This window comes from Aquila chrysaetos, chromosome 13 (genome assembly GCF_900496995.4).
Source record: "Aquila chrysaetos chrysaetos chromosome 13, bAquChr1.4, whole genome shotgun sequence".
Taxonomy (NCBI): domain Eukaryota; kingdom Metazoa; phylum Chordata; class Aves; order Accipitriformes; family Accipitridae; genus Aquila; species Aquila chrysaetos.
The window spans coordinates 20,965,215-21,249,421 of record NC_044016.1 but is presented as its reverse complement, the minus strand read 5'-3'; the positions used below and the strand labels follow the sequence as shown (position 1 = coordinate 21,249,421).

Sequence of the window (284,207 nt, the reverse complement as noted above, 5' to 3'; positions counted from 1 at the left end):
AGACATAAGTGTGAATTTGAACTACTCCATATCAAGTGGCTGCTGACTGGCCATGAGCACATTTAAGCTGGAAACCAGAATTTTCTAGCTGTGAGAACAATCAGATTATGAACACACCTCCTGCCAGAGGGGTGAGAGGAAAAGAATGAAGTAGTTTTTAGTAAGCTCTTGAATGGGATGATCTAACACAAAGCCTATAAGAGGAAGGTGCAGGATGTGATGATGTATGGGTGAACACCAAATACCATATCCAGTAATAAGAGTGGATAAGGCCCTGGTGAGACCCTGCTCAGGGTCTCTGATTAGGCTGTCCCTACTGTGTTGGGGGTCACACCCCTGCAGCCAAAATGAGTGATGAAGTGACGTTAGAAACTAAAAATTACACAAGTGTCAGTCTGAAAGGAACATTCAGAAGTCATGCCATCTACGTGCCCAGAGGCAGGGTCAGATACACTGATGACACCCAAGCAAGTGTTTGCCTTACCTGCCCTTAACACACACCAGGGGTTCTACCTCCTCCAGAGTACCTGTTACACTGCTCATTGACTGATAGCTGGGAAGGTTTCCTCCTTTTTATGACCTAACTGAGCTTGTTGCATCTTGATCTATTCTCAGGACACATGGGGAACAATTGATCAGCATCTTATAACAACCTTATATATTTGAGGTACATTATCATATTCCCTCTTCTGTTTTCTCACTGCTGGACTCAATCCTCTCCTTTCAACCCTATGCATTTTGCACCTCTTATACTGTTTGTTACCTTCCTCCAGTCCAAACCTAGGCTGAGCGTCTCTTACTGAGCCTCTCTAACTTGGGAGCATTGAGAAAGCAAAAAATTACCTCCGTCTTAGAGGCACTATGTCCTAGTAATACAGCCAAGAATGAAGTTTGCCTTTTCATGCAATACCTTCACAATGCTGATTCATATTCAGTTCATGGTCCTGTAACTCCTCAGTCTGTTTCTTCAGTGCTGTGGTCTATCCAGCTGTTCACATTTCTTTACTCATGCATTTAATTTTTTCCCCTTCCCAGTGCAGTATTGTGTACCAGTTTTACAGAATTTTAGCTGGCTGATTTCGACCTGTTTCTCCAATTTGTCAAGATAAATTTTTTTTCCTATCCTGTCTTCAGTCTTGCAAGGTCTTCCAGACTTGGGGCCAGCTATGTATTTTATAAACATACTTTATTTCATCATCTAAGTCATTGAGGAAACTAGTTGATAGATCTGGTCAGGCACCCCTGGGACTGATCTCAGTAAGTCCTCCTGGTCTGATGGCAAACTACTAATAACTAGCTTCAGAGGACATACCTGTGACAAATATCATACAGGATTGTTTCAAAAAGCTTTACTACACATCAGGATAGTCTGCATTGCTGGACCTGCTCTCTCCACTATTCTAGTTACTGTGGCAAGGAAACTTAACTGGTTTGAACTGATTTGTTCTTGGTTTTCTCTCTGCTGGCTTTCTCTTATCACCTGTTTATCTTTAAGGTATCACAAATTGATTATTAAATAATTTGTTCCACATTCATTGAGGAAGTGGAAAGGTAATGACTGAGGGCTGAGGAATCAACATTTTCAAGAAGGTTTGGGGACACTTGCTGATTTTTATCAGGGCTGTGCTGACTTCGAGGGTAATTTAATAGAACAGACATTAAGTCTTCACTAGTAATTAAGTCTTTACTAGTAAATTAAACAACGTCAGGGAACGTTCCCAGAATACAAATGCAATCATCAGAATTAAGTGTCAGCATACCCCTGGCATGGTTTGGCTTGGTCCCACTAGGACTGTCCCAGACAATTTCCAGGCATGATTTGGGAGTTATCATAGGCAGAGGACCATTCCCCATAGGCTTTTGCATGAGGTCACTCTGTTTCAAAGGTGAAGAGAGTTTAATAATATGGATGTGAGCCATACAGTGCTAGTTTGCAGGATGTGTGTAGAAGATTGTTCCTGGGCACTCCTGATTTACTACTTTCCTACCTCTTTTTGCCTTCTCCATCTGCAAGATTCACTGTGCTTTCTAAGCACAAATGAATCAGTCCTCTGACAAGTCTGAGAGGAAGCTGAGGCCAGACATTTCACTTTATAGATGTGAAGAGTGAGACAGTATCTGACCCAATCTCTGCAGCAAGTAGCTGGGCTAGCACTGAATCCAGGGGCCTGACCTTTTATCCTTGGCTATACCATGGGGAACAGTCCTTCATCCCACAAGCATGTCCTTCCCCAGCTGTCAGGCAATGCCTTATGAATCATGAGACAGGAGGGCACTTTCCAGGGACCTTCTGAGAACAGTTTTCCCCAGTGTAGCAGGTGTCCAGCTCTAGCCCAGTGCCAAGTCTCCTCTCCACTCCCAGCCCTGCTGTACCAAATTCAGCTGGTCACTGGGATCACAGAAGGAAGGAAGTCACTGCCCTGTGTTAAGGGAGAAGCCTGTCTGCAGGGGAAAGCCGAGGTGAGAGAGGGCAGGCAAGGCGAGTCTTCCTTTCTCTGTACACTTGCACCTGTGAAGAGATGGAGGGAAGCATCTTGCTGCTGAGGGCAGCCAAGGATGGGCGACCCCTGGGACAGGATGACTCCCAGCACAAAGAAATAAGTAGGAAATGTCACCATGGGCAGAGGTTGTGTGTTGACCTCCTGGGGGAAGAAAAAACTGAGTGCAGGGGAGGCAGACAACAAGCTGAGAGGTGCTGTGAGCTAGAACTGAGCTGTGGATCTTTGTTTTTCCTCCACTTCCCTCCTGTAGGACCAATACATAAATTTCCTCCTTTCTCCCCAAGCCCTATAAGCAGGGATGAAATTGCATCTTTGTGATGATGACCAGGGGACACAAATTCCAGTGCAGATATGTCTGCCCCCAGCGGGGACAACTGCAGAATTAAATGCCACCAGGGAACAGAAGAGCGACAGAAAACACTGTCAGATTTCTGTAGGCTGAAAGATGCTCCTGTAGGGTGGGGTGTTTTTTTCCTCTGGGAAGAAAAATGTAGAGAAACCAATGGACTGCATCTTCAGTTTGTGTGCATCATGTTCTCTGCTCCCACCCTGACAGGCTCCACACAGATTCTGGGAACAGCTTGAGATGGTAGAATTAATCAAATGAAATTAATCAAAACAACCTACCTGGAGACAAAACTGGCATCAGTGAAATGCAGAGTTGGGCCAAGAAGGGATTCTGTAGCCAGGGCTAATGCCTACCCTCATCAATAGATTCTGTTTGGATGAAATTCTGTCCCCTACATGCCTCGGTCAAACATGAGGTGCTCTGAGGAGTTGTGTGCCTCATGGAAGATCATGACTGTCCATGCAGTGCAGTAATTGCAGCGGGAACAGATGGAGTCCTGCTTTTCACAGAGCCAAGCACAGCATGTAATCATAGATCTTGCTTTGATGCTGAATGAAGCTGAACTCAAAATCGTGCTGTGTTAGTGTGGAGGACGCAGGAGAACTGGAGCAATGGCTTTTAGAGATGTGATCTAAGAAGGATCTATGGGTCCAGTGGGTGTGTCGCACTCTGCAAACCTGGGAACAGGGGTACAGATTTGTCCAAATGAATTACTGAAAATTGGAGATTCCCCTCTGCTTTAGTCCCTGCCTGTCCCCCCAGGACATGTCAGCCCAAGTTTTCTTATGCAAGGTGCCAGTTTGGAGGCATTTTTTGGGGCCTGTCCCAGCCATTTATGTTCGTTGTTTTATGAAAGCATTGCTGTCCTCCCATAAACACACTGCATCACCTCAAGGGCCTAAGAAGCTGTGTGGGCATAGCTCCTATCTATTGAGCAAGGATAAGAGCAGTTACAAGAATAAATATCTGATTGAGTGTGAAGTACTCAGATATATTGTGGGGATGGGTCCCTTATAAATATCTGAGAACACAGAGAAAGACCCAGGCAGCTTTATGAAGTGCTGTGTTATTGGGGCCATAACCCTGTGGCCGAGTTTATTCTGCAGCCAGCAGAGGCGCATCCATCACAGAGACGGGCACAGTGGTGCAGAGTCAGTACAGGGTCCCGCTCATTGCCAGGGAAGTCACAGGGAGCTGTCTATTTCTGAATCAGGGCATAGCTGAGTGGAACAGCATGCCCTGCTTTTAACATTTGGCAAGCATCAGGGAAGGAAAACATGGCTGTTGCAGTTGCCCAGGAGAAGTTTTCTTCTGACCTGCATGTGGGGTCTTGGAGAGTCTTTTGAGGAGACCTCACTGGGCTTCCATGCCACTTCAAAATTGGGTGACTGGCTTTATAGCCATGTTTTTAACTTGTGGTCCCTCAGCTACATTCAGAAGAGCCTAAGCCCTTTCTTGGAGACTTATCCCCTTGAACAGGCTCCAGGGGGCCAGAAAGTACTTATTTGGCAAATGGGCTGCAGAGATTTAGGGTGGTGAGGTTGGCCTGATGAGACAGAGCTCACAGATGCATCTGTGCTGGCATCAGAGGCAGCAGCTGCGTTTCTGGTCCCATGCTGGGCAGCTGGTTTCTAGCTCAGTCATCTGATGACCACAGTCTCTGCTCCTGCCCCAGTCACCCTGTTTTCACCTGCTCTACCTCCTTTGCTTGGCACCTGTTAGGAGTTAATGGGCCAGTGCCTGATTCTCTTCTGTTTCCATCTTGACTTTCCTACTCAATTTATATGTCACGTTTCCCCATCTCCTTGTCCTAGGGGCATTAAGATCTCTAGTTGCAGATGATGGTGCTGTGAAAGGCATGAGGAAGCTGAACCATATCTGCTGTTTGTCAAAAGCACCATGTTCTCTATTGAGATCCAAAGGGCGACTTGTCCTACAAGGTTCCAGGTGTTGTTAGAGTAGTGAAGTGCTCAAGGATTTCATAGCCTTGCTGACAGAGGTGGGAGAAGCCAAATCTGTGTCTCTTCCTACACTGTCTCTTCTGCAGGCCTGTCATGTGGCAGACAGGTTGCTGAGTGCTGCGGCCAACCCAAACAGAGCTATCACTTGTTATAAGAGAGGACAGCCATGTAAATGTATTCCCTGGCTCAGACACCTCGCTGCGAAGTCAGGCTGAGTCTGTCCCCATCTGCAGGGACAGTGAAGGATTTGCCCTCTAATGTGTCCTGTGGTTTTCTGGATGGTGGGCTGCTCTTTGAAAAGAGGGTGCCTAGTATTTATGCTAAGCACTGTCCTTCCCAGTCGCCCTTCTGCTTCAAAGCCCCACTTGCTTAGCTTGGTGCTTGCTACTCATGGGCAGGCCGCCATGCTCCTAGGAGGATGTGGCCGACCCTTTGTTTTTCATTTCCCTTGGGCAATGGGAGAGAGGTTTTTGAGGACAGGGGGTGCTCAGGGCTCCCTGAGCAGGGAAAAGAAAGCAGTTTGCTCCTACACCGAGATGTCTGCAAATGGGAGGTGACAGCCCTCTGCATCCCTGCATACTCTTGTGTTGTTTAGGTAGAAAGAGAGTGATTATATCCTTCCAGGTCTCTGCTGAGCTCCAAGGGAACATGCGTCTTGCTGCCTCTGATCAAGGAGCTACTAGGGAGTCTGAAAATAGCATTATTTCTCCTGCTATCATTTCTGCTTCCTCAAATTACTTCCTGGGTGACTGGTGGAGACAAATGCTCCAGAAATGGGAACCTGCAAGGAATCTGAATGCCCCTGAGTCTGAGATGGCCAAAGACCTGAAATCAGACAGACAGACAGACAGACACACACATCATTAGCTGCTAGCCTGCATGTGAAATGAATTGAGATATCCTGAGCTGGGATCCAGCTGGCGCCCTAATGAAGACTCCCCTTCATTCTTGCAAGCAGACAATAAAAAACAACCCAGATACACCCCCAGCTTCCCCAGGCATTTCTGTTATATAAGTAGTCCGGGTCTTGATCAGTGTTTCTTTGATTATCTCTGTGCGCCCACATAAATATACCGTGTGTGCGTACACACAAAATCCATCTATTTATCCACCCCACAAACCATTTTGCTGGGAGACAGCATGGTCTCCTGAATTTTTTATGGCTCCACTTAGGTTGGAAACAATCCAAGGGTCAAACACTGTGCTGTATCTCCAGTCACCTTGCCAGTCAGCACAGAGCATGGGTCTCTGATACTTTCGGAATCTCTGATCACCCACAGGGCACTAAATTACAGCTATTACACTGCAATTCACTGTACAATTTTATTCTTTGATACACTACCTGTCTTTGTCTGTCTGCATAGCAGCAAAAGTGGTATGCATTATTTACCAGGCTAAGTATACTGCTGCTGCTAGTGTTGGGGTGGAAAAAAAAAAAAAAAGATAAGAGAACTGGAACAGGCTTGAAATGTAAAAAGATGGCACAAATACAGCTTCCTCGGAAATGGCTTTGCAGTCAGATAAAACTTTCTGAGATTTTGCAGTCCCTTTTGCCTCCCTGCACAGGGGTGTGTCCATGGCCTCCCAAAACTCTTCAGTAAGAACAGAGGTACTGGGGCAGATTGGGAGTCCAGTCTGGCCAGTGCCCTGGCTTCAGGAGGACCCCATGGCAAGCACTGTGCCTGATGCGGAAGGAGAATGAAAGGCACATGGTGAGGAGAGCAGGATGCCACTCTTCTCCTCATGGGATACTCCAGGGCCTTAAATTGGTCTGTGTTCGTTCTGTTTCGGCCAGAAATCCTTCTGGGCACCAAGAAGTCATTCCTGTGTTACTTCGGTTGATATATTCCAGCCTTTCTCCAACATAACCATGGTTTGTGTTCCCTCCAGGTTGTCCCTTGAACCTACTGGGGCAGGGATTTGGGGAATAAAATCAGTTCCAGAAGATTTCCATTTAGTGCTGAGATGATCCAAACAGATCACAGTCCTCTACTTTGGCAACCTGAGAAAGGCAGGTGATAGCTGGGCTTTGCTGCCCTGTGTTGACTGCTGTGTCCTTTCGTCTTCCTTCCAGGGCAAGGGTCTGTCTGCGTGGAAGCTTTTGGAGTGTGCCTTGGCAGAGCTGGCCAGGTGATGCTGTCCCTGGCTGACCTGCTGAGAGGCAGGTCCAGGCTTCTCTGCAGTGTAGACAGCTGGTGGAGGTGCCAAGGCAGAGCTGGCTGAATCCTGGCAGGAGGGCAGGAGTGAGTGGCAGCACCAAGGCCAGCCCAGAGAGGGAGAGCCTGGGAGAAGCAGGCTTGCTGTTTCTGTCTGGTGAGAGGAGGTGGGATGTACAGTGACTGAGATGTTGCTTTCCTTCCCAAATGACCTGCAGATGTTCCCTTCACTTCCCCCTCAGTGGCAGCACCAGCCAGACCAGCTTGCTGTGCCTCTGGTTTAGGCACTACACAGAGCAACGGTCAGACAGCACCTTATCCATTAGGTTGTGAGTACTGTTAGCTGGGTGCTAATCCTGCAGGGAGAGTGAAAGCACCCGTGCCCAAGCTGCCTGTAGGCAGAGCTGAGCAGAGTCACGCACTCAGACCAGCTCCTGGTCTATTATTTGTTGAGATAAGCTGCAGCCAAAGTGGTTTTAAATCTAGTCTGTGGTCAGGAAGATGTTTGCTCACTGGCTGAATGTCATGAGGCAAATGTAGAGGGGAGAGAGAGCTGGGGCTGTGATTATTGCAGAGCTGGTTGAAGTGGCGTTGGCCTGTATTGTGACAGTCGGTGCTCTGATTGTTTCCACTCTCCCCAGTGTTTGGGGGCTTTATTCACTTTCTCTCCATCTGCTTTCCATCTGAGCTGGCCCCATTATTGCTCAGCAATACAAAGTAGATTGCAGGTTGCTTTCTTGGTTCAGCCCCCAGAGCAGTCCTTACAGGAGATGGATTTCTGATTGAAATCCTCCCAGTCGATTGCTGCTGGGATTCTTCCGAGACAGCATGAAGATGCTTCTTGTGAAATTGCTAGCAAGAGAGGGCTGTATTTCCACAAGGCTCAGGCTCCCACTTTCTTCCTTTTCCTGGCAAAGTGACACTGTCCCCATTTCAGAGGTGCTTTGCACCCCATTCAGCTTTTGCAGGCCCATGAAGCAGGAGTGTCAGAGCAGCCCATGGAGGAGTGCCCCCAATCCTCTCCCCTCAACAAGCAAGACTGCGGGCTGTGCCTCCCTAGACAGGCATCTTCCTGAAATCAGTGCTGAGAACTGAGTATTTTCCCTTTCCTGCTGAGGTGAAACAGCTCTGGGTGAACCCCAACGACTGTGTTTCTGACAGACAAAGCATCAACTGTCTTCCCGTCCCTTGTGGGGAGCTGGGCTCAGGCCACCGGCTGTGGGCTGCACTGGACAATGTTGCCTGCCCTTCCTTGGGCCTGAGGAGTCCTGACTCTGGGAGCAGGAATTGAACCCCAACTTGGATGAGATGCTTACACGGTCTCTGCCCTTGTTGAGAGCCCATTCCAGCTCTCCCCTTAGACCCAGCCTCTCAGCATTGCTTCAAGGTTGACAGTGTATTTTTTTTTAGCCCTGTCAAACTGTGTTTAAATATGGGTTCCCCTAGGAGGTCGGGTGAACCTGTGCATACAGGTTAAACACAGTCTAAAGATTGGATGGGGTCCTGTGTCCAAGCTGTGCTGTGGGGATGCAGGAGCATCCTTTTTGTTGCTGGTTCTGGAGGCTGCTCTGACAGAGCAATGTGGATACAGTCCGAGAGACTTTTTAGTTTAGCTGGGAGGCAGTCCAGGCACAGTTTGATGTGCTTCTGCCTTGTTTCAAGGGTGGCACCTCAACCATCAGGATGCTGATGTGAAAGGGAAGTTCCCTTTGCTGCAAGGTTTTCCTTCTGTAGACAGCAGAGGCTGTGGCTGTGTGAAGCAGGCTAATAGCCTTATTACTTTTTCCTCTCAGATTGTCTGGCTGATTAATGTAAAGAAGTTAAGCATCAGCACCATTTTCTCCATTCCGTCCTTCACCTGACATTCTCTACTTGTGTCTCAGACCTGAGAAAAGGTTTAAATGTCCAAAAGCTCACCTGTCCTTTCCAGCTAGAGCAGCTGGAAAAATGATTCTCCTGCCTCACGTATTGGGGATAAAACAGCTGCCCTAGTTGGGCTCATTCCTCTCCCAGGAGGAATATGACCGCTCCATGCTCCCCTGATGGCTCTGAACCTGGGGCAGCTTGCACATTACAAGATGAGGCCAGATACAGCTAACTGTGCTGCTCCAGGCTGTGTCTCACAGCCATTGCCTTGGCTGTGAGCGTGGCATTGATAGGCAGTAGGGAGCCCAGGGCATGGAAGGAAGCAGTAGGGGAAAGAGGCTACAGCACAAGGCATGCATTTTCTTTTTCAATTTGGGATTTGAACTGTGTGTGGCACATGCAGGTGGGATTTGAATGCTTTTTGATGACTTTACAAAAGGACTCCACTGTTCCCAGATTTCACAACCTGGAGAGAGAAGGAAAGTAGCCAAACTACTTAGCTCCAACCTCCAATGGCCAGTTCTTGAAATGACATCAAGCGTATTGCTTTAGAGATGCTGTCAGTGTTTGGAAGAGGCTGGAGAAGTGCCATGAAACAGGGGAAGACATCTATAGGGGAAACAAATAGTCAGACAGAGCCATTTTGTGTACCAGCTGCTGCTAAGACTGACAAACATGGCTTAGCCATATTTTGCTCTCAGGTGGAGAGCACTCGGTTGTTTTCCACACATGTGCATCTCTGCAGTTTATCTCGGAGGGGGGTGCTTTCTCTTGGCTGACATGCAACCCAGCGAACACCATGCCTTACTGACCTCACTCGCACTGGCAGATGCTCTTTTGAGGGCTTTAGGATAAACTGACCTGTATCTTACTGGAACATGTTGAGACCTTGGCCTGGAGCACCAGTCTCTGATGTATTAAGGTTGCTGTAAATTCCTTTAAAGAAGGAGGACCCAGGCTGGGACTTGGAGATGTTGAGATACCATGAAGGTGTTAGGTCCTACAGCACTCCTGCCACTCTGCTCTGTGAGGTGGGTTGCTTCCCATGTGAGGAAGTTTGCAGATGGAGGTCATTTGGTTCCTTCCCTGAAAAAACATGCTGTTCCCCTGCTTCACTCTTTGGACTCTGGAGGTCTCTGTCAGCAGCAGAGCTTGCAGTGGATTAGAGACAAAGAGCCAAGGAAGGGATCCCTGTTCTCCCAGGATTTCCCACATGCAGATCCATGGGAGTGCACTGAAGGCAGCACTTCCCTGTGCAGGCTGTCCTGACTTTGGGCAGCCCTGGCAGCTGACAGCTTTGTCCAAGTGCCCTGTGTCCAGTGGTGCCCAGCGTGTGAGCAAGAAAGAGATGGTGTGATGGAGAACCCAGCTTGTGGCAGCCCTAACTCTGTGTTGAGCCTGACTGCTTTTCCCTGGCAGCCCTGAGGGACTGTGGGGACTACTGGAACATGAGGGTGAACTGATGTCAGGGTGAAATATGGGGGCAGGTGAAGCAGTGGCTGCGAACCCCTTGGCTCTGTGCTTCCTCGCCATGGGGACAGAGGGGCCTTCGGGAGCAGAGGGTGCTGCAGAGCCTAACTGCAGGAGGAATCCCCAACAGCCAGCACCAGGTGCACTGCCCTGGAGGAGCCTGGGGCACAGCTGGGACCTTCTGTGTCCTTGTCTCTGCTAAGGGAAATGCTTTTTCCCCAGCAGGCATATGTTTGGCATATGAAGGCAGCAGGTACACCAGCTGAGGTAAGACCCACTCCATGAACTGTCTGCATTGAGGCAACACTCCTTCCAACTCCAAATGTGCTCACTGGGAGACCTGACTTTTAAATTAGCAAGAACAATTTTTTTATGACTTCTCTTGCAGTCCCTGAGTGGCTGCCAGCCCTGCAAGCAGCAGGGACCCAAAGCTACCATTTGAAAGCCCCAAAAATGGGGGACTGGCAATGGAAACACTCTGGATAAGCTGCTTGGAGAAGCTCTTGGAGCCATTCAATTTGGAGACTGATATTAGCTAATTTCTGCCTCCCCTTGCCGTTTATTGTTAGGAACCTGGAAACAGACACCTTACCCTTTTCAACCGTCTCCTGGCTCTCCCCCTCCAGTCTCCATCTCCTGTCACCAGCATCTCAGGCACCTCCAGGGAAATGAACAGAAAATGTGTGTATGGCAGATCCACAGGCCTTGGCAAGCAAGCAGATACCAGGAGCTGGTAGTGGTTTGGTTCAGAGGATAACATCCCAAATGGTAGCGCTGCAGGAACACAGATGTGGGCAATACTTGCTATGAAAGCAAAATTTACTCAGCAGGATGGTAGTTGCAGTTCACGGGGAGCCAACACCTCATTAATTTTCTGCTGTGTGTAAAATAAGGCTGTTAATGATATTTAGTCCTTCTTTTGCACCTTCCCTTTGAGGAGCTTGAAAGCATTTTCCAGACACTAATTAGTAATGGGTTGCAGCTCCTTGGGAAACACAGCAAAAAAATAATCAGTCTTTTATACCTGGGGAAACTGAGGCACAAGGACAATGCATTTCCTGCACGATACCAGGAGAGCATAAAGAAGCAACTGAATAGGTTGGAGGCATGAGGGGGAAACAACCAGCCCTGTTTGCTTCGGGCAGGGCAATGTGGGAATGCAGGCAGCATGGGGCATCTGCAGCCACCTCCAGAGACAACTGTCCCAGAGTTTGTAGGAGCAGCTTGCGGGACTGTAGGAAATCCTGACCCTTGCCATCTGCCTCTCTCAGCTTGAACTGCGGTAGCTCTGGCTGCCCTTCCTTGGCAGAAAGCTGGAAGCAGAGATGAGTAAAACTGTTTTGTCTGTTGAAAGACAGGCTGAACTGAGTATCTGCCAGAATGCTTTGAAAACTCCTCTGCTAAGTGTCAAAGTAGGAAGGAGGACTGAGGAAGAGAAGAAAACCCCCTGTCACTGGGTGGCTGGTGCCTCTCTAGAATTACTTTGTACAAGCTTTTCTCTTCTCACCACAAGCTGGGGACTTACCAACATGCTTCTATTTGGTAGGCTGCAAACCCAGCACATTCAACAGCAGACAAGCAACAGACAAATCCCCCCTCTCCTACCCAGCAAAGACACCAAATGGAGTACTTTTGATTGGCAGAGTGGTGGGAGTGGGGATATGCTCTACAGGTGACCAGGCACTGGTCTTTAGGTGAGGCTGGGTGTGTCTGATGTGGGTTTGATTCCTTGCCTGTGCTTTAGCCTGGCTGTGAGAGGGATGTGTGGATGGGAGGCAGGCAACGACTCTTTTGTGGCTACTCCGGAGGTTCCTCTTTCAGAGCTTTACAGGCACAGTGGGTGATTTGTAGGCCAGACAAACCAGTAGCTCATGCCATCTGCATAAAACTGGCTATAGGACTTCACGCTAGTCCCCGAGCTCTGTTCCTCGCTGCCAGCTGGGAGGATTTGTCTCTCCTGCAGAAATGTTCCTGGCATTTGATTCTTGGCTTTCTCACCTCCGGAGTGACAGACTCAGTGTTTCCCACCCGTCCTTTCACTGAGCACCGCTTCCACAGGACCTGTTGTCCAGGGGCTCCGCTCGGGTAGTCACCCTGAGACCTAGCATAAACCCTGCTGTGAAGGAAAGTGGGATTTTAGTCACAGGAGGGAGATGGGAAGTTATTTACCTTTTTCCAGTCTTATCTAAGTTCAGTAAGGGAGGCCTTTCATGCAAGGAAAAGGCCAATTGTCCTCTGCTTTATTTGGATGAGAAGAGATTCTCTTGGAAGAGTCTATTTTCTATTTAGAAAAAATCTTTGTCAGCTAATGTTATTAAGGCCTGGTGAATGCATGGCAGCTTCTGTGTGAAATGAGTTTGGCAAGCTCATTTCACATCCTAGGCTGTAGGTATAGGTGTCAGAAACCAGGAGCTTGTCTCTTGCTTGGCTGTGGTCAGTGAAGAATCCAGCAGCCTTTGGGATCTGGGGCCTTAAGAACTGGGGCCCAGATCCAGTGCAAGGCAAGGCAGAGGGAGGGAAGCAGGCAATGTTCTTCCTCAGCTTCTCTGGAGACAAATCACAGGCTTTCTGGAGGTTTCAGCTGGCTGCCTTTGGGGCTACACAAGAAAGCCCAAGAAGAGGCATTTCAAGGTCTGACAGGCTCAATCTGTAGGTAATGCAACGGCACCATGTCTTTGCTACCCATTTTAGAAAGATTGACTGACTAAGGGTTAATTGCTGCTGAAAAGCCTCCCCCAGGTAGCTCTTACCCTACTATAGCAACAGCATGGTTGCAGTATCCTCTGATCCATTAGAACCTTGTCTGGAGTTCTTTATTCATCTTCTAAAATCCCTTTAATTCTTGTCTTCCCAGAAGGCGATCAACCCTCTTCTGACTTCATCCTACTTAGCCGTGTATATAATTGCCTATAGTAATCCACAAAAATAGTCCTGATACCTTGCTGCTTGGGTTATAAAAAATCCACTTTATCCTCTGTAGGAAGAATATTTTTCTCTCTTTCTTCCTTTTTCTTTAGACAGGTTAATAATTTCCTGGGTTTATCACAACGCCCATAGGTGCTGGACTATTCCCCATGCCTGGTATATACTGTACTGTTCTTTGATGCTAAGTTCAGCATCTCTTCCAATATTTTAATAGCACTCCATCACAAACAGTTCTTATTTGCTTTGCATTCTGCTCTTAGTTCCTTCCTATGGTTTTTTCCCCCTCTAATATCAAATAGGTTTGATTTGTTCCCTGTGGGTGACCCTGTGATGTGACTTGGTGTATCCCTCAACAATACCTGGGAGCAAGGACTACTGGGTTCAGTTGTGCTTGGTGCATGAGAACAAGCAAGTATCTGCCACTCGCCTGGACCTGCAAAGACGAGTTGATTGGTACCTCACCTAGAAGCACCCGGCCCCATAGAGCCCTGGATTAGGCACTTTGGCTTTCTGACAGGGAGAGAGAAGGTCACAGCTAACCCAGCCTTCCTCTGGGACTCATACATCCACTTCAGCCTCTGCAATCCTCCCCTGAGAGCAGGAAGCAATGCTTGAAACACAGCCTCTCCTCACACTGGCTTTCCACTTCTCACCTGTCCAATGCAAGAACCAGGAGCTCATCAAGCCGTACTGACAGCTAGAAGGTTCAAAAGAGGAAACATCTGTTCTTCACATGTCATGTAGCTAAGCAGTAGAAGTCCATGCCACAGGGTGTTGTGTGTGCTTAAACTTTACTTATGTTCAAGGGCAGGTTGGATAGGTTTGTGGAGAAGGAATCCAAATTAGTTTACTAAATATACAGAAACCAAGGTAACTGGTTAGATGGGCTTTGGTGTGACCGAGCCAGCCTCAGGGTGTTTCTTACACTCCTCACCCCATGGGGGAAACAGGTTGAGCTCCCAGTGGTGTGCTGGGGAAGGTCAAGCCCAAACTTCACAGGAGCCACCAAGCTGAACACCAGAGCTGGTGGCAATAGGACATTCCCCAGTCCTTCTCTGGGGGCAGAGGTACAAGGCACACTTGGGCTTGCCACGCCTTGGCTGTGCCTCTTACCTGCTGTGCTGAACTATGGTGTTGCAGTTAAGGCAGCAGCGCTGTTTCCCCTAGCTGTGCTTTTCATGGTGACTGGCTCTGGCGGCATGCTCTGAAAAGTCCTAGCAGGGGGAAGGAGGCAGGTGGAGGGTTGCCTGGTTGATGCATTGCAATGCTCTTAGCTGCTCATGGAGCAATAATGGTAGCTTATAGGCTCTGCAGGGATGTTTTAAGGATCTGCATTGTGCTCACACAAGCTGCTTAATTCACATGTTAATTTTTCAGTTCCAAATGGAGATGGTATTCACCCACCTGCTTCCTTGGCATGTTGGGCTGCCTAGGTAATCTTAATGAAAAGTTTTGCATTCCTGGGATTAGAGATGGTCCAGAGGCAAGAGCTGACGTGATCAGCTCTAGGCAGGGAAAGGTGGCCTTAGCGTGAAGGCCTAGGAGATCTGTTACAACTCTTCTCTTTGGGATAGATGGTGAACTACATCCCTCTGCCACACTCTCTCCTTCTGGAAAGAAGGGATAATGCAACATTCTCACAGGGAACCATCAATGCTGATCTCAGTAAGCAGTGGTAAATGAGCCTGAGCTCTTCTGAGAGAAAGTAAATACTGAATGCAAAATGGCACAGAAACAAGAGCCCAGTGTCCTCTGTAAATTGATTAAAGAGTCGTTAGCACCTAAGTATTTATCCTTCAGCTTCAGATAATGGAAGTTATTTTATAACTTTAGCTTTCCTGTGAAAATGCTAAAGGTATGGGTGACGCCAAGATGACTAGGTGAAAACTGGCCAACTCTTCTGTCAAGGAGGGATACTTTGGTCAGATTTGCAAGAGAAAGCAACAGCCTCATCTGGCAGAAAGCAGGCTGAATTCTCCTTTCCTCCAGAGACATCAAGCTTCTTAGGCCTTGGGAACTGGCAGATGGCTGAACAATGCAGAGATGGAAAGGAAAAGCAATTAAAATCTTTTCTACCAGAACACTGGAACTATCATATGAGAACGGCTCTGCCGTCCCTCAGCCTGGTATCTGTCCTCTTTTTCTTCTCAGCAATGAGAGTTGCAGAGAAGCCACCTAGGTATCCGTAGGCTAGAAGAGAGCATGTGCCCAGGAGACATCTCCTCTCTCCCCTTCTAGTCAAGCAACAGAGGTCCCAGAGAGATTTTATTCTGTCAAGTGTAACGGTGGATATTTTCATTATTCATATGAGTGTTGCTAAGCCTCTGTCCTCAGTAAAATCCCGTGGCAGTGAACTTCACAGGTTAATTATTCATTGTGTAAAAATAGTCTCTCCTTTTATCAGTTCAAAATGCATTGCCTTTCATTCTAATTGTATGCCCTCTGTTCTAGTGTTATTGGGCAGTCTATATGAGGGAATGATTTACTTCTACCCATCCAGACGTTATTTTGTACCTATTTTTTCCATCCCTTGTATTCATCTTCTTTCTATATTACCCTGTCTCAATCTCCCTATTTCTCCCCATTCAGAAGGCTCTACTGACTTCTAATTGTTTTTGCTATGCTCTCTGTTCCTATGTGTCATTTTGGAGGCAGAGCTGCCATAGTCAAACCCAGAAAATGGGACTCACCCCTGTGTGTCCCAGGTTTCAATCCCACAGAATCAAATAGGGCTGCACTTGGGTGACACACTGACAGAGCAGGGACAGGCCATTATCAGGCTTTTGTTCTTTGTATCTCATCCTTTATGCACCCAGATGCTGTGTTGACCTTAGTGACACATAGCCCAGATGGCATTGGCCTTATGGACACCCTTTGGGGTGTCACATCTGGCAAGGAAATGTATGCTTCCTATCAGCATTGCTTGCTATGCTCCACTCGCGTCTGTCATTAGAGTCCTGGATCATCACGGCTGTGGTCCCCCAACACATCACAAGGCAGGAGGCAGCTCCAAAATGAAGTTGGCTTCAAAGTCATGTTGCTGCAAAACCTTTTGGGTTTTTTTTGGTTGAGTTTCTTTTTATCTGGGTTTTTAAAATGTTTAGCAAATGCAGCTTCCAGCTTTCTTTTCTGTAATCATGTGGTTTGAAAACCTATAGGGAAAAGGCAAGCTGAGATGCTCAGGAAATAGCATGCCTCCAGGAATTGAGAATCTGAGACTCCCCCTTTTCCTATCCATTAAATAGTATAAGATGTACAGAAGAAAGGTGAAGACTGGTAACACAGACTCAACTGGCTTTCCACAGTTTCCTCCAGGACTGATGAACACAGACACTCTTGTGTGATCTGAAGAGGTGGCAGAGGTACTCTTGTAATAGAGCTACATAAAGAGAGGAGGAGATTGCTAAGGTCTTCTTGCTGCTGTGATCACTTGTTAATTCTATTACCCATATAGGTGCTGCTGCATTTGAAATCCCTTGCCAGATTGACCACACAGATTGTGTTTTGGCAGTTCTTTGAACCTGTTTTTGATCTTAATAGCTGCTTACATCTTACTTTTGACTGCTTTGCTTTCAAATGGTGCCAGTCAGTGTGAGGAGTGTGGATGGAGGCTTTTTGAAAGTCCAAATAAACCACCTCACTCTTCCTTTATCTGCTGTTCTGCTGACATGCACAAAGCATCCTAGTAGATGTGTGAGGCATGAATACTTTTGCTGAAGCAGTGTTGGTTTGTTCCTGTTATATCACCACTGTCATCTAGATGTTTTATTCTTTGCACTTTAATTATCTTTTCAGCTAATTTGCCTAGTTCAGAGTAAGGCTCATTGGTCTGTAATTCCCAGGATCACCACTAATGCCAATTTTAAAGATAGATAAGCTTTTACTGCCCTCTAATCCTCCTTCAATACAGTAGCTTATTTTAATGAAATATCATAAGCATTAGAAGACCTGGATAAGCCATTGAGGCTCTGTGCCTTCCTGATCTGTGGATGCATTAGGTTGTTCCTGCATCTACTCTCTCAGCCTCTCAGTCCTTTGCAATCCCTTTTCCATTTTGCTTGAAAACAGTGACCCTGGACTAGCCTTACCCTCTTATTCCCCTGTCCCCCAAACGCGTGCTGAGAGGCGTGCTGAGGAGAGATCACCTTCTTTCCCTGCAGTGTCTTTCCTCGCTCTAGCAGTCCCTTTCAGTCCCTTGCAGTTGACTCTTGGCAATGCTTCCTGCTCCTGGCAATGCCTTGAACAGAGATTTCCCAGCCATTTCGATATATGGACCGACAGTTGTAGTCCCCCAATGGTGGTACAGACCAGTACCCACCAGAGGTAAGGCCTCAGGTGGCTAGTGTGCACTCCTTACTCCTCTTTACATCCCCAAGGAGGGCATGAAGGCTGCAGAGGGAAACTGCCTTGTTGCAAAGCTCATTTCTTCAAGGCTGAGTCTCTGCTATTGCTTTTGTGGTGCTCTGTGAGGCTTTTGGGGCCAGCATTTCCCCAGGTCAGCTCCACCAGGGCTGCAGAACTGCTGCAGGCTGGTGCCGAGGTAGGACCTGCATTTCAGACAGTGGGAGCAAAGGAAGGATAAACTGTGTGAAATTACTTCCTGGGTCTGCAGACTGCTGTTGTCTTGTTTCTTGCTTCCTTCAGTAGTGCTGAGCTCTCACAAGGTGAGGGGAAGAGCCCCAGAGAAGAAAAGTTCTTCAGGGTTTGAAGACTGCGGGGTTTGGTGGCTGACTCGGGTAGAGGGCTCAAGGGCTTGCTGGGGGTCTAAGCCAGGGGAAAGGCTGTGCTGTGAATGCTGGGGAGATAAGACAGAAGTCTTTCCTGTTGGAGGCTCAAGGTGATCCATGGTACCTCCAAGCCCAGGTGCAGGATGCTGAAGAAGGTTTGCGTGGGCTATGTCAGGGGCTAGCACAAGAATCTGTTGCTGTTCAGCTTCCCTCAGCACCACAAAGAGGGTGATACACATGCTGAGGGCCTTACAAATGACCTTATGGGTGAATAAAGGCTGGGGCAGATCTCTTAGGAAAACTGGATCCTGTATGAGGCATAAGAGGAGGCAGGTACACTGCTTTTTCCTTCACCTCCTGCCATGCTGAACTGCTCTTTTCAACTAGGATTGATTTATCTACATAAGAATGACATTTAAGGGCAATCTGTTCACATTTGGTACATAGCAATTTATAATCCATATCTGCACCTTGTTTAATCCTGCTGCTCTAAAGCAAGTCTCTTTATCATCAGCTAGAAGGCTCGGTAAGTGAAATGATACATCTTTGCTCATTAAAAACACAACTCCCCTTCTCTGTGATGAGTATGTAGCGTAAAACATTTTAGCATCCCATTTGCTTTTCATTTTCTCATGCTCGCTATCTGTCAAATGAGTCTTTTGCCTCTTAATATACTGATTTTGTATGTGTATGCAGCTGCCTTTCAACAGCCTTCTCCATTTCTGTAGGCTGCTATATCAGAAATCCAATGGTGGTTTCTAAACAGGGACTCAGATGACCCCCAGCTGAATTTTCTCCTACCTTTTCCTGGTAATGTCACACCTAGGGACTTTAATATATGTGTCTGAGACCTCTTAGTATCACATTTAAACATATACTCTGTCTTGCTGGCACAAGATAAGCTGTGGTGGCTAATAACACATCTAAATCACACCATAATCATCAGCAGTGTCATATCTACATACCTCTGTTTCCAAACCTATCTGGAGATTGGGCAAACATGGTTTAATACTGTCATCTGCTGTGATCTACAAGAGGCAACCAGCTCATCCAGCTTGGATTGTCTAATGGTTAGGGGTGGGATGGAGAAGGCACTGAACGTTCAGTGCTGAGCAGAGCCTCAGCACTCGCACTTCAGCCAGCACAGACGGAGTCAAGGCAACCAGCGCAGTCTGGAGGGCAACGCAGCTCCCCAGAGGGAAATGCCACACAGTGAGCCTTGCATCTCTGCAGGCTGCGTTAGCAAAGGTGGGATTTAGTTGCCAAAATACAGGTGCCTTGAGCTGTTTGAGACACCTTGGGGCATGCAGGGTGTTCTCACTGGACCCACAGCCCTCTGAGGAGCAGCCCAGGGAGGCTGGGAGTACACAGAGCTGTCATACTAGAGTGGTGAATGGCTTAACTATGTGGGAAACATGTTACCTTGAACTCTTATGCTGGGTTCAGCCTGATTTTGAGGTGGGAAAATGATTATTAAGATCAAGTATTAAGTGGTCATAGTCATTGATATAATCTCAGGGTATGAACTCAGACAATGGTATCTGAACATCTTCACCCTGCTGCATGATGTCAAATTGGTTTGGATGTAGAGAGGAAAAGATTGAAAAAAATTGTAGAGAGCTGTCAAACTTAAAAATCAGAGTCCCTATGAATGCTATTAGAAATGCCCATTTTTGTAAGCACTGAACAAGCATCAGATCTGCTGCTTTGCTCAACAGGACTTCTAGTGCAGAGGGGGGAAAAAAAGCCACAAAATAAAGGCATGTTCTGATATCCCCTGCAGAATGCCGGATACATCTTTTATATCCATCCGCCTAAAGCCTGCACACAGTCAGTGTTCTGAGGACATATGCTGATGACAAAACTTCCGGAGAGCTGGATTATCACACAGATACTTTGTGGACTTTGTTTCTGTGTGTGCATAGAAAATAATCTGGCAGCAACATGTAAGAAACTTGCCTGGGTAGCCAAGGGACAAATGAGGACAGTGTGTTTAATTTTAACTGTCGATGCTACATGCTGTCCTCATTTGTTCCTCAGCCAAGCTACTAGCATGTTTTTCTCTTAATTTGATCTGCTACTCCTAACCTACTTTATTTCTAGCACAACTTTTCACCACAACAGTTACCCATCTGCCAGCTGAACAACCTTTCTTAAAGCAGGGAATAAAATAAAACATCTCATTCTGTGCTGGAGTTCCCCAAAGCCCTAGACCAAACCTGTGGGTGGTGCCTGTAGGAAAAGCAGTTCTAGTGCCACCTAGGAGAGTCTCTGAGCATCCTGCATCCGCTGAGCACGAGCCACCGAGGGCTGCTGCCTTCTCATTCCTATCCTGGCCCTTCTCAATTTGCTTTTCAGCTAGAGACAGCTGTATTACACTATCAGCACGTTCTCCCTCTTTAGATGGCCAGCTGAGAGCAACAGGTACCAGACAGCCGAGCGATCACATCAGGGTGGAAGCTGACTTCAAATGCTGGATGTGGTCAGTTTGGGAAGCATGGATAATTTGCATTTCCAAACTCTGAAAGACTTGCATGCAAATGACAAGCAGCTGGCATGGAGCTTTGATACATCCTTCAAACTGTGAGTAACACCTGATCAGAGATTAGCAGAGGTAGTATCTCTAGTTAATAAGGGCAATAAATGTGCTCCAGGCATGTACATGGCCATGTCTGACCTCAGCAATATTTAAAGCTTTTGAGCAACTTGTGAAGGATGGAAAAATTAGCAGAGGTAAATGGAAAAGGTCATACAATGAAACATGAGTTTTGCCATGGGCAGATCATGGCAGAGCAATCTGATATCATTCTTTGAGAAGGCAGCTGATTTTCTAGACAAAAGAGATGTGGGAGATCTATTTATGCTTCAAATACATTTTTGATAGGATGCCACTGAGAAACCAGTGGAACTGAAGTATTTGGGGATCAGTAGAGCTGACAATTAGGCTAAAAACCTGGCTCAAGAGGAGCTGACAGCAGAGCATGTTTCACAAGACCAGGCTTAAGGGTCTAGCGGTGTTTCTTAGGGATGAATCCTAGGACTGATCTAATGTTTTCATTAATGGAAGCATAGGTGTCCTCTGGTAGAATTTGATATTCACACAAAGATGGGAGACATCAGCAGGACAGAAGAGGAACAGAATATCATGCAGCAGTAATTGGGTCACTTTGAAGACTGGAATAATAGAGAGGTAATAAGGTCTGATACTGCAAAATGCAGTGTCAAAGTCTGAGAAACTGCTTATGAAAAGCTCAGCTATAAACTCGGGGTCCATGTCTTTGAAACAGGAAGATAGAGATCCTGGGGGTGCTACTGCATCATATTGGCTAGCAAAAATGATGATTGGTTTCTCATCAGTGTGTACAAATACCTGAAGGGAGGGTGCAAAGAAGGCAGAGCCAGGCTCTTGTCAGTGGTGCTCAGTGGCAGAACAAGAGGCAATGGGCAAAAACTGAAACACAGGAGGTTCTTGAACATCAGGAAACACTTTTTCACTGTGAGGATGACCAAGCAGTGGCACAGGTTGCCCAGAGAGGTGGTGGAGTTTCTGTCTTTGGAGATATTCAGAAGCCATCTGGACACAATCCAGGGCCACCAGCTCTGGGTGGTCCTGTTTGAGCAAGGGGTTGGACAAGATGACCTCCAGAGGTCCCTTCCAACCTCAACCTTTCTGTGATTCTGTGTGAAAATGATACAGCCAGGAGAAAGGCAAATGCCAGTCCTCTCAAATAATGTATTTCCTGCAAAGAGTGGGAATTACTACTGCCATCAGAAGGGCTGCTTACAAACAGAAGTAGGCTGGAAAAAGGCTTTGTAAGCGTGAGAAAGCAGTGAGGTTCTGCAATAGTTTCTCAGCAGGTGTAATGGGGAGAAAAAGCTCCAGTGGGATTTAAGAAGGAACTTGTCAACATGTAAGAGAAATATGGTCATTTGCTTGCCAGAGGGAGCAGGGGATTGGGCTCAGGTATTTCAATTGCAAGCCTGTATTTTTAAACTGCCAAGAAGGACAAATCCACCTTTTAGGGTATTTCTCCAAACCTGAAGCTTCAGAGAGAGTCCCTTGGCATCAGCAGGCCAGTGTTACGTTCTATATTCTTTCATTTTCTAGGTCATCATTTTTAAGCCCTTGCTGAAAGTTCACCTCTTCCTGTTGGCTTCCTAAATTCGGAAAAAGTACAAACATAGCAGACTTACAATACAATCTTCCGTGCTTATCTAGGTTGCTGTAAGTCTAGGTTTTGGAAAATCAAATGTGTCACTATAATTGGCCTGGGCTGCCTCCCTGATGCTCCCTGCTCTCTGCCACAGATTTGTGTAGTATTTCCTGTTATCAGAGGGTTATCTTTTCCCATAATGTACCAAATGTCTTTAACGGTGCTCTCTGGGAAAATATCTCCATTCAGCAGTTTCACACCTCTGGGCAACCTGCTAAGAAATGTAGCGCTCTGACAGCATGAGCAGTGAGCTAAAGCCCCCAGTTCTGCACATTGCACCAGGAAATAATTGTATTCCCACTTTGAATTTTCCTGCTCAGGCATGGTGGCTCACACCCTTCACGGGTCGCTCTGCTTCCACATTTGCTCTCCTGGAGTTGTCACTAGCCTGCCTGGGGGGAAGGCTGGCAGGGACATGTCTGTGAGCTGACTCCCAGGTGTGAGCTCCATTGTCCCTCCTTCTGCTTGCCGTGCCTCTGTATACAGCTGGCATGGACCTTGGCATGTGCTTTGCAGTGCAGAGCCTCCTGAGCACCAGCCACCTTGCTGCAGGACTCGGAGTATTACGGAGCTGAGGTTTCCAAGAGAAGCTGATTCCAGGCAGGTCTGGACATACCCACCCCAGCCTCTACAGCCAAACTTATTGCTAGAAGTTTATAAACACAGGAGGGAGAGAGAGGAAATTCAGGTACCTTCATCCAGGCAAGGAAGTGATCAGTGCATCCTAGTGCCCAGCCCCACAGTCAGGTACTAGTCAGTGTTACATCTTCTTTTGGGCTAATGGAGGAGCTGTGGCATAGAGTTAACCACAAGCCAAATGGAACAACAAGACACTGATTATCTGTCAGCTGAGGAGGATAATTTCTTTTTTTTTCCTTTGGTATGGAGGTATGTATTTTATTGACAGCTTCAGCTGTAAAAGAACAACAGAAATATGTTTGTGCTAGGAGACAATAATCCGTGACATGCTGGAGATCTGTGCTACTCTGCTCTCTGCATCATAGATAACAGCAATGTCACAGTGCATCTCCCAAGCCGAACAAAAACACCACCACAGCAGCAGCCCAGATGCTGCAGCTCAGATTAACAATGCCATTGCAATCATGACTATTACTCAGAGATATTCTCCTTTCTGTGAATATGCTGCATGCGTTCAGCTTTCCCAGCTGTGGTATGTGGTCTGTTCAGCTGGCAATGCAGGCTTAGAGAGGCTGAGATGTCAGCTTTCGGTTCAGCTTTCTAGTGCTTCTGGGAACACACAGAATCTGAAAAATGAGAAAGGATCCTGTTTGCATCACTCCTGACACTAATGGCATCTTGTGGCTATGGCGAGTCCCACCTGGCCAGGTAATGGGCTGTTATATGCTGGATAAATTCAGCCCAGACTGAATCAAGCCTGGGTACAAGTGATGTCCCAAGGTTGGTACCTCCCACAGACGTTGCAGGTGTTTTAAGCCTGAACTACCAACAGCACCATGGACAAAACCATGTGGATCACATAGCCCTAAGGGCTCATGACCCTCACAAACCTCTTCTTGCTTTTCCCACAGCATGTAATACAGGCTGACTGTATTACAGGATAAACTTCCCCAGGGATAGGTTATACCTTCAGGTTTCTTTCTGTCTTCCTTGGAATAATCCAGCACCGGCCAGTGCCAAGGACTTGTCACACTCAGCCCCTCAGTTCCTCTTTTCTCATGGAAGCAGGCTGAGCTGCTGCTTCTTAAGACTCAGGACATTGTAGAGAATATTTCAAGACTCATTGCACCAAAGCCTCCATCGCTTCAGAGCTTTCATACGGAAAATATGGAAACAAACCTGAGTTTTGCCTTTTCTAATTACTGCTTTGGGCTTGAGATGTGTCTCTCACATTTCTGGCTGCCATGGGAAGGTGGTGATGTGGAAAGCTGATGTGTATTAAAAGAGCTCAGATTTGGCTCCCTGTTGCTGCTGGCTCCACTTCTCTCCATAGAGCCTGTAGTACACCCTGAATTTCTGTAGATGTTGCTGCATGCCTGCAGTCTCCCAGCAAGGCTTTTCACAGAGGGAAGCCCACAAATCCAGAGTATCTGGAGGAAGCTGCACTTTCAGAGGGGCTTCTCTTTCTTCCCTGGGCTCCAGAAAGCAAAGATGTAGGCATGGAGGCTGATCTCTGCTGTCTGACAGTGAGTCTTGAGGAACCAGCTAGCTAGGATGTATTGGGATGGGTGCTGAAAGGTCACTATGGCTAAAGCTGGTGGAGTCAAGAGTTTGTTGAAAATCATTGCTGACCTCACGTGCTGGCAGCATGTCTGTGTTGCACTGCCTGTGCCACTGGGTTCCTCAGCACTGGCATCACAGTGGTGGGTGGTGCCTGGTCTGGAAACATGGCTGTTCCTAATGTCATCCTTCCATCTTGGGGAATCAAGTGCAGGTATTGCACTCCCCAGAGCATCTCACAAGTCTGAGCCTGGCCTTCCTCAGCATTGCGTGTACCCACCCTCTTGGGTTACAGGAACCCACTAGCTCTGAAGCATGAGGTCTGGGGCAGAGGAGATGCCTTTTATAACCTTAGACAGCCGTGGCCTCTGCAAAGTAATCTGGAGAGTTACCAGCTGAAACTCATGGTGTGCAAGCCCACGCAATCCCTGCAACAGGTCCTGCCCTGGGGATATTAGTTAAAGCCAGGCTGGAGATTGATGTGACTGCTCTTGATTGAGGGCAGGTAGGCAGGAATCAGCTGGGTCCTGGGAACCCAGACTAAATCCCAGCAGATGGGAAATACTCCTTTGTGACAGATGCAAGACCTTAGAAACAAGGAACCTTCAAAGACAATTACTCTGAGATGTGATCTGTGCCAGGCACACACAGAGCGACTGGAGAGAGTCTTGCATCAGTGCTCTCAGTGCCACGTATCATCGGGCTCCTCAGCCCCATGGGATGGACAGAGTAGGGGGTGGGGGGGGAGACAGGGAAGGGACTGGGGCAGCAGACTGCAGCCGGGGAGGGAGTTAGGCTGCTGCACAGCTGTTCTCCCCTCCTACCACCTGCAGCAAGTAATGCATGGGGTAATGGAGATGGTGGGGCTCTGCCTCCTTCTTTCTCTGTGCCCCTCCCAAATAAGTCCAGCTTGTTTAATTAATACAAGTCTCTAATCTGCAAACACAGGAGAAATTTCTCATGGGAGAAATTACTTACTCTGGTTTAAGAAACAAGACAAAGAAAGATGGTGATGGGTTTAAAGAAACAGCCATGACTGAAAAACACACAGCCAGAGCTGGAACAGAGGACTGACATATTCATGTCAGACCTGACCAGGATCTGCTGAGGCTGATCTACACTACATGATAGGCTTGGCATGAGTGCTTGGATTGTTTGTAGGTATTGTTTCTTTTCAATGCTTATGTCCTAAAATGAAGGGTATGGTGTTTTGGGGAAGCTGGCACGTCACTGATTGTCACTGTCCTGGAGCAGGGACAGAGCTGTGAACCCTGAACTGAGGCTGATGGTGCTCAGAATAATCAGAGGCAAGTGCAATTGGGATGCTGTTATAAAACTATGGCACTGTCCTAAAATGATGGTAGCCGAAGGTCTTAGCACTACGTGAAGTATCTGGCAAAGGTTGGGATGGAGGGGTTAGCCCTCCTCACCCTTACCTCTACGTGTCCAAGCAGCCAAGCCTGACTGCTGCAGGGGGAGTATCAATATGTTGAAGGGAGTGCAAATAGTTACAAGGCCCGAGGAGTTGGTGGTGCCACCCTCAGCAAGCAGGGCACAGAAGAAATGCACCCTTCTGGCCTCCTCCATATAGTTGTCTCAGTTCTCTGCTCCCTGCCAGTGGTGTAAGTCATGGATGTCCTGAAGAGGCTGTCAGACTGGGCTGCCCAAGAGGAGAACCTGGCTGGTTTGATAAACTTGTAACTTCTGCCTCAACTCAGATCCTGGAGCTAAGGGATTTTTGTTCATCCTGCCTGCCTCAGGCTTGCAAGGATGTGTGGCTCTTGTGGAGACTGAAGTGCAGGAGCAACCAGCAGAGCAGAGCTGATGGCATGCACTCGAACGGCAGCTGCTGTGGAGGAGGCACAACAAGATGTTCATGCCCTGCAGGTGTACACGTTCACATCCCATGCAGGTGTACGGGATCCAGCTAAATGCCCATCAAGCTCAGCATCTCAGCAGCTGGTTGTGTATTCTTGGGAAAAGTGTGAGGACAAGTGTGCAGTGCAGGTTCTCCAAAATACTCTCCCAGCTCCCAGCAACCTGAAGCTCAGAGACTCTCTGACCAGAGCTGCTTGGTTAAGCCATCAGTAGGTTTGTCTTCCTTGACTTTGGTTTGCTGCCTTTTGAATCCATGTTGATCTTGAGCATCCCCAACACCCTGTGGCAAGGAGTCCCACAGCTTAACAAAGCACTGCATGAAGAACCACCATTTCTTGTTTGCTTTGGACCAGCCACTTCCTACATTCATTGGATGCTCCCCAACCTAATTCTGGTATCAGAAGAGACAGCAAATATCTCTGGCTTTGGCAAATGCACTGAAATCTGCCCAGTCCAACCTAGACGCTGGTAAGTTTAAGGGGAGGCTTAGGCTACATTCAGCTTGCAGGCTGTGAATTGCCCATCACTTTTAGGATTTGCTAGTTATCTGGACTTAGATGTCACCCTACAGCTTCATCTTTAGCAAAGAGAGAGAGACCTCACCAGATACATCTGCTGTCATGAAATCCCAGGCCAGAGTCAAGGCACAAGCTGCTCAGGAGGTCCTTGCTCTGCAGGCAGAGCTTGAAGCAGGACTGGGTGAAACCCCAGCTGCGCTATGCTCCTGGTATCACAGCCCCCCATGCCCCTGTGGGCTCCCTGCCCGGCTGGCACATGGCAAGCAGATAGGATCCCTGTCTGGCTGTGCCACTCGTGGGGCTTGAATACCTTGCCCCAGACTGGGGATGAGGCAGAGGTAAGCCCATTCTTCCGTGCATGTGCATCAGGGGAGAGATAAGGCGGTTGGCCGATGGGACTGAGCCGCTTTCTGAAGGGCTGCTGGTGGGTGGAAAGCACTCATGCCCTGTTCACTGAGTGGCAGCAGCAGCAGCTCATCTCGCCCCTGGGTCTTGTGTCCTTTCAGCATTAGCCCTGCACGCAAAGGGAGGCTGCATTGCACACCAGCAGGAACTAGCCTGGCCTTTGAGCAGCACAATCACCCCTTTCACTACTTTCAGCTGGCTTGCTCCCCTTTGCACCCCCACAAGGGACTGGGAGCAGAGCCTGGGGTGCCAGGAGCCTGGGGGTGGGCAGCCCTTGTCCAGGAGATCTGCCACCCTGGTTATCTGAAGCGGCTGCTTGGGTCCTTTCAGATCAGCAGTTCTCCTTCCTACCAAGACCTGCAGCACTGAAATGGTGATCCAGCTACTGCAGCAGCTGGGGGAGAAATCTTGGGCCCATGCAAGGGCATGGTTTTCAGGTGGGTCATTGCCCGTCCTCACTAGTACCTCCCTGTGCTGGTACCCAGAGGGGCAGCCGGTGCTCAGCAGCCCTGCCAAGCCAGATGCTTTGACCTGACTACTCCCCTGTTGGTTTGGGTGCCAAGATCTGGCACCCCTCTTTGGGAACAGTGCTCTGGTGTGCCTGTTCACTCCTCAGGGCCAGGGAATAGTGACCTGGCCCCTCTCCCTGGCCGGTCTGTGAGGTGACAGCTCAGCTCGGGAAGCACTGATGCTCGGGACAACGGGTCGTTCACTGCCTTCTTTCCTCTTCCCTGTCATGTATTTCAGGGCCTCTATTCACTCTCACCAGTCATTCATCCCCCTGCCCCGACATGTTGTTTTAGAAGTTGGCCCTCACTTTGGATAGCCCCCCAGATCACCCTTGTTTCAGAGGTGTGCACTGGGGAGTGAAGGAGGCAGGGAAGCAGCCCTGGCAGGCACGGATACAAGCATCAGTCAGGCTGCAGGATAGGCAGGTCTTGGGGGGAAAAGTGGTAGAATTTGGTTTTGGTTTTCTTTTTTAAAGAATACCTTAGGACCTCTAAATCCTGCTTGGAAAGCTGCTTTGTCAAAGGCCAGCCCTGCCTCCCAGAGTCTGCTCCCTTCAGTTTCTTTGTGCTTCTGAGCAATCTGCTCCTACAAACGTTAAGAAGCACTTAGCAAGTGACTAAAACAAAGCCTCAGAAAAGGAATAACCTAAGGATTTAATAAACTGCAAACGAAATTATATAAAAAAATTTCCCAGGCAGTTGAGTTTTCAGTGATTAAGAAAATACAATTTCCTGTAATTAAATCTTAACAAGAAATGTTATTAAAAACACTCTGTCCCAGCTTTTGTAATAATTGCCCATTCCCCCAGAACAGTAAACAGAATTAGAGTCTGCAACACACACTGTAATCCATGTGTCATTTTGATCAAATTTGCCTTAATAACTTTATCTGGAGAGAAAAGTTGAATCACAGTGTCTGAAATGGAAACCCCTGCACGGCAAATGTGACATGTGGCTGCTGCTGGGGCTGGGGCAGGGGACAGTCAGGGTGGAGGGGGTGCTGGCACCTGCCAGAGGTGGCTGATGCTGGCAGGGCTGCCCTGTACTTGCAAGGGCTCCCTCCACAGCTGCTGCTGCACCCTAAGCCCCAGGGTGCTCCTCTCTTTGTCGTAGGGCATGTACCCTGCTTGTGGCTCTACCCCTCAACATCTCCATCCCAAACTTCTTTGGTGCCCTGGCTCGCCCCATGGTGCCCCAAACCTCCCTCCTGGGAAGCCCTACTCCGCAAGGGTCATTTGCCCACATCCATGGTTTCAGCCCCTTCCCACATTGTCTCTCATGCCCAGTGAAGCACTCCTGGTGCTCCCTTTCACGCAGTGTGTGATCGCACCGCTGCCACCTGCGTTTTAGGGCTGGTGCTGGGCTTTGTGCCAACACATTCCTGTCCCCACTCCTTGGGTCTGGCTACCGGGGAGCTCCGGCTGTGCAGCTTCCGCACCTTTGCCCATGCTGCTCGACCCCCCTTCCCTCTGCTTGCCCATGGCTACAGCCCACTGTGCCATTTCTGCCCATGCCCCCTTCCAGCAGCAGCCCCATCCTGCTGGCCCTCGGTTCTTCTCATGCTTTCAGGCTCCCCAGCACTGGCTGTCCCTGGCTGCAGGCAGAAGGGAGGTTTTTCTCCCTGCCCGGTTGCTCTCCCCAGTGTGGCTGGCAAGGCGTTGTGCATTTCTTCTCCAATCCCTTCCAAAACCTCCTCCTGAACACCGGGGCTGGGAATAAAGTCGAGCAGACCGTGGCACGGGGAGCGCTGGCACATCCTTCTTGGGTGGCAGAGACTAACCAGGGGCTCTGTCAGCTGGCTGACAATTTCCAGCCTAACCTGAAATCAGTCTGACAGCAGCTGGGCAGCCCACTCACCTGGGGGGTAATTTTTAAAGCTGGTAATTGGCTGTCATTGCTGTTGTGTCAGGCTATGCCACTCACCCTCCGGCAAAGCCTGGGAAATGAGTGGGGAACCTGCTTGCACAGAGGATGAAGGTTTCTCATGTGTGCCAGGGTGGCCACAGGTAGAGATGGGGCAGTGGCTGCACACACTGGGCAGGGCTGTCCTGGATGCTCCTGCTCTGCATCTTGCAGTGCTGGGGAAAAATAAAGTCCCTGCTATGAACAGGAGCTGTTAGCAGCCAATGTGAAAGGGGAAGGGATCTTGTGAGCAGCTTTGCTGCAGAGAGGTGCTGGCAGATTTTTCTAGGAAGGGCAGAGAGACTTGGAAAGTGATGGTCTGGTACCAAAGGGAGGGGTGCGGGCTTGAGTTCGGAGTGGTCTTGCTTCAGATGCTGTACCCAGCCACAGGAAGAGGCTGTTTTATCTTGGAAATGTTGTCCAGATGGCTGCAGAGCCTCTGCCAGCAGTGGCAGAGCATGGCACTGAGCAAAACCTGGATCTACTATCTGCAGGAACTTCTGACATTTCAGCAGTTGTGATGAAATGTAGAAACTGGGAAGATCTGAGGGGAGCAGAGAAGCTTTTGAACTACTATGCCATTTTTGTCAAAGGGCAAACATCTGGACATGCTGTACAATTCTGTTCAGTAGGACCTTGCATTTTCCCACCCAGCTTCATTGCCCTTTAGAGCCGTAGTTTAAGAACCTGCTGTCCTTGTCCTCCTCTAGTGATCCAGCTTCCCATCTAGCTGTACCCCAACCCTTGTGCCTCATATGACACCCTGTAACTCATGGAGGCTCTCCTCGTTGTGCTGCAGGAGATACAGGCCAAGCCAAGCAGAGAGGACTCAGCTTCTCAAGGAGAATCTGAAGCCTGAAGTATGAACCCCGCAAGGCTCTGTACTTACAAGGAAGCATGGGTTCAAGCCAGAAAGACCTCATGAACCAGTTGCGCTCCATCCCCTGGCCCTGTCAGTAGGTGCCTGGCTGTGAGAAGAGGACAGATCCTGCAAAGGTGATGCTGCTTAGCCAGCATGGCAAATAGGGGGAGGACAGATGGTGGAATGCTTCCATCTATCTATCTACCTACCTACCTACTTACCTATTTTTCACTCCAACCTCCCTTTTTCTACAGTTACACCAATCCATCTATCTCTTTCTAGCAGAGAAATGCCCCATTACACTGTTTGATGGTAGCATCTCCCTCTCCAAGTAGTGTTCTATAGGGGCAATCATCACAGTATCAAGGCATCACCTGCCTACACAAGAAAAGTCTCAGAAAGTGCTCTGCACCTGTGAAATATGGTAATGAACCATTTTCTAGCTCTGAAAACCACCAAACAAACATACAGCAGGTGCCCTCTCTAAACAATGGCTTCTTGCAGAAACTAAGTTATTGGCTGTACAGGATCCAGTGGTCCCGCTACCCTGCAAAAGCTGTGCACTCCCTCTGGACTCAATCCTGCATTATTTCAGGGAGGTGGCAGGGCAGACTCTGCAGCCCACATACTCCATGAATGTATTTTGCTGGCCAATTTCTTATCTGTCAGACTCTAAAATGCCTGCTGTTGTCAGAGTGTTTGAACAAACTGCCAAATCCTCGCTCCGTGTCACGCTGCTGGCATCTGTTGCTTGTTCTGGCAATAAACCAGTTTATACTGTCACGATCCAACCCAACAGTTCTCCTGAGTCTGTGCGGGATGGCTCAGGAAGGCAGTTTCCTTTTCGTAAGGTTTTTATTAAAAACAACATTGGAGAGAGGAGTTTCTGTGCTGAGATGGTCAAAGCAGTCAGGGGATTGTTTTTTTATAGCACATCATACAGCCAGTATTTTATGTGTGTTCTTCCTGCAGGGAATGGCCTTGATTCTTCTCCTCCTTCTGCAGGTGTAAATGAGGAGTCTTTTTAGTGGAGTTACCCTGCTGTGAAGCAGGTGTAAGCGAGAGGAAAATCAAGCCCCATCTAAAAAGAATTGGCAAAGATAAGGTCTTGGGAGCATGTTGGAGATTGCTGCTTCAGTATGTACTTGAGGAATATTCTCTGTCAACCCAGACAGTGGGGCCGTCAGCAATAGAAACCAGGTTTAAATAAAAACTTCCTCAGCTATTCAGTGGAAAGCAAGGCTACAGCAGGGCTAGGCTTCAGATACCAGGGCAGCCTCTGTGGGAATCCGCTTGCCTCTCAGGGGAGGGCTTGGTGTGACCAAGCAGCTCTGATGAGAATCTGGGGGATCCTGAAGCTGGTTAGAGTACAAAATGTCTTTTGAAAACAGGCAGCTCTGAAACTTCCAGCAAAGGAGAAATTATTTCAAAAAAACCAGTGTCACAAGTGAATTGGACACGCTGCTTTGAAACTGAACTTCTCATTCAGTTCTCAACCTGAAATCTGCTGGGGGTTGAGTTGTTTCACGCTTGATGTGTCCACAGCAGCGTTTTTAGCTGTGAGCCCTCAGGCGTACAGAGGAATGTTGCAGACCCTTGTCTGGAAGTTGGGGTCCAAGGGTCTGGGAAAAGTTTGTTCGGATCAAAGTCAGTATGGGGTCCTCTCAGCTGTTACCTGCTAGTAGTCCAGCCCAGGGCGATGAGATACTCCTGGTATTTCACCTTGTGCCTCTGTCTTTTGGAAGTCTGGCCTTATTGCCCACTGGGAAGAGAACTGGTTGGAAGCCCATCTAGCTCCAGCTGCTGGAGTAGGAGAGTTTATCTGAGCTAAGGAGAAGACGTACAGCTGGGCCACAGGCAGTGCTCCAGGAAAGCCCTGATTGGATTATGAAAGCTGGAAGATTAACACTGAGACCTCAGGTAGCACTTGTAAGGAAGGCAGCTACGATACCTTCTGCACACTGTGCCTTTGCTGGAGAAGCCTAATGCTAACCTGCTGCCCTGGGCTACCACCTGCCATTATTAAATAGGACAGTGACCTTTTAGAAACTGATCGTAAAATCTTGCCCATCTAGTGAACCCACTCTTGGAGACCCACCTCTAGGAGATGTAGGTCAGACCAGAGCTGTGCTGATACAAAGCTGTAGCATCAGAGGTGCTTATCCATCAGGAGACTGTCACACTGATTTCTGTGCTGAGGGCGTTTAACACCACTGCTGTGGTCCTGCCCAGCAGTGTACAGGCTTCCCACCTCACCTTTTTCCCCTGGCCCCACAAACAGCCAGTGCCTGAGCTCACTTGGCTTGTACCTTACCTCCGAACTTCAGCATCCATTGCTCCTCCTTCTTCTAGGCAACACAGTCCCCTCTCTCCTCCACATCCTCTAGGGAGGGAGCAGCATGATGTGATTAAAAGTAGAAAGCTGGAAGGAAAGATGGCTTTTCTGTAGTAGCAGATACAAACAAGAAGACCTACAGAGATTGTGTGCCTGGCTCAGTTTCATTAAGGTTTTTAGCTTTCGGCTCATGACAGGTGTTTAGTTAAATCACTCAGGTCATGTTTTATAGTAATTAAAAAAACCCAAAAAACTGATAGTAAGCCATTTTCAGGAATTCCCCTCCCTTTGTGTTACTGCAAAATTTTAATTATCTTGCTCTGCACTTTGCACTGATCTTTGGACATTAAAACTGAGACCTTAAGCTAAGGATCATGCTCTAATTTGGCATCGCTGTTGCATAGCAATACAGCTTCCTTGGCACTTTTTTGCAAACCTTGAATTCTCCTTCTAATCCTGCACTGGCTGTAGGGGCAGCAGAGCTCTCTGCTTTGGCCATGGCTCTTTTGAACACCATCCACTGGCTCCCTCCCTGTCCTAGGAGGCTGTGCAATCAAAGTGACATTCTTCAAAGTCACCATACCCTGCATGCATGCAATTAGTAACCTTCCTACCCACCTGAACTTTTGGTATCAATCCTTCCTTCCCTTTGAAAACATCTCAAGAACAATCCCCCTGTGGCCTTTATCATTCATCAGAGGCCCAGAGATCCTATAGAGTCAGAAGGAATGTGAAAATACCTGTTTTTCTCTAAGTGGACCCAATGCAGTGAAGATCTGTGGGACTTTGAAGCTGAGGAACTCCTCACCAGAGGATGTTAAGCTGCCAAAGTTTATATGGGTCCAAAAGGAGACTGGACCCAGAGGCAGCTCCCAAGGACTACCTGTGCTTGTCCTCCACCCTGACACCCCTTCTTTCTGGCCAATGGGTGGGTTGGGCTGATGCACACTTGCAGACACACAAAACTGATGTGTGCACCTGTGTTCTGCTTCTCCACTGGGGAGCAAGTCTGCTCCGTCTGGGGGGCAAGTACGTTCCTGCAGAGGGGTGGGGAGAGCAGGCAGGTGCATGAATATATAAAGTTGCTGCAGGTCAATGTTACAGTGCTTGTTTTCTTGAATCCACAGCCAGCCTTTAAAGCACAAATGTGCCTGTCTGCTTCCGTTCATTTGAATTTTGCCTGGCTGTTTTTTGAAAGGTTTGAAAGGGCTCTAAGTTTGTACTGTGTTATGCATGTTCAATAATGCATTTCCTGCTCACAATGTTTAAATTGTTATCTTCATTGTTATTTATTAAAACATCTCCAAGAATGTCTGGACATTCATGGCTCTGTATCTCAAGTGATTCATTAAAACACCCACTTTCCCTGTCAGAAACTGCACTCTTGCATTATATTCTGATCTCCACCACTGAGTGGGTGAGAGACCCCATGTAAGGCGGGATAAAATCTTTATCCCACTGCACATCTACAGGACAGGGGTGTCTGCACAGTCTCCTGTGGATGGATGTCAGCTGAGACTTTCAGTTCTCCCCTCTTGGTTACATGTGAGCGAGCTCTCCCCTAGTGTTAATGCCTGCTAGCAGGGTGCTGATTTGCAGCTGTCCTACCCCTGTCTCCGCAGGATGATTTAGGAATGTAAGTGTCACACCTTGATAACCCGGCTACATGGCTTCTGGATTAGAGCTGGCTGGTGCTGAGCTCAGAAGATAGGCAAGCAGAGCTGGCAGGCAGAGTCTGCACTGATACCTGCAATAATCACGATGGAAACCTCATGTAAGAGCAAAGATAGTATTTGCAAACCCAGGGAAAGCGCGCTGTCTTCACTCAGCAGTCCCCTCTGTTTGGCACTTGTGAGATCGCATCTGGAGTACTGGATCTAGTTTGGGGCTCCCTGGGAAGAGGTACCAACAAACTGGAATGAGCCAAGAGGAGGGACACTGAGATGGTTGGGAGCTGGAGCTCCCAGCATGTGAGAAGAGTCTGGAGAAGCGGGGACCTGTTTGCCGTCTTCAGCTATCAAAAGAGCCATTGTAAATAGGATGGAGCCAAGTTGTTCTCAGGGATGCACAGCAAAGGACGAGGGACTCAAATTGCTCCAAGGGAAATTCTGATCGGGCATAAAGGGAAAAAAATCATCCCCATGAAAGTGGTCAAGCGCTGGAACAGGTGCCTGGAGAGTCTGTGGGGTCTCCATCCTGGAGATATTCACAGGAGGCTGGACTAGGTGACTTCCACCCTGAATTCTTACCTGGTTGTAGCTGTCTTGACTGCTGCTTATTGGAGGCAACATTTCATAACCAGCCCTTCTCATAACAGTCCCTCACTTGATCTCCAGACAGAGCTGGCTCCTTGAGCTATACCTTTTGCCTCCTGCCACCCTTACACAAAACACAAATAGTCAAGGAAGACACTTCTTCCTTCCCAGTGCCCAGACTTGCTGGCAGGCTTCACTGCCTAAATTTTGGTTTCCCAAATGCAGACTCCACCTTGCTCTGTTGCAGGTGAGACCTCCCTCACCCCAGCCAGGTGTCCCAGAAGAAGCTTTGCAGGTCTGGGAATCAGGTTGCAGAGTTCCCCCAAATCTCTGGAGGAATGACAGTGCCACCAGATTTTGGCTTGTTCCCTCTATACTCCAAAAGCGAGCAACATGAAATAAAGCTATCGGGAGCTGGGCTTGAAAGAAGCAAAAAGAGGCATCTCTCCCAAAAGAGGTAATTACTCTGCCTCACTCTTTGCTGAAGGCTGTTACACTAAAGTTTCCATTAAGTCCAAAAGAGGAAAACCCACGGATTGTTACTAAGCACAAAGAAACTGCCTCTGTTTCAGGAAGTCTCTGTGTTGAAAATGAGTGGAGAGGAAAGGGATTAAGACCAAGTTTTGTATATGCCTGCCCTCTGCCATGGCCACTGTCAGGGACAGGACCCTGGGAGCCTGTGGGATCCTGTATAGATGTTCTTATGGAGGGCATGGCATCTTCCTCACCACAAAACTCACCCCATTGCAAAACGGCTAACAAAAGACCTACTAACCATTTTTTGTCAGGCCATTAGCTAAGACAACGAGCAGCCTGGGTTTCTGTGTTTCTCAGGAGAGTGTGCCACTTGGATTCCCAGGCAGGTGTGCAGTCTCTTGCTCTTACCTGGTCAGTAGAGATTTTTGACGAAAGTGACATTTGACTAAAGCTGTGCAAATAAGCACTGCTTTGGTTTGCTACAGGAACAGCAGCATTAAGAAAAACCAAACCCACAACTGGGGTCCATTGCGAAATGCATTGTTTTTCAGTTTCCTGCTGAAATGAAAAGCAGAAAAATCATCTTGTGTTGAGTAAATGACTCAGGTTGAAAGCAAATGTTCTGCTTAGGTATCTAAAAAGAAAAAAGGTCTAGTGGGCTATTAGAAATCTGTAAAAATAAATGGTTATTTCAACAAGAAAACCTGAAACAGCTAATTCAGAAAATATTGAAATGGAGCCTTTGAACTTCTCAGTTTTCTTCCTCTCAGTTGAAATAATTCGCTGATTTTTGCAGTGATGCATGACTTGGCTTGGTCAACCCAGAAATGTATCTTTCAGTGAGAAACAGTGACCCTGAAAATTGGCTCCTTCTTCTGCTCAGGACCACCCCTAAAATGTACTCCTGCTCCAGCCACGCCAATTTTCAATTGCTGCAGCTGCACTGCTGTCCTTGCCACTAATTGGCTCTCCAGCACATCCGCGAGACACTGCTTCCCTGGTGAAGGTCTTCTAAAAACAAAGCTGTTGCAGGGTTGTCTCCCTCATTTCAGCCTTCTCCTCCTCAAGGGTCTTTCTCACTTTGTTTCTGTAGTGGCTGGGTGGCTTTAGGTACTGTCCTAGTTTCAGCTGTGATAGAGTTAACTGTCTTCCTAGTAGCTGGTAGGGTGCTATGTTTTGAGTTCAGTATGTGAAGAATGTTGATAACACTGATGTTTTCAGTTGCTGCTAGTAGTGTTTAGACTAATGTCAAGGATTTTTCAGCTTCTCATGCCCAGCCAGTGAGAAAGCTGGAGGGGCACAAGAAGTTGGCACAGGACACAGCCAGGGCAGCTGACCCAAACTGGCCAACAGGGTATTCCATACCATGGGACGTCCCATCTAGTATAGGAACTGGGGAGTGGGGGCGGGGAATCGCCGCTCGGGGACTAGCTGGGTGCCAGTCGGCGCGTGGTGAGCAATTACACTGTGCATCATTTGTACATTCCAATCCTTTCATTATTGCTGTTGTCATTTTATTAGTGTTATCATTATCATTATTCGTTTCTTCTTTTCTGTTCTATTAAACTGTTCTTATCTCAACCCGTGGGTTTTGCTTCTTTTTCCCGATTTTCTCCCCCATCCCACTGGGTGGGGGGGAGTGAGTGAGCGGCTGTGTGGTGCTTAGTTGCTGGCTGGGGTTAAACCACGACAGGTACGCTTTCAGCTGTCCGGCACGCAGTGCTTGCCACGGTCTCTGCCTTGCTGCCTGGCGTGGACAGTGGCACTGCAAAAAATCAAGAGCAGCAAGGGTTGCAAAAGCCTTGTGGAGGCCCGTGTTGTTTAGGAGGGGTTATGGAGTATGCCTCGTCTGGTTGGAGGTCCTGGGATCCCCTGGTGCTCATGCAGACCCCCAGGATATCTCCACATAGCTGGTGTCAGCTGCTTTAAGAGAGGACAGCATGGATGCTGAGCATTTGTTTTTAATCTTGCAGTGCTAGGTGGCTACAACTATATGGAGCAGTGGCGTACTGTGGATTTGGAGGTTCACTCAGCAGCGGCACATTTCAAGCACAGGCAAGAGCACTGGATATGTCCGTGCCATCATGGTAGCTCAGGGCTCTGCACACCTACTCAAACTCCCTGGTTGCCCGCACTGTGAGTCCTGTAACTTAAACTTGAAGCCTGCACTTGGATGGCATGGAAACAGCCAGCTCGAGCCTGTGACAGGGTCCCCACTTGGCAGGCATGGGGAGATGAGCCAGGGCAGAGTGAGATTTTGCATGCTCTGCTGCAGATGGATCACATGTCCTTGGGAAAGTAATTTCCTCCATCTGTGTCTCAGCTCCATCTCCTGCAAGTGGAGCGCGGCGAGGGTAACCCGTTTCCCTCGGGGCTGTGAGGCTGAATTCGTTAGTGTCCGTGAGAAGTGCAGCGGTGTCTGCAGGAGAGGCTCTGGGGAGGGCAGGGTAGTGATTAGTCACTTTTAAACACCCCTCTATGCTCGCAGGGATCCGGGCACTCACTAAACCAGGTTCCAGGCAAGCAGAAAGAGTCACTTCTCTCAGCTGCTCTTCCTCTCAGCCCCCTCTCGCCTCCCAGAGCTGAATGCAAAATTAACACATTTATCACATGCCATCTGAAAAAAGAGAGAGCTCAATTTAGAACAGGCTGTATTTGCAAACATCTGAGCCCAAAATAATGCAAACAAACAGTTGCATGACTACTCCACTGTTGCTTTTCATCTGAAGCCCTTTGCTAGGGTGGAGCATGCTGCCCCCTTGCCTTGCTTTTCACTGTCCACACTCAAGTGTCCAGTTACTCCGGCAAAAGCTTTTTAAGGGGCACCGAATAGGATCTCAGCCAATGACCCATGAACATCACTGGCTGCCCCAGCACCCTTGCCTGCTGCATGGTGCTTCCCATGGTGGTCTTCTCTACGTGCTGTGGCTGGGGTGCCCTTGGTGCTCCGATCCTCAGGAGAAGACAATTTCTTCCACAGCAGACTCCCACCTCCAGACAGCTGGAAGAAGATGAGAGTGGCTGCATTGCCAGGCTGGGAGAGACACTTTTTCTCCTGTAGGAAAAAGCAGAACCTGATTTTACCCACATTTCCTAATAAGAATCAGGAAAAAGTGGTGGCCCTGGAGGCGAACGCCCTGCCTCTGTGAAGCACGTACAGTGCGACAGGAACAAGCTCCTCTTCCAAAATGGCACTGCCAGTGCATCTAGCTATACCCTTCCAAGGTCCTGGTGGGGATGAGGAGCAACCTGAGCTGCCATGGCCCTCAGAACTCCCAGCTGACACCGTCAAGAGGCTCAGCTTCCCAGTGTATGTTGTGGCAGGGTTTGTTTTGCTGTGGTGTGGGTCTGCCCCGTGGGGTTGAGGCCCAGTGAGGTGTCTGCAGTGGAAGAGACTTCCTGTATGGAGATCTCAGGGGATCTGAGCCTGTGCGAGGGAAGGCAATGCCTTAGGAGATGTGTGAGGTGACTTGGTGGACAGTCTGTTAGACCCCATTCCCTGCTGTAACTGACCCGTGCAGAGACCTGGCACTGGAGTGGTCACTTTCAGGTGGGTTATTTGTACAGGCAGGAATGGATGTTAAGGTGCAGAGGCAAGCAGGGAGAGCTGTTTATTTTTAGTCTATGCCAAGCCTTCAGAGCCAACTCCCTTTGCCATGCTTCTTTCTCAGTTCTCCCTCTGTCCTACCCTCCCTCTTGTTGTCACTGTCACAGGTTCACAAGGATGATAGATGAAAGGCCTTAAAAGCAGCTGGTTTCACATTTCATCATTGTCACATAACTCGCTTTCCTCTTTGCCTGAAACCGCTCCTGCTGCCAGAAATGCCCTTGGCATCCCAAGGTGTGCTCTTCCCTCGCCGGTGCCCAGCCAGGGATGACCCATTGGAGTCAGGTGCCTCTGTAGTTTTGCAGACCCCCGGATGCCTTGAGAGGATTCATCACAGCCCTCTGCTTCCGATAGCTGGAGATGACAGCATTGACTTTCATTGTGGGATGAAGGGCTGATGTGAGCGTGGCAGGGATGTCCATGCAGAGGAGACCGAATGGCTCTGATGAGGGAGGGAAGGGAGCTGGACTGGGAGACCCTGGTGGCCCAGGGACATGTGGGAGTGCCTTTGGGACCTGTGTGCTTGTGCAGCTCAGCCTCCTGCTAGCTGCATGCTGGGTAGCTCTGCTCTGCTCACAGGGAGGGGTGGCAGCTGTGCTTCTGGTGCAGCGGGCAGGAAGGTGACTCCTTTGGGGGGTTGGCACTGGGTGTCTGGGGTCCCCTGTGGCACCAGAGAGGGTTGCTATCATGGGCAGCAGCACCCGTGATGTGGGGAGCAGAGGAAAGCAAGTCCCACAGGGACCACAGCGCTGGTACCCCTAATGCCCATGGATAACCACACTGTGTCTCCCTGTCACCTCTGTGTGCCCAGGCACAGCCAAATCTCGCCCCGCATCCCCCTGTGCTGGCAGGCTCAGGTCCAAACCATGCCTCCCAGACAAGCCCTGATCCTCAGGAGGGATCTGGGCAGGGGCTAGTTAGAAAATATTTCCACTGTTGCTTCTCAAGTTTCCCCTGCTTGCAGTGCAAGCAGGTGAAAAGCTGGGTTGCAACCCCCCTCGCAGATGGCTATGATTGAATGCCTAAGGAGGGGAGGGGAGGGAAAGGAGGAGAAGAAAAGAAATGATTGAATAAAAAAACCCCTAAAGTAAAATAAGAATCAGTGTGAAGCAAGAGAAGACGTAAATTAAAACCTGCAAAAGGAGGCAGAGAGCAAACACTTCAGCCAGGTCTGAGCCACCACCAGTTATTTATTCAGATAACATATTATTAGTGAGGAGAGACACTCACATCTGATATGTATCTCCCAGTCCCAGAGAAATATGAAAAGGCAGCTGGCTCTGCTCCTATCAGAATCTTTCCAGATGTTTTCAGCTGGTGTCAGACGTGCTGCTTGGCTTGACAAAGCAAAGGAAAAAAAAAAGATAGAGAAAGATGGGAGAAGAAATGTCATAATCTTATTTTTAAAACACAAAAGGAAAAAAAAAAATCATGGCTTCCCATATTAAATATTTCCCCTGGCAGCCTGTGGTGTAGTTGTCATTAATAGCTGAAACAGCAAGAGAGATACCAGAACACAGGGCTCCTATTTACCATTGTTAATCAAGCACTAATTGGTAGTTTAGACATTCTTAAAGTATTGTGGGGAACATTTCAAAAGTGTCAAGAGCCCAAGATCCATTCTCAGAAGTGCCTCCCAAATCCGATTTCAACATATGAGTCATTTAGATGCTTTTGAAAATTTTTACCTGAACGGTCACAGCTGAGACTGGAGCACAGATTTTGGTGCCAGGCGCTGCAGCACAGAGCAGCGGACGTGCCCTGAAGGTTTTGATGAATGTGACAGAAGGTGCAGGAGGAAGCACAGTCACCCTGTTCTACAGCTGGGGGATGAAATTATGTGGGGATTAAGGGTGGTGCCTCTATTGCTTTATTAGATAATTCTGGAAACAACCCAGGCTGGTGTGTGTCCACACACTAGCTGTGAGCGTGCCACCCCACCAGCCCTTGCAGCGTGTCTCTCGGGTGGTGCTTGCTGATGCCTGCTGGCACCTCCAGGCTCCTGCCAGGCCTCAGCTGCTCATTTTGTGCTTTGGTGATTAACCAGCCCTACTGTGAACCCATAGGGGCTCTCAGGTGATGAGCCCGGAAGGTGTTGAGCGAGGTAATGCCTTACCTGTGGAGATCAGCTAGTCTGTGGTTAATACTGTCTGTGGGGAGGGGGGCTGGAAGATGTTGCAAGACCATGTGTTCTGCCTTTTGTCAGGAGAAAGAAGGAGTAAGCTGCGAAAGGAGCATCGAAGATAAACACAAGCAGTATTAAGGAGAGGCAAACATGGAGCTGAGATGCAGCCGGAGACAGTTACCATAGTTACTCCCCATGCCTGCAAGGAGGGAGGCTCAGGCAGCTGCCCACTGCTTTGGCACAAAGAGCAGAGGTATCTCCCAGAGCCCTGGGGTGCTGCTGGCAGTGGGGGGCACCTCAGGACAGACATCAGTCTGCCTGCCCTGGGCTTAACCCCTTAGCTGTGCTGACCTGGGCAAGGAAAATGTCCCTGCTACCCTAAAGCTACCAGCCTTGAGGGTGATGGGGTGCAGTTGGGCATGCAGGACCAAGAGGTTTTGCTAAGGGATGGGCAAAGCTGCAAGAGTGCAAAGAGCATCCAGAGGTTGGTTGCAAACTTAACTGGGTAGCTTGTGGTATAGATGTGGGCCTGAGAAGCCTAGGGGAAAAGAGAGCTTCCCTTGTGATTCCTGGTTTGGGATCAGGTCAAGATTCCCAGGATAATTGGCATCTCCTAATCCAGTTGGGGAATTGAGCTTAGATCTCTTTAGGGCCACTGGAAGAGATACATGGACGATCCCATAAACTGTTCACTCATCTTGATTATGCAGATTATTTCTCTGCTTTTGGGGTTCCTGGTGCCAAAGAAAATGGCCAAACTTGGGCTATGCTTTGGGCCATCAATGGAATGACACAGAGCACACTTTACCTGCACTCAGTATGAGCCTGAGCCCCAGAAAAGGCAGCTGGAAACTTGAGCCGTGCTACTGGATGACTATGGAGAAAGGGCAGTAACTTTTCTCTGGCAAGAAAAGGCCTTCGGGTCACATCAGCTGACGTGCAGTGACACCTCCTTGGCCACTGACTGGCTTTTCATCTCAGAGTAAGAAGGAGAGAGACATTTACTTGCAAGCAGGAGATAAGCAGCCTACAAAATGAATCACAAGGCCCTGGAAGTTGCCTGTTCATCTCCCTCCCACTGACGGCCCCCTGTAGCATTCCAGCTTGGGGCTTGTCTACTGATGGGCAGCCCCAGCATCAGCCAGACCCGTTCGCGCCAGCTACCAGCAGTACCACTGCTGCTTCCCTTGGGTGCAGGGCTCGCCTCAGACTATGATGTGCTGCGTGCCTTGGTGCAATAGGGCTGTCTTGAGCTCGAAGCTAGAAAGTCTGCAGATACAGAGATCTGATGCAGAGCTGGCCAGAGAAGCTGTCAGCTGGGGAGGGTGCCAGGCAGCCCTATCCCCCGGGAAGGGGGTCAGCACGGCACACAGGCTCCCAGGGCTCAGCACCCTCAGGAGGCTGTAGCTGACAACCAGGTATTGGCTGGCTGGGACCGTAACCATGGCAGCAGCAGCTTCTGCATTGTAACATGGCTTGGGGACACTAAAAAAAACCAAAGGTACCAAAAAGAAAAAAAAAATTAGAAAGTAATAATTATGTAAACTTGCTGGCAGATCAGGTTTGCTGAATGCCTTCCACCTAGGCAGGGCCCACCCCTGGGCACCAGCTGAAGATGTGATTTCTAGAGGAAACCAAGCATGTTCTCTGGGAAATCAGGTTGTGAGCATTCAGCTGGAGCTGGGGAAGGGGCTCTGCTGGCTCCTGTGCTCCTGCAAGCTCTCATTACACTAATAGGGAGCATGGGGCAGAGACATGGGTGCCGGCACCCTTGCTGCACACTTAATAAAGTGCCTGAAGCTCCTCTATGTATTTTTATTAAAAAAGTGTCAGTGCCTCAGCAAAAGGCGGGGGGGACGACTAAATTGCTGTTAAGGGACGTGTTGAGACATGAAATCAAGCAGAGCACTACATTTTTAAATTAGTTTTTGACAGTCCTTTCCCCAGCATCTCACCAGGCTGCTGCGTCCCCTCCTTCCCCATCCCCACTGCAGCCCCCTCGGTTGGGATCTGCAGTGCCAGTTTCTCCTGTTGTGGAGGTGGGACAGCCACGCTGCCTGATGGACCCTGTGGTCCTGGAGGCTTAGGTACCTGGTGAGAGCTGGGGAAAGCACCATGGTGGGTACATCAACATGTGTGGAGGCTCCTCTGGGTTTCGCCTGCTCATGTGGGTGCAGAAGCTGCTGTGTGAGTAGCCCGTGCCTGCTTCACCCCAACATGTGGCTTATGCCGGGGTGATGGGCTCTCACTGGGACTGTCTCTCCCAGGGGCTGGATATGATGACTATGCCAAACTCCTGCTTGACCTAAGTGGCTCGATGATGATCCCAAGTTTCATGGCTCTCCAGGATGTGGCTGTCCCATTGCCAAAATCAACTGTCAGTCCATACTTACAGACCAGACCCATGCCCAGCTGCGCGCCCCTTGCGCCATCCACATTTTGCCATGCCCCTGCTCTCCTGCACTGCAGCAGAGGCTGGGGCAATGGATGGGGTGTTCCTTGGAGGGGATATAGATGTGTGGGACTCTTTCAGCGGTGCTGTAAGCAGAGTGAACTCTATGTCTGGAGAGGCAGACTTGTTCATGTTGCTCAGAACTTGCTGGAGGACACCCCCCCTACCACCACCCCCCCAGGAGAGATGAAACAAGGGGTGAGGGATTCAGCCCAAAATCCCAGGACTTGCTTTGCTTCAGCTTGTCTGGGATTTTCAGGTACGGGGTTTAGTGCAGAAAAAATGGCTTCACAAGTTAAGAGTCGGGGTTAGGAGCCTCATTAGCTGTCATGGGGAAGACAGCAGCACTGGAGCAAGGAAGGGTGGGGAATGAAGGGAATTTCAGAGAGAAGCTGGGGTTCTGTGCAAAGCACTGGATGTCTTCAGGGTCACTCTCTCCATCCTTCCCCAGCCTGCCATGCTGCAGGGGCTCTGGCGATGTCTGTCCAGGGCTTGCATGTGAGGGCTAGGGGTTGTGAGCAGAGGGCTGTGCCACTCTAATGCTATAAATGCATGCGAGGTGATGTGCTGGTACCCAGGGTGCAGGAGGGTTTCCGCTGCCAGAGCTGCTAGCTCATGGAGGGGCAGAGAAGGGCAAGGCCAGCAAAAGAAGGGAGACGCTTGCAGCAGGGAGCAGCGAGTCAGCAAGGGAGGTCTCAGGAGTGAGTAAAGGCACTGAGGAAGAGCAGGAAGCCTGCACGGCTGTCCCTCACTGCGATACAACACATTGAGCGCCCTGATGGCAGTGAGCTGTGTGTGCATGGGTGGGTGTGGGGGATGAGGCGGGGAGCGGTTCCCCGAGGGGCAGGTCTGCAGCAAACCTGGCGGCCACTGCAGCAGCACCCTAGGCTCTTGCTAATCTGTCCATGTCATGTCAAAGTGGTGTTAATGTGTCCTGCCCTGCTTGCACTGTCAGGGCTGATCTCAGCTGGTGTTTCTACTAGCTGCAGAGGCAAGAGCGTTTCCGTTACAGAGTGACAGCATGTCCCTTTCCCCATCCCTTTGACCTTGATGTCCTCCTGTTTGCCCTCTGTCATCCCGCGTTTCTGTGTTAGGCAAGACAGTATTTTTGATCTTCACATGATCACAGAGGGCAGGAGGAGGAAAGTCTGGGGGATACATAGAAATAGCTGACGCAAACTCAGGGATATGCTTGTACATGCCCAGCTAGGAGCCAGCATGCACATCCCTGGCTCTGGTATCTCAGCATATGCATGGCTATGGTACCTCTACTGCAGTGAGACAGGGGGGCAAGGGGCCCAAGCAAGCTCCATAGCACACACACCTTCATCCCTGGCCAAGCAGCAATGTCTTTGAGCTTAAACTTCCCAAAAGCATCATGAGCTGAGATCCTCCTGCTCCTTGCCAGACCCTCAGGGCTCTTGGGCTGCATTTCTGGGTGCAGGGAGCCCATATGTAAAACTGAAAACCCCATCTGCATTGCATCCCTTAAAACTTCTTGGGTCAGAGACATGAAGACAGTCCCCGATGGGAAGGGAGGGGGCAGGCTGTCATCTCCGATGAGGAGGGTGCCACGAAGAAAGGAAGAGTTTCCTGCCTGACACCGTCTTGCTTCTCCCATCCATCACTTCTGTTATGGACTATTAAAAATTAACCGAATCATGTTCAGCATTAACACATGTTGCCTTTGTTCTCCAGGCTCCCAGTACCCATTTGCAGGGCTTTTGTTATGTATTTTTCAGCACTTTGTCTCTTTAATTGCTCACTTCTCTCTGATGTGCTGGGCTGTGGTTTGCAAGTCAGCTGCAGGGAACAGAGGGGCATTTTTTATTGCTCCAGACTGGGAGACTGTGAAAGAAAAGGCTCCACAAGTCCCAGCTATTGCAGCCAAAGCAGGGCCTGCAGTCTCTGGTGCCTGTGATAGATGCTCTTTGCCTACTGGTGGGCAGACAGCTCTGGAGTCTTTAATCCATTGTGGGGGAGAGGCTGAAACTCTGAAACTTAGGCTGCCTTTGCTCCTTTTCACCCCTTTCCTCCCACACACAGTCCTGCCGCTTTTCTTGCTCTCTGCTCTTGAGCGATGTAGCTGGTTTTAGCATTCAAATGTGCAGTGTGGGGCCAGGCTGCGGGTGCTGCTATGCTGGAGGCCCTGGGCTCAGCTGCTGGCTTCACTGCAGGTGCTTGCATGGGAAAAAGCAGCAGGGCCACGCTGGAGGTATCCCCACAGCCCTTTCCTGATATTGGTCCCTTCCTTGGAACCTAAGTGCTGCCTCTGCTGGAGTTTAGCTGGGCCAGGCAGGCCTCCTAGCAGCTTGTAAGGTCTGGTTCCCCATAAAGAATGGATGCAACATGGTAGTCCCAGCAGCTGGGCTGGGACCGAGCAAAAGCCAGCAGGAGGTGTGAGCAGCTGCCCCACGTTTGAGGTTGTGGTGTAGGCATCGCTGTTGCTAAAGGGAGATGGTCTCAGGCCCTGAGATGCTTCCTCCTGCTGAATGTTCCAGGGGGATGGGATGAAACCAGAGGGTGGGCTCAGTAGGAGGCACACAGGCTGCTCCTGTCACTAGGAGATCTTTCTCTCTTACTGACCCTGGAGGAAGCCAGGAAAAGAGGTCATAGGATAGGATACCATCACTGAGTCTCCTGGCGCAGCCCATCACTTGAAGCTACCAGTCACTCTGGCAGTCAGCTGGAGAGCATGCAGAGACGGGTCAGCTGTTTCCGTGCTGATGCAGAGTGACTCAGGCCTCTGCCCACAGCTCCCCAGTGGGATGCTGAGCAGAGCTGACAGGCAAAAGCAAAACGTCTGCTTCAAACCCTCGTTCTTTGCAAGCTCAGCAAGTCACCAGCCAAGAGCTCACCTCTTGGAAGAGAGGTACCTGACGGAGAGGTACCAGGAGCTGGGGTGTCTGGTTTGGGAGCAGGGGAGCAGGAGGCTGTTTGGGACTGAATCCTGCCCTTTGGCAGCTTAGGCAGAGAAGAAAGAATTAGTTTCCCTTGGGGTATGGGCAATTAGTAGCACTAAGGTTGGGACTCAGCTCTTTGATCAACAAAAAAAGCCTAGACATTGTGTTTCTGGGCTTAATTCAAGGGTTGCTGACTGCAGTTCAACAAGCCATGCTATTATGAAGGGCAAAGATAATCGACTGTTTCTTCTGCCCTGAACCTCTGTGAATCACCTTGGTGGAAGATGATCTTTGGTCTCAACTACCCTAGTTAGTCTCCTAATGTTTCTTATCAGAAAGGTAGTAGATCCCCAAAGCGCCCATGTCGTAAGAGAACATCAGTCTTTTGGAAGGACTCAAGCCCCTCTGAAGATGATGTAAATCTTTCCTTGACTTCATCAGGCTTTGGATCAGGACTGGACTCATTGCGGTCTCTGCATGGCAAGGTGAAGTGCCACCGTGATTAAAAGAGCCAGGCAGGGACCCAGCCGCAGTGGTGATGGCACCATCACCACCATTAGGAGGGGAAAGGCTGGTGTCAGCATTCCCTCTAAGAGCTTTAATGTCCAACATGTTGAAATTTAATAATTAAGGAGGTGCTTTCGCTTTTTTTTTTTTAATAGTCTAACAGCACGAAAGAAGCCATTCAGTAATTAATTGACAAAGTTGAACTGCACACGCCAGCACCCGAGCTGAGAGTGTGGGCTCAGCCTTTGCAGACACACGAAGTGAGAAGTAATTGCTTGATAAAGAAAAGGAAGATATTAACATAAGATTTGTCAGGTCCTTCGTAGGAATTCATCATAGTGAGTCTGGGGCTTGAATGGGATTTGTGCTGCTAATTCATCACTAATTAACACTCTAAATTGGCCCAGACATGAGGGGAGGGAGGGACCTGAGATGATTCTAGATGTCAATGAGAGCAAGAGGAGGGAGAGAGAAAAAAATCTTTATTTGTAGGGGACGATTCAGAGGGAATAAGGAAGAGATAAAAATGAACTGCTCATGCTGGACAACACCTGCACACGCATGTTTGTCATTGGGAAATGTCTAGCAACGTTGACATCCACATGGATGATCCCAATATGTCTGAATGGGGACTGAGTTCCAGTGAAAGGAGTCCCAGCTGTGCTCCTGGCTGACTCCAGTCCCCTTCCTTCTCATCATTCTCAGGATGTCTCTGCTGTTGCAGATGTTACAACTGCTCTGGCTGGGTGAGATTAGCAATTCAGCCCAACTCTGGTCCTCTGCTGCCCAAGCCTCGCTCCATGTACAGTCCGTAGAAAGAACTAGATGCCACAGTGAGAGTAGGCATCTCTCGTATGCAGGCTGAATGTGGCTCTGAAGTGCTGCTGTAATACGTTAAATAACAAATCCTCGGAGCTGCCACATAGAAATGGCAGCTCTGCGTACAATAAGAGGTGGCACCCTGAAGTTGCCCCCAAAATTTAAGCCTGTCTCACCACGTTATTTATCTCTCTGTCTCTGTATGTGTGTTACGTGATTTGGGTCTCTCCTAATTATTTGTTACCACGTGGGACAGCTCCACTGGGAGAGACAGCAAGAGCTCAGTCAGCGTGCCCTAAAGTGGCAATTAGGGTACTAACTAAACTTGGGGGTGTGCTGTTCCCCTCCATATACTCTGATTCGCTGGCTATTACAGGAGTATCACCTTTCCAGTGATTTTTTTTCTTGGCTTTTTTTTTCTTTATGAGAAAGCTCAAAAGCCTATTTCAGCATGATAAAAACACTAAAACCTTGAAAAATGTTCCTGAGAGGGCAACTTATTCCTTCCCAGCTCCGAGTTTATTCCCAGGGCAACAGATTAGTAATGTTTAAGGCTGGAAAGGATCACTAGTTTAATCAATAGATTAAAAAAGATCACAGCCGTTAGTGCCAGACTTTGATTTTTACACTGGCACTACATTTTATGTGGCCGCCTCCCCATCTGTGGCATTTTATAGCACTCAGGATACCTCTGTGTTACCCTAATCTAATTTATGCTCTAATCTTATGCTATTCACCTACCCCTTTGCTATCTCTTATCTCCTCAGATGTTCCTGGATCTGTGTCCTGCCATGTTTCCATCACTCTCAGGATGTACCAGGTGTAAGCAGTCCCATGAGAGGCTGGCAGTATTTGTGTGACATCTCCCAAGGCAATGCAAGGGCAGTCTCTGTGCTATGTGCTCTTTACTTCAGGACAAGCAACTCCTAATTTTGGCTTGAGGCTGACCAGGGAGGGCTGATTTGTTTCCCTGGACACTACAGCAGAATTCAACTTGGAGTTCTGAGCTAAGCCTCTCCACCTTGAAGGTGATGGTGTGGACAGAATGCAGCCAGGCTCTGAGCACCTGAGCTGGCTGCCAGAGTCTTCCTAGACGGAACTGCTGGGAACGGGGTAATTTCTGGTTAGGAAAAGGTATTTCTCTGCTCTGTCCCTTTCCCTGTGTCGTGGTTTAGCCCATCAAGCAGCTAAACACCACACAGCTGCTCACTCACTCCCCATCCCACTGGGGGTGGGGGAGAGAATTGGGAAAAAAAGGTAAAATTCGTGGGTTGAGATAAAGACAGTTTAATCGGACAGAAAAGGAAGGGGAAAATACTACTGCTACTACTACTACTACTACTACTACTAGAATTAAAATATACAAAACAAGTGGTGCACAATACAATTGCTCACATCCACCGACCGATGCCCAGCCAGTTCCTGAGCAGCAGCCCCCAGCCAGCTTCCCCTGCAGTTTATATACTGAGCATGATATCACATGGTATGGAATACCCCTTTGGCCAGTTGGGTTCAGCTGTCCTGGCTGTGTCCCCTCCCAGCTTCTTGTGCTCCTCCAGCCTACGTGCTGGTGGGGTGGTGTGAGAAGATGAAAAGTCCTTGACTTAGTGTAAACACTGCTTAGCAACAACTAAAACATCAGTGTGTTATCAACGTTACTCTCATCCTCAATCCAAAACACAGCACTGTACCAGCTACTAGTAGAAGAATTAACTTTATCCCAGCTGAAACCAGGACACCCTGTCTTACAGTAGCTGAGCTACTTCTCTCTCCCCACCCAGCCTATTTTTGATCTCTGGCTCTCCTGATGGTGATAACTCTGAAGCACTCAGGAAGGACAAAGTTGCAGACTTCAGATGAAACACACTGCTGACAGCTGCTGCTCAGAGGCAGGGAGTGCTGCAGAAAGGGTGGTGGCAAGAAGTATTTCTCTGTCTCTTGTTTGCAAAGAAAAAGACATGGATATAAAGAACAAACTTGCTTTCTCAGAAAGTCAGCTCCAAAGGTCCCTAAACTTGTGTAATCTTTTTGCTGCCTCAATGTGACTAGATATGTGGGTAGATGGATTGGGATGCTGTAGCAGGACAGGCTACAGACAGAAATGAAGGCACTGACAAATTACAGTGTTTCTTTGGTGGAGTTTATTCCAGAGACCTTGCTGCAGCTTCTAGGAAAGGAGTTACCCTTAAGGGAATGCAGCAAGTTTTTGAAGTCTTGGGAGGTAAAACCTTTCATAAAAACGCAATTGGCTTCCTTAGCCAGGACCCCTCTAAAGAGCATCTCGGTACACTTTGGGCTTTGGGTTATCTGTGGATTGTATGCACAAACATAGCCCCTTCCTCAGGTCTTATACACTGAAAAGGAAAATTTAGGTGGCAGCTGTTTTTATGACTTCTGGATTTTTTGAGAGAGAAAAAAACACAGGCAAACCTCATTGGAGAGAGCCACAAGTCCATTCTCTGGCTTCCTGGCACAAGTCTCTGGATGAGTTTTCTCTAGTTCTGCTATAGATGGCTGGCAATTTCTATCCCAGCCTTAAATTAATTGGCATTGAGGATCACTGCTTTGTGATGTTACCAGATGGGAAAATGAAAAATCCCCAAATGAGGTCTCCAGTTCCATATTTCTGTCTCTGGAGAATCAGTCTTCATGAGGTCCCCTTGGGCATTGCTGATCTAGCAGAAAGCATCCACAAGTCTTTGTTTTCTGCTGATCAACAAAGTTTCTTCCAGTCAGACTTCCTCTTTGGGTTTCAGGGTAAGTTGGGAATCGTAACAGGGTTTGGGCATCATCTGTAAGCCCAGAGCACTTATGTCATCTGATAAGTAACTTATTGTATATCTTCTGCCTTAGCTACAGCATGATTTCTGTGTTGGCTTTGTGTTTGCTCTTGTAGTGATGTAAGTGATTCCCCATTTCCCATGAATTCCAGCCCTGGAGAAAAAGAAAAAAAAGCATCTACTTCTGCAGTGGGATTTTTAAGGCAGAACAGCCAGAGAATGGGCTCTGCTCTGTGAAACTCCTTGGGAGCTGTGACTTGCCACAGTAATGAAGGTGGTTGCAATCTAGGAAGAAATACTTGAATAAAATGGTTCTGCTTTTGGTGTGTACTGGGTACATGGCAACTGGTGGGGAAGAGAGTCATGATTGTGGATATTCCTGTCCCTCTGGGTGGGATTTCTGCTGTTTGCCACGTGCTGTGTCCTGCAGCATTTGAGCAGGATGTATGAGGATGAAGGTCTCTGGTGCCTGGAAGGCAGAAGGTCTCCAATGAATACTTGGATCAAACAGGACTCAGCCAAACTGGGACCCATTGCACTAGAAGAGACTCCAGATGAGGAGGTGGGACTTCACTGGCTGACAGGGATGTTGTTCCCATGCCTGTCACGTCCCAGAAATACTTCCCTGGTCTCACAGACAAGAGCCCCAAGACATATCTCAAAGTGCTAAAAGTCCTGAACCTTGCCCATTTTAAATGATATAAATCAGATTCCCACTTTCCTAGCAACATGGAGGCTGGAGAGTCCTAGTTTTATTATTGCTTTACTGTGCCAACAACTCTGCATCAAGCCTATTACATTTACATTCCTGCTTTCTGAATAAGGGAAGCAGGTAACAGTACAGTGTGCCTGGAAAACACATCTGCAATATTAGTTTAGGCTTGTGGCTCCCTGGAAAGACCCAGTGAACTGCAAGCAAAAGCAATACATTGGAGTCTTGCAAGAAAAAGCAATACATTAGCTTAGTACCAGCGATAATGTTTCCCTGCAATAGCCAGCTCAGGCGGCTCTAATAGCTTTCTGCTGAAAGAATGACTCTTAGGTCGAACAACAGAGATGTATCTTTGGGTAGGGGAGGTTCCCTCCTACCAGAGGCTGCTGTGCGCTCTGTCAGGGACACTCCAACACTTCCAAACCGGAGAATCTGCAATAAAAATGACCCTGAAATATCCACTTCGGTGACATTGAGAAGAAACTTTACAGCTTCATAAATCAAACTGCAGTGAGGAAAGGAAATAGAGGTTGCGATGCCTGAAACTGGAGGGTTTAACCAATGGAAGGAGCACCTTGGGCCATAATGCTTGGAGTCAGCTTTATCAAAGTTTTAGGAGTAAGTGATGGCATCCTGGCTGTGTCTGATAGTAAGAGGATGGATAACCTGGTAAGGTCCGGGACAGGCAGATCTACAGCTGAACAAATAGGACTGAACGTGCAATATATATCAGGCAACTCAGCCTCTTTTCCTCCCGTGGGGAATGCCAGCCATCTGCCATTTCACTGAATCCAGTTAGAATTCAAAATAATGGGAGTGACTTGTAGAGTGGGGAGATAAATGTTTTTTTTATAAGTAACAGCGGAAGGATCAACTGCAAGGGTCTGATCTGCCATGGCTTGTGGCAAGACTCTGGCATTACCCCCAAAACTTCTCCTGCCATGCCCAGGGGAGCATGATGTGTGGCACTGGAAGGAGCCCTCCCTTAGCCACATTTAGTATCTGCTTTGCTTCTTTCAGCTGCTTAGAAAATTTCCTGCCAGGTCCTGAATAACCTGTCCAGGAGCGCTCCCCATCTATCTCCCTGGGGGCTGGTGCCTTCTCCTTCCTCCTAGTGATGGGGATCGGGCAGGGGGCGGGGATGCTGCCAGTACCTTGCAGAGCCATGGTGAGAGGTGGAGGAATTTCCCACGGGTGGCACCACAGAGCTGACACCGATAGGCAGAGTCAACAGAGCAAGACCATTCTGGGAGAAGCAGAAAAGTGTCACATGTGCCTGGGGAGAAAGCTATGGTGTGCCATGGCTCCTTCCACAGCCCTGGCTGGGGCGCACCCTGGGAGGGACCATAGTGTGGGGTAAGGCACAAAGGGCAGGAGCCACCCGAACCTTCTTGGTCCTGTCCCCTCACCTCCGTCAGCAAAGCGTGCCCTGGCCAAGAGGAGCCAAGGTGGAGTGGGATGGGGATGTGATGCAGAGAAGGGGTGACCCCGCTCTCAGCCGTCAGTCAAGTTTGCTGGCAGTGGTGGCAGGGCTGTAACTCTCTCCCTTGTAAACAGCAGTTCCTTCTTTCAGGCAGATTTAAAAGGAAATCCAAAGCGCATTTACAAGCTCCCAGCCCATTAACGAACAGGTTCATAAAGCAGCGAACAAAGGGTAATCAATATGCTGAGTGCAGGGGAGAGGGAGCCTGAAAGCATTTGCTAATCAGGGGGATGCTGCCAGCCTTATAAATAAGAAGGGTGTCTCTCTGATAGGGAGTGAACCCAGGGACCAATTCGGCACCTTTCATCTCCAGTCGCCCCTAAATGCCTCTTCAGTAATGAGCCCGCCGCTCCCCTTCCTCCCCAGCGCAGAGCAGAGCGAGGAGGAGGAGGCAGGCGGAGCTGCCGTTAATGGTGACTTGCCACAGGGATCAATAGATGGGAAGCAAATTAAGTGGGCTCCCGTGGGAAGGGATTTGTCGATATGCCGGGTGGTGGGGAGTGACACTGGATCGGATGACTGTACCGCTTCACAAATACCAGCCTGTAATGAACCCCTGAGGGAGCGGGAGGAAGGGGACCTTCCTGCCTGTCTGGGATGCTGCCTTCCCTCACCTTATGCTCCCATTAGCATACACACAGCTTTGATTTTTCCCCCTAATGAGTTCTCTCGCTACCTCTCTCCCTCTGTGAGGTGCTGCTCCCTCCAACAAAACTTCTCCTGTAGATGCCCCTGGGAAGAGGGAAGGGTCCATGGAGCCCAAACACCCCACGCTCAGGGCCCCTCACAGACGGTGGCCTGGGGGCGCTTTGCCTTAGGACATCTCTGAACCCCTTCCTAAGAGGCCTGCAGCCTTCCTGCCCTGGAAATGTGACATGTGCTTGGAAAAAAATCCCTGACCTCTTTTTTTAGCCTCATGGCCATCATGGCACTGTGCTGTGAGGTGGGGAGGTGGGCAAGGGAGGGCTTGGGCAGGCATTCCTCCACCAACCCCTTCCTTCTCCCGAGGTCTGGGGGAGGAGGGACTGCTTCTCTGGGTGATGAAGCTGGCAAAGCACGCTCCTTTCCCTGCCAAGCCTGACGACTTGGTCAATCTTTGGTTTTTTTGTCAGCACTCCCAGAGATTGAGGTGTCCTCAGGCCCCTCTGCCAGCAGCCAGCACAGGAGGCTGGAGGAGGAGATTGCTCCCAGCCAACTGCTCCGCAGAGCAACCTCACGGACGTGGGGCTGCCACGAGTCTGAGGTTGTGGAGCAAGCGTCTGCAGCAGAAACCGATGGAGCCTGTGTGGACTGTTGCTTGGCCCTGAGCTTCTCCAGCTACAAAATCAGGGGAACAACCCTAACTGTGGGGAGGGTCTCCTGCCTTCACTCCTCACCTGCACATGGGGAGCCTGGCACTGCGGGCATTAGTCCTGGGGTTCTGCATCTTAGCTGGAGCCAGCAGAGCAAGGCAGGAGGAGGGGTAAGGAGCAATCGCCTGCTGGACCAAGCCTGGCTTGAAAGGCCAGGAGCTGCAAGTTGTGGCACCTGCTGGAGGTGTTTCGAACAGGAAATTTGTGCACAAGTAGTACTTTTAACAACTGGAACAGATTTAATTATCTTCATGGTCATGTTAGGCAGCCCTGGCAAGATGGTGGGTGGGTAGGAAGGACAGCAGCAGGGAAAACAGTGGGCTAAGAAAAGCAAGTCCTGAGCACATACAGACAGCAGGATGACCCTGCTGGAGTGTGAGTCATGTCTGCAGAGCAGATCCATATTTAGTACCTTTCCTTCACTGCAGACTTCAGGGTGCAGCATAGCAAGGCATCAGTCAGCTGCTGAGACAGCCAGGGACTGGATTCCCAGGGCAGCTGGCCAAGTGGAGGGAACCTTGGACTCCTGGAAGCCACCTCCGGCCTCTTTGCAAGGCAAACCTTGCATTTGGACAATGCCAAGCATTCCTCCTAGAGCTGACCAAGGAGACCCTTGTGGTCCTGGTGCTGGCCCAAAGCAGAAGTCATGAGAGTGGCCTGAGCCCAGTGAGTTTTGTGGGGAACACCCAAGTTCCCTTGGGAGGCTGGGGAGTGGGTGGATGTGCATGTGCTGGAGTTACATACCTGAGCACGCAGAGGTGGGCATCCCATGCCTCTCGCTCTCACCACAGGTGGAGGAGGAAGCAGGACAGAGGCCACCAGCCTCTTCTGTGGCAGGCAGCCCAGGCAGCCTTCTGGCAGCAAGTGATCTGAAGAAGCAGGGTTGATCTCCCAGTGCACTGCCTGTGCTGCTCTGGTGGGGAAAGTTCTCCCTGTGCTGGGGAGGGCAGCCCCTCCTCGACTGCCTGACAGCTCATGCCCTGGGGGGCTCATGTGGTGCAGATCCAGCAGTGAGTTCAAATCACATTTAATTTTGCCCACATGCACAAAAGAGAGAATCCCGTTGTTTCTGCTACTAGCTGCTTGACTGGCTGCCCAAACAAACAGGCAAGATAAAGTGACCCTGGGCATCTCTGCTGAGCTGTGGCCAAGGCTTGATTGAGCAAATGAACCTGCAGACAGAGAACAGAAAAGGCCAGGGATTTGCTCTGCCTTGGCCATCCTCCCTCCAAACACTGCTGGCACCCAAAGGAGCAGGGTCCCCTAAGCACAGTTCTTGCTGGGGGGCTGGGGGACAGGAACAGGACCAGCTTTATGGTAGGGGGAGAAGGGAAGGAAGTCCTCATTTGGGAGACCCGAGTACCGAGAGATCAGCATCTTGGTTGCAGAAATAATGGCATCTCTTTGGGAGGCACCCTTTGTCTGGCCACTGGGACTACAGCTTGTTCACCTGCCCACCTTCTCTGCTTCCCGCTCTGCTCGTGGTTAAAGTCCCTGGTGTCTGTGGGCATGCGTAGGAAGGTATGCTTAGGACCATGCTGTTAACAACTTGAAAATGATCCTTCCATCCCTCCTTCTGTCTCTCCCTCACTGCCTTCTGCACCCTGCTTTCTCATCCCTCCATGTCTCCTTCCCATCTCGTTGGTGATCTCTGCCTGCCTTCCTCATCGTCCCTCCTGTCTCTCCCTCCTGTTTAATCTCATCCTCCCTTTGCAGCGGAGCTGTGCCTTTCAAGTAGCCTATTGAAGGGACTTGCCAAAGGAGCTGTTAGTTGGAAGCAAAGCTGAGGCCTGTGATGCTGAAAACAAAAGGCGTGGTGCTGGAGAGCAGGGAGGGAAGAGCCGGTCTGTGTTACGCAGCTCTTCTCCTCTGCCAAGTTCAGAGTGACCCCCTCACTATGCATCAATCAGCCATGCTGTGACAGCCATTTGTGAAATGAGTTCAAGCAGTCCCATTTGCATTCCCTAACTAAGATGGTGACTCACAGAGCCCCAGCCGCATTGCCACCCCACCCCCACTTCAGCCCCAATATGAGAAGCCTGAGCATCTGCTGGGGTTTCTGCTCCTCTGGAGGAGAGCAGCTCTTGCTGGGAGTGAGGAGAGAGGAAGGTGTGTGAGCAAGAGGAGAAGGGACCTAAGAGAAATCTGAAGGTGACAGCAGAGGCTGGCAAGCTCCTGGCTCTTTCAGGCTGTGAGGAAACAGGTGAGAATGAGTGTATTGTCCCAACAACACCACATTACCTTGTTGATATAGCAGGGGCTGAGTGTGAGGCTATCTCACCTCCTGGTCACTGTTAGCAGTGAGGAAAAAAGGTCTGTGTACAAGAATGGAAAATAAAATTGGATTGGACTCCCTGCCTCTCTGTGCCAAAGCCCCTTGAGGTCTGGATTTGGAGACAGCTTCTGCTGGGACAGTTTGGCAGGATCTTCTGGGTGTTATCGCTCTTCCTCTAGGAGCAGTGAAGCCTGGCTCCTTCCCCAGCACCATTCGAGCAGTTTCCCTGCACAAAGTTCTGCCTTAGCAAAGAGCCAGCATGTGCCCTCAGGTCTGCTTGCTCTTTCTGTGGCATCCATGATCACGGAGTGCCTTTGCTTGGGCAGACAGAGGGTCCCCACGGGGTGGCTGGAGTTCTGTGTTCAGGGCCTATGTACTGCAGCCAGTAAAATACTGTGATGCTATAGGTATAAGTCCATATAAGCAAGTGTTCAAGATTAAAAAAAGGCAGCCTTGTATCACTCTTCAGCTGTTAAGTGCTTTGAGATCCTTGAATATAATATTTTATATACATGCAAAATAATTATTATTTTGCAAAAAATTATTCATTTCCTTCCATTATACTCATGTGCACCAAGGAGTACGTTCCCATTGCCAAGCATTTGTGCATAATCTCTAGAGAGGGGCTTGTCTGATGTGTTTATTCAGTGTAAATAAGTTAAATGCTGGGGAATGAACGGTTCTACTAATTGAATTTATTCTTGTAAATTTAATGCCATTCTAGCCAAATGTGCCATCAAAAATGTGCATTATTTTGTTCCTCTGCATGGTCACCATTGACATTCAGAGAATGCATCTGAAATCCTAGTGCATGGCTGGGGGAAATGGTCTTTCCAGCAACCGATGGAAATACTGTGTGGAATTTGTATATCCAGAATGACTACTTGTGTTCGTATAATAGAACGATCAGTGACTGCAGTTGTAATGCTGAAATGTGCCCACTGTGAGAGAAAGTACAGTTTCTTAGTTTTTCTTACTTCTTGCATACGGATTCCTTTGAGGCTTAGAGTCCCCGTGCTTGTTCTCTGCCCAGAGAGGATTTTAAAGTAAAGAGGAAAGGGCCAAGGAAAATCTATAGGTTTTTCTGTAACTGTGTTTTATGAATATTGTAAGAATTATATCTGGGCATAACTCAGCACCACTCAGGCATATTTTGCTCTAGTTCAACTTGTTTTATAGCTCTTATGGAGAACTGACGGCAATGAATGAGCTGTTTGTGAGGACACTATTAATTGATTTGGAAGTCCTGAGTGCAGGAGTTTCTTTTTATATCTGAGTGTTATGTTTCTTGAAGTTCTTCATCCATGTCTCACACCACAGTGGGTCATATACCTGCTGCGAACCCAATGTGATCCTTTTGAGCCTGTTGCATGGCAGTTCAATGAGATGGTTCAGAGGTGGAGGAAGCTCCTGCTAGCCCTGCCATAGGTAAGAAAATAAAGCAAAGCAGAGAACATCATTATGCTGTTGCCCACGTGCTGAGTAGGGTATACAGTTCTGGCTTCTCCAACTCAAATGCATTTTATATAATAGAGCTAAAAAAGCCTCAGAGCAGGGCAGCAGCAAGGATGACCAAAGGTGGGGAATGACTTGAGTGTGAAAAATGATTAACTGGGCTAGGACTCCCCTGCCTGGAAGAGACAGGTGAGGAGCTATGAAATCATGAATACCATGGAGAAGGACAACAAGGAACAATAGTTCTGTCCCAGCATCAGGACTGGGGGGGGGGTCAGAAGGAACTGGTGGGCAGCAGTTTCACAAGAGAGCAGAGGAGGTGGCTCTGGGCTGCGGGCATTGCTGAGCTGTGAAACGTCTGGGCAGCGGGCATCTGGACATCCCAAATGTGACTGGACAACTCTGTGAAGGAAAAATCCATTGTAAAGTATTAAACACAGGAATGTCACATGTGACTCAGGACATCTCGAAGCCAAAGGTGGCTGGGAGAGTAATCTGGGGAAATCCCATGGTGTGCTTGCCCTGCCTTCATCTGCTGCTGGTTGGAGACAGGCTGTTGAGTGAGACAGGTCTCTGGTCTTACCTGATATGACTGTTATTGCACTTTCATCTCCATTGCTCAAAAAACACCCTATGGCAGTCAGCTCAGCTTTAAGAACACTAAACTTCAGAGAGTTACGTAACTATTAACTGCTTTATCTTCATGCCATTAAGTATCATTAGGTCCCTACTATGGGTTTAGCAAAACCCCAATGAGCCAAGAGGGAGAAATAATTGCAGCCCATATGCCTGAAATCATCCATCCTACTAAGGACTGCAATTCAGCTCATGAGCCGTAATCACATCAATTAACCTTTGTTCCATTTAACATTAGGAGGGCCATAGAATTACAGTTTTTGTAATTAACCTCCTAAATAGAGATGCATCCAAAACAAAGAGAGATGCCTGGGTCTTCCAGGCCCGTGCAAAGGCAGGGAGAGAGAGAGATAAGGGTTATTAAACAAAAGCAAAGAGGGATTAATGTCCATTGAGCTCTGTTGTTGCCTTGCAAGGGGAGGGGCTGCTCTGAACCCTCTGGGCTCGGGAGCCTCCTGGACGGGTGGCAGTGCTGCACCAAGGGCCTTGAATCCAATGCCAGGGAAAGGAGGGGCCCTGGATCAGGAATGGGAAAAGGGGGAAGCTCCCAGGGCCTAAGTAAGGGTGAATAGAGGAAGGTCCCTCCCCAGAGAGGTGGCCTGTGCGGTACCCCAGCCCCTCTGGGAGCAAGTGCCTAGCTAAAGACTCATGGGCTGCTTAGGACCTGGTCTCTGCTGCCCTGTCAGAGGGTCAGATGGCAGAGCTGGCCTCAGGAGGGAAAACCACGGAGCAGACTTTTAAAGAGAAAAATGGAGAAGATTCACTCAGCAGCAATGGGAAAGTAATTGAGCTAAACTGAAACGTAATTGGAAAATAATCACGGTGAGCAGCAGTTTAACACATTTTATTGTAATCTGAACAGAAGTTGCTTTATGAGTTTGTGTTCAGCCCCATCTTGGGGCTTGTGGCGTGCTGTCTATAGTGTAGACAAAAGACTTTTTCTGTGGCTTGGGACTGAAGCCAGAAACAGACTCTGCTCCCTCATCTTCACCGTCACTTCTGTCTCCATATGCAGTGCCGGGGCAGAGCGGGAGGAGGAACCTGGTTTCTCCAGCAGCACGGGAGAAGGATGGTGGTACCACGCACAGCAGGACGTGGTGGCTGCTGGCCAGGACGACAATGCTGGGAGACCCCACTTGCTTACTCCATGTTAGTCAAGAGTATTTTCTGTCCATGCTTTCTGTGTGCTGCTCTGCTCCAAAGCTGCTTATGCAAAGCATTCAATAAATACCCCCTGAAATGTGGAAGAGATGAACAAGGTAATGTGAAGAATAATGAAATGTCCCTCAGCCTCCGGGGAAGCAGTATTGACCAGCCATGGAGAGAGCTTGTAATGAGGCCCACTTTACCCAGAAAGAACAGTAATAGCCTTCTCCTCTGCAGCCCCCGCTCACCATCCCCGTAAATTGTGTTTGCTCAAGAAAATGATTTGTGCAGGAAAGGAGCCAGGCAGCAAGTGTGGACTGGAGAGGCCAGTGTGGAGGGAAGGAGAAAGGCCAGGGGGAGAGCCATGGGCCAGATGCGGCTCCCCAAGGTCATTCACTGTTGCAGACAAGGTCTGCTGTGTAAAATGCCCCTCTGTACCCTGCTGGCCCAGGATCCCAGGGGCAGGAGACTTTGTGAGTGTGGGAGCCAGAGCTGGAAGCAGGGAGTGTATCCTGTGCTCAGTGAGTGCAACCCTCATCCCAATCATGTTTTCCCCTTGCCTCACCCAGGTCTCTGTGTCCAAACCTCTGTTCTTTGTGCAGATAGTGTGATCTCTGCACCAGTCCCACTCTGTCCTGACAATTACCCCAGCTTCTGAGCAATGCCCCTGCCCCCAGGCCCTGCTCTGCTGCAGGAGGCTCACAGGATGCCTCTGGATTCAGTGCACTCGCATGGTGGATTCACTGGCCACTCTCCTCTGAGCCTTTTACCCACCACTGTCTGCTGTGGAGATCCCCTGGGCTGTGGCAGAGCATCCAGCAGAGTTTGTGTTCCTGGGCAAATGATCAGCCCCAACAGGAGTGTAACCCAGATAAGCTGCATGCTCAGTGACAGGGCTGCAGTTTCCCACCCGCAGCGGCTCTTGGTTTCTAGACCATGACCTGGGGTTCCCAGCAGCCTCTCCCGCACCACAGTGTCCCTCATTTCAGCAGGCATGGAGGTTTCTAGAGTGCACCAGCTGCTCCTGGTTTTAACTATTATCCGTTCAAGGCAGCATCCTGTCTACATTAACCTTTACTGCATTATCCCTGTGCCTTCTATTCCTCATTTCCATTCCCTGCCCCCTTGTTATCTGGGGAGGCAACAGGTCTCTGTCACTTTGCGTTGCTGTTCTTCCTATTAATTTCTCTGCCTTTTACTGTCAAAGCTTCCTTTGCCCGCTCCCTCCTTGAGCAGCATCCCAGTTGGGACTGGCATCTCATTAGACTGCAATTCCCTTTGCCTTGGTCCGGTGTACAAAGTGCCAGAACATCTCAAATTGAGCTAGGACTCTTGTCTCACAGACAGCAAGGTCACTGCAATCCAGGGAGCTCCTAAGCCTTTGTGTATATGAGGCAGCCCACGTTCACACAGTGCAAAAAGTAGCTCTGCAAACTTTAGAGCTATCTGAGTCCTTAAGCTGGTGCATTCAAGCACCCACACAGTGCAACATTTCTTTGGCAGATGGAGGAGGAGTAAGGGTTTATTTTTCTTTTTCATTATTATTGTATCATTTATTTCCTCAGCAATGTCCAGAGGAGAGACTCCTTCCTGCCTCCATGGCATGTGAGAGAAGAGTGCAGAGAAAAGAACCAGACAGTGAAGAGCTGAGATAAAGCAGGAACCTGCTAAGTGTTGCTGGGAGATGTGAGACTTGACTGTGCGGTGGATCACAGATACAAGGTGATCTTCTTCCCTGCTACCCTCTGATTATATGGTCAATCCAAACTGGGTTTTTCAAAACTTTGTGGTGTCCTCCATGGTCTCACCCTGGCCTTTCGTGATTCTCATCATGAACTGTGGACAGTCCCACGCTGGCACCCTCAGGGGATGTCTGTCTTCCCCCTCCAGGCAGGGAACAGAGGGATTAGGTTTCACTGTGCCCTGGAGAAAATGCTCTGGAAGCTGTCAGCCGAAAGCAAATTGGAAGAGCCCCCTACTGTGTTCAATCTGTTGATTAAAGCAGCAGCTGATCTTATTGTCATTCCTAACAGATCAGCACCGAGTTTTCCAAGGCTGGTGCTGAGCCCATTGTTAGCTTGGCTGGTTGCAATGTTCTGAATTTATCCTAAGGGTTTTGTTTTGTTTTTTTTTTTTCCTTACAGTTTTGATCCTGCTCAGAAAATAACTTCTTTCTCATTTTGTGTTCATTGGGGTTTTATGTGGAGGGACCTGCCAACCTGGCAAAAAACCTTTGGTCATGAGTTATCAAGGGATGCTGAAGCAAATCAAACTAAACCGAACTCCATGTAATCAGGAAAATCTAAGCTAGGGCCAAACCAGACCAGATTCGAACAGACCCCATCAGGCCAGCCTCAGCCAGACCAAACCAGAGATTTACCTTGACTTGAGCAGACCAGACCAGACCTATTTGAATTAATATTTGAGTTAAGGGGAATTGAAAGGCTTTTGGGCAGAGGAATAGAAAGGCATTTTCTTTCCTGCTTCCACTGACTCCAGGAGGAGCCCTGCTCTGCTTTCACTGCTTAGGTGCAGAGCTCCGTAAAGTGAGATAGCTGCTTAGAGAGCTTGCCACAATGCCACAGCATTTCGGGGGGGGGCACTTTTCTTTCTGTAGTAAAAGCCAAATGAAAGCAGACACTCATCCTCACCCATTATTTACTGCCTTAGGAATCTCTGGAAACAACATGAGAAATGGTACCCATCAGTATCACAGCACTGATTGTGACTTTTCTGCTATGGTTGGTGCCTGATGATAAACTTGATTTCCTCCTACCTGGAGGTGACACAGCCCTGATCTAAATGAAGGGGTTAGGAAGCTATGTGCCTATGCCATGTGATCACAGTCAGCAGCACTGGTTCGTGGCCTTGCTGCTCTCCACACAATGAGGTATCCAATGGCAATCCCAAACAGGAACAGTGAGTGTTACGTGGAACAGCTCTTTGGAGACCTGGTATTTACCAGACTGCCATTATCCATTCAAGTCTCTTATGACTTTTTTCCCATAAAACCAAGGAAACAAACAAACAACCCAGCAGAAATAATTTTCTGCAGTCTCAACAGTTAGGATAAAATCTTTGTTTTCAGACCCTCTCTTCTTCCCCATGCTTCAAGTTGAGCTCGTTACTTTTCCCAGCTAATTAGCATGCAGCCTGGAGGTTCCACGGCATCAGCTAAATATAAACCATCCTTTTATTTTTTCCTTTTGTTTGAGGGCTGTTGACAGAACTTTTTGTTCACTTGAAAGGTAGAGGATTAGCCGTGTGAGTTTCATACCTCATGCCTGTTTCCTGTCATCAGAGGACAGTGGGTCCCATCCATTAGCCAGGCACACGTCCAAGGCAATGCATTGGGCAAAGCTTCAGACAGGACAATGTCACAGCCAGACTCAAGGGAGTGAGCTCCTGGGCTCTGACTTGGCCACAGTCTAGTGCTGGGGACAGGAGCTCTGCTCTCATCAGTCCTGGCTTTTCTTCCCTGCCTCTTGACTGTTACAGAGAAGTTACTGTCCTTCAGTGTGCTTTGTGTTCTCCACATGGTATTTCAGGAACAATCCTGCTTGGGAAGAAGAGTATCTGAGGTCTATGAAAAGGAGAGTTGCAGGGGGGCTGATCCCAGTCATCAACCTTTTGGTTTAACCGGCTGGTACCTGTAAAATTCTATGAGATTTCCTAAGAAATTAGCCTCTGGCAGACATAGGGCAATGATATGTGTACTCTCCATGTGCTTTCAGGCTTCTACTAACAGAGCTGGCCCCTGTATCTGGCTTGTCTGCGAGTTTGTAATGCTTTAGGAGCAATGACATTCCAGACCGAAGAAGGATGAACACAGCCTCTGATGTTAATTTCTCATCATTTGGTGCCCCCTGTGTCCTTTTTATACCCATTAGGAGGACAGAGTGACATTAAGGGAGCCACAGACTGCATTTCAAAGCCTAAGGGATCCCATCTTGGCTGAACTGTAGCTGACATTTCACCCATCCTGGGCTTTAATGTGCAGCAAAGACCCTTTGGGCATGATACACAACCTTTTTATAGAGCACTGAAAGAGAGCATTCTCCAGCTGGGATAATAAAGAAGGGGATTTTTTTTTTTTCAGTGACTCCTGTTGGAACACATTATGAAACCCTTCGTGAGAGGCTTTAAAGCTTTAAAGAGTGCCTTTAAAATTAATTCAAATGGAGTGAGACTTGGCAGAGATTGAAGTAGAAGAAGAATGTGGGGGATGGAGAACCTCCAAACCAAGGGAAGTCATTCCTGCAGCATTAAGAAAGCCATCTGCAGGATCAGATCTCTTTCCTCCTCCTAACCCACGAAGCAGGTGGCAACACTCAGATTTCCCTCCTTGAAGTTGACACACAGCCGGCCAGTTTAGCACTGAGTCGTTGGTCTGGTTTGTCCCAGCACACACTCACTACCCTCCAACCACAAACAGCTTGGTGTGGACCCTCAAGGCGACCAGGTGATTTGGCTCTGGTGTGATCCCAGATGAATATCCCTTTGGGCCTACACCACCTCTGCAGCCAAAGGGTTCCCACTCACATCCAGCCCACTCTACTGGCAAGGCTCCTACTTATTTCTTTGCTTCCTGTGGGAGGTGGAAACAAACACTGCCATCACTTATAACATCTGTCCTTCTCTCTAGGGCTGTCTTTGTGACTTCTCTCCTTTTCTACCCAGTTCCACTTATGTCCTGTCTGTGTCCAGCATAACCAGTGATTTCAGCATGGAGAAGAAAGTTAAAAAATGGAAAAGACCCCCCTTCCCAACACACACTGTTTTGTAGGAAATCAGATTCAGGGAGTCTGAATCAGTTTAAGAGGAAAGACCTTCACCCTGTTGAGTTGATACCTCACCTTGCCTGTGTCCTGCTTGATGTTGCTTCATCCCAGCAAGCCCAGAAATTTGGGCAGTCCAACTTACATCCCAATCTCCTGCTGCTGACCCAGGGCTGTGCTGCCCTCATGTGAGGACAGCAAGGGATGAGGGACAAGTTGTCTGCTGAGGGGGCAGCATCATTGGCAGGCAAAAGAGAGGGACTTCTGTCCCAGATGTTTGTCTGACTGGCAGCCAGGGCTGTTGGATGTCTACAAATCAGTAGGTCAGTGCTCAGAGTGTTAAAACTGGTAGAGCCAGGGCTAACGTGTTAGAGGCTTTCTGGTGCCCCATAGTGCGCCGGAGAGCCTGGTGAAAGAGAAAGCAGGTGCTTTCTGATAAAGGGTTGTTTTCTGAGTCAGGTTAAAGGGTTACTATAAGGTGTAAGGGATGAAATTTGAAAATAGGGTTGAGCATGGGAATCTGTATGGTAAGGTCTCTCCTACATGTTGAAGTCTTCTTCAGAGGGAAGAAATAAAAATTAGTCTGGAACTGAAGCACAAGAGCTGGACCCTGCTTTGGCCTTGGGAGAGGGAAGGAGTAAGAGAATAGTGTTTGGGGACCTCCATGCTCTGCCAGCAAAGCCTTCTCGTGCAGTACAGGTCTTGTGTAATCTCTGGGCTTTCTAACAAACAGCAGCATAATGGCACATCTGTGGTACTCAAAACAAAAACAGAAGCTAGAAATCCTATAGCTTGACTACTAGCCTGACTCTGCTATCTTTTCCTTAAATCCAGCCTCATTGCTACACTAGAGCCACTAGTTTCAAAACCTCCATTCCTCTGTCTCCTCCAAAGTTGATGTTAACTGTGCAAGCTGGGGTTTTCAAAGCTGGGAATGTGCCTTGGGCTGTTTTAGTGTTTCATCTAAAGTGGGTCATTCATTTCTGAAAAACGAAACACCTCTGCTTTGACCACACTGAACAAAATTCTGACAGATGGGTGGCTGGAAAGTGCAAGCTTGTATGTTGGAGATGGGAATCGATGTTTGTAAAATACCACTCAGCCTAACTAGAGCTTCCCCAGTGAAAAGCCATGCATCTTTAAAAACTCCCCAGTCCATCTATTTTCTGTAGAGAGCAGTTGCAGCTGGACCACTCTGTCCTCTGAAGCGCCTGTGTATGCTGAGGTTGCTCTGCCTTCCCATGGCTCCTGCAGTCCAGTTTGACAGCACTTCCAACACCTACAGGGTGATTTTTTTGGTGCAGCTGTTATTCTGCTGTATCCTGGTAAAGTTTTCAGTCCACAAAACATCCTACAGCACTACTGCTAAAAGATGTCTCCCCACCTCACTGTGCCTAGGAGGAGTCTCTCCTGGGAGTGCGGGTGGGCGAGGTAAGGCAGGAGGCAGCTCCCTTGCTGAGAGCTGCCCTGGCTGCTGCACATGGTGAACGCGGGGAAGGACTAAATCAGGGAAATGCAAAAAGGAGAAGAATGATCTCATGCTGCCCACCCCGAGGGACTGGCTTGCTTTTTTCGTCTGTCACTGAGCTCCTTGCTGTCAGGGAAAGGTTGCATAAGGTAAGATGTTCATTGGGAGCAACTTGTTCCTCCTTTTCTGAGTAATGAGCCTGATTTTTGCTGTCTATTACAACCAGATGGACTCATGCTTCAAACACATAAAATCCCATGTAAACCCTGAAAAATCAGACTTTAAGAACTTTGCAAATCTAGCATCTCAAATTAATGATAATTTTGAATGAATTTGGCTTTCTTTCTGTCCTTCAGTTCATCAGGTATGAAGATAATAAAACCACCTGATTCAACAGGGAAAGTGCTGATGAATAATTCATTAATACCTGTGGCACTCAAATGCTATCATGAGCAGAACTTAGAAAAGGCTTTGAGGACGGGCTTTGTTCCCTGCAGAAGGCTGTGAATGAGCTGGAGCCAGAGGGGCTGAGGCAAAACTGGGGGGATTGCAGGTCTGGGAGTCAATGTGAGCAGAGGGAAAAGACAACCTGTCATTGTGATTCCTCGGTCTAGAAACCTTCTCCCTGGTTCCTCTGAGGAGAGAAGGCATGGTGGACTTGTCTTGGGGTGCTTGGTGATGAGACTGAAAGGATGCTGAGGAACAACCATGCCGTGATACCAAGGAATGGACCAGATGGGGCTAAATGGGCCATCTCCATCACAGCATCCCATCCTGTAATTCTCTCCTAGAAAGGAGCACAGGGCTTCAGTGGGAAGAGACAAATGGCCCTCCTGGAGGGAATGTGGTATTAAAAAAAAGGAACTCCATTGAGCCCTGGCTCCACTCTGTGTGCCAAGCTGCAAGGCAAGACAATGTCAGCTAACTCACCCGTCACCATGCTCCTGGCCTCCATTGCTCCTGCTCCTTGTCCACCACACACCCAGGTGTTAGACTGAAAGCGGTCTGCTTGTGCTATCAGCCTAAATGCAACTAGCCTGTGAGGGAAGGAAGAGCACTTGTTAAATATTAAGTAGCATATAGCCATTAAGCACTTTTGAGAAATTTCAGCTTGGGTGTAAAAACTCACTGAACTGCTAATCAGTGGATTATCTGCCAAATGGTAGTTTACATCAACAGAGTGGATTATATGCTTGTGCACACAGTGCGAGGCAAAATCATGCCCAGAGCTCTGCTCCTCAGATGGGCTCCCTCCCTCTGTGTCTGATCCCCACATAGACATCAACCCTCAACACTCTCTGTCATTTCCCTTGGTGCCTTGAGATGGTAAGTTATTGAACGGTTTAATGTTAAATACTGACCCTGCAAAAGGGTAGGAGTTTTCTGAGAGGTGGCTCGCATATGCAAAAAAAGGACAGGGTGGTTGGTTATAATGGGGTGGTTCTCCAGCTGCTGGGCAATTCAAAGCATCTGACATACTTCTTCATATGGCACAGTGGTAACATGAGCTCCTTCTATCCTACAGAAGTCCATAACTTATCAAAGAGATCAAAGTGATCTAAGTGATGGGAATAATCTGTCTGGAGGATTGGATGGAGGTAATACACATCCTCAGGTGATCCAAGTGTCTGAACCCAGGTGACTCCAATCTCTTCCATGATATACCACTAGAAACATCAGGACATGGATCTGCAAGTGTCTCTTGACTGTGTTAGCTCCTGGTGAACAGCCAAGGTCAGGTCAAGCAGTGAGCTACTACTTTGCACCAGGTCAGAAGTTACCTGCTTGGGAAAGAGGTATGCTTTGCAATACCCTGAGCAGTTTGAGCTAATATTTGATCCAGAAAGTGCCACAGCAATGGGGTTTTCCACTGAAAAGCTCTAGTTTATTGAAACCCAGAGTGTGTAGCAGTAAGAGCTGACTTCAGTGAACGGGAAAAAAAATATAAGTGCACAAGTATATATTTGTAGGGAAAGAAAAGTTCCCAGATTGACAAAACATGATGAAATATCTGGGGCTTTCAGTTTGCAGCAGCTTTCCATTCTTGAAATGTTAGTTAATTCATATGTAGAAGAAGAAGAAAAAAAAAAGCCATGAAATCTCTAAAGGTTGAAGAGGCTGTACAAATAAAGGTTTGTAGCCTCGGAGCTGTCGGAAAGGCATGCTCACCGCCCAAGAGCCAGGCTGTCTGGCAGGGGAGCGATACCTCCCATCTCCTTGGAGGAGGGCCAGGGCAGGGTCTTAGCCCTGGACCGGCAGCCAGACGCTGGCCAAGGGCTTCTCCTGGGCACCCTCCTTCCAAAGGGCCATTTGGCTGGCAAAGGACACGTTGCCACTGGGCAAAGGGAAGGATGCTGCGGCTTCCTTCCCTGCTGCTTTCCCCTCCAGAGTCACGGCTGGATCCATCCCTCTCCCTCTCAGGCTGAGGGGAGGAAAAGAGGGGAAGACATGCCAGCAGGGAGGGCCGGGCGATAGCAGCCTGTTTGTAACCCTCAATAAATGCCACGGTGCAGCCAGCGTGAAATGAAGAAATATTGCTTCTGGTAAATATTTATTTTATATCAGAAATTAGCATACCAAATGTAATTAAAAACAACTTTATGTGCACATCCCTCCCCGCCCAAGTCTGTCAAATGACATCTTAGAATAACTAGTCATAAAGAATGTGGCCTAATTAGCAAGCGTCTCAGCCTACTGTTGCTGTTTGATAATTACCCTACAATGAGCTTCTTAAATTAGGATTTCATTCCCCCTCTCTGCCCTCCTCCAACCAAAGCCAGCGCTGGCTGGTTTCCATCCTCCCCACTTTTATTTTACCTTTCTCCTGCTGAATACCTGAGTGCCTATGTACCAGAGCCACCCTCGAAATCCCTCGCTTTGCTGAGCTGGAGACATGAGTGACACCTGTCAGCAGAGGCAGCCCTGTCACACGGGGTGGTTTTTGGAAGGCAGGTGCTGGGCTCCTCAACTCCTCATCCAGGCACCTGGGAGCTTGGCTGGGGTGAGAAGACCGAGGGGATGGGGGGAGAGAGGCATAGGAAGGAGCAATTAGAAAGGTCTTAAGACAAACAGGAGAGTAGCTAATCCTGATCTGGCATGCGGCTGCTTAATTGGTCATGCTGGGGCTGCTTGGGGAGCACTGGCATGCAGTGAGCCTACTGCCGCCACACACCAGGGCGTGCGTGAGATAAAAACCGGTTTTAAAGAGGGCTTACAAGTCTTAAATCCATCGGAAATGACCCATCGGTGGCAGCGGGGGAAAAAAAAGAAAGAAAAAGAACCAGATGGTGCCTTGTGAAAGCCTTTCTCTTTTTGTTGCTAGAGCAAAACCAAAGCTGCCTTCCCCAGCCCTGCACAGGTTCTTACTGAGCCTGGGGAGAGGGACTGCTGGCTGCCAGGAGCCTGAGGTTTGGGGACACGAGTGGCTCATTTTCTCCTCCTCAGATTTTGGACTACCCCCCTGTAATCCCTGCTGCTCATGCTCATGTGCAGCCCTGTCTCACCCTGGCCCCCTCCTTGCAGATCCATCCCTCCCTGAGAAGCATCCACAGGCTCCCAGGGCAGGGCGGGTGGAGGACACTCCCTGGGGCAGGTCCTCAGGAGACCTTGCAGGGACTCACCGCCTGCCTCAGACAGCTCCAGTCTGCCTGTCTCTGCCCGAATGAGCCCCTTGCTCCCCTTCTCCCTAGGGGAGAGGACAAGGTGCTTTTAGGACCTGATTCGTCTGACTTATTTTAGACATTGCCTTTAGTATGAGACAAATTATGTCATGGAAGAGTCTGTTTTCTTCACTGAGTAAGCAGAGACCCCAGGGTGACTTGTTCAGATAAAAAAAACAACAGTGAAATGAATCCCATTCTGAGATCTTGTTTTCCCACAAATAGAGGCTAACCAAGACAAAGCAGAGGAGAGGGGCAGCTAGTATTAAAGAACAACAGAATTAACTATAATGGGAAGCATTTCCCAAGAGGCTTTTCAAAAGAGGCTTTTCACCAGCACACAAGAGAGGCATTGGCTTTGTCTGGGATGCTTTAGCAAGAGGAATGAGGGCACAAAGAGCAAAGATTCTGGAGAGAGCAACAGCTGAAAGGGTCACACTGGAGCTGATTTCCCTGGAAATTCAGAAGTGATGCTCAGGCACCCCCAGCTCCATTGGCACGCTGGTGGTTTTGATAGCTTGGTTGGGAGGGGGAGGTGTAAGGGAACCAGGGACTTTGGGGAGTAACCTTGTGCTGTGCATGTCTGGGAAGGCCCTAGGGGCACCTATTCAAGCCACCCCACATCCCTAAGGGCCGAAGAAAAGCTTTGTTCTACTCACCCCTTCCATCCCATGTGGGACCAGAGACCTCAGATCCCAGCATGGGTCACTTGCTGGTGGTGCACTTTGGGTACAGTGACTGGCACACTGGGAGAGTAGCTCAACAGGAGCTGGGAAGAGAGGCTGTGGTGATTTTGCTGGGTCCGCAAATGAGGAGGGGCTTTGAGCAGATACGCCACTGTAGGGGCTGTGACCCTCCTTGTTGCCTGCCAATGCTGAGTCTTGTTTTGTGTGGTCTGAAACTGGGTTTGGTGTCCCCAGAGACGGTTCCCCTGCCCTGCTTGGGGCACGCTGGGACTGTTGCATGTTTCCAGCCCTGGAGTCGGCTCCGAGGCTAGGCTCTGAAGGGCCATAGGTGCCGTGAGGAACATGAAAAGCACCATGCTGCTGGTGGGCTGAGGTGTGCTGGCAGCCAGAAGGAGGGTAGAGGGCAGGAAGAGAGGGGAAGGGACCTGGCTGGCTTAGCAAAGCCTTCCTGAGACTCTGCAGTAGCTTCTGTCCCTGTGCTGGCGGTGCTCCCAACTTTATGGAGAGCTCTTCCTGTTCTTGGAGAGGGCAGAGAGGGTCTCCATGCTGACATTGCAAATGCAGCAGCCGCAGGCACTGTTTTCCTAATTGCTGTGCATGGCTAGGTCCTCTTGGGGATCCAGCAAGGAGGGCTATTGAAGATAAAGGCAGCTGGTGTTTCATTTAAGTTATTAGAGAGCTCCTCAGGGAGCTGGAGGGGAGACGAAGTGAGAGGGATGGAGGGGGAGAGGGAGGGTGAGGCAGCAGGAGAGGAGGGGAGTGAGGAGACAAGGAGGGAGTGAAGGAAGGTGTGGGCAAAACAGGATGGAAATATGGTGAAAGTATCTGGAAGGAAGAAAAAGAGAAAGGGAAAGGAGAGAGAAAGGAGTGTGGGTGAGGGAGTTGGGGGAGGCGTGATGGAGGAAGGATGCCCCCATGTCAGAGGATGAGAAAAAAAGACCTGGTGCTTGCCAAAAGCGAGGAGCAGGAGCACTGCAAGCCCCTTACCCGGAGTGTGCTATGCCAGGGCCCTGTGGCTGCCCACTTCTTCTACTCCTCTTCCCTCCCTTTCACTCTGCTCTTTGTGCCACCTCCCCAGTCATTCTCCCCCCAGTACCCCCTCTGCAGCCATCTCCCTCCTCTGGCTTGGGCAGCATCAGGCAGATTTTTCATCTGGAAGATTTTTATTTTAATTTCTGACAGCAGTGAAAGCAGCACTTAATCTCCTTCACCCACTTTTTATTTTCCTTTTTTCTTTCTTTTCCTTTTTTCTTTCTTTTCCTCTTTTTTGTTTTCCTTTTTTCTTTTCTTTTTTTAGTTTTCCTTTCTTTTCCTTCCTTTCTTCCTTCCTGCCTTCTTTCCTTCTCTCTCTCTCTGCGTCTCTCCCTGCTTTTCGACTCCTAAGCCCTTCTCCATCTCCTGTTTCCCCCTCCCCGATGGAGGGAAGCAGGCGGCTGCTTGCAGAGCAGGGGAAGGAGCCGACCAGCAGCGGGGTGAGCTCAGCATCAGAAGCTCTACTTTCAGGAACTTCTAATTGAAAATGGTTGGCTTGTTTTCTTTGGAAATATTTTCCAGTTAAAAAACCGACCCTTTTCTATATACTTTTTTTTGGTAGCAGATTGTTGTTTCTGTCAAACATTGTTTTTTAGATGGAAGAAAATAACAAATTTGTATAACGAATGTGTACTCTTTTTTTCTTCCCCTTTTTCCATATGGGGAAAAAGAGAGAAAGCTCAACAAAAATGACACTTCTGAAAAAGTGAAATATTTTCACAGATATTTTGAAGAAAGGGATTTTTTGTTGTGGTTACAGAGCAAAAGAAAAAAAAAAAGACAGTTTTGGTGAATTCTGCTGGCATTCTGAATAAACAAAGGGAAATATCCTCACTATAGCTATTTCACTGCTGTCTTGCAGCAGGGGGAACTGAGGCACAGACAGCTTCATGGGTTGTCTCAAATGCAAGCTGTGAGTCTGTAGGAAAGCGAGGCATCGATCCTGGCCTGCAGGCAGTGCTGTACCTGAATATCTTCCCTGCTGGCCATGAATTGCACCCATTTTAGCAGCTCACCAGCTCTGCAAAGCCCAGGGGGCAGAGGGGAACACAATTTTGCTTCGCCTGAGGATGGGGGAATGGGAAAGGGGCTGGATTAACCTTGGCAGCTGTGGCTAGTTACCTTACAGACGATTACCTCCTTCCAGTCTAAATTACACTGTGCTTTTTCCCTGCTACACACAGTATATTTGCACCTCACCCACTCCAGCTGCGTTCCACCCCAGCACTGCCTACACCTTTGTGCTCAGGGCAGTGGGGACACCAGGTAAGAGCTCTGCACTAAAGATGTTTCTGCAAATGAGGAGGCCGGGGAGGAATGGGAAGGGGAAGATTTAATTGCTGGAGCTCAGGATGTTTTCCAGAGCTTGCAACACAGACTTTCTTAAACATGGGATGCATGAAAATTAATTGCTCTCCAGTCTGGCCGGCTCCTTAATTAGAAAGTGTTTTAAAGCCCCATGTCAACTCCCTGCTGATAAAATCGCCTTGCAGTATGAGATGAGAACCAGCTGCCCCAGCGCTTTGCAGCACTGCTTGGACCAAGGCAGGAGCGCAGGATGCCCAGTCCTCTGCCTGCAGAGAAACCCCACAGGGCTGCAGTGTTGTGGGGTTCAAGGGTGCCCTCTGCCTCCGGCCACCCCACCTTCCCTCAGCCTGTTTCCAAACAGGACTGTCCTACAGGATGTGCGTGCTTCCCTGGGAGTGAAATCCCCTTGGGTAGAAATCCCAGTTCAGTGAGGACACAAGGAGTTGTTGTAGGTTCAGTCTTGAGGCTGACAACATGAAAGCAGCAAGGGGCAAGCAGGGGAGATGGTCCCTGGCTTTCCCTGACATGGAGATGCTGCTGCATCAGCCCTCCTGCCTGAGCTGGTCCAAGCTGTAGCACATCCATGGGAGAGAGAGGAAGCAAATAGTCTCCAGTGCAGCCTCCTGCCTCTAAATGTGTTCCTCTCCTCTGCCTTTCCCTGGTCCCCTGTTGTCATTTCCCACTTGGCCAGCTCCACAAACATCTTAATTTTATGCCTGCTTGTCAGGGCTGCTTTGTGAAACATCTGAATGACATTAGCACAGTTTAAGGGTGTGACAGACTGAGGAGCAGCAGCCTCCTGTGATCGCCTATTCCAGATGGTTAAGTGACAAATCTCACTTCTGATATCTTAACTACAGAGGTGCAGGAGGAAAACGTCCCCGGAGAACACCAACACCCCCTCCGTCCCCCCCCCCCCCCCCCCCCTCCAGCTCTGAGCCTTTGCAGGGATGAGGCAGCGGTTAATCCAGACGGAAGGAGACATGCAGCAGATGCCATGTTCTTCAGGGATCCTGGAAAGCTTTTCCCCTCCCTCTGACTTGTTGCTGTCTCATCTCAATTATGTGCACAGGCGTAAACAGCTCAGGCAGACCCAGCGATTATTTCTGCAAGCATCTTTTGCCCAGTGACTCTTCTCACTGGGGTGATACTCTATCACATTACCTTCAAATGGTATTTGTAGTCTCATAGGCATAATTCAAGCCCCAAACCATCGCAGGACATTTTGGGGAAGAAACTCTGCATTCATACTGGTAGTGAAAGGCAAGCATTTCTGGAGGAAAGTTTAGAGTCAAAACTTGATATGTGTGTGTGTAAGGAAAATGTAGTCCAGGCTGGTGAAGCCCCTTGCTCAGGGTGACACTGCAAGCTGCTTGCATCTTGACTGCCTTGCTGAGTGCAACTTTGCTTCCCAGTGCAACCCCTCCTGGACCACTCCTTACATTAGTGTAAGAGTCTCCTACTACTGTTACCTCTGGGAGTAATAGAAATGCATTGTAGGACTAGTGCTGACAGGTTCAAACTCTGCTAGCAAAGTAAAGCTAGAAGTTTCTGGGTCAGCACAGGTGACTGTGTGTGTTTATGGATTGCTATTCTACCTCTTGAAATCCAGCTGACCCCGGCTTGGAGCACAGCAGCTGGTTGGATGGACAGGACAGGACAGGAGGTGGTGGGGCAGGAAGTGAAGTGAAAGACTGTTAAACTGGGGAGGGTACTTAATGATTGCCTACCATTCGAGCTGTGTGCCTGCTCTGCAGTGTAGCAGTGTTAACAACACTTTTAGTGAATAACCTGTGTAAAATGCTTCCTTTTGTCCATGCAATTTAAAGTGAGTTTCCCATCCTAGCCCATGTTGTAGCAGCAAATGTATTCCGGGTCTGCAGGCCACAAAAAATACAACACGCCAGGTAAATATTGAGAGGCTATGTCCTTCTATGCTCCCAATGCTGTTCCCATTGCTATAGTTACAGCCATGTGGGTGTTTGCTTGGTAAATGCCCTCACCTCCCCTAACCCTCCCCTACCCCCAGCATCTATTGCCAAGCTCAGACACCCCAGGGGCAGAGGCTCACAGAGCCTTTGCTGCTAGCTCACCTGGCTTGCTTGTGTCAATGATCTGGACAGGGAGTTGAGCAGCTTTACTAGTGCTCAAACAAGGAAAATTGTCCATCCTCCCTGCCCTGACACAGCCTCCTAGCCCTGAAGCGAGGGCTCCCTGCCTTCTGGAGCGAGAAGCTGAAGTCATTGGCAATAGGTCTGGAAGGTGGGAATGAAAGACAACAGCTGAGCAGAAAACAAAACCAGAGACTCTGGGGAGAGGAAGTAAATCCAGCTTTTACTGATCTTACATAAAATGGCAGCAACCTGGTAGTTAGGTAGTTGCTTTTGTAAAATGTTTGGATTTCAGTGTAATTGTTGAAGGTTTCCTGGTGATGCCACATGAGTAAATTTGGAGTCTGCGCAGGTACTTCTTTCCTCTCAGTGAGACATTTGCTTTTGGTGGGAAGTGACTCACAATTGCAACCAAGGCTCTGGTCTGCACTTGCACTCAGCTACTGCAGTCCGGAGGCAAGTCTGACTTGCAGGCTCCTGAGAAATGTTTGCAGGAGGCATCCATCAGCATCCTGGTCCCTATCTGCCATCCCCTTCTTGTATTGGAGCACAACTGTTACTTCAGAAATATCTCCTGAGACTCTTTGAAATAGAAATACATGGGAATTAGTATATGCTGTTGAAACCCTATTTTCTGCCCTCTGTAGATGGGAGGCAGAAATGGGGTTGGATCCAGCTAGGATTACTCTGGATGGTTGAAACGATTCCCAGGCTGGTCCCAGAAGAATGATAGGCAGAAGAATGAGTGCAGGAGGAACAGACCTCTAAAACCAAACTTGCCAGTGGAGAAATGTTTCAAGTTGCACCCTCAAAGAAGAAAGGAGATGTTCAAGGGCCCAAGAAAGGTGATCTGGCCTGATTTAATTCCTCTGAGAGGCTCTGGGTGTGAGGAATCACCTGCCCCAGCCTCTGCTGGTGTTGCCCATCACCTTCACCCACTGCCTCCCTCCCCTGGAGGTAAGTGACAGGCAAAGCAAAGTGGAACGACTGGGACTTGGAAAGACAGCAGCAAAGTCCCCAGCCATGAGTAAACTGTGCATTTCTCAGCGCTTTTAATCTCCTTATTATGGTAATGGGCTTATAACTGATTGTGTAGTTAAAATGGAATTTGACACCAGGGCTGCAGTTTCTCTGACTTCAGAGAGATGCTGCAGTAAACAACCTGGTAAAGAGCTATAAGAGCTGATGTTCCGCTTGAAATCTGTGCTAATGGGAATCTGGAGAAGTGCAAGAGAATAAAGGGAAGCTGAATTTATGTGTATAGATACATCAAATGTCCCTGGGTAAATAAAGCTTTTCTTGGCCTAGAAAAGGGATGGTAAGAGAGGTCACCCTGCGGGTGGAGATGAAAAGGCTCGGAAGATACAGGTGCTGTGCGAATAAAAGACTAGGGCCACTGGCTGCAGTGTACAGCATCTGCACAATCCTGCTGCAGTTGGCTGTACTCGTAGCCTCAACAGGCAACTGGCCTAGCTGATGCTGATGGTTCCATCATCTGCTTACCCCTGCAACAGCACATCACCTTCTCCTGACATGGTTCCTCTCTGATTGGCCCAGCTGGTCAGCCAGTGTTTTAACCGCACTTCAGCCTTTTCCTTCTGCTGTTTTATTAATTCCTGGCTGCTGTTTCTGTACTGTGCTGTATTGCCTACTATGAGGTCCAGAGTGGCCCAGCATGTTGGCTAAGCATTTGCCCTCCATGGATTTCCTTTGAATTTTCCAAATGTTTAGAAGCTTAGCTCTATCGCTTCACCTGATCTGACAGATTTGCTCCTATCCTATCCTATCCTATCCTATCACATCCTGTCCCATCTGATTGCAGATCCCCCCATTCAGTGTAAGGCTTTTCCAGCAAAGCACAGTACAATGACTAATGTCCATGGCCTGTGGTTTGTTCTTGAATCTTCACTCTTGCCAGTGGTTTGGCACCAAGCTGTATCTCTCCAAAGGAGGAAAGGGATCCCTATCATGGTCCTAGCAATTACATTGCAGAGGATAAGAAACATGAAGGTGACAGGGCTATGAACCTATCTTCTTCTCCATCCCTATAAGCACATTTCTCCCACACTATAGAAAAAGAAGGGGAAGAACCTCTCTCCACTCACTCTTCTGAGATAGGTGACAACAGAAGAAGCAAACTGCGAACCCCTCTGAACTGCTGAGCTCCCAGTACTTTTCCAGGATCCTGAAATCTGAGGAATTGCAGGTGGATGGTCTGATGGCTGCAGAGAAAATCCTTGTGTGGTCCTGCTGGATCTACTGCAGTGAAGATCCTTATTCATGCTCTACCATGTTCTCCCTTTGAAAAAGAGAAAGAAAAACATCATCATTGTGAGGCTCTGTTTCTCCTTTTTTTTTTTTTTTTTAAACTCATGATCAAGTACATTTGTGTGTGGGGAAAAAAGACCCATTGAATTTCAAGGTCTTGGGCAGCAGCTATTTCTTCCACTAAGCAGATGGACGTGGGGAAATGAGGGAAAGCTTATTGATTGATTTTTACCAAGGTCCATTATAGGTTGTGTGGATATTGAAATATGAATCTGGCTTTGACATTAGGCGGAGTGGAAGCTGAACTCCTGAGATGGTGCTGTAATGAGAAGGCACAGGCTCAGTTTGTTGGTGGGCTCAGCAAGGGGGGGTGGGCAGTGTCCCCAGGTGGTGCCACATTCGAAGTTGTGTTCAGATGCTGCAGATAGTCCCCAAGTGCTCACAACCAGCCTCCCAGCCCATCTTCCTCCTCCTGAGGACTACGGGTGGTGTAGGTGTCTGTGAAGCCTCAGACCCCCTGTAGGCACGTAGGGATGGGGTTGCCCTCACTCCCCAGGCACCCTCCGCCCATGTGCTAGCACTGGGAATGATATGAATATGGCTCCTTTGCAGGAGAAGCTTGGGGACTGCGCTCAGCCTGTCCCCGAGTACCGGATGACTCGGGTGCTTGATGAAAAAGCAGTATTTATAGAAAAGTCCACTGGAACCTAAAGCCTGAAAGGTGCTTTTTAGGGGAAATACTGGCTGTCTGGTGCGATTAGTTGAGAATACCATATTGAGCATGGAGGCTTTTATCTAGCTGCACGTAGCACCCTCAAGTAATGAGAGGCGAATCTGCAGGCCTGCAGGAACACCTTGCTGGCTGTGCTCTGCAACTGCTGGGAAGCAAGCAGGTCTGAGGGCATTAAACTATGATGCCCAACAAGGTTTGTGGGCTAATGGATATCTTACACCCACCTTTATTCTCAGGATGTTGAGAGCAAGGAGAATTTGTTGTGCAAATAAGAGCAAGTTCAGCTCCTTTAGGCAAAGCAATACTGCAAATTGAGCTGTGCTGATGCACACAGCATGTGCTAAGTTGTGGAACTCCTTGCCACAGGAAATTATCCTGCTAATGATGAGAATAACTTAACACAACTTGATGACACATGTAGCTAGGTAAACCAGCATGTGTAGTAACACAATCTTGTGATCCATGGCATAAGAAGGAGTTTCTTTTCTAGTTGTTAGGTCTGGGGTCTTTCCCAGCTTTTTTTTCAGCCTGCTGAACAAATACATCTTTGCTGTAGGCCTGTTTCTGTTTGCACCCATTTTTTTTAGCAGGGGATAAGAGAGAGGTGACAAAGGTTTTTCATCTGTGGGATGCTGGTTGACTGATGTACCCTGAGTCAGAGACATGGGATTGTGTAAATGTAGCTAACAGGAGTCTATGCACTTCTCTTTCCTTCCCAGAACTGTCAGTAAATCCAACACTACCATCTTACAGTTCGAGCCCCTTAACCAGCCTGGCTGTTGTTTGGGAGAATTTGTGACCTTCAGTCCTGACAGTCAAGACCATGCCTTGCTCGTCCGCTGGGAGAGTCTCGTTGTCCTTTTCTGTTTATATCCCAGCGCCCTCCTCCCAAACTTTGCACTTGTCAGACAATGCCCATCAACTGGGAACAAACGGACGCTGTTTGCTGCCGGCTCGGCCACCTCCTTCATATGCCTGTCACTGTGGTTGCACACCAGATTCAAGGCAGTGTTCCCTGGTGTGAGCTGGGCTCTTGTCTCTTCCTTCCTCTCCACTGTGCATCATTTGTTTCCTTGTCATCTTTCTGGTGCTACTCTGCCTTCTCTCCTTGCCTTCTCCCTGGCCTTTCCTTATTAGGTGCCACTTCGAGAAGTTGCATTGGGCTCCCTCCCTTTACACAATCCCAGGAGCACCCACTAGCATTAGACTTCCCTTCCTTGCAAGTCACAGGCAGCCCCACTCCTTTTGGACTTAGCCTCTAACTTTAGCATTGCTTTTTCTTACAGCTACTCTTCCCATAAGGTCAGAAGGCTTCTTGCCCTGTCAGGGACTTTATTCTGTTGGCAGCAAGCAGATATTTTGCAGTCATGCAAGCCAGCCTTCTCAGAACAAAGCAACCTTTATTAGGCAGTGGGGATGCAGTGATTCAGGGTCATTAGGCCAGGCTGGCATAGAAAAGCTTACATGCACATCTGTGTCACAAGCATGTACCTGCAGCTCTGCCCAGCAATGGCTGGGGTCCCAGCTTCAGCCCTGCATTGGGCAGCAGAGGATTCTCCCTTCCCTGGCTGGCACTGCTCTACAGCTGTGCTTCCAGAGTAACTCCATACATGCACAGACCTGGATCATGCCTCTGGGAGCAACCCCCTTTTTCTCTTTCCAGTTCCCAAGGTGTAGGGAACCCCTGCAGACACTGCAGGAGTCTGTGCCTGGGTATGGCCCTAAGTTTGGTCCTTACCCAAAGGTTATTGTTCTGGTTTTGCATTTCAGAAAGCTGCTTAAGTGCTTGGGAGAGCAGAGGTACAGCAGAGCCCTCCTCTAGCTCCTCTGGGAGAAAGATGTGCTTCCCTAAGCAGGAATTCCCCAGGTCGCTCCATATCTCCCTGAGTGTAGCTTTTCACAAAAGTTGCCTCTGTTGTCTTTGAGTTGACTGACACCCTCTGTGAAGTGAGCTGCCTTTTGGTAGCACGGCATTGATGGTATGACAGGGCTGTGTACTGAGGTTCTTCAGGAAGAAAGGCAGCCTCTGAATTATTTAAGCACCTCTGTTTCCGATTAGCTTATGACTAACTTTCATTGCACTAACCCCTGAGATGCTGCAAGTTAAAACTACTGGAGAAAATATAATGGGTTGAACTGCTTTCTAGGGAGCAACGTACACACAGAGACTTTGTGGACTTTTGTGTGTTTGTTTTGCTTTTAGTTTTAAATAAGCTCACTGAAAGAGAACTCAGAAACTCTGCTCAGGGATTGGGAGTCCACAATGGGCCTGAATCATTTTTCAAGGGCAACAGGCAACAATGGAGAGTCAATACCACAGCAGACAAGTGAATTAGAAAATCTTCTTTCTGATGTTACATTAAGGTTTTAAAAGCTGTAAGGCCAGGAGATGAAGCAGGGAGTAGACATTGCCTTGAGATAGCCTGTGGAATGAAGGGTGCATGAGCAACACCAGCAAATTTCACATCATGTTGAAAAACTATAAAAAATAGTGTTGGTGGAGCTCAGAAGCCAGAGGCTGATGTTAGAGCAAGTTAATAAATGTCTGCTGTGTACTGACCTCTTTGTGGTCTGTGGCCAGAGTTGGAAACCCTTTCCTGCTGGAGTGGATATATGACAATCCCAACTACCTACCTCTTACAAGACAGTACGAGGCTTACGTAGGAGCTCAGCTACAAAACCCCATTTAGATTGAAGAGACCAGCCCAGAACCTGACAATGCAGAGGTTTAACTAACAGTTTCATGTAGGATTCGGATACTCAACATTACAGTTTCCCAAATGATTCCTGTACCTATTAGCAGCCCCCTTTGCCAGGTAGCAGGTCTGTCTTTGGGTCATTGGGGACAACAGATAGCTTTTTGTCTGCTTCCCTTCTTGCTGTGGGTCAAATGAGTTGAAAACTCTCAGCTTGTGCTGCTTTATTCACATGCACTGACTGTTAGCTACACGTCCCTCTGGATACCTGTGTGCTGGCTTATTAATCGCCTGAGTTATATTTGCTAAATGAGGGTATGGTTCTTGATCACAAAACCCAAGCAGCGACAAAAAAGGAAACTTAATTACTGGTTGCATTATTCCACAATATCAGAGCCAGCTGCACCATGTTCCCAACAGTGTGAGTTTCCTGCAGACCTCCATCAGCTGAGCTCCCTTCAGGTAAGACAGCTAGAACAAAAGCCACTTAGAACAAAAGTTTGAGGTCCAGAAAGAACACAAGGATATTCCCTGCTGGGGACCCCAAACCAACTCCTGCAGCCTCCTTCAAAACTTGCATCTGGTTCCTAAATTTCTTTTTTTCTGCATATAGGTCTTCATTTGGGTTCCTTCCCTCTGAAGGAACAATATGTCTCAGGCCTGCCAGGATTGTCTGAGACCCCACTTGCATCAGGAAAAAGAATTAAGAACAAAAGAGATGTATAACAACAAAGTCAAGGGTTAAGGTCTCAGTAACAGAATATGCAATTCATTGCACTGATAAGCATTTTCAGAGGGTACTTCACCTGCTCTCTTCATCTGGAATAGGTGAGATTTCTCTTAAAAAGAGAAAGACTTAAGAGTCCTTAAAATGGCTCTTCTACTGTAAGAGGAGTCTGGGGTGATTATTTCACATGGAGGCATTTGCACAGCAGACATCTATAAAGGGTGGGCAACAGGGGTCAGATTTTGCCCGTGGTTACAGAAGCAAATCACAAAGATGAGAGCTGTCACTCATCTCTTCTTGCTCCCTTGTAAGATTTCATGGAGGAATATCTTGACTGCAGGAGCCAAAGCGTTGTTTTCCAGAACAGATCCAAACAGTGAGTTTCCAATCCCTGTTTAGACTTGGGAGCTTCCAGCTTTTACTGGAAGCAAAGAGAGCTTCAAAGCATCTCTCAAGAGCTCTTCAGTGGCCCTATTCATTTGAGGGATCCCACTGTGCAGTAGCTGTGCCTGCCTGCTTGGTGCAGGTGAGAAAGCCAAGGGAACATCTGACCCACAGCTGATTTTCCTGCCATGGGTGCAGAGGGTGCTGGAGCAAAGGCTCTCCCTTCCCTGCTACCCTCACCTCTGAGGAAGCCAGCTGAATCACAGCTCTGAATTTATGTGGGTGTCTGTTGCCAGTCCTAGCTCATTAAGGCATCTCCTTACCGTGCGGCGAGCGCTGGGCTTCCCAGCAGTTTACAGAGACTACATATCTCAGACTAAGGTCGTAGGTGTGGGACCCACTTCTGCCTGCTCCCTTCATTAGCTTTGGGGGGCTAACTAGGTCTTTTAAACCACTTGAAGTCTCCAGAGGGTCTCCCCACAGTCAAGATTTCACCAAATCTCCTAAAATAAGCAGGATTTTGCCTGGTCAGTGTGCCCATGGGAAGCCTGCAAGGCACATGCGAAATGCTAAAACAAACAGTGGTGGCTTTCTGCATCACTGGCGTGGTCTGACATGAAGGCAAGCTTTGCTGCGGGATGAGCAATCTTGTAGCTAAATCCTGAAATGCAGACTTCAGTGATGCCTTGTCAATTTTAAGCCCTGCTTTTGTGACCATGCTGCAAAGTTTGTGACACTGCTTTGTGCACCAGGCTTCCCATTGGGGCTGATATTCTCCATTCCCTGCCCAATTTCTGCAAGCGCTGCCTCATGGTCCACCCCAGAGACCCGTTAGCTGTGGGAGTCCCTTGAGGGAGAAAGTGCTGCAGCAGTGCCTTGACGGTGGCACAAGGGAGGCCATTGCTAGGGACCAGCTGCTCTCCCTCTCTGCCATATGTCTGTTCCTGTATGCAGCCCAAGTGCAAATGCTTTTTATTAAATAAAAACATCTTTGATTGAATGAAACTCCTAAAGCTGGTTGAACTCCAAAAGCAACGTCAGCTCCAGACACTGTTTTCCTTTTCTCTTTTGACTTTTAGCTTCTTAAGTCCAAGCATCTCTCAGATATTATCTCTTCTGCATTTTTAATTGGCAGGGCTCACAGGCTTAAAACACTTCTGTGCTCAGTTCAAGGAACAGCATGGCCTCGGGACTGCTGCCAGCAGGATGTGTGGGTGAGGTCATCCTGCTTCAGGAGAAGAGAGTTTAGATGCAAGGATGTCAGAACCATGCCATGCTGCTTACTTTCCTCACCAGAGAACAGTCTCTGGCCTCTGAGACCAGGAGAATGGGTGTCTTGTCTTAGTCCGGAACTTCTGGACTCCTAATGTCACTGCTCCAGAGCATTGAGGCCAGGCTGGCTGCAGAGGGAGGTCCCTCACCTCCACAGCTGTCCCAGGAAAAGGATGGACAGAGCAATTTTTCTGTAGCCCTGGGGCTTTTCTCCTTGCACACATCCCTCCCCAGCCATCATAGCTAGGCTTGACTTGAGGAAGGTAATGTGTTGGACTGCTACAAGATCTTCCTGCTCTTGGGTTTCTCTGTAAGATCTTCTTCCCAGGCCAGCAGGACTTTCATATCCTCTCTCGCATCAGACAGCCCTTCCTGAAAGTGAGGCTAGCTCTGGAGGTACTGGAGTCCCCCAAGGGAGAGACCAGTTCTGCCGTGGCCTGGGCAGACAGGACGCTTTTCTGTGATAATAACCCTACCTTGTGTGTCTGTTGCTCTCTGTAGCAAGCCAGGGGCAGAAGACATGCCTGCTAAGTGATCTCTGACTCATCTACAGCCCCATAGCTCCTCTGCTAGCAGGGATGATTACCAGCAGCCCTGTTAGAAGCCCAAGCCATGCTTACAGCAACGCTGTCCTTGCAGGGTACAGAGGGCAGGAGAGTGGTGAGATGAAGAAATGGCTGCAAACTGGTGAAAGTGTGCAGTAGGCTAAAGCACTCGGAGAGGAGATGTACAGTATCTCTCTCAATAACATCATGGAGGCATGGCACCAGTGTGTGGAAGACAGTCTTCTTCTGCCAGTATAGCTACAGGAACAATTTTATACTCTGTTTTGTTATGGTCACTTGTAGCAAGGTCATGAGTCTTGCTCATGCACCCCTGGTGTTGCCGCCAGATTCTTTTCCATAGTGACCCTGCTATAAAACATTCTACTGAAATTGTCCTCTCCTTGATACTATCAGTGTCACTTGCCAAGAGAGGGGACCTATCCCTTTGTCACTTACAGCCTTCTGAGAAATCCCTCTCCCTGAAGGTCCTCATCCCCACACTGCCCATGCTGAAGTGTAGGCAGCTGTCTACCATTCAGCAGCTGCAAGGGCTGGAGATCGCCAGATGGGCTGGTACGGACCTGGGCCATGCACAGGGTGCAGAGCAGCCTATCTGGGGTCTTTGTGGGGTAACCAGACTATGGCAGGACATTTTCTCCATTCATGTGTCAGTCTCTGGCCGCCACACAAAACTCCTGGCTGGGATCTTCCCACAATGATGTGTGCTCTGGCAGTGTGCATTAGGCAACCTTGATGTACACTTAACTATTGTTTTCAAACAAAGAAAGACAAAGGCAGTCATCAGTGCCCAGACATTATCTCATCCATCCTAGCAGTACCCACTCCAGCTTCCTCAGCATTTCTTGTGGCACCCCCTCAGCAGCGCACAAGAGGATGGCTTGACTGCCCAATTCCTTTTCGTTGCACTTAACTGCTGCTGCCTGCAGCCAGCACCAGAAACCTCTTTTCTCCCAACAGTACTTTCAGGCTTGGGATTAAGGCAATGAGAAGCCTGGAATACTTCCCTTCTCTACAGTCAGGCTGTTGCCATTGCGAGCCTTCTTTTGCCTGGGTTGAAACTTGAAAGTGGAGCTCAGGGATCTGCAATCAGAGCCAATTGCTTCTATGACCTGATGCTTTTAGCACCCACCTGGACACAGTACCCAGCCATTCCTACAAGAACTAACAACACTTCCATAGTGGCATCATTTCCTGCAACAAAAGCGCTTTGCTTTTGACAATTGTCCACACTATGCTTTTTGCAAGACTCTTGGTTAATGCGTTGCACAGATCATCCGATGCTGTCACAAATCCCTGGCATCTTTAGTACTTGTTTCCTGTGATATTCCAATTTCTTGAGCAGGTTTGGGGTCAAATCAGCCTCACTCTATAATCACTGGTTGGGGGTTGTTTTATTTCCCTGAACACAGAGTACCCGGTTCCTTCATGCATCATTTATATTCCCTGCACCCTGGCAAAGCTCTGGCCATTTCTCTATTCCAGCCACGTTTTCAGAAATGTTCATTTTCTTTCAGATTCTCTTTATAAAACCAGAAATGCTCTATCATCTCCAGTGACTGTGAGGATAGGTGATTTTGTAGATTTTCCACAATCTCAGCAAATGCTTTGTCTGCAGATTTAATAGACACTGTTAGGCTATGCAGCAGATTATAAATTTTAGCCCCCATTACGATCAGTAAACTGCCAGGTTTTTTTTAGATGTTATCCATTGTTCACTGTCATAGCATAGGGGGTGCAGTTTTCTCCCAAGCCAGTGGAAAAGTCCATTTTCCCCAGACAGCTAGACATGTTTAATCCTTTTCTCTTTCCCTCTGCATGAGTGGATTACTCATGGCCCCACGCCTGCACTGTGCAGCTCCCCATGCCGTACAAGTGGGTCTCATGGCTCTCCTTGTTCACCAGCAGCCCAGGAACAGGGTAGAGCTGAACCACAAAAACTGGTGGGAAGGAATGGCTGTAAGTCCTGAGGGCTGGTCTGTACTGACAGCTTTGCAAAGGGATGGTTTTGTGCACCCGTACTGGTGGAAGAGCTGTACCATCACCTTGTGTGATGCTACCCAGGCCTCCCCCCACCTTCTCTGTCTTGCAAAGTTACAGCAGAAGCTCTGCTAATTCCTGCTGGGCGTTTGCATGGCATGGGCCAGCACTCACATCTTGGCTGAAACCCCAGTTATTGCCATGACTCAGACACCATTAACCTGCCTGCAGGTTGCTAGAAAGCTGCTGTCACTTGAATGTTGGAAAAATGACAGCCCGGTGGGTTCTGTGCAGGTTTTTGCCTTAGCTGGAGTGTCTTCAAAGAGGACATTTACATTTTGCAGGCTGGCTGATGAGGAGCTGCGAATGCTCAGCCAAGTCGCACAACTCCAGGAAAGCTTCTGAGCTCTCTCACCACCTCCCCACTCCCTGCCTTCTGATCCCATTGCTTTCACCTTACACCTGGATTTTACTCCTGGTCAGCTCTCCTCCTCCTTCTGCTTTCTGCAGCTTGCAGTCAGGTCACTGGACAGAGGGATGGGGAGATGAGCAGGAGATGGATGGACAGAGCAGGCTGTGGTGGTGAGATGCATAGCCCTCAGCATCTTGCTTGTACAGATGGTGAGACCTATGAGTTACGATATCACTCAGTATCAAGAAGCTGGGCACAAAATGCCTTCATGCCTGGGTCATAAGATGGAGGCATTGGGCTGGCCAACTTGCCACCCAGGCAGAAGCAACTGAAGGAGGAGGAAGGACTTTTCTGAGATCCCTCAGCCCCTGGTCTCTGGGTGGAGGTGATGAGGGAGGTCACACTGCACATCCCAGGTCCAGCATCCCTCTGGAGACCTCTCTGGTCTGGGCTGACACGGTCTCTGCTGAGCTATCTTGACCTCTGGAGACCTGGGAGAGACCGGTTAAGGCAGAGCATGCCTGAGCTGTGGAATGCCCTGGGGCTGTGATGCAGCTGAGCAGAAAGGCAGCTATTGAGTCTGCTGAATGTTTTATAGTGCATTCAAGGACTGAGCCCGCTATCAAAGCTGGGTATTATCCATTTAGAGCCTTGTCTTTAAAATAAATGATAAGTCTTTGAGGATGAGCTGCTGTCAGGTGAAGGAGGGTGGCTGTATATCTGATACAGGAAGAGAGACTATACAAAAAAGGCTGAGCACTCTTTCCGGAAGGACAGCAGAAATGGGAAATCAGCTCACAGAGCCTAGGTATCTCTTCAGACCATGGCATCATCCTGAGCAAGTTTCCCAGCCAATGATATTTTTACATTAAGTTGGAGAATTTTGAACCCCACGCTCATCCCAGAAGACAGGGTTTAGTTATTTTTTTTAAACTGCAGAGGTAAGTGAAGCCTGAGTCAGTAGAAACGGTTGGGGGGGGGGGGGGGGGAAATAAAAAGGACTGTGTTGGGGGGGGAATGCGATGCCACAGGTGCTGGCATGCAAGGGGAGGCAGCATGGGCCTGGGGAGGGACCTGTGTTGTTGGGGAATTAACTCTGGGATGAAGATGTTTTGGGTAAAAAGCAGATTTAGGTGTTTAAAGATGTGGGCGACAAGTGAGCAGTGGGGGTATAGGAAGATTTGCACAGATCTGAAGGGAGCTGTGGGGCTTGCGAGCCCTGGGAGGGGCAGCAGTGGGAGGGGGCAACGTTTCGTCTGAAGGAGGTGCACAGAGCAGGTGACCGGCATTTATATGACAATAATGTGTGCCAGCCTGGCTTAAAGATACAGAAAGAGACAATTGCTGCCTGGAAAAACACATGAGCTGTGAAGCCAAGTGATAAACAAAAGGTATGAGGGAAGGGAGAACAGGCAGCCATTGTGAACACAGGAGATGATGCACTGGACAAGATGAATGTCCCTTTAGGCCTTTATCTCAACCCTGACAGTGGCTGATATCAGATGTTCCACATAAAGCTGCAAAAATAATCTTCACAACACGTCTGGGCATTGGTGTGATAGTATCCCCATGAGGGCTCTTCCTGCCAGACCCCATTTGCTGATCAGCCTACACATGGAAATCAGAAGACAGAGCTCTTGTCAGTTTTGCTCTGGCTGATGTTGCAGCCAGAAGGCCTTTCACTCATGTAAGCTGTCAGCCCAGCTGGTTTTCATCCCCAGTTGTTCTATTCTGGGTGTGCTGTGAGCTCCTCAACCCTTCTGGCAAGCATAGACCCATGAGCTATGTCCCTAACCCCTGTGCTCCTGCAGACATGCATAGCCCAAAGTGGGGCTGGACAATACCCTTTCTAGCTATGTCTAGCTGCCATGAATTGAGGGCTCATCCATTCTTCATCCCACAGTTTTAAGCACCTTCTTTCAAGTGTGGGTAGGCAGCTGGAGCAGCGGCCACCACTCTTTTCCTCTGTGGGGGACCATTCCTGGAGGATGGGTTAGCAGGAGTGTGAACAACAAACCAGGTGATCCACATACCACTACAATGGATAGCCATGGAAAGTCCGAGAATGCTACATGGCCCAAATGGGGGGTCTATACCAGCCTTTGTAGGTGCTTTAGACATTGAGCCTGCTGCCTTCATTCTACGTGCGGCAGGACTGATGAATAGGGGAAATAAATAGAGGAAGGAACCCAGGAGCAGATGACAAGCATCTGGGATTTACTGAAAATTCCTGAGCAAGTTGATGGAGTGCAGCATTATCCCGAGAGATCTTTGACAGGCCCTAAGATGACGGTGCGTAAGATACCAGAGTGTAATCTACAGAACTATTGTGCATAGACCTCTTCATGGAAAACCCACACTATCTGTTCATACTCAAAGCACAAAGAAATCAAATGACAAGAGAAAAATAAAAAGACATAAAAGAACTTTCAAAGTTTTCTTTGGCTGAAATGAGAGTTGCTCTGGCCTCTCTGCACAGGGTGCTCTTCAGGAAGATTTCTCAGCGACTTAGGTGGCCACCTACAAAAACAGAGGTGGTGAAACTCTAATCTGATTGGTTTTCTGGGCAAGGTCCCCATGGACCTGATTAGATGTGAGACTGGGACTGCCCTGAGAAAGATGTTCCCTCTCCTCAGTGCTGCATGGGAAGTGGCAGCATAAATAAACCACAGGGGACCTCCTGGCTCACAGCTAGTTCAGTTCCTCTGATAAAGACTGCTGAACACACTGAGGGGTGTGGGACTTTGTTTTGGGACCTCCTGCCCCCTTGCATGCACACACGTGCATGCATGTGTACAAGTGCCAGTGATTTCCAAGTGCCATTTCTGTGATTTCCCCTAGCTGCAGGATTACATGTCCAGCAAGCAGAAGTATTTTTGTTCTGTTCCCCCATGCCCCCCCTCAAAGAACTGATTTTGGTGAACACACCGCACCAGTTCATTGCTGTTCCTTTATGTCCCTATTGTAAAAACGTTGACCGTGGATCACAGCTCCACCGGCCTGTTTAACGTGTTTGGGTTCACAGCACTACAGTCCCCAGGCAGTGGTTGCAGCCTGCTGGCTTCGCTGTGCCCTCTCCCTGGAGGTGTCCCAGGGAAGTGAGCGCTTGGCTGCTGAGCTGCTGTCAGCCCTCTGGATACCTGCTCACGTCTCCCCTCTGCTAGCGCTGGGGCTGTACCCCTCGTGGCACATCATGAGGGGTGGGGGACCATGGGGCTAGGTTGGGACACATGCGTTGAGCGCATGATATGGTGAGGTCTGTCCCAATCTGTCTGCCCTTCATGCCCTGCTGCAGCCCCCAGAGGAGGTGGCTTTCACTCGTTGACGGCCTGCATCATGGGGTCAGAGCTGCATTGGCTTTGCGTTGTCACTGCGTGGCATGCAAGCCCAGTGGAGGAGAGCAGGTCATTTGTCTTAATGCATGAAACTTGGCTGGGCACTCCAGCTGCATTAAAGTCCTTGGGAAGATAAATCACTGGCTCTCCAGGGATGACCTCTCCATGCACCAGCCCCTTCCCTCTTCTTTCTCCCGGCCTTTGGTGTGAACCTTCTGGCTCTTAGGGAGGTAAGTAGGGACACTTGAAAGCTATGATTCACAGTTTTAAGCTTATGCAGCCTGATTTTTTAAGGGTCAGAGTTATTTGCTGCCAGAATATCACACTCATGCTCCAGCAGCCGCTTCAGTGCCAGTACGTGCAACAGCGCTCGTGCAAGAGACAGTGCCCAAAGCGATGCCTTAGCAAGCCCCCAGCTCTCCATGGGTTATCACTGCCCTTCCCTGGGCAGCTAGGGGCAGTGGCAGCTTGACACATTGCTTTTGTATATGCAAGGTGAGGGCAATGGGTAGTACCCTTCCTTGGACTGCTACGGGGTCCTGGTTTGGTTTATGTGAGCTTTGTGGTTTCTGGTACTTGGTTTGGAGTGAATGGCTCAGAATGCCTAATGCAGAGCAGTGAGCAAAACCTATTCACAGACCACATGAATGCTTGCACTCTCTTTCCCTTTAAATTAACACTTACAGGTTGTCAACATGGAGTTTGGCAGCCTGCAGAGGTTTGGAGGGGTTTTTGTGGTTTTTATCCCTACATTAATGTAGCTGTTTCTTCAATAAACATTGTTGGTTGGTTTGTTTGGGTTTTTTTGGTTCGTGTTTTTTTGTTTGTTTGTTTTTGGTTTTTGTAGTGGTAGCAATGGCTATTTCAAAGCTACTTCCAAAACAAAAAAGCCCCAGAATTAGTCAGAAAGTTTTTACCAGGCTGAGAAAACCTACAAATGATGCAAAGGCAGCTATGTCCTGACACAGGTTATTGAAGCACACTAGACTTCATCCCCGCACACACACTTGCAAAAGCAAAGTCTACAGTAAACGCAGACCACAAATTCATGAAGCGTTCCTTTCATGGTTAAAACAGTCCCCCAACATGTTCTCTCCTTCATACACATTATAACCCCCCTCCCCTGCAAAATAGCATCTTCCAGCTAGGATGATCCCACTGTCCCCACAATGTGGACCCACAGCTCAGGAACTACACTAGCTAACTCTACGTTGCTGCTCTCCAAGGCTTGCTGTAGGGCAGGGCTGCCTGGGTAGTGAAGGTTGTTTCTATGCAAAGAGTTTGAAGCAAAGCTCAAGTCTCATGAAGCTGAGATTAAATGGTCTATTAGCTTTGTGGAGCCAGCAGAGGATTTTGAGCTTGGATGTGCTGGAAGTCAGAAAAGGCATCTGGGAGAGATGGGAGAAGGGCAGGATTGTGCCTCTGGCAATACAACCATGTAGAAATGTGTTTAGCTGGATAAACTGAGTAAGATCATCTCAGTGTCACAGAATAAGTGTCCATGTCCTAAAAACTTGCCTTCACTCTTGGTGATGCACATGCTTAGATGGAGGACTGAATGATGGATTTGTAGCTCCCCAATTGCTCCTAACAAAGATCTCAGTACTGATCCATGCAGTGCCTGTTATCTGTTCTGTGCATAAACAAGGGAATTCATCCTCTGGGGACTCTCAGCCTAGTTTCTTCCATTAAGAATAAATTAAATATTAAAAAAAAAATTGTAGGAGGAAATTAAAAAAAGTGGTTTTTTGATTGGAACACATTTCTGTAAAGCTCTGACTGGAATAAGCAACATGTAGTGTAATGTATTTCAAATAGATAGAAATAATGCCCTAAATATACCAGGCTAATTAGATGTACTTTCTCTACAAAACCACAATTCTAATGTTCTTGTCTCACTGTAATTAAAGAAGCATTTACCACGCATTGGAACTTTTAATTAGGTCTAGCATCTAATAAACTTGAAGTAAACTAAAAAATATTTTCTCTGTCAGTGGGTAGTTTTTAATCAGTGTTTAGAGGTTTAAAATTTCAGATAGCAGACATCAGCCAGTGTCTAAAGAGCTTGAAGAGACATTTGAGCATAGCCTGGTAACTGTCATGCTTACCCTTGTAAGGACATGCTAAGGGAACCAGTTCCCAGCCTTCTCCCTTTGGTAGTTTAAGCCTCCTGGGGGGAAATTACTCTGCAGGCTATATTTGCATGAAGTTTTCTGGGCTGTGGAGCGGACTTGGGTCCCTGCTGGGTGCTGAGTGTGGGCTCCTTCCCCCTTGCAGCAGCCATCCAGAAGCTAGACCAGCTCCTTGCACTCCTGTAGTCAGTGGAGGAAAAGGGGGTTCATTCCCTCCCAAATAGGTGTTTAAGAGAGGTGAGGCCAACCCCCTGCCCAAGATTCCTCTCTTTCTCCATCAAGACAGAGCACCTTGGTGGCCATCCCCGATTAAGTATCTAAATTATAGACAGCCTAAGAGAGGTGAGAGGTCTCTCCCCACCCTGTACCCCAAGAAAGCCCTGCTAGTAAGAGATGGAGATCTGGGTGAGTTTGTTGACATGTCCCTGCACAGAAACCAGAGCATGGCCCACAGGAGAGCTGTCAGGGAGGAGAAGACATCTCCTGCTGGCAGTGGGGTTGCAGGAACCCAATGGGAGGAGCTCATGCTGGCTGTCTGGAGAACTGTGGTCCTTTCCTCAGGAGCAGGGGACAAGGCTGGGGGAACTGGGTCCCGGATGATGATGAGGACAGAGGGGCCAGGGCCACAGCTACACCCATGTGCCATGTGCCTGTGTGGGGTGGGAAATGGACACGCCTCTTGGTGACAGGAGGCTGTGAGTAGGAAGGCTGGTAGTCCATACTACGCAGTTTGCTAAGGCTGTGCTGAGGTTCACATGGCAGTAAGACAACCAGGAAAAGACATCACAGTGGCCATACATGTGCACACCTGGACAGCAAAAGTGCACAGGCCTGTCTGTGGGTTGACAGGTCTGAGGCCTGGGAAGGAGGACGTCTGAGGAGATGAGATCACTAGGACAGACTGCATTGGAGGAGAAGAGTGGGCAATGGAGGACTGCATCCATCTGCTTTCTCATAGTGGCTCTTTCAGTGGGATCAGACCAGCGTGCACCCTTCAGGACTTGCCCTCTCAGTAAGTTTGCTGTGTGACAGGACAGCCCTTTTCAGTCATAACCTTCTTTATCTGTTCCTCTGGCGGGCAGGGGCATGATGCCAGAGCAGCAAACCATAATCAGCATACGGTGTATCTGCTTGCAGCACCTTTCCTGAGCATCCTAGACTGCTTCCAGGCACCAGTCATGCTATTTTCCCATGTCCTGCATCTTCCATCTCCTCCTGGCAGTTTTTTGAAGTTAATGGTCCGGATGATGGTCTTCTATTACAGCTCCAAGGTAATTTTACTCCTGTGCTAACAGATCCTGAGAGACATTCCTACCTACTTTTTGTCTTGGGAAAGGAATTCCACCCCCCCCCCCCCCCCGCTGTACCCAGTGGGGTGGTGTGACCAAGGGAGTGGGGAAACTGAGTCATGAAATAACTCAGAGATTTCCACATTCTCTGCAGAAGAAGAAGGGGCAGGCGGGGTAGGGTATAGGAATATATGTTAAAGGACCTACTGAGGAAGCAAGCAGAGAAGGCAGGAGACACATGCTCAGGGCAGAGGCTAAGGGAACACTGTCTGGAGAAAGACAGTGTAACGGAGGATTCGATGCAGTGGAGAAAACTGGCAGGATGGGGAAGGGGTAAAAGCTTTCAGATTTGGCCACGGAAGTGGGGTTAGGACCCTGTGGAGAGGCAGGATGAAGCTGAGGTGCTGCTGAAAAATGGGGAAAGAAGACAGTGTCTGTTAAGGAGCCTGGAGAAAGGAAGATGGTAATATGTGCTTCAGTACAACTGGCAGGTGCCTGTGTTTTTGGAACAGAAGGTCATATATTTTGTGTGAAGCCTCCTGCATCTAGGGAATGACTTTAATGTAGCTTGAAGTGCCAATAAGTGGAATAAGTATGTGCCATTACCAATAACAATAACAGCCCTGGAATACTTTCTACCCAAGGATCTCAAAGCACTCCTTTTTATGACTTATTCATTGACTCTTTATGTCCCCAGGGAGGGAGGGGATTATAATGATCACCCACTTTACACATGGTGAAACAGAGGGTAAGTGGCTGAGCTGTGAGTAAAGCTGTGACTGTTCTCCTCTGACAGCATCAATTTCCTAAGTCATTGGTTGGGAGGGAAAAAGCTGCAGCAGCTGCCAGGAAAAGCCTCTGGTGTCGCAAGGGGTGCGGAAAGGGTACCTGTCACACCTTCCTGATGTGACTGCAGTGTGGAGAAGACAGACACTCAGGCACCTTGAGGGCAGACCTGAGTAGGCTCAGCCTTGTGCCGGGCAGCACATTCCCACATGTTCTGGCTCCCGTGGCATTCAGAGGTGCCCCAGCTGCAGCCTTGCTTTGAGAAACAGATTTACATGGGTGGACCCCAGCTCTCTGCCCTCACTCCTGGGCACTGTGTGATACAGTTAAGTGGCTTGGCCAAAGCCATTGAGGAAGTCTTTGGCAATGTTAGCGAAGCTTCTCTCTTGCCTCCCAACCCTTTCCACCAACATGACTCCCTCTTTCCCCACTTGCTGCTCTTGCTGAACCTGACTGAACAGAGACATGAGAAACCCGGACCATCAGAGCCAAGCACCTGAAGATATTTGTCCAGTGGGGCTGGGTCTGTCCCAGGGGCAGAAGGTGGCCTTGTGCCTGCCTACACTGGCTGGGTCTGTCTCTCAAACATGTACAGGCTAAAGAGAAAAGCCTGAACTTGCCTTCTGCACCTAAGGAGGGGCTGGGGGAGCTGCATGGCAGTGCTGAGAGTTATTGCTATGGCATTCATGGAGTATGTTGCTATGAATCAATATCTCACCATAATTACCTCATTTGCCCATTTTTCAAATTAGATAACAAGGTTGAATGCTTGACCAGACCATCCCTCATCCAGTTACATTTCCTCCTCTCCTTGGCAGAGGAGTGAAGCCCCTCTTTAATTAATTAGCCCGTCTTGGGGTGAGTGGGGTTACACCCTGAAAAATCACTGCTCCTTTTGCCTCTCATGCCTGAACATCGTCATCAAAAGGTGACAGGCCAGGCCAGACTGCCTGCTTGGCGAAGACAAGGGCTGTTCATCCTGGCTGGCTTCATGCTGAGATCAGAGGCGGAGGGGAATGAGCTCACGCTCTGTTCAGACGGTGACATTTCCATGGGGCAGGGCTCATCCATCATGATGTAGTGGCTGAGGAGAGCTGTTAACCGTTTCGAGCTGGCTGGCTTCCTTTTGCGCTGCAGCCAGGGCTTGCTCCCCTGGAGAGCCCAGGACCCGCAGCAGCCCTGGGAGGGCAATGTGTGGGGTGGTCTGGGGGAGGACCCAGCCCCCCAAATTGGGGATGGTAAGGAGGATGAGAGACCCCCACCATAACTCAGTGTTTGGGGAACACAGAGCATCCATTTGTAGGGGCAGTGCTCCCGTTTCACCCCACCCCACCCCCATGGCCAGCACTGTGGAGAGTTTTTTTTCCCTTTGTACCTGCCGTCTTCTTAATGGAGGACAGGCAGAGTCCCTTCAGCACGTTCCCCACCTGCGTGGGTGCTCACCGTCTACACCACAGACTGACATGTGTCCACCTCTTATCTCAGGGGTCAATTCCTGGCTGGACTCATCACTCCCCCCATGCTGTGGCCGGGGCTTTTTTGTTTCTGTTGCTCAGCAAAGCACTCATGCTCATCTGAGTAGCCACTTGGTTTTTGTGAAAATGATACTTGCTCAAAATAAGAAGCTTTTGCAGCTTCTGATGTTATCCTCTCCCCTCTTCACACTCCATCCTCCTGAGCCAGCCTCCAGGGCAATACCTATTTCCAGGTATTACAAGCAAAACAAATGCTTGTAGTTAGATAGCTCATTAGCTCTCACTTCTCTGGGGATGCCCCAGTGCCTTTCCTTTGCTCTCTCTCCCCTGTGAGGAGCAAAGGACCCCACCTTTGTCAGCGCTAGATAAAGAACAATTAGAGAGTCATTAATCTGCAGGAGGGAGGGCAGGAGGGGCACCAGCTGCTGAGCTGCTGTTGCACAGCTGAAGTGTGGGGATTCAGGGGCAGGCGGGAGTGCAGCTTGGATCAGAGATGGGGGAAGTATCTTGTGCTTCTCCCTTGCTGTCAATTAGTCCAAGAGGTTAGCCTTACCTCCAAGGAGTCAGGAGACCTTGGAGCAGCTCTCAAAACCGCAAGCAGACTCTTTGGAGACTAATCGGGGTCTTTCACCTCCTTTCAGCTGCTTCTGAGCAATGTGCTCTGGAGTGCAAGCAGGAAAGGAGGTGCTTAGTTTGCCAGAGACTGGGAGTCAGCAGGGATTTACCAGTGCCCTGGAGCCCGAGGGGTAATAGAAAAAGAGACCTGGGAGACATGGCCCTGAGATCACCAAGACACTTTCAATCATTTATCAGCAGTCCCAGCTAACCGGGAAGGTCCCAGTTGACTGGAGGTTAGCAAATGTGATGCCCATCTACAAGAAGGGTCAGAAGGAGGATCTGGGGAACTACAGGCCTGTCAGCCTGACCTCGGTGCCAGGCAAGGTTATGGGGCAGATCATCCTGAGTGCCATCACACTGCAGGTACAGGACAACCAGGTGATCAGGCCCAGTCAGCATGGGCTTATGAAAGACAGGTCCTGCTTGACTAACCTGATCTTCTTCTGTGACAAGGTGACCTGCTTAGTGGATGAGTGAAAGGCTGTGGATGTTGTCTACCTAGACTTTAGTAAAGACTTTGACACCATTTCCCACAGGATTCTCCTGGAGAAACTGGCTGCTCGTGGCTTGGACATGTGCACTCTTTGCTGGGTAAAAAAACTTGCTGGATGGCCGAGCCCGAAGAGTTGTGAACTGAGTTAAAACCAGGTGGTGGCCAGTCACAAGTGGTGTTCCTCAGGGCTCAGTATTGTGGCCAGTTCTGTTTAATATCTTTATCAATGGTCTGGACAAGGGGACCAAGTGCACCCTCAGTAAGTTTGCCAACAACACCAGGTTGGGCAGGAGTGTTGATCTGCTTGAGGGTAGGAGGGCTCTACAGAGGGATTTGGACAGGCTGGATCAATGGGCCGAGGCCAACTGTATGAGATTCAACAAGACTAAGTGCCACGTCCTGCACTTGGGTCACAAGAACCCCATGCAATGCTACAGGCTTGGGGAAGAGCAGCTGGAAAGCTGCCTGGTGGAAAAGGGCCTGGGAGTATTGGTTGACAGCCGGCTGAATATGAGCCAGCGGTCTGCCCAGGTGGCCAAGAAGGCCAATAGCATCCTGGCTTGTATCAGAAATAGTGTCGCCAGCAGGACTAGGGGAGTGATCGTCCCCCTGTCCTCAGCACTGGTGAGGCCGCACCTCCAATACTGTGTTCAGTTTTGGGCCCCTCACTGCAAGAAAGACATGGAGGTGCTGGAGTGCATCCAAAGAAGGGCAACGAAGTTGGTGAAGGGTCTAGAGAACAAGTCCTGTGAGGAGCAGCTGAGGGAACTGGGCTTGTTTAGCCTGGAGAAAAGGAGGCTGAGGGGAGACCTTATTGCTCTCTACAACTACCTGAAAGGAGGTTGTAGCCAGGTGGGTGTCAGTCTCTTCTCCCAAGTAACAAGTGATAGGACAAGAGGAAATGGCCTCAAGTTGCACCAGGGGAGGTTTAGATTGCATATTAGGAAAAATTTCTTCACCGAAAGGGTTACCAAGCATTGGAACAGGCTGCCCAGGGAAGTGGTTGAGTCACCATTCCTGAAGGTATTTAAAAGATGTGTAAATGTGGCACTTAGGGACATGGTTTAGTGGTGGACTTGGCAGTGTTACGTTTACAATTGGACTCGATGATCTTAAAGGTCTTTTCCAACCTAAATGATTCTATGAGGTGCTCTGCGGCTAGGAACAGACCCTTGCGTGGCAGGGCGGTGCCTGCAAAGGCACTCAGCATGCAGGGTCCCCACCCCCAGCTTTCAGACCCTGCATGGGCATCTCCAGAGCCTCCCTGCTCTTGCATCCTTCTCCGTGCCCAGGTCCTTGGGTTGACACTCGTTCAACAACAACTTGTAAGGGACCGCCTGCTGCTTTCTCTCCTCTGGTGGGAACATGTCGGGGGGGGCATTTATGCATGTGGGGGGACCTGGTGTTTTGCCAACGTGCTGCAGAGGAGGAACACGTACATCCATGTGGAGAAGAACCCCTTACCTCTGCCGCTGCAGGATGCTGATGTGACTTCCATCAAAAGTTAACAGAAGGTGTCGTATGAAAAGGGAAAGGGAAGGCCTGTCCAGAGGTCTCCTCCAGGAAAGGCATCCCCTGCCAAGGAGAGAAGCAAGGGACAGGGTTGTTCTGAAGAGATGCTCTGGACTGCACCAGAATACGCCACACAATGAGTTTGAATGGTGTCTGGTTATGAGCCCCAGGGGGACGGGCAGCAGGATTCAGGCTCAGTTATTAAGATCATAAATCATGGAGACAGTCATGGGGAAGGCTGATGAGGCGGGTGTGCACAGCCAGGAATGCCGGGAGGGAAAGGTGGTGGGCATTGGAGGCACACGGCTTCTCCACGTTGCAAGTTATTTTAAGAATTTTTCATTTTTATGGCGGTGCTGTCAGTTTTCTCAGAAGAATGGACCAAATTATTTCAGGCTCCCTGATTTCCTGAAGACCTAGACATGAATTCCAACATGCTCCTGATCAAGAGTGAGGGCTGGGGAATGGGAGTGAAACAGCATCAGCAGGAGGTGCAGGGTAAGATGTGGAGGCAGGGACAGGGCTGGGGTGAGACACTGAAATACCAGGGGACAGCCTATGCTTGGGGCTGGGAATGGCAATGTTTTCACTGCCAAAAGCAGGAGGCAGTTTTTGGTGAGGGGGAATGTCAGTCCGTAGTGCTGCCTACAGTAGAAGGCGGAGCTGTTTGTGGTAGCTGGGAGCAAGGCTGTGCAAAGCCAGGTAAGCTGCAGCCCTTTGCCTTGGGCAGACCACACAGCACTGCTGGCTTCTCTGCTGTCTAGTCTGCTCCAGTGCTCAAGCCTTGTGGTTTGTGGTCAGCTCTGGTATCTCTGTGTAGCTGCGATGCCTGAATATCTGGAGAGTATGACAGGCAAATCCTTGCCCACTTGTGGCTGTCCAAGCCTCCTGCATCTCCTTATGAGCCTTCAGCGCTTTCTGGTTAGATGCTGGTGTCTCTCTGAACTATCTGGGGCATGGAGAACTAAACAGTCACTCAGAGCTGTGCAGCCAGTGCACCTGGCTACTGCACTTTGCTCAGGGAGAGCCACCGTCAGGCTCAACACAACTGCCTGGCTCTGGCTTGGCTCTGGCTTTGGTTTTGGCTCTGGCTCAGAGCATGAGGCACAGCTGGAGCTGCACAGGAGACATACATTGAGCTTGAGACACACACAGCTCAAGTACTGACAGCAGGGCACAGGCCTCAGGCATGCTGCAAAACCCATTCAGGACATAGGGTTAGCAGAGGCTGAGTCTTGTGAGTGTAAATGTATTGGAAAAAGGACACTGCAGTGATTTCCTTCCATGGTCCAGCTCTTTTCAGAGGCAAATGAAGCTCAGTGCAGCCAGGGCAGCCCATGAGAACATAAAAACTGGCCCTGGCATTTTGGGACGGTGAGCTGACACCCAGGCTGACACAGGGTAGGAGCCTGGCTAAGAGGTGCAGCTCAGACATCAGGCATGGCATGGGACCCTCTCCTCCTCAGTGGTGAGAAGCGTTTTCTGATGCTCATGAAGGCAGGAGGTGATACCTTGATCTGGTTTATGGTCTCCTGCCAACCTTGACTTGCAACCTTGCACCCTGCAGGGTTATGGGTGGAAGGGACTGCCACTGAGGAAGGAAAAGAGATGCTCTGGGGGCTGTAGGCTCCCCTCCCACCAGAGGTGCTGGCAGCCCCATGGTTTGATGCAGAGAAACCCAGGAGAACAGAAAGCTGATGCAGTTTTTTCCAGGCCAGATCCAGTACCATCTGTGCAACAGTTCTACAGCTGTACTTAGGCACAGTACTATCCCACACACCCTCATCATCACTGCATCCCCTTGCCTGTCTGTCACTTGCTCTGCCGCAGAAAAGGCTACACAGCCTGAGGGGTTTTTGTACGGGTCTGCCATGGGTGCGCGGGGGGCATCTTTGGGCTGGCCAGAGCAGGCAGAATCCTTATATCTGATGCCTTCATAAAGGGCTCCCTCCCTAACCTGCTGCCCCTCTGGTGAGCTGCAGCCATAACATAAATATGACCGGCAGCCGCATGAGACGCAGCACCCTGCTCCCTGGGAAATGTTGGTGCCTGCCCGGGTGGGCTCCTACTCCACACACACACCGGCCTGGCTAGTGGGTGAGGGCTCATCTGTGTCTGTCATCCCAGTGAGCAATGGCCATCTCTGGCAGCATGCTCCTGCAGGGAGCAGGGATGACTGAGGCAGCTCTGCACTTCAGCTGCCGAAACCTTCATCCTGCCTGGCGTTCCCCCACAGCCACCAGCTTCGAGGTATCAGGTGCTGGGCTAGCCTGTCTCTCCTCAAGGCGATGTGAAGTCATTAGCTAATTAATCCCCATTCCCTCTCTGTGCCGGGGGGTGGGGGTGGGGGGTGTGAGGGGTGGGGGGTGTGGGGGGTGGAGCACTGGCTCGGTGCCAAAACCGAGGTGCAGAAGCAGGCAGTGATTTTGCCTTATGCTAGATAAGGTAGTGGAGCTGGTGTGGAGGGCTCTAGCATCCCGAGCCCCCGGCGCAGCAGGGAGGAACAGGGCAGTGAGCCCTGGAATGCAGGGCACCCCCAAGACAAGGTAGGCTGGGAACAGCAGCGCTGCCCCTGGAGGTCCTTTTCCCTCGTGTCTGTCCCACATGGGCATGGGCTCGGGCTCTCCCCTTTTTTCCCCTGCTCCAAGGGACATGAGGGCAGGCCAGAGGAGCTGGGGACCTTGGGGACCAGGCTGCACCCTCTGCTTCCTCCCATCAAGAGTCCCCAGGACAACAAAGAGGGCCAAGATGCAGCTGTGAGAGGCTGATGGGATTCAAGGTGGCTGTCCCCGTGCAAGGTGGGACAGTGCTGGTGGTGGGCCATGGAGGAAGGTTTCTCAGCCTTGCCTCGGGGATCAGAGATCCAATGGGAGTGGAAAGCCAGGAGCAGATCTGCATCAGGACAGGGCTATTGCTGACAGAAAAGGGCTGAGGGAGGGAGTCAGGGACAGTCGGAGCCCTCATGTGGATAGATGTGTGGCAGGTTTAAGGGACCACACGATGGAAGAGCATGACAATGTGTGTGAAGAAAGGCAGCTAGAGGGAGGTGCCCCCTTCATCACCAGATACCCAAGCATAATCTAATCCAATACATATTCCCCTGCTCACCGAGCTGACAGACAAGGCTTTCCCAGCCAGACTCACGACCCGCTGTGTTCTGGGACTCACATGGGCTGGCAGGATGGTGCTGTGGTGGGCTGTAGTTACAGCTTGTATCTCTAAATCTTCTCTGCTTTTTAGGTCACTTTGTTCTGCTTATAAATCCTGGCCTTGTTGTACAAGCCATAAATCTTTCTCTCCAGTCAGCATCATTTATTTTTTTCTCTGGTCTTGTTAAAATAACAGGGTCAGAATGTTTAAAATCCAGATTGTTGCATTTTCTGCAGTTTTGGCTCGTAATAAGTATTCTCCTCCTCTCTGGGAAACAGCCACAGACTCATGGCCAGACAGGACTGCCTGGGAACTTGGGGTGACAGAGAAATGCGGGAAAAAGGAATCCAAAGGATGTGCTGAAATGATCTGCCACTCAAAAAGCCCTCATGAGTATGCACAATCCCATGTATGCCTGTAGCACACATATGCATGCAGCCTTGCCTTCCCTGCTTTCACACACCTACTGCCTTGCTGGCACCCTGCATCTGCCTTTGCTGAGGCACAACCTCGCACAAATCAGAGCTGCATCTTCTCCCCCCGTCCCTGATACCCATATCCCCCAGATACTTGGCAGGGAATCACAAAAGTGGTTTCTATCCTTCCCCTTGCTAAGCAGGACTGTTCACCCAAACCTGGTACCTGCTGTCCTAGCTTGGTGCTCTACAGCGTTCCACCCTCCCCAGTGCCAGGAGCACCTTCTCAGCCACATCTTTACCCAAGTGTGCTTCTCACCCCTTCCCACAAGATGCTGTTGGGTCCCCATCTGGAGCAGCACCTCTCCTCTGCTGCCTGCCCGCGGAGGGGGGCGAGACTGAGAGTTGGGTTCATGTGTTGGCACAGCAGGAAATAGCCTCTGCTAAGCACCAGGTACCAGGGCAGCCCTGCATGGGAACACGAGCCTGCCAACAAGGTGTGTGTGATGGTGCAATGCCAGTGGGCCCACACTCAGCCAGCCAGGAGCCCACAGAAGTGCAGTGAAGCATCCCTGTGTATCTGCATTATGGTTCTCTTCTTAATGACCGTACAACTAGTGTTTCTGCAGGTTTCATGTGAAGGGCTGTACTCACTTGAGCATGCAGTCAATACTCCTTTTGATCTTCATCCCTCACTGTCTGGCTCCTGGCTTTATTTATTGCACAGCATCAAATCACCAAGCCAAAGACAAAAGCGGCTTACTCCCTTGTGGCCTTTTTGGTGGGCATTCCCAGTGATCAAGGTTTAACGAAATTAGCATTGCTTCTACTGCTGTCTGCGGTGCATGCAGGAGGGGCTGAGCCGTAGCAGCTGTACAATCAATAGTAGAGAGCACCTTGCAGGAACAGCCTGGACCTCAGCCTAGTTTCTAATCTGCCGGCACATCCTCTTCTCCCTCAAGGAAGAATTGCAACATAAAGTCCAGGAATATATTAATGTGTAGGTTGTGAGAATGACCGCAGATGGGGTGTAAGGCATAGACAAAAACTAAAGAGTAAAGTCTGGGTTATCAGAGGTAATTCTCAATCGTGGTGCCCTGTTTGAGAGAGCCAGAGCCCATACATTTAGAGTATCTATCATTTTATAGCCAACAACACACTGAAAGATGTGAGTGCTTCTGCAAAGTAGACCCTAGTGTTGGGACATCTAGAACAGGTGGAATTAACAATTAATGGCAAAAATACAAAGTGACAGGACAAAAGATCAGCGGCTGGAGCAGACTTCAGCTCTTTGGGTGATATTTAATAATCTTATGTGTTCCTTCTTTGGCTGCCCCCCTGCTTCCTTTACCTCCCAGCCTGTGCAAGAAATGAAGCCAGGCTCCTGCAAACCGCAGCCTGATTTTCTGCCTAGTCCCTGCCCAGCCTCAGAGCTGTTCTGGTGTGTGTGCTAAAGGAGGGGGGCCCTGAGGAGAAGTCATGGCAGAGTTGGACTTTGTGTCTCAACATATGCATGACAAGGGTGAGCTGAACTTGTGCAGGAGTGACAGAGATGAATGCAATGTGCAAGCATATATATGTGTATCTATAATATATATGTATGTTGCATACATATGTATTTGTTTAATAGTACTTTCCATCTTTAAGGCCTGAAGCTCCACAGTAATTCCAGTAACCAGCTCCCTGCAGACTCCCATCTGGAGCAGTTATTTTTCATTATGAGAGAGAATAAAGGAAGCATTTACTAGGCGTGATTACTTCCACCCGAAGGAACCAGCCACCCACTTTGCCAGTGGGTTTCACAACTGCTTTCGGCGAGGGGACCATAGGAGGCAGAAATGCTGAGTTGGCTGGGAGGAGCTTTTTGCATTGCTTTGAGCCCTGTCCCGAACTTTCTTCAGGCAGCCCAAGATGCCACCGCCTAGGCATCATTAACACCAGCAGAAGCAGAGGCTATGGCTGTAGCTTATGTGATGCACTGGCCCACAGTCAGGGCAGGTACCTGGGTGCTGTCTTAATGTTTTAGCATCTCTGGCGCTTCAGCCAACAGTTGCAGCTTGTGACGTGTAAAATGAAACTGTCTCTCACATCCAGTTTTCTTAAGTGTTGCTCTAACCCCAGTGCTGGGATAAGGCAATTTTTACTTAGGCTGTAGCTGAGTAACCCTGCAGATCTCTTGGCACAGAGAAGACACCTTCACCCAAGAACATCTTAGGCATCACGTGGGCCATGGGTGGCATTGCCCATTCCCTGATGGGCCCACGGAGTAGCTGGACCCATGCTGGAGATGCTGGGGAGGAGAGGACTAACAGGACAAGGGGACCTGGTGCCACACTGACATCCCACGGCTGCCGGCTTGTTTCACACCTACTAGTTTGGAGCTGCTGCCCTGTCTCCTCTCCTTGCAGGAGAGGCCAAGAGCAAGGGACAGAAGAGGACCAGCTTTGCTTAGCGGCAGCAGGAGGCAGCAGCCTCAATAGCTGCAGGCCTAGAGAGGAAAGAAGAGGTTTGGGAAAGGCGGCAGCAGTGCTGGGTAAGGGCGCATCAGGGGAGGACTCTGTGCTGCCCACCCCGTGCTCCCTTCAGAAGGCTCCCACAGCACTAAGTGCCCCAAACCTGCCTGTGCCATGTGCTATGCCCAGCCACCGTGGTGGGGTTTAAAAAAAATGAGAAGCCTTCCCCAGGGACCTAACCAGATGTTTTGGGAAGACCCAGGGTCAAACACTGTTATGTACCTCAGTGTTAGGCTGCAATACTAGCCCCTCCCTGCCCCAGCCACTGTGAGCACAAATTGCAGGCTGCACCTTGCCATCCCAACCCAGCACAGAGGGACACGCAGGCTCACCCACTTGAGTACTCCAGCTTTATTTGAATGAAACAATCCACGTTGAGAGTCTATAGGTTACATGATGGGTGCGTCAGGGTTGGGGGGGGAGGGTTGGATAAGTCAACGCTTATAAAACATCTCACCCTGTTTAAAAGGTTCAGTTCAGTCCCTTTGTGTTTGTGCTTTTAACATTGTGGACAGCTTGGTATTGTGGTGGTGAGAGTGTCCCAGCTCCACTTGACGACAGTGATGGCACCCTACAAGATGTGGAGCAGGGATGGGACAAGACATGGTGGTGATGAGGGAAGTGGGTGGAGAATGTGGCTCTGTCCCAGGGTCCCCACCCAGGATACCGACAGGAAAAGAAACAAGAGACACCAGAGGACCGCCCCCATCCTCTGTAGTATCCCCAAATACACAGAGTCTGTGTGTAGCTCCTTTTGGGGGGGTGTTTCTAAATGCTTCTGTCAAGTCAAAGTATACTTTCTACTGGCCTTGGCAACCTGAAAGCATGAGGGTGGCATACTCCCACTGGCACTGGATCCCACTGAAGTGGCTCACCATTGGGCCTGAGCTGGTTCTCCCTGCCCCTTGCAAGCTGAGGACAGGATTTTAGCGTGATCCCTTTCTATGGGATCCAGGGATGAAGTTTGCTGCTGATCTCTCCAGGCTGGAAATGAAACATTTGGTGAGGATAAGTACGGAGCAGGGGAATGGAGTGAGGAAGAGTGTGGGAAACACTGTCTGACACTCCTGGCCAAAGGCAGGAGGTGCCACAGTTGATTCCCCATGAGACGGTTGTATATTGGGTGACAGCCCCTTTCCTCCACTATGTGCACTGCAATACAGGCAGGATGGTTGTGGCTGGGAAAAAAGACCCAAGCAAAACCATGCTGGCACCAAAGTTTCCATCCCATCTAGAGATTAGAGATTGTCTCCATGCTGTCAGGCAAGGGCTGTGACCAAAACCACAATGAAGAGCTATGTATCTGTAGCATCCACAGCTTTTGGGGAATGTCCTGAGATGAATGCATGCTGTAAGATGGTAAATCTAGAAGATGCCAAGAACTGAGAAAACAGGCCAAGCTCATCTATTTGAAAGCACTGACTCTAAGCCACTTTACCCAGCGTTGATGTCACCAGTTACATCAATGCACTAAGAAGCTGGGAATGGGCAGCACAGAAGGACAAACATCAAGGTTTGATGAGAGGAAAAGGCCACCTCCAGCAAACTCTGAGAGAGTCTTCTTGTCCCAGGATGTTACATAGCAGAGCCTCCAGAAAAAAATCCAAATAAATGCACAAGAAAGCTCCTTTGTTCCCAGTCTATAAACACCTTCCCCCATCGGCATCTGAATTTTCCCAGGGAAACCTCCAGTGCTGACAAGTCCCTCACTGCTCAGCTTCTGTGCGGTACATGCTGCCGCCTATACAAAAGACCTAAATACTGCCTCCAGTCAATGCTTGTGGCATTTCAAAGAGAGAATTAAATCGATTTTCTCCTCTCACCACAATTTAGGTGCTGTCTGAGCTGACCATGCTGCTACAGCCTCTCCTGGCTGTTGCTCTGTTTATTGATACCCATAGCAGGTTCTCAAGAACAAGGCCCAGTGAGACAAGATGTACCAAATGTCCCCACCTTGGAGGGTGCTCAGGTTTGGAGTGTGGACAGTGGGAGAAGGGAAAAGTGGGGATTGGACAGAGATGCTGCTGCCTCAAAAAAGGGGCTTTCAAGTCCTGTCTCCTCCCTGCTGCATTGCTGGCAGCTGCAACATGCCCACACCTCAGTTTTCAGCTCTGATCCCTTTACAAGCTGCTAAGATAAACACGTTACCAGTGCTAGACCTACACAGTGTAAGCAACACCTGGACACAGCTTCATCTCAGCGCCGCATTATATATCACAGTCACCAAAAGAAAACCAGTTGGTGCCTGCCTGCAGAGGCTGCGATGCAGACAGGGAAGTGGGGCTGCACTTGCTCTTAGCTGGTTTGGGGTCAGCCTGTGCCCTGAGCAGCTGTAACGCTGAGAGCAGAGGAGTCACCTTCTACCCAACCCAGGGTCTAGAAGTCAGGTACACACCTCAGCCAAAATGGAGCGGGATGGCACTGCTTTTCCATGGGTGTCCCAGAGACTACAGCTCCCTGCAAGCTGCATCCCCTCACCCTCTGGAAAAGCAGGTTGGGTGTATGTGGCCCTGGGCTGTCCTGCAGTATTCCTTGGGATGTTTAAGGCCTCCAGGGCACAAGTGGCTGTCTCTGGTTTGATGTGACCATACTAGGCTGTAAGTAGCCATCAGAAGACCCCAGAGTCCCCCTGTGGTGGGCTAGGTGGTGGCAGACAGTGAGCCAAACCGGCATGTGTCTTACTCCCAAGGGGAGTACTGGAAAACACATACATACCACATCTATCATTTGGGATGCCAAGTACACCATGGCTATTCAGCTCCCTGCTGGAAACCACCAGCTGCCAGTTATTACCATGAAGTGTAAATTGGGCCCTGTTAAAATGCAATTTCCAGAGCTCTCCAGCACTTGTTTTTCTGCAAATGCCTTTTGTCTGCATTAAACGCTTTCCCAGGCTGAGTGAGATGAGCAGTTATCAGTGGGGCCAAAGCAAATACAAATGGCAGCAACACCTGGCTTCTGCAGCCTGCGCAGGGTCCTGCTGCTGTACACTTGTTGCCTCTGCAAACAGGGATGCTCCCGCATTGAGGGCAGCTTGGAAAAGACAAGATGTCAGGGCAGTTTAATGGAGAAAGAGCAGGGGACGAAAACTGGTCTCTGACAAAGCCAGGAGCGTGAGAAGGGCTCTCTTCTGCACAGGGGATACTCACAATGCAACTTCTTGTCCTCACTAAAAAGCAGTGTCCTGCTCCCTGGGTGCAAAAGCCGGGCATCACTTGGCACTGTGGTACTGTGTCCTACCGCACCCAGCTTAAAGCACAGAGCCCACGGTGATGTGTCCCTCCACGCTGTTGCTAGGCCATCTAAAAGCATCCAGGAGGCAAAGGGGTGCTGCAGCATTTCCAGGGAAAGATGGATATCTGCATGGCTCCAACATATGGAGAGGACTAAAGCAGCAATACCCTGAAGCAGCAACTCCCTCAGCTCTTTGCTTTAAGGCAGCTTTTGTCTCTTTGAGTGGGGTGAGGTGACACCATTTACCCCATTTTGGAGGGAAAATGCCCTGGCTCCTTTGTCTGTCACTGCCTGGGCCAGGTGGGGTCCCTCAGGGCAGCATGAAGGACTCCCTGGCTATTCCCACAGGTAAAACTCCCTGCCAGCACCTCGCTGAGAGCTAGGGGGGAGCAGGGCTTGCTCCTGCCAGTGCCTTGCACAGGGACCACTTCACGCTGGAGACAAGGCTCAGGGCAGTGATGGTGCGATGGAGGGATGCTTCTCCCACTAGCGCCGCCTGCAGCTCCCAGTGACTGTCCCTCCCAGGCTGAGAAGCACAGGGCACCAACCCAAAAGCAGGGTGCTTTTCCTGGCAGATAGTGATAGGGACAGGCTGAGGAGGAGGAATCCAGACCCTGCTTTCCCTTTGGTACTAAAGCATTTTTGTGTTGTTCTGGAGTAGTGCACCCACAGGATTTTGTATAGAAAGAAATTAAATTTCCATACTTTGAATAGCAATAGGGAATAAAATACAATTTGTATCATGTTTACTACACTCATTCATACATCCATAAATTATTTTTCCAAGAAATTTACCAGACTGAACATCTGACACCCCCCCTACTTTGTCCCTGATTGCCACCCTATTTCCTTCCAGAAGAAAGCTACTTTTCAGAAGAAGGGCTCCATATCGCTGGTGCTGCAGCTGCTCCTCAGGCAGCACGCTGTGCAGCTCTGCTGGGGCAGCTCTGCATGCATGCCAATCACAACACTTCACTTCAGGAGTTTCCAAACCGTTTGTGCACTACACAACGTTTTTCATACAGATGAAACGTTTTTTCACTCCCATACAGCTGGGAAGAGTTGTGCTCAGGCATTCCAAATTACTTAACTCCCCATCAAACGAAGTATATTAGCTCCATTGCTTTCCAGTGGTTGATCTACGTGGAAGAAAAATAGTCTATTGCTGTTACCAGCCAGGAGTTGCTTTTCAGAGCAAGCAGTAGGAATTGATGTTCATATTGTTAAAAGCCATGGATTAAAGTCCTGTTGATGACCTGTTATTGGGACTTGCACTGAACTGTGGAAAATTATAATAAAAAAAGTATATTTTTCAGAATACAATGAACAACTACAAAAAGAGGTTTCAAATGAAAGTTTCTTTGTAAGCCCCACTTGTAACTACACAGTAGCATTCACTACTTCTAATATCTACAACTTATACCCAGGAGCCTGCACACTCACATATTTTCTGTTTTATACCCTGAAAAAAAAAAGAAATTGACTATATATCGGCTAACACCCACACAGCATTCTTCCTAATGTATTTCTACAACTACCAAGCAGAGGTCTCCTTGTAAATAAAAGCAGTCTCTTAAATTTATATTGCACTTTTCTTCTGCAGGGACTTTCATACTATGTACAGGAATAATCTCCACCATGACTGAAATGCAGCCACTTCTGGAGTGGAATAAAGCAGCTACTCGATAGGCACAGAGCAACATAAAACGTCAGGAAGAGAAACATTATGTTAGGACTGCAACAGATACTTAAGAAGACAGTCTGTAATTAAGTTTAAGGACTGTAATTTAGCCAGAACACTGTGAAAAGTGTGAGGGGATCTTTAATTGCAAGGGGTAAGGAGCATGGCTTTATATCTCACCTGGGATGCACTACCACTGCAAGGAGAATTGCCCTCTCAGGCATGGGGTAGTAAACCACAAATACCACTGCCCTCAGAGAGGAGGGACACTGCCTTTCCCCCACCCTATAACTGCACAGCTTCTCATCCTTGCTGCTGAAGCACCTCTTTCCTCTACTACACTCTCTCAGTGCATCTGCCAGGGAAATGAGGTCCCTCCTTTCGTCCTTGTTACTTCTGACAAGCTGAGGCACTTGGGTTAACGACTTTCCCCCAAACTCACCACCAGCTGCTTTCTAGCCAGAGAGGAGCAGAGGTCTAAGCGTGAAGGGGCTCCCTGAGACTTTTGCTGAAGCTGATGGTCTCATGCCTGACAGCAGGAGAAGGCTTCGCATCTGGCTGGGGTGATCTGCTTGCTCTGCCCTGGACCCACTGCCACCAATGGGCTTCTAGCCCCCTGCGGCATGGGTCGGCTTGGTGAGGCACTTACATCCTTCCTCACAGGAGCTGGCAGCAGGGCATGGACACCCTCCCTGCAGATGTCCCTTTCTAAAATTGTGGTGCCCCTTTGCTGTCACTTGCCTCACAGATAACGCTTTGTCTGTGATCCTGAACTTTCAGGCTGCACCTCCCCAGCCCCACAGTACCTCTGCTGCCCACTAAACATCAGCAAAACGTTTGTGCAACCCTGGATAAACAGCCAGTAGAAGCAAGGCCACGAGGGTCTCTGCCTCAGAGCCTAGAGGGTGAGATGGTTTTCCTGGGCACTCTCTTACCAATGGGGAAATGCTCCTGTCTTCACCTTGTGCCCAGCAGAAGACCCCTGGAACCAGCAACATAACACAAATGTTTTGCTGCTGACGGATCAGGAGCCATCATGAAGCACCCAAGGGCCCCTGGAAAGCATCGTCTCTCTCCTAGGAGTGAAAGTGGACTCTTAAGGAGTGGGGTGATGACTTCTGGCCTCCAACAAGCATGGATGAAAAGAAGAGCATAGGACTGAAAGAACTCAACTAAAAGATGATGGTGGCACTGGCTGCCCATGAAAATGGCAACAGCAAGAACCAGAATCACTGTCAGCATCCCACAACACTGCCTGGCCCTGGGAGACAGCCAGGTCTCCCAGTCAAATATGCAGTGTGATCAAGGTCTAGGTCTGGAGGGAGGAGTGGAGACGGAAAAGACATGGTCCACATTCTTGGAAGTGGAGAAAAGCAACAGAAGCAGACCCGTATCATCACCTCTCACTGTCTTGCGAGGCCTCCTGTGAAGGAGGTCCCCTTGTCCCTCAGAGCTGATGTCCCTTCTTCCTCCGATAGGGGCCAGAGAGCATGAGTGCAGATGAATGCCCTTCCAGGAGCTAGAGAGTGATGGGTTTCCAGACTTCAAACTGGATCTGTTGGGAGTTAAATAAGAGCTTTCCCCCTCCACCAGTGGATGAAATGAGGCACCAGCTGTTGCTGGAAGCTGAGCAATGCAGGAGGCAGCTAATACATTTGGGTGATTTTAGACACACACAGTTGTCTCAGAGAAGCTCATCTATTCATCAGAAATGCGTAAGGAGCCACGGGTACTGGGGCTCTGGTGAGAGCGCTAGCTCATTGTACATCTGTGGTGCCCCAGCTAATGAAGTTTGGATGGGGTGTCCCTTAGAGGGAAGAGTCCCACTTAACTGAACTGCCAGAGCGTAGGCTAGTGAACCCCAGTTCACAGTCCTGTGAGCCTAACTCTGCCCTGTGCAGGAAGATAAGTCATGCCCAGAGCTGCTTCCAGTTGCAACAAGGCTATCACAGCTCCCACTTGGCTGGTGCAGGGCAGACCCTTATCCTGGGGGTTCATCTGGAGCAGCACGTGCCTCCACCCTCAGGAGGTCAGGCCAGACCTGCTGCAGTTCTGACACCAGCTTTACCCTCTGTGATGCCAGCAGGAAAAAGGTGAATTTCCGCCATCCCTGTTCCTCAGTGGCAAACAGGGCCACAGTTCAGCATAAGCCCCTCTTGGGTCAAGCTCTCCTGCCTGTTCCACTTTTCAGCAACTCTGCCCGCTACTTTGGCAGTGGAAGCTGAGTGCCTGAGAGACTGCACGTGCTGACAAAATTCAGCCACCTCTCCCTTGAGCAGCGACGCTGTTGCCACACTTCGCCCACTCTGCAGCTAACGCACTGTGTTTGCTAAAAGGCCTCAGAAGGTGTGAGGGCAGTATCAGAGCTGCCTGAATTGCTGGCCCAGGGGCTGGGTCATGGGCATGGGACCCGCTGTCTGGCTGAAGAAGGTTTAAATACCTGACTCTTCCCACAATCCAAAAAGCTTGAGGTGGGGGAAGTTAAGCAATGGAATAAAAGACCAAAATAAATAGGTAACAAAAGAGAGGCAGAGAAGCAATCCTGGGCTTAGGGCTGAGGCAACTGTCATCCCAGCGTTCACAGGGGGAAGCCAATGTGCAACTGCTTCCCCCCTTACCATCCCACCCCACCCCATCCCATCCCTCAGCCCCACAGAGACACCCTTCTGCTTCCAGCTCCGACCTGCTCTCATAGTTTCTCCACCCAGCAAGAGTGCTGAGAGAGAGAAAGAGGTGCTCAGAGGCCAACGCTGCAGCCAGATCCAGCCAGGACTTCTCCACCACTCAGCGTGGTCCATGTGATGGGTCCATTCCTGCTCCATCTTCTTCAGGCCGGTGGGTGAGAAGCACAGAGCGGTGGGGAGAGGCCAAAGCAAACCACACAGGGGGCAATTAAATACATGAGAGCCTGGAAGATGTGGATGGATGGAGACACTGAAGCACATGCGGCACGAGGCAGGGTGCTCCAGCCACTGGCACGCAGCTGCTGCCCCATGGTTGAGGATGACATTACTGCAGGGAGCTGCAGCTGGAGTGGGGCAGCCCCAGCCAGCGGGAAAGCATGGGGAGACAAGGGGAGTACTGCGGTATGTCATCCACTAAGCTGTGGGCTCTGCAGTAAAGAAGGTAACTGTTCTGGTAGAAATTTGTGCTTTAATATATTTTTGTTTGTTTGTTTAAAACAAGTTCCCACTTCCCTGAGGAAGCCCTGTCCGACATTCCTAAGGAAACATGGGGGTGGTTTTTTCCTCCTTCATTTGCTCTTCACATTTCTTCATTCCTATTTTTTGTCTTTCATTCCTTCTTTTCTGTGTGTTTCTGTTTCTTTCCTTCCTTCCTCTCTGTCTCTCTCACTCTCTCTCTCGTGCACGTGCTTTTAAAAAATTTTTGTCTTTATTTTTAAATTTTGTTCTAGACATTATGACTTTCTCAAGGAGTGCTCCAGTTCTGAACCAGATCCCTTTGCGTGGTCATGCCTGTCAGTCTTTGGTAACATATGGACACTTTGGTGTGCCAGTGGAGGGGAGGAAGAGGAGCAGAGGTGGCTGAGTAGGGAAGGAGCAGGAATGTCTCGGTCCGAAGACAGGAGGGCTCACTTGCCATCATCTGAGCAGCACGTAAAGGAAGAAAGTCAACGGGCCACAAAGACGAGGGCTATGCAGGGCCGGGACACCGCTTCCTGGAAGAGCAACCGCTGCCAGCCGAGAAGAGAGAAAAAGAATTAGTGACGGGACAGATCCAGACCTCATCGAACAAATCAGTGTCTTAGCCTCTCCTCCCACCCCAAACCACAAAGCACCTCCCAGATTTATTGGAAGATCTTTCTAGCTTTCCTTTGACATTCTCAAGGCTTCCCCAAATTATTTCTTTTCTAACTCAGGAGAAAAGGTTGAATCTTAGTTACTTTTGCAATCCAACCTTCCTTTCTTCCCCAGAAGATTCAACTTGAGTCAAACAAGAGGTTCTGCTTGTGTTTTGGTTACAGCTTGGCCATCCTAGCCTGAAACAGACCTTTAACTGCACCTGAAATTTTGAAATTTTTAAGGTGTTCTGACTTTTTTAATGTTTTGTTTCCCCCTTCACCTTCAGAGTTAAAAAAATTGTAAAAGTGACTCTTCCTCAACAAGGTTTTTTTCCTTCAAAAACAAATAAGACAAATAGAACCTTGCTCGCAAGTGCCTGTCTGGTTCTAGTTTGCATACTCTGAACATCTGCTCTCCTGCCCACCTGAGGCATGTTATCGAGGGCACAGGCAGGACTAAGGCATGAGGCACACCAGTGATTCCCACCCAAGGACTAATGCCTACTTACTGCTTATGCAACTTGCTATGGCTTCAACCTACGGTGCACCTCAGTGAGCATGGGGTTGTCTCCATTTCTACAAATGCTGGCACGAGGGTGATGTGGATGGACTGGAAAGGGGCTGGTGGGATTTAGCTCAAGCGCTCACTGTCAGGATCAGGAGGGAGGTGATATACAGCTCGCGTAGCTTGCTTCCACTCTAAATGTGCAATACCCTGTCTGGCTGTGCCTCTCTGCTCAGAGGTCAATGGGAAGAAGCCCAGCCCTCCCTGGCTCCATGCCCCAAAAGGCAGATTTTTTTTTTCCTGGAGAAGGACGGACTTAATGCTGCAGAGGCCATTAGGGCCTGAAGAAGTCTTTCCCTTTCCAAAGCTCCCATACCTAGGGTTTCCAGGAAATGAGATATTGCAGAAGCCTTTACCTGCTTGGGGATGACACCCCCAACTCAACATACTGGTGCAGACTTCAACACACTGGTGTCTGGCAGCACAGTCCCTACAGGATCTGGTTGTTCCTCTAAGCTCTTGCTAACTCATGACTGTAAAGAACAAGTTCAAGAGTCTGACAGCCTCTCCACTGACTTCTGCTGATGGAGCCAACCATCTTCTTGAGTCCCACCAACATGTCAATGTGCTCTGAAATTAGCTGCGCGTCCCTAGCACAAGCATTCGTGTACGCACTCCCACCCCGACTTGTTTTCCTCTGAGGCATGCATACTCTCACCCTTATTTGGTCCAATTGGCTTCCTTGGGCAGTCCCCCTTTTTCAGAGTGACGTCATCAATGGCAATGTCCCCCTCGTAGCTCGTGCCCCGGACACCTTCGAAGATGATCTGCAAGCAGAGCATGGGACAGAGCCCAGCGTGAGGCTGCAGTTGTGGAGGACCCTTCCCACGCTGTGGGGCTCTGCAGAGGTGAGCAGGGCACACACCAGATCTTATCAGGTCCCCAAGTGAATGATTCCTCCCTGTTTCTCCAGTACTCATAGGATCTGGAGAGCCAGACCCCACTGCTTATGGGTCCAACCCCGTGTGCTGAGCATCTGTAGAGTAATAAATGAGCATATAGAGCTCTACTTTATTAAGCGTGCTGCACTAACAAGCCAACCAATACTGAACAGTGCTTGCAAGAGTAACTAAATTCTTATTTATTATTGTAAAGCACCCAAAAGCATGCTGAGCATTTTGCTACAGTGCCACAACTTACCAGCCTGCACAGACCCAGCTCTCACAAACAACCCTACAACAGCAAAGTAGCATGTTGGGCAAAACCATCAGCAATAAAACATCCAGTAACAAAGCAGCCCACTTCCTGGGTATACATAAACAACTCAATGAGCAGATACAGAGTGCCCTGTTCATATTCACAAGCTGTCCTACAGTCCTAAACCAGGGGGACAGTGGGGGTGGGCTCTTGCAGCACACGCTAGAAGAAACTTCTAGCACTCAAAGTCAGTTTACACCAGCAGGCCAGCATCCCCCAACTGCTCAACACCAAGAGACCTGTCACACAGACCTGGTACCAGAAGGAGCTCTTTGACAAGCAGTTTCCAGACCAGCAATAATCAGAAAATTTATAGTGCCAAACTGATGCTTGCACATAACGTTGGATGGATTCAGAGAGAAGTGGATTTGGTTTCTGTGCATCTACCAAGCTCTTGCCTTGCCCCAGTGACCCTGGGGGGTGGAGAGTTCCCAGTGCCCTCCCTGTGCCTGACCAGCCCCTGTGCCACGGAGGCAGATGTCTGCTGGGAAGTCTCCTACAGCCCATGGCACATGGACAGGACAGGTGGCAGGTGGCTCCTTGGCTGTGGACCTGACTTACCTGGAAGGGTCCGGGTGGGTTGATGGGCACATGTGCTTGCTGCCACATGTTCCCCCGGTTCCCACTGAGTGACCAGACCTGGGTGTCGATGGCTCGCTTGTTCCGCACACGAACTAGCAGGTTCAAGGAGCCTGTAAGAGAGAAACCGGGTGCTGGCATGCGGGGGCAGGCAGGCAACCCTGCCTGCTGGCCTGGCCCCCAGCATAGCTCTGGGGCTCAGCCTCAAGCCACAGCTGTATGCCCCAGCCAGCCCAGGGACAGCCTGCAGAGCCCCAGCGGTAACCTCTGGAGGGATCCAGCTTTCTCCAGGACTGATGGGCAAATGCCACTGGCAATGTTTCATCCGTCTGGGCTATCCAGGGGAGGACACAGTCGCAGATGAAGACAAAGAGGACAGTATGAGGAAGAAGCAGTCTGTAGCATGGCTGGGGTGGCACAAGAAGGGTGTGGCAGAAATGCTAGCTGCAAGGGACCTCCAGAGGCATCCCATCCAACCTCCAGCTTGAAGCTGTCTCCAGCTCTACGTTAGGGCAGCATGGTTTTGCCTGGCCAGTCTTGAAATCCCCTGACAAAATCAACTTTTCCTAATGTCTGATATGAACCTCCAGTGCTACCAGTTGTGGCTGCTGTTCCCTATTACATTGTCTAATACTAATTGATGAGATTTTGGCTCCATTATCTTTGAAATTGCCCTTCAAACTGTTGGGGGCCAAGGGCTGATAACAGCCTCCTCTTTGCCAGACTGAGCAAGTCCAGTTCCCTCAACCTCTCTTCCCCAGGATTTCTGTTCCTGGCCCTTGACCATCCTGATGCCCCTCTGTTGGACCCACACCAGTTTCTCTACATCCCACTTGAACTGGAGAGCCCATGACACATGTTTGCCTCTCCCTGTTCACCACTAACACCCGACGTATGCTATGCAGCTTACAGCCCTCTCCCTGCCCTGGTCCTGGCCATCAGCTGCAGAAAGATAAACCTGTGTCCTCAGATGCCACTTGTCCTGAAAGCAGCCTTGGAGTGAGCAGCCATTCTTTGATAGCACTGGGTGGCATTGCCTGTGCCACACTGCCTGTTTCAGCCCAGCCCCATGTTTTCAGAGGGACACAAAGACCCTGTGAATCAACACCCACTTCAAGTTCTTTCAAACAAAGCAATTCCCAAAAGCTTTCATCTGCCATTAAACCAAAACCATAGCCAAGAAATCTTAAAGCATTTCCAGTTCTCACTTTGAAAACAGTGTCATAGCCCCCTACCCTCCATCCGCAAATGAAACCATCCCAGTGTGTCTTCCTGCAGCATCTTTTCAGTAAACTCCTCAGATTACTTTTTTTCCTTTTTTGTTTCAGTGAAAAAACATTTTTAAACGTTCACTCAGGGCTGACCTGAAACATTCTTCCTTTTTTTTTTTTTCCAATTCAGCTGGCGAACCAAAAAATAATCACAACTCTAGTCATGCTGTTGCTCATCAGTGTTTCTAGTCTCCCTACACAGACATATACACCTGAGAGCAGAGAGGCAATAATAACCCTTACTTATATGTCCATAGTCTGTCGGCGCTTGGGATGCTACATTCCTGTCTGAGCATGTCCTTCTGAGAGGCAGCAGCGAGAGGTCAGGGGAAGAGACAGGAAAAGAGACTTTCCTATATAATCTCCCTTCTACATGATCCCCTGAAATGCTTCATTCTTGGCGCATCAACCTTGGGGGCACTGTGTGAAGGACAAGGGCCTGGAAGTACCCCTGTCAAGCGCCTGGCTGTCAGAAAGCGAGAGATACATCACAGGGAGTTCAGAGATGCATAATAAAGATGATGAAATGTTTAGATTCTGAGTGGCTGACTTACAAGAAAAGGTTAAAAGAATGAAATATGTGTATAATTTAGTGAAGCAAAGAAAGAGGGGCATGTTATTGCCTGGAAATATTCAGTGTTAGCACAAAGGCTAGCTGAGAAAACTAGATGAAGGACAGGGAGGGTGTATCCAATTCCCTTCTCCGGTGGTATCCAGTTTGGGATGCACACCACAACCCAAGATAAGGAGTGAAATAACTTGTTTCTCTCTCTGTTGAGACCACCTGGCACTGTACAACCTTGGGGAGACAGAGGTAGGTGAGTGGGATCTCCCTCCTGGAAACATGGTGCCAAGGACGAGAGAAGTCACTACAGGAGCCTCTGGCAAAACCAGCTTTGAGCCACTGGTTTCTTGGTGTCCTCCCTGCCCTCAGGAGCTTCCTACGAGGGAAAGTCTCTCTAAATAGGATACCTAGCCCTCATGGAGGCCCTCGGTCAAACATAACCCCATAGATCAATGTGAACAGGACTGTGTTCAGAGCAGCTAATTACAGACACCAGAGCCGGTGAGGTGAGGTTTTGAGAGTGAATGAAGAATTAATATGAAGCTGCTAGCAAGCAAGGATTAAAAACAACTGTTGTCTATTCTACCCTCATTTGGGGACTTGCAGCTAGGATCTGCTGTGCAAGAGCCTGGCTGAGTAGCCAGCACTGGGACAAATCAGGCAGCAAATGAACTTTGATGCCCTAGGAAAAAAGCGAAGGCGAGAGAGAAAGAGACCAAGAGAAGCATCTGGAATGCAAATTAGTGCCCCCAAAGCACTGGCTGTGAATGCCTGGCCTAAACCCAAACCAAGCCTGAGCATATCCTGGCTGACAACTCCATGTCCTTGCAGTATCAGGAAAAAAGTTTCAACCTTTTGGCCCACGAATTCCCTAAAAGAACAGTACTGAATACAAGCAGGCATTCTTCAAATGGTTTGCAATTGGAAAGGAAGCTCCTTTATTTGCCCCAACATGTGGTGTTTCACCATCCTTGTCTACACATGGAAAACTGAAGGTCAAAACAGACGAACAGCATGCCCACGACCATCTTACAAATCAGAGTTGTGAAGGGGAGTCAGATCTCATAGCCCTACCTGCAATCGCTGCTAAGTTACACAGCCTCCCTGAGGCTGGGAAAGAACCACACCACCTCCCTTTCCCAGTAGTGCTGTCACTGGGAATGTGCTTCTGGGAGGCATGGCAGAGACTCCAGGACTTCAAACGAAACAGGGATGAAGCCTCTATCCCATCTGAACTGGGTCCACAGTGTTGTAGATGTTAAAGATTGTGCAGGTCTTCTACTTTATTCCCTTTTACCATGTGTCAGTCTGCCACAGGCTGCCAGTCAAGTTTAAGGACATGTAGCCTGTGATGGTGGTACTTGGAAATGAACCTTCAGATCTGAGCTCCAGGCAAGGCCATAAAACATTGCAGTACTGAACTACAGAAAGCTCCAAGTCAACTTTCCAATTGCTCAGAGCTTCTTTATCTCCGTTTTTCAGTTTGGCCCCCAAAGTCAACTGTGTGATGGTACAAGTGCTGTGGGCCTTTGTATTTTCCAAGGGAAAGCTTTGGGTTCAGCCCACTGCCCTGAAATCAGATGTTGCTCCAGGATCCCACTTACAGTCATGAAAATCCATAGATTAAGCCCCAGGCTAAAAAGGGAGGTGGAGCCTATGTAGATATTGACATCCACAGCTCCTGACCTCTGGTGAATTCATACCTGCCAACACCCACCTCCATGCAATCCAGCAATACCTATCTCATGCCTTATTAACAATCTTCATTTCCTGTGTAGCTTTCAGCATGTCACACAAGTTCAGACCAAACCAGCTACCTGATGCTTGTAAGGTGCCCCTCCTAAAGCACAAACTATATTTCCAAATTCCACTTTGCTGGAGGTGGCCAATGCACGGTCCGTGCATGGGTGGGGTGTGAGAAGCCCATTCAGAGCTGTGAACTGACTTGCCACGTGGTCCTTAGCAAACTGCTTTTACCTACTTTCATCTGCTGACATGATATGATGACAATAATCAAGAAGGATAATAACATTCACTCACTTAGAGGGGAACTCAGAAACATAGCAAACGTTTTATGAGAGCTGAGCAAGAAGACACTAGAGAACAGAAGTACCTGAGCTCTTCTGCCTTTCCAGTGGTCATAAACTGAAGAACCAACGTCGGACCTGCTCTCCAACCCCCATGCCTCTATCAGTGGAGATGTGAAAGACCCATCTGGGATGTTCTCCAGCACCAGCTGTTGCAGCCACCCCTTTTGCCTGGTTTTATACTATAATCATGCCTAGTTTCCTGTATCAGAGTCCAAATCCAGCTGGCCAGTTTTGTTACCTATTTCTGTTGTTGTCGCCCCTTCCCCATCTCCCTCATCAGATGTGTCTAGCATTTCCTAAGGGCACCTGCTGGTGAGGCACACACAAAGACAGGACATCTATCTGCTGCTAAATCTCTTCAGCTGACCAGAGACAGGCAAACACAAGGGAAGTCCCAGAACACCAGCAATCCTGTTGTTACCTCTCCCCATACAAGGCAATCTTTGCATTTGTCTTGTAATCTGTATTATTCCTTCTTCCCAATCAAAAGGGAGAATAAAGGCCGGTGACAAGTAATGAGGAATCAATTACAGGGAGAGTGAGCCGTACCTTCTGCTGGCTGCCTTTAAGACCAGAGCTGGCATTTCAAAAGAGTGGCACTCACACAAAAGAGCACCAGCTGGGCTGCCAGATAGGGTAGCCCAAGGGATGCCTTTAAATGTTACCTTCTTACAATAAGAAAAGGTCTTCTCTCAGTTTCCACAGGATGGGAACTTTACTGTCGCATTGAATAGCAGTGTAGATCCAGAAGAGCTGGCACAGGCAGCACTGGGAGGGAGGCAGGGTCTGTAAGGGCAGGGCCACGGGCACAATCCATGCAGGATGGCAGAGAAGGTAGAGGTTTCCTCAAGAGCTCTCTGTGGGGCAGCTGGGGGGCCTTAATGTGGGGTGAGGGGGTGGGGAAAGGCTGAGGCACAGCTTAGTTTACATGACTCAGATGGAAGGCAGGCAGCCAGAGCAGCTAGGAAGTAAAGGGAGGAAGACACTGCACACTGAGAGACGGGGTGCTGTGGCAAGTGCAGCAGAGCTCTGTGCGATGGGTAGGGAAGGCTGTCGGGATCCACAGCCAGGAGCTGGGCTGGCAGCAGGCTCATGTGTAGCCTAGTCTCACTGCGACTCCCTGTTGCACTCCTGCAGGATTCCTGCTCCAGCACGGGGTGATCGCAGGAGATCAGCTGTCCATGAGAAATCCTGGCTGCAGCTCCAGTTTAGGTTTGGCACCCAACTGGGAATCCCATGGCATTTCAACTGCAGGCAAGACAGACTGAGCTCAGAAGAAACTGATTCATGGCAAGAGATGTCCAGTGGATACATGGTGGGGAGAGGACTCAGACCTTGTATAACCTGGCAGATCACCTGGAGACCCAATATGAGGGCTAAAACCAGGCCAGGGAGAAAAGAGCTCTTACCTTTCTAAGAGGGGCTCTGAGCACTTTCTTAAGTGTGGTTTAGTTTTAACACCACTGATCACAAACTAGAAGCCCAAAGCTTAGTACAGGCAAATCCCAGGAGCGAATGACAGTCCCCAGAAAGAATCTATTACTGTTCATAATCCCCACAACAAACACAGGTCTCTCCCCCTCTTGCATTTAAATGGATGTTAATGAATAGCAGTCAGTGTCAGGCTGGTGTTCTCAGTCACAGTGCTGTGGAGGAAAGTTACTGCTCTGAAAGCGAGGAAGCAGAGGGTGGAAAAATAGTCACAGCACAGACAGAGATGGAGAAATAATATCAGTTTGTACTGACTCATAGTTTCTAGGAATGTAAGTTGTCTTTGTGCCATGATAGGACGTATTTACTCTTTCACAGTCTCTAATGATGCTTCATACGTTAACATCTGCAGAGTAAGACAATTAAAGCCTCTCTGCTTTCCACTCCTGATTACAGAGAACTTTATCTCTACATGTCTAACTGATCTCAGCTTGGTGTGCAGGGTTCCCTGTGTCCAGTCACTAGGTCACTACAGAGACCCCTTCCTGCAGCCACCACTTCAGTAACTTCAGAGTGGGAGGGTTCAGAGAGCTCATCAATAGTGAGAAAATGGAGTCTTGGTCAGAGTTTGGAAAGCACCACTATCCCACCTATACTCATGAGGCATCCCCATCAGCTTTAGAGAGGCACTGAGCATGTTCAGTGCTGTGCCACAGGCTGGCTAATTGCTATGGGACACTCTCTTTCTGCTTCATTATGGTGGGGAGGCTATAGTGAAAGGGATCAAGGGAATCAAAGCCTCCAGTTCCCTGCTGTAGCTGGGACTTTCTGGGGATATAAACAGCAATATGGTACATTTTGATTGGCCATGTTTCCCCTACAGCAAACCTGTGAAAATTACTTATATCTGGCTACAGGGAATTTTCTTTGGATTTTAGTCTGGATTTAAAAAATCAAAGCAGCAAACACATTTCCACCCCTGACCTCCTAAACCACCATCAGATGAGGATGGGCTTGAAGCAATATCCCCTGACATGGCAAAGCCAATTGCACAGATTGATCTATGAACCATCACTATCTGACCTGTCTGGCATGCATATGAATTTTGGGATGGAGGGAATGGACCAGCAGAGAAGCAACAACACTGCACTGTAAAGAGGCAAAGTGGACATGTGGCTGGACCGCAGGGGAAGACATGCTGGGCAGGGGGACCTGGGGCATGCAGGCAGTGGGGTAAATGCAACGGTATGGTCATGCCTGCCTTGTGATGAGGAACACAAGTGCTAACGTGAGGAAGGCAGGCAAACTACAGTTACAGCTCCTTCTCTCCAGCACATCCCCACCTGTCTGTGTACATAGAAAGCAGATGGTGATATGGTAGGAGCAGACTTGCAATGGAGCTATGCTTGAGCTCCTTTGCTCATTTGATCCACAGTCTAATTAGAGAAAGTGTTGGCATGGAAAGATGAATGATGCAAGACTTCCATCTTTGATGCTATGTGTATGGAACAAAATCCTGCCACCCTTTTTCATGGAAAATTCCCTTAGAGGTTGTTTGTGACCAGTAACAGGCTTTCTATGTGCGGACAACAGGATGTGGTTTAAGGAATTCAAAAAAAGAAGAAAAAAATCTCCATGCTCCATAACGTTAAATTTATGCTACCTCAGAAGAACAAAGGCCCATCCAATATGCAGTCAGAACAGGGTAGAGGGAGGATACAGAGTCTGGCATTTAAAAGGCAAGAATCGGGAGTCCTTGGGCTTTTCGCCAACTTCACGTCCAATTCATTATACTGTCTTGCTTAAGCACATCCCTTTCCCGTACTTAAACATTTTGCAGGGGGCAATGTGGACAGACTATGTCCTTCCCTACAGGACAGATGGGGTGTCTGACTCTCAGCCCAAGCCCAGCTGTGTTTTCACAGTCCCTGAAAGCTGCCACGAGCAGCAGCTCTGCTCCCATGTGCCAGCTCATCGTGCTGCTGTGCTGCACAATGCCTGCCCACGGCCAGCGCAGAAGTCACCATGGCAATTCACAGCAGATCTGACCATGGGATCAGGCTAGCAGCAGGTTCCCTCTGCCTATCACCTGCAGAGCCATGGCCCCACTTGCCTTCAGTCCAGACACTCAGCCTAGTAGTGACCAGGTCCTCAGTTTCCCCACACCTCCTGGAGACCTCCTGCCTAGGCAAGCAGGCAGGATGGTGCCTACCACTCTCTCAGCTGGATGCATGCTTGTTTACAGCCCAGCAAAGTGCAACAATACAATCTACGTAAATGCAGAGCAGGCAGAAACAGACCCTTCTCATACAGCACTGTCGCATTCCTTGCTGAGCTTGAATAGATAAACTAGAGAGACCAAATCCTTGATTTTGTGTGTTTAACAGAAAAAAAAACCCTCTTGTCAGTGAAATTCTGTTGGGAAGGAAGATATAAAGGTATAAAGGTATAAAGGTACAAAGTGTCTGGTCAGGGAAAGCTGGCTGCAGTAGCAGAAGGAAACATGATTTCAGCAAAGCAAGGGGAAAGGGTGATTCAGGGGTAAGTTCAGAGCTGGTCACTTGTCAGGGCCACGGCTGTGTACAAGCCCAGCACTGCCTCTGGCTCGGCCCCAGGCAGGGCAGAGGGAGCCCCAGGTGCTCAGCACTGAAATGGACGCCACCACTGCCTTCGTATCTCTGTGCAGCTCCTGGCAAGCAGGATGGGACGTGCTGGTGGGGATGCACCCGCAAAGCCCTGACTCCCCCAGTGCAAGGCAGGCAGGTTCTGTGGGCAGCAAAACAGCCCAGCCCTGCTGCCTTTATTGTGGCCCTAATCATTCCAAACACAGCACCATCTTTCCCTTAATTTAATAAGCAATTGTGGGACTATTTCTGCACCATTTCTGGTAGGTATGTGGGACAGGGGGACAGAAGGCATGTGAATTAGCCTTTAGGGGGCATGTGATGGGGAAGGGAGGCTGGCCCCAGCTTCAGCTGCCAGCAAAACCACCTGCACAGGGGCTTGGTATGTCCAGACAAGGCTCCAAAGGAGGCCCAGAGGGTGATTTGTAGGGTCAGACTCCTGTTTGTCCTGAGTAGGAAGACAGCCAGTGTTGGTCTTTGTCAGACACACCAACCTCTCTCTTCTCACCTGGCAGCCTGCATCACTCACCGCTCTCCTAAAGTTGACCACTGTAGATTACAGCATCTAAATTAATCTGAAACCCCAGAATGGACTGTCTTGATTATGGTCCTAAGGCCCTACAGAGGGTAAATGCCAGATCATGGCTTCTCATTACAAAGACCATGTCCAAGGCAGGGCTTGAGACCTAGTCTGGCGGAGCAGCTGTGAAGAAGAGCCTCCGTTGGCAGCAGTGCTGGCAAACCCACAGGCAAGATCATTACACTTGCTCTGTGACTCAAGCAAGTGACCTGCAGCAGCCCATCTTTCTTCCCCTCTGATGTTTTCTGGAATCAAGCAGTCTGAGGCAGCCAGGCAGCTCCTTCCCTCTTACTGTTGCTGTACCTGGTGGTCTCCAGAAGTGCTGGGTACTACCTTAGGGAGGAGAGGCCAGCAGGGAAAATGGGAGTACAAGGAACCTAGCAAGAAGTTGCCATGCATAGGCAGCTTTTCCCACCAATTTTGCAAACTCAAGAAGCGGAGCGAAACATAGTTGCTGTGAGGTCTGCTTGCTCCTTGTTCACCCTCTGTTTCGTGACATGCCCAGATGCCTCCAGGCAAATGCTCTCTCTTCTCCCAGCTTTGATAACAGACCCTTTCATCTTTGCCACCAGAGACAGCTGGGTCCTTTGAGCAATTCATGTGCTCAGCTCTCAGACTGAGAGTATGCACTGTACTCAGCTCTCTCAGATGAGCTGAAACAGAAGTCTGCTTCATAGACACTGCGAGGTTTAAAAGAGCACAACAGCCAGACAGGGGGAGTCTGCCCGCCTCCCTTCTGTGGGAAGGCTTTGCAAAGACCTCAGCCAGACAGGAGGGAGCCTCCCAGAGCCCCCAAAATACAAGTGGTGTGTGTGGAAGGGTTCCTGACAAAACCCCTGCAGAAGCAGTTGTACTTATGCTGAGGAAGACTTTGTCTGTCTCTATCCCTATTAACAACCTATTTCCCCACCATGACCCAGTCTGTGGTCTCTCAGTCCTGGGAGCCAAGCACAGGGCAGCTGCACGGCTGCAGGGCTTGGAGCAGATGGGCTGTTTTAGTGTGATGCTGAAGCCAGCAAGACAGCAGGAATGAGCAGCTGAGATCACATATTCTTCCTGTTGAACTGAAGATACCGCTCATAATCTGTTCTCTGGCCTCCTCCTCTGCCTGACCCAAGGAGACATGAGAGGTGAATGTTTCAGGCCTGGGAAGTGGTTCGCTGCAGGAAAGCTGTTAGACTGTGTTCCCAGCTTTGAGGCAGGATGCATTATAGCAAGACACTCCTTTCCCATTTCATGCCCGGCTGTGCTTTCACCAGAAAGTTCCCAGGGGACTGGCTGTGACAGTGACACTCCCAGCCTGGATCTGCAAACTTCTTCAGTTCAAGTGCTGGGGTGTCTGTCATCCCTGCAGAGCTCTCTTTGGAAGAGGCAGTTACTCCTGGAAGTAATGGTGATGACCAACACTTGTTGAGCATTTTTTGATTTTCTGGGAAGCATTTCAATACGTGGTACCAAATCATGTCTTGTTGAAGTTCAAGAACAGATTGGGATGGTTGCACAAGTAGTGCAAGATAGTTATGAACTCTGCCCACAAACTCCCCCCAGCCTTTATCCTGTCAGAGCACCCAGGGGGGTCTCCAGATGTGCACCTGGAATAACCAAGTTCAGTCTCCACTTGTACAATTATGGCACTGGTGAAATAGTTAATGATCCATGGAGAGAATAGAAGAGTGACCTGGGAGTGCTAAAGAAGTAGCTGGATATGCACTGAGAGCTCCCATTTCCTCTTAAGTGTCTGTTAAGTTTTGTATCTAACAATTTCAGGGTCTGAATAATTGATGCAACACCTGATGTCTCAGGAGACAATCAGGTTGCAGTATATCCTTACAGCTACTCAACTTTGCGCAAGGTGGCTGCTGCTGCTGTAAGCCAAGTCTGAATGGAAAGATGCTTTGCTGAGAGCCTGGAGCAAGGGAGGGGGGAATCACAGAAGCTTCCCACCAGAGAGTAACAGTGACTCAAATCAGGTGAGGAGGAGCAAAGATGATCTGTGAGAATTCAGGGCATCTGCAAATGAATTGGTGTCAGCAACCTGTGCCTCTGACAACCTTCCCAACAAATTCTGCAGCAGGAATGTGCTCAGATCATGACTGATAAGACAGAAGACTTTTGAAAAAGGCAACAGTTCAGTGGCTATCTGCACTGGGAACTTGATTCAGTGATGCACTTTTAGTGAGGGGCAAGGAAAGGTGGGGATCAGTGCACCCAGATTCAAGGTACTAAGCAGAATGCCTGCATCAACATGAAGACATGTTATTCATGGAATAAAAATGACACATAGACAATCCACATCTGAACACCTTTCCCTCCTCTCCACGTTTTCTTCAGCTTTACATGCCAAGCTTTTTGGCTTAGGGATGATTCAGTCCCACACCTGCAAGTCGTGTCAAGCATGCTGTTGGTGGTCTTTGTAAGTAAACATCAAATGAAGGTGTAGACGCATGGGCTCCAGCAAGAGTAACTGAAGGGAGTCCTCTGCCCTTGGTTATGCAGGAAGTTTGATTAGATGATGTATTGGTCCCATTTGGTCTTAATAATCTTTGAATCTATGGCTCTAATCCAAAGTTCATTGAAGCCTTTAGGAAAACAATGACTTCAGTGGTCTTTGGTTCAGAGCCACTGTATTGAACCTACAGAGCTTGAATGACACTTTACAAACATGTGGTTATCTTGCCAGGTATTTATGATCCTTGCTCATGGTATTTGACTAACTTCCCCAAAACCAAAGCAGTTACTACTGGAAGAGCACAGTCTATCCAAAGGGTCCATACCATAGCCCACAGGAAGCTGCTGGATGTCTGCACAAAACATTAGTCAAATACACATCTATTGATGGAGGAATGAGTAAAGCCAAGAACCCATCTGAATAAGTGGAAAGAGTATTAAAAAAATTCAATAATTTTTTTCATTACAAACTGTTCACTTAACTCTAACTGCAACTTGTTTTCAAGAGCCTAGAGAGAAGTGAAACATACCCATTAGGAAAATCAGCCTCCCCTCAATCAATCCAGTGATGTAATCTCTACTGTGTAGAGTTATTGCACTGGAGATAATGGCATGGATTTCATGAAAGATGCATCTGTATGTAAGGCAAACTTTATATATCCAACAGAATGCAGCTACCTCCAGGGTGCCACCTGTATAGCTGTGTGCAATAGCAGGGTGCTGTGTTCATAAACAAGGTTTGGGTAGGGAGGAGGGAGCTACAACGTTGAATCTTACAAAAAGGACACCTTCATGGTTCAAATTGCTTTTACATTGTCATAGCTGGTACCTATCAATCTGTGTGGCCTGACAGCTCTGACTACTGTCACTTGTCAGAAACAAGATGCAGCCACATGGCATCCATTCTAACACTTGCTCCTATATGTGATCATCCATCGTGACCTTTCAAACACACCTTTGCACTGGTTGCATTATCTGAGTTGAAGAAGTAAAGCAGCAATTCAGTTTGGCAGGCCTTCCAGATCTGTGTTTCCTACTCAGCAGGAGGGCGTCAGTTGTGACACCACCAGTGTAAGTGGCCTGCCTACAACCCAATTACCTCTGTGAAACAGCTTATGGCTTTCTTGAACTTGGATGCTGTGGCAAGTGATCTGATCAGGTCTTACTGTTTCTAGTGATTCAGAACAAAAATCCCTCTTAATCAGTCCCAAGCCCTGTTCCTCACAGTATCATAGAATAGAATAGAATAGAATAGAATAGAATAGAATAGAATAGAATAGAATAGTTCAGTTGGAAGGGACCTACAATAATCATCTAGTCCAACTGCCTGACCACCTCGATCACCTCTCTAGGAAGCCCGTTCCAGTGTCTGACCACCCTCTCAGTAGATAAATGTTTCCTAGTATCTAGTCTGACCCTCCCCTAATGCAGCTTTGAACCATTCCCACATGTCCTGTCACTGGATACCAGGGAGAAGAGATCAGCACCTCCCTCTCCACTTCCCCTCCTCAAGAAGCTGTAGAGAGCAGTGAGTAGTTTACAATTTCATTGGAAGCTTCCCACCCTGATTATACATAGGCTAGACTTAGCTGGGGTGGTCAGATAAGGTCTCTGTCATCACTAAGCTGGAACAACAGCATCTTTAACTCTCCATGAGTTTCACAGATGCTGGACACATGCCAGAAAATAAGCATGTTCCCTGATTTCTGGGAGAGGAACTGGCCAAGGTAAGACCATGACACTGCTATTGCAGAAAGGAGGCTCAAAGTACAAAAATTGCAAGCCAAGAGCAGGGTCTTCAGACATTGCTTTCAATCATGCCCAGCTCGTGGGCCCAGGACTTGCCAGTTTCACTACAGGAAGCAGCTGAACAGTCCCATTTTGGGAGGTACCCCAGGGTAAGGTGCGGTCTTTGCCTTCTCCCCTCTCTGAGGCCGTATCTCATCGTAAGCCTGTGTGCAGTGACTACTGCTATTAGAAACACAGCAAATATAGTTTGAAAAGGGTCTACCAGTGAGCTCTCAAATCAGAAGGAGGCTAAAAAAATGCTGCTTGGGTACATCCTACATCACTGCTTTTATGTAGGTACCCCTGGGAGCAAGTAAACTCTTTGACCCAAGTGTTTTCCCCATGAGCACAGTAACCAGTTCACGAGCTAGGGAGCTATAGTGTTAGCAATTACTGGGTACCATGGGGACCATAATGGCCATACAAAAAGCTAAATCCACTGTGGCTGAAATTTCCTCGTCCCTCTGAGCAACCTTCCTCCTGTGGTCTGACCATGAAGGCATCTCTTGCTGCAGGGTCTGCAAGAGCATCCAGCAGTGGGCAGGAGGCCGTGCAGATCATAACCTGGCTACCACTGAGCTAAAAGACATGAGAGGGAGGTGGCAGGGGACTGCAGTGGGAACGGTCCATTGGGTCCAACTGTCCACTCAAAGCATCCCCCTCCCAGGCAGCCCCTGGGACGGGAGGAAGAGGAGTCTGATGGCTGAAGCAAGGACTTATCTGCTCCCAGCTGTGATGCTGACTGACCAAGCCAACTCGACAAAGAAGCTTTCTGAACCTGGCAACTGGTCACTGCCTGACATGGCTAGCCTCCTCTCCTGAAGAAAGCAAGCAATTCCTCGTTTGATATATCTGCACCTGCTGCAAGCAAGACACCCTCATTCTTGAATGCCTGGTGGAAACGGGATTTCTTTCCTTCCCCTCTCCCTGATTTTTGTGTTTGGGCTGGCAGGATTGTAGGGCAATGTGAATGCTTGCTCCAGATGGGGCCAGAGGAAGGAAAACCGATGACCAAGTAACTCCAGAAGAACAGGAATTGCCTCCAGGGAGCTCCCCTTCACTCTGCTCTCTCATCAGCTGAGAGATATTCAACATCACCCTGCTCTGCTAGTTGCTGAATATTTTATACCATGGCTACAAATGTTCCATTTGTATTCTGTTTCTCTCTTTCGTCATATCTATTATAAACGAGTAGTGTCTGGGAACTCTCCCAGGGAAGATTTGCCTGGATGGCTATGGATATTTTACAGTCAAATTGTGAGAGTAAACCAGCTTTCAAGTTCTGTAGAGGGGGGGAAAAGGTAATAAAAGGGTTATTAAAAAAATAAATAAATGTCGGGATTTTATACGGCTTCTTTTCATAGTGACAGAGCTTCGGTTTGCTCCACGATGGAGCTGGAGCTGCTAGGAAAGGCTTGGGCTGGGAGATGTCCTCTTGCTGGCACTGTCTGCCAACAGGAGCAATGTGATAAGCTCTCGCTAAATGCTACGGCTGGCTCAGCAGGGCTGGCATCTGGCTTGGTAGGACTGGGCTGGCACTAGGTGAGCCAGGGGTTGGAGCTGTGCCTGCAGGCATCAGGGATAGCTTGCTATATGGGAAGTAAGACATGGCCCAGGGTTGTAGCCACCCCATCTTTACCTTCATATTGTCGCATATGTGATACAGGTAGGAGGCCAGGGTCTGTCTCTTCATTTGACAGGAGAAGTCCTAGCGAGAAGCCCTGTATCTGAGACAGTTCACTCTCCTTCAACCCAGGGCTAAAGAAGAAGAGCTGAAGAAACATCCTTTGACCTCAGGCAGGCTGCCACTTCCTCAGGGGACTCTGAGAGGACTTCAGCTGCAAAGGGCATCAAGCTTGGCACCACCCGAACAAGCTAAAGCTTCCTGGCAGGTTTTCAGAACCTCCACAGAAGCAAAACCAGCCAGGGAGTAACCAACATGCATTAGAAATGTAGATCAAGCCATTAGACTTGCTGGTGAAACAGAGCGTGTCCCAAACACGGGTTCATTCGTGCGTGTGCAGGGATGAGGACAGCTATGCCAGAGTGCTGCCAGTGTGGCAGTAAGGAAAAAGATGAAGTAGCATAAGAGTTAGTAAGTAGCATAGTGGGAATGACGAAAACCAGACAATTTTAGGATTACTAGGCATTCTGATTTTTCCTGTAAAGGCCTCAGTTTCACCCTGGTGCCCCGATACGTAGAAGAGAAGCCAAAACGATTACAGAATATCATGACTGGCCCTGAAAGAAACTCCAGAGTAGTGAGCAGATATGAAGTACTGAATTTCAATCTGCAGACAGATATATTGTGGGTTCACTAGACCAAGCCACATATTCCACAGGCAAAGAGAAAAAGAACTTTTTCTCATTACTTTCTCTTTCATTCTCTATCTAGTCAGTCTAATTTTAAAATAATTTATTTGCTCTCAGCTCAGCAGCACCCATCCTGGAAATCATCATATAGCACTAAAGAGTCTATCCACCTTGCACAAATTTACCAGCCCCTTTGTGCATCAAGGGGAAAATGGGGAGCAGGCAGGGGCAGCAACATTGAGTATGTAGGGAAAAATCAACAGATATAAAAGATGCCTGAAGCCAAAGAATAGAAAATAGCACTTGGTGGCTTTCTTAGGTCTTGGCAGTCACTGTTATCTTTTGCTCTGAGCAATTTCTGGGTGGAGCAAATGAATAAAGAATTAAAACACTAAAAGCCAAAAACCTGTAATGAATTGATTCCCTGGCATGTCCTGTCCACCCCATCTCCAGACAGACCACCACATGAGAGCTGTAAAACAGCTCTCTTCCGAAAGCAAGCAAAAGCTGGTGGGCTTTTACTTTCCCCTTGAAATTAACTTGGAAATATGACTGCTGTATTCCTAAAAGAAACAAAGCAAGAGAGGCCTCCTCCCTCCACATCTTCTTTCCTTGCCAGTCTCCCACCAGTCTGGGCCACCCTTCATTGCAATCACAAAGAATGAGATTCCTTTCAAAGCCTCCAGAAGACATGCAGGAATTAGGCAGCAAGGCTGACTGACCACAACGGACAATGGCAGGGAACGAGGGAGTTTGCCAGCCAGCATTAACAGCTGGACTCTGTCAGCTAAGCAAGACCAGAAGGTCCAGGAAAACCTGGTGTGAACCAACACTGACAGTGCTCTGAGCAACCTGCCGCCCCTGGCATGAAGACAGCACGGAGCAGCCTGTCTTCAGGGGGAATACAGGTGCATGCAAACACCTCCGACCTAGCTGGACTCTGAGTGCAGACAGCAAATATGAGCCCTCAGAGCAAAGACAGAGATGGAGACCTCCTCAGTGAACCGTAGCGCAGCTCTTACCACACAGCACCCACAGGATCAGGGTTTCACCTCACCCCCACTTAGAGAAGATCCCAGATTTTACAGCTTAACCTCTCTGCTGTGCCATACACGCATGGAGATGTGGTGGCCAGACTCAGGAGCATGTTCCCTCCCAATGACATCAATGGTGCCAAGCAGAGAGCTGTTAATTAACCCCGTTTATTGAAGGGCGGACACATTCCTGCCTGGGCCCTGATTTTTCAGTCAGGCTCCAGTCCAGCAGGTGATTAATAACCCAGCGTGCTGTGGGGAGAGTGCATCTATTATTCAAATTAATGCAATTATAATCAAGAGGTGACAAATTAGCAATTGCTCCTTGACTGGATATGGAAACTCATTAGTGTGCCAGGCTCTTCTGGGGTGCTTGCTGCTTTTGTAGGCTTACAGTTAGAGAGAAGGGAGTCAGGCAGAGCAGACAGCCCCTTGGCACAGCCAAGGGAACACGCATCCTGCCCAGCCCAAAATAGCTGTGGCCACCACAGAGCCCTCCGGTCCCACAAAGCCCCTCCATCTCTGTATCCTCTCAGATGGACAGACTGTTCCCCTGGTGTCCTGCTGCCTGGAGCAAGGTGGCTATGGCCATGAGCAGAGAAAATGTGTGCACATCAGTACAATGCTCATTTTTTGTGGAGGGTAGAGAGCCTTATGGTAGAGGACGAGTGAGCCAGAGGGGAAAGGGTGATGGCTGACTGCAAGATACTGCCCTGAGGATGGGCTGCAACAGCCTCACAACCCTGACACTGCTGTGGTGTGGGTAAGGGACAAATATCTGAAAGCAGCAGCCCACCCTGGCACTCTGAGCACTGGAGTAGGACTCCCACCCTCCTGAATCACTGTGCCACAGGCACAGCTGGCAGAGCAAGAGGCTGGAGGTCTTCCCTGACAGCCCACACTAGGCTGGGGTTACCCTTCCCTGGAGGGTACTCACCAATGTGCTTCCCGTACATGTGGTAGTAGAAGGAGACACAGTAATACTTGGCAGTAATGTTGTAGAGGGGGCTGATAAGCCGGGCTTTGTCTCCTGTCACCCGGGGCCGGGATGCCTCGATGAACATGTAATAACCTACAGAACAAGAGGGAAAGGGGGGGAAAGGCAGCGTGGACTGGGTCTCCCTTCCTGCAAGCGATGGGATGCCGGAGGCTGGGAGACCACTCCTCCTCTGAGAGACATGGTCTTGCTCTTCCCATCTGCTCTGCACCCACTGCGATCCCAGCCAGAGACACTTGCATGATGTCCACAGTGCCTCCCCTGCCTCTGCAGTATTTAGGGGAGAGCAGGAGAGGCGGACATCAGCAGACTCACTGTGAGCACATGCAGCAGATGAGTCCCTGAACATTCACACACACATCTGTCTGGGTGCAAAATGAGCCTTTCTGCTGCAGCACAAGGAGCCCCAGAGCTGACTGCACTGTGTAAGGAGAAAACCAGAAAGAGGAGGGAGAAACCATTCCAGCCTAATTTCTCTGCCTCAAGCAGAGGGAGAGAGGATTCCGTATATCTCACCTAAACAATATTCTTGTCTGAAGAGAACAATACCAAAGTAGTTGTTAACAACCCAGGGAGGAACAGATTAGCTATTTAATTTGTTGGCATTGTTTTCAATGCTCGATCAGGCTGGTGTACTGAACACTAATGGGAAAAGCCATTTCCTTAGCTAGCCATGGGATGTTTCCCATTTTTCTTCTGAGTTCAAAGATTTGTGCTTGCATACAAATTTACTTTCCTCATTAGAGAAAGGGGAAAGTAATATCCAGCTAAAATGGGAGCATGTACTCCATGCACAGCTAGTGAGAGCAATACACAACACCAGTCTCCTCCAGCTAGAGGTGAGGCACTTGCTGCCACCCTGCAGGCAGCTCCTGCCTGTTCTCTCATGCTCCTGCTTGGTACTAAGGAGATTTGTTTGCCTCCCTGAGACCTTCTTTGAGCAAACAGCTGGCTAAAGCCAGAAGGGCCATTTCTAGGTGTTAGAGACGTTCTCCTACTTGTTTATCCTTTTCTGACTTCAAAACAAGCATCAAATGGGACAAGGGCATTAGGCAGCAGGCAATTAGCTGGTAACAAGAACTAATGCTCACACTATTCCCTTAAACAAAGTCGTGGGCGTTTTAATTGTGTGTTTAATGCCAATCAGTAACATGCAAATTAACTGCCTGCTCCCTTCGCCCTGTGCGGAGGAGAAGCATGTTGTGTGGAAAGCAGATCAGCATTCCACCAGCTCCCAGAGCCGTAGGTAGGACTCCTGACAAGTGACGGCGTGCATCTTGCCTCCACAGCCAAGCCAAAAGAAACCCAGATGTGTGCCTACCCTCCGGTGTACCGCTGATGTCCGTGGGGGGTCCCGTGTTGACGGTTCGCTTGGGGTTCTGTGTCAGGGCGTTCTGCCGGGTCCAGTCAAAGTTGTCCATCTTGTCCTGCATGAAGCCGCAGATCTTCTCGTCCTCAAAGCGGCAGGTGTTATCTGCAGGGAAAAGAAGGTGCTGGTCAGCTGCCACTTGTCAAACCTCCTCCCTGAGGCTGCCTGGGTGCTTGCGGCAAGTCTCACGGCACTGCTATGTCACCACTGAGGCTCTGTGTCAAGCCGGGGACAGGTGGGCAGCCCCCGACCTCAAGAGGAGGCTGAAAAGGAATATATCCGTGATTAGTATGATTATGGAAGGGTTAATCCAGGTTGATGGATGTGATGGTCTGATGAAATGGAAGAAGGCTATTAGGGCTAAAGAGAAAGAAAGATTCTGCTGGGAGGTCTGAGGGGGCAAATGTAGAGGAGGGTAGACAGAGCATTGAAGACAAACAGGCCACAAGGGCATTTAAACCAGAACAACTTGATGGCAGAATAATTTCCCCAGGAGAGAGGAAAAAGCGCCAGCAGATGACCCCCCCTTGGGGCTATAAATTAAACTAAACTATGGCACACATGAAAAAAATCAGCTGTGGAGAAGAGGTCAGCTCAGTGCTACAAATGTGTCATTTAGCTAGAGTACATCCAATTTGTACCAGCTAAAAGACACATTTGATATTGCAGCTTATGCTGGCTCCCCTAACAAAATAAGTCATGTAGGTAAAAGATTTTTATGTAGGATCAACCACATGTGGAACAGGGCTTGGTTTTATTACTACCACAAGGCAGTCACACCCTACAGCAATATTGTAAGACAGGTGAAAAATCTTGTGCATAGACATAACCCAATATGGACTTGCAGAGACTGGAATGAATTGGACTTGACCAGGCTGAAGATAGTAACCTTTGTGGTAAAAAAGTAGTTTGGTAGCCACAAAACCAAAGGCCAAGAACCAGCTTTACACTGCTGACACAGTAGGAGAGGGGCGGAGGAAACAGGCAGAAGAGAAAGAGAAAACAGGTCCAAGACCCGATGTGAAAATTCCTTTGTGTTCTGAAAGGTCCCTGGGCAGAAACTGGAGCTGGAGAATGGGCTGAGAGTGGGATCTCAGACCTCGCGAGTGGCGCAGACACTGTAAGCACAGATCTCTTTACTTTCTGCCTGTATATAAGAGCAAGATGTGCTATGAAACTGAAAGAACACATACAGAAAGGAAAACAAGGCTCTTGCTAAGGGCTTGGGATGTGCTAGAAACCTCATCCATGGCATGCTGGTGCAAGACTCAGCTTTTTGGGGTTTACCCCCCACACTGTTCCTGTTATCATGCCCAGATGAAAAGAAGCCCAAATGCCTACTTGGGCTCCTGCATTCCTGTATCTTCAGTGGTGGTTTCCTCTGGTTCCTGGGCAGCAGGCTCTCTGTCCTAGCATGGGTGACTCTGGCAGGACATGTAGGGCAGAGCAGGGTCAGCAACCTATGGGCTGGGTACTAAGGATGGGATGGGCAAGGGAAGCATTCTGCGATGCCAGGAACAAAAGCTCCAGACATGGTATGTTGTGATGGCAGGAGCTTCACACACCTTCCATGCACACCAAAATCTGCCATCTTGTACCAGAGAGGAGAGACGACTCATGAAATGAACAGCATCTTGGCTCTGAGATGCTGCACCTCCCAGTTCCTACCCTGCAGCTAAGGCCCTTCCCATCCCCTTCCATTTGGAAAAGAAAACGACCATCATCCAAACAGACATCAAATGCCTGCACACCCCTGTGGTAGGGAAAGGGGTTCCCCCTTCCTGCCTGTCTCTCTCCAGCACCCCACCAAAGCAGTGAGAAAAGAGGAGGCAACCTCCTGCTGTGGCCTGCAGAAAGGTCTTTGACACCGCACGTTGGGCACTGTGCTGCAAGCCAAGGGCTTGGTTGACGGACCGGGGCAGCTGGGTTTACTGTAAACTCAGCAGGAAACGCCGCTCCTCCGAGCTAAGCACAGCCATTGGGAGCTCGGCTGGGCTGGCCACTTAACAGCTGATTATCGCTGGCTAAGTGCTTTCCATTCAATCCGCTCATTTCTAATTAGCATCCTAATCCAAATTAGCCACTGCTCCGCAGTGCCAAGCACAGGGAACCACAGGGCAGCTGGAGCCGAAGGAGGAAGGAGGGAGGAGCGGACAACAACGAGGCAGATGCCTGCAGGTTTTGAGACAGGACAACTACGTGGGAGGGGGGTGGCATCTTTCATCCCCAGCACAAGGAGATGGAGGGGCAAAAGGGTGAGAAAGCAGCTTCTAAGGGTCCTTCCCCAGCCCTCGTGGCTGAGAGAAGGGAGTTCATGGCTGTACCAGACACCCACTGGTCCTCAGAGGAGGGGCTGGAACCCAAAAGCTTTCTGAGATTCTTGGATTGGTCTAACACCCCTGGCTTCTCTCCATCGGACTGAAGACAAACATTTGTGTGGCTCCAGCTCACAGGTTGCCAGCTGCAGTTAGAGACACAAGTTTTTTCTTACAATGGGATTATCCTACACAGCAGGATCCACCATGACTGTCCTTTTGCAACCACAGCGACCTCCGGGATGGTTTGCACTTCTGACCCTGTTGTGCATGTGGATCTTCAGAGGAGAAAGGTGGCAACTTTCTCCAGCACAAAACTCCCTTAACAGGGAATATCATGTGGAAAGCAGAGCTGAAAGCTGTAACACAGAGGCCAGCCAGGCAACTGATTGAGAGGGAGCAAACCCAGAAAGGACGAGGCACAGAAACAAAGGAGAGGGAGACTAAGGAGAAAGCCCAAGCTCAGGTGCAGATAAGAGAGAGCTGTGCAAGACAAGAGGGCTGAGGACAGTATTCCCAGCTTAGCACTAAGGCCTGGTCGTGCCAGCTGATACACTGCTGTGCCTCATTTGTAAGAAGCCCCACACATCCACGGGATGAGACTGCTCAGAGAAGAAGACTCAAAAGCTTGAAGAGAGCTCTTTTAATGCCAAACAGGGCCCTGACTCCATCCTCTCCTCTCACTCAGATGCAGCTATTTCCGGAAGGCAATGCTTCTAGCAGAGAGCATAAAATAGAGAAGGGTCCTGTGTACCACAGATACCACAACACGATCAAGTTTATGTGCAGCACCATTTGCTGTGTGGGAGTTTATAACTACAGCACATTGCCTCTGCTTAGCTTGGGATCTCAAGGCACTTTGCAACAATTAATGAACAAGGATTTTTAACATCTCTATGAGGTAGTAATGCCTCTTGCTATATATCTCCTGCATTACAAGTGGGGAAATAGATGCACAAAAGTATAGAGACACACGTTTAAGGTCACAGCAGGTAGTGCCAAAGCTGGAAACAGAGCCCAAGTGCTCTGACTCCTGGTTCTTTGCTTTAAAACAAGCCACAGGAAGGCAAAGCTCTGGCGTTCCTCCGAGCTAGAAGCGGAGGTGCCCAGAATAACCAGGAGAAGTTCGGTGTGGTTTGAGACACTGCCAGCACATCACCTCTGGGTGGTTATCAGCAAGGATCACCAGGAGAAACCTGGCAGATCCAGCCGAAAAGAAAACCTTTAAATGAACTGCTGTGTTTCAGAGCCCACAGCAGTGATCTAACTGTTGACCTCGGCTGTGTGAAGCAAACCTTCTTGCAGACTCACACCATCTGCCAGGGATCCTGGCTTAGCACTGTAGCGCAAAGGAAGCTTCCTGTTTAAAAATTAAACAGTGAATTTAAATATTGAACACAGAAGTTGTTCTCTGGATTGTCAGAGGTGAGGTGGAGGTGGCAGGGGAGCTGGCTCCTCAAAGGCTGGAGATAGTGCTGTCTTCACCAAACAGATTTCCTTGGCAGGCTTTGCAGTGGTGGCAGCTCAAAGTGCAGAGATGTTTGCTCCTGGTTACAGAAACCTCCCTGCATTCCCAAGGGAGAGACCCTCTGCCGTGGCTACTAGCATTTCTTGTTGCTTTGCCTTCTTGAGAAACATAATGGAGGCTTTCATTTCAAGTCCTTAGGGGGAAGCCACTCCTGATCCTGCAATTCTGGCTGCTGGATGAACGCAAAAAATAATAATCCTACTCTAGCTGCAGAATATGGGTGAATAGCAGATGGAGCGCACTTGAGTAAAATTGCCTTCGTCATTTAGCTGTGGTCTGATGACTGAAACTGGCTTGGAGCATGAGGGACCATGCTCTGAGCCTCAGCTCTGTTGCAGACCTGCTGCATGACCCACAGGCTATCACTTTGTCTCTGGAGATCAGTTTCCCCATCTAGAAGATGAAGACAATGAAAACTGTATTGCAAGCTCAAAGTATGTCGGGATCTAAGAAAAAGCATTTAACAGCCTTTTCCATGGTAAATTTCTAGAGCATTTATAACCAGTAATGGAAGAAAGCTTCACAATACCGTAACTGGTTGGTCATACTGGATTGGCATCTGCTTTAATATCTCCATCTGTGACAAGGGGATAATATGGCCCAGACAATCCTATTTGCTATCACGACACAAGGAATTGGTGGCAGTCACCTTTTTTAACCTTTGCGTCACACACATTCCTGAGGAATGGGCACATATTTGAGGACTCCAACCTAAACGCCAGGCTCACATCTCATTCCTTCATGTTCATACTGGGGCAACAAGCTCAGAGTCCTCTGCACTGTGAGGCGTTATCAGAGACAGGACACACAAGCACTAGACAGTAAGCAATGAGCCAGCATAATCTACAACAACCAGCATCTGGTACTGATCGCCACCCACTGTACTTGTCCATGATCCCAAAACATTTTAGCACCACACACAGTCAGACTGCAGATACATGAAAAATAGTGTTGCTGCTCTGGAAGGCCGAGAGAAAAAAACCCCAGCAATCCCATATGCTTCTTAATGCCCTCGTCACCAAGGTTGCAAGGCTACATCTGCTAGGACCAGGGAAACCAAACCATCCACTGCTGATGAGCTGGAATAGCTTGTGAGGCAGCACTGCAGGGTTTGGGTTAGAAAGTGAAGGCTATATATAAGTGAAATTGCAGGCGAGAGGTAAGAAGGACAGAGCAGATTCCCCAGCACTGTAATTTAGTCATGACAATAAAATGATCAGTTATTCTAAGAGATTTTTAAGGTAATACCTTAGAATTAAGATAATTCTAGGACAGTTTTTTAAAGATAAATTCTGGTTTTTAGAACCAGATTGACTGATTTCTAAGAGTTACAGTCAGTCTTACTGCTAACCTCTACATATTTGAAATCCTCAATGTCTTTTGTTCACTTCCTCTGCTTTTACTTTGCTTTTGCTTTATAACCCCAGTACCTGGCTCTGTAACCATGCCACATGCATGCCTGCCCCAATGTCATTAACATCTTATTAGGTTGAGAGAGAAAATGCATGAAGAAATAATTGTATTAAGTGACTCTCAGAGTTTGTAAATTAATCACCATTGTGCATGCCCTTGGAGCAGGCTGCCAGAGGCATTAATCATCTAATCTTTGCCTTTCACTTGAGAGCTCTCAATGTTTGCTCCCAGAATTTGGCTGGGCAGCCTAGTGTGAGGATACCTTTACAGTCCTGTCCCAACCTTTTTCCCTAGGGGTGGTGGTAGCAGGGGAAGTGGGAAAATAAGAGGTAGTAGCAGGGATTTCCATGTTATTGGGATGAGGGTCTGGGAACTAAGCTGTGGCCCAGAGACAGAGCTAAGAGCCTTTGGGCTCATATTTCTCTGGCAGCAGGTCTGAAAGGAAGGGTCATCTCTGAAAGCAAGTGTGGTGAGTGTAACTTTAGGCAGTCAATCTCAAGGCATGAACTCACGGGCAAGACCCTGATGACTGGGCCAGAGGTCCCAATATCCACCACAGGCTAGGTAACTTGTATCAAGGTGAAACCCTAAATGTTGAGTTTAATGCACAAAAATACAAGCGTGGCTGAGTTATCCTCCACCATAGGCAAATTTCACGCAGTCATTCTGGTCTCTATCAAGCCGCCAAAGCAACCCCAGGTGAGCAGTCTGAAGGCTCAGTTTACAAAGACCCCGAGAGATTGACACAATTAGGACCCAAGTCACTCTGGCTTTACCAGTGATTTATGTAATGTAAAAGCAAGTGGCAAAAGGCCAGATTTTGTCACTTCCACCTGCGAGCTGGGATGCTTGCCTCCTCCAGCGAGTACTGAGGGACACATTCTGGAGTGGGTCCCTGGCAATACGCTCAGTGTTTCCCAGCGAATCTTCTATGGAGAATATTTAAAGAGGATATGAAAGTGGGGAAAAGCAAAGCAAAGAGAATCAGGAATTAGAGCCACAAAATCTCTCTGACTCTATAAGAAGCTCCTTCTCTTATGCAGAGTATGGTTCATCAAACCATCCTCAGAGTGTGAACTTGCAAGAATGAACGCCTCATGGCTGCCTTAACAAGATTACCCCATATCCTGATTCCCAGCTGCTGTTGCCTAATCCTCGCTTCTCCTTCCCACTGCTACCCTGCAGTGCAGCAGTAGCATTTGCCTACACATACACAGAGTAATACATAAAAAGACTGAATGCTGCCTCAGCAGCTACAAACAGGGAGAAAGAAACAGCTACATGGAACCACCTGCTCCCTATGGACCACCAGCAAGTAGTCTGCCCATTTCTGCCCAAGAGCTTTGCCTGGGCTTATACCCAACAATCAAAGCAAAGGGACTTTGTTTCATCCCCTGAAGATCACTCCACTGCTACTTAGAGCATGCTAGAAATCCTCTTTTATGCTTGATGGGCACCATCATGTTCTTGTTAAAGACCATCATTCTGAGACATTGCATATTCTGCTCTCGAAATCAATGGGAACTCTGTGTGCTCAATAAAGATGGGCCTGCCTCTTGGCAGGAAGGACCAGAAGGTAAATAAGCAAGTAAACAGTGATGACACTGGAGGGGAAGAAGAAAGGGACTGTGCTGAAGGAGTTTGGAAGAGAAACCAGATCTGAGCTGGAGACTGCTCCATACCAGCCTGCAGAGATGTCAAGCGGTATCTTCCTTGGTCAGAAGAGGATGGGGGATATACAAACACTGATACTTTGGGGAACATTTAATAACCTGCTTACTGGATGCAGACTGCTAATGTTAGGGGGAGAGTGGGTTCAAGATCACAGCCTATCCAGTCACAGAGATATCAGGTGTGAGTGGGAGGCATATCTATGGTGTATATCTCCTGGCAATAACTTGAGGTACAATAAATGGCATTACTTACTGGAAGCATTAGTGTATGCAATTTCATCCTCTTTTGGGGAAAAAGATTTGACAAAGTCAGCTGTGTATTCCAGCCGTTCGGCTTGCCTGAGCTGCTGGAGCACTGGACTAACATGCATTACACTCAAAATATTTTCTTACCTGTTGGGCTGGGATAGTTGATTGCTGGAAGAGGAAACAGAAAAACAAGTCAGAACAGATAGTACTCCCTCAAATCACAAATCACAATCAGAGTTTGAAAATAAAACAAACACACCAAGAAAGGTCACAGATGCACAAATCTCCTAGCAGCATCTCTGTGAAACAGTGCTCGGTGTATGCCTTGGTGATAGAACAAGATGCTGACTCTGTTCCAAGCAACAGACCTTAAGAAAACCCCACCTAAAGGGTGATCCCGGGATTGCACGGGGGAACCCTTCTGGCAGCCCAAGTAGTTTCTTTCTGGAGCACCCACTGGGATAGCACCCACTTAGATACCAAAGCTTGGTATCTAAGAGAGACATCAAAACAATTTGGAAGTTTGAGACAACAGGTATGCTGGGGACACCAGACACGTTATCACTCCACAGGACAAGAGGATTGTGTGAAATCATGCAAACATAGGAGGAGGGGGATCTGTACTTTCTGCTGAAATACAGGGTCCAAGCTCCAGAGGACAGTAAAGAAATCATAGGGTTGTGGGAATGGGGAGATTTGTGAGCTGTTGGGATGCTGGGGAGAGAAGGGTGGTCAATGTATATCAATGGGATGATCTGGGATTCAGGGTATTTGACAGAGCTACAGGTTTACTAGTGACTAGTTAGGAAAGGAACTGTGCATTCACCTCTGGAAAGAACTGAAGCCCCCTGAAATCCTCTTACTTTTATGGGCATGTGGCTAATACAGTGTCCAGTGGCTGTCCTCTAAAATACACCACTGTACCACAGGAAGCTGCAGCATGGCCTGACAGGGGACTGGGATTTTGGGGTTCTCCTGCGCACAGAGTAGAGAGTGCGAGTCAGAGCTGCTGAGTGAAGGATGAGTGGAGACTGGCCCTCAGAGGTCTCTATCTAGTGGTCTGCATTGATGGCAACAGCCCAAATAAGGCCAAATGTGATAGCACCGTCCCATCAAAACTCCATAGAGCAGAAAGATCCACCCAAGGGTCACAGAAGACAACATCTACACATGCTCATGTCCCTAGGCCTGAGGCTCGGACCTGCTCTCGTAGCCAGGACCAAGGAGGAGACACCTACGTTCCATGTACCGGATGATGCGGGCAGCCATATCTCCAGCCCCAAAGCTGGTGATGGGCGTCAGGCGAATTTCATAGCTCTGAGGCACTTTCAGGTTGGGCAAGATGTGCTCCAGCAACAGGCCTTTCTCCATTTTCTGCACAGGAATGAAGGTTTGGATGGTGTTTCTCTGAGCCAGCTGCATAGAAAAAGAACCCACAGTGTTACAAAAATCCTGAAGCTGGAAACTTGAGGGATCCTATCTACCATCTAACACCCTATTCCTCCTCTTCCTATACAGACAAGTACACCTGGTTTATCAATGAGATCTTCATGCAGAATTGGTTTGAAAATTCCCACCGCTGGTACAGAACAGTGATCAGGAGCCTGAGCTCTCCCCTGAAGGGAAGCTTTGGGGTCCTCCTGACTGGGGGGACAACATGAACTATGGGTCCTAGAGCAACTCTGTGTTGGAACCAATGTCTGCAAGAGGGGAGGAATGAACCCAACTCACCTCCTTTAGTGCACCAGGGTCCTGTGCAGACACAGCATGGCATTTTGCCAAGATACCCTTCAGTTCACAATCACTTCTGCAGAATTCATTCATTTGCTGCCTGGGCCACGTGGCATTTCATTTGGTGCCTTGCTGGGACCTGTCTACTGCCATGCTTCCTCAGCACCCTTCCACAGAATCCACTCTTGAATCCTAGCCCACGCTGCCTCCGCAGACCAGAGCAAGGGGTCTAGATCAAGTCAATGGTCCTCTGGAGTCACTCATAGGCTCCCTCTTTCTCTGATGCCCACTGAGGAAGAAGCTGAACCATGCTAGCTGAACCATACTAGCTGAACATCGTTCAGTTTGCTAAGGCAGCAGGGAAGTTTCAAGAAAACAATGGGAAAAATATTGTTGTCAAAATCACCACCACTAAAAATGATGAATTATGTGTCAGAAAAACTTCCCTGCCACAGTCATGCTTGCTTGGTGGGGGAAGGAGAAGAACAAGAACAAGGATTGCATTGTGAAGATACAATTTCCTGCCTGTTGCTGTGCAGTGCCTGGATCCTTGTGGCAAGATACGTTATTAGGGATGCTGGTCCTGGTGAAAAGACCTTTGGCAGGGCTTTCCATGGCCCAGTGTTCACTGTTCCAAACACTAAGCCTTCCCTTGCCTCTAATATATTCTCTAGGCTGACAGGTTTCACCGCAAAGGCAATTCTCCCGATAGGCAGGCTCAGTGTTTGTCATTAACTCTGAAGTTACAGGATTACTGGAACAGGGATGCGGGGAGGAAGGTTTACAGCAAATCTGTCAGCGTGGAGAGTGTGGAGCACAAAGATCGAGTAAGGGCACGGCAGGAATGAAGGCCATCAGCAACACAAGGCAGGGGAGAAATGCAGATGTGGCACTTGGTAAAAACAAGCACATGCAATCCCTCCTCTGCCTGCCTCCAGCCCTAACGTACACAACTAAGTTCAAACTCAGAAGCAATGGCTGCCACTGGAGAGCTTCCCATGCCAGAGCCCTATTCATTTCCAACATGGCCAGGACCCAGCGACCCACCTCCTCACCTGAGTTGATCTGCCCACAGTTTGGACGGTGCTCCCAAGTAAAGGGGCAGGGCTGGACCAGATCCTGCCATGCTACTGTGCTGGGGCAGGGACTTGCTCCTGGGAATCCATGGCTGCATGTGGTTCTCACGGTGAACAACATCTTTGCACCTGCCTTACAGATTGTGCCTAAAAAAGACCTTTGTACCTAAACAGGTTAGGGTGCAAGTTGCTTGAGGAACTGCTTTCTACACCCTCCTCCTCCTCCCCAGGGCAAGATGGGTCAGAGGGCCGGGAACTGCTCTGGTGCCTTCCTGCGAGGCACCTGGGAACAGTCCCAGTGGGCAGGACCAGGGCAATGCCTCTGGGAACCAAGCATGAACTTGGCACAGGGATGCTGCCAGGATCCATTCGTATCAACAACGCCCCATCTGCACACATGCAAACTGGGTGCTGATCCAACTGGCATGCCTACCGCTCAGCCCTTCCATCTGCCAGCCTTCTGAACCACCACTCTGCCAAGCAAGAGTGGAGGTGGCTCCCAGTGGCAGTGATCTCTTTTGGGATTGTTAGCGCCAGACCCCCAGTTATCCTGGGAGGAGAGGAGGGGTCACAAGCCAGAAGCAGGAGGCTGGAGCAGTACGGCTCCTGGCACGGGGTTTTCTGGGGAGTGGAGCCTTACTGGGGGGGCTGGTGGCAGCTCCTCCCCACAGGCTGCCATGAGCCGGGGCGCTGGAAAGGCAGCCAGCAAATAGGAGGAGGTCAGGATCCATTTACCTTGTCTAGACATAACCTTTAGAAGAGAAACAAAATGGAGAGTCAGAGAGAAGCCTGGGGGTGAGATTCAGACAGTGCAAATTCCACCTCAGCTGGGAGTTAGGTGGAATTTGGGTATCTAAAGCCTCTGGGAGCAATGTCAAATCACTTACTCTCCCACATCACCTAATCCAGGACAAACTGAGAAATCAGCTTCCAGTCTGGACTGCAAAGCTCTAGATCCCCTAGTTGAGTCTATCTTCAGGGGCACATGGGTTTAACCAAATAAATACCTGGCTGCCACTCAGGTTTGGCTGTGAAACAGAAATTAATAAAGGCATATATGCCCCCCGTGGGCTGCAACTGCCCTGCTTCCCAGGAGAGACCTGGATCACTAGGTAATGGGAAAGGCACAGCCAGGGCCCAGCATGTACCTCCTCTTGGAACACAGGGAAAAGTTTTGCAGGGGTCTTTTCCCTCCACCAAATACTTCTGACCCAACTCTTCTCTCAGCCTATGTCCTGTCTCTATTCAACCTGCAACTTGGACAGACACAGCAAATGGCTGCCAGCAAGGCTGCCCTCCACACGTCCTTACTACAGTCCCTACAGTCCTGGCATCCTGACAGAACTGACCTGGGATGCCTTTGGAAAGACTGGCTCTTCTGGGTGAAAAGCAGTATGGGCCAAACATCTCCCCTGGGCTAGCTGCAGCCGTCAGGAGAAAGGGCCAGATGCACTGCCATCACAGTTTAAAGGGCATTAAATTAGTGCAAGGGAGAAAAAGGGGAGAGCTCCAGCCAGCCACTTGCTCTGTGCACACAGAGCAGGTGCCAGCTTGCAGTCACTTAGCACAGGTCCAGCAGACGGAGACATTAAGGCCAAGGTCTGGCTCTGCCTCCCCCTCCCTAAACATCCTTTGCCTCCCTGTTTGTCAGCAGCAGGTCTGTGCAGAGCTGCATGCATCAGTCCAGCAGGAACCCATTTTTTAATCCGCTTGAATCGCCTGCTGCTGCCCTCATTCTCCTGCTCCGTGTGTGCTCTTCTCCCATGCTACCATGGTATCTTCTTCCCTCCACCCCCTCCTTCTGATCATGCTGGCCCAGTGCTCCAGCTTGATATTGCTGCGGTGCAGTTAATAAAGCAGAGGCAGGCACAGAGGACAGTGAAATACTGGCCACCTTATCAGAGATGCTGAAGCCTCAGTGGAGGATCTCACGCAAAAAGCTCATTCATCACCAGGCTCGGGATGCTGCCAGTGGGGCCAGAACAAGAGCACAGCACAATGCACAGCCTCATCTCTGCCTTTACCTCCTTCCATTTCCAAAAATCAGAGGAAGGGGATGGGAAGGGAAAAAACAAACCAACCCACAGTTTCTACCGGCTGGCTGTGAATACCACACAGGCTGCAGACAGGAGAATGTTCTTGCAGAACTGGTTCACTAAAAACACCTTACAAAGGGCAGAATCAACCCTATGTGGGATGTAGGTATTCACATGTACGGTGTGCAACCCGTCCCTTTCCCCTGTCACTTGTAAGCAGTACGAGCAACCAAGGGAGAGCACACTCACATGCTCATATGTACCTAGTCATCAAGCCTCCAGGACCTGCAACCTAGGTCTGCCCTTTCTCATTCCTCACTTTCACATTCTATTGGTAGGTATTGTCTGCCCAGTCCCCCATCTTATCATCTGAGCTGGCTCGTGACGCTTAGAGAGTGCTTGTCCCACTGTGCCCAGCCGAGCCAGCTCATGGTCCAGAAACACATGCTACGAGCCTCAGAGAAAAAAGCAAGATGCCACACTACCCCTGCCCTCTGTTTCCATCCCAGCTAGGACACTGTCACAGCAAAGGGGTCTAAAGTATGACACTGCCACATTAACATCTTCTGTTTATGTAGGCTATTAAAGGAAAAAAGGATGTTGTTTTCAGACTGAATGATGTTTAAGCTACGTACTTATCAGCTAACAGACATAATCAAGCCAAAGGATATTAATAAACATATCTGTCAATAGTTAATGTTGCAGTCCTGCTCAACAAACCGCACCACAAATTCACGAGAACATGATAACCTACCTGTGCTAGGGCTTGGTATGACCTGCATAGCCACGCATGTGGTCTCATGACCAGCTGCAGGTTAAGCAGCTGTGCATGTTTGTTTGAGGGAGAAATTAGAAAACCCGTTTCATCTCCAAGCCCCAGGGAATTGTTGCAAACACCAGCTAGAAAAACATACATTAAAATCATGCAGATTCCCCAACAAGCTGATCGGAGCAAAGGAACTGCTCTGCAGGCATCCAGCTTCCCAGCATTGCTATTCACTCCTGCCACTCTCTCCTTACTTGTCCCGCTTCTTCAGCAGCTTCTCAGCTCAGAGCACGAGCCCTAGCTTTGCTTTCCAGTATCTCCCCTCCAAATCCTTTCCACACATGCTCAACTCTCTCTCCCTTTTTTCTCAGCCTCATTCAAATTCCCCCGGCTGCTCCTTCGTGCAGCACAAATGAGACGGGGGTGGCTGCCCGCGCTCCCACTCCATTCTCACCAGCTAACCGCAGACATGGGCAGCTGGGAAAGCTCCCAGCTCCCATCCCCAGCCACACCGGCATCTCCAAAGGGAGAGGAGATGGCAGACAGGCAGGCTGGTGTGGCACAGCAGCCCTGCACACAGGCTGCCTCCCTCTGCCAGGCTCTTCCTCGCTCCCTGTACAGCTCCGCAGAGGAGCACAACAGACAAATGCTGTCTCTGGCACGCGTGCTGGTAGGGCGTTAGGCTGAGTCCCCTCTGCCCAAGCCCTCCTCTCTCATCTGTGAGTGTCAGGACACTCTGGAGAGCAGGCGTGCATGGGACCAGGAGCCATGGGGGACCCTGGTGGTGCAGGAAGCACAGGTATCTCAAAAAGGTCTGAAAGAAGCACGGGACGATAATGTGGACAAAATAATCTTCAACTGTCCATGCAGCTGGTGGGCTGCACTCCTCAAGCAACCAGCAATCAAGGCAGTCTTCAAAGCTCAGTGCCCTGGCAGCAGTAGGTGTGAGGGCCATCCATTTCTCTCATGTGCCCAAGAGAACAGTCAGTCTCAGCCAAGAGACCTCTGCTTATTCATTTTATGAATGTACCACATCCCATCTTAAAAGCCATTCCTGTTTGGCCTGCTTGTCCCGCTGGACAGCAGTTCCAGAGCCTGACCGCCCTAATGTTCTCATTTCCAGCCTGAATTTATTCACAAGCAGCTTGCACCCAGTTGATCCTGTGCCAATATTGTCCTTTAGCTTAAATAGCTCTTTTCCCTCCCTGCTGCTTGACCCCCTGATGTTTTTATAGACAGCAATCACACCACACCTCAGCCTTTGCTTTGCTGGGCTAAACAAGCTGAGCAGTCTGTTCCTCCTCTTGTAATAGACTCTCGCTTTCCCTGATCTACTCTATAGTCCTTTTCTGCATGACCCCACTTGCTGGAGTTTGGTATCCCAGCCCTGCACATAGGATGCAGTAGCACTTCTCCACTTTGCCTGGAAGTACCTTAGGCTTCACCTAGGAGTACGTTTGCCCTTTCTCACACCTGCATCTTACCAGCAGCTCCTTGAAGTCAACTCGCTCACCCACACTGTTCCTCCACTTCAGTCATTTCCCAGTGATGAGCTCCCAGCCTGTAGCAGATCCCTCTGACAGCACTCTCCGCATGCATGACCTTGCATTTGTACCACAGCATTTCATCCCACCTGAACCACTCTAGTAGTTTTCCATCTTTCAGATCTTCCTTATGATATCCTGATCCTTCGCTGAGATGGCATTGCCTCCCAACCCGGTGTCAGCTGCACAAGATTTCAGCAGCACAATCCTAATAAGGGATTCTGATCCAACTGGCTGGTATCAGCCATGGGGAAGATGCCTGCACACTCCGGAAAAGCCATTTGGGTAAGTTTTGGATAGTGGAGAAATTTGGTTTGTGTATGAAGACAGTCACTGTGATGTTTCTTTATAATCTCTCATCAAACTTCCTGTGCCTGTCAGATTGGATTAAAACATTTTCCTGGGTTAGTACTTCATCACCACCTTGGATGGAAATGATGTCAAGCATTAACAGTATCAATTAAACGGCTAGGGTAAGTTTAAACTTGGATTTATTTAATTTTCTTTGCTTGATAACCATTACTCATTAGGGGTTTCCAGAGCAAATAATCACACTGCAAACATAAAGTTGGCATTTGCCAGACAAGCACACCAGTGAACTGAAATTCATGTCTATGTTGTTCATCAGTCAAGCACACAGGTTTAGATCCTGGGGTTAAGCAAGCATGGATGTCCAAAGCAAATCCATTATTCGGTCTAAATGAGGAGTCCTGGAAGCTTTTAATCCTAAATTGTCCTTAACAGGAGGCTCCCTTTCTGGGCTGAAACATCCCCAGCTCCAATGAGAGAAGCAACTGCAACCTTTAGTAGCTACCGAGGACACCTGGAATCATCTAAGGCAGGAGACAGTCTCTCTCTCTTCCTCTCGTACACACAATCAGCTGCCCATCCTCATTAGGTGCCAAGAGCAGCAGTTTACAGCTTCCCAGAGAAGCCAAATAGGTGCTGTCATGAATTACTGTAAGTGCTTGTTCCACACTCTTCAATAATGTCTTTCATTAGGGGCTGATCAGAAAGCAATATGTATTTTATTAGCATATGTTCCCTGGTCTAAGAGAACAGACCTAATCTTCACTCTGTCAGGGAGACAGTCAAGTAAAAGCCTTAACTGAGGCACAGCATGACTGGCAACTTCATGAGCCATGGGCTTACTGGGGCACCGCATGGCTGCACGTCCTGAGGAGGGGGAGCCCAGAAGTTGGAAAAGAAAAGGGAGTAAACTAGCACCTGAATTTGGTGATGGGTGGGAAGAGAGATCCACACACTCCCCAGTCTGTGCAAGGAGCCTATGTTGGTGTCACTGTGGTTGGTACTGAGCTAGACAGGTTACATGTATGTCTAACTATGCTTGTTATCTCTCTCCTACTGTCTCACAGCCATATCTTCGATCCTGAAAGCACATGCCATCCTTCTGCTCAGACTGGAAGCTCTATACTGCTGCTGCAGGATCTTACCTGTACTTGACAATGCAATCACCTCTCTGTCTGCAGCATGGGCATAACCTGAATAAGGGACAATATCCTTCACGTTGATCCACAGCCCCTCCTGCAGAAAGCAATGATTCCAGTCTCTTTTGAGCCTCGCATCTGAAAATTGGCACTGCTTGGTGCCTTACTGGATCCAACTTTATACCCATCCCTAATCTCAGTGAGCATGGTTTCCTCTTCCACCCATTTCCTTGCCCTGGACACAACTGCCTGCAGCCAGACCCATGTACACGTCTATGCACCATGCTGCCAGCACTTCTGGCTCCAAGAAGAAAAAGCAATCTGGCTCTGCATAGCCCAAGTTTGCCCAGCTGCAGTTAGGTTGAGCTCTGAGCCATTTTGTCTATAATGTGGTTGTAACTTACCAAGGGAGACATGCTCCACCAACAGCACTTGCCATCTCCCAGTCTTCTTTTCTTGGATTGTCTACAGACCCTGGCCTGGTAGAGCCCTCTGTTAGGGCACCTTTACCCTTCAAAACAACAATTAATAAAGGAAGGGGCTATTGCTTACTGGAGCAGAAACAGCGTTGGTGTGGGACTCTGGACTTGCCAGTCTGGTACATGTAACGAAGGTATACAGGTAAGTATAATTCCAGAGCCTATAGGCCACCTCTAACTCGACTGCACTTGCAGTCCTGTCTCTATTAAGGAAGAGGCAGGCAGCACAGCGTATGCAGGGAGAGCCATAAAGCCCTTCACATTGCTCCATGCTTCCTGCACTGGCAGCATGACTGCGTACATTTCATTTCTTTATGAAACACAGTCAAAACAGCCATCTAGTGCTTATTCCTTCCTGCTTGTCATTAGCTATGGGAGAGACTACATCTCTCTTCCAAACCTTTCCTCCTTCACACACTCTCCCCTCTTAATCTCCAACATGTTCTAGGAAGTGAAAGCCAGGAAAAAAACACCCCAAAACAGGAACAAAACCAAAAAAAGAAATAGAAACAAAAGAAACAAGAGGTGGAAAATAGGAGGGGGAACAGGGAAGGGGAAGAAGGTGCCCGAAGAAAAGGCTCTGAAACAGTAGGAGGAACATGGGCTGACTACTGAAAACAACAGATGAGCAGAGTAAATGGGAGGAAGCTGCATCACAGCTTATCAATAGGGACTCTCGGAAAAGACTCAGTAACTAGCATGTACCCCTTGAAGCCACCAAAGGAGTGTGGGTAAGAGGTGCACACAAAGGACTCACTTTTATCTTTGATACCTGGAAAGCGTTTTTCATCCTGTGCTCAGCTTTGTAAAACACAAGCCAACAGACTGCTGGATACGAACAAGCACAACGGTGTGAAAACAACATCTCAAGCTTGCAAGGCTGATATGAGGGGTATATGGGTTTGGGGAATGTGATTATCTCTTCTCTCACATTCTCCTTACCCTGAATGAGCACTGAACAGTGGCGTTAGGAGCTAGAGATAGATGAGATTTTTGCTACTAGATGTGCTTTAAGATCATGTGAGCCTTTCCAGCGAGATTATTTGTACTGTTTTTCTCAGGCACTGTAACTATTCCAAACACAACTAAGAGTGGGAAAACTGTTCGCAATTATTCCCTTGTACTAGGCAAGCTAAACAATATCCTGCTTTCTCTCTTGCATAATCAAGTACTTGAATTGCATTAGGAGCAGTACTTACGAAAAGTGAATGCCAAGACAAAATCTCTGCTGTGAGGCACCTTATGAACGGCAAGCCACCTTGTAAAACTTTCAGCTACCCTGTTTTGGGGAGATTACCTTATTTACTTTGGATAATCAGAGAAGAGAAATGGTACCACGAGACTGAGGCATAACTAACCTGCCACCGCTCATATTACCAATTTTCCCAACTAACTGATTACAAGTGATCTGTGGACCAGGGATAACCAGCTCAGGAAAACCATGAATCATACTGAAGAGCAATTTGTGAATCCAAAAAGACAGAATTAGTCAGACTAATTCATTAGTTAGGCATTGTTTGCTAAGTTCTTGTGGGCAAAGGGAAGTCTAAATAGCAGCATTGGAAGATGTTAGGCAGACCTAAGGGGGAAACCTCATCCCATGGCTCCCAGCCATTTCGGCTGAACTCACCTGACCCTTCAGTGCTGGTCAGGCCTGTGTTGAGCTTCCCTGGCCAGCCTTCCCTGGCCAGCCTTGTAGAAATCACTCTGATCCTCTGGCTAACAGGGCTAACAACAATCATGGCCGGGCAGACACCTTTGCCTGCAGTGAGCAATGGCCAGGAGAAAACTCCCTTCTTTTGTACTGGGTGAAGGCTCTGCTGTTGCCAATTTAGCCAGTAAAGAATACATATACTAGAAGTGGAAAAAGCTCCTTGTTTCTCACCCCCACCAAACATCCAGCTTCCTGGAGTCTTCCCTTACAGCACAGGTAGAGAGGACCTTGTTCTAGCAGCTGGTCTCATTGATATATCATCCCCTGTGACAGATTGCTGGAGACAAAAAGAGACACAGCTCAACGTGCTGTCAGCTGCAGTGACTGACGTCGTGTCCCATTTTCAGGCAGCAGAGAGCACAGCTGAGGCAGGATCCTGCCCTCTTCGCTCCCAAACGCCTGTGGCAAAGTTGCTGCTTTACCCCCAGGTCCTGCACAGCAATCAAGCACAGCTTGTCCACCAAATGCTATTGATCAGCCAGCTCTCCTTCCACCAGCACGTGGCTGCCACTCAATCACACTGCACGTTCCAAACCTCTCCTCCTCTTGCAGCCTAAAAAAGCAGTGCCACCTCTCCCTTCTCTTGCTTTCCCTAGCTTTGCATCATGATGGCTGTTGGAACTGTCCGCCAAGCACACCTCCCATTGACACACTGGCTTCTTTCTGCATCCTTTTCCTCCTCCCTCAGGGCTGAGTTCTGCCCAGCATCACATACGCCACTAGCACAACTGAAGGCAATTGACTTGAGAGCACAAATGTAATCTGCCTGTTCTCACTGCCTGAACAAAAGTTGAAATTAAAAAAAAAAAAAAAAAGTGCATCAGTGGGGCAGATGGGAGAGTTAGAGCTGAAAAAAACCACCTTTTCCCAGTACAGAGGATGGCTCAGCAGGTAGGTGGAATTGCATTGATTTGACGTTGTCCTATATGACAGCAGCCTATGATCAGACATCAAACTGGCAGCCAAGGGAGGCAAAAAAGAAGACAGGACTAAAGAAGCTTTCCATCAGATGTGACTTACAAGCCATCCTACAACAGAATGTCTGCTTTGAGATTCAGTCCTAGGCAAACACTAAGGCCAAGTCACTGCAGCCCCTAGTCCTAACACCAATGAGACAGGACCAGTGCAGCCTCTATCAAGTGAAGTGATGAACAGTAAAGGGATGTGCCATTTGTCACACCCCACAAGTGTTGTGATCCGTGCGGCACCTCATGTGCAGCCAGGGCCACCATCTGCTGCATCATGGGAAGTCACACTTCCTTCCTCACTGCAGCCGGCTGGGACTGCGATGCTCTAGCAAGGGAGGAAGAAAGGAAAAGGGACTTGCACATCCTTGTTCCATGTGCCCTGTCGGTGCCCCACACTGGGACATCAGACTAGCCTGTCCAGTTAAGCAGCCTTTCAGCAGGAGCATTTCTCAGTGGATGTGGCACCACAAGCCCTTTCCCTTTTTCCAGGTAACACCAGGCCAGTGCCCCACAGGTCACATTTTATCCAGAGCAGGATGGGGCCCTCCCTACTTTACAAGCCACAACTCCACCCTTTAAGCTTTTCATCTTGTAGTATGAAAAGGACTTAGGAGGACAGCTCTGACTGCTTTTTAGCTAAGCTATCCTAAAACCTCACTGTATCACCTCCTCAGCTTCTGCAGCATTCCCCAGCTGAAAACCCCACCACAGCACTAGTGGGGGGATGCACGTGATGGGGCCACTGGGGGCATGGTGCCCCAGAGAGCCTCGGCATGAAGGCTACGGACCCAGGCCTGTCGGCCTTGGTCATGGCAGCATTGCCCAGACAGCATGTAATCCCCCGGAGCCAGCAATTTCAATGTTAGCCCCTTTGTAAAATGAGTTCGGCCACCCCTGCCTGCCTTGCACAGAGCTTCCTTCTTTCCTAGCCCTCAGTGTCCTGCTGGCCCCAAGATGCAGCCCTCAGGCAACCCCCAGAGGTGCCGGCTGCTCAGTTTACTAAGAAGTTTTGCCTGAAGCCATGGTTGCATCTACAGAAGAAAAGAGCTTTTGTTCACCTCCCAGAGCACAGGACTGGGCTGCTGCAAGGGCCACCACGCACTTGAGTACATTGCCTTTCTGCATTCATAGCCTTTCCTAACCTGGGACCCGGTAAACAAAGAGTTTTATAATATCTAGAGGCAGAGAAAGCAATACTGCATGTGCCTGTCTTGGTTTTATACTCTTCTCCAGGCTCTGGCTGCTGCTGAAGGTGGGAGGAGACAAGCTTTTGGCCTGGATGTTCTCACTCCTGATGAGTACAGGGCTGGGTAGATTAGCTTGCCACGGAAGTTTTTTCTACCCTGGCTGCCCAAATTAGCTGTTTATTTTATCACAGGGTTGCTTGCAAGCACTTCAGGACATGGTTTAATGGGCATGGTTGATGGTTGGACTCGATGATCTTAAAGGTCTTTTCCAACCTAAACGACTCTATGATTAGAAGATGCATCCAACTTCACTAGGATGGTTCCTCATGGGGCAAGGGCCACACATATGGGTTCACCAAGACATGGCGGTGCATGAATGGGGGAAGCACAGCGGTGCGAGTTAACAGCATTCTCAACTAAACATTTATGTAAAAGACTATGGGCTGGTGCACTACTTGCTTATCCTCCCTTTGGAGTAATACCACCCCTGCTTAGTGTGTGAAGAGAGCAAGAGATGCCCCTGCCTGGGTCCGTGTGCCCTCAGAGGGGCGTCCGGCTCTGTGCACTAATGAAGCCAAAGACAGACAGCAGTTGACAGACGCTGCTGAAGTGGGCTCACAGGAGAGCAAAAGAACAACTCAGAGGCAGAAATGAAGCGATACAGATCCGCGGCCCGTGGGCCTCGGCATAAAACCTCTCCTGCTGCGTTGCGATGGCCATCAGCGCAGTTAACCTTCCGCTCTAATCACAATCATTAAATTCCTGCTAACACCCCTGTCCTATGTCTGTCCAAACAGCTCTGTTATCTGTCACCTCCCCACACGGTGAGCCTGGCTCCCCACTGCCGCAGCTCTCATTAATGCTGCTCTGTCTGGCTGATGAGGCAAGTGGCAGCCGGCTCCAGAGCCCAGATGAGTTTTGTAGACAGCAGGGGACGTTTATCCAACATGGAGGGGATGAAAGTACAAACAAAGAGAGATCATACAATTACTCAGGCATTGCACAGGGCCAGTCTCATTAAAGACAGTCTCCCTGACAGGAATTAATCTGAAGTGACAACCTAGTGAGCTAATTTAGCAAATGGGTCTGGGGCTTGGCCTGGTGCAAATTTCAGGGGTCTGTCTGGCAGGTAGAGCTGAGCCTGCTCTGAGGAAAGGAAAGGCAGGAATGTGTTAAGCTGGACCCATTCTGGCCTGAGCCTGCGTATCAGAAGGTACAGAGGAGATGGCAGCCTCAGGTCTCCTTGAGGGGCACAATGAAGATTAAACTTCCCTACTGCACCAATACCTTCTCCTTCCTCTTTCTCTTGCAGCCTCAGGTCACAGATGGGTTCCAGCTCATTAAGTGCACAGTAATTCTGCCACTATCCTCTGTAACCGTAACCACCAGCCCAACTCAGATCTTTCCTCCAGGATGCAACCTGCTTGCAATATTAGATGGCTTTTCATTTCTCTTTAATGTTAGAGTAGAGCTCTGGGAGGGGATAAAATACACAGAGAGAAACAAGCAACTTAAAAGGCTTTTTATTTTTTAAGCAAAGATCTGGTTTGGGGAGGCTGCTTTGAATCCCCAAGCAATGAAAAACATTTTCAGTTGGAGTGCAGTGCCTCAGTGCCTTTCTATGCTACAAGAACACATGGAAGAAAAAAAGCTGACTAAACAAATAGCTCAAAAGCCTCATGGCATCTGCCCATAACCAAATCACCTAAGACTGTGAACTCATGAAGTTCACTGGCTAAGGTGAAGTAAGGTGGTCAGCATTTGAATCAGTTGCCTTGGAGCAAGAAAGGAAAAACGTCCCAAGCCATCAGGACAGATGTCTTTGAGGCCCCTACCATTCCTCCGTGGGGTTGTTTTCCACTCTGAATTGCCACTCAACACAATGCCACTGCCTAAGCCCACCTGACCGATGCACTCTGGGAAATAACAGTCTATTTGCAGAGACATACAACAGAGGCTTTACAAGAAGCTTGCTCCACATTTCTATTGTATGTGCTTTGCCTGGGTCAGTGGCTCCAAGCTGTCAGGCTGTTTATTTGGTTTTAATCGAAAGTTAATTCTTATTCTACTGGAACTGGTACGTCTGCTGTGCCGCTCAGCCTGCTCCGCAGTGTCAGGAACAATCCGTTCCTGTGGAAATGCACCTGCCTGTCTTGCTGGGAGCCCTCATGCATTGCTTACGAAACAAAATTCCCCCAGACTGCTTGCAATCCCCCCCAGGAATGCCCAACCAGCCCTCGAAGCTGTTGAACAGGAAGAGTTGGAGGAGCCAGAGCACCAGCCAATTAATAAGCAGCACTTTTACTCTCACCCAGCCCCATTTTCAGCAGCTGCAGCAAGCAAATTTAATTCAAGGGTTCCCAGGTGCCTTGCAAAGCATCCTGCTACTTGGGGATCTTCACATTACATATGCCAAGAGCTCTTCAAGCAAACCAGGGAGATTGAAATGAAAACCAGCAAACCATTTTACAACCAGTGGGCATCCCGGCTGGTTGCCCTTTGGATTCCAGCTCAGCAATAGTTAACCCTCCCCGTAGAGAGCCCCTCACCACCTCAAGACTGCAGGCTGCTGCTGCCACATTCATTCATCCTTAAGATGCTGAAAAGCACCTGCCATGACCACTGAGGCTGGGGAGCTCCGAGGGCTGGAGGAGAAGGTGGGCTGGCTGGCTGGGTAAGCTTTCATCAGCTTGATGTTCGCAATGAATCAGTCGAGGCCTGTTTTATCTGAGGAGAATATTCCACTTCGATCCTAGCTCTCTAGGAGGATTTTTGTGCCATCAGAGCTAGTGCCTGGAAGCCAGTGTATCCAGTGAGGAGAGTGCACAGGCAAACAGCAGCTCCTCATTCAGGCAGACAAATCCCCTTTCTTAAGAGCTCTCCAGTCAGCAATACTTTAAAGCTTTTGAGCTTTTCACAGTTATATTCAGTAACGTCACTATGTTCTGTGGTCCAGTGATGGAACAACAGGATACAAAGCTTAGCCCAGGTGCCCCAGCACGGAGAAGAAGGTGCGACAAAGCAGCAAAGCCTGGGTAAGATGGAAGAGGGTGATGGCACAAGGGAAAGAGTGAAAGATCAGGAGGTGTCACAAGGCTGCTTGGAGCCCAAGTGAGACATCACAGGGAAAACACCAGGAAGGCAGGACAGGAACACAGAGGCATCTCTGGGAAACGGCAGGTTGGAGACAAGACGGGATGTGATCCTCTGGGACAAGGAAATGAAAAGGGCTCAGTGAAACCTCAGTACGGCACATGGAGGCAGAGACCTCACTGAGAAATGCAAGTGTCTTCATTGGAGGAGGGCCAGGAGGAGGCAATATCATGAAAGTCTTTTCCAGAGTGTTTCCTGCTTGTGCTTGACAGAAGTGGGGAAAAAATCTCCCCTGCTTCCTCCTCTCTCCCTTATTCAGACCCAGGCCACCACGATGGCACCTGTAGCCATTTCTAAGAGCCTGCCCATACATGAGACCAGGCTACAGCAGGGCGACGGTATAACACTCCTCTAAAACACACCACTCAATAGTCGCAACTATGTGGTGATGCTGCAAAAGAAACACTAACAGCAGTAACTGATGGGGTATGAACAAAACCAGTATGAACCATATGAAAAAAATATGAGTGCATGGGCACTCAGCTTCCTTCATGTCATAACTTAAAGCAGAAATGTGATTTTCCCTTTTCTTGATCCCTTTCAGTAAGAGCTTGATGAGGAACAGATCCAGGATTACTTCTAGGCACTGTGCAAAAGGAAAAAAAACCTCAACATCACTGGAGAAGGATAAAAATCACAAATTAGTTCATTGAGTTGCAGTGCTGATAATAGCGAAACTTGGCTAAGAGGGAAGGGGTACTATGACAAACTGCCTTCATTATTAGAGGCTCCCCTGTGTCCTGTATTATTATTAAGCGCTGACAATGTGCTCCACACGGTTTGAGTAACAAACAAAGGCTGTCCCACTCCAGAGAGCTCACAATCAAACGAGACATAAAACTGGAGCCTACTGTGCAGAACTAGAGGAAAGAGACACTTGGATCTTTTTAATTATTTTGTTTTCTATCTACAGTAATCTAACTTTTCCTTTCAAAATGCATTTGCTTCCAAGCTACCACTGAATGGCAATAACTACCAATTTTAAGTGTCCCCATTTTTAAAAAGTGTTGAACGCAGGCACTTTGCTGAGCATGGATGAAAGTACCTGGCAAGCCTGCTAGGTTAATGTGCTCTTTAAAAACATCAGACTCTTTTCCCTAATCTTCTCCAACCAGTGATCTCTTCAGATTTCCCTCAGTTCTCCCTCCCCCTCCCCCCAGGTATGATTTCTCTTCAGACTCAGAAACCTTGAAACCTACTTCTCTTCCCCTGCAGAGTTTATATAGTCCAAATAGCTTCATTACTGTGACAGTATGAAAGCCCTTCTGCAACACAAACAGCCAATGACTTTTTCCTGCAGTTCCTGCCTGGAGAGCTCTTCAGCTTATTCTCTTTATTTCATACAAGTGAGGAGGATGGAATTCCACTCACTTGAGTCTTTAGCCTATAAAATCTACAATACCTACTAATGACTGTGGGGTTTTGTTCACATTAAAACCCCGAGCATGGACAGTCCGATGGGAGGCAGCAGGGCTTTGAAAGCCCTTGATCATACCCAACACCAGACGTAAAAACCAATGCTGAGCTGTGCACTTGGCCTGTCTCTCCCATTCGGTGGCGAAAGTGCAAGACCATCAGGATCTGGCAACTTCATCACCTTCAGCTCTTCATCAGCAAGGAGACATTGATGTAACTGCCTCCTGAGAGGTCCTCTTCCCAAGGGCACGCACTGAGGCTCCAGAAGAGGAGACCTTACCTGACGGACTTCCAGGCGATACTTCAGGATGGGATCCACAGCATCGGGCTCCTTCTGTGTCCACTGTAAGACGTAAGAGTAATTCTTGGATTGCTTCTGGCTCAAGGTGGGGTTGGGAGTGTCATAGTAAAACTCTGGGCTGTAAGCTTTTGCTGGAGGGGAAAAAAAAAAAAAAAGAGGGAGGAAAGTAAAAGAGTGGGATCAAGGGGAACATAAATTACAAAGAGATGTGGTGAGAGTGGAACAGCTCCATTCACCCAGCTCATTCACTTGCCTTTGACATGATGGACACCTTTACTATTGTAGCTAGTGTTGCACTGAAATAGCATCATTTTCTGTGAACCGCTGCTGCTTTCACAGCCTAAACTACTGGGAGGGTTAGCAGCCCTGCAACACCAGTGGGGCATGGACACCGGAGAAGGTGGGAACAACTTCAGTTCTCCAGCTGGAACCAGTGCTAATCTTTTCTCTCTTGCTTTGATTAAGGTAACAGCTTTAAACTGGCATTTCTCCTGTTTCATCTGCTGCTTTACAGAATCTCCTGCTAACAAACCCTGAGAAAGATCATTTGGCCAGTAGGTCATAGGAAAAGTGTTATTTATCACACAGGGACCATGGCATTAAAAAGAAGACCTTGCTCCTGCATCTCCCCTGCCTTGGCATCACAGTGCTCCAGCCTCTTTGTAAAATGACAGTCAACCTGGCAGCAAAGGGGATGCTGACCTCAGCCTGGGTAAAAACAGCAGGAGCTTTTGCAGGGGCAGATATGTCTTTTCTAACCCAACATCTCCCCTTAAGAACAGAGAGCAGCAGGAGGAAGGGAAACACAGGAGAAAAGATGTACCAGAGAGAAACTGGATAGTTCAGAGAAGAAGGGATTTCCCATCATTTCCCCAGCTGCTGCTGTCCTGAACTACTACCAAACCGGATTTGAAGGCTACAGGATTTGAAGGCTACTGCCATGCAGCCCAGCGGCTGGTGGACTAACGCACCAGGCCCAGAAGCAACTCAAAGTCTTACCCACAACTGGTTTTACCCTATTTGAAACTACCTTCGTGTGACCCTATGCACTTCAATTTTTGGCAGGTCCTGTCCTGGGCCACGCAGGAGTTGGACCTGAATCAAAACTCTCCTTTCTGGCTTCAGGTCCAATCTGTACCTGCACAGACCAGAAAGATGCCTCGGCAGCAAGGGATGCTGGAGAGCAGAACAGGCATAAACACCATCTCCTCAGGCAGTCTGCTGCACCTTTCCACTTGAATCACACACCCCGCCATTCTGTGTGGTTATAATTAAGCTTGAAAGGATTCAACGTTTATTTTTTATGAACTCAGATGGATAATATTGATGTTTATTTCCAAGTCCTTTTTTTCTTGTTATTTTTATTGACTTGAATTTTTGCACAAGCAAGAAGTTCAGAGCCACCTCACAGACTAATTGCTGCTTATTCAACTTGTATTGACTGTGGAAGTCAAGCTTCATAATAGATTCCAAAATAAAATCAGAACTGATGATAATCGTCACCTTGCATGATATTAATTCCTTATTAATTGACTCCAAGATGGAAACGGAAGCTAAAAAAAACCCCTTCTAGTAGAAATGCAGCACATCAGGATACTTCTGGAACTTCCTTTCTGGAAACTTCTACCATTGCTAGAAAGTTTTGTCTTTTCCTTCAGCTGATGGGAAGAGCTGAAGGTTATCCACTCCATCTTTCAGGGCTTTTCTGTGCTTGTGGCTAGTGGGAGTGCAGGTGGTGACCAGTATGGGCTGCCCTGATAACTTGCTCAAGGGGAGTGGGGTGGATGTCTTGCTATCCTTCCAAAACATCTCAGAAAGCTAATCTCTCCTCCATAGAAGAAACTAATCCCATCCTGGGCAGATTTATGTACTCCGTTTCCAGTGCATCTGAACACCTCACAGTCACAAATGAGTCACTGCCTCCCTGTCAGATAGGAAGGTTTATGGTCCTACTTTCACAGAGAAGAAACAGAAACAAAAAGAGACTGTGTCATTCCCCTCACTCACACAGGAAGGCCATGGCTGATAGGAATTAAAACTCCAGTGGTCCTGAGCCCAAGCGCAGCAGTCTAGCCACTGGATTATTTTCCAGGTTGCTCTACAGGCTCAGAAGGTCTAATTGATTTGTAACTGTCCAGGACACAGGCAGGGATGTCTAGAGCTGAAAAGCCACCATCAGATATCAATGCCTTGGAAGCAGAGAAGGGGTGCAGGAAAATAAATGCTTGCTGCTTTCCTGATGAGTGCTTTCTAGGGATGAATGTTGCTTTCTGCTGAGGGGATCTTATCCCGTGGGGCACAGCATGGCACACCAGGTGGCAATATGTATTTGTTACTACATCCAGCAAGAAATTCAGATCCTGGGAGCATTCCCAAGCTTGCTAGGGACAGTTTGCTGTGGTGGATCATAGTGAGATATAGTTTGCTATCACTTAGTTAGTGACACGAAAGTTGCAAGCATATGAAGAAAGGATAGAGAGGGCCAAAGCTCTCAAGCAAGATCCATTCCCAGACAAATTCCAGGAAATCTCAAGGGGCGAGAGCAAGGTCCTGAAATGGGGCCCAAACAGTAGAAGTGGTTTGGGCTTCCCCATTTCTGAGAGCATCTCAAGAGTTATAGCATATCTGAGCTTTTCCAAACCCTGGGAAAGACCTGCTTCAAAATCAGGTCTCTCTGGATGTTATTTATTCTCATTTGTTCAGCCCTGACTCAAAAAGTATTATAAATTGGCCCTGGACTGAAAACCCAGTATTTTGGCTGAATTTACTGCTTATTAAGGCAACTTCATCGGAGAGCTTTTCTAGAAACTGGTGCCCAAGTCAATTCTGGGGTCATGGGAAAAGCAGATTTAATGATCAGCTGGAGAGGCTAGGTCAGATGTGTTTTAGATGCTGTAACTCTGCCATCCCTCTTTGCAGTTGCAGGTGCTGGAGAGGAGTCCTGTTACAGTGCCTGCTGGATTCACAGAAAACCATGAGGAGCAAATCCACTGAGTATTAGTACCCATTCTCAGCTCATGTTTGTCCTAGCATGCATCATGAGACACAGACAGGAGACATAGGGAAGGCACAGGAATACATAATACAGTTTTTGTTTGTTTGTTTGTTTTTAAAGGGGAAATTAGATGGTTTGGAGCCTGTTGCGGGGATGTAGAGAACCTTTCACTCCCCGTTGGTCAATACTTACCTACGATACATGTTGTCCAAGCTTGAAAGTGGATGGCAGCCTTGAGTTTAAGCCCTGTATCTTTCAGGGAAGTGGTCAAACACTGCTAAAATGTACCAGTGGCTGGCAATAGCAGCCCCAGGTCCATCCCAGACTTGAAGGACTGCCTGAATGGAGGCAGATCTCCCTGTTGGCTTATGGAAAGTCATCCCTTCTGAACACAGCGCCATGCACAGAGGAGGCAGTAGAGGTTGCCTGTACTGGCACCAGTTTATGGAGAGCGTTTCCCACCTCCGTGACCCCATCCAACAGCTCATTCCAACGTGCACTCTGCAACTTACCAGACACCTGGAAGAGGCAGGTGGAGACCCCCACATCGTTGGAAATGCTGCACTCGTAGCTACCGCTGGTCTCCTGGCTGACGCTGTCCACCTTCAGCTCCGAGTAGTCCTGCTGCTCTGACAGGGGCTGCGCCAGAAGGGTCCCGTTGAAGCGCCAGACGGAGGTGGCCACCTTCATAGGGCTGCCCTTCAGCATGGTGCAGCGCAGGGTGACGCTGCGCCCCACGCCCTGGCGCACGTCCTGGAAAGCCGGCTCCACCACAGGGGGGACTGGAGACCGAACAGAGCGACAGACAGGGATGCCATCAGGGAACAGCCATCTCACTCAGCACAGTCACCCCGGTGGTGCCACTGAGGAGACAGGCACCTATGACTTCCAAGAGGATATTTATTTTCTAGTGGGAGCGAGGCTTCATCAAACCAAAAGCAGCAATAGTTGTCTGACATCCCATTCTGACTGGGCTGGGGCCACCTCCCACCTCCCTCCCATTTATTAGGTAGGAGTAGCCTTTAGCAAGTCCTCATCCCACAGTGAGACACTGCTTGGAGGAGCTACCGAGCGCTGCTCTTTCATCTGAGAAGTGCGACTCCAGCAGCTGAGCGCCACAGCTTGGATTCAATCCTCAGATCCTAATCAGAATAACCATAGTCCTCATACCTAGCATAAACTGCACTTCCAGAGCAGGCAGGTATGCTCTCAAGCAGTTACAATCATGTTCTTCTGGTCAACATCCGACAGGGTGATCAGGGACACCATGTTCAGATGGAGGGATACGCACTGGCTGTCCACACAGAGTATAGACCTGAAGGGGTGTTAGAGGGCCTCTCCCAAATACATCAATACAACACACCAGGGACTGGCTACAGGGACTCCGGGTCCTATTTTTATCTCTGGCAACAAGTCCCCAGTGCTGGGAGGTGAGTCACATCTCTCCATGTCAGCTTCTCTGCCAGTAGTGTGAGAATGGTGGCCACCTCCTTAGCAAAGGGAGGCTACTAAGTCTTGCTCTTCAGCACTTGTAAAAATTTACAGGAACTTCATGAATTGGGCATGGTTGAGGCAGAGCAAGGAGAAAGTTTGGATTGGTATTGCTTGGGTTACCTCTTATTTAATGCAATGGCAGAGGACTTCAGTCTCCACAGCCATCTGATGGACATGTTTCACTTGCAATAAACTCTTAATTAAAACACTACAGCATAGGAATAACCAGAAGCTTTCCCTCTAAAATGAGAAAAGCTTCCTGAACACAAAACAGCTGTTAGCTTGAATATGAATGAGGGAAAACAGATTTATAGCAGCTCCAGCACAATCACAGCTCACCTTCTCCAGGTTCAAAGCACCTGCTCTTCCACAGCTTCTATGCACTACAGATCTACAAAGCACCTGCTTCCTCTAAAGGTCCGCAGAGCTGTCAAGCACAGCCAAAAACCTGCAACACACAGTATCTGCAGCGCCACAGACACAGTTCCACTAGGAACCACAGGTCACACAGCATCCCTGCTGCCGTGAACACAGCCATGCCTGTGGGCCTTCAGCACGCCAGTCTCTCCCCTCTCATAGCCTGACCCCAGCAAGACCCACCTACAGCTCTGTAACACTAGCAACATCTCCATCTTCACCACAGATAAAGGTGGTGCATGCACCACACCACAGGTCTGCATGCACAGTGCCCCCTCTCCCAGGGACACAGATGCATCTGTGGGTACACAGCATACAAGCATCCCCTCCACCTGGCAGCCCTTGTTTGACAGTGGCTGATTGTTTTCTAGGTACCCATTCTCAACTCAGCTTCTGGGCCCTTTGCTGCACTTAAGTGAATTAAAAGCAGCCCTTGACTGAGTTCACATTGCCGTGCTGAGTGGCATGGTCAGCTCGTTACAGATGGCTTTGCTAGCAATGTGTCTCTGCGGGTGCTCCAAGTGCTGACTTGCCTTTGGCTCACACGTCTCCCACCTCATAGTGAGAATAATGTGAGAAGTTGTTTGATTAGACCTAGTGCCATGAACGTGTCATCTCCATTCCTAGCTGCTATCCCATTTCTTGGGTCACATCTGCTCCTTAATTGAAGCTGGTGGGGTCTCACATTATAATCAAGGCCAGCTGGTGATGTAGGGGGGGGGGTGGAGATGAAAAGGGAAAGGAAGGCTTAAAAAAACAAAACAGCACAGCAGCTCCAGATATGCTCAAAGCAATCTATCTCACAAGGAGAGAGAGGGGTGGGAGAGCAGCTTCCCTCACTGCACCAAGCGGCACCTGTGTATGGAGCTTGGACAGAGGAAGAGAAAAGGTCTGAAATTTGACAAAGTGCCCCCTGCAAGGACACACACTGCAAGGAAAGTGCCCCTCTGGGCCTCACTGAGGGAGTGTCTGGGGCTGGTAAAGGGTCACAGAGGACCAAGGCTGGGACACTCCAGATGCTTCCTTAGGTCACAGGAACAGCAGGGCAGCCAAGGACGCAAAAGATATTTAATCTTCTTCAGCTGGGAAATGGGATTTACTTGATTTGCACTGGGACAGGTTCTGGGCCTATGTTATCACCTTGTGAAGGGAATGTCTGAAAGTGCCTATACAGTAAAAATTGATTACATTTTCTCCTCTTGTCTCTGGCACTACGAAACACCCAATGAGCATTAACTCTTCGGGTAGTCCTGGAGCCCCTGGGTTTTCTGGAGAAAGAGCTGAAGCAGGTCATCCCAGCACTGAAGGCTGCCAGTGAATATCAAAGCAAAGAAAGGTCAACAGCAGTTACAGGGCCAGACATCAGCTCTGGCCTCCAACGCCTACTGGGGAGCCCACACTTCTTCAAGTAGGTTATACACAAAAGGGAGACCCACCACCAAGGCAGGGATTCAGTCTGCAAATCCTAGCAGATAACACCACAGGCTTTTCTCATCCCTGGCTTAAATGCCAAAGAAAGCTTGTTTAAATGAGCCGGTGCTCTGACTCTCCAGAACTGGGAACTAACAACTCCAGTACACCCGAGATGGTGACTGTCTCGGAGCAGAGACCTCCAACATGACTCCTACACAGATACCTTTAGGGAGTTGCAGAAAATTGTAATGATTTTTCCAGGTGCCTCTAATACCCACAAGGAAGCAGCATCCCTGCTGGCTATAAGGGAGCAGTATCTGGCTATTTTGGCTCACTAAGCTGCCATGGTGCTCTTTGGGGAGCTTGGGTATCAACCCCAGTTTTTAGCCCAGTTCCAAAGGTGGGTCCTTGTCCAGAGGCTCTTCAAATGCCTTTCTATATCTCACCCGCACTCCAGTGCATGCAGCTGAAGTGCTCTTTTACGCAGCAGCCACATTGCAAGCAGCAGGTTGCTACATTTCAAGAAGGAGGTAAAAAAACCTCTCTGCATATACAGGGCTTTGGGATCCCCTGGTAACAAACACAGCAAATAAACATAGACAATTACTGTTTTCTCTCAGTACACAGCTTAAGTCCAGAAGAGCTAGCTGGCAGGAGGAGTGGCAAAAGGGGTGAAGAGGGCAGTGTGTTACCCGTTCTAGGCAACGCTGAAGGAACGAGGGTCCTCCAGCAACCTTGTTAAGATGTGGCTGCTGTGAAACACAAGGCAGGGCAGCCTGCCTTTGCAGCAGAATTAGCTTGTTAGGAGCAAATCAAATCAGCCGAACACAGGCAACCTACTCCATCGTGCCAAGCACCCTAAAGCAAAGCTGGGCTGTAGGCAGCTCCCTTGCTGTGAGCCAGAGCAGATGCTCTGCACTGGAGGGTTGCTAAGCTAGCACAGTGTTCACGATGATGAAGGGCAAGAGTGAGAGAAACAAAACAGAGAAGCGTCAAGTGTCAAGGGGTGTTGCTTTGTGCCCCAATAACCTCTTATTTTCTTGGTTTCACTGGAAATAACCAGGACTGAAATGCTCGTCCTGCTAGATGAGCGAGAAGCGCACTGGCTGTTGAGCTGTGGCCAAGTCTGTAAGTATTTGTTGTAAGTCTGGTTTTATTTTAGCCTTGAGGAAGGGAGGAGTGTTATTCCTTACAAGACCCAAAGTGCTTGCAGGAGAGACCAGTCTCCTTGCACTGTTACTGTGCTGCCCTACTTGGGCACAGCTCAAGAAGGGGTACTCAGTGATCCCTGCAATGCTGTCTGATTGCTGCAAGTTCCCATCAAATTCAGATGCCTCCAGAAGGCAGAGATGCTTCTTTCACCAATGATTAAGTCAGAGCATCCCAGGATGGCAGTGATGCACTATGGAAAGTTTTTCACTTGTGGGATAAATAGCGAAAAAAAAAAAAATTTAAGTGAAAACAATTTTTTTTTTTTAAACTTTAAAAAATGGGGATGTTGCCATGAGGCTGCTCAGTCTGATACGGATGAAAGGCAAAGAAAGGCTCATATTGGAGTGGACTGACGCACAGATATCGGTGACAAGCTTAAACACAAATCAGCATCTGCAGAACAGGAGAACACTGAGTGAACAGACCTTGCATTAAGAGCTCAGGCAAGAAATGAAAAGGTCGAAAATCCTTGACACCACAGATACGACACTACTATGCAAGACACATGCAGAGTCTGCTTTTGCACCGTAGCTTGAGGACTGTGAATAGCATATCCTGGGCAATTCCCAAATGCTGGCTCATTTTGAAATGGCTGTCAGAGCTGACGAACTCACTCATAACCTGCTTTCTGACTCACAGGCAGCCCTTTCCACCATGTAGCCACCCTGACCAGCAGCTGACAACAGCCATCTCTGTAGGTGGTCAGCTGCCCGCATTGTACAGCTGGTCTATGCAGCTGCCATAGGCTGCTGCACTCTCATTTTTCTACAGGGATCTACTCCCCACAACACTTCCTCTGCTGCAAAGAGCACCACGGCATAGCAATGTCCAGGCAGAAAAAGAGAGGCACAAGCAGAAATACTGCCTGGCTGGTTTCACATGAAGTGGCAGCAACAGACAGACACAGCACAGGAGTCCTGTATCCTGACCCATACTTCAGTCCTTAGCCCCGGCTTCCTCTCCTGTGCAAAACACCCTCTACTCTACCCTCCAGAGTCAGTCATCATTTACATTTTTATTTAAATCTAGGAAGTGCAACTTGTAACACAAGTGATGAAAATAGCAAGCCTTGCTGGATTAGAAAGCAGCTTTATTTTCAGCAGCTCTCATCCCGGCTCTGCTGAATGACTCCCTCCAAGCTTAGCCACGCAATCACAGCACGAGTGGGACTCCTGCTTGTAGTCTTCACCTTACCTATGTGTGAGAGCTAATTGACCACTCGCTGGATTAACACTGCAAAGGACACACAGATAACCTGGTATGAAAGACTGCACTTCGTGGTTAGTTACTATTATTAGCTGTGTTTTGTTATCCAAAGTGGCTAACAACACCAGGCAGTAATTTCCCTCTCTGGAAAGCATATCAGCACAGGCTCTTATTAGGGCCTTAGGAGACCTATATGGCCCCATCCAGCATCCATTTAAATTCTGATAGGTACCCTTCTGTAGTCATACTGGATGCAGTCTTCCCTAATCTTCTCTAGACAACCAAAGCGATCCCTGCAAAGAGTGCCTTCCTTATCCAGCCCCAGTCCCATAATCTGGGGTAATAAAGATGTCACAGGCATCAAAGATACTGCACCCCTGCTTTCACAGCAGGTAGAAAGCTCCATGGTTTCAGCTCCAGGAGAGACCAGAGCTCTCCACTCGAGCAAGCGGGAAGCTCTTTTATTGTCACAAGGCTGAGAAATTACTGCTGCGCAATTCTGTTCCCTGCAAGAGCACCCACATTAGGCACCAGCAGTTTTCCACATGGAGATAAATATCCAACTTATATTTACAAGCCCAGTCTCATCTGCTTGTTTCTGAGAGATGATATAATGGAGTAGTTAGAAGAGGGGAGGTGGAAGAAGGTTTGCTCAACCTATTTCAGCTAAAAGCCAGAATCTCTTTCTTTCATATTCTATGGCTTTTGCCTTTGCACTTTAGTGTCCCCACATATAAAGAGATAAAATGTGCATTTTTTTGCAAAGTGCTTGAAAGCCAAGTTGCAAGTATTGTTATTTCAAATAAAACAAATTTGTTTGAGTGCATCTTCTGCTAGACAAGTAGGTGCAGGGACCGGAGAAGCAGGGCTTAGAGCAGAGAAGGCTTAGTTCCATGCTAGTTGACTGCTTTTAAAAGAAGGGCAAATGAAATGTATTCACTACCAGCTTTTCTGTTTTTCTCCCCTCTGAACTTTCCAAGCCAATTAGTTCAACCAGTCCTCACCTTGTTTTAATATAGGGATTTACTAAAGGATTTCTTCTTCTGCGTGACGAGCTGTGCTGATTAATACATGAGACCCCTAGCTCACTTTACAGAGTGCTTTGAAGAAAGTCCATCCTGGGTGGGAATTTCCAGACCTTCTACCTCACAGATATGCCTCCTCAAAAAAGATCTGTCCCAGACATGCTGGAACTCCACTCAGACTCACTGCCCAATTAATTCATGCTAACAAGACACTACAAAGACAAGTATTCTCCTTCAGTGTAAAGCCACCTCATTCCCATGCCTCACTTACCTTCAAGTGCCTGGTTTCAAAACAGTATGCTCCCCTAATTGAAAAAGATAAGCGGGAAAAGATGGTGTATGTACAGAAGACACATGCACATTTGTTTGTGAAATGCATGCTGATAATCCTCCCCCTGCCCACATACCACCCAGTTAGCAAAGTTATGCACAAAGGAAATAAAGAGGGTGAGAGAGTGGGCATCCCAGAGCTAATACCTTCAATTACTGCCAGACCAATGGTGTAACCCAAATCTAGATTTTTTTTTTTTTTTTTTTTTTTTTGCCACAGACTAACATGAAAATACTGTCTCTAACTCACAGCCAATTTTGCTAGTTATAGCACAGTGAAGCAGGATGATGGCTAAGGTGGTTCTGGGATTCTCCTGCCCACCCACATACCCACAAGAGGGGATCCCTCCCATGTGTAGCACTGTCAGACCACCAACTCTCCGCTCAGGTTCTGCCTCTGTCTTCTAGAAGATAACAAGATGTCAGCTCATACCCATGCATCTGCTATTACATGCTTCTGTTTAACAAATTGGGCTGGCAGTGACAGGCCGCTCCCAATAGCATATAAATAGTTTAGATCCAAACATTCACTAACAGTCAGCCAATGATACTCTTTCCCAAAAGCATCCCATATGCATTAACTTTTGGCCAAGTACCAGTTATCTTACTACTCAATAATTCATAGGTGAGCTACTCAGCTGGGTAGTTCTGGGAATAAAGCAACTCATCGCCAGTGCAAACTAAGATTAAAAAAAAAAAAAAAAAAAAAAATCAACCCACAAAAAAGAACCAAGTAAGATTCTTCTTCCGAAACAGAGAATCCACATCTTTTCTCTTACTTCAGAGTTTATTACTAGTTTTTCTTACCATCTAACCCAATTCCCTTGCTGCAGTTTAAGCCTACTTCAAGTCCTCCCCATAGGTGCTTTTATGTCTTAGTAATCAACTCTGTCTTATCTCCAGTAGCCCCCAACCTCAACAAATACTAGGAGAGAATTCTTAGTCCTCTTCTCCTCTCCCAAAGTCCTTGACAAGATGATGTTGATGTTTTATATGTATGTGTGTGTACGTATATATATGTTTACAATTCCCCTTTCCCTCCTTCTTCTGCTCTTTAGGTGGCAAAAGCACAGCTTTAGTTCCTACTTAGATTTTGTCTTCTCTGGGCTAGAAACTGTCCTAGAGTTTTAAAGGCCAGAGGATTCACATGCAAAAAGTTTCGGAAAGGAGAAAATAAGAGAAACCTGAATCCTCAGCTCTGACTCTCCTCACTTGCCTGGCAGAGACAAGCAGGACACGGGGGCCTGTAACGGGGCAGAGATCAACAGGTACCTTCTGCAACCTTGCGAGCAGAAACAGAGCTGCTTGGCCCATCACAGCAGAATGCATTCCCTGTGCTTCCATCCACAGTGTAAAGAAGGGAAAATGGGAAAACAGCCAACCTGTGATGCTCATTGTCTTAGGGTAGGTGCTCCACATTCCCAAGAAGGATTTGGAACAACTGAGAAAGGACCGATCATCCCCCCAGGTTTGACAGCAAACCTGGAGATAGCTGGAACAGGACTTTAAAGCCCAAATTTATCCCATCTAACTTCAGGCTCTTCACTGAGGCACCCAAGTTAGGAACGCCACCTCCCTCCAAAGCCATTGAGTGAGAGGGACATCTCCAGAGGATGATTCAGATGGTAGGAATTCTTAGCTGGCATTACCTCTCTCTATCCTCTGCCTGCACAGGGAGCCTCAGGTGATCCCAGCCCTCGCATCTCTGCTAGGTGGGATGAATGCAGACCAAAGTAAATGCTTGTGTGACACCTGCAAAGAAGTGGTCAGTGCCACCCCTCTATATTAACCTCTCCATGAACTCAGTGCCTTGTTTAATGAGTTCATCAGTAAGCTGAGTCATAACATGCATCTGAAACTTGGGCAGCATGTCCTGCTCTTGGACAGGAGACACCTCCTGTGTTAGAGCTGCTGCGTGCCACAACAGAGCTACCCTGGGAAGGAAAACAGACACCAGCCTGTATGTTCCCCATAGCAAATATAGCAATAAATCTTTGGACACCAGACAGCATCCAATTAGTGCCACAGCTAGGGCTCAGATCCAGAGTATGCAGCAAGGAATTGACTGAGTTTCTTCTTGTCTCCTATGGAGGATCTCACCTACAACCAGAGGAGCCACCAGGCAGAGGTGACCGCTGACTCCAAGCAGCAATGCAATAGCAACAGGCTCCTATTCCATCACCAGCTGCCTGAGCAATTCAATCACCTCCATATGTTTAGACTCTTTTAATAACAGAACTGAAAGTTAAGAGCAGGGAGGGTGCAGGACAAAGTGCCTCTGAGAACTGCAATCCTGTCAAAGTGGAGAAGAATCCCTGCTTTCGAAATGCAATGATTGTCAGGGCCACAGGTGGTCAGAGCCTTCTGCTCACAGCTGGGCTACAGCGTTACCTCACCTTGTTTTCAGTTTGAAAGCTAAATTGTGACCACTAGATGATCCCTCCCTCTACAGCTGCTTTCCAAACAGGCAGGCAAAGCATGAGGCATCATAGCCAAGAGCAGAAATGTTGATTAAAAAAACAGACCTGCTTTAATGATGGGGTGGTGGGATCAGAGCTGGAAAGGGGAGATCCAAGCCAGAAAGAGCCTGGTAGGGGAAGGAGGGCCATCCAAGGCAATTAAGATAATCAAGTGTTAACCAGCACTCCTTAATATGTTTGCTTTGAATTCTTTGTCTATACTAGTAAGCAAAAAGGATGCATGGGGCAAAGCTAGACCAGGAAGAGTTAATACAGTGGTTCTCCACTTATCTACAGAGTGGAAAGAGGACAAGCTTCCCCATACAAACCAGGCTCTTCCTCAGCCTCTCCTTCAGACCTAGTAGGGAATTTGGACCAAGGAAGAAGAACTCAGCATAGAGCAACACCCAGTTCTCCATCACTTCTCTATCTGCTGCCTCAGAGTTCTGCTGCCAATCGTTTAATATCCTGCTCCGTTAACTGTCATCATTACCCCATTTTTCCATCCTTCACCCTTGACTGATCTTGATTCATCTGAGGAAGATGACGACAATGAAAACGTAACCGTTCAGAAAGAGGCTGAAAGGATGCTCAAACTAAAAGATTTATGGCAAACGTTCAGTCTCATAGATGAAGCAGCTGAGGTCAACAGATACCGAAGCAATTTTTCCCATAAAAATTAATGTAACAAGGGGGGTGGTGCATACAGGAACTTAAGAAATGCATACAATTTAAAAACACAGGACCAGTATGTATAGCATAGAGAAAGGAGAGGCAAGAACATTTTTTACTGTAAGCATTTTTGCTGTCACTCTCTGGATGGTTACCTCTTCATCATTTTCATCATCATCTTCAGATGAATCAAGGTAGATCAAATCAATCACGGGCAAAGAATGGAAAAATGAGGATAGGTTCAGGTGGTCCATCAGATGAAATGGCTGAGGTCTTTCAGAATAGTGACCAGCTCCAAAAAGCCAGCTGTCAAACAGTCACCATCTCTGCTATCTGAAAGTCCTGTCTTCCTCCTCCATCCTTCACACCATTACCTGCATGCATTTAAAATGTGTGAATTTCGTAAGTGCCCATGTCCAACTCCTCCTCTATTAATTAATTATGAAAAAAATGCTTTATCTGTCATATCAGTAACTGTCATAGCTTTTCATGAATGTATCTTCAGTGGATTGCTGGTTACAGAGAATCATCTCCCTACACCTTATTCCCAAAACTGCTAACCACCTATGGAGACAGCAGAGGATTTGGCAGTCCCGTTTCTTCAGGCCTGGATGATACTGCCTGTCTCAGAGACAGGCATGGGCTCGACCTACAGAGGACTCACTCTCCCGTTGGAAACCTCATGTCTTCTCTCTACATTGCTACCATGTTTCCAGAGCAACAGCAGCAGCAGCACACCAGCCTCACTGCTGAAGCAGACAGAGCGCTGCAGCTCTCATCTTTCCCTGCCTTAGGAAGAGCACTGTCACTTCTGACAGCCACAGGTGGTGTGGGCTCCCAGAAATCACTCTCCGGGGCTCAGGGCTTCCTCTGCAGCAGAGGGCACAGGAAGGAGGCCAGTGACAGAACTGGCAAATCATTCAAGGACAGCAGCCTGCTCCCTCGACCTCCCCATCTGGCTATCAGCTCTGTCCCATCTCCTCTGGACTTGGACCAGGAGAGGGAAATTTATTAACAGTCCTGCTCACTGGATAAATCTGCTCTGACATTCGATTTTCCAGGCTGTTTCTGTGGCTGACCTCAAACTGGGCCAGCACTACAGGAACCATTCGGAGGAGCAGCATCCCTGTAACGTGGGCACTTGCCTATCTCACACAGACACTTTTTCATGTTGACTGAGGAGGACTTAGGCTGCAGCAAAGGCAATATGCAGGACAAGTGGGAAGTACACACTCCATTTCTTCTCCTGATGCCTGGATTTTGGTCCAACAGATAAATGCCTGAAGCTGATTCCATAAAGGTTCAGTTGTTCACATTCCGAACTCCTTTGGGACACAAAAAGTAAGGCCGTTACCTTTCTCATTCTCACCCATCGTATCAAGGTCTGAAAGTAGATCCTGGCCTGAGTTAATCCATCAGCAATTATCAGCCCAAGGGGTTGCGGCAGCACACACTGTAACATGGTATCCTGCTCCTTGAAGCCTCTGTGTGATAGATAATAACACCTCCCAGAATCAAACACCCCAGGTGAAAAGGACATTTTAAACAAGTTTCAGCAATGTTTGCTGAGCCATCCCACTGTGGTGGGCAGAGAGAAGATATATAGTCCTGTGTACAGCTCTGGAAAGAACCTGTGTGGACTTAAATCTGGGAATATCTGTGGCTAGATCTGTGATAAAAGCCAGAGATGATGGAAGGATGGGTTTCTCTATGTCCTGTTTGTAAGACTCTAGCTGGATCTGTGTACCCTGACCTGAATTCATGAGTGCAAAAATGGCAGACTAACAGACCATAAAAATCTTAAAAATGCCATAGAAAGCGTGAAAAGATGGGGGAAAACTTCATCTAGCCAGGCCTTTGAGGGGAAGTTTGTGACAGCATCCTGCAAACACCAGAGGAGATAAAATTATTTTGTACTCTCCATGCATGTATTGCCTATGGGAGTACAAACATGAACCAATTGGGTCATTGTAAGCAGAGGAGACCTCAGGACGAACAGCAATAAACCTTTTTATTCCTCACTGGTTCCAGAAAAAGACTCATGGAAGACGAATGTGGGATGCAACTTTACAAGTTAAAAAATGAATGATGATTAATATAGTTTTATGGGTCCTTGGCAGACAAACTGGGTAGTGTTTGAAAAAGCAACAAGAAAAGTAACTATCTTGTCATAACATCCTCAGGCATTGGAAAGATCTCGGCTTGCTTCCACACGACAGACTAATTGAAGATGTAATACTATTCAAATGCAGCCCACATTAAGCAGATTAAAAACACATTAACTTAAAGAGTTCAAAAAGAAATTTTAAATGGGCACATATACCACTGAGATCACTCTAGTGAGAGGTAAGACCTTCTCTAGGAAGGCCTCTCTAGTGAGATCCCATATGAACCTCTTAAACTGATGCTATTTCACATCTTCATCAAGGTCAAAGATCCAGCCAGCAGGTTGGCACAGCTAAAGGATATAAATTATAGAGTCCCCTGTTCAGGCTGTGTAGCCAACATCACACAACCAACCTTTGGTGTCTGAATGACCTTACATCCATTTGCAGCTGGGGTGACCGGGTGCAGACTTTGGCACAGCTCTGGGATGTGGCTTGTGCTTTGCTTCCTTCCCTCCCACACAAAGGCAGCATCCTTAAGTGCCTATGTCAGGATAAGATACCAACATCTGTAGAGGACACAAAATATGCAGCAGTAAATAACATACTAGAGAGATTCCTCACACAGGATAACTTGGTTTGCTTGATGGAATGGGCTTATGGTAACTGCATTCAATTTATCCTGGATAACGTAAAGGTCTGGAAAGAAAACCGTTGAGGAAAGAATGTGTCACTCTTGTTAGGAAAGAGACAACGACTGCAAGAGGAGCCTGAGTCAATGTAACCCAGTGAACATCAGCTTTCAGCTTAATTCTGTAGTCCAAAGATGTCCAAATCCTTGGATGATTAAGCCAAAACTTACTAAACATATTGAGATATGGGCATCACCTTGGCATCTGCATCGGTGAGAACATTTTTTGAAAATCTGTTTAATATGGGTGACCACGCTGCCAGAATGATGTTTAAAAAAAAAAAAAAAAAACAAACGAGAAGAGGGCTATAAATATGAATCAAGGGCTGGAAAACATGCCTTGCGGTGAATGGCTAAAGACACTCACTCTGGATTGCATAGTGAAAAAAGGCTTAGAGATTACTTGTTCTGGTGTCTGAGACTACACAAGGAAGAGACTGCTGATAACAAATAGCTCTTTATATGAGAAGACAAAGGCATAAACAGAGCTTGTAGTTGGAAACTGAAATGAGACAGGCTTAGATTAAGTCATGACAACTGAACCATGAGAGTAAAAAAATGCTGCAACAACTTACTGAGGCACACAGTGAATTCTCTGTCACTTCAGTCTGTGAGTAGATGCTGCACTGAAAATGTACAAGTAATCCAAGTTTAGATCCACAAAGGTAAACTCACCTTGTTCCTCAGCTCCACTATTGAGAGAGCCTATGCTTGGCACATAACTAACTCTCCTGTCTAGACAAACAGCACAAAATGGTTAGAAAGAGATTCAAAGAGCTTTTGCTTTCTCATAACGATCAGGAAGCTGGAGTCCCAGCATTTTGGGTAGGTGGATTGGAGCACATAAGCTTCTCCAAATGGTTTAAAAAAAGCCCAACACCCCCCCTAAAAAACCCACAAGCCCCAACCATCTTTCCTCCTCTCTTTAAAACCTGCAGGTAGTTTCATTTGCAGCTTTTCATTTATATGTGTGAGTTGGTTCCTAGAAAGATAATCAGCATGAAAACTTGCCCATTTCCATGCGAGAACTTCGACTTTTGCAAAGCCTCATCGCAAGCAGCCCAAGGGGAAGAGAAAAATCCCCAACCCACAAAAAACCATTTTGAGCGTTGCTCTGTTTTCCTCTGACCCAGCCAACTGCCACCATATTCTCATCCCTTTAGACCCATTATGGTCTTTCCAGCAAACCACCTTAGATGGAGGGCTGCTCCCTTTCCCTCAAGCCCCAGTTCCCCATTTTACAGAGTACCAGGATATTGGCTAAAGGGCCTATATTATGCATCAGCTATGAACTGCTCAGAAAAATCCCAGCAGACCTAGCACTATTAAGCCCATCTATATTGCATTAAGTTGTTATTAGCATATGATTAGGACAGTAAAATACCTCTTTGCAATCAGCGCTTGGTGAGGAAAATCCCTGTTCAGTGCAAATGTCACTATTATTTGTTGTTCTCTTGACCTCAATCACAGCCACTGTCGGGAACCCCTGTTAGTTTTGGCACTCCAGCCAATTCTGCCCATCAAATGCTTGGCTGAGTTGGGCCCAGAGTTGTATCATATTTGCGACGGTTGAGACTTTTTTTTTTTGTGACAACACTCGTTTCACCAGAGGTGACAGCAGGTCACAACAGATCAAGAGCCTACAAAGGGTATGCTGGAATGGCCTTCAGTTGCCATTCTTTCTTTAGCCAGCAGAGATTTATCCCAGATGCTTCTTTGCCATAGAAATGGAGTCATTTTCAGTCTCTTCTACATCCCATTCATCCCCTTGCAGCTTGGCAAACAAGCAAACAGTCTCAGAAGTCAGCTTCCTCCCAGTCAACAGTAATGAAAAATTTCCATGGTTTCCTGTGATCACACATGACCCTAGAAATAAGGACTCCAAAATCATACAAAATGCAACAGGTCTGCATACAACTAGGAAATTTAAGCACGTCTGTCAATTCCTGGGACCAATGATGGTTTTTCAGGTTCATCACTGGGTTCATAAAAGAAAACCAACTGTTTTACCTCAAGTCCTGGAGGCCAATTAAATTCAAATCAGAAACAAAAGCTGAGATAAGGTAGGAGCATGTGCACACACATGCTTATTTGTGTTTGCAGTAGAGAGGCAAAGAGGAATGGAAATCAGGAACAATACGAAGTGAAATAGGGTGAGAGGGGTGCATGTTGGAAATGTGATCTCTGCTCATTGAGAAAACACTGTTTCCTGGCTTCAAAGAAAAACCTGTCTCTTTCTCAGAGACTGGCCCAAGTAGAAAAGCACGAACTAGTAAATGAACAGTTGTTTCCCCACAGAAAGCTCCAAAAGGCCCCTATGCCCTTCCTAAAAACTGAACCCTCAGCCTCCCGATACAGTGTCCCAGCACAGAACTGGCAGCAGAAGACCTGCTGGGATGTAGACAAGCCTGAGCACCTCTGAAATTTAATTCACATTCAAACAGTTTCCCTATAGGAGTGAACATAATTGGTGCTGTTTCAGAGCTCAGGGTCAGGATGGTCACAGCTAATTAACTCCCCCCTGCCCCAGGATGCTCAGTTTCCTACTAGGGCTTCTGTTCATATCAGGAGTGACTCAAGGTCTTCCCTGCATAAGCCCCCTCCTCAAAAGCGGCATCACTATTCTATGCATTGCCTTCACGTGCCTGCCACAGTCCTCCAGCAGGGCAGGAGAAAATAGCTCTGCTTTAGTGCCAGGGTGCAGGGAGTAGGTGAGGAATCGAATGGGAGCCTGCTCCTGCACCCTCATAGGTGCTTCTTGACATGGTTTATGACCCAAAAATCATGGAAGAAAAGCAAAGGCACAGGCACAATGTCATGACACCACATAGCTCTCTCAGGGAAAGAGGCTGGGATAAAAGAGCCTCTGCTCCCCTGGCACAGGTCCTGTGTCAGGTCTGATGTCCTATGCTCCCCTGCAGGTGTGGACAGCTGTTTTCACTTCTCTGTGCCTCAGGCTCTTGTGCAGAGGCTAAGAGTTATCATGAGAAAAATGAATTGCTTTTTTTGCCTGCTTGGTGTCTTCCTGGTTCCTCGACTGAGTTCTGGTCTGTGGCATCTCTCTCCCCACAGCTGGGCACTCAACATGCTCACGTCCTGGTGACCGAGAGGCAGAATTTGATAGGGACAGGGAATTCCCTCCTTTCCTGTCCTGTGACCCCAGCCTTAAAACATGAGAGCTGACAGCAGTTTTCTAATTCCCTCCATCTACCACTTCCCTTGCCCCGTGCCTCCTAATGCCAGTGTTACCACATATAGCGCATGCCTTCCCAAATCTACTTTGCTCAGGTGTCAGCAGCAGCTTCCTCTTTCACTAGAACATATGTACAAACCATCCGATCCTCTTAGCTCTCCTATGTCCAGTCTTTTCCACTGGCTTTTCTCTTTCAAATACACCCATTATACCCAACTCATACAAGTAGGTACCATCTTCTCCTCTTCCTAAGACACTGCCCATAAACTCAGATCCCAGTCCCGTCCATCAACTCTGGCAGAGAATATCCTGCCACCTCATGCTCCAGAATCCATGGCCCTTTCTCTGCCTTGGCTCAGTTCCCACATCTCCTGGACGTGTACTGGTGCTGCATAGACCCAGAGAGAAAGCTTGGCAACAGCTGCCGTGCCAAGCTCACCATCTCTGACCTGCTCACTGGAGGTAAGCACACGGCAGAAGTACTCACAGTGTATGTTAGAGAGAAACCTGTGTTACATCCCCATGCAAATAGAAGCAGAGCCAGCACAACCTCTCCCTGCAGCCAGGCTGCCTCGATGCAGTCTCGATATCACTATCTGTATCACAGTTCAGAGATCTTTGATACAGGTGGTTTCACCTATGGCCTAAACCCAGACAACAACAGGGCTCAAAACCAAAGCTGTTTCTTCAGAATGGCAAGATGGGAAGCACTGGGAAAGTGTCTGACAGTACTTCGGCAGTAGTATGCTCCTGTGGCTTAAAGGCAAAGACATGCTTGGGCAAGACCCAAACGTGCATAGCCTTGCAGGATGCCCAGCACAAAGCATGTGAGAGGATCCTGGAGTTGTTTTTTATCCCAACAAATTGATGTATAGCTAGGTCCTACAGGGAAAATAGCTGCCATGGCAGGAAAACCTTAAAAAGGGTGTCTGAATTAGAACAGTGCAGGATATGGTGTTCAGCCCCAAAAGGGCTAGGGTAGGTGAGCAATTTTCACAGAAAGATGACCAAGACTGTCTGCCATCCACTGTGCCTATACAGCTCTTGTCTCTCCTTTCCTGACAAAACTGTACAGCTTGGATGTCTATCTCTCTCTTGATAAAATTAAGTTGCTCTTCCTGGAGAGTCTGGCCAAAAAACAGGATAATGGCAGCTTATGGAAAGTGTATTTGTTTCTCCCAACAATATCTGAGAAATGGATTAGCTGATTTAAACCAGTTCTCTTCTGAACAAATTCATCTCTCTAGGCGAGGAGCGCTCACGCAAGCTTTTACTCAGCCTATCATTACAACTGCAGAGGTATTTAGAGGTGAGCAATGAGCTGCATGAAGGCTGAATAGCAGTGCAGGCAGGCTGCAATCTCATGTAGCAGACCCAGGTTCCCTTTTTAAGGAGGGCTCCCACATTTCTGATGCACATATCTGGGTATCATCCTCTCTTCTTTCATGGTCATTTACCCAGGGCACAGCGAGGAGGCCTCCCGGTACTTTGCATCTGATCTGTGGTGCCACAGACTGAACATGCCAGCTTTGCAAAATCTGCTGCCCAGCCTCCACTGCTCTGGTGAATTCTCCCTGCCAACCGGGCCTTTTGCTTTATGTCTCAAGTCTCCTATATCTCCTGGCCACCACAGCATGCAGACATGCTGTCAGACCAATTTCAAAGAGGTAAATCGGAAAAGCTCTCAGGGCGCAAGGGAGACTTCCCAAGAAAATCTCGGTGAGTGGCAGCACGTGGGAACCTTCCCCACAAGGCAGCAAGCAGAGAAGAGACCAGGGTCCTGCAGAGCAAGTCCTAACTGCTACACACTGAGGGGAAAAATTCAGGCCAGCCAAAATTCATACAACTGCTTTACCCTGTGAAAGACATTTTCCTCCAAAGCTGCGTATGCCAAACGCTACTAAAAAGCAGCACTGGGAGTCCTGAGGCGGTCACAAAGAAGAAGGTTTTAGCTAAGCATCCTTAGCCTGTCAAGACTACCTACCCCTCAGTGCCACAAGGTCGGCAGGAGGGTAGGGCTAACAAGTCCTAGACAAACAGGAGCCATCCTCTTTTCAGCTACATTTGGTATAACCCCATCTTAAGACCCAGCCCAGAACCACTGCAGGTGCTGTCACAGCTTCCATCTGCCAGGCCCCAGGACCAATAGATGGTAACTGTTAAAACAAATCTGAGGCCAGCTAAGCCTCTGTGGTTTGTTACTGTGCTCTGAACCGTGGCCATTTGGGTTTACAGCCATGACGGAATAAAACTGATTCCTCCTTCAGCCTGTCCTTAGACTGACAAGTCTAATTAGTTGTTAGCAGCCCAGGCACTGGTAAGCGGAGTGAGCAATCCTAACGTCGTATCAGTGAGGACAGGGCTACGTGCACAAACACAAGCTCTAAGCAGCTTAATCGCAGACACAAAACTGCAAGTGGAAAGTGTGTTGACAATCAGGAACAAAACTCTCTGCTCTTAACGGGGGGTACAGGGAGGTTCAGCATATTAATGGAAACACCAAAATAACAGGTATACTTTCAGTTTAGTGACACAAACCTCTGTACAAGAAGTTAGGGGATAAACAGGGAGGATTTCCATCAAAGTGGAACCTAACAACCAGGTCAGGCTTTGTTCAGACTGGTGGTTCGAGGTCATGCCCATGACTACAAATAATCTTCTTCTTTTCACTAATGAAGGTCTCCAGGTTTGCAAACACTGAACTTTTAGAAAGCACTGTTTTCCTGTGGCTTTGAATACAGACACACCTTCCCCAGAACATCAGTTCATTCTTAAACCTCTGATGGTCTAAAATGAACCAGAACATCCCAGAGGTCGGGTTGGTTGGAGAGCCCAAGGTTTCCCTCTCTTGGGAGCAAGACCTGTACCATGTAGAACAGCAATACTGAAGCATGAATGGAAGGGCAGGAAAGACCCAGCCACTGCAAGAGTAGAAAAATCACCTTGTGCCCCCAAGTTAGGTCCTGAACTGCATTCCTTAGCTTGGAGGAGGGTGTCAGGATGGACCTCACTGATGAAAATAATAAAAAAAATTAAAACTGTCACTATTAATAAATACACTCAGAAATTAAACCAGCCAAGTCTAAAATTCTTAGCAGATGGCTCCATACTCCTGCTCACATGGCCAAGCAGCAGGACAGATTAGCCAGCGCAGTCACAGATATGGGTCGGCTCTAGCCACAGACAGTCCCATTTCTCTTAGACTCCCTCCATATAGGCAGGGAGAGCTGCAGAGATCTCTCAGAAGCCAAAAGCCCAGTCCTAGCCACTCTACAGAAACATCTCCATGCCAAGAGGATGTCTCAAGAGTGCTTTTAGCAGAGCAGTTAATATCCAAGCTTATGTTTCAGAGGGGGCAGGGCACCAGCAAAGAGCACTGACATTGAGCTATGGCTTCAACAGTTGATCGAAACAGTTTAATGCATTTCCATTTCCAGTTGTATGGATCCAGCAATGCTTCTTACTTATTTACAGTATCGCCCCCTCCTCTCCTCCTTGCTCTTCTGTTTGCTACATAGATAACAGGGGAAATTGATGCTGACTAGTGCCCACCTGATATACAGCACTGCCAATGGGTTCAGCAGGATTTTAAAGAGGAGTGAGTCAACAGCGTGTGACCAGGAATAACATTTGCCAGTGTGTGAGCTTGAATAGGAAAACATATCTGTGCCCACCTGAACATTAGTTTAAGTGGCAAGGGCAACAGATGCCCCAGCAGGATGTATTCTGGCTGCCTTCCAGGTCAGGGCAGAGCCAGACCTGCTGGTCACCAGCCCTATGGCAATGCCTATGCCTAGAACTATGCAATGGCTCCTGAAGTCCTGTTAACAATGATAACTGCCTCTCCAAAGAGAATGTCAGTCTGCTTTCCTGATTACACCTAATATTTACTATGCTTTGAAGATAAAGCACAATAATACAGCTGCTGCTTAATGTGGCAAAATTCTACCTAAGGGCAATAAGTGTAATCTTTTGGAGATCAATCCCAGATGATTGTGGACTATTATTTTGGATCCAGAAGGGGACAAATTTGCAGGCCATGTTATTCCTGGGAAGGAGTCAGTCAGGTTAATTCCTTTTCCAGTCTTTCTTCCTGGCCAGATCTCACCTGCTGTGTGACCCAAAGATGAGAAACATGATCATCTTTCAGACTTGACTATCCAAAACAAGGTCAACCCTATGTAAATATCTCCTCTTCCTTCTTCCCTTCTTTCTCTGGGCACTTAGAGACACCAATACTTCTGCCAAAGACAAAAATGGCACCAGCAAAAATCTGCTTATCCAATCATCAGAATTTGGTGAACTAATTAACGTCTCTCAACAGAGGAGATGGGTGCTCTGCTACCAGGCTTTGGTGGTTATCCAAAGACAGAGGACCCATTCAGGTGATCGAGCAAGGGCCTGAGAGCAAGTAGTGAGTGCTGTGAGGGAGAATAAACCTATCTGTGGGAAAATACTGGAGCAGATGTATCAAGGATCAGGTGTGATGAGGAGTGCAGGGTTGAGCTGGACTTTGAGCTGTCCAGTAGTTTATGACGTGCTGTTCAGGACCGACAAAGCATCAGAGCTGACACAGTATCATTCAAGCAGGATAATGTACTAGGATTGCAATTGACACCACACTGTTATATGAGTCTCTAACAGAGCAAATGTAATATTCACTGTGATAAGACAGTCATCTCAAAGGCCAGTTCTAGCAACAGCTAGAGTTTAGAGTCACTACTAATCTTTGTAATTCCTGGAAATGTTATTTTGACCAGGATTTTAGGATACATGGCTAATATATTTTTTGCAATTTCTTATTATGTACTTGCTAAATTTGAATCTAGGTAGCATCCTTTTCACTGATCCACACATACACACTTTCTTTCCTCCTTTCATACATATTGGCTCAAATGATGCTTTGTATTCCAAAACCCAGAGTGCTGCACATTCTCAAGCCCAGTGTGTGTTTTACAGCCTTATGCTATCTCACCTACACAGGGTGACCCAGCCCTGATTTTAAACCCGCCTCTGCAGAGGATTCATTTTTCTGCTGGGATTTTCTTGAGCAAGTACCTGGTCCTGAAAAAAGCCTTGACAACAGCATCAGCAATAGCTATGATTATTATTAACAACAGCACTCTGCCCTTCCATTACTATCTTTATTTCAAGAATTCAAAGTGCTATGTTTATTATGACCCACAAATCCTAGAATAGATGGGTCAGTTTTATTCCTGTTCTGACGATACAGGAAAAGATGACAAGACACTGCCACTCCAAGTGGTAGCCAGATTCCCAGGAGTTCTGACAAGCTCAATCTCTTGCTGTAACCAGTATACAACATTTCTTCATCCTATCCACAGAGCTATAAGGCTGCAAGGACTTTCATGGACTTATTAATCTTCCAAAGCTCTACAGTTCAGACCAAGTCCAGGGAACAGACCATCCAGCCTGTCAGAGAGCTGATGATAGATAATTATACCTCATAAGTTAAAAGGAGAGCAACTTTTTCTGCTTGCAAAATATGAAAAATAATAAAAAGCCCAAACGCTTTTTTTTTTTTTTTTTTTGACAGCTGACTTGTTCTTTTTGTCTTCTTATTCTCTTTTCACTATTGCAATGCAGTTGGCAAAGCCTATTTCTGGGCTAGTTTGTTACAATACAGCACTATATGTGTGAGGGTGAGGGGAGAAAAAGAAAAGAAAAGAGAAACACAGAAACAGGTTCTGACATCTAATCAAATCTGCTGTATTGATTTTGCAACTTTAGCTTTGGAGCAAATCAGAGAAACAACCACACTATCATCCAGAATTCATTCTTCCCTTGAGTGAGCCAGTTCAAAAGGAGCTCACACCGACACATAAACAGGCACGCCTGCATGCACACACATACGCGCGTGTGCACCCGTGTGGACACACACCCCACGTAAGCAGCTCTCCGGTGGGATGTGTGGGCTGGGGGAGGCGGGGAAAGTGCTCATCATGGAGGCTGCAGGAGCCACACAATCCCCATATCTGACAAGATGAGAATTCCAGAGCAAGCCACTGGACTAATGAGCTACCCACACTGGAGAACAGCATTTCAATTAACCACAGCGGTCCCTGCCGCAGCACCCACCTCCTTCCAGCTGCATGAACAAGGAGGAAAGTGATAAACAGGGACTGTGTTGTGTACTGGGGTTTTTTTGCATAGGGCGAAAGGGGGGAGCCTATAAAGGGGAGGAGGGCAATTCTTGCCCTGCTTTCTTGGGTCACAGTTTGTTTTTCATGCTGATGGAAGGAGCAAATTGACAGCCCTGAAACAAAAGCTGACTGCTCAGGCACAGAAGAGGCCGTCCTACCATAAGGTCCTTCCACAGCGCAGGTATACAAACACTCAGTATGCACCCAGCTCCAACTAAGGGTACACAGAACTGATTGAGAAGGGAAGAGGACTGTTTGGGTGGGCTGCCACATGGACCATAACACCATTACCTGTCCAAGATCACAATAAAGAATTGTTTGGCCTTGGGAAGAGCTATAGGAAGAGTACGTTGTGTTACTCTTTACACAGAAGTTCTTCACATCTTTAGCTTCTTAGCGGTCACATCAAAGGCTCTGCCCCCAAACAGCTTCTAGCTTGCACCTACCATCTTTCTTGTGTGGGGAGTCATGTCCTCCCCCTCCAGACCACCTAGTAACCCTGAATTCATGCCAGGCTCAGCACTGCTGCTCCCTCTGCAGGGGCAATGAGGGTCAGCGAGGACCACAGAGCTTTCAAACACTAACACCAAACTGGGGACACCAGCATGTCTGATGGTTCTTTGCTTCACAGTGAGATTTTGCTGCATCTCTCATCAGTTCTTGGGGTGACCAAGAGTCACCCTCCCTGCCATGTCCTGCCATACCCCATACACCTGACCCAGCCTGCCTTTCAAAACAGCTTAAACCAAGACGCACATTTCCACCCTGCTTAAGGGAAGCTTCTCCACACATACTTACCTGCACAGAAATCTGCACGCATTTCCCTGTCCCCATCCTGTAATTTAATTCCTGCCGTGCTCCTGAATGGACAGAGATAATTTTAAAAGGGCATCTTCGAATACTGAAAGAGCCTACAGGATTTTGACCACTCCATTACTGCTGTGCTCCTAGCAGCTCACATCTGTAAGCAGTGTGTCTGGTTGGCTTCAGCCAGGATATCCGCTCCAGTCACACTTCTGTTCTTCCCAGGGAGCAAGCCTGGGAGGAGCGTGGTAGCACGTCTAATGAGTGCTGCTGTGCTGCGCATGGAGGCTCGTCAGTCACAGCCCAGAGGCAGTGTGCCTGGGTGCAAATTAACCTGCTCCCTACCCATCCCACACCTGCCAGATCCGCGCTGCTCAGAGGACTCTGCGAGAGTTCAGCAATTGCACCATCCCGATGGGACGAAGTCTGTGTGGAGGTCTACTCCTACAGTCACAGCTCCTTCCAGACCAAGGCATTGTACCCAGCTGCCTTCCCCCTGTCTAATTCAAAGTCTTGAAGGAGAGAGCACAGACCCCCACACGTCAAAACACACCTCAACAGGATGGGAGCTGAGCAGGCACTCACTCTGGCGGGAGAAACCACTGCAGGGAAAGGACGGAGATAGTCACCCAAAGTGGACACCAGCAGCATCCCTCCCTCTACATCCACCTTTGTGCACAGATAGCGCCTTCAAGCAGGGCTGGGAGCACCACCCATCACTGAAATCACTCAATACATCACATGCTAAGAATCAGTTTTCTGTTACAGCTTCATTGCATGGAAACCATTTGGAAGTATGCAGTCCCTATTAGGGTCTGCCTAGTGCTGCTTTTCAGGCAAAATGGTTCAGGCATGTCCAGAAGTGACAGCTGGGGTAACTAAGTTGAAGAAAGGGTTGTGGGGTGGAAAAGGTCTAATTAACATTAACTTGCTACCTTTTGAGTGCTTGACTTTACAAACTTACTAACTGTCCTGGTTTCAGCTGTGATAGAGTTAATTGTCTTCCTACTAGCTGGTATAGTGCTATGTTTTTGAGCTAGGTATGAGAAGAATGTTGCTAACACTGATGTTTTCAGTTGTTGCTAAGTAATGTATAGTCTAAAATCAAGGATTTTCCAGCTTCTCATGCCCAGCCAGTAAGAAAGCTGGAGGGACACAAGAAGTTGTGAGGGGACACAGCCAGGGCAGCTGACCCAAACTGGCCAACGGGGTATTCCATACCATGGGATGTCACATCTAGTATATAAACTTGGGGCAGTGGGGGTGGGGGGATCGCCGCTCGGGAACTAACTGGGCGTCGATCGGCGAGTGGTGAGCAATTACACTGTGCATCATTTGTATATTCCAATCCTTTTATTATTACTGTTGTCATTTTATCAGTGTTATCATTATCATTATTAGTTTCTTTTCTGTCCTATTCAACCATTCTTATCTCAACCTATGAGTTTTACTTCTTTTCCTGATTTTCTCCCCCATCCCACTGGATGGGGGTGGAGCAAGTGAGCGGCTGTGTGGTGCTTAGTTGCTGGTTGGGGTTAAACCACGACACTAACATACCCTGAAGGTATTTTACACATATGTAATGCACAGAAACACACACCTGGTAAAGCTGCTGTTCTGCACTCATCCACTGATAGGGAAATGGAAAGCATTGTATACAAACACACAACACGTCTCCCTTCCACTTGCAACATGCTGGCCATACAGTATCCTGCCCTTAGCCTTGTGTAGCCAGACCAATTAAATATAAACTGTTCAAAGGTCCCCAGACAAAAGAGATGTTTCTGCTCAGCCCAGCAAGAAAGGTCAACTCTGCCTGAAAGCAGCACTGAGCGTGTCAACCCTGCTTAGCCCACAGGCTTTTGTGTACGCAGGCATTCAGACAGGCGCTCCAGTACTGTATGGTTATACTCACACTGCACGTTGAGCTGCACCAGGGCTTCCCGGGGTCTGATGTTAAAGCCATTGTATCTGGCTGTCTGACACTTATAGGTCCCACTCATTTCTCGGGTCACGCTCTCCAGGCGCAGCTTCCCATCATATGTCTCCATCGTCATTGTCCCGGAAGGCATGGGGGTTTCCTTATCTACCCGGGACCAGATGATGGGTGGTTTGGGCTTCCCTCGAACCTCGCACTGCAGCTCAGCCCTGGAGCCCTCCCGGACGGTGATGGTGGACTGACCCTTAGGGACACTGATGGTTGGTGGCACTAAAAGGGAGACAAGAAGGGAATTGTTTTACACTGAGTTTCCAGTGAGCAAGGAACATTCTTGAGATGCTTGTGTTTGAGTCACACCAACAGCCCTGAACTCCAAAGGTTTTCACTTGACACATGGCAACCCCCTACAGGAACATGCTGCCTATGTAAGTCATCCTACAGGGTCTGGAGCTGCAGGGTACCAAGGAAGATTCCAGATTCTCCAACAATGCATCCCAACACCAATGGCAAGTACCAGCTGTATTGGGACATTCCCTCAGCTCCCATCCCTCTAGTTGCAAAATGCTGTCCAGCAGCAGGGCTAGCACCAAGGAACCCAAAGGCAAAAGCCTCTTTGATCCATTTCTCAATTTCTGGTCAGTGAATTTCCCAAGTGGAACTGAAGACTTTTGGCCAAGAAATAAAAGTTGTATCTGCCAAGGTGTATAGTCCCCTTATCCAGGTCAGACCAAAACTGAGACTTAGAGGATTAGTGCTTGTAGATAGCATCTCCAGCCTTATCAGACATCCAGGATCCCTGTTTGCTCCTAAACCACAGCAAGGAGCCAGCTCTGTTAAGTGTCTTTGCTTACTTTACATTGAGAGTCACAGCACACTGGTTATCTCTGGCTAACCTGAGTGAGAGATGGGTCCCAGCAAAGATCACTTCTGGCATCCCTTCTAGGCTGGGAAGAGCTCACCCAGCAGAACTGCGTCTGAGCTGGTGCTAGAGCTGGAGGCATAGTAACACTCAAGAAATACACAGCTATCAACTGTGACGCCCCCCCCCCCCCCCCCAACCTTTGCTGATAAACAAAGTTCAAAAGAAACCCAATGACTACAGCTAAAGGGTGCAGAGGTGTCCATGGGAAGAGGTTTGTTGTTCACATCTCCAACTCTACCAGGAACCCAGGAAGGGGATGTTTGTGCTAAAACCCATGTAATATTGACATTTTATTTGTATTAGGCTTCAGATTTAACAGTACAACTGAGGTAAATATGGCCACAGTCATTTTCTGAAAGCTCCTTTTTCAGCCCTTCCTGCTGACAGCGGCGACACTTGGATTGACACTTCCATAACTGCAAAGGCCACGTACTGCGTTTCCATTTAAATCAAAGTTTAGAACTACAGAGGCTGTAACAAGCTGGTCTAACCAATGTTAGCTCAATTCAACTCCAGCAAAGGAGAGTGTGTTACAGTAATTGTACACGTTACAGCTCATAGCTGCTTTATGAGCAAATTTAGGATGGCTCCAGCCCAATCTCCCGTCTGCAGTGACCTCCCTATGCAACAGGGAGGCCACATTTTCAATTTTCAGGTCTCCTCTGGGCTGGGGAATCTCATCACACCCTGTCCCACACAGCATGAAGGGACGACCGCACTCTCAGTGCCCGACTGCCAGCAGCCGCTCACCTGGCGAGAGGCAATTTTCTCCATAGGGAAAAGCTGTAAATTGCATTTGAAGATTTTTTTTTTTTAATTAAAGCTATCTCCTCGGAGCCGCTCAGTGGAGGCAGCCACCTTGGCAAGCTCAGGCTTTGCTCAGTGGGGAAACGTGGAGCCACCGCTACTGCCTTCCTGCTCTGATCTTGCGGTCTGGGAAAAACCTGCTGGGTTTTTATGTGGGAACCAGATGTCAGAGGTGGCTCATTGCTGTTTGTGGGAATGCCGCACGCTGGACAGCCTTGGCTGCTGCACAGAGGGTTGCCCTGGCAGGGATGGCCTTTTTCACTCCCTGGGTCACAAAATGGTCCTGCTGGCCCAGGCTGCCAAAGAGAGGCTTCAAAACACCCCAGGCTGCCTTCCTGCCCTTCCCCACCAGCAGGCACCCACACGAGCACGTGGGGCTCACCCTCCACCAGACAGGCCAGAGCACGGGACAACCCGCCATCACAGATACCTCCTTTAAGGCAGCAACCGGCTGGTGCTTGGACAAACACCTCCACCAACAGACACTGCCCAGCCTTTTGGTGGGATCATCCAGTGTCTCCCAGCCCTTTGCAGCCCCCTACCCTTGCAGTCTTAAACACAACTGCACTCTGCCATCTAGTGATCTTGGGCAAAAAAGATTGCTCCTGGTGGCAGCAGCCATACAAGGTCAGGAGAGCCAGCTTTGCACCAGGATTGTGGGGTTCCCCCTGTTTTGCTCCCTGCTGGTACAACAGGGTTGGTGTCTGCTGACACGGACAGGGCCCTACCTTCCAGGGCTGCCAACAGAAGGGAAGCATCACCCTTTGGTCTTTAGTGGGTCCATGGCATGGTGAGGGCTCGATCTCCAGGCTGTTCATGAGCACTGGGTGCCGTCCTGTTGGGAGCAGACTGGCCCCAGCATTTCTACTGGGAGACAGGGGCTTCCCAAAGCATCAAGAGCAGTCACAGCACCTTCTGCTTGGGGGCTGAAGCAAGCAATGTCCAGAATCAAGACTGGGACCAGCCTGGCCAATGGATCCAGCACAACCAGGGATTGAGAAGAAACTTTCTGTGAAGGTTCAGGACAAAATCTGTGGGCAGCTGGCTCCCCTCAGGAGTCCTTACCAGATTACTAGACCAATGCTGCGTTGTGCTGTACACTCAAGGTCCTGGAAAGGCAGCAAGATGACATGGATGTAATGGAGAGCAGAGCTGGACCTACGATTTCCCCAGAAACAAAAAGGCAGTCCTGAGACCCTGTATTTCAGTCCCCAAGGTGACTGACAAACACACTTATGGATTAGTCCTGTCCTCACCAAGCCATGGGGTGAAGCTTTGACCCTGATTTTAAAGGGGGGAGGGATTTATAACACTTGGACTCCTACAGAGAGTGCCTAAGACAGATTGCAATTGCAATCCAGTAAACATTAAAGCTCTTCACAGAATTTGCTATGACCGATGATACCAATCTCCTGGCCACAGCTCTGAAAAAAGGGACATTCCTCATAAGCAATGCCAAAGAGAGGAAAGAGCAGCTTGTTTTCTCTTTTACTCCCTTCTAAGCAAAGGGATGTTTGAAATTTGGTGAAATACCACCGTCTTTTTCTTCTTTCACAATTTGGAGGCTTCTTTGAACAATCACACTCTAAACCTGTCTCTGAAGCTTTCACTGTACTGCACTTTGGACTTTTCATAGGGAGAAAACATAAAGGAAGATCTGCTTGGTGCATAACACATCTGGCAGAGGAGCTGTAACTATCACCCATCTCCAGTCTCAGGCAAATGCTTGCCTGAGGATGTGAGACTTTTCCCCACTGGGATTCAAGACACGCATGGGAGGTCCTTTAAAAAAGCCAGAGGCATGGGGGTGGTGGGCAGCTAGTGATGCCAACCACTCCTCTGAGGTTCCTAGCTGCCACAGAGAGGCTCACCTGTCTCTGAGGAGATGTTAACCTCCACACTGAGGTCAGGAATGGGTGCTCCCTGGAAAGTAGCCACACACAGGTAGGTGCCGTAGTCACTGAATCTCAGGTCAATAATCTCCAAGCTGCAGGTCACAGGTGGGAGCTCGGGGTCATTCCGGGTGATGAGCAACCGGTCTGAGAACCTGGCTGGTTTCCCATTCTTGTACCAGGAATAGACAACCTTCTCCTGAGGGACAGCATCTACATGGCATGACAGCTTCAAGTCCTGCCCTAACTGGATGGTCTCACTCTCTTTGATCACATCAGGGGTGATTTGGAATGTGGCATTCTTCATGGCTGGGATGAAAAGTGCAAAACTGGTTAGGGACAGCAAAGTGTCTTGCATGGGATAGGATAACAGCTCTGCTCCTCAAGAAGGCAACATCTCCATGCAAAGTCTGTCCAAATACCTCCCCTGATTATGTTCCCACAAAATAACCCCAGGCCTTCACATGTAGCAGTCTGGGATCATTCTCCAGTCCAGGATAGTGCTACAGCCCGGGATGAGGTTGCAAGCAGTGCTAGCACAGCTGTTGGTCTGGGAGCAGAGGAGCATGCACAGGCACTTCTCCAGAACACTAATCACTGCTAAGTATCATATTCACCCTCTGCTGTACAAGAACAGCCATGAGAAATGCAAATGTAGCCCCTCCACCCTGAAAAGCCATGCTCTGAGAAGAAGAGCAACTTACACCGCACCAGCAGGTTCACCGTCTTCTTTGCTGGGTTCCCCACATTGTTGATGGCCGTGCAATTGTAGTAGCCTGAGTCCTCCACGTGAATCCTCCAGATGGTGAGGTTGCCTCCTTGCACAAGGCTATTAGGAGGCATTGGGCCAGGAGAGTGAGACCAAACCACCTCTGGCTGTGGGTCGCCGCCCGTCAGAGAGCATTGCATAGTGATGTTGTCACCAGGGTTGACTACCAGCGTCTCATTGACAGACAGCTTCAGAGCAGGTGGGGCTGAAAGAGTACAAAGAGGGACACTTCTGAGCTTGAAAAAGACCCATCCACTTGCCTGTGCACAGCTTCATACTTTCTATGATTTGTTCTTGAAGATGGCTGGTTTGAGTAGGGAGAGCTGGAGGGATCCATAAATTCATTACAAATACAAGGTATTTGTGAACCTAAAGCATGATCATTACCATGTCTTTAAGTTAGATCTCTCTGCTCTGTTATGGTTAGGAAACACTGCAGACAGGACCTCACACCACCCCCGAATGGAGGTGATACCTAAAACACTCCATTGCTAGTGTTTAGGATTGGAGCACAAGATAGGTATGATATTTTTGTGTTCAGTGCAGGTTCTCTAGGGCTTAGGACTCAGGTCAGAAGAAAAGCCCGGTGAATCCCTTTTATACGGGTAGGAGTGGCAACCAGACAAAATTTGGCAGTAGAAAACCTGAGGCTAGAGGGTTCTTGACTCCTGATGCAAACAATTTCAAGGCAGAGGGGCAATGGAAAGCCACTGTGGCTCTGCATTACTTACCTACACTTCATCCAGCCCACTCCTCTGCAGACACCACAGTGCCTTCTGTTCTCCCTGTATTTAACTCGGCTGACTCTAGGCAGGACCTGCAGAAGCAGCACTGGAGAAAAGGCTCAACTCCTGCTACAGCACCTGTATCTCCCTTGCTGCAACACTATTGTATGAATCACAGTTAGTCTGCTTAGGCCTTGGATAGAAACAGCACAATAGACTGAGCCCTGAGAAAGGGATGGGGGGGGGGGGGGGAAGGCAGGAGAACAAGAGATTCATTGTCACAAGGCACAGGAAGTTGCAGCCCTGGACTGAGCTTAGCATCTCAGGACCCGATCCAGAGCATGCTGGGAAGCTCACTGGGATGTCAGTGTTTGCTGGACGGTTCTCACAATCCCAAGGGAAGGTCAGGCAGGTGCATGCCCAGTTACAGTCTGCTGCTTCTGCCTGACCACCAGAGCTCCACCCTGATGGAGAGGTGAAGGAGAAAGGACGGGCTCAGAGGAGCCTGCTTGAACCCAACAGCTGTTTGTGTTCAAGGACAGTTGGGATTAAGCCACTCCTCCCATACAGAGTTGCCATCCCAAGAAGGAGTTTGGGGAAAGGTCTACCATGAAAAAAGGACCTCGGCTATCCCACAATGTGCCTCTCCATCTCACACCCAACTAGATATCTTTGAGAGGCAAAGCCTTTGCCAGGCAGCTGGCCCTCGCAGCTTGGAGCCTGACATGGAGGACCAGGACCTGTCTGCACCATAACAGACCATGAACAGCAGCTCCGCACCCAGTCTTAACCTCCTTCACCTCCACAGGTGTCAAATACACTTTTCTGTAGACCTGGGGGCTATAGACCAGGTCACAGGGATTGTCTTTCATGCACAACTGAACTGAGATTGATTCAAAATGTCTAGACAACCTCTGCTTTGAATATCCTAGTACCTGGTTTTAGTTTATATTATTTCTGCACCCTTCTCACTATATCCCTCTCCAGGAACTGATCCAAAAAACTTCCCTTTGTATTCCCTATTTCATCCCATGAAAAGCCTTTTAAAAGCCCTTGTCAGCACCATCACTGGCTCCATCCAGACAGAGCTGAGAAAGTAGCAGTCCCCAGCACAAAGGCGAGGAGTATGTTTTAAGTAACAGCCATAATAATGCAAAATAAGACATTGTTCCATATTCATGAAGCCTGATTTAACAGCATCATTATTTCTACCTCTTCCCTCCCTGGACCCTGCGTTAATGAGCTGTGCTGGATTTGTGTTGGATCTCTGAATTACAGCCCATACAAACAAGGCGAGGAGGACTGCTCTCTCCCCAGCACCAGTGCCATAATTTAGCAGCACAACTACTGCCATGCTGGGATATTGCTTTGATGCACTGAATCAAATGTCCTCTCCCTGGCCACAGGGCTTGCTAATTGTGCCAGAGGTGGCCAGCTGGGCCCAAGGAAGGTGGCTCCTCTGCCACCTGTGCTGGTCATTTTGAGGCCAGTGGTAGAGTCCTTGAATTTTGGGATGCCACAGCCTGCACTCAGAGCCTTTGACAGGTCTCTTTGCTGGAGTCTTGGAAACAGTGTGCAAGGGTTAATGAGCACCGATCAGCAAAGGAAGGATTTGTATGTCCTTTCCAAGCTCTAGGTGGTTTCACTAGCCGTTATGAAGCCCAGGAATGCAATAACTCAACACCCTGTGATCAGGCAGGACACATTCCTGTCGCTAATACGCTGTCAGCTGAGCATGGCTGACACCAAGTAGCTGTTCCTGCCTTCTGACATTGTACTGGTTTCAGGTTCATAGGGCACAGAAAGTGACAGATGCAGCATCTTGCCTGGGAATCTCCATCCATCCCTGTCAGAGCCAGAGAAAGGCTGAGACCAGCCTATGTCCAGAGAAATGTCAGAGTTGGAGTACACAAACCAGAGGTCCTGCAGGCTCTGGTTAAGATTTAGGGCTCTTGCAGTGCTTGATGAGCACATATCTGATCAACACTCATCTTGCCCAGTTCTGGGCAAGGCAACAGAGAAAAAAAGTGACATGCTGGTGCAAGCACTGCCTCGGGGCAGGTTGTGTGTGCATGCAAGAGGGAGGCAGGGAAACTGCAAAGCTGCCACCCACACAGCTCCAGGCAGCAAGGTCCCATGATGTGCCCCAAAATGGAGCCCTGGCTGTGGCAGCCTGTGCAGGCTCCCACTCCCACTCCTGTCAGCAGACAGAGGTTAACAGTCTGCGGACATTGTTATGCAGGAGATGAATCACATTTATTTGTAACCTGTGGCAATTCCTTTTGTTCTTGGCTTAGAAAACCTGCTGGCGGAGTCTGCTGAGCAGCAAGGGGACCATTAAAAACAAAGAGTCGCTTTCAATTCCCTTTGAAGTCCAATTTGCTGCAGTAAAACTGCAGGAGAATTAACCAGCTGGGCTGCTTAATTTTGCAGAAATCGAGGAAGGGGAAAACGGCAGCCTGACCCTGCTAGAGTAGGTGATGACAGCCCAGTGCTGAGCTGGTCCTGTGGCTCTGCAGACGCAGCCTGCTGCTCTAGAGCCATGCAACAGCAGCAGGACAGAGGAGGAGCAGGGGAAACCTCCTTCCCATTAAGGTTGCAGACCAAGAACCCATCCCCTTCTGCAAGGGCCAAGCTGCTGACACAGAGCCTGGGAGAAGGACATCTCCTTGCCGGAGACTACGACCTGCCCAAAGGCCACTGCCAGAGGAGCCAAAGTGAGCCAGCTGAGAAACAACAAACGAACTGGGAAGAGAAGCTTTCCTTGGCCTGACATGACCTGACCCACCAATTCCCCTCAAGATCTATAAGTACTTGGGTCTATAAATATTTAAGTGATCGATTTCCATGCATCTTGATGCCCTTTGGGCTCTCCTCAGTTGCAAAGGCGAAGGCATCCTAGGTGAAGCTGCTCAGGATTCTGGGCACAGCCAAGGCTACAGAGGCTGCTAAAGCACAAGTGCAAGAGGGAAAGAAAAGACCTATGCAAAAAAAGAGAGAATTAAAGATTTTTCTTTAAATATTTCCTAATCTATGCACAACACTACCTCCAGGGCAAGTAAGCCAGATAATATTTCATGTTAAATATACTTCTGTTATTTAACACAAATCCTGCTCACACCACAATGCCAGCTTCATTTTCACCACCAGCTTTTAATACCATTTGCTAGGAACACTTTTTCAATGGTCCCTTTGAGCTTGTAGTGTCAGGCTCCACTGTAACTACGTATAAATTGCATCTATAACTAAACAACAGGAAAAAAGAACTAGATGTATGTGCTATTTAGTCCAGGTTCAGAGTTTAGGTAAGTACTTAAGAAGTTGGTGTAAATTCAGCCATACCACTGGCTTCTGATCTGCCTACCAACCTGAAAATACATTTTCCCCGTTCACTCAGTAAAGGGGCTGGACTGAAATGAAGGGTAGCTTACCTGTGCTTGGGTGGCAGGGGGTGTGGACATGAAGAGAAATCTGATTTTCTAACTCTTCAAAGGTAAAAGACACAACAGGGAAGAAAAGCTGTATGAGATCCCTTTCTTCATCATGAGCACAAGATAAGTTTTTAAAGGGAATATTCCACCATTCGCTACAGTCTCATCCTGAGAGAAATTCAGGTAGTGGTGTGAGTTGTTCAAGACATGTTCAGAGATCTTACCACACAGAGAATATTTTTTTCTGACATTAGCTATAGTTCCCTTTCTTAAGCTCATTATTTTTCTTCTTTCTACATAAAATGATGCCACTATTGTTCAGCACCTTGGGCTCAAGTCAGATCAATAAACATAATTTATACAGTATCAACAATATCCCATCAACAGTTGGCAACATCAAAAGAGTTCTGTCTCCACTGCACAAAGATGACACAAGGGATGAAAACTGCTTTGTGTTACATTAGAGAGGTGAATAATTCAAACAACTACAATGCCTTTCTTTCTGATCATGGAATACCTCAGGGCTGGAAGCAATTTCCTGACATTTACTTATTATTTGAAAACATTCAACACGTGTGGGGGCTTTGTGGGAGGGTTTTTGTGGGTGTGGTTTTGTGGGTTTTGTTTGGTTTTTTTCTTTAATGGACAGGTTGCAGTTAGGTCCTTGCAAGTATTTGGTACATGATACTCAGTTATCAGTCAGTTATTGCAGGTCAAGCAAGAGGCAGCAAGCTGATTCTGTTTGCAACTGGAGGTGTACCCAAGCACTGCCAGTATGAATATCAGTGTAAGATTTCTTTATTGGGAAGGCACCAGAGATATTTGCTTTCCATAAACATCGGCACCAGCGGAGCCCGTTAGCTGGGAGGTGCTGAGAGCACAGCCTGGCAAACCAGGCCAGAGTCACACACGAATGAATTATTTGTAAGAACTCCTGCAGCATCTGCCCCACTCTAGACTGTATCAAATCTATTTTTAAAGTCACTCTTAGAATTATAAATAAATAAAACAGTGTCTGGGTTAAAAACTACATAGTGCCTCAACACCTACATGTAGCCTGCTTTAATGATCTCACGGCAGGCCTGGCCAAGGCACTGGCTATACGCAGAGCTACGAGAAATTAGAGCATCCCTGGCCACGTGAAGATTTGTAATCCTAGCAGCCTCATGTGTACATGAACGTGAGGTGCTGCAGGCCCTGGACAGGATGCTGTGTTACCTTCCTGGAGGGGTAATGGCTGTTGAGCAGGCGAGGGATCGGAGGGCTGCAGGGGCCCTCTGTGTCCCCTCTTACCTGTGGTGTTTGTGAGCTGGAAGGTGATGGATTTGTCAGGGATGCTGCAGACGTTGCGGACGGACACCTGGCACGTGTAGCTGGCATAATCCTGGGGACGCAGGTTTTTCAGCTTCAGGACTTTGGTTTCACCCTGGGAGTTGGGAAAAAAGGAGGGCATTGGTAAAGACACAGGTGTACAAAGCACAGCTTATCACTGCAAGTCCATAACCTGTCCCAAACTATACAGATTACCAGCAGCTCCCATCAAAACCTCAGGGAACTGTGCAGACTCCAAGCCCCCCTAGTTATATATAAAGGAGATAGAAAATGTTTGCAGTGGTAACTCCACCTCCAGGATTTCTCAAAACACCCAGCAACCAACTGACATTTAACCTGAAAGCACTGCTGAACAGGTCTAGGTCTAATTTCTCATCAACTGCCATCAGAATCATCTTGCAAAACTTGAAAAACCTTAAACTTCCTAGAACAGACCCTGAGATCTCACACTGACATGTTGGTAGGATCCCAAGGGACATCACTGGGGTCTCAACATTGCAAACCCAAAGTAAATCAGAGCAGATTCAGGCATTAATGCTGGCCTAAATATGACAAGTTCAAAAATTAGGCGGTAGAAATTTGCAGTACAGAGGGAAAAAAGATAATTCCAATAAATACTCAAAGAAGCCCCCAAAACTTTCTGATCTCTCTTCTCCAGGTTCTAATCTTATTTATGCTGGTGTAAATCTAGAGTGACTGCATGGACTTTGATAGCCTTTTCTTGTACTATGGTAACAACCAAACAAAAATCACTCCCTGGCACTCCATTAGTTACTGGCTTGTTATAGAAACAGAATCAAGTTGTTAAATTAACAATAGATGCATTCTGTATATTTTTCTTTATGGAATGTGGAAAGCTCTGAGATGCATCCTGTGGTTTGCACACCTTGCAACTCATACGTCTTCCCATGACAGCTTGTCGCTGTTGCTCTCCTTGTGTTTGTCTAAATCTCTTTTGGAGAAACAATTCCATAATTGCCTGCAAATGTGAGAAGGTGTCAGCACGACAAATCCTCTTGAGGACAACCTCAAGGGACTGGATGATGAGCTCAGGCATGCTAATATACAGAGAGCAAGGATCTGAACTGAGTAAATTAGAAAGATAAATACTTAGGAGACCAATAACCCTAAGAAAGTCTTGTCCCCTGAGATTTGTTGCTATGCCACACAAACGATGGCATTTACAATGTGCATGTCAACTACTTACTTACAGGGTCATATGCATCCTGTTTATTGATTAGTAAATGTGGGGTAAATGTGTATAAACGTTCAGGGTAAATGAGTTTTAAAAAACTTCTACAATAAAGTCTTCACCTCCTTTTTAATGTAAAAGCCTACCCAAACCTGATGCTGATACCAGCTCATCTCCAAGACAATATTACAAAACCCTGCAAAGGGTGCTTTGTTAAGCATAGGGCATTTGAGCGCCAGCAAGGTTTTCCCCTCCCAATAGTGTTGCAGAGGTGTGTTTTTGTTAACTTCAACTCTTACCAACCCAAACTCAGGTTTATGCTGGTGTGGACCGTAAGGGCATGCCTGTGTGAGCACAGCAGTCCTAACACCCTCTCTCAGAGGTAGCAATGACCCATCATGGTGGGAATACTGCTTGATATGAGCTGCAGGATGCTGGGTCATCTACACATTAATGCTGCAACACGGTGAAATCCTGCCAGATGCCTTATTTAGTTCAAGAAAATATCTCAATTCCTAAGACATCCTCTCATTAAGCAATGTCTCCTGTTAATTACACTGAGCTTAGTGAAAGCTGGAAGAGCCCATGGTGGCTTCCTCTAAGGCCAGGGATGTCCTGGTTGCGTGCCACGTAGCACTGGACTAGACAAAGCTCTCTTCAGGGCCCAACAGCAGTGCTGACCTACAGCATTTCTGCAAATCTGCCGCTAACCTGCAGCTCTTTTCTCTCTCCTCATCCCCCTGAATGTTTCCATTTGGCTGCCCATTTCCACGACCTACAGAAACAGCACATTTCAATAAAATGCGAACACAACTACATTAACTGAAAAGTTGCCTGGAGCATCGCTCAGAAATCAAACTCAGCCAGAACGCGCTCAGGGCCCAGCTTTGGGAGCGCAAGGAGGTGTGTGGGATGAAACAGGTGCCCTGGGGAGCAGCCCTTTCAGCCCTCCCTTCCCACCCATCGCTGCCTTGTGCTGCCGAACAGCCTTGCTGGAAGCGCTGAGGCTGGTTAGCATCTGAAGGACATTCAGAGCCAGAGCTCAGCTTAGGATAACATGCCCAGAGTGCCTTGGCAAAAGAAAAATTCCCTTCCATCTCCAACTGCATTGGCAGGCTAATTACTGCTAAGAAAGTGGCGTTCAGAGAGGTGAGTCCAGCATAGGCAAGCAGAAGCAGAAAGGATGTGGATACCCTGACACAGGATGACAGTCAGAAAGAGCTCAGGCAGTTGGGCTGCCTCTGTTACTCATGAGCACTAGGAAAAGCTCTTCATCATTTGCCTCATGGACCCCACTGCAATTCCTGCCATTCACTCACACTACTAAACAGGAAGCAATTCCCCTGATTTACAGAGCTTGGGCACTCAATTAAGAGAAAAAATTAGTAATGGGTGCTAGAGGAGACCCAATCTTGGGATTGTTTGCTTGGATTTTAGTCTCAGGCATGTAACCTCATAGGGGAGCTGTGACCTACTCTCAGGGACAGTTGCCAAAAAAAAGAAGGGACTTCTAGGCTGTCACGCTCCCTCCTGCTGCTCTACTCCTCTTGTCCCCTGGGAACCCGCATACAAAATAGGCTCTACCAGCCCTTTCAGAGACAGTGCTCCTTGCAGTGACCACCACCCTCTCCCCAGCATCATAATCCACACAGGGAAAGAAACACCATCCACTACTGAGTGCCCTGCATCAGCAAGATGCTCAACACAAGCTGGTGGACGTTTGTTTTTTTTTTTTTCACCTGTGTATAGAGGGGTTCATAGATGTCAACACCATTGTCCTGACTGTGGGAAAGCGTCTCAGCTCCCCGTTTCCAGATGAAGCGAGCTGGTGGGTTGGAGTTGACAGTGCAGCGGAGGAAGACAGTCTTCTCTTGGTAGAAGCTGCCACGTACATCGCTGATGGTCTGGTGAACGGTGAGAACAGGTTCATCGAGATCTGGAAGGAAGGTAAGGAGGGCCGCAGCAGTTGTTAGTGAAGCTTGGTCTGCACGCACAGCCTGCAGAGCAGATGATGCTCCAGGTGCCAGGAGGAGAGGGGAAGCTCCCATATATTTGGCTGAGAATAACTGCTGAATTAAGAGCTGATCTGAGGGCAGGTAACACAAATATTATCTAAAGGGAACAGATAGGAGAAGCCAAAATTCTCCTGCTCACCACACAACCTTCAGAGAATAGAAAGCACCCTCTGCTCTGCAGATCCCATGTGGTCCTCAAGCAAACTCCCTGCCTGCCACATGCCCCTCAGACCAGTGGGCTGTTTCACCTTCCTCAATGACACCCCACACCCCAAATCACTGCTCTTTACTTCAGTGAGAGGTCAGAAGGATCCCAGGAAAGTTTGCTCCATCATAATTTCTTCTGCTTCCACTATCCAGATCCCAAATGCCTCCTGAAACCATGGAGCTAAGCCTACAGCTGTGAGATGCCCACACAAAGGACATGACACACCTTTGAGTCAAGGGGTGAGAGCAGAAGTTAGGACAAGATCAAGGATCTGAGATGGAGAGTCATCTCCTAGAGAGGAGCAAGTCTCGTGGGATGCCATGGGAACACGAGATGCAAAACACTGTGAAAGGTATGTACAATTTCTCTCTCTTCCTATTAAAATATTCTCCCTGTATTTTCTTCTTTTCAAGGTCTGTACTGACTCTCCCTCTTCAGCAACTTCTACTCACTGCATCCCCATCACCCACCCCTAAACTCATTAGATTCTTTTGTTTTCTCCCTTTACAGAAAATGCTCCTTCCAATTCCCTCACCATTCATGCACCAGCTGCAGCCATCACGATTGAATCAATGGTTATCAGTCACTTCGCTTGCAAGGACACAAAAAATTGCCCTGCAGGGAGCATACTTTCTCCATCCTCTCAGAGCACACTGATCCCCAAGGGTTGCCCTCCTAAAAAGGGATCATTTTCTTGGGCTTTTGGACCAGACATCAATGCTTGAACATCAAGGAAGCATAGGGAAAACTTCAGAGGGGGTGGATCTTTCTCCTCCCAGAACCACTTTGAGACTGATTAGCGTTAAATGTAAAGATCCCATTTGACAAGATGGGACTAATTGGCCCCCTAAACTGAAATCTGTCCCTGTGCCCTTAAGCATATCTTAAGGCATCTGTTGAGCTCAGTTGAAGCAATTCTACGTTTTCAGCAGCCTTATGACCCCATCTTCAACTGCAAGGAAACTGAGGCACATGCACCCAGTATCCTCTTGTGCTGCCAGCACTGCCTTCTGCACATGTTAGTAGAGAGGAAGAGGATGTATGCTCATCACCTCCTGCTCTCCTGTGCCACCTAATTTTCATGGTATTTTGTTTTAGAGATTTGTAAGCTTGGAGATCTGACTCCCAGAAAGGAAGAGGGAAGCAGGGATGAGTTTCTGCTAACATCATGCAAATAATGTATGTTCTCTGCTGAATCACAAGTGTCAGCTTATGGATTTGCATATTTTAATGAGCTGTATGCTTGGTAGATAGCAGTTGTAATGGGACCTGAGATTTGTCTGCTTGACCACACCATAGCTCAGAGATATGAGTAGAGCCATTAGCAGAACAATGACAAAGCACAACCCCCGTGCCAAGACTGAAGAAAAACATACACAGGTGGAAAAAAAAAAAATCTCCTCTCCATACAGTGCTGTCTCTGTGTGGCCATAGGGTGACTGAATTTTACACCAGATTCTCTTGGACCAGGACCTTGGGCACAGCCTCTCCTCTCTCCTCCTTTGTCCTTAACCCTCCTTTATTTCTTCACACTTCACATGAGTAACTGTGTAGCTACCATCCTTCTGAGGCTCCATTCCTCAGCAGGATGCATGGCAAAACACTTCCCGTACTGATCAAAGAAGATACTCACCATTCAAGCCTCCTGGCTCCCAGCTACTCCCCACACAGAACACATCTTCCTTTTGGTTGCTAAACCTTTCCTCCCTTGAGTCTTTCAGCCTTCTTTTGTAGCAGTCAGCTCTAAGTCTAGCCCTCCTGAGAAAAGCTAAAATAAGACCTACGATGATATGTATGTCCTTGATGCACGAGTAATGCCACTGATGTCAGTGAGCTGCACAAATAAATTTGGCCCAAGGCTGCTCATGGAGATGATCACATAGGATGTTTTATGCACAATATAAGCTTGTAAACATCCATTCTTTCTTTTTCTTTACTTTCTCTCTCTCTCACATGGAAATACTCCAAACAGCAGCTGCCTCTTTGCCAGTATCTAACCAATACTTTAAAGCCTCAGTTGATGTCCACTTGGGGCAAAAGAATAACTTGCTACATAAGTTAGTGTTTCCAGTTTAACATCCTCTTGGCACCAATGGTGCTCTCTGCACAACCTTGCTGTCTAATACTAAAAGTATGAGTGAGGACTAGCACTAGCTGTCAAGGATACCAAGGTTCACATGAGGGTGATTACTTACTCCTAACTACAAACTGGGATGTGGGGAAATAAGGGGTTTGTTTTCAAATTCTGATTCATTCAGCTGAAGGTTGCCGGGGTGAGCGTTCAACAAAAACTGTGCCTTTTCCTATGTGTTCCCTTGTACCTAGTGCAAATACTAGCAGAAAATAGTCTCTCCTCCCCCAAAACCAAGTGAGCAAACCAGAGGTACATTACCAAGTCCATCTGCAGAGTAGATGTTAGTATGAGAAAGCCCTTGGCCACCCCATTAGCCCCATAGTTCTACAGGTCAGAGCTGCACGAGGGACCACAGGACACTACATCACTCTAGCTCCAGCCCACACCCCAGAAGTAAAGGGAGTGCCCTCGGGGCATAAAAAGATTCATGCCACAGTCCTGTTCCTAGAACACAGGCCCTGGCAAGGTGTCATACTGAGACTTGAGAAAAGCAAGTCCTGTTTGCAATGGAGAGTTATCATATGCCTCCACCACATGTAGGAGAAGAAATGTGCAGAGAAGCCAGGCAGATGGCTGTGTGGCAGGTGGGTATCAGAACTCCTCCAAGCCAAGCTATGCAATGCCCATGAAGAGATGCTCAATCTATTTTCCCAGCCTATGGGATAGGGCTCATACTACACTACTCCAATACGGGGTAGAGCAAGGAAAGAACAGAGACTGGAGCTGCTCCAAGGCATATAATAGAACTGCAGATCATGAACTTGCCAAAGCCTAAGGAAGTTCAAGTCTATGGCATACTTTGTGAGAGTCACATCATTGTAGGGCTGGACAGTAGGACTAAGAGGAAGCAGTCAGGCAGCCATTTCTGTCAGCAAAGCTCTGCCCAGACTCCAGGCAGGTACTGGGGTTTTGAAGCCTGGAGGTTGCTCTACTGACGGACAACCACAGCGCACCTCAGCACAGAAGACTGTCTTGCTAGAAGGAGTGTGGGGATAGGTGGTGACAGGTTCAGGGAGAGTTCCAGCTGCTTTATCACACTTTACATCTTTTTAGCATCAACCTCTTGCTGGCTAGGCCTTCCCAAAAGATATGAGTGAGGAGAGGGATTTGGTGTTACTTGGGTTGGAGGAAACTGGAATAGTGGATAGCCAAGGACAACGGGCAGAATGGTAATCTTCCCCAGGAGAGCAAATATCTTCAAAAGTTGCCTAGACCTTAAATCTTGGATTCCTCCCATATGGGGGTTATGGGATAAGTTTAATTTCCCTCCCTTTTGGCCACAGCAGCCCAAGAATAAACAACACTAAGACAGCATGAGAAACCTTCAAAACTTGGGGCCCAAGGTGGAGAACTACTAACACCATCTCCAGGACACAAGAAGGAAGGGCATCACAACCAGCCAGAGAAACGTTGAGTCACTGAAGCCAAGGCCTCACAGATTCCTTCATGTTCAGCCCTTCACAGCTCAGCCTCCTCAAGTGCATCCCAGAGTCTTTTGCTCTGTTTCCACCATGCTACAGAGGTAGCAATGCTGGGAGCAGGGCACTGGTTTCAGGAATGCCCCAAGCATATGAGGCACTACCAATTTCAAGAAGCATTGGTTTGCTTCAAGCATTGCCAGCTTCAAATTGAAGACAAAGAAAGCAGAAGCCATCTACAATGGTACATCCCAGACAAGTGTTAGGGACCCCTGGCAGTGATAGACACTATGGTACCTAGATAAGAACGACTCACATGGACAGGCAGAGCTATCTTTTTCATGGATGGATCTAATCTCCTGGGGAAAATGGACCCTGGGGACACCGCACCAGTCCCTTTGCTCCTGAATCAGGTGCACGTGGTCCTAGGGCAATGCAGCTCCCTGCCGGCCCCGCAGCAAGGCAGAGACATGCAGTAGAACTGTGGGAAGGTCTGGGTTGCCGCTAAACGACTTACACTGCACATCTACTCGAATGGACTTGATGGCAGGGACCCCAACCCCATTTTCTGCTTTACAGTAATAGCGTCCCCCCTGCAGCCTTTGGATCTTCTCAATCCGAAGGGTCTCGTTAAGCACTGACGTCTCTTGGAATTTGTCCGACGCGCTGCCAGCAGTTTTGGTCCATCTCACCTGCATGAGAACAAGAGAAATACAAACAATCAGTGACACAAACCAGAGATCCCAAGGGACAGCATCACTCCCTTTGCTCCTCTTCCCCCTCCTCCATAGCCACCCTCAAAAACAGGCCCTACAGCACCACCAGACCTTACCAAAGTTCAACTACTGATCTCAGTATGTCTCAGTAGACCAGCTGCTGATTCTCATCCATCACCGATCCTCACATCCGAGTGTCCAGGATAACCCCTCAGTTCACCCAGACACACACTGCATATTTACCACTCCTGCTCTGGTCCTGTAAACCCAGCAGCTTGGTTAGTTTTACAACACTGTCTGCACAGCACAGCACTTTCAGCATTAAGCCTTGGGACCCCATGTGGCTGGTAGGCCATGAAGCTACAGCAGACATCAGCTCACAGCTACAGAGCTTTTACTGCAGTCAACGCTCTTTCATCTTTCTCTGGACAGCAAGGCTATTTCTGCTGTTTGCTTTTCCAAGTAAGAGTGAGAAAATGCGGTTGCTATCTGGCTCTTGCCCCTTTCCCACAGGGAACCCCTGTGTGTGTTATTTTTATAAGTCATCCTTTTGCAGTACACAAGCTTGTACTTTGATTTTAAAGATACAGGAAAAGAAAAGAAAAAAATCCCTTCAGATTTCAAACTATCTTGCATTTTTTTGTCCTTATGTTGCCTGTCTTAAGATCCTGTCTTGCAGGGGTAATGGAGCTGCATGATATTTCATGGTGAATGGTGGCAAGAGGACAGCGCTCCTAGAGAACGAATGGTTATTCTTATGTCTGGAATGAGGTACAACCCTAGCAGTGGCAGTACAAGCTTCTCCCTTGTTTTCTGCAGTCCAGACAATGAAAGAGAGAGATAGCTTTTCTCAGCCCATTGGTTTCCTATATCTGCAACCTCCCTTCTAAAGGTTGGTGACCGGTGGTCTCCCACACTGGTGCCCATCTAGACTCTGGGGCTGAGATCCAGCAAGATCAGCCACCAGAAAGAAGACAGATTTTCATTCAACATTGGCCACAGATAAAATGGACCAGACACCTTGACCACTCTGCCAGACTTTGCCTAAAGCTCACTGCCATCACCTGATTGATGCTGATGCTCTAGAAAGAGCAAGGGTGTCTACATGCCACTCCCAGAGCACTAGGCTGAGCAGATTTTCAGAACTAATGACCATGGATTTATTTAGCCTTTGTAGGCTTATTATGAAATTGTCTGAAGGCCCCAAGACTCTCAGAGTCTCCTGTTTGCAAGGACACTTTAGCCAGCTCTTTAATCTTTTCAATTTCAATCTCATTTAAGTATTTTGGCCACATTTTCATGCTTTAATGACTGGCTGACAGAAGGGAAAAGAGAAGATTAAACAAAGGTTAGGATAAGAGCTTTACTGGGGAAGAAATCTATCCATGAGGCGGGAGGGCAGAGATAGGACACATGCCACGTTTCATGTGCATGGGTTCCAGCCTCCCCAGTCACGCCTGGTTCCATGCTCTGGTGTCCCCCATGCACGTCCAGGCAATGACAAGCCACAATGTTACCCACTACCATCGTGTCTGCATCAGGCTCTGCTCCAGCAATCTCTCTGGCTACCCAGTCTCAAAATCCTGCAACCTGCCAGCACCTTCCCACACATACAACATCCTTAGGCAGGGCCAGCCCTACCTTCTTCCTCGTTTCTGACATACACAGTTATCATCTGCCTATCACTGTCACAAGCCCAGGTTGGTCATTTTTGCTGGCTTGGCTGAGATCATTTCCTTTTTATTGTTTCCAAGATATGCTTTGATGGATAAACCATTTCAAATCCTGCTGGCTGAGACTCTCTCCCTCTCCTTTGTCATAGTCTCTTAGCCAAGTAGCTCCTCACAAGCAAGTCCACAGAGCTGTTGATTGGTGTATACAGATGCATGGCTTCTCAGCACAAATATCTTTAGTGGGATTGGGGAAGGGGGCCAAAAAGGCACATGGCTCCCTTGAGTGTATTCTGGCACATGCAGCCTTGCAGTACGCACCAGCTGCCACCCCTACCATGCTCTGGTCCAGTATCTCTATAGGCACATCCACACTAACATTGAACCAGACTGCTTGAGTATCTGAAGGGTGGGGAGGTGGCTGCATGGGACTTGAGGCTATGCAACCCTCTAGGGACCCTGGGGAAGGACTGCAACAGTTAGCCAAGCTCAGCTCCATACCTGTCCACTGAACCGTGACTCACCACAGCATAGATATATCCAGTGCAGCAAGTCTGAATCTGCCTCTGGTCAGTGGCCATAAAGCAATGACCAGCGGGCTCTGCGCTGGGCTCAGTGAAGTGCACTACAAACAACTTCCCAAACTCCCCCAAGCAGGTTCCCCTTGTCTGTACATCCAGAGAAACCGAGAGACTGATGGACCATGAAGGACCAACTCCTATGGCCAGCACATGTGGGAAGCCTCCTCTAGCCTGCTCCTGTTTTGCAGTAAAAGGGTTAAAGATTTGAGGGTAGTTTGTATAATGGATTCAGTCTGGGCTTTCAGTTTTTTGGGGGACTTCACATACTGAACACCACTAGAAGGTCTGTGTAGGCTCCTGCAAAGCTTTGTGGACTGTTTTCCGTGAAAGTAAGGCTCGATGCTTCATAGCTTAACAAGCTAGTGCTTGCGCTAAAAGGCTTCCTTGCCTGACTCCAACACATAGGAGAAAGCTGGGCACCCCACTGCCCACAATTTTCCTTTACATGGAGACTACAAAGAAGTGCCATGGGGAGCATGGATGACAGGCAAGACTGAAAGCTTACCTGTGGCCGGGGGTGTCCTGTGACCAGACACTGCAGGACCAGCGTATCCCCCTCCCGAATTGTGTAAACACGTTCACTGATGTTGTCTTCCTTCACCACGCACGCCTGCCCAGCATGGATGATTTGGGCCTGAGCAGGAGCTGCAGAGAGGAAAGAAGAGGTAAAAAGGGAAAGAAGCAGCACCCCAGCCCCTTACGTCCACTCCCCAGGGTGGCAGCCCCCCCCCCGGCAGGGTGGAAGAGCTACCTCTTAAGCCACAGAGGGGAAGAGCCAGTGCTGGGTATGAGACACAAAGGTCTCAGGAGATATAAAATTGAACAATTTTCCCCATCTCCTGGACAGCTGGTATCAACTGCTATTTTAAAACCATTGGTCCTGTTGGGATGAGCAGCTCTAAGCACTGCAAAGCAGAATATGGAGCTTTTTGGGGGGGACCCTCCTGCATGGGCTGAGAACCAAGAATTCCCTGCTCTCATCTCTCCCAGAGAGGAGCACATGCGAGTGGTTAAAGCAGGGACCTGGTCAAATCACAACTGCTCTACGCCTGTCTAAACCAGGCCTGATTACTATGATTTACCTTGCAGGGGACTGGGATAACTACTGAGCAGAGTCAGAAAGGGCCTTGAAGCTCTGTACAGCTTTTAGCACATGTCCCTAGAACAGGCATAACAGACGCTGCAGGAGAAACAATTCTTTCCCAAATTACACAGCAACCTATCTCAGCCCTGAGCCAGAGCGAACAGCCTCTGTGGGACCAGGGGACCCATAATCTCCAGGGATCTCTCCAGCTAGGGCTCCAAGCAGAGCCCAGTTACTGTCAGTCCAGCCAGGAAAACAAGTGAAGACCAGTGCTGTGGAAAAATATGTGGAAAGGAAGTTCCCAGAACAGTTTAAAAACTTCATGCCCCCCAAACAGCAACTATGTCCCACTGTAACCCTGACCAACAGCAGAGAGAGACAAGCTCTAGGAGAACAGGTTTTTTTTAAAGAAAAAAGCCTCAGCTCCAGACTCCTGTGCAAACAGCCCTTGGGTCCCTACTCCAAAAGCATTTGTGTGATCACCAAAGTGGCTGAGATGTATTGAAGGTGACTGCGCAGCCCAATGGGACACCTGTGCTTGTTTGAGGGGAAAAATCCAGTCACACTTCAAGAAACAGAGAAACCCAGAAACGTGTCTAAGAATCGGTGCCTCAGTGAGAGTACCCCGGGATACTTCTCTGTCTTGCTACAATGCTTCCAGGTGACTCTAGAGTCACAGCTCCAGCTACCATTAGTGAAATACAATGCAAAGGAACAAATCACTGAGGAGATGATCAAAGGGTTTAAAGCAACAAGCCTTAGTGAGCCTTCTGAAACAAGCACAGATTTTGCACAACCTGTTAAAGCTGAACTGAGCACCTACTTCTTCCTCAAGGTTAGCTGAGCTTCGAAGACTACTTTTTTTTTTTCTTTTTTTCATTCTTTTGGCATGACCAAAATGCTCTAAACCCAATCACCTGGGCAAAGGAAGTACTCAGATTTATGCTGGTTTAATCCACCAGCAGCACAGACCTAGGGCAGGCTGGGCTTGGGCAGTGGAGGAGATCTGCCTTTGAGGTCAGCCTGTACAAACTGGTGTCGCCACAATGCACTGACCAAGCAGCAGTGACACAAGAGTGGACACAGGGCTAGTGGGCAGCAAGCTGCTCGGGCTCCACAACCTGCCATGGCCACCCAGCACCCAGGCAGCAGCACTGCACATGCAGCAAGCTACTCCTTTTTGCACCTCTTCTGTCTTTCCAGGGAGTTGGCACTTTGTTAAAATCATTATTAATGTCCAAACTGTTGACTAACAGAAGTAACGTGTATTTGAATAATATGATGGCAAAAACATGGACGAATCCCTCAGCCTCTCCTGTCCTCCCCCTCTGCAGTGCTCCCAACAATGTGCCTGCTATTGCTCGAGCATCATGGAACGATGAAACCAACTGCCAAAGCTTCACCAACTGAGCAGATGAGTGACCTTGCCCTGCCTGGTTGGCAGAAGAGTCTTGTTGAACCCAGGAGAAAGCAGAAACCTATCTATGTGCTTACACACATATGTGTATACAAACACACAGATATATACGGATATACATACAGATATGTAAATACATTAAGTAAAACAGTGACTTATCAGGAAAAGACATCATGAATGCTTGTCAAGCAAACAGTGGCAGAGGAGTCATTCAGAAGCCTATATAACCTTTGCCAATACACCTTAATCCAAATGACAGTCTCTTGTGCTGTTTCAGCCCTCAGATCAGTCCTCTGCAAGACCTGCCACCACACCTTTAACCTCACACGCACTGCAGAGCATTACTCACAGTGCCAAGACCCAGGCTGTGATGCCGAAGAATCCCTGCTCTGTGATCAAAAGAGAGACCCTGTCCCTTCCCATCCTGAACCATATTCCCCCCCATCTCCAACCTGTGCTGCCTGCATTTCAGTGGGGTCCTGGCACCCTGCAGCAGCAAAGCTCTCGTAACCTCTCTTCACAGTCTCTGGGCTGCATTTGCCAGCTGGTGGCTCTATTCTCCCTTTGCAAACGTGACCTTGCTGCAAAAACTAATTTCCAGCCACCCCATGGAGAATCAGAATATTTGTCTGCAGCTCTAGCTCCCAGTTCAGTGTTTCCTTAAGTCGCTCTGCTGTACCCCACATGGTATACAATGTAAGTCTTTCAACTTACACTCTTTTCCCTTTGGCCATCCCACTTCCATAATTTCATCTGTCTTGTGTAACCCTTTCTTGCCATCTGCCTAAAGATATTTCCACATGGGGAATTTCCACAGCAAAATCATTAGGTACAGTGGCACAGCATTAGACTGGTTTTGAGCAACTATTCTGGTGCCAAAATACCTTGTGGTAATTTGCTGGTGTCTCTCTGAGTTCGATAAAAATATTGTTTAAACTAATCCTTATTTGGCACTACTAAGCATTATATGGCACTAGTCTACAGCAAAACGACAGCCCTAGGGTTAAGCCCTGCACTGTAATTTTGTCCTCTTCTCCCAAATTCTCCCTGGATCCACTGAGCTGCAATGAAGCTTACAAGCAAGAGTGTACACATCCAGCTTTGTTCATAGGTGTCTTAACTTGCTTGTGTTACCATTACTAATACCTTGCAGCTATATCCATTGGAAAGGGACATCACTTTAATTGAACCCCCACTGCTTAAGCTGTAACATCTCTCTTGCAATCACAGCACCAGGTCCGCAGCAGAACAGCCACCATTTTTCCACGTCTTAAATCCCATATGAACCCAGATCTCTCAAAAGGGAGCTCAGAAAGCCTGGGGTTATCTTGGAAAGAAAAGCACTCAGGTAGATGGCACAGGAGTCTGGGAAACTCTGCCTTTGGTTACAACTTGACATTAGTGAAATGGGGGCTGAGCAACGAACCAACCCAGCTCTTATGGGATTGCATTAAATCACAAGATGAGGCTCGGGAAGGTCTCTGTACCAAGCTCAGCCTGCCACAGCACACAAAGGCTGGGAAAGTCACCTCATGCCGTATTACAGATGGGCAGAGAGATTGTGAGGATTAATTGCACTTTTAATGTGCTTGAACAGAAAGAATACATTATTGTTTGACATCATCCCAGGTCTCCTGGAGGATTTCAGCATGCAGACAGTTTGTGCATTGCCAGCACAACAGGATGGCAGGACCATGCCTGTCAGAGTGAACAGTTTCACAGAAGGCCCTTAGGAGGGAAACGAAAGGCCAGAGCACGAAGCCAGGTGCTGGAGATGAAGCATTAATCTCAGTCATTCTCAGCAGTGCTCCACGAAGAACAACCCTTGCACAGATACAACCTGCCCTGCGAAGTCCTGCTGGGGCAGAACCCCTCTCCTCAGACTGGCAAACCCTAAAGCAGAGGTCCAAGGAAGACATCTGATGACCTTTATGGGGGAAGAGCAGACAGGTTGCTCCCCACCCTTTTTCCCCCCCAACATTTTGAGGGACAGATGCATCATCACTTCCATTCCGCTTTCAGGTGAGAAAGCAACTTAGAGAAGGCTCCCAATACAAAGTCCTCCAGAGAAACTAGTCCAGCCAAATATTGAGTGCCAGATGCTTTACAAGGGAAAAAATTCAGACTCTGAACCTGCAGCACTAGGCCCTTCCTCAGGAAAGGGCTGGCTTGCAATGCATTTGGCCTCTGCACTGAGATTTCCTACTATGTTTTCACTTGATATATTTACACATTAAAACAAAAGGAAATTGGAGTGGATAAAATAACTTTATTCCCAGTGTAGTATACTGTACAATGTTATTACTACCATAATCTGCAAAGTTTATGAGACTCTTGGTGCTTAGAGATTGCTAATACCATTAAAATGCAGAAAAGGAGAGAGAAATGGTCTTTTGGAGAGGACTGAGTAATCCGTATTTGGTTCACAGGTCTAACCATTCATCTTTTTGAGCCTGAGATCCCATTGCTACAATGGCAATGATGAGAGCTCTTTCACAGGGAGGGTGGTGAGTGACAGATACTGCATTGAGACTCCCTCAGTCACAGTCAGCAACAGTAAGGGCAGGCTGCTCACCCCTTTTGCAGCACAGCATCAACTGCACTTTACTCCTGCCTTCTCAGCCAGCTAACACTAGCCATCACCATTAGACTCTGTCCCACCACCACCTTTGCCACCTGCACATGTCCTGCAGATGGCTTCAAGGATGAAGAACATTCATCTCCAAAGCTGCTGGCCCAATACTTGCAGCTACACACAGGGACACTGAATCCACCCACCTCTGCTACCACCCTCCTGCAGGGTGGCGAGAGAGAGAAGCTGCACCTGGACCTTTCCCTCTTCCTCAGGCTTAATCTACCACCCTGCTTTGCAAGGCAAGTGATGTCCTCCCATACATCTCAGTTACACGGGAGCAAGGGCGAGGGGGTGGGCATCGGCTGCTAATCTGCTGCTTAAACCCCTCAAGAACCTGCCTGTCTCCTTCCCTCACCCTTCCCGTCCTGAGCAAGTGGCATGTAAGGGTGTCCCATCTAGTATAGGAACTGGGAAGTGGGGGCGGGGAATCGCTGCTCGGGGACTAGCTGGGTGCCGGTCGGTGGGTGGTGAGCAATTGCACTGCGCATCATTTGTACATTCCAATCCTTTCATTATTGCTGTTGTCATTTTATTAGTGTCATCATTATCATTATCCGTTTCTTCTTTTCTGTTCTATTAAACTGTTCTTATCTCAACCCGTGGGTTTTGCTTCTTTTTCCCGATTTTCTCCCCCATCCCACTGGGTGGGGGGGGAGTGAGTGAGCGGCTGCGTGGTGCTTAGTTGCTGGCTGGGGTTAAACCACGACAAAGGGATGCGTCTTGAAGGGAGTTCCCAGAAAGGGGAAAAATACACGGTGTTTATGGAGCACATGGGGTTGAATAAGCATTTAATTAAGGAAATCCACATGCGGCATTCCTTGCTGAACAGCCACTCTCAGTAACTGCTTGTCCATGGGTGGAATTTTCCTGCAGCACTGTTAGTTACAGACCCTGCACGGCAAAGCGCCCAGGGAGCATCTCAGGCCTTGAAGTCACTGCTTTAATTAGCATTTTAACTTGTCTGTTCATGCAATGAACAACTCTGCTTGAAGAGCAGGGGCACACAAACATGAAGACCTTTAAGGAAGGGGTCATGTCCCCTTAGCAGAGCACAAACAGAAGCCAGCACCATAAGTAAAGGGAAGAGACATGGTAGCAACACTCAGCAGGAGAGAGGAAGGTCTAGTAGGATGGGAAGGGTCTGCAAGGGACAGCATCCTGGCAGTCAAACAAAACACCCTGCTCATGCCAGCTCTGGGAGGGGATGGCAGCAGCCTCAGTGTGTGCTCCACCACTATTCAGCTGGTCTCATTGATTGCTCCACTGTGGATGAAGACCACATGTTTTGCTGAAACTTTCAACAAAACAAATTAACCAGGCCAGCTCCAGCCCACAATGCAGGACATGATATCGATGGGCCATTTGAAAAGGAAAATTCAGTCCAGCTGCAGATAATTATGGCAATAATAATACACAATCAGTGTCCATTAACACTGTCAGCAGGGCTGTGGATCAATAGCGTATTAATGGCTGAAGAAAGACCGCCCGTACCTATCAGCAGTTAAGACCAGTACAACAGCAGAGGGAGAGGAGATAGTAGTGGGTGGGTGTAATTGAGCTCAGGCACTGGATGTCTTTGTGCAGCCTGCCCAGGGGAACCCCTGTCACCACCACTTTCTGAACACGTTCCCTGACTGCTTGCTTGGGGACCTCCTCCTCCTCCGCACCTCAGCCCCTCCAGCCTCTTCGCCCAGCACAACGGCAAAGGGTGCACAGCCCCTGCAGGGAACTTCCCCAGCTGAAGCTGCGTGGTACAGCTCAGCCTGATTAGGCTCCAACTTTTAACACAAGGCCAGGCTAGTCCCATAGCAGAGAGGGAGGCAATGCACAAACTCCCAGGGACCAGCTGAGGAGCAAAGCACATCCATTATCCCAGGTCTTCTCCCACTCCTGGGACTTCTCTCTTGCCCAGGCTCCTCCTGTTGACTCTTCCAACATGGTGTGCTGCCTGTGCAGCTCTGTGCTACCACAAGGCTGCCCTAAAGTAAAAGCCATCAGGAAGCCCTCCCTGCATGCTGATGCTAAGGGTTACAACCCCAAAGAAGACAGATCTCCACTGAGGCTCTTTTGCTCCCATGCATAAGTGTTCTCACTGCAGCCCAAACCACATATGCTCAAAAAAAAAAAAAAAAAAAAAAAAAAAAATCTGCTTACTGTACTCCTGGCCTAAATTTGCAGCAGGGAACATGTCATATTTCAGTATTTCAGCAGCAAAATGTCTCTGACTCCTTTGGTATTTGTACACTTATCATGACTAAAACACAAGCATCAATCCACCCACAAAAGAAACACAGCCACTTCCGAGATATGCAAAGCAACCATGTCTAACCCCACGTAACGCTCCATAGCACTCTTGAGCAAGAAGAGAAAAATATGATTTTCAATGGGATGTGCACAGAGAAATGACAGAGTTGTGGAAAGTAATCACAGAGCATGAAAACTTAGCTACTTAAAATAGCATGGGATTTTTTTTTTACTTGGAAGAGACCAAGACTACATCTTTACGTCTCTGGCTGATTGCATCTCCAGAAACAGAGTTTCCTTTTGCAAAGCTCAGTCAGATGATTTGCAGGGTCTTAAAATAACTTTTTGCTTAATCAGTGTCACTTCCTTGAAGCATCTCTATAATTTTGTTTCTTTTAGAAAAACGGCAGCAACAAAATCATGTGAGATGTCATGAATAGCAGGTACACCCCCCAGTGACTGCAACAGCTGCTCCCAAGACCTTCATTCAATTTAAAACTAAAGAGGTATTTTGTGCTTTAGTAAAGTATCAGAGTCACCAGATCATTACTGACCTCCCCTCCAATCCGCAACTCCGCTGCCTGCAGCAGCTCACTAGTTTTCCTAGGTGTTCCCAAAATTTGCTTACATAGGTCCACCTAACTGCAGGGTATCAAGCAGCAGAGCAAAATCGATTGGCAGCTTTTTTTGATAGGAATCAAGTGACAGATGTTACACACACAACATTACAGTGGCATACTCTGCATCACTGCCTAACTCATATGCCTGAGTGGAATTTGTACAGATGACTCAATGCCAGCAATATGAAGTAGGTTGTCTTAAAATCTTTAGGGGATCCAGATATGGTGGCAGTCAGAGCCCGCAGCTCAGAGATACTGTCCTGGAAGCTTCCAGCTTTGGTTAGGAAATGAAAAAAGCATGTCTGTCTCATAACAGCCATAAAAGAGACTTTATCATCTTTCCCAACCCACTTCCCACTGTGCCAGCTTCAGAGCCTGAGCTGTATCTGTAAATCTTGCTGCAAAACCCAATGAGCCACAGAGCCACACTCAGGCGAGGTGATCCTGCCAAGCTAAGTGCTCAAAGCATTGCACTTAAAATCCCATTGCTTGTGTGGTTGCTACTTAAAGCTCCTAAGCATTTTAGGGGAAAACACAAATGAGGCAAGCAGCTTGGGGGAGAACTCAGGCATCCTCTATTCTAGAGACCACTGACAGACTGACTTGTTTGTCAGTTGGTAGAATACCCCAAAATGAAACAGTCCCATCAGAGAAAAGAGGGCTACAAAGAGAGGAACTCAACCGCATATGGGCAGTACTGACTCTCACTTATCCTGCCCATGTGCTGCAGGAACAGTCCCCAGAGGACAGGCCAGCACCAGACTCCTTGGCAGGTGTGATCCCTTGCCTCCTTATGGAAACTTCCACCAGGTCTCCAGTCCCCTGAGTCAATCTCTAGCTGCTCCATGCATCCACCACCCTCTGAAGGGGAATGAACAGTTACAGGCATCCAGAAAGCCTGCTGACCCTCTGGCCTTTACAAGCCCTCGTGCTCTCAGCTTTCAGCATGCCCATCACCAGGAGCCTCCGAGCAGCCAGTTCGCAGGAGAGCCAAGGGTGGCTCAGTGGAGATGCAAGTCAGCTGTTCCTCATGCATCTCACGCTTCTGCTTTCCCTTTTTGCTCCTCTGTTGCAGCATGCAGGAGCCACTGAAGCTACAGATCCCCATTCAACCAGGAAAACTGCCTTTCACAGGCATGCTGCAGCTTGTCAGCACAGGTAGCAAAGCCCAACAGGTGACGTCCCCAGGATCTGCAGCTAATAACTTTTGCAGGCAAATGGGCTTTGCTCGAATGGTCCCAAGGGTTTTACCTCTCTCCTCTTTCCCCTGAATTCCAGATCAACTCATTCCCAAAGTCACCATTGGCGCTGCTTGTTCCACTTCCTTTCCCTTTTTATACTTTAAGCCACTTTGGTACAACAGTGACTCTTCAACAAAGAGGTCCGTGTGCACAGATCTATAAACCAGCGTACTTTGAAACTCAGCTGTTGTTTCATCGCTGGACCATTTAACATAGGAGATGAAAGGAGAACACAACATAGAAACTTCAGCTCTTCAAAGGAGAAAAAAAAAATGTCAATTTGCTAGTCATCTGTCAACTAGATTAGCAGCAAAGGTGCATGAACTCTCATCAATGAATAACTACAGGCTCCTTTTCATATCAAAAGGGGAAAAAAAAAAAATATCAGGCAACAACTATGGCTCCTGAACCATGAAAAATAAGGAAAGGCAGAGGAAGTGGTTTCAAACTGGGTTTCCTGGCTGGCAGGGTGCTCCAGACTTTGCTGGTGAGGACACCACTGAAGTCACACGTATGTGCTAAAACCCATCCCTGGTAACACAGGGAGAGAGACAGATTCAAGCTCCAAGTATACTAAAAACAATAGAGAAGAAAAATAACAAAACCCAAACCAGCATGCAATCAGAGTACAGTAACACAAGCTGGGTAGGAATAGAAGTACTTCCATGAAACTCCGGCTGGTGCTGTTCAAAATGCTAAATCCTGAGGCCCAAATTCTTCAATACCAAGGTGGAAACTGGGATCTGGTGAGCAGGAGAAAGGTTGGCAGAGAAGAGCTGTCGGAGGAGAGGACTTCTCTCTACATGGAGAACCAAAGCGGACGTTGTACGCTCAGGGCTGCTAACCCCAGAGGGTGGGTGCATGGCTGTGGGGTTAGCAAAGCAAGGCACTTGGAGCTTTGACTAGCCGGTGCCCCAGCTCTCCTGCAGACCTCCCTGTCCACGTGACCGAAGCAGCTCCACTGTTGTCAGACAAGCTCCTGCAGAGGCACAGAGCTCAGTGCAGACCATAAAGCCCATCTGAGAAGTTGGGTAAACACTCAGGCACTGAATCTATGCTAAATTCTCACCTGTCACGGCTCTGCTGCTTCCAGGGCCTCATCTAGCCGGCTCGGAGGGAGCTGGGGATGCAAGGGTAATCACACCATGATGGCAGTGCAAACATTCCCTCCATGCAGGAGAGGAAAGATTCAACAAATGGCCATGTTTACCTGCTGCTATACCCAAGCCTCCACAGAAAGCGAAAGGCTATTTCAGTTGTGAAACAGAGTGGAGGGGGGTGTGGGGGAAGTCACTGTAGGAGCCGGAGGGTGACAAGAGCCACAAGAAAAGACTGAAATAAAATTTTACTAAAAGCCTGTTTTGTTCTTGCCATAGTTAGAAAGAGCTAGAAATACAAATTCTACCCTTAATTCAAGTATCTAAAATCCAATTTTACTACTGAAAAGTGGCAGGCAGCAGGGACTCCTCTCTGTCCGAAGCTCTATGCACAGCGGTACCCATCCCACAGGCACCCTAGGTCCCTGCAGCAAAGTCACTTCCCAGGGGATGAAAGCACCGTGGCTGCACGAGATCAGTTCTTAGCCCCAAGCCACTTGGTAGGGGACAGGCAACCGTGGCACAAACCTCAGCACAACCACTCACTGGCAACCCTGGCAGAGATGCCAAGGACCCAGGGGACAGCAGAGACTTGGCACCCCTCTGTCAGGTGCTTATCTGCTCCCAGCAAGAGCAGGATTAGAGGCAGGGATGCTGCTGGTGATACAGCCCCTGGGCGGAAAGAAGCTTTTGTTCTCAAATAGGTTCCCATACAGTCCCTCAAAAAACACTGATGCTTTTATGCCCCAAGAAGTGCTGTTAGGTCGGGAAGTGCTGTTATTGTGTGCTGCCAGCTGGGGAAGATAAAGAAACGAAATGGCTTGTCCATCGTCAGGTGGGAAGCCTGAAGCGCATAGCCGGGGTTCAATCCATACCTAATTCCAGTCTAGTGCCTTACAATGCAAAGGCCAAACTTTAGCCTCCAAGACTGCCCAATACAGCACTAAAAATTCACAGTCACAGGGAATGGAGGAAGAAAACTTCTTGTGCAACACAGAAGGGTTTACTCAAGAAAAACTGTTTTCCTCTGGATTTTCTCCCATATCACTTTTTGCCAGCACAAGGAACTTGAGCATGAAAATTACTGCCAGCCAGGAAAATGACCTAGAAAGGGAAAAGCAAATACAACAGCTCAACTCCACCCCAAAGGAAGAGAGAGACCACTGAAAGGAAACGCCAGCAAAGCTAAGGCAACAGGGACTGCGTGACACCCCTGGAAATCAAGCCAAGTAATGTTTTATCTTGACAGCATCCTTTACAGCCCTGCAGTGCCTTTGGTGTGCAGAGTCCTAGTAAGTCCCCAGTTCTTTCCCTCTCGAGTACCAATAATTAATAACCACAACCTGGCAGACAAGCGAGCAATTCCCTCTGGTTCTGATAAGAGGAGCTGACATCTCTCTAACCCCAGCCACCTCCATTGTTTTATTCTCTTTGTTTATTGATCCTTTTATGCACATAATGCAAATTGACATTTAATAATTCAGCCGAGTTAATGGTGCTTAAGTATTAAAAGGCTTTTCTCTTTTAATTAGCTGTAGCAAAATAGGCAACAAAGGAGTGCTAGATAGATGCCATTTAAAATGCTCTCGTCCAAGTTCCTTGGCATTTTTCTAGGGACAGGAAAGAACAGTTCAAGGGAAATTTTGTACAAGTCTCCCACTCCCACTAGGAAGGTAACTAACCCAAAGAAGCATTTCCAGAGGCTTTGATTCATAGACCATATTCATCTCTCTCAGCTCTTTGTTTTCTCTCCCTTCTGCTCTTCTAATAAAGACAGAGGGGAAGGGAAGGAGGGACAGAGGGTAGAAGAAAAATCCTTCCCATAAGAAGTGCCATCATTGGTGGCCGGCACCCACATAACACAATGCAGACATGGATGCAGAAGCCTTCTGATACGTCATTGCAAGACCTGCAACCAGGTGAAAAAAGGAAAAAGTGCACACAGCTAATTGAAGAGTTACAAACAGCACAGAATTCTCGCAATTATTCCCTGGGGCAAGAATAACTAATCCAGGAAATTAATTTTAGATTATACTGAAGAAAAAAAAATCCAGATGTAGCAGGGTAAGGGCATTTATTTCTTTTCTGCCCATTATGCCAAGGGTTGAGAATGAGAGGGAAAATACACAATATCTTTAAACCTCAGTTTCATCTCAGCTGGAGCTGATGGCAGTAATACATCTTAGTCATAATGTTGCTGGTGCATGGCATCACTACTGCAAAGAGTTGGTATTATTTGGGGTGTTCTAAGCGTGCATGCCTCCTCTCTTAATTAGTGCTCATTTTAAGTCCTGGATTGGTTTGAGTTTGGGATAATGATCTCCCACCTGACCCAGAGCAGAACCATGTAGTCACAATAATTAGATATAGTAACTGTTAATAACTTAGTTTAATTACAACCTATTTTCTTCAAATTTAGCCTAGACATAAGATTTCAATGCATTCTAATTACATGCCACATTTGAAGAGCCTCTGCTATTACATTATTAATTCCAGACAAAGAAAGAGACTGACAAACACTAAATTCCTTACTGAGGATACTTAAAAAAAAATAATCTTAATTCAAGCCAATTAATAGATTGACTTGCAAATTCTCTGAAAATTCATTCTTCCAGTTAGGACTAAACATTGCCAATCTATAGAGGGTAAGCTGCATTTTTCACACATAGAGAGATCAAATTCCTGGTTTATGTGCAAAGTTGACTTCATCCCTAACAGCAGAGCTGCTAGTTGCATGTCCACGAAACGCTGAAGTCACTGCTCTGAAGCTGCCAGGCAGGACATCGTGGCAAAGGGTGTCCCCACGTGCAATGGCACCCAAGGACTTCAGGATCATGGGGGAGGGCTGAGCACCAGTCAGTCCTTCGGCCCAGAAGGGGTGTGCAACGCAGCCTTGTTCACAACCAGCATCCCTCCATGCACACAGGAGGGGGCAGTGGTGCACACACCAGAGTCAGCCCATTACGCTTTTGTGACTGATTTTAAGATGGGGAAATTCGGATGCAGGAACTGCTACGTTATCTCCCTTTGCACACAAATGCTAGAAGAGGGTCTTTCACGACCCTCTTAGACTCGGGGTACCCCCTGCCAGTTGCTTTGGCAGAACACGGGGAACCCCTAAGGCTCTGCACACAGGGAGCATTTTCTGTCACTCCCCATCTGCCGCATGCTTCTCATGCAGTGAAATATTCTTGACATCATAACAAACAGTTTGCATTGTTTCCCTTTAACAGATTATCGGTCTACTCCTCTCCAGCTGTGCAGCACATCTGGCCACACTGCCTTTCCTGGGCAGGCACTCCTCAGCCCAATATGCTGCTTAGTGTTGCTCAGGAGACTTAGGAGGTGATGGGGGAGTAAATACCCAGTGCACAAGTTGCACCTCCAGGAGTTTTCAGAGGCAGTAAAACACAAACATGCTTCCAGTCTCTTCAGTGCTGAGTTACCAGCTTTGGCCTTCTGTAGTCTGCCTTCCACCTGCAGCTATTCTCAGTCAGAGAGGGCCACTCTCTGGATTTAACATGTGATTAACTAACACAGTACTGCAAGGCTGTTCCCGCAAATGAGATGGGCTTTTGGCCACTACTACAAAGATCTCTCCTCAACCACAAGTGCCAGCTGTTGGTCGCAGGAGCATCCCCCAACCCCTGCAAAGTGAGAGTAGCTCTGGCATTGCTGCATGCTGGCTACATTGATGGAGTTCATTCTGAGAAACGGCTGCAGGCAGCTCAAACAATTAATCTGTTTGGGGGAAGAAGAGGACAAAAAGAGGAGGAAAGGAAAACGGACCAGTAAAGAGTTCTGAAAAAAAAAAATATCTGATTGCAACTGAAACACAGGCAAGGAGAAGCAAGGCAGGCTGATGCTGGCTTGCCTGTTCCCCGGTGAGAGACTGATAGCAATGAACTTGGGAGCAAAAGTTCCACAAAGCAAGGTTATGAATTTTATTACTCTGCATCTGTGCGGAATCAAAAGATAGTCTGAAACACCAGAGACTTGCAAAGGAAATTGGGGAAGCACTAATGCACATGGGACGGTGTTTAAAATAATTTCTCAGCTGGCTGACTGCACAGGGGGTAGGGACAGAGATTAATTCTCTACCCAAGACCATGCATTTGTGCAAACATTGTTGAGCAGCTTGTTCAACAGGGGATTCGGGGACTAACGCAGCCGTATCAAAGCAGCCAGGGTCTAGCTGACAGCCTCACAAAGGAAGCAAGATGATCTTTGACACTAAGGAAATAAAGCTGACAGGCACCAGCCTCAAAGCCTAAGCGTGTCTGAAGAGGAAAGCTCTTTAAAGACTTCTGTTCTCAAACTCTCTTCTGCAAGAGAAAAGGCTTTGGCCTACTTAGGCAAGGCCAAGGGCAGGCTAAGACCTCAGCATATTTTAAAATCACTTATCCTCAGCTCCATTTGATGTTCTCTTGACATTAGTAAGAAATTTCATTTTATTTAAAACACTCCTGGGCCTTTGGCTGTTTGTGGAATGACACAGAGTAGCCCATCCCACAGAGAACAGAACAGTCCCTTGGTTTGTGAAGGGGAGAGGAGGAAAGCAAACTCCCAAGGAGAGCAAAGTCTCAAACCCGCCTCCTTTCTTAAAGACCTCAACCAACCTGGCCTGTTACAGAACACCCTTGGACAAATTAACACAAAACTAGACAGTGGGCTTCCCATTTAAAAGCAAAAAGTGTTTGTAGAGGGAAAGAGGCACAGTTTCTGAAAACAGGCACTTGCTTGAACCACCATAGTGTGCAAACTTGAACTGCCATCCCCTAGATAAGCAAGTCCCTTGTGCTGCACATCAGGCAAGGAATTGGTTTACCTTCTAAAAGCTAGTTTTGCCCCCAGTTTCAGCCTGCTCCAATTTTGCACAAAGGGGAAAGACTCCAGATCCGGTTATGCCCCAGAGGAGCCTATCTCTGCAGCAGCCCACCACACTGATGGCTGACAGGGACTGCGGAACTATTTCCCAGTGTTTGTCCCACAAGACACGTCATCAATTACTGAGGCACCACCAGTTTGTTTCACTGAGATGGGCAGCACGTCTATCTTGGGGCATTTCAAAGCCCAATGTGACAAAAGATTGCTTCTGTTATAAATTACATTGGGGAAACAACCAAGAACCATTTGAGTCTTGCAGATCGCTGCCGCTAATCTTCATCTGGAGGGACACAAGTTGGCCTGGACAAGCTTATGAAATTGGCCGGGGAAAAAAGAAGTCATCATTCTCCTTACTCTAGCAATGGGTCCAACCAGGGCTGTTCCTCCTTCCACAGGCCAACAAGCATGTGTACTTCTGAACACCCAAAAATGAGCCACTCTGTCACATATTACAGTCACCACACCTTCAAACTTCTCTCCCTGTTTGATCATGTCCTAAAGTTCAGTTATCAGCCATGTGCTTTCCCTGTTGCTGCCTGCCAAGCAGAGGGGCAGGGAGCCAACTGAAGTAGCTGGGGAGCTACTCATTAAACACCAAAGGATTTCCCTTGCAGCAGCAGAAATATTCCAAACCAACAGCCACCATCGAGCACTGAGAGCAAATAGCTCTTCAGGATCCTGTTAACCCCAAAGTTTTTCAGCCAAACTACCCCAGCTCCACCCAGGAGACACGGCAACCTGTATTTTTGCTCAATGACATAGACCTAATGGTCTTCAGTTCACAGCCTTCACCCTCTAGCACTCTCACATATCACTGCTCAACTATGACACCAAGGAAGACACAGAGTGGGTGGGAAACCCAGAAACTGAGAATAATCTTCAATGAGCACTAGTCAGTAATTGACTTGATGTGTGACCTTGGGCAAGCAAGTTCTCCCCTTGGTGTATCTTTGTCGCCTCACGTGTCATTTGAATAATTGCACTACCGTGTCATGCAGGGTACTTTAAAGCTTATTGTTTATACAACTTTTTGAAGATGCAAAACACCATGTAAGTGCTAAGTATTACTGCAGTTATTACCTTCCTCACAGGGGGGTTATGAAGCTTTGTAATTAATGTTTTTAAAACAAACCTCTGTCACTGGATGACAGGTGCTAGAGAAGTGCAAAGGATTAATATCCTCAGCAATCTGATGTGGGTTTTACTGTTCTTTGCAACACTTAATAAAAAAATAATTAAAAACAAACCTAAGCTGATACTGATAGGAAGGATGAGGAAGCAGGGCCGGATGCATGTGGGGACAGACCGCTCTCCATTAATTAAGCCCAGTACCATCAGTCTCCCAGACAGTGCCAAGTATTTTCTTGCTCCTGGTGATAATCACGCATTAAACAAAGCTGATTTGGGGTAACCGGAACTCTTGAGCAACACAGAAAGACTCGCACTGCAGTCAGGAATACCAAACACAGCTGAAGCAGCACAGCTCTGAGCCCACAACCCTTTACACACCAACTGCTGCCTGGGGAACTGGATAGGCAGAGAGCAAACAGGTGCAGGTATGCTCAGGGACCCCACAAGCACCTAGAAGGGAACTGAAAAAAAGCTAGAAATCCACCCACGGGGCCCCACTCCCATACATCCCAAGTCCTGGTCTCCAGTCACTAGCCTGGAGGAGTAGAGAAATATCACTCCTTTGGCAGTGCAGGATTCAAGTCCCCTGGAGCACAGGCAGCTACAGTCCTATGTATCGAGAGCCACTAGCTCAGTGGCTCTGTAAAAATACATACCAACAGCTTAATACTCCTTCAGGATGAGAAGCGTGGTTGCTGAAATCTTTTGCAGTACAGCTACTTCCAAGAGCAACTAAGACGGAGAAGCCTTTGGAGAGTTTCTTGGAGAACAATTGCCACCAGAGAAGGAAAACTGCTGGCAACTGCTTCAGTTGCTTGAGTACCAGCTTTCTCCCCAGCACAGCAGATGCAGACACAGTACTCCCCTCCCAATACCCCTGTACATGCATTAAACAAAACAGCCCTCCAGATGCTCCATGTGACTGAGTTCCCACCACCCAGTGTCCTTGTACTGGGGAGTAGGGGCATGGACTATTCTGCCTTTACACACACAGGTTGCAACAGTAGCTCCCTGGCAGACTCCAACATCAACAGCATGTCCACGCCCTGTAGATTTTTTGTGCAACTGTTAATTAGGCTTCACTCTTATTTACTGCATTTGCCCACATGGTTTCTTCTGATGCAAATTCTCTTTGGTTAATGCCAAAGTGATAAAAGTGATTCTGGTTTTTCCCTGTGTACATGCATACAGATATACCAACACTTTCCATAGGCAAATGGACCAACAGCAAAACTCAGATGAGCTACAGAAAGAGCTCAAGGAGCCACATGTATTACAGACAGAAGAGTCCCATGGTACTTGCCAGGTTATCTGCAAGCCTTCCCTACAGCCTGCTCCACAGTGATGAGCCTGATCAAGGTTTAAAATGTCCCCAGAGAAGCATCTCCACAGCTGCTTTCATGTTTGCAACAAGGAACTTGTTCTGGCATTCAGCCCAAGTTATCCCCACAGACAGAGGTTTAAGACAGGGTGGAAAAACAGCACCCAAAGCACCTGTCTTGTAGCAGGCTTGCCATCTTTTTGTTTATCACTTGAAGGCATGTGGCAAGGGGATCTGAGCTCACATCAGGTATTACAGTAATAGGTGTGATTATCGACAATCTTGGTTGGGCCTGATACACCACCACAGCAAGGAAGACACACATCCTCTCTCTTTAGAGGGCTTCAAGTGATGTTGGGAAGCAGACTACACCACCACAAAAGAGACAACAGCCACTCGAGGAGTCCATGGGATGGGGTGGGAGCAGGAGAAGCTAAACAAACACCCTTCTTCACATAAGATGCTCCACTCAATACTCGCTTTTAAATCCTGAGAAACCACTTCCCCTCTACACTGACTCACTGGAGGCTCAAAAGGAATACAAAATGCCTGTGGCACTATGCAGCACTAACATCCCTTCTCTCTGCCCAGTGCAAAAGAACAAGCCAAACATCCCCTCACCATCTTCAGTTTTACAGGGGAGAAGTTGGAGGATGCTCTGCTAATCCTTGCTATACGTGACTGATAAGGGCAAAGGATTAGCATCACCAGCTGCTCTGCTAGAAAGTGCAACATGGAAAATTGGACGCATATATGCAGCATGGAGCCATTAGGAAGAACTGCCTCAAACACCTCCCCCTCCCCATATTGCAGTTTATAATTCCCCATGTCATGCCCACTGCACTCCGCTTCAACACAGCCTTCATCTCTTGTCTCCTCTGCAACCTGTTACTCCAAGTGCCATCTCCACCACTGAAACACAAGCAACACCCTTTTTGCATCTGCACTGCTGTAGAGTGTGTTACTCTCATCAAAACCAACCAAGGCAGCTGGTGCACACTGCAGAACAAGTAGAAAATTCAGCACCTTCTGCAGCTTGCCCTTAGCAGAGGGGAGATGCCAGACACCCCAGCTGTGAGAATTTGCTTTACCTCACATTTAGCTATCATTTATCATATCAAAAAGACTTTATAAGTACACAGGTGGGGGAAGGGGGCTGCTTCCGTAAGCAATAAAACGCAGCTTCCTCTGAGGTGGAACATAGCTGGTTAACAGGGCTTAGGAACATTATCTAATTGCTCAGGCTAGAAAGGGAAAAGCAATCTAAACTGATTTGAAGCTTCAGAGGGAATTAGGGAAGCAGAATGTGAAATGTGTTCATCTGATTCGTGTCAATATAAACAATGCTAGGGCCGCATAATAAAATGTCACCCTCACTGTAACCATTTTGTCGGTCCTCGTATAACCGCAGGCCAGGAGGAAACAGATGATATGTATATAGTTCTTTTTTGCCAGCCCAAAACCGGTTTTGTTGTTAACTGTGCAGTGTTAAACAAGAGATCCTAGGGGAGAACTGAGGCATTTATCATAGTATTAAGCGAGGTTACGAACAGGGTGATCTTTAGTATGTATGAATAGAGGGTGTATTGAAGTGGCAGTGTGTAAGCAATTTGTTATATGCATTTGTTGGGGGGGGGAGGTGTCTGTTGCAAACTTGCTTAGGTTTTGATGGCCACAGCTGGTGTTGTGCAGGGTGTCGCCTGTTGCACACGATGTCTGCTGTCATGCCCGAGCAGCGAGGAGCAGTGAGGAGACACATTGTACAGAAGACCCCTCAGCCAATGAGGAGAGTTCGAGAAGTTTCTAGGAGAACTGAAGACCCCTCAGCCAATGAGGAGAGTTCGAGAAGTTTCTAGGAGAACTGAAGACCCCTCAGCCAATGAGGAGAGTTCGAGAAGTCTCTAGGAGAACTACTGCACCTGCACAACCAGGAGCTGGAGAGTCTTTTAGAAGGACACGATGTAACTAATGTTAGACTATAAAAGAAGCTGGGATGTTTTTCACAGTGTGCATCTTGGTAGAGCAGAGACTGCCGACGCACCCAGTGCTGTTTGCTTGCCTTTATTCATTTAATAAATTGTAAACTTTGATTGGAACCCTGTTTGAGACTAAATTCATTTATCACACAGAATATAATTACCTAAGTTGGAATTTGGCCAGAACTCGGGGGGGGGGGGGGGGGGGGGGGGGGAGAGATATGATTCTGGTCTTTAATGACCACAAACAATCAGCAACTTAGTTTTACATTCTTTCCAGAGTGGTACAGGTATGCATTTGTTCTCATTCACACTAACATTGCTCTTTAAGAAGCAGCTTTGAATTAAAGAAAGATGCACAGGATTTACACCAACATAGCTGTCAATTACATTGCAGCACCATGCTAGAGAGACCATAATGACTCACATCACTCAGGTGACCTCAAATTTTGGAATTTGCCCATTTTCAGTCCTTGAACTTCACAATTTTTAAAATGCTGCAGCAAATCTTCAATAAAGTAAGTACAGACTAACAACCAACTGCAGCCAACAGCTTTTCAGACTATTCCATATCTGTCACCTCAAGACTTTTCACAAAGCACCCATGGAAGAACAGCAGGTTTTCTATAGCCAGCTGTTGGCTGCACAGCTCTGGGTCCATGCAGCAGGACAGTGGTACTGCCCTGGGCTTCTGCCCTGGCAGAAGATCTTGGTGGCAAAGGGCTTGGTCAAACCATGCATACCCAAAGCATGTGATGGTACAGGTCTTAGCAGACCTAGTGTCACAGTGAGAAGAGACCAGAAAAATGTGCATTATCAAAGCAGGAAAGCCTTCAGTCTCATTAGCTCTGGCATGCCATTACTTCGAAGCTTCCCTGGTATTTTACAAGCAGTGAGAAGCAGCCAAGCCAAATCTGGTCTGTTTTAAAGGACAGCCAGACTCCCACTCAGGTCTGAAAGCGTACACAGCTGCCTGAAGCTCACATGAAGCCCATATGTGGAACAGGTCATGGCTAAAACACTGCTCATAAAAAGCTGCCAGCAATGCCAGACTGGCCCTTTTCCACCTCCAACGTTGCAAGCACCTGTGACCAAGTAAAGACAAGGCTGGTGCCCTTTTGCTCCAGCCTACCCAGAAACAGAGGCAAAACTGAGCTCTGACAAGGTCTGAGCCTTGGCTATTCCTGTCATAGACATGGCAGGAGCAAGATGGAGAGCACAGAAGACCCTGGAGAGCAAAGCCCACTTGTGTTCCCCTGGGGAGGGGGCTTGCCCTACAGCAGTCATTACCAGCCCTAACTTAGAGAGCTTTAACAGGCACAAAGTGGGCACCAAGACCACAGCCCCTATCATCCCTACTGGTCCTAGCCAAGTGCCTGTTTCACCTACCCCTTATGGCCACTCTTGCCCCACTGTTAAATAAAAAGGATGGAGCTAATGCTGGGCAGCATTTGGGCTGATCCAATTGCACTGAAATTGATCCCCACACTTTGCTTCAGCAAGGTGTGTCCACACAGACAGCCCAGCACAAGTGCTTAAGCCCATGGAAGTAAGGGGATGTACTGTAAGTTACAACCAGTGTTAGCGCTACACCAACAAGAGCTTGAAAAAGCCCTCTACCAGAAGGATCACAGGAGGACAGAGAGGACAACACCATCTCTGCTGTTCAGTACCAGTCACACAGCTTTGATAACACTGCTGTTCTCTTCTGAAGTAGAAGATGGAGGAAGTGGGACTGAAGGTAGCTTGTGGGGATAGGGTGATCTGCCAGGAGGAATTAATTTCAATGTTTTTAGTGCTTAATATAGTCCAACAAAAAAAAAATCCAAGCCTTCACAGAATGAAAAAATGTCACGAGCTAAACCACTTAAAAACCATGTACAAAGAAAGGAAACCATTGGCAGTAGGCTTTGCTCTCCACCCTCTCTCACACTTCAGTTCTTAATGGTAAAGCAGGGTGGTGGGAGACACTGGCATCTCCAGTCCAGTGTAGACTGAGTGAAGCACTGATCACAAACACTTGGAAAGTATCTTGCACTGACCTTGGAAAAAGGTCCAGAGGAAGCCAATGATGGGTTTTCTGTCTGTAATACGTATGGATCCAATTCCACCTTTCACTGCAAAATTGTAACTTTCACTGCAGGCGATGGGAATTACACCTATTTAATAGACGGCAGAATTGATTTTGTGATCTCCCGTGTCTGGGCCTGCAAGATTTCCAGCCCACATAACTTTAGATAAAAATCCAGCAAGCCCCAAGATAATGAAGTCTTTGAGATTCCACAAACACTGCCTCACTGAGCAACACCCAGAGGTGGCTGGAGCTCAATGCAATCACAAGCTTCTGCTAAATTACCTTGGGCCAGAAACACTGCAGATCAGGACATTTCCAGCCAGGCTAAGGACTAATGTCCTGAGGATTGCTACCTAAGGGATATTTTTGTCACTACTCCATTGCTCCTGGGCAAAATGCAAAGGGGATGATGTGTACACAGAGCAACAATTCTGATCTAAGAGTTCAGCCTAAGCTTCACATCAAGCTGTTTGACTTTATTTTGCAAGCTTTGCTTGTCACAGTGCAAATGCAACGATGTGTTTAAGAAGATCCTGTTACCAGACAGAAAGAGTGAGAAAGACAGCAAGAGCAGCTGTCACCTGCTGAGACGCGGCTTTGCAACTTAGCGGGTGTCACACTGAAGACTGTGAAGTGCCTGAGAGGAGCAACAAAAGGTCACAGATACGTATTTCGCTAGTGGGTCTTGGCACCGTGATATAAGCACCCTTGGGAAATGAGAAGACTCGTCAGCTTTGCTCCCCTTTGTGCTTCCCTTGCTAAGCTTCCAAGCATAAGTCGAGGGCAAGAGGCTGCTGCTGGAGCCAGCAGGTACCTGGCAGCTGAGGGAGTCTGATGGATAGGGCAGGACAAAGACCTGAGGCATGAGGACAAGCATCTACACCTTTTCTCCCCAAACATTTAATTTTTTCTACAGCACAGGAAGCCTCACCATGCTGGAAGAGCACGAGGTACCACCTTCCCCCCAGCAGCAGTGGGGAGGACAAATTGGAGCTGTGCTGAGCAACAGGCTGGGAGCTCAGCAGGGCTCACCTGGCAGTGCCATCCCACGGCAATGCCTGTTCCAGACCTAAAGGCTGCCCCAGAGTCCTAAAGATGAATTAAGAGTGTTCAAGTAAGACTTTGGCTTGCAATCCCTGTTCCCCTCGCAGGACACAGCCTCTGCTCTCCTCCTCCCTTGGGAGCACTCAGCCAGTGTTACTGAATTCAGTTCGGCATCCCTTCTCCATTAACAGTAACTGAATACCAGCAGACCCTGCTGACTTGGGTGATGCATTGCTTCTACTGCACAGAAGTTACATTGTTTAGCAGGCATGCTGGTCACAAACTGCATCATTTTGTTGGCTTTTGGCCACAGTGATGGTGGTCCACTAGGACAGGGAGCAGAGGCAGCTTCCAGGGAGCAGGCCCTGCTGATGGCCCACTGCTTGTCTCCAAAGGCAGACAGCAGAAAGAGGTGCTGTGGCACCCCACGGGAGCCCACACCATGCCTGGAGAAAGGGAGGTGGGAGAAGAGGGAAACAGACACATAATCTCTCCTCTGTGGAGGGCAAGTGGTTAGACTGGAGGGATTTGGTTCACTGTCCTTTGTCACAGCCTTATACAGGCCTCTCATTTGCAAAGGGACAGATGCTCATGCTCTCGAGGCAGGCTGGTCAGCAGCTACACAGGTAAGGGAAAGGGGCACAGAAAGATTAAGGATTGTGACCGGGATGCTCAGGGAGTCAGCAATTCAGTCCAGGAGCTCACTGTACTCCTTTGCTCCCATAGCTGTAGCAGTCTTCAGCAACGTATAGTGAAGAACAGCCTCTTCGGTGCTCATCCTTGCAATTTCCAGTCCAACAGCCCAGTCATATGTCTACCAGCCTCCCACAAAGGGAATCACAGTACAGAAAACACCACAGCCCCCAAGGCCTCTTTTCTGTAAGGTATCCAGCACACATTAGCAGGGGCTGCCTGGTGCATCCCCACCCTATGGTAACCGCTCACTACAACAGCTTGTGCCACACAGCACCCCAACAGCCTAGAAGAGGTGCTACGAGATGGAGGGTTTTACTCCACTCACGAGCAACCCGATTCGCTGCTGGAGAGATACAGCCCGTGAGGAATAACACAAGGGAGAGAAGTGATGAGCAGGCAGTAGGAGATGGAGACAGAAAGCCTTTTTGTTTATTAAAATAGCATCTGCTAGTCACCTCCTTGGCAGTGGTGGCATTTATGCTGTAAAGCAGTGCCTTGAGGCAGAAGCCAGCACTCCTGGAGTACCCTTTGAGATGCAGAGTGCAAATGCCTTGTCCCCACAGGAGGCTGGAGCACACCCTTGCCAGTTGCCTTCTCAGCTGCGGGTCTTTCACTTCCAAATTGCCTCAACACATGGAGCCCCCTCAGCCTCCTGGAGCCCCTGTCTCACACCCCCACAGCTCTGCAGACTGTGCTGCCTGCAAGGAAGGGCTGCAGTTTTGCACTGTCTGAAACACCCAGGTGAAGGGAGGAAGGAAACAAGAGGAAGGGGCAGCTGGAGGTGCAGGTCACCGCTGCTGCAGTAGCAGAGCAAACCCTGTCACCTAGACATGTGGCCAGCCCAGCCGTGAAAACCAGCTGGGGAGGCCATGCCCCACAGCAACTGCCAGCACTGCCTCCTCATTAACCCAGTAATACACATTACAGTAGGCTGGATCCTTCAACAGGGAAGGCAGAAGGTCTCCCACATAACTTCTTCAACAACAGGTTTCAGGCTACTAAACACACAGACTGCGATAGACTCCTATTCATCGCTTGAGCCAGATTCCTCAGAGTGGAGGTTGATCCTTGCACATTAGCATTTACCGCTTCTCCCTTTGCATGCTCCCTCCTTCCTCGTAAAACTAAGCATATGTAGGCTGTTTCATGGTCTGTCTCACCCAGATCAGTCCACTCACCACAGAAATGCATCCACGTGGGGGCAGAGCCCAGCAGCAGTTTAATGATGTTTTGCAGTACCAAACACCACTTGAATAGGGCAGAAGAAGGAACATTAAATATGATCTCACTTCAGACATTAAAATGCTTCTGCAGTCACAAAAAAAAAAAAAGCCCAGAACAGAACATAAACCCATGGTGGGGGTTTTTGGTTGGTTTTTGTTGTTGTTGTTGTTGGTTGGTTGGTTCTTAAATCTCTAGGTAACCAGGCAAGCCAAAAGACTGGTGCAACGCTGGATATTCACACCAGCACAGTGAGCAACACAGCATTTTGCCATTCACATCCCATTGATGCTACCAAAGCACTGGGAGATGCTCCCATCTGTTCTCAAACCAGGGATTTCCTGCTGTATCCTGTGCTGTTGCCCCACAGCACTACATAGGATGCTCACTAAAAAACCCCAAACTAGAGCTAATGGCAACAGGTTCAGAGTGCCCTTGCATACACGCTGATGGCAATAGTGCTGCTGGGCAGACACTGTTATACCCACATAAAAGGCATGAGTTAGAGAACCAGGGAAGGCAGCTTTTCAGTAGCTGTAAGGGACAGCTGGTGTCTCAGGGGTTGAGGAGGGTGGGAAGCAGTGGGGACTTTCAGCACAGATGCAGCCCCATCCTAAGCTGTTAGCACTCTCATGGGTGTGAGAGTGCTCTGGGAAGGATGTGCCTCGGGAGGCCACCAGAACCAGGTCTGTAAATGGCTTTCCCAGGGCACCATTACAAGAAGAAACTCCAGGTTCATCTGGCTGGAGAGACACATGCTGCTTTCCTTCCTCCAACACCTTCCTGCCTAATGCTGCTGGCTGCCAAGCCCAAATGAGGCAGGAAAATGAGGGGGGGTGATTTGGTGAAGAGTAGAAAAAACAGGAATAGCCTGCTCCAATTGGAGAGAAACAAAGTTACTCTCAGAGAGGAAACATCAGGGAGCAGCATCAGACCTGCCTGGGGAAAAGCAAGTCTGCTCACTGGGGGGATGGCATTTTGTTCAAAGACCAGAGAGCAGTTAAAACTCAGTTCTGTGCTCTGTATCTAAGACAGGAATGGATATGCTATAAGGAGCAAGTTTCATCCTGTAGCTTGAGAATTGTCTTGGGTTTCCTTGGATTGCATTTCTCAAACTTTCTCTTCCCTCCACCCTCCCAATCACTTCCATAACTGAATCATGCCACTTCTGCAGATACAAGGCTGGTGAAGAAGCAGAAAGCATCCAAACCGGGAGCCCAAAAGCTTCAGCTTACTGCAATGCACAGGTGTCTGAGAGACAGCCTTGAATCCACTGCAGCTAGAGCCCATCTGCCTGGCAAAGCTGCTCCCCTGGGTCCCATCCATTTCTCACACACACTTGCCCTTAACTCACGGGGAGAGAGTGGAAGAGTTCCCATCACCGCCCTTTCCTGGCTTGCAGGAAGCCAGTGTTTTGGCCACAGTCCACTGCACGGATAACCACAATACATCCCCACACTGACTCCAATTTACTGCTACTCTTGATGTGAATCTGCAGTCCAAGGACTAAAATGGAAACTGCTGCTCATGCCAAGGAGAGCTGCCAGGGTCAGCAGCAAGGGCCAGTAGAGTGAGCTGATCCCTCTGGTGTCACAGCATCAGCCCTGGATAAGGAGGAGGTGGAGCCCCTGGATCCTGCCCCTGCACACAGGCTTGTACAGCATGAGATTAAAAACTGGAAGATACTTTGAGTCGAGCAGTGCCCCCCCCCCCCCCCCCCCCCCCCGGAATCACACCAAGCCCCCAGCAATGTGGGCAGGCAAGCATGGAAATAGTCAGATGCGAGTGCAGGCTTCCTCTAGCATTTCAGGGGAACTAACCCTGCTGGTGGTGTTACCTAACCCCCCCCCCCCCCCCAAACAAAAAACCAACAAAAAACCGCTCACCATACAAGACATTAAAAGGAATGCAAGAATACACAGCTACAGAGATGGTGGAGGGAAGCAGGTGCTGTCTTCTGTAGTCCTGACCAGACAGAGCCTGATATGCTTTCTAGGAGAAACATGACAACTCAGTCTTGCACAACAGCAGGGACACCAAGAGGCTGTTATTCTAGGGACCTGTTACAGACTCTGCTGTGCATCCCAAGGACACACTAGGTTTCTAGAGATCTCTCATATACTTTGCAGTAGCCATTTCAAAGCCATACTCCACAATATATGCTACAAAACTAAACGTTAATTGGAGGAAACAGCTTGCCTCAGTCCTTATGATGACTTGCGAGTACTATGCGTCCCTCCCTACCCCCCCTTCCCTCAGCAGGGAAGGGTCGCTCACAGCATTTTCTCCCTACGGCCAAGGCAAAGCAGCCCCCAACAACCTTCTTGTGTGGTCCTACCCCAGCCAGAATATCCTCCTGCCAGGTTGCTGCTTGGTGCTGTGCACAGCATCCCCCATGGGAGTAAGCATACAACTCAATACCAGCTGAGCTCCATCTCCTCAGCATAGTAGCAGAGCACAGCTTGCTTGCTTTGCTGCAGGAACCAACATTGCAGAGGATAGGCAAAATATTAAAGACAACAGAAACAGTTCAGTTCCCTCCTACAGCCTGTGCCACAGCCCAGGAGGAGGGAGACAGTGGAATGAAAGGGCAACACATCCAACGCAATGCCAAGGACCTGCAGCATGACAACTCTGTTTCATGAGACATTCTTCTTTCTGCTAAAACCCTGGGAACTGGTCACGCTTAGGGCAGGGATTGGACCCATTAGCTGGCATAAAAGGCTTAAAACCCTGCACCTGATGGGAGCCAATCACTAGTGCACGTCAAGCAAGTGATACCTTGGATTTTAATTGTTCCCCTCTAGCCCGCATTCCTCAGAAAACCTGGCACAGCCCTTGCTCTGCCTGTTGTCTAGAAAGCCATGCTACAAGCTAGAGGAACAGGGCTCTCCTTCCTTGGGAATGTGGCTGGCAGCCCTCCTGCAGCAGCTGGCACCCTTGCCAGCTGGGCAGAGGAGCCTGCTCTCCGCCAGCCCTCCCTCCAGCACCCTAACAAGCCCTCTACTGACTATAAAAGCAACAACAGCCCCGATACTGTTAAATACTCTCCTAAATACTACAAAACACTGCTGTCATTGTCCCCATACATGCTCCCCTCATGCCATCAACTGCAGGGACCTCTGCTTGACTGCTTTAAAAATCTCATAAACTTTCCCACTCTTTCTCAAAGCTGGAGTTACTGCTCTCCCCGGCACCCAGGCTGGTTCCCTGAAAGTTATGGCCAAGTCAAAAATAAACCCATGGTTTAAAAATTGCACAGATTTAAGATTTAAAGTACTTATTTATTTCTGACTTCCTACCTCCTCTCTCCTTCTTTCTGTGACCATCACTAAATTAAAGTAAGTATAACAAGGCTGAGGAGGATTCCAAACAATTTTAAGAGCTAAAAACAGCATAAGGAGAATGAACCCATCCTATTACCCCCCCCTACTCTCACCCTTTGCTTTTATACAAAGGAAGGTTTTCTTCTCTTCCCTTCTCTACTAAAAGGATTTTTCCACCTTAGGCTCCCATATTTCGGCAAGTAATGGAAAACAGGCAGCATGGTATCACTGGTTAATGTGGAAGCCCAATACAGACTTAAGGATCAGAAGCTTGGTCAGCTAAGTTTAGAGGTCTTCTCCAGTTCTTACATATTTCAAGATGATGTATTTCAAGACACAACACTGACTTTTCTGGCCTTCTCAGAGGCAGAATGCACGTTCCTATGCATAAACAAGGCCTTTCCAAATCACCTCCCCATCTCTCCAACCCATGACTTTACAACTGCCTCATTACCACGATAGACAGGCTAAACTCCAAACCTGGCAGTCTCAAGGCTGGCACAGGGACTGTCAGGAAGGAGTTGGCATCAGAACTGCTGGTGACCCAACAGATACTAGAAACCATGAGCCTTGCTAACCTCATCAGGTTTTTCACTATTGAGATTCTGGCAGCTCTTGATAGCTGCAGGAACTGAATTCAAGGGGTGCTGAGACTGTTTCCTCATCTGGATTACTTCTGAAGGCAGACAACGGGGAGGAGTGAGAAGGGGAGCTCCATGTCCTTATGGCACCCTCAGCACGGCTTTGGGTGGAAGCTGGGGCCCAAAGCTTCTTGTTACCAGGCAACTTCTGGCAGACCCCAACAAACCATTAGGATCCAGCAACTCCTGTAACAGGCTCTTAACCTGAGAAGTAGGACCCACACTGGCCCTCTCCAGCAGGAGCAAATTGGGGTCAAACCAGTTGTGAGCCCAGCTGAACCAGGCTGAAAGCCGGCAGTGGGGAGAGCCAGCCAGCCATCCTCAAAGGAAACCTGTTCCTCAGCTAGTACTGGCAGCACATGGAGGGAAGGTGTAGGCAGGAGGCCGAGACCACTTTTTCCTTCTCTGCCCATCTCTTTAAAATGCTGCAGGGAGGGCAACTTTCTCCTCCCTGGGGCAGCTTTGACATGGCAGGTCTGTGCATCCTCCCTGCCAAGGGGATGCCCCACTCTCCTGGGCAGGAGAGCCTGCTGCAGTGCCCAGATAACCCAAAGAGAGAGATGGAGGGTGCCCAGCTCAGAGTTTAATCAGGCATTTTTTTCAGCCAGTTACCTGGCTCAAGCTTGATTCCCACTTCAGAAGCATCACCCCGCAACCCCACGACAGGGCCCCCCTCTGTACACTGTGCAAATTGGAATACAAATCAGAGGAAAAAGCTTTCCTCTGTTTGAACAAATTGCTATAGATTCACCCCCGTCTCAGGTCAGAGCCCCCAATGGGAAATATTTTCACTGGCTGACTGCTAATAGACTCTGGAGCAGCCATTGGATCAATACCTGAATAAGAAAATTAGCCAAAGCACACAATCTGATTTTGCCTTGTTTTGAATTACAGCAGGTTTGTGTTTATTTCACTCCCTTTTCCCTCCTTCCTTCTCTAGCACACTTCCCCCATCCTTGCTCCCTGGTTACCTATCTATCAAATCTAGTCAGATTTGTGGGAATATAATAAAGTATGTGCAGGAAGATGTAATGCCTTTTGAAAAATGTTTACATGCATTAATATTTCCTAGTGAAACTGCAGCACTGCCACTCCCTCAGAGGAGATGGTTTGGGAGCAACAGCAAGATTTTCACACTCCCTCCTCAAAAAAGCCATATGCAAGCAATACAAAAGCAGGAGTGGGGACTGGCTGCATGCTCCCTCTCAGAAAACCCAGGAGGTCAGCAGAGAGGTTTCAACACTGGGAAATAAAAAATAATAATAATAAAAAAGCAGTTCAGTCCCTTCATTTGATGTTGGTAGCAATGGAGATGTGTAACTACACCTGGGCTAGATTTCAGATGCACAGAGGGCAAGACAGACACTAGAAGTCATCCCCATTCTTTGAAAGACTTCACCAGCAAGTGAACAAGCAAAGTTGATGCCTTTCCCAGTAATTCAGTGCTGTGTTTCTGGCAGCTGAATACAGAGATGCTGCTAACTTCCCAATCTTTTCTTTATAGTTTAGAGCCTATTTAATTTTAATCTGGTAATGGCCCTACAAGAGGGGGAGAGACAGAGGAAAAAGAACACAGATACTAAGCACATTAAAACCAAAAATGCTACCAAACCAACTGTTCAGGTAGGACTTGTTGCCCAGATAAAATTCAGTGGGAGTAAAATAATTCCTTCTACTTCCTACCCCAGCATCCCACTCTCCATGCCACCTACAATTGTGTCAAATGAAGAGAGAAAGCAAGACTCAATCTTCAGCTTTCTGCTCTAGCACATCACGCTGTGAAGCAAAGCCACCAACCGGGCGCCTATGGAGAACTCAAAGTGTAAAGAAACCCCAGAGCATTCAACGTGAGATGAAGTTCCCCTATCACATTAGCACACCACAAGTAGCTTCAAACTAAACAGGCTGAGCAGGACCTGACATCCCCTTTACAAATCTTCCCTGAGAAACTGCACATCTTTTCCCACCCTGTCATTTACTGCTACACACTGGGGACACGACCCTCTTCTCTTGACATGGTGCACAGCGCTGGGCATCTGCTAGACACTCCCTGCTTTTGAATCAAGCAAAAAGACCGGGTATCGCGCAAGAGACCCTGCAAAATGCATTTGTGTAATAAATATGTATATATTATATATGTATACACACACAGAGATTTTACTCCCTGGGGTATGTCGTCAATGTATACACACACAGAGATTTTACTCCCTGGGGTATGTCGTCAATGGGTTTGTTACCCTTTTCCACCATCTCTAACACCATGTTTGTTTAATCTTTATGTTATGCTCACAGAAGAATACCAAGTATAACTATTACCAGAGATTATGCTGCACATAATGGAAAATGTACAAATGTCTACCAGTGCATCTTTCGTTTCCCTGCTTGTCTGTGGCAGACTATGCCAGGAGTGTGCTAATTACAGCATGTTAATCAAAGAACTTTAAAGAGGAGAATAGGCCATAAAGCAATCCTTTCCATAAACACCATGTAGCAAGGACCATCTCATCGGAAGAAACCAGGAAAGACATTTTCCAAGAAAGCAGCACTTACATACTGGATCAAGTCCAGCAAGGGACCACCAAAACAATCAGGCAGGTGGAGCATATGGTGTATGAAGAAAAGCTGAGAAAAGTTTGGGTGGGTTTCTTTGTTTGCTTGTTGGTTTTGGTTTTTTGTGTTTTCCCCAAGCCTTAAAAAAAGACAAGGGAGATCTTACTGCTATTACCTAAATTGGGATGTGGTGGAGGCAGGGGAAGATGGACACAAAGTCAGACTCTCCTCAGAGATGCATGGTGAAAGGAAGAAGGGCAAAAGCCACCTCATGCAACACAGGAAATTCCCATTGGCCATTGTCGTGGTTTCGGCCCAGCCGGTAGCAAAGGACCACGCAGCCGCTCGCTCACTCCTCCCGCCCCCCTCCGGTGGGATAGGGAGGAGACGGAGGAGAGAAAAGAAAAAAAAACCTGGAACCTCGAGGGTTGAGATAAGGGCAGTTTACTGGGACAACACAAAAAAAAAGGTTACAACAACAACAACGGTACTAATGAAAGAGTATACAGAAAAGAGTGATGCACAGTGCAACTGCTCACCACCCAGAACCCGACGCTCCGCCACTTCCCCCACCGACAGTCGAGTGCACCCCCCAGCCCGCTCCCCATTTATATACTGAGCACGATGTCACATGGTATGGAATAGCTCCTTGGCTAGTTCAGGTCAGCTGCCCCGGCTATGCCCCCCCCCCACCTCCCAGGTTCCTGTAAAAAATTAACTCTATCCCATCTGAACCTAGGACAGCCATAAAGACAAAAGTATTTCACCGTAAAGGTGGTCAAACACCAGTTGAGGGGCCCAGAGAGCTTAAGACCCTCCATCCTTGGAGATGCTCAAAATTCAACTGGATGACGTCCTTAACACCCTGCCTTAACTTCAAAGTTGGCTCTAACGTCAAACTAGCCCTGCTTTGAGCAGAGGGCTCGACAGGTCACTTCCAGAAGTCCCTTCCAATCTCAATTATTCCATGAAGTAACAAAAGCAAGAAAGTGCTAGATTGGCACCACCTGGATGACAGGGTTTGCTCTGTGCCCTTACCCCCTCCAGTGGGGAAGAGAGGCCACACCACCTTGAAAATACACCCCCCCCCCCCCCCCACCTCTGGACTTAAGCTAACATCCCAACTGGGAGATGTAGAAGCAAGGTAAAATACCAAAACCATCAAGGAGGACTGTCATGGACATTACACTTAATAATGTATTTTTCTTTTGGTTTTTTTTGTTTGTTTGGGGGTTTTTTTGTTTGTTTTGGGGTTTTTTTGTTTGTTTGTTTTTTTAAAATTTGTTCCATTATTGCAGATGTTGAGATATGAACAAGGGGGTTTGTGGTTTAGGGCCTCTAAAGCAGACTGCAGTCCAGGCAGCATGAATCTCTCTCAGTCCTTTCACTGAGATTCAGACTGAATCCTCAATTACAATTACTTTGGTGCAGGTTTACATCTCTGGGCTTCACCATCCCCCAGAAAAAGGTAAGAGGAATGGAAAGATGCCACAGATTAGATGCAAGCTCAGTCCCAAGGAAACAGAACTGTAGGGTTTCTTTTTTCCTGTAAAAACAAACATGGGTTTCCCCTCTGCCCTCCATATACAGTGTTGATTTTCACCATTATGAAGTTGCTGTACTGTTTCCTCCCTTGAGGACCATAAAACCCAGAAAGAGCTTCTGGGAAGGCGGACACAGAGCTCCCAAAACAATGCAAAATGTCACAGCCTTCCCCAGGCAGGGATTCCAGGGGAATCTAGCAGATTATCAGAGAGACAAAAGCAGTTTTCCCCAAGTGGATGAATGATGCCTTTGCTGTAGTGCCTACAACTGTACTGCTCACCTAAGGTACCTCACTGCTGCTGTGGGCATGCATGCTCCTTGGGGAGAGCCACCAAATACTGGAAAGGATGAATAGACCAGCTATGAAAGGGGAAGAGTCACTCTCCTGAGAGACTGGAAGGAAAAAAGAAAGGTCACTACAATTTAAGTAGATGAGGTTTCATGCAATTCTTTTCTTCAGTAAAAAGGACTGCACTTATTTCTATTAAACCTAACCATCCCCACATGCTGCAGAAGTACTGCAGTTTTACACTTATTACTCATGAGTTACCTAAGAAACAACAAAACACTAATCCAGCAGCAATGCACATTATAAGCACACAAGTATCACAAGGAGACAGCTTCCTTTCTCCACCCCGGGAATTTTAGTGTCCAAAGGTTGTTCTGTCCTGGAACATGGAGAAGTTGAGTTTTGGCTTCATTTTAGTGTCAGCACTGGGCTCACAGGTACCCTAGCCCAGCTTACCACCCACCAGGAAGGGCAGTGCTCCAGGAGACACACCAACTCCAGAAGCACTCAAGCACTGACAGACCTAGAGCCCACACTTCTTCCTGGAGGGTGATGAGAAGATGGACAAGTAATCTGGGAATGTATCTGCCCAAGAAAAAGGCAATAAATAAATAAATTAAAAAAAATAAAGGCAAAGACAGCAATAATGCCTGTGTTAGGAATATCATGGACTGAATTCATGTGTGTAAATCTACACACTTGGTTGGCCAAAGAAGAGGGTGAGGCTGGCAAGATGTCTCTAGGAAGGAAAGCAGAGTGAGGGAGCACTGGGAATCTGAAAAGCTACTTGACAGGAAAAACAAAACAGCCGAAAGTAAGTTTGCTTTCTCACTCTTGGTCTGAAATGGAAGCAGTGATGACAGTTCACACCAGCAGAATAAATGCAAGAGCAGAGATTGTTAGTGTGGCTACAGAAGCAGCCCCGAAAGACTGCAGCCCTGCCTCGGTTCACACCTGGTTTCACACAGTCCTCAAGAGACCCAGGAGCTGGCCCTTGAACCCAAACTCCCAGCTCCCTGATGACCACCAGGCCAGGTTCTCGCCCCAGTGAGATGATACATTTAATGTCAAATGTGTATGAATATTACACCAATATTAACAGGAAGCAAAGGAGAGACACGAACATAGTGGAAAAGTCCATCTGCTCTGGTTAGCAGGGCAATCTAAACACATTATGTCTAGGTCCTTCTCAGGCATTTCTCCAAGAGTAAAAAATATAATCTGGCTATATTTGACAGAGAGAGGCTTGATTCACAGCAACTTTGGAGGCCTGTATGCACCCACACAGCTTCCACAGCATACAAGGTATTTGGAAAATAAAGACCAAAGCAGCAAAGGCAGCGTGAGGACCTACAGCACTGCTCAGACGCTTATGCCTCCTACACAAAGAGAGCCACCACAAACTAGCCATAAACCCAGGAGGGGGAGAAGGACAGAAAGTTGTCATGCAAGGCACTACCTAAGGGAACATCCCTTGGTTGCAAGGGAAGCCCCCCCCACCTCATACAGCTGCCATGTGCCACTGGTCTGTATCTAACTCATTAGAAGTGAATCATTCAGGTTAAAATCAGGAGAGTCAAGTTGCAAATATCAACCCTCCCAAATGGAGATCAGTTACAAGCATAGCTGGTCAAGCCACACGTATGAATACCACGAGGCAGACAGGTGTCCCAGTAAGGGAAAGGGACACGGACAGAGCACTCCGCTGTGCTGAGCTCTCCAGTCACCATCTCTTCAGCAGATGCTGAAGATACTCCACACTTCTCCAGAAGTGTTCAAAAGCTTTGTGAAAGAGGGTCAGGAAAATACCCCTTGCCAGCACCACACCTGCTAGTTAATCTTATTCATATAAAAAGATCAAACCAAGCTACTGTTTGCCTTCAATGCTTTAACTCAGTTAAAGGCATCACTGGCAGCATTTCCATGACACTTGGTTTTACCTTGCTGCCGCTTCAGTGGTAGGAATTGCTGTTGTATTTGGATATTTGCATGCAGGGAAGCAAGGAAAAAGGGCTTTCTTCAGTTGCAGACCTCTTGCAGGATTTTGTTGACATACTCATTTTATGTGCAAAAGCACATAAGTGCTAAGTTAGACTTTCTTTGCAAAGCCCTCTCTTGCAGAGCCAGTATCTGTATTTAAACTAAGTGATAATCTATCCCTTTAATACAGCTTTTACTGTTCAAACAAATATTATTTTAAGCAAAGTGAATCCAGGAGGGATTCTGAAGGTGAAACAATAGGAACCAAGGAGAGAGGAGGCAGAGGGGAAGACAGTAGGGACAATGGAACAAAGACTCCCCACCACTAGGCCCTTATCTCCAAAGCCGAGCGAGATCCTGAACACTAAATTTATTTATGTCCCTTCCTTCTAGCTGTACTTTTTAAGGCCACCAGAAAAGTTAGGGAACAAATGTAGGTGACAAATGACAGGAGAAAAGTTTTCAACCAGTGTAATGCAATTAAGCAACGGAAAGGAAAATTTCCTCTTATCCCAACACAGGAGTCCTGCAGGAAAGCAAAGGATGGGGGAAAAAAAAGAAACCGAAACAGCTCTTGCCAGCTACCTCCAATTCACTTCAAGACAGCAAGTTGCAAGATTGACAGGCCTGCACTCTCGAGGAAAGGATACTGAAGTAGCATCACATACCAGAGAAAACAGCCAAAAACTTTTGGGGTAGGAAAGATTGGTTTTTGCATTATTCCAGACTCACCAACAAAAGCAGAGGCATAACTTGCTGAGAGTTAAGCTGTAGTTCAAGTATAATAAGAATTACCACATTCTGGAATAATCACAAGCATAATCCAGGTCTTCCAGAGTAGTGGGTTTTGAAACCAAAGTGCCCAGACACTTTTCAAGCCCAGAAAAACAAGTAATCCTCCTACAGAAACCACCACCTTACAGAGTAGATCCAGAAAACAGCGACTACAGAGCTTAGTCTCTCCAGCAGCACGTTACCTAGCTAGCCTGAGTCTCATGGCACTGCACTCTGGTTGTACAAAGCAAGCATGCTTTATGAAGAGGGTTCACACTCAAGGATTTTCTGTGTTTTGATGACAGATCTGCTGTCAGGTTCTCCAACAGCAGCTCGCTGAAGGCAGCTCAGGGGCTGCCTGAGAGAGTGGCAGCAGCTCAGTGACAACAGCAACCAGGCATCAATGAAAAGATGCTCATCAATGCATCGAAGTGGAAACTGCCACAAAACTAAAAATGTCTCTAGTCAAAATTTAATGGTGATGGGGGCAGGGGAGGAAATCAGAGTTCCATGAAAACCTGTAAACTACTAAGACAGGACACCACACAAAAAACAGATGCTGCCTGTCTATGCCCTCCCCCTTCACATCCAGATGAAAACACCTCACTGAAATCACCAGCTTCACCTTCAAAACATCTGTCCAAGGCAGATAAACGGCACCACCTTCCATTCGCACAAGCAGAAGGCCAGGAGAAACTAACAGATCTGGCCTTTTTTGTGGTTTGTTTTAAGGCACTTTTTTTTTTTTTTTAAACATACTTGGCTTACACTGAAGTCTTAAACAACAACAAAAAAAAAAGTCATAAAGGAAGACTGACAGCAACAGGATCCAAGCCATTATGTGCAGCATTTCAGGCCATCTTTACTAGAGCAACAGCTCATCTGGATTTAACTCCCTTGCCTTACAATTAAAATGCTACCTACATGAGTAGCACAGCAGAGCCAAAAACTGTAGCCAGGAAAATGAATCCTCTAAGGTTTTTCTCACCCCTATTTCTAACTTCTGTTTTCCCAGAGGATCTGAAGAAACACAACTATTCCTCCCAGCCAGAAAGTAGCACAAAGCCTGGAGTCAGAGTCTGGCCAGCAGCTTTTGCTGGTAGAACACGGGCACAACAGTTGCCTGCTCATGCCCCTGCAGCTGCATTGCTTCCTTCTGGGCTAATGAGTAAAAAGTCGTCTGTGTCAGCAAGGCCAGCAGGTGTGACAAAGCACATGCAAGAAATAAGACCTTATATCAACAAAAATCCAATCAGCCAAATATGCCTCAAAAAATAATTACAATGACTAACTGGATCAGACAAAAAGGGAGAAATAAAATACAGGAAAAAAATCAGAAGAGTTAGTTCAGAAAACGAACCCCTTAATTACAAGCTATCACCCATTTTACACCACCCTGGGATTTGGGCTCCAGCCTTCGTGATACCTACAGCTGTTTCCCACAGAAAACAGCAACGCTCACAGAGCATCCCAGACCTTAAAAAAAAGTATATAGGAGTACATAGGCAAAAGCTACATTAAATCCTCCTGTTTCTTGCAATGGGGGTGCTAAGACTAGCCCCCTTTTACACGACCCTGGAATTACATCTGTCTCCCTCTAGGAGACGTGCAGTCCCATTCACGCAAGGCTTCTGCCTGGTGGGGACGGCAGTTCTCACTTGCTCTTCCAATCCCTCATTTTCAACCACAACAATGTCATGGGTATTATCGTGAGGCCAATGAAATAAAGAAATATTCTCACTCCTAGAATTTACACACCATCAACAGCATCCATTTCTTTTCTCTCTCTCTCTTTTTTTTAATCTAGCAATAGCTAGACACATTTCTTTCTCATTTCCCTGTTTACCTCACCAAGCATATCACAGATCCTAGTGCTTTTTAGCACCTTCCCCTGCTTCCTCCTTCTGCGAAGCTTTTATTTAGGCCTAACAAGCAAAAAGCTCATACGATGGTTTCCTCCCCCACCCTCCTCACTTACTACTTCCTCTAGACTTGCTTTGAGACAATCAAATGCAATTCTTAAATTAAAATCCATTTATTAAGAAATAGCTCTGCTGGAGCTTTCCTGCACACTGCTCTACACAAGGAAAGAAAGTTTGCGATGCTGTGATGCAGGGCTCGCTCCTCATTTTTCTTTACTGCTCTTTTAAGTGTCTGTACAAAATGCCCTGCTGACCCATCTGAAGCTAAGTGATAAGCAGCTGATCTCCTGTGTTTTACTGAATGTCTCTTATGCAAAACCATCTCCTTAAGCAAGCCATATGCTGCAAACATACTTTGAAATGTCTCCATAATAATCCGAGAAACAGAATTGTTTGTCAAATAGCACACACACTACTGCTGGCCACTTGGAATAACCATCAGCCACAAGTAGATACATATGCTCATTGTGATCTGAAAAATCAGCATGGCATCTTTGCCAAGGCTTAGCAAATGCCAGAGTGGTTTCTGATTTCAATAACTACTGTTCACTTTGGCTAATTTCTCCTTTTACATGGAGTTTCAAGCCTGATTACAAACTACGAATATGTAACAAACCGCTCCTTTCAATTTGTTGTGGTGATATTCATGCCTTTCACCCAACATGCCAACATGAAAGATTTATGGTATTAATCATGCACATCATAATAAACAGTCATTCTCTACTGTCAATTGCAATTTTCTGCTGAAATAATGATGAAAGTCCTGAGCTGCTCATCATTTGACCAGCCAGAAAACAAACTAGTATTGTACTATTTTAATCAAAGCTGGAGCTTAGTTTCTATGGGTAACGTCTTCAGATGCATAGTTCAGGATCTTGACTATCCCATTTTGAAAAACAATTTAGAAACTTAATCACAGCTAAATGCAGGGCTTGTGCGTGCAAGGAGTTATTCAGGAACAGCTTTTCAAAATTCAAAATTAATTCTAGACCTGTTGTCTAGAGGCTCTCTTTCCCAACAGCAAGCTGCATTAAGCCAGCCTGCATTCCCACATTGCAAGCTCTGCTTGCTTGAAAGATACGACAGAGCAAGAACCCTGGCATTTTTCTTGCTAGAGTTAGCAGCTACTGGATTGCAGTAACTAAGCTGCTGCAGCCCTCAAGCTTTAAACTGCACCCCACAATAAGCTAGCTAGTGGGATTTATAGGATCACTACCCAGTTGCACAGCCAGGAGTTGAGTATATTTGTTTGCGCTGCAAGCCAAAAGCAAGCATGAACGTGGTGTAGGTGCCCCACAACTTATCAAGGAGTCGACCACAGTATGTTGCTGCCAGGTGACCCCAGGTCCAGGGGGCTCAGCACACACTGCAAAGCCCACTCAAGATGTTGCATAAATGGTTGGAGCACAGGCCAGGCTGAGCTCCACAGTGTTACAGCTGTACTGTGATCAGTAACTGAAACAGCCAATTTAAAGCTAGCTCAAGAGTGCACCCACAAGTTACAGTTCTACTTTTGCGGAGGCATAGTGTACGTGCATCCTAAGTCGATTTGTCTGCAGAAATATTCCCCTAATCCCACTGTCTCATAGCATTGCAAAGCTCCTGTATTCTTATCCAGTTTCCAAGTATTCCGCATTTGTAGAGGTGCAGGGAATAGCAAAGCACTGTCTTTCACTACATCTTAAAATGGGGATCTTCCCAACACACAGCTAACACCACTGCCCACTTCTGAGTTCCAATCTGCAGATATAAGGTCTTATTATTCAGCAATTATTTGATGACTGATGAAGACAATCTCCTTCTCAAACACATAATTGTGAATTTTAATTGCTCTAAATATAAAAGAAAAATATCTCTTTCAAAAAAACCCCAACCAACAACGAAACCACCAAACCAAAATCACGGACTTTAATGCGTTTCGGCCTTTGTTAGCATTTGGGAAACAAACACTAGCGATTTCTTCTTCCTATCTTCATACTTGTAAGAAAAATAGGAATACAGCTTAGCACATACTTAAAATAACAAAACATGTTAGAATATTCAGACTTTCTTTTTGCTTCTTCAAAAGCTGTGCTCTGCTCTGGCATCCCGAATCCTTGATTCCGAGATAACTGGATCAGAGCCTGTTTTCAATGACTTATTCCTTCTTATTGACGATGTATTTACCTTGGATCTATCAGCCACAGGGATTGCACTTAATACCAGCTGCACTTTACCAGAGAGAAAAGGATGGTTAAAACTTTGCTGATGTTCGATTCTTCATTCTGCCATGGGCAAATCACTTAATCTCCATCTCATTTCCCCACATGCAGAGTGGAATAACTGTAGGCAACACAGGCATTGTGAAGGTGGAAGTTCATTGGTATTACAGTGATGGGAAACACATAAACCCACAAGAAATCCTACTTGTGCACTCTGAGAGGATTTTCAGAGTCTAACAACTGCAGTGGAAATGCCCCAGACCAGCTGGATTCACTTGACTGGCAGGGGAGTTCAGTCTCCCATCCCCAGCTGGCTCTTGCTGCTCAGGTTACTTTTGTGAGCCTCAATTTCTCACATTTCCACTATTTCAAGGGATGATCTGAGTCAGAATAATCCATTTATTAAACTTACAGACAGTCATTCTTCACTGTAATTCTACAAATGCCTTTTTGCACCATGCAAGGCACGCAGCAAGCACCAGAAGGTGAAATGCCATTTGTAAGAAAAAGCCATTTTGCCACATTTCTCAAGCATCTGTCTGAATCACATCTTTGTTTTTCCTTTTTATTTCATCACAAAGGCACACAAGAGATGCACAAGATTCCCATCCACATTTATTTTAAAACAATTTATGCCAATTAGTGAAGGACCATTTCCTTCTGAAACAGGAGCAGCGACGGCAAGCAGCTACTCCTGTATTAAATGTCCACCTGCAGACATCCTAAAGCCTTTCTCACAGCTTGACTTTAGCTTTCAATGTTATGTCAGTTCTTCTTTAGGCGACATTTGCTAATTTGTCTTTAGAAACTGCCATTCTTACTGCACCTTTGTCAATTGCTATGCTCACCCTGCCATCACTTCCATTTACACGAACCCAGCAAAAGTATCTGCATGCCATTTGTCCTACACTACCGCTCACAGTGGAGAGAAACCACAAGCCAGCACATCACAGCCAGACGGATTTTTAGTTACATCAGTGATATCTCCCCTATGAAAGCTAAAGCAAAGGGATAACAGCCAACACCACATGCACGAGCGATTTGCAGCATGAGTGAAAGGAGCAACAGGAAAGCGAGAGGCTGGCCAGATCGATAAAAGGTGCTCTAGATCCCTGCTCGCCACCTTGCTGCATCCTCTCCCTGGAGGTCTGCAGCCCAGCACAGAGCTGTGACGTGCTCACAGAGCAGTGCTGGTGACTCCAAATCACCAGGCCGCTCTGGCACCACAGCTGTCCCCAGTGGGCTGTCCTGCCTTCTTTGCAACTGCTGAAATATGTAACTGTATCTACGCTGCTGTTCATTACTAGCATGATAATAAGAACACAGAGTGCTTTACAGAAACATAGAAAGGGAGCATCCTTTCAGAGGAGTTTAAACATTACCAGACCATACAGCTGTCTGTGGATTTTGGGAATACAGTCATATAAGCATACGCTGAGGTAACCATATCCCCTAGTCTAGAAGAACAAGTAGAAAATTTAAAGAAATAATTATTTATATTCAGCTCTGTCTCTAGGTCCCTGGTTAACTTCAGACATCTCCACCAGCCACGGACCAGATTACTGAGGCATTAAAACTTAAGGTATTAGTAGTCAGAAGCTAACCTGGGATACAGCACAGCCAATGCACTGGGGCAAAAAGCTCCCTGTAGGCAGCCAGGATGCTCTGAAGACAATGTTGCACTAAGCCAGGGCCCCTATGTCATGTTTTCCCTAAGAGCCAAAGCACCATCATCAGTCAAATGCCTCTGCTCTGGCACCCTCAGCTCTGCTGCCTCACAGAGCCAAGGAGATATATTGCAGCATTAATTGCCTCACCTGAACACCTTAGAGGCCCCAATAGCCAGCTGCCACCTTGCTGTCTTCTTTTCTCCTTCTGCCAGAGCAATATCTTCATCAATGACACAGACAGTGGGATCAAGTGCACCCTCAGCAAACGTGCAGACAACACCAAGCTGAGTGGTGCTGTTGACATGCCTGAGGGACGGGATGCCATCCAGAGGCACCTGGATGGACAAGCTCAAGAAGTGGGCCTGTGTGAACCTCATGAGGTTCCACAAGGCCAAGCGCAAGGTCCTGCACATGGGTCGGGGCAACCCCCGGTATCACTACAGGCTGGGGGATGAAGGGATTGAGAGCAGCCCTGTGGAGATGGACTTGGGGGTACTGGTGGATGAAAAGCTGGACACGAGCTGGCAATGTGTGCTCGCAGCCCAGAAAGCAAACCGTATCCTGGGCTGCATCAAAAGAAGCATGGCCAGCAGGTCAAGGGAGGTGATTCTCTCCCTTTACTCTGCTCGGGTGAGACCCCACCTGGAGTACTGCATCCAGCTCTGGGGTCCTTAGCACAGGAAAGACATGGACCTGTTGGAGCAGGTCCAGAGGAGGGCCACAAAAATGATCAGAGGGCTGGAACACCCCTCCTATGAGGAAAGGCTGAGAGAGTTGGGGTTGTTTAGCCTGGAGAAGGCTCAGGGAGACCTTATGGTGGCCTTTCAATACTTCAAGGGGGCCTACAAGAAAGATAGGGACAAACCTTTCAGTAGGGCCTGTTATGATGGGACAAGGGGTAACGGTTTTAAACTAAAAAGGTAGATTTAATCTAGATATAAGGAAGAAATTTTTTACAATAAGGGTGGTGAAACACTGGAACAGGTTGCCCAGAGAGGTGGTGGATGCCCCATTCCTGGAAACATTCAAGGTCAGGCTGGATGGGGCTCTGACCAACCTGATCTAGTTGAAGATGTCCCTGCTCATTGCAGGGGGGGTTAGACTAGATGACCTATAAAGGTCCCTTCCAACCCAAACTGTTCAAAGGTTCTGTGAGGATCCCTCTTCCCTCATAATCTGTTCAGATTCCTTTAACCCTACCTTTTCTTTCAGAGAACCAAAACCAAACAAACCCCCAAATGAACAACAACAAAAAATCTCCCAAACACAACCACACGTATAAGTGAAGAAAAAAGAAATGGAGACTATGGTTGAAAAGCCAATTCAGGATTTAAGAGGCCTGCACTCACTTTATTGTTTGATCTTTTGTGGGAAACAGACAAGATGCTCCTGGAAGGAAACACTAGCACTTTCCCACTCCACAAGAGTGTTACAAAGGGTGTGGGGGAAGGAATCATGAACTGCTTGGGTACAATGTGACAGAGCTTCAGACCCTAAAACAAGCTAGAGAAAGACGCAAAGCAGCACGCATGCAGCCAGCACCAAAAACCTGGAAGCAGCAGCTCAGTCCCGGGTGTTCACGCCCGCGAACTTCGGCCTCGCTCCCACCCTCGGGAAGACGGACAGGCGGGGTTTTCCCGAAGTCCACCAAGGTGGCAACGGAGAAGACGAGCTGCCTCCGGGCGTTACTTGGCGCTCAGCCGACGCTGCCGAGCCGAGGACAGCCCGCCTGCCACCCCGGGGACGCGCCGCCAACCCGCCCCCACGCCTGTCCGGCCCGCGCGGAGCCCCGCTTCTGCCGGGAGACTGGCGCTCCCAAAGCGGCGTTTCGGTTTCCACGGGGTTTGTCCTGAGCAAATCCCGGCACCCACCCCCTTACCCCCCCTCCCGGGGGAAGGGGCGCACCCCCGGTCACCCCCTCCCCCGCCGGGGCGGTGCAACGCCTCCCTCTGCCGGACAGCGGCGGAGCGGCACGGCCCCGCCGCCCAGATGTGCCCCCCACCCACCCATATGTGCTCCCCAGCCACAGCAGGAGAGGAGCCGGCAGGCAGGACGGTGAAGCAGGGGCAGCTTCATTCGCCTTTCCCTTGGGCGGGAAGGAAGGCAGGAGTCGCCTGCAGCCGGCGAGCTGCACCCGAGCAGAGGTCAGGAAAGCAAGGGGGGAGCCGAATCCTCCCATCCGAGAAACACTGGCACCAGGCATGAAAACTCTCTGCCTCCCCACAGGTCCTGTCCCTGCTAACCTGTTAGTAACAGCCCTTCTCCGACTTCACTTTTGTTGATCCCAGATCAGCTGATGCCCAGCATCTCTCTTTTTTCCTGGCTCCACTTCTCAAATTCTTTCCTAGCTCTAATGCAGCGCTTTGGATTGTCAGCTGCATGGGTTATCACACATTTAATTTTTTCTTTTAAACACTAAGCAAGTGCTTGGCTATAAAAAACAAACCTCTGTTGTTCCCTCAACCCCTTCCTCCAAATAAAGGGCAGATTAAAGCTTTTTTCTGTTCAAAGCGAGTACTTTGGATCCTAACAGAGTAGAGACCTCACCAGTTAAGCACGGGCACAGAGACATGAAACACATGTGCTCTCCTCTCCCACTTCCTAGCAGCACATCACTGTCTCTGGTGGGGCCTGGAGGCCCTGCCAGATCTGTGTTCTGCTGCGCAGTGTCAGTGCCATATCCCTTCCCCTTCCTCCAGAAGTCTGGGGAACATTGGCACATTTTCCCCTTTTGAATTTAAACCTGTGCAACGCCAGTAGATGATGATTGGCAAAAGGTGGCTGGGACATGGGCACTGATGTGTTCACCTTGACTGCTTGAGAGCAGATATGGTCTCAAAGTTTTCTTAGTATTCTCAGTCTACATAAGACCTGGGCTACCACGTCTAGCCTAAAGAAACCCACATTGTATTACCAGATGCGGGTACCCATAGCATCTCTGAGAACAAACCAACATTTTCCACTGTCTCTTGTCTGGAAGGCTCATCTTCCCTACAGCAAAATGCAGCCCCCTCTGAGGACACAACACAGCAACCCCCCCTGCACAAAAAATACCAACATGTGACCTACCCTCATGAGAACTTCACCAGTGAACTGTCTCTCCAGAGCTACAAAGGCAAGCCAGTTGACTATGGACTTATCTTACGCTAAAGAAGCCTTTTGCAGGTAGAGTTCAGGACATTTCCATAAATGGAGTAAGAAACACCCTCTACCCCAAGCAGTCTTTCACTAGGAGAAATGCATCTCTCTCTATTGCTTTTGCTAGCACATTGGCATTGGGCAGAATGCAATTTTTTCCCACCCCCCAACTCTGCCCTCCTCATAACAAGCCGTAGCCACGCAGGCAAGACTCTTAGGCATAGATGATGCTTACTGAACCAAGAGAGCACGGTATGTGTTGAGGGAGGGACTGGAAGCCTGAAACTGCGCTTTTCAAGCAAGCAGAATGGCTGTAACTCCAGTCAAAACATTAGGGCTTCTGGTTGATGGGAAGTGTCACAAGATCTCTGACTTTCCAGCATAGAAGTCACTTAGACTTGTTCCTTAAAAATAAGAACAGCAGCCCCAGCAGCACAGCATCCCTTACTGCCACTGCTGAATTGCTGTCTGACTACTGAACCTCCAAGGCCATCTTCTGCTGCATCTTCCACTTATCAGGAGCCACTTACTATATCTCCCTCCCATCTCTCAAACTCATCTGAAATACATACATATATTTCAAAAAAATCCAGTGCAAACCTGACACAGTGATAATTTTAAAAGCTATGCTGCTCATGTCAAATTATTCAACATCTGTCTTCATGTTCCCACAAAAATTAGCATAGGATGGTGGTTTCTGATGACACCTATAGTGAAATATTTTGACTTCTACCAGCAAGTTGCAAACAACCTGTCAAGAGGATAATGTCAGTTTTCTAGTACTGCATATCAAAGCCAATTGAGGGCTTATCTGGTGTGTGAAGCTACTGACCTGACCTAAAAACAGAGGTTCTAGTGTCACAGGAGGGTGAATCTGACACACTACAGCTAGAGAACAACAAGGCATACTGAAGCACAGGGCTGGACGGATTTAATGCCTTGACCTTAAAGAGCTACTAAAGAACTATGCAAATCTTGGACCGACCCAGTGCTTCAGAAACTATTTCTATAGCCCTCCAGTTACAAAACTCATTCCTGTAACCAAAAGGTTACAGCCTAAGCCACCACAGATTTAAGGGCTGGACAACAAGGAGAAAAGGCTGAGCACAAAGAATGTGTGTACATCTATGTATATACACACACACACATAGGTATAGTTCGGAGGACCACTGTGCTCATACATTGCATTTTCCAAACAGAATCAGCCAAGATGTGGCTCACAGAAGCCAGCTCCACCGTTACTTTAGCCAGCAATCTGCTCACCCATTTCTGAGGGCACAGGGTACACTGGGATAACAGCAAGGAAGCTGAGGATCTCCTCATCTGGACTCTTGTTCCCGCTGGCAAAACAGCTATAGTCAGGGGAAGGGAAGAGGGACTGATCCAGGTCACCAGGCTCGAGGTTAACACATTAAAGTGTGTCTGTGCCCCCAGCAACTGGCAACAAAAGACACACACCAGTTGCAAGAGACCGAGAGGCATCCTGTGTGGGCAATGCTGCACTGAAAACTCTAGGAAAAGAGGCTTTTACTTTACAGGTAAAAGGAGCAGGAAACAAATCATGTCACGCGTACATGAAATGAAGAAGTGTGGATGTTTATGGCCTAAACCCAGGATATGTTTTACCATGACACTCTTCCATCGCAGACACAAGAAAACATTTTTCCGCTAGATTTTTTGGCTGCCTGTAGCGGCATCTCACGGGTGATTCAGCGTGATGGTGTCTCTTTAAAGAAAGAGCTTTACTAGGTCATTTATTCCTCACGTCAGAGGCCAGGGCAGGACTACTCTGTACTGCAAGTGCTTCACCCCCACCAGTTTCAAGCGCCTGAAGTAAATCCAGCCAGCCCTCTGATCACGGTGCCAGGCAGCTTTCCCTGCTGCCCAGCCTAAACCTTCCTTTTATTCCTTTTCCATCACCTTGCTGTAGCCCCCATCACACACTGTGATGACCATTCCTGAAATGCCTTTTCTGCAGGTGAATTATGAGGGGCAGGGGACAAAACATCCCACTCTTTTATTCAGCCTGAAAGGCTGCTGCTGATCAGCTGGACTGTGCTAGTTGCAAGACAACCCAGAAATGTTAATTATATACTGCACATGGAGTAAGCAAAGCAGCAGCCTTGTGCACACTCTGAACCAGAGCTACGCAAGTCCTGGAGTCTGCAAGGCTTACTAGAAAGCAAGAGGCATACTCTTCCCTTTGGGCCACCCCCCCTCCAACCATCCTCCCCTTTCAGTCTAATTTATAGTCTTTAAGTGTTGATAACTCCAAGGCTGGAAGGGCAAGTCCCCTTTCTCCTTACCTCTTCCTCCCTCTCTCCAGATTCTGACATTTCCTAGAGATCTATTACAGCTTGCTCCTCATCTTGACCAGCAGCATTAATGCACCAGGATTGAAAGGCACACACAGTTTGGGAAATGGGGTACCATGAAAGGCTAATAAAAGTTGCCCCTTGGCAGCCTGCTGAACTGCCTCCGTATCAGGCCAGCCTTGTCTTACTGCAACAAACAAGGCTGAAAGGATGGAATCAGCTAATGAGAAGAGGGTTTCAGACACACTTCAGTCATTACAACAAATGCCAATTTATGTAACAAGCCTCTTCAGGTAGCAGGCTAAAAGCACCTTGACTCCTAATTAAATTGCACCTCCATTGCAAACGCTCCTTTCCCAGAAACCTCCTTACACACATTTTATTTATACCATTCATCTCAATAAACCTCTCCAACAACTCCGCTCTCCTAGACAGAGGTCTTTTGTGTACATCCATGTGGGTGTATTATTTAAAGGGTACATCACATGGATACTTTATCTAGTTTAATCTGATTTAATCTCAGCAGATTTACTAAAGTGAAATATATTTATAGACCCATATAGGTGCCTCTCACCATCTCCATCGCCATAAATAAATATTCAAAAGCAGAAAAACAGATCTGAACCATGATACTTGAGTTCCCATAATCTCTACATTAAGCGCCACATGAGACTGACATTCACGGCACAGAACACTCAAGTACAGCTTAAAGCTATGGCGAGAGACCAACATTTAGGACAAACTGAAGTGGAGGGGGGCAGTAGGACTAGTTTCTAATCCTGCTTTAGTTATCTTTGCAAATATAACTGTATCAATCCAGCTCTGCTTGAGCCATCAATGACAGCAATCTCGCATCCAAACAAACAGTGCTGGCTGCACAAGGCATGAAATCAGTGCAGGGCAGTGGACTGAAAGCAGGATTGGGAAAGACAATATGAAAACTATTCATCACCGTAGAAGTTTGCAGATACACAGCTCTGGGCTGCACTCGGAGACAGCTGCATATTAAGGCTCCTGATGGTCTCAACAGATAGTTTGAAGAGGTAGGGGAGGGGAGAGGTAGGAAGAGACTGCATTTCTCCTTTGTGTAGTTAAATAAGAGAATAGACAGTAGTAGTGTACCATTTTGGCTTAAAAGGATGCCTTCATCTTAGTGCATGTCTATATCTGTGCTTTCTTTTGTACACAGCTTCTCCAAGCTCTCTCTGAGAGAAAAAGACAAAAACATCAGTAAGTTATTCTGAAGGTCTAATTTAGCAGCAACTCTATCAAATGAAAGTTCACTGAAGTGGATGAAAAAATACAACAGGCAACTTTCTAAAGCATATTTAAGCAAAACCAGTTTTAAGCTCTGTCCCTCTTGCTACAATCCTGAGCAGACAGGCCATTCTACAACAAGTGACAGCTACTCAGCAGCAAGCACACTAAAATAAAATAATAAAAGTTCAGCTAGAAGCAGATTACCTGTTTTAAACGATTAAATAACCTGCCCTGACCAGGTTTCTGTACCACAAACTCATTCTACTCCTCGTCTTTCCAGCCTTCAGAGGGTCCTACAATCTTCCTCTGGACATGCAGACTGGGAGAAAACATATATACTGGGAGGAAGAAAGAAAAAAGAAAGGAAGCTAAACACCCTCTATTTAAAGTGGTTATTTTGCAAAACGGACCCAAACTCAAATTAACATCCCAGCCCTCACGAAGAAAGGAGGAATTGTTTCCATTAAAGAAATACATCATTAAAAAGTGACCTACAAAGACTTACCCATCGTCAGTGAGACTGAACTGATCTTTGCCAGAGCTCACACAAGAGACTGGCTGCATGCTGTTAAAAAAGGGGGAGCGGGGGGGCTGGATTCTCTCACTGGGGTCTCTCTTCAGAGCTCAGAGAGCTTGGCTTGTTAGAGGCAGAGGCATGCCTTCCAGAAGGACTTTACAGCAACGCACAACTGAGTTGTAAGCCAAGATAAAGCCGGCTTGTATGAGAGGCAAGTCTTGTGGGTTGCTTTTATTTATTTTTTTCCCCGCTGTATTGGAAATGCAGATCTTGTAAAGCAAGAATTAAGAGAGGGCTGGGAGAGGGAGAGGGGGGCTGCACGGCTGGCTAAAGTAAATCCCGGCTGTTCTCTCAACCCAGGGCTTGTGCTCGGCAGGGGCACAGGGTGCCACCCCCAGCCTCTGCCCCCTGCCCCCCCCTCTGCCCTCGGAAGCTGAGGGGCTGCGGGAGCCAGACCTCACAGGGGGACACCTACGCTTGCCATTTGCCGCCCTGCCTGCAAACAAGGAGGGGAAGTAAGCACCATAACTGCAATAATAATAATAAAAGAGAAAAAAAAAAATCAAGCAGCTCGACATCAGCTCTGCCACAGAGCACCCCCCCCTCCCCCCGACCTTAAGAAGAAAATCAGCAACAAAGTTCAATAGGGTGCAAAAGCAGCCTCACCCCTCGCCCCCCCGTCCCGGGAGGGGAGGGAGCCCGGCGGGGCTGGCCGCGGGTTGTGCGGGGGGAGCTGGGGCAGGGCGGGCTGCCGGCCCCGCCGAGCCGGGCAGAGCCGGGGAGCACCGCCCCGCACGGCGCCGGCGGGGAGCGGCCTGCCGCCGGCAGCGGGGGAGACCCCCGGCACCGAGCCCCGGCGGGGCAGCGGCGGCCGCCCACCTCTTGCCTTCCCCGTTCCGGTGCTCCTGCACGGAAGCAAACCCGCAAGGGCAGCGCGGGGAGCGGATCCTCCGTCCTCCCCCGGCCTCGAAGAAACTGCAACTCGGAGGTGCTCCCAGAGCCGCGCCGCCGCGGTTCGCGACGCCGGCATCAGCGTGGCGTCCCCACGCGAGGCGGGTGGGGGAGAGGGGAGGCAGGGCCGGGGCCGCTCCCCGCGGCTCCAGGCACGGCCAGCCCGGCGGCAGCCTCGCCCTCGGTCCCTGCGTGCCGTCTCGGCGGACTCGTAAATCGGCGGCGGCCGGGGTTACGGCGAGGAATTACGAAGTAGCTACAGGCGCTGGAAGCCCTATTGCTGCATAAAGCTCTCCGCTCAGGCTGCGACGAGCTTCGCCAGCATCATTTACTTTCTCCTGCAGGTGCTTTTTAACTTTGATCCCACCGCCGCCGCCTGCGCCTCGCCCCCCCCCCCCCCCCCCCCCAGCGACCGCGACAGCGTCTCTTACCGTAAACCCCTTGTCCTCTGCTGTACACCGGCACCAGAGACAGGAATAAAAAACAGATCATCTCCATCTTCAAGGCAGAGCCCTCATCGCCGGCGAAGAAAAGCAGCCAAAACAGCCCAGGCAGCATCCGGCGGGGGAGCGAGGAGCAGGCGAAAGCCTCCCGAAACGCCGCCCCATGCGCCCCGCTCCGCGCCGGTCACCGGCGCCCCTGGGGTGGAGAAAGGGACCCCCCCACACCGGGGCCGCCTGGGGATAAAATTTAAAAGGTAAAAAAAAAAAAAAGAAAAAAAGGAGAGGGAGAGAGGGAGGGAAGGAGGCAGGGAAGGCAGGAAAGCGGAGCGCCGCTTCCCGCTTCCCTTCGCCAGGTTTCTCGAGAATTTCCAGGAAAACAGGCAGCCTCGCCCGCACTCGGGGTACGGGGAAAGGCCAGCCCGGGTGCACCGGGCCGGCGCCGGACAGGTGCAGGGCCCGGGCCAGCCCAGCGCTGCTCCCCAGCCCCTGCGGGAAAGGGGTTTTCTTTGTTCAGCGGGAGCCGCCGAGCGCTGCCCGAAGTCCCGCGCTGCCCGAAGTGCTGCCAACTGGGGCCAACTTGGGAGAGTCCTCGCCCTCCCTCCTCCCGACGAGACTCTGGCCGCAGCCCCAGGAGCGAACGGGGGAAAGGAGAAGGAGGTGGAGAAAAAAGGGGGGGAAGCAAGGGTGGGGGGTAGGAGCCAGCTGCTGAAAGGCGGAGGGAGGAATAGGTGATTCTCTCTCCTCTTTTCCAGATCTTCTCGGGAGGGGATTGTTGCAATTAATCAAATCCAGGAAGGATTTTTTTTTTTTTTTTTTTTAAAGAGGCTCCCAAGAGCTCCCTCAGCTGCACTGCATCGCCCCAGCCAGCCTGAAGGGAGAAGCAAACGAGGAGCAGACAGACCACGCACCCTCGCTCTGCCTGCAGCTCAGCCCGGCTCTCCTCACCTCCTCCCTAGCCCGCCAGGTCCTTCTCCCTTCAAAACTTTCCCTGATGTTGTGTGCTGAGCTCGGGCGGGTGCTTCGCCTTCGCCGCTTGCCTGCTCCGCCCGCCTCGCAGATAATTTGCAGCTGTAGAGAGGCCCGCGTCGCTCTCCCTCGACGGCTGCCGGAGCTCCCGGTGGGAACTAACAGGGGCTGCAGCTGGAAAGGACCCGACGAGGAGGGACAACAAGCTGGAGAAAGTTGGGTTACTCCTGCCAGACACCGGCTGGAAACCGCTTGCAAGGTCCCTGCCCCACCGCTTTTTCGTGAAGCGCCAAAATCTCCTGCGAAAGTTGCCGGGAGCGTCACGGCTCCCCAGCCGGCCCCGGGGCTCTCCGCTCCGCCGACCCCCGACGGGGCGTCCAGGGGGCACGGTACGGTACCGCGCCCGGCCGGCCGGGCTGGCCCGGGGTCGTCTCACCCCTCCCTGCCTGCCGGCTCTGCTGGGCGCGCCGTGTTTTCTTCCCCTTCGGCTTTCCAGGTTTTTCCCCTCCCCTCTTCACCATTTCATTCCCTTTCGGTGGGAAAAAGAAAAAAAAAAAAAAAAAAAAAAAAGGAGCCAATTAAAGCAGCCGTGCTCGGAAGAGCCCTGCCTCCTGCCCAATTCTGCGAGCCTTACCTCGCCCCGGCCCTATTAGAGACAGCACCGCAGGGCTGGGGAGAAAAAGGGACTTGCTTCGGGTGGAGAGATCAGCCGTCAGTCCGGGGTCCCTCCATCCTCAGGACACTCACGGCAAGGTCGGCTTCTCCCGGGTGGGACCTGAGATACGAAAAGTCCAGGGGTAGCGGGGGGGTGGGGGGGTGCCTCCTGGTTTGCACGGGCAGCGAGCCGGGGGTGGGGGGCAGCGCAGGTTGCCGGGGGGGGGGATGTCACCTGTGCCGGCGCTGGCTGGTGCCAGCAAAGTTTTTCGGGGCCCCCCAGATCGGTTGCAGGCTGGCGGAGCTGCCTTGTGCATGCGGCTCGGGAGCGGCGGGGGGCCCCGGTGGGGCGGCCGTGCTGTGGGGGCCCCCAGCCCGGTGCGTGGCTGCGGGGGTCGGCGGTACCCGTGGGACTGCCGGCCCCGGGCTGTGCTGATGCTCGTACGTCAAACCCGGAGCGGCGGAGCTGTGCGTTCCCCCCCCGCGCAGGGCCCAAGGCGAGACCTCCGGCCGGGAGGAGGAAGGAGATGCTGCGCGACCGCCCCGGGCATCACCACCGGCACCGGGGGGCTGCGCCTGCTCCCCGGGAGCGCCGGTGCGGAGCCCTGCTTTGCCATCCCTATCTCCATCTGCTTTGCTAGGGGGATAAAACGCTGCTTCGGGGGAGCCTAGACCCGCTCGCCCCGCGGGGCTCCGGAGCCGGCGAGCGCACCCGTGCCTGGCTCGGCGGTGTAGCCGTGAGCCCAGCCCGTAAAGGGGAGGCAGCGCCGTGGAAGCCCCTCTTAGCGGGGCGGACTGTTCCCCGGGCCCCGGCACGCCGCTCTCCCGGCGCTGGCCCCGCCGAGGCTCCCGGGGACGGGCTGATGGGCCCCGTCCCTTAGCGACACCGGGTGCCCTCCGCCTCTTCCCCGGGGTGGTCCCTGCGTGCCTTCCCGCCTCGGCCACGCGTGGGCTTGGCGGCCCCCCGCTTCTCATGGCGCTGCTCTGCTGCGCGCTGCCCCCAGCCCGGCCCCGCGGCTCCGCATCGATGTCCGCTCGCCGCGGTAGCTAGCGAGAGGTGCTATACCCCAAGGGAAGGCGGATGGAAAGACGTACCCCGGCAGGCACCGAGTCGCCGTGTGAACAAGTCGCTGCCTGGATAAAAATGTAATTTTAAAAAAAAAATATTGAGAGATATGGCCCAGAGAGCGGCTGGCTGCTCAGTCATGCTCTAACAAACAAGCAATTAAGAGATACAGCCGCTAATTAGTGAGCAGTTATTCCTATTGTGAATGGTGCTCAGCGGGAGAGAAAAGCAATAGCGTGCACCAGGAGAGCGGCGTTACGGACAGGGCAGCTTCACCCCGTGACCAGCATCCCTGCAAGTACAAGGCAAGGTGGGTGGATTTCCCACCGGACCCTATTCCCTCACTTGTCAGGATGTTGCCAGTATGAACTGCTTTGTTTTTTGGTTGTTGGGGTTTTTTTCTTTGTTTTTTTTTTCTTTTTTTTTCTTTTTTTTTTTTTTTTTGCCTATAACTGAACTGAGGGAATATTTGCCAAGAAACTGTGGCCTTCGCACTCTGAGGCGTCCTTTCCAAAGATGATGGCATGGAGCGGGGCGCTTATGAAAGCACCTGATGTGAGCAAGTTTATTTTTTAATACAGTAAACCCTTATCTGAGAAGGATTTAATTCTTCCCACAGTGTGTGGTGGCAACATTAATAAAGGGTGTATAGGTATAAGGAGGCAGCCAGGACTAGGAGGACAGGTGGAGCAGCCCCTTTGCCAGGGCACGGGGAGAAGCAGGAGCTGACGATGACATGACAAAGTAAAATTGTCCGCATCTGCATGAAGCAGGCTGAAAGCAACACAAGGAAACGAGATGAAGAGATTTTTGTGGATCCAGGAAACTTCATGGTGATAAAAAAAACTATGGAGACATGAGTCTTGTTTTTTCTACTCATGATTTTGAAATAAGGCTATTTATGGGGCATTTTTGTAGCCTTTCCGTTCTTATGGTTTTTTTCAGGGATTCTCATTAGATTATGACATAGTGCCTCAGAGTTTGAATGAGTGTGAGTTACTGGATAATGAGTCTAAAAAAAAAATTCTCCAAAATGTGTTCTTTGCACCCCTTTTTTTGTGTTAACATTCAATGCACATGCTCACGTTTCACTGGCACAAATGCTTATGAAAAATGAATTTCAAAGTAAACTGCCAAAGTATGTGAAACAACCGAGCTTTCTCTTAACAAATAAAAGTATTTGTGCCAAAAGTACCTTTGAACTCATCCAGTTAGGGAACAGTAAAAACCATAAAGTGAGACACTGAGCAGTCCATTGAATTAAAGGGAAAAATAATTGGATAATAAATAATTAGAAAGAGCTGTCATCTGTCCATAGATATTCTGAGTGGAAAAAAATACTACCAAAACCCAAGTACATAACTGCATTTGCTAAATAAGGTAATTAATCATTATTGTTTGAGGCCTAATAAATCATAACATTCATAACTACAGTGTTTCCAATGGCTGACAGCAAGCCAGCACTCCCATGCACACTTGCTAAGCAATCTACTTGCAATAAGGAAACCATACCCTGTAGTGATACTACTTGTCAAAAAGCAAAGATGAGGGATGTCTTTCCTCCCCCCCAGTCTGCTTCCGCAGAACCTATTTGTCCCATCTTTCCAGCTGGGAGTTTGTGTCTCTGGTCCCTTCTCAAGACCCCACTTGTCAAATGAGTCCTGTCTCTTCGAAATATTTATAGGTACTACATCACCTATATTTCACAGCTACGTTAAGAGGTAGACAGTCTCTGGGACAGATGTGGTGTTCAAAGAGAGCAAATCATATGTCACCAGGCAGGAGACGATTGAAGAACTGTGTGAGGCCAAGGTCCAGCTCCAAGAACATTAACTCTCTTTGTGTCAATGTTTTCAAGTTATAGTCTGGTGCTGTCTGTCATTTATTTCTTTTCCGGGATGATGCAGGTATTTCTGGGCCCCAGTGATCTCTTGAGCGCGTGGCCTGACATTTCTGTCACCTCTTTCCTGTTCATTTTCTTCTCAGCACCACATCCAAGAATGTCTCCAGGATCCCTGAAGTTTGATCTCTTCCTCCCCTCCCTCCCTACACACGCATATGGAAGTGAGTACAGCCCAGCTGGGAGCTTTGCGGCAGCATTTCGCTTGCTAGGGCTTACTAAAAGGCAGTAGAAATGGAAAGAAGGGAAAAGGAGCACAACGGGGCACCTTAAAGGCAATGGGCAAAGCCAAGGTGACTCCAAATGCTGCAAGAGAGGTAAGACTTGAGAAGGGGAAAGCCAGAGCACTCTCTAGCACTGCAGCAGAGATGTTAGCAGGGAGGTAGGAAAACAATGGAATTCTAACTGAGCACAGGCCTGCATCGAGGACCTGAGTGCACAGGGTTGCTCCTGCAATGCTGCTGTGCCTGACTGAGCTGGGGCAGGCTCTGCAACAGTGCAGCGCAGGAGCAAGGGTCCGACCCAAGGCAGACAAGAGCGCTGAAGAGGGGGAACTGGGAAAGGCAAGGGAAAGCCAGTGTGTGTTGGGAGAGGGAGCCCTGTCAGACTGCTATAGACAAACTAGGGGCAACAGCAACAGATACTCTGCAAAGCACAAACTACTGGAAGATGGGAAAGCATGGGTGAAGCTACAATGGCAGGATGCAGTTAAACTGTCCACTGTCTGTTTTCTTTCTGTTTAATTGGTCTTCACGGAAAACTGTAAAAAGAAATATTAAAAAATGCTAGTTTGTCATTCTGAAGTGCTGGAATCAGCATCTCTTTGGGGAAAAAAATCCCCCTAGCCTAGAGGAGTGCTTCCCACCATCCTTAACATTAGGCTGGTGCTGCTGCTGTCCCAGATCCTCCTGGGGATCTCCCACTTCCAGTATGAAGTATGCCAAGATAGGGCTATAAATCCCATGGGCTCTGTTTTGCTGTCCTCAGTTCTCCTCATCTTCACTCCAGGGAATGCACCTATGCTGTGCTCGCTTTCTTCTCAGATGCATTTTACAACACTAGTATTACCTCTGAGCCTCTTGTGTATTCTTTGCTTTTTTGATTAGCTCCCTTCATCACAGAGAGTGTTTGGTACTGAAAGGAGTGATGAAGAGGGAGTCTATCTCTATTCCTCACCCAAGGTATTCATCCTGCCTGAGCTGTACCATCCTTCCTCCCTGCACTTCCCTGGTGCAGCCAGTCTCAGGGCCATGCTGGGATTTCTGGTATCTGGTTGCTGTTGTACTGGATTTTGCTATTCCTGCCTTTACCCAGTTACACTTTGACAAACTTCTGTTTCCTGGTTAAGGCTTAGGTGAAAGCCATTGCAGTCCCTTGCCCCTGTGATCTCAATGTGTGGCCACTCTTCTTTCCCCAGCTCAAGTGCTCCCCCCACCCCCCAATCCCACTTCTTGTGCACTAAACCCACAGGCTTTTAACTCAACATTTTCTACCAGTCTCTATGCTTTTTAGCCTATGTATCTACTTTGCCCAAGATCCTGCTGGTTTTTTGCTCTTGTGCTTTAGGTTAGATTGGGGCTGGTATAGGGGTGCAGACAAGTGTGTCAGCATCACTGGGAGCATCTTTTTCCTGTTTCATCCTTTCTTTGATCTTTTTTTCCTCTCTGCCTCCTTCTCCTGCATTCATGCTTTCTTCTTCTTTCCCACCCTCCCTTTCATGTGTAAAAAGTGAGTTAAAAAAATGTCAGGCTGGTGCTGGTCAAAGGAACTTGTTCTCCCTTTCTTCCACTTCCTTTCATTGCCTCAGCCCTCTTCTCCTCACACACGTCTCCCAGAGTGCACTGGAGAGGGATGCTTTTTTACAGACAGCAGATACGAAGAGTTTGGGCATGAGTCTCCCCTGTTCGTGCTCTCTGCCACTGCCAGCGAAGAGTGTATCGACTGCAGATTTTGTCAGTGCCAGGCAGATGATCTGAAATGTGTGATCTCTGCCCTGCGGTGGAGGTGGTGGTGCTGGGGAGGGTAAAGGAGCTACTGCTGAAGCAGATGCCTTCAGCCAGAGGGCTGTGTTTGAACCAGTTGTCAGCACTCCCAGGAGACTGTGCTACCTGAATTTCCCTTGAGAGGTTTTAAACACAACTCACAGCACAGGGATGATTGATTGACATGAGCCAAAGTAAAATCTACATAGGATATCTCTCAGATGGGACGTTGCTGTTTAGACCTTGGTGGAGACAGCCTTTGGCCACAGACAGCACGTTATGTCTCCCATAGCCTGATATGAGGAGGAAGCCATCCCGCAGAGTCACTTTTGTGGGAGCACTCAGGTAAGGCTGTGGGCTCACATGCCCTGAGACCTCTTGTTGGTGAGAAAACACCCCAGCTGGTACCTCCTCACTTCAGTTGCCCAGTGGCCACACTCATTTTTGGGAAGCTGATCTATTATCAATACATTGACTTAAAATTACACACAAGAAGTTCCTCATTCCTTGTTTGTCCCCAGACAGAGCCACGCTCACTCCAGGAAGGTGAGCATCTGTTTTGGATGTAAAAAGGAAGCTGCAGAGAAAACTACTTTTCTGCCAGAATCTCCCCTTGCTACTGATCCTGGACCACAAGAGCTGGGAGAGATGGTTACAGAAAGATTCAACAGTGTGCCAGGCAGGCTACAGAAAAGAGCATGCAATTCAATGCCTGAAGCAGCCCCACTGCTTTCTGAGGAACCATACACTGTTCATCAGTGGTGCAGCTCTCCACCAGCGTCTCACTGTAACATGACAATGAAAAAAATTTGAAATCCAAAGCTGTCAGGAGCCTATGTGCATTGCCACTGTCCACACAGCTTGGGCAGTCAGACCTTTACTGGTATGGGCTTCGTTCCACCCAGGAGAATGGGCATGTAGTCCCCAGCTCACCTGGGCATCGCCAGCTATTTTGGCTGGAGATATCTGAGTCAGACCAGTTCCCGGTGGAGGCTTCCTCCTGCTCTTTTTGGCAGGTCTCCATCTGATTGCTATTTCCCTTCACTACCATAAATCTACTCTCCTGGCCTGACCCATCTTTCCTCTGCTCAGACTCCTTCCAGGAGAATTATGGATAAGCACAGCTTTAACCTGAGTTTTGGAAATCTTGAGGCCAGAGCTCTTGTTGGAAATGTAGTGGCCCTAGCGTACCCATCTCCTCCAGAGGTACTCAGACCTGGATGTGGACACTCATGTTTTAATTCAAAATAACTTTTATGCCGTGTTTCACTGTCACACCTTGCTCAGCTCATACCTATTGCCCAGGGTGGCAGGTGAATCCATCAGAGGGTTTCCAGGCTTAAGGAGAGAAGCAAGGAGCTGCCTCACTGGGCAATGTATGTCTCCGTGCCACTCAACTTCCCTGCTTTGGGTATCTAAGCTGGTGAGGTCTGAAGGGATAGAGTGCTGCAAGTCTTACGTTTGTGAGGGAGGACTCTGAGCTCATCTGCTAGGACTCTGGGTCTCTCAGCCCTCATTTGTGTTCCCCAGCAGTCTCTGCACAGATACCATTTGCATATACACTATTTCATCTCAGCGTTTTGACCCTGTATGACTTTAAGGAAACTTGGATGCCTGAAGTCCAAGCATCAAGAGAAATGTGGAACGCAAAAACCCAAGGGTAGTTGGCCCCTCTGACTTAATACAAAAGCCACTGTCTTCTCATGCCCAATCTAGCCCATGGTGCAAAACTAGCCCACAAGGCTCGGCTCCTCTAAGTGAGTTTGAGAATGAAGCCTCTACGGTTAACTTGTGCAGAAGTCATTTTCTTTTTGGATCTATATATGGTCTATGAGCTACCCTTACAAGTTACTATTGCCTCTTCATTTTCAGGTGTTGTTGGCCACTACTGGAGCACTCAGTTCAAGAATCCAGTGATTTTTGTCTTTCCGTGAACCTGTTGTGTACATACACACACACACATATCCTTTCCCCTCCTGTCCAGTGACACACTACAGCTACATTTTTAACAAACCTCCTGTTCAAGTCAAAATATCTTAAGCAATTCTTTGCACAAATCCAGAAGTTGCAAAAGAAATGTGCAAAGAAGAGAAAATGTTTGGAACTGTGCCTGCTGAAAGGATGCTTTAAAACACAACACCCCCCCCACCCAAGGGTTGCTACTCCCTCCTTACGTTTGGGTGGGTCCCAAACATAATTCCATGCTGCCTCTATGCTTAAATATACTCACATCCTTAAGGCACAGTGGCATTCTTGTCTGTCTTCTGCAATTTGATCCATTTTAGAAGACCCATTGTAAAAGACTCTGTTTCAACTTACCATGACTATTTATAACACAATTCTCTAGCAAACCAGAGTTAGAAGGGCCGTTACTGTAAAAATAAGTAACATGAAATGGATCATACAAGAAATTAACAGAAAAACCCTAATAGGGAGGAAATTATAGAAACACCAGCCACATTTACTAATGTGTTTTTCATTTGAGCTGCTCTAGTCATTTTAGAAAAGCTGGGGCTGGGGCTACCTGGGGACGTGATAGAGGTGTGCGGGTGCTGCACAGCACTGAAGCACTGCTGGTGGAGAGGCACAGATTACCAGCAGAGCTGTTCCTGCCAGGATCACCCATCTCCCCACTGCTCCCAAACAAAGCAAGAAATGAATCTGCACTCAGACAGATGGGTTTTGCTGGCATAGCCATCTCAGTCATGAAATGCAGCCCTGATCAAGAGTGAGCATCAGGGAGCGCTTCCCTGTGTGAGGCAGGGGAGATGAAACACAAAGTCGAGGTGTGACTCACCCAAATTCAGACAGCAAGGCAGAGACATGAGCAGAGCTGGACAGAGTACTTTCTTCCCTCATTTCTCAGTGCAGCTGCAGACAGACAGCGTTGCCACTGAACTGTGTATTCCGATGTATAATTACTTGCTTATTAGCTGGCTAGCTCATCATGCCAACAAAGGTAGCGGGAATGCGAAGCAAAGACATTTCTCCTCTCGCTGTCTTTCAGACCAGAGAAGAAACGACAGATCATACAACCTGCTGGGAACCTCCACCTCCTCCACCCTTTATAGGCTGGCAGAGGTTGAAGTTTGACCGACTTCTCAGTCACATCTAGTCCTCAGAAGAAAGAGAAAAAGAGCTAATTGTGCTAGTCTGAACCTAGAGCCAGGGACTCTGATGGCGATGGCTATTACCGCTTCCAGAGTGACGTGCCTGATGGGTGACCTCGCACTGGGCCATGAAGTTGTTGGGAGCAACCAGCTCTACCACACACCATTGCTCACGGAGGGGGAGGAATATAACATAGAGTATCAGCCTGAGGTAAAGCCGAATAACAGGGCCACTGGAGTCAAGATAGGGCTTGGCTTACCTATTGTATAGGCAGCACTTTTTTTAAAGCTTGAAAACTTAATTCCCTCTGTTGCAACCTCCCTCTAGGGGCTCACCAGGTGCTGCAGTATTTTCATGCACATCCCCTCATGTCTTGAGCATTGCACACTCACCCCGTGGGTTTCCAAAGAAGTTTCTCCTTGCAGCTCCCCAGGTGGCTGCGCTCCAGTGAAGGGTGAAGCCATTCTTGCTAAACCAACCCCTGCATCCAAACTTCCCCAGGAAAACCAGATGAGGGTTTTGAGTAACAGCAGCAGACTTTCCTATTAGCGAAGTCAAGCAGGAAAATAGCGTTATTTTTTTAGGGACCAAATCATTCATAGATTACAGAGTCAAAAGGAAACACTGCTGGTCTGATCTCCTGTTCTAATCAGAGTGCATTGTGAGGAACAACCTCCAGTCCTGATTTCTGAGAAGCCAATAATAAACCATTCATTTGTATTTCACACAGAGCAGTGGCATATTTCATCAGGATGCACAAACTGGTATTCTGAAGGAACAATACGCATTTGGGATCAGATTTACAGCTGTTCAGTAGCCCTCAGATTTGCAGGTAAAACACAATATCTGACTTGCTGGAAGGTTTCATGGCACTGGCACTGAGGAATAAATGCCTTTGATTTTCCCCATCTGATTTTTCCTGGTCTCTGGCATCAGGACTGAGGGAGACAGGAACCACCTCTCCACCCAGCTTCAGGAGGGACTGGGGGAACCAGCAAGATCCAGGAGAGAGGGAGAAGCCAGTGGGAAGCCAGGGCAGGACTGACTCAAGAATTAATGGCGGTGGGCAGAGAAAGGAGGAGGTGTGAAACGGCCTGGGTGAGGGATGAAAGAGGGACACTGGGGCAGCTTGAAGCATGGGAAGAGAAGCAACAACTGCTGGAAAGATGGTGGGGGCAAGTGGACAGCCGAAACTTGGGGAAAGCCAGGATGTAAGATGGCATTGCTGCAGCATCACTGGAGCAGGGACTGATGGCCCAGGGCTGGGCTGAAATGTGGTATTCAGGGCCATGGGCAGGGCAGGGTCCCCAGGACCTGGCAGCTCTGCCCCTTCTTTCTGCCCAGTCAGCCCTGATTTTTCTCCATCCCACCTTTTGGCACCCCCTCACACCCTACCAGAATTCCCTTACGGTCCTGCCCTTGCAGGGAGCCAGAGGGGTTGGAGGGTCTGATAGGAAGGTGAAGGAAGAAGAGGGTGAAATGCATCTTCCTCTGCCCGAGGAGCCAGTCCAGCTGCCCTGGGCATACCTGGTCTTGGGGATAACATGGAGTTTGACCACCTCAGCTAATAGGGGGCGAGTTCATCGCTGCTCCAAACATCCTGTGTGAGGTGATTCACGTTAAATATTCTTTATTCACCATGTCTGGAAAAGTACATCTGAGCCCCTGAAAACACCGGACATTTTGGTGGAAGATGCCCGAGAAAAAATATTTTACAAGAACCAAGAGTCGCCTGTCTCTCTGGAAAATGAACATTGGCTGATCAAGAAATTACCAATAGAGATTTCTCATATTAGCACTTTATTTTTTTCCCCTTACTTGTCTTGGTGGAGAATCACATTTCATTTTCAAACCACAGTTCTACATTTATCATCCCTGATTTAGTAAATTGCCACTTGCAGAAGCAGTGTCTAACCTACCTTTATTTAAGACTTTGCAGGATAATGTGTTTGAGTTGGACTCAGAGAGGGTCACAAAAAAAGTGGCAGATGCTGCAAACATATTGAAACGGAGGTAATGTAAATGATTTTAGATTCAAAATATTCCTCCTCAAGTAACTTAACAGTTTCACAAAATATTGTATTGTCAGTGAGACTTAAATCTAAAATCTTGAAGCAAGAGGAATTTTGTTGTCTTTCTCCTTCTTTATTTTTTTCTTAACGGGGATCAAAATCAACCTTTCAATAAGCCTCTCTTTGCAGTCAAAATAGAAGGAAGTGAAGATACCTCTATAATCAGAGCTGGCTCAAGTCTTATCAGCAGGGTAGGCAAAATTTAATTTTGCAGCCCAAGGGTTTTCTCTTCACCCTTGGGCAGGCAAAATTCAGCTGTGTGGCAGCAGCTGAGTGGGTCCCTCCTGGGATGTGTTTCTCCTTTTCTATCCCCTTGGTACCACACAGCTTGTGGGGAAGGGCTGGACAGTCAGCTTGTGCCTGCTGCAGATATGGCCATTCCCACCTCTTCCAGCCCAGGCAAACTGGGCTGCTGGTTGCCCCTGGAAGGCTTCAACCTTCAGCAGCCAACAGCTTTGCCTGTCCCTGAAACCAGCCCTGTCTGTAGTAAGGTAGAGAAACTTGCATCTGCAAAACCGAGCCTGGAATCATTATCTTACAGCTGCAAATGTAGCCTCCCACTTAAATGAAAGGATGCAGATAATTGGGTTATCTTGTATAAAACAAATTCTTCTGCCCTATAAACTGTAGCCAGTACACATGATGCAATCTCACTGTGCCAGGCTGGAAAGGGGGGTGTTGGGAGTGGGGGTGGCTTTCTCACCCCAAGCAGGAGAGGACTTACTCCTGTGCCCTTAGCGTGCACAGCTAAACTTCAGATCATGACATTCACACATATGACCCCTCCCCATTTGAGCTCCATGGGAATATGATCAAGCTGATGATTTCCGGTGGAATCAATAAGAAAGGTAGAGGGCATCAACAAAATCATTAATAATTTCTCTCAATTATAATCTAGTTTCTTCAAATACCGCTGTTGCTGAAGCCTCCAGCCAGAATTAATGATATGGAAAATCTGAAGGACAATAAACAGTATATGTGTGAGCTAGAGGGATGTGAACAAACAGTAAACAAAAAGGAAAATGTCAAAGGGGTTAAATCTTTAATAAACTACCAGTTCAATATCATTTGATAAGCTCTCCTTCAGATGTTTCACAAATATTCTCCCTTGTTTTCAGAGTCAGCCTGGTCTTTTTCAAGCCAAACACATTTCACAAAAAAAAAACGTAGAGGAACCAAAATGTGCCTTTGAAAGAGAAATGGATTGTAACCTTATTCTTACATTTTAAAAGCAATAAAATGACTGCAAGATTACACATTACTCATAGCTGGGATTCCTCATTCCTCGTAGGTACACAGCCTGTCCTGTATTCAGTGTGGAGCTCATTGGTGTTCAGTAATTTCTTCTGTTTATAAAGTGAATCAAGCAGGTACATTTTGCAATTGTTAATACTCAGGGTAATAATATACACACGTGCATGCATCCACCCACATAAGCACAGAGAGGTTAATACCAATCTAAAAATATTTTGTATGTCAGAAAGAACACAAAAACATTGTCAACAGAATTGGTGGAAGACAGTAGCAGTTACTGGGAGGTTTGTAGTCTTGGGCACATGAGCGCAGGAGTTTATCTGTGTTCATCTGTCCAGCCTGGGCAAACACTATTTGCATCTTCTACTTTATCAAGTGCTTTGGGATGAAAAAGGCCACAATCCCTGCATGTCTTAAATAAAGTAGCCAGCAATGCAGACAAAAAAGGCACATTTATGAAGCCAAGGAAGGAAAGGATAACTTTTCTTAGGTCTGATTTCATGTCACAGGTGCATTTTTGTTAGTTTTGGACTTACCAAGAGTGACTCAAAATGTAGAATTCTAATCCCCCCAAGACACAGAAACAATCAATCACTGATGAAGGGGAAATGCTGAATTCCCAGTATCTAGCCTTCTCCAAGAAAGCCTATCGGCTGTGTAATGCAAACTAATCTTTTCCAAGCATCAGCTTTTTTGTTTCTTGCCCTGATTCACATATATGCACACATCCAGTGGGAGTTAGAGGGACAGAGAAAAAGAGAGGGTGGGGGGGAGAGAGGCCACATCCACACATATCAATGACTGTTGGAAGAAAACAGCTAATACGTGGAGCTGGAGTTGGAGAAAGGTGGGACTACTCTGCAATTCCCTTGGTGAACCACAGCCAAGGTTGGTCCAGAACTATCAGAAAAAAAATACTGCAACAGAAGACAAAAATCAGAGCATATTTTTAGCCATCTGAGGAAGGAAAAATAGCTATAGATTCTGGCTGGGAGAAGCAGATGGCAGTGAATTATGAGAACAGGGCGCTGCTGCTGTTGCAGCCGCTGCTGCAACTGCCACAGCTCAGGTCTTTTCCATCTGACAGAAGGGCCTCTGGGCAGCCAGAGATGAGTCAGACTCATGTGTGTTGTACAGGCGTCTCTGGAGAACCCTATTTTTTCCCTTTCATTTGTGTCACGCTGCTTCAGGGTTTGAAATGAGTTGCGCAGCCCCTACATCCTACGAGCACCCTTTCCCCTCTCGCTCTATCTTCACCAGTGTCTGAGCTGCGTCCAACACCAATGAGCACAGCGTGGCTGGATGGCATCATGCAGGAGGGATCCCTACAGTCTCCAAGCAAGGCTGCCATTAGCATCCTCCAAGTCTTGCACCAAAAGTCCTGAGCTAACACCAAGCTGAGGAGAAGCAGCCATTGAGGACACTCATATTGAAGCCACCTTGCTTGCACTCCTGAGGAAGACCTGCAGGCTCCACCTGCAAACCCAAGGATGTGCAGCAGCCACGTTGCAAAGCTTCAGGATTTGGCAAACCCGCTTAAACCTGCTTAAACCCATTAGCACTGGCTCTGGGAGACATCTCAGCCCCTGACCAACACTGGCCCCAACCCCTACAGACAGTGGAAGCAGGACAGCGTTTTGAACTGGAGCCAAAACACATATCCAGTGTATCCCACTGCATGAGAAACTCCTGGCTGCTTGCAAAAGAGAAACTATGCCAGTAACAGCACCCTGGATTGCTCTTTTTACAGAAGACTTAGCTATTGGTCTGAAGCTGTTGAGCAGTTTCCTATCCTCAGAAGACTATTTTAAGCTCCACAGAGAGCAGTTGTTGAACAAGCTGTGTTAATACAGAAAAGCAGCAGCAAATCCATTTCTTCTTAGCTAATGGCTTCTCCTCCTGGAAAAGAGATTCCTGAGGAAAGAAACAAACAGTGCTGTCTCTGCCACCAAGCCTGGCCTGAGCCTCCCTGCAGCAGGCTGCTCCCCGTGGCATGTGGGAGGGGAAGGGCCACCTCTCTGGTGAACTGGTCTGCCCTCAAATACAGGACTGCAGGCTGAGGGCTGTGCTAGAGGAGGGGAGATGAGCTGCGTAAGGAATTACTGCTTTCTGTGCTTTGATACCTTCTGGGAAAAAATTAGGGATACTTAGCTGCTGTCATACAAACATTTTATGCAAATCTTATCTTTGTCTTCTGCATACTCGTACATAATTTGCATCTGATTATCAACTTTGGGTCTATTGTTCTATTCTAAATAGAATTCCTGCTGCTGAAAGGTGTTGGACTGACAACCTTGGTGAATAAAGTAATCTCTCTAACAAGGGGGTAGGAGAAGAACAGCTTCCCACACAGGGCTCTGCCATTATTCCCCAGCCAAGGCCAACAGTGAGGATGCCAGCCCTTGGCCTCTTCTGAGCCAGCCAGTTGATGCAGGGCACGGCTGTGAATGTGGAATCCCTGTGAACTTTCTAGAAAGACAATCCAAAATCCTTTAAAAAGAAACAGCTAATCTGTTGGGTCGGATTCACGTTTGTGCTACACACACAAAGGGGTTCCAATACCTAGCTGGCTCTGAAGTCACACCCAAGGATCATGAGAAAGTCTACATGGTGGGATCTGCACACCCAAATGAAAGCCTTTACCCTCTTGACCTAGAGGAGAGGAAGCTTTTGCTCCTTCTGGCACATGCAACAAATATTGCCAGCTGGATATAGCCCTGTCTCCAGCAGCAGCAACATGCTGAGTCCTTTTCCTGACTGTAGTAGGGTGTCTTGCCTTGTATTGTAAAAAAAAGATTTGCCTGGGGCTAAAGTGGCTCAAGTCCACTGGAGTCAATGGCTTGACTTCAGTTTACCCTGGCTGAGAATTTGGCTCAGTTACACCACATTAGCAGAAACTTTTTGGGAAGCCCCATGTAGAAATCAATGATAACCAGAGATCATGATCTTCAAGTTCTGCAACACGTGGATCTTACCAGTAACCTCCTCTGTCTCTGGAAAGAGACTTTTCTTTCATCTTGAGTGGGGGCACAGGGCCCTCCCTAGTGCTGGGGAAGCACAGGGAACTATTCATGGTAGCTACAGGATGAGATGGGGACTGACCTACCAACCTACGCTGCAACACAAGGCTGCTTCAGTCAAGCCAAAGGATGAGGACACATGAATGTTAATCTTGATCCTCAGTCTTTAGCAGCCACAGCACTGAGCGATACGAGTCTGTCCACTTGACTTTGGGATGGATGGCTCTTCTAGCTGTGTTTGTCCTGTCAATAAAGCATTCAGCCCCAGTAACAGCTGCTTCTGTAAGAGTGCCAGATTAAAACAAATAATGCAGACTTAGTGCTCTTTACATGGATTGCATGGGCTGACCCTGTTGCAATATGCCCACCCACAAATCTTCTCAGCTCATTACCTCATTGAACATGGCTGCTCCTCTGTAAGGACAGGAGCCAGGTGATACCTCAACAGAATTTGAACATGATATGGTAAGTCAGAGCTTGAAATAGCTGACTGAGAGCTCTAGGCCTCGCCTGGCAGGGAGGTGGACCCCATCAGAAAAATGCAGCCTCAAGAAGGACGTGTGGCAGCCCTGCTGGACAGGACCTTTGGCTCTGAAGAGAAGGGGGTCACAGCTTTCCTATCATTAAGACATTCCTCATTATTTCTGCACTTGTTCTTTGCTAACACTCCCTTAGTATTTCACTTCTCTCCTTCTCTGCACAGCCAGTTCTGGGTTAAGAAGGCAGGAGTATGCATTGTGTAAATAAAGTTTGTTGTTTTCCTTTGAAGTATGTGGGAAGGTTTTGAAAACCCAACTGTAGCCATTCTCAATAATCTCAACTTTCTGCTCTATTTCTCTGGTTAACCTTGCTGACTCAAAACAACAAAAAGCATAGCCTGAAGGAAATAGTGCTCACTGCTTTCTTAACTTTCCAATGGCATTTTACCAGAGATACTTTCTTTTTGTTAAGGTCTTTGAAGTCCATTCCTCTCTTTCTGTGTGGATTCCCATTGAGACCAAATTGCTCTTACTAGCCTGCTTCCCCAGGCATGGGGTAGGAAGCACGACTGCCTTCCCCAGGTCATAACAAGAAGGAAGAGTCAGTGAGGGTGCTGCTGAGATGCCAGCAGTAAACAAGTCAACACAGAGATGTGTTTTGTTTTCTTCCCAGAGGATGGTGGGAGCAAGATCTTCCCTCACACACATGTCCCAATTAGAAAGCCAAGATGTGATCTATTAGGTCACCACTCCGCCCATCTAGTAAGATTGAACAAGTTTCTCTTTCATATTGCTCTGCAGTCAGCTCAAGAGGTCACTCTTGACTCAAGGAAACTTTCTTCCCCCACCCACGATTGCTTCCCCCTGCCCCTAGCTGCATTTGCAAACTAATTGCCTGGAGAAGAAAGTAATGGGAACTTCACATCAAGGCAGGGTCCTGCCAAGCTTTGTTAAGATACCTGCCTGGCAGAAGAGGGTGAAATCTGCCAACAGGATCACTTGGGGGAAAGCAGACGCCCTTCCTTGTTCCCCTCCTGCTACAGTACTTCTGGGCAAGACTCCATCTCCTCCCTCACCTGGGCCCAAAGGACTGCGGTTTGCTTGCCAGCCTCAGACACTTTTCTCAGGAGGGTTTTCCACATGCTGGTCAGTGGCTTGAGGGACAAACATCCCATGCGTGCAAGGCCTAAGTATTGCTTCTGCTGAGGTACAAATCCTGAGCATGAAGAATGTGATGGAGAAGGGCATTTGTCACACTGTGAAGTGCGTACCACACCACCACACCATATAACAGGCTGAAAATGGGAAAGACCCACAGCTGGGAGATGTCACTGCCAAGAAAGCCTGTTCTATGGGTAGAGCGATAGGGTTCATCCTGACCAAGTCAGCAGAATACACCACCCACCAACCCACAAGAATTTAATATCACCACTCCCTGCCTCTGTCTCATCTCCTAGGAAATTTCTAATTCTTCAGGGGAAGATGAAGAAAAAGACATGTTCTGCCTCCATAAACCCCAGCCGTTCCATCACAGAAGTGAGGAATAACGGGAGGGGGAAAGAACCATATAAACAGGCCCCTCAAACATAATTGAAGAACCAGACTAATTTGGCTTGTCTTTATAACAGGCCAGAGCTGGGCACTAGACTTACCCACAACAGATAAAGATGAGTAACTACATAATGAGGTTAAAATATTCATTAAGCTAATTGCATGTTAATTAAGTAAAGGATGCTATTAGGGATCCATTGAGCTCCATCTGTGTGTGCAAACAGGAGTGAGAATAATCACACCAGAAAGCAGGAGAAAAGATGGTGGCAGTTCTGGGGCTCCTGGATACGGGAACCAGGGCTGGAAGGGACAACCAGTGGGGGCAGCTCCGGGTCCTGGGGGAGCTGGCAGCTGTGAAAAGGAGGGTGGTCTCATGAGAGGAAGACGAGCTGGTAATGAGAAACTCTAAATGCTGTTGCCAGCAATCACATTGTGAATGGGCATATCATTTCCTCACACTCCATTTCCAGATACGTAAAACAGGAACTCTAGCCATCTGCCCAAGTGAGAAAATTCATGAGAAAACTCAGGAAAGGTTCTAGCTAAACTTACCCTCGCTATTGTATCTGTTGATTTTACCAGAATTGCTTGCAGGGACAGAGATCCATCACCCCAGAAAGAACCATAGGACTCAAGCCAATAGGCCATAAGGCACTGGAAAGGTCCATTTTTGAAAATGGCCTACAAGAAGGCTAAAAATAAAGAGGCAGAAATTACTCTTCCATTTAAACTTCCTCTGTCAGCACCACAGAGGACAGTTTCTAATAAATACTTCTTCAAAAGAAGGAGAAAAAATTCCATCTGACATAATTATGGCCAAAGCTCCATACGGCAGAATAGGGAAAATGCCTACATATTTCATGTTAAAATTCATTAATAATGGAAGGCAAGGATTAAATTATATAACTGCCACCTTTAAGTTAAATAATATTTTCAGCAGAAGGAAAGGGAGATGGGACAACTCCATAACCAACACGCTTATTTCAGCACATGAATAATTTAGGCAAATAATACAACAGCCTTTTAAAGGGGAGAAGATTCGACGAGGAGGTTGGGTTAGAAAGGACTTGCACTGCATTGGGAGATTTGAAGGACTGGGAGAATAATTCATATTCAATCATTCATTTGATTAATTTCTCCATTCTTTCAGGCCATTAATGGGCAGATTGTTCTTTTCGTAAATGCACTTATAGTTTGAAGTTACTGGAATAAATCTGGTCCACGGTTCCCCTTGAGTGGCCAGTTTCTTGCAAGGAATCATTGCACAAAATGGAAACAGGTTTGGTCATCTCCCAGTGGGTTTCTGATCTCAGACCAGCTCCTCAAGCACTGTTTGCTATGAATCTAAATTTAACATCTCATTCTCCTGCAATAATTGCTTAAAATTTCTGCTTCCCCGGGTAGATCTGCCAGCTCACCCCACTCATCCTGCATGGGTACAAAGTAGAGGGCAAAACTGGAGTGAACATGAATGAAGCAGGTTCATTAAAAATTTCAGGCCATTATTCATGAAAAATTAGTTTATTGTGTTAGCTTGCTCCCAGTGAAGCTGGCATTGATCCAAACTACCCTTCTGATGAGTGGGAAGGAGATCTGCCTAAGTCATTCGTATTTGTGCGGTGAAACCTGACAGATGATGCTTTATCCAGGGGCTGATTATTGTCATGGGCAAAACAAAAAAATCCCTGGAGATTCTGCTAAGTGCCCAAACATACGTGGTCTTTTCCACCGCCAGAGCCCCAGAGCCTCCCAGACACACTCCGGCTCATGAAAGACACCCAGGAGAACTGTCACAGCCCTTCCCACAGACTCCCAGATAAAACCAGCTGCAAAAGTTTACCAAATTTCTCTGAGCTGCTGGCGAGACCTTGGCGCGGGTCCTGGGTTGCTGATCCCTGTGTAACAGCAGAGCTCTGGCGCCCAGAAACCATCCCTGTGACTGACTCAGCAGGAAGCCTTAATCCTGATAATTTTACGGCTCTTAGAAGCCTGTGCCTAATGATCTCTGTCTGGGGTGCCTGCCCATTTCCAGGTAGATAAATGTCTGCATAGCGAAAACAGAAGCTCTGTTTGGCACTGAGATGCCTGCCAAGCTAGGGATCTCAGCAGGCAGCCTCAGGGCTTGGTTCAGTCTCCACTCCACATCTAGAGAAGACTGTTTTGCAGCAAAAGGGACAGACAGCAAAGGAAACACAAATACACATTGCCTCTGCTCTGTCTGTAGTAGGAACAAGCAAAGAACACCCACCTCCAAGGGTGCTAATTAATTCTGCCCCATATTCTCTTCATTTAAAGAAAAATTAGAAAAAAAAAAACCTTCTGAAAATATTTGCTGTAGGTTTGAGATGCATGTGAAATCCAGGGAGTTTGTATGTGTATGCAAAAGGGAGAAGGAGCAAGAATGAATGAGAGTGGGGGTATGGGTGAGCAGGAAAGACTGTTATTTTATCTGAACTGCTTTATGGGCTAGATGACCTAATAAGTCTTTTCCATCTCTAATTTCTCTGCTTCACCTATCCCTAGTTTATCATTATGGAATCACTTATGCAAATTCAATTAAGTATTTAACATTTTCCTTCCTGTAGTTCCCTGCCTCACTAAGTCTTCATCCCATTTCAAATCTCAGCTGACAGTATCTCTTACCTCTCTGGCTCCCATTTCTTTGCCCTTAGACTATGAACTCAGTAACTGTGTGATTTAATCCACTGAAATGTTTTGGGCTTTCACTTTCTTGCAAAGGAGAGACAAAATGAAGCTGTAGCATACTGCATTAGCAAGGCCCAGCTCACAGCTGCTGGGTGCACAGCTGTACGCTGCAAGAGCTTAGTAACCCGCTGGCCTGGCAGCTCTGGTGACCCCAGTCCAATGGTGCATTAAGTCAGGAGTGAAAATCCATTGTTTATGTTCACTTACTAGGTGTGACATATAGGGCTGAGTTTAGCTGAGTGCATTCGTGAACTTAGGATGGGAAGAAGCAGGCTATGGCATGGGCCAGAGGAGGGGGAAGAGCTGTGCATGAGGAGTTCAGGGCTGGCAAAGGTGCAAAAGGTGAATGGGTTGCAGGATGTACAGCAGCCATGTGTAAGTGCTGCACTGTCTCGGCCAAGAGTTACCACTCTTCTGGGCTTTGAGAAGGAAATTTTAACTGTTTAGCACCCTGGCTTTTTTTCTTTTTCCCATTAGTCTTCTGGGTTTTTGCTCTCTCTGGCATATGCTACCCTCCCTTCCCACATACACACTAATGCAATTGTATGTAAACTTGCTGAAGTTGAAAAGCAATGTTCTAGAAAGTCTAAGGAGCAAGTCCCAGCTAAGTGCATAATTATATAGTACTTGGAGTAATTTTTCTTTTCCTCTGAAAATGCACATTGGCTCTGATTTTCCTATCTACAGATTGTAAGCTCATAATTAGCAGTAAATTACTCACACAAGTGACAAATTTTGTGCTTTCAAGTAAACAGACAAAATAACCACAGTTTACAAATTGCCTCTTGGTGCTGCAGACACCTGGCTTTTCCTGCGCCCATCTATCCCTCTTGCAAGTGGGATAGACAGATCAGAAAACCTCTCTTCAAGGAGCTTGGATGATGATATCAATTACTGAGTTACCACAGAAAGCTATAAAAAGCAACTGCTGAGCTAACGCTGGCCAGTCCCTGAGGATTGTGTGACTTGGCTGGGTGTGAGCAGGAGAGCATGTGGCAGACGGATCTCGGGAGCAGAGGGTCTCCCTGCAGCCATGTCCCCAGCCTGCCTACCCAGAGCATCTGGGGACATTAATAAACCCTTGATGTAAGAACTGTAGAGAATATATCCACCCTTCTCAAGCAAGGGGAAGTAATATGAAATAACACACGGTCTGGGAAGCTGCCGCAGAGCACTAGAGGAAGGTCAACTTGCTGACCTATTGTGGAGGAAGGGCCAGGGTAAGCACTGAGGGTGGAACGAGCTTCTTAAAATCCAGTCTGGTCCTGGGCAACGTTGTATGATGAAGCAATATTGAGTCACTTTGTTAATTGCAGTTAAACACATATTTAAATTGTACTGATAGCCAGATGTCTTGCTGGGGGGATAGCCTAGACAGACTGGGTGGACTTCAGGGCAAACAAGCCTATGATTTTCCAGTTTTAAGAGCCATCAGCTGAGAAATGGCTCCTGGAAGAAGCCCCAGAGTGGGTGCAGCTGGATGGAAAATCATCTATCCTGACTGGGCATCTGTCTGAGGCGCAGAGAATGGCAACAGGCCCATTCATCTGGTTAATGAGCAGTATGTTTTCAGGGATCTGACCTGACAGTCATCAGTATCTCTACCACATAGCAAGAAGGCGTCTCAGAAAAAATTGCCACAGCAATTATCAGAGAGGTAGAGATGACAACAGAAAAGAAATGACTTCTGGGGTCAAAAGGTAGCTATTTGGCAATGGGTAAATACAAAGGAGGGATTGTTGGAACGTGCAGTTAGGAGCAGAGGAACAGAAGAAAAACATGAGGAGAAGATACTGGCTGAGGGAGGTTGGTTGGGTCTAGAGTAACTTCCAAGAACCAGTGTGTGCAGCAGCAGGATAAGTCCTGTTCCCTGAGCTGGAACACTGTCATGGATGCTGCTGTGACAATGTAGGCATAAGCAAAGGCAAAAATCATACCCTAGTTTCAGCTCCATTGGAAATTTGGGGGGCAAACCACATAATCTACTCAGCAAGCAGAAAAGAACAAAAGAGGAAAAGAAAGTAATTAAGAATGGAATTTTTAAAAAAATAAATAAAAGGGGGAGTTTACATGGAAAAAAAATTGAAACCAGAGGTTCCAGTTGGCCTGGTATCATAATACTTTCATTATTACATATTAATTTGTAAGGAATGTTTGCAGGGGAAAAGATAGGATAAAACAATTAATCTACAGCATCCATCCAAATAGAGGCAATTCTTTCCTATGTGTAGTATCATGTGAATACATTAGAAACACGGCTGATCACAGAAGCATTTCATATAGAACTCACATTTTTAAAAGTGGACTGAAATTTTCTAAAATATATATATATATATATATATTTAGGAACACTGCTTAAGTCCTTGAATAATAGTACTTTGCACTTTTGTAGCAACTTCCTTCTGAAGGACTCAAAGGACTTTACAAAAATGAATGAATTAAGCTTCTCCAACCCACTGTGCAGGAGATAACTACTTTTACCTTATTATATAATGGGGAAGAGGGGAAACAGCAAGAGAGAATAGTTAAGCAATTTGACAAAAGTCACACAGTAAATCTGATGGTCTGAATGAAATTAAGAATGAAGTTCCTAAGTTGCTACAGAAAGTATGCAGCCTGGCTGATATCAGCTCTAAGGAGAATCAGGGGGTGGCAGATGTTGCAGCAGCCCTCTGAAATAGGTGTTTGGGAAAGCAGAGCAGGGAGTGTTGGTTACCTGTGACAAAAACAAAACTGGAATGACAAAATATCTGAAAGTTGCAGATACAACAGGGACTCTGGAAGGGCATTTGCAAAATCACTTCAATCTATTAGCACTCTTCGAGTGTGTCAGCAAATATGGGACAAATGAAAATTGTCTGCCTGTTTTCATTTGGATTTTCAAAACATTCTCAACAGGACCCAAGCAAGAGTGTAGGCAGTCAGGTACTCTATTAATGAGAACATCATGCCACAGCAAGCAGACAAGCTGTCTAAGTGTCTGAAAAAATAAATACATAATTTAGCATCAAGTTTGCCATTTCCAACATGGCAAAATATTAGTAGCAGCGTGCATCTAGCTCCTAGAAAGATCTGCATTGGTTTGTAGATTAATGGACAATGTGGTAAAGGTGAATAGTCAGTAAAGTGGCAATATTTGCAAATGGTAAATATTCTTTGACAAACCTAAAGAAAGATGTGAGGAATCAATCATATAAAGGTGTAAAGTTTCTTGGTAACAAATGCACGTTGGAAGAATTCATTTGAAGTATCCATCTGTGTTCCCAGGTTCAAAATGAGAAAGATTTGATGTCCTCCTAGGCTGCAGTCTACATCCTTGTAGCACTGTGCTCCTCTGCAGTCAAACAGTGCTCTCCATTTGTTGGGGCTTACATAGGGAATAGGGTGGAGTTTCTTACTGAAAACCGTGTGAGATCAGTATGTAAGTGCATTATGTCCAGAATGTTGTCTTCAGTTCTGCATTCAAAGAAAATTATAGCAGAAATCAAAGGGGTCCAGAAATAGTCAACACAATTGTTTCAAGGCATAGCATGACTTCCATGTAGGAAGCAAATTAAATGGCAGGTGTATTTATTTTAGAAATCATGTGAATAAAATAGGCATTCAAAATAGTTAGAATAAATTATGTAGAAAAGCAAATTCAATGTTCCTATTTACCTTGTCTTTCACACTCCAGCACCAAAGGCACTTCTCATTAAACTGAGCGATAGGGGAAGTATTCCATCAAAGGGAATACTTTTCCTCAGGCATCCTTATTCACCTGTGGAAATCTCTGCGATGAGGTACCTCTGACGTGCAGGGGGTGGATTCAAATAAGAAGGAGATACTTGTGGATATTGAAATTTTCCAGATTTACAATAGAAGACATTAAGATACAAATTATGAATATAAAAGCTTCACACTATAGCATGTAAGCCAACCACTAATGAGGGTGCTAGGGAAGATATTTCCCTAAGCAATGGCTATCCTTAACTGTCCAGCCTGAGATCCTGTGAGCCTTCCTTTGTAGCTTCTGCTACTCACCAGTATCAAAGAAAAAATACCAAACAAATGGATAATTGGCCAGATCAGACATGGCATTTCCTGTGTTCTTGGATCTTCTTCTCCTCTGTTTCTTTCTGTCCTCAAGGCCACCCTTCCTGACATCTAAAGTGCATGGAGGTACCGCTGAATCATTTAACATTTCTATCAGTGGTTTTTTGGCTCTTTTAAGCAATTAAACTCATGGTGCCCAGCATCAGGCTCACTGCCAATTTTTACTTGACCTGGTCACAATTTTGCAAGCACTGTCAATGCCAGAGTGACAGCTGAAATGGAAATTTTAATGATGTTAATGAATAAAAGCTTAAGCTGTGCTTCCTGCACCTGGGCAGCAAAAGTGCATTTATAATTACTTGCCAAACAAGCCTCCTGGCTGCATTCTATCTGCCCCAGGCAAGCAGTTAACTGAAGATCTCTCCTTTCACCAAGATTATTTTTGAGTGAATATTTCTGCCAGTGAGAGGTGTTGGATTGACAGCTCTGGAGACTGAAGTCCTCTATTATGTGACAGCAGTGAAAAAATCTGCAGCAACACTTTTTATTAGGTCACCTAGTTCATCCTTCTGTCAACACAGGATTGTTCTCTATAATATAGTCTTGAGTGATTCTGTCCCCTTCCCCATTTTCCCCTTGCTCCTAAATACAGTCCCTAGGTCTTTTCCATTTTGCTGCATAGCTCTGATCCTCATGGTCTCTTCCATACTGGCATTGTAGAAAAAACCCCTGTATGTGTAAGTGTGAAGGTATGCATGTGCATCTTCCAGGCTCCCAGAGTTCATCAGAGAAGGGGCAACAAGAAAGTTTGGCATCTGCAGGGAATATGCTGAGAAAATGTCAGATAGCAATTTCTGTGGCCCAATGTTTTTCCTCCTAGATGCCTCCTGAAAGGAGACTTCAGATGAAACAATGTTCTTTTCCTTGCCCTGATGCTAGTACACTACTGGTATTGTCTGGACGACCACCACCTTTTTATGAGCAGAGCACCCTGAGAACTCATCATGGCAACTTTGCCTTTGTTTAAAGAATGAGAATTGAGGCACAGAGGGATTAAGTGACTTGTCCAAGCTCCTAGTGGGTGAAATGAGTCTAGATTCCTCCCTACCTTCTAGCCTAATCCCTTAAAGCCTCTCTGGCGACTGGTTCAGTAAATCTCAACTACCAATGAAATTTTGTCCATGACAGGGTAGTGGCCCCATACCAATGCAGTAGGAGCAGAGGAGCCCATCAAATCCTGCACGGCACAGATTTCTGGGAATTCCAATCTCCTGTTAGCCCCTTCTCCCCTCGCATATTGCCAGAGCACAGGATTTATTGCCTCAGTATTGTAACATGATGGTATGTCTTCCAGAGTAGGTCCTTCCCTTGTGTCAAGGTTAAACCAACAAAGAGATGAAAACTGGAGCCTGCTTAGCCTCATGAGAAGAGCTTCGACAGCTGTTGCTGTTTAGTGCATGAATGGCAATGGGAGCAGAAACTACACTAGGGATGACCAGTTTACAGCCATGCATTTTATCTCCATTCTGAAATCTTGTATTTACAAATCATTCCAACAGCCAGCAGCAATTACCAGGCACCCTTTCTTATCAGACTCCCTTCCTGCTACCAGTTCTTGTACTAGAACAGACCTGGGCTAGACAGCTTCCTCCAGAGAGGCACCCTGAAACCCCTTAGCTATGAAGGAGAATTGTATCAGTATATGAAATGGCTGAGACTACTGTCCCAGACGTGATCCAGTTTCATTAGCATTTGGGTTCCTGCCATTTAATTCTATACATCGGGTTTATAAAAGAACCTTAGCTGGCTATTGTCAAACAGTAACCAGGTGTGCTCAGTAAGGGAATTACAACTCACTTATTCATTGCTGTGACAGTACACATGGATGGATCCTAGACCCTGTGCTCAAAAACACAGGGCATCTTCTGCTCTCACTTACACTAGAGAGCACATGTCCCTCATGCAGTGCAGCTCATGCAGAAATTCCCAGGCTTGCACATCATAACTCAGCTGTGGTTTCGAAGGTACAGGAGCTGCACTGTGTGGTGCTGGCTCCAGGGAGCTGGTCCTGCTGGGAGCAGTCTGCTGGCATTGCTATGCCACTTCTATGACCCAAGCTAATGTTTCCACGCAGCACACTGCTGTTGGGCTCACTCAGCACTCCAGCACAGCAGTGCACTGTGCCATGTGGACGTGCCCTCGGGTCACTTGCCAAAGTAATTTTGTTCCTCCCAGCTCACGCCATGGCAACTGTGCAGCATCCAGCTACGGTTATTGAAAAAGAGGGCAATTACAAGAGGATGCAACTGGAAGGTTGGTTCAAGAAAGTCAGAGCATGAGCAGAGCTTAGAAAGGAGTCTGAGACTGGAGACAGCCTCTACAGGGATTTCACTTTGCAGGAGCAAGGTACGTGCATGGGCCAGATTCAGCAAAGAAACAGAGGACAGCAGAAGTGCACCTTCGCTGAAAAAGAATCAGCAAGGCACTTAAAAGAAGGTGCGAATCTGGAATGTAAATACTGGTGTGTCAGATGTCTGGACTAAGCCTGGCCACCTGGCCTCCTTCTGTCTGATATTGTTACTTTGCACTCAGCAGAGCAAGGGCTGGCTGGCTATGCAAAGACACCTGGAGCCTGCCCCGTCCTGGAAGAGGTACACCTGGCTCCCAGCCACCCTCACGCACCACAGAGCAGCCAAGGACAGGAGCTGTAAGAACCACCCTGGGGTCTCGTCCACACCATACCCGCAGCGTTCATCCAGGAGCACACAATCTTGTGCCCTGGCACAATTCATGCCCTCTCTAAGTGAACAATTTCCAACAGAGTAACACAAGTGATTCATTCTGTCTGACAGTCTTTCACATGTAAATATTTTATATTCCTATTGAATATTTTTGGATGATTATGAATTCTTGATGTGATGAGGACCTTGCTATGTATGAGATGCAGGCAGCAGCAAGGACTCGGCAAGGAGGAAAAGCATCCAAGAATAAAAAATAAGATATCATTACAAACTACAAATTAGAAAGAGCTGGGATAAAAACACAGGCACATATCAATCTTCCTTCCTCCTCTGTCTGGACACTTTCAGAAACTGTCTGGAGCTCACAAAAGGAGCTTTGCACATGGATAGATACGGAGTTGGCTGCC

At 48.1% G+C, this 284,207-nt stretch overlaps 2 protein-coding genes across 6 annotated transcripts; one reads left to right on the top strand and one right to left on the bottom strand.

Moving 5' to 3' along the window:
- Positions 1-103,893: 103,893 nt before the first annotated feature.
- On the bottom strand, positions 103,894-256,402 carry MDGA1 (MAM domain containing glycosylphosphatidylinositol anchor 1). 5 transcript variants are annotated; one of them, XM_030034531.1, is made up of 18 exons: positions 256,252-256,402; positions 206,559-206,698; positions 203,604-203,778; positions 199,051-199,247; positions 196,081-196,213; positions 190,567-190,836; positions 189,842-190,171; positions 186,218-186,511; positions 161,630-161,899; positions 158,102-158,253; positions 141,542-141,719; positions 140,448-140,471; positions 133,078-133,230; positions 131,697-131,831; positions 114,598-114,728; positions 113,498-113,606; positions 111,156-112,166; positions 103,894-107,930 (listed from the first exon to the last, which is right to left on the bottom strand). In XM_030034531.1, the coding sequence occupies exons 1-17, from the start codon at positions 256,376-256,378 to the stop codon at positions 112,075-112,077; spliced, it is 2,910 nt and encodes a 969-aa protein (XP_029890391.1). In that variant the 5' UTR covers positions 256,379-256,402; the 3' UTR covers positions 103,894-107,930; positions 111,156-112,074. The 5 variants fall into 5 exon arrangements, with proteins under 5 accessions (XP_029890391.1, XP_029890392.1, XP_029890393.1 ...); XM_030034532.1 differs by having other exon boundaries at positions 103,894-105,146; XM_030034533.1 differs by lacking the exon at positions 189,842-190,171.
- Positions 256,389-259,036, top strand: LOC115349815 (translation initiation factor IF-2-like). The gene is made up of 2 exons (XM_030034536.1): positions 256,389-256,517; positions 257,086-259,036. Exon 2 carries the CDS (start codon positions 257,255-257,257, stop codon positions 258,317-258,319), a length of 1,065 nt encoding a protein of 354 aa, XP_029890396.1. The 5' UTR covers positions 256,389-256,517; positions 257,086-257,254; the 3' UTR covers positions 258,320-259,036.
- The last annotated feature ends 25,171 nt before the right edge of the window (positions 259,037-284,207 follow it).

What these genes read in the sequence shown, in the direction of transcription:
- MDGA1 (XM_030034531.1), bottom strand. Translation starts at nt 256,378, where the DNA reads ATGCTGCCTGGGCTGTTTTGGCTGCTTTTCTTCGCCGGCGATGAGGGC. An exon ending in ATCGCCTGGAAGTCCGTCAG is followed by an intron (nt 141,720 to 158,101) that starts GTAAGGTCTCCT and finishes TTTTCTATGCAG; the next exon opens with CTGGCTCAGAGAAACACCAT. An exon ending in CATGTACGGGAAGCACATTG is followed by an intron (nt 114,729 to 131,696) that starts GTGAGTACCCTC and finishes TCTCTCTTACAG; the next exon opens with GCTCCTTGAACCTGCTAGTT.
- LOC115349815 (XM_030034536.1), top strand. Translation starts at nt 257,255, where the DNA reads ATGTTGTGTGCTGAGCTCGGGCGGGTGCTTCGCCTTCGCCGCTTGCCT.